Genomic DNA, 288,358 nt, shown 5'->3' on the forward strand with positions numbered 1-288,358 from the left:
CTAGTTTTTAACGATGCCAAGAGGAGGAGATGATTGGACTGACTATAGCAGCATCATAGGAATGTAGCTTGTTGTCTTGGCATCTGAAAGGAGGCTGGTAGAGGAAAGTTATGAATTGTTGGCCCAATTCTAGTCATCAATTTTGTCATTTATTTGAAGACATAAAATTATCCTTTTTCTGGTATAAAAGTGGTACAAACAGTATAACACGAAAACAGGACCAGCTAACATAATAGGTAACAGAATTGAGATTGGACTTTATTATGGCAGATAAGAAATCTACAGATAGAATTTTCTAGGGATAAATGCAAATTTCCATTCTCAGGTTCAAAAATTTAATTGCACACTCAAAGTATGGAGATGTCTTGGGTTGGTTAAGAGAAATATTAACAATTTAGTGGGGGATTATTATGCTGATGAAGGTTTTGAAAAATATTTTATATTCACTCATTCATTCCTTCACTCATGTACTTAATTACAATATGCCAAAAATAGCTCAGAATTTCTTGCACTCAAAAGCTTACATGTTAATTGGGAAAGATAGACTCATAACTGATAATTGCTGAACAATGTGATAAATGGTAAAAGAGAGGGTTAAGCAGTTTTGCAGAAGTACAGAGAAGGGAACAATTTCTTTGCCTTCAAAAAGGTGTTGACTTTTGAACTGGAATTTGAGGATTAAGTAGGAGTTTGCTGGAAAGAGAGAAGAGAATGAAGGGAGGAGAACATATGCAAAGAAAAGAGGGTGTTTTGATCATAGAGGACACATTGGAGGTGGTGGGAGCTGAGGCCCAAATCATAGGCAGGAGCCCATCTTGAAGGGCTTTCTGTGCTGTGTTAGAGATTGAGATCTTGGATTTAAATAGGTTGTAGTGTGTGTGGAAGTGGGAAGTGACTAGCAGATTTATGTTTTAAAGGGATTGCGTTAGAGATTGAGATCTTGGATTCAAATAGGTTGTAGTGTGTGTGGAAGTGGGAAGTGACTAGCAGATTTATGTTTTAAAAGGATTGCATTAGAGATTGAGATCTTGGATTCAAATAGGTTGTAGTGTGTGTGGAAGTGAGAAGTGACTAGCAGATTTGTTTTAAAAGGATGACTCTGGCTTGTAATATAATGGACTCTGGGAGGGCGGTTTAGAGCCTTTTGGGATCAACAATGTAAGGTTAAGGCATGAACTCAGTCAAGGAGTGACAGGGAAAGGGACACAGGAAGAAAAAGTAGGAAGAGAGCCAAGAGGCAGAATTCTATGAGATACAGTCAGAGGAATCAGGTGTATTTAACCTGGAGTAGAGAAGACTAAGATGAATGGGTGTCTGCTGTTGATATTTGGTATTATTCAAGACAACAGAACTAGGATCAGTAGGTGGAGGTCATTAGTAACAATTGTATTTACCCAACAATGGAGTGGGCTTCCTCTCTGGATAATGAGTTCTTTAACCTTGGAGGCATGCAAGTAAAGCTGAATAACCATATTATTCAGCCATAGAGATGCCACAGAAAAGAAGTCTTCAACTTCGGGAGACAAGTTACACAAGATGATCTCTAATGTCTCTTCTAGGCTTTCTTTGATTCTTTGGTTCCAGTAAAAAGTCAAGCCATCCAAATGAGCCTTAAGAGACACAGACTAGTGTCCTTTCTTTTAAAAAAATTTTTTTATTTTAATTAATTAATTAATTAATCTTAAAGATTTTATTTATTTTTGCACGCACGAGAGAGGACAAGCAGGGGGAGCAGCAGAGGCAGAGGGAGAAGCAGGCTCCAAACTAGCAGGGAGCCCGATGTGGGACTTGATCCCAGGACACTGGGATCATGACCTGAGCCGAAGGCAGATGCTTAATGACTGAGCCACCCAGGCGCCCTAGTGTCCTTTCTAAAATAACTCTTAAGGTTCCCCACTCCAAAATGGAGAAGGGAAAACAAACTGGTTTTGATGTCAAACAAAAGCAGACTGGCTTTTAGAGCTTTGTAAGGTTTTCAACTTGCCCTTATTATAGAATGAAGATTTCTTATTTTGGACGTTAGAAAATCCTCAAGGAAGGGAATCAATCATACATATCTTGTTCCTAGTCACGTCCCCAGCAATCCAAGCCTAACGCTTGGCATATACTTTGTGCTCAAGAAATACCTGCTAAACAAATGTAGTGGATACTTCATACGTCATCCACATCTGTTTTCAGGACTTAAGGACCCATTTCCCCAGCTGTTGGGAGAGCTGTCAGCAGGTGGCCCTCAAACCTCTTCAAAATTAAACTTGACTGCAAAAAGCTGTCTCAACCAAGGTCAGACACCTCTTTTCAAGGCAGCCCGCATCTAGTAACTCCTCACTGGAAGGGTATAAAACTTGCCCCAACCTGGGACAACTGTGAAGGGCCATCCCAGCTCTAGAGCTCCCCATGGGGCTAGCTGAGGTCTCTGTTGTGACTATAGGACAACGCAACCTCTCCCTCTGCCTGTCCTGCTTCTTTCCCTTCCTTTTTGCAGAAGTTGATCCTAACAATTCTTTAATAGGCCTCCTACACATTAATCTCCATCTCAGAGTCAGTTTCACACAGGGAATCAGCCCCAGGGAATTAACCACATGAAGAAGAATCCATTCAATTTTTGACAGAATTTTGTAGAACACAGAATGAGGGGTTCTTGGCTATCAACAGTTTTGATAAATACTTCTGTATTCAACTTCTTCTCCATGGGCTTTTCCTTTTTATTTAAATTAATGTGAATGAAACCCTTTCATGAAGTAATGCTGTCTACCCCCACCACCCCACCGCCCCACCCCCCACCTCCGGTTTTCCTATATTTTTCAAGACATTGACTGCTGTTTGATGTAAGATCCAAGGCTGAACTTTCAGAGTGTGTGTTCATTTGGGGCTTGATTTACTGCTCTTTGGCCTTGGTTTGTTTCCATTTGATTTCAAATGATCATTAATCTTCCTGGGAAAGCCTCCAGGCATTGATGGTGCCCTGGTCCGTTCACTGATATGAGCGAAATTATTCAGAAGTTCATGTATCATCCCCTTTTCTGACAACATTTGTCCTGTTAAAGTCCTCAGATGTGCAGTATTTAGATGGAGAAAAAAGAATATCAGAGGGCAAAGACAGAATTGTTTGAGCTTTACCAAAGGGAAGTAACAGGGGTTACAACTGGTTGGTGAGTTGACAGAGAGGGTCAAGCTCTGGTTTATCAGCAACTCGTGACCCAGGGCTGGAGAAAGACACTTAACAGAAGGCTTTGGAATTGCTCAACATTGAGCAAATCCCTCACAACCTATGGGCCCACCAATCTATTGATATGTGAACACTAGAACATTATAGGTACCTCTGCCATCTCCAGGCTTCTCCCCTGTGGAGTCTCTTACACCTAGACAGGACCTCAGATGTAGAGCCACACTTGGAATCTGGAAGAGATTAGTGGGACCCCCATACACCGAATGGCGGCGAACAGCACAGCATGATGGTTAAGTGGACATATTCTGGAGCCAGTTTCAAATCCTGGTTCTGCCACTTGCTAGCTGTGTGATCTTTGACAAATTAACTTCTGTGTGCCTCAATTTCCTCATTTGTAAAATGAGAATGATAATAATAGTGTCCAATTCACAAGATTGCTGTGGGGATTATATGAGTTAATATATGTCTAGTACTTAGAAAAGTACCTACAACATATTAAGCACTGCATGTGCTTTAAAAGATTAATAAAAATCTGTAGGAGTCACAAAATAATGCATCAAGAGGAACATTTGACATGGAGATGGGGCCATAGGACTGGTTCTACCAATAAGTCTAGAAGTTTCCGCTAACAAATTCTGACAACAGAATATATAGCCACAAAATAGAAGATGGACATAAATACTCAGAAGCTCCTCTTCTAGTTTTGTTTTGGTTTGGTTTTTTTGGTAACAAAATATGAATCAAATAAATAATTCTAGTGGAATGGTGGATGGATGGAACATACTAATGTTGGCAAAATGGCCAAATTTATGTAGTATTAAAGTTGGGCTTTAAGAACTAAGAAATATAGTGACAGCCAAAGGGAATACAAATTTTCATAGCCACCAGAAAGACAAATATACAATGATTAATTTTAGTGTGTCTCAACCTGGCTTATATCAACATACCTTCCACTCACATTATGGTATGATTGTAATGGCGCACCTATGAATACCTATGAAGTAAATGACTTTCAGCTGGCGAACATGACCTAGACAGTTGTAAGAATATATTCAATACAGATCTTCCTCGACTTATGATGGATTATAAACCCATCATAAATTGAAAATACCTTAAGTTAAAAAATACACCTGACTTACTGAACATCATGTGCTCGGAACACGTATTAGCCTACAGTTGGGCAAAACCATCCAACACAAAGCCTACTTGACAATAGAGTGTTGAATATTTCATGTAATTTATTGAATACTGTATTGAAACTGAAAAAGAATGGCTGTAGGGGTACAGAATGGTTGTAAGTTTATCAGTTGTTTACCCTCATGATCGCGTGGCTGACTGAGAGTTGCGGCTCAGTACAGCTGCTCAGCTTCATGAGTGGCTCTTACTGCGTATCACTAGCGCGGAAGAAGATCAAAATTAGAAACTGGAACATTTCCACTGAATGTGCATCGCTTTCACACTATTGTAAAGTCAAAAAATTGTAAGTTGAACCATCGTTAAGTTGAGAACTGTCTGTATATGTAGCCCCATTGTGTTTTTTCAGACAAGGAAAGAATATGAAGTACAATTTCCCCCCATATTAAGGCAGCATTTAAGCATAAACCCAGAATACTCACAACATTCAGGCTTGAAATATGTAAATAAGGCAAGAAGTATCAGACAATATACATTTCCAAAAATGGATCACAAAAAGAATAGATCTTTTGTGTTTCCCCTCTTGCTTAGTGAAAGACCTGCAATTTATATTGTAAAGACAGCAGGTGCAATGAATATTGCCACTAATTGTGTAATCACTGAAGGGGTGTGGGTGCTGGCCACTGGTAGAATTAAAAATGTGCTCAGGATTGTTTTGATACCTGTATTTATAAACAAAAGATAGAGGGGAGTTGAATTTCTGTTAAAATCAGCTCTTGTGTTTACATGTTCTAGACATATTAAATATTTGTTTCCAGTCTTTGTTTACCATGCATTTAAGTAATACTAATACAAAAGAAATAGGTGAATGGATGTACGACTTTGACATTTTTTTTTTCTATTTATTTTTTCAAGATTTTATTTATTTGTTTGAGAGAGAGAGCATGAGCAGGGGAAGGAGTAGAGGGACAGGAAGAAGCAGACTCCCCACTGAGCGGGGAGCCCGACGTGGGGCTCCATCCCAGAACCCTGAGATCATGACCTGAGCCAAAGGCAGACGCTTAACTGACTGAGCCACCCAGCCGCCCCATGAGATTAAAGTTAATATTAAAATGTAAATAAAATGTGGCTGTTTAATTTAAGTTAATTAACATAAAGTAAAATAATAAAATAAAACAAAATAAAAAGCTCTGCTCCTCCATCATAGTAGGCGAATTTCAAGTGGTGGATAGCTAGCTACACGTTGTCCTGTTGCACAGTACGGACGTAGAACATTTCCATCCCTGTGAAAAGTGCTGTTGGACAGTGCTGTTCCATAGCTGTGGTGTTTGGTCTGTTTTCAAAGGAAATCACTTGTGCGGCGCCTGGGTGGCTCAGTCGTTAAGTGTCTGCCTTTGGCTCAGGTCATGATCCCAGGGTCCGGGGATCAAACCCCACGTTGGGCTCTCTCTCAGTAGAGAGTGTGCTTCTCCGTTCTGTGCGTGCTCTTTCTCTCTCAAATAAATAAATAAAATCTTGAAAAACAAACAAAAAAAGGAAACCACTTGCTCTTTCAATAGCCAGATGATTTTTCTTAAAAAATCATCTTTATTAAAGTATAATTGACACACCTTAAAATTCACCCATTTTAAGTGTACAATTCATGATTTTTATTAAGTACCAAGGTTTCTCTTCTGAAGTACAAAACACACATCTTCCAAGGATGGTATATATCTAACACAGTTTCAGGTGGAAGTGAATCTATTATTTACTATGAATGGATGTCTTGGGACATTGGGGCTTAATTCTCTCCTGGAACCTCAGGTGAGAAAGACAAACATAATTTGGCAGCATTTTAAATTACATCAAAGACACATGTAAGTAAGTATAACTGAATGTCCCTAGGTCAAAGGTATGGTGCAATTGTACTGTATAACCAAAATTTGGCAACTATTGTGGTCGTGTTGCAATACATAGCATTTCCTTTCCTTTCTTCATAAACAGAAGTATCTTTGTAAGAAAAGGGACCTTACATTCACTGAAATATGATTAATGTAAAATTGTCTTGAATATCGTCACACATTATGCTGTTATGGCAATATTAATATTGCATTCCTCACAATTTCAGTTATTTTCTTTGTCATTGCACAAAAATGCTTTTTAATATAGTTGTAAGGAACATTACATATTGTTTTATTTGGCTTTTGTTTCCTTCATGCAATTTTACACTTTCATTTCTTTTTTTTAAAGATTTTATTTATTTGACAGAGAGCGAGAGAGCACAAGCAGGGGCAGCGGCAGGCGGAGGCAGAGGGAGAAAGCAGGCTCCCTGTAGAGCAGGGAGCCTGACGCAGGACTCGATCCCGGCCGGGATCATGACCTGAGCCGAAGGCAGACGCTCAACCGACTGAGCCACCCAGGCGCCCCTACACTTTCATTTCTTGTGCATTGCCAGTATCTATAGGCCTTGTGTAGTGCATTAAACCTTTTTTTCCATTTTTTTAAACCGTTTTATTTACCTAAAATATTGTCATCTTTTCTACTTTTAGGCTTCCTAAAATATTGTCATCTTTTCTACTTCTATTTTTCTGTTTAATTTATTATGTATTACTCTATTTTTCCATTTGGGTTTTACAATGGTTTTTTATCAACTTATTTCAACTTGACTTCATTACCTTTTTCATTGTTTAATGGGAACTCTTTTTGTATTTTCTACTGGTGTGTCGTCACTATAATATAGGAATGCCATCGAATTTTGTTAGTCTCTTCTTAATTCCTCTCATCTTTTCTTAATTATCTTTAATACTTTTGTGGCTTGTTTATTTCTAGTTCCTAAATATAACTGCATTGGGCTCCTGAGTGGCTCAGTTGGTTAAGCGACTGACTTCGGCTTGGGTCACGATCCTGGAGTCCTGGGATCGAGTCCCGCATCGGGCTCCCTGCTCAGCAGGGAGTCTGCTTCTCCCTCTGACCCTCCCCCCCCATGTGCTCTCTCTCTCATTCTCTCTCTCTCAAATAAATAAATAAAATCTTTTTTTAAAAAAGGAATAAATATAACTGCATTAACTTACAAAAACAGGATTTTAAATATCCTTTCTTGTATTTATATATCATGTTTTTTCATCTTGAATACATTGTGCTGGCATTTATATTTGGATTTTACTATTAAAGTATCTAAGCTTTATTATATTAAGGTGGTAATCCACCATGCTTATTTGGCTTATTTTTTATGATTAATTTTATTAGATATTTTGCTGTAATATACCAACTTTACATTCTTGGAACAAATCTTGTTTTTTCCATATTGGGCAATTTTTTTTAACCTATTATATACATACGTTTTTTTTTCTTTTTTTTTTTTCTGAGACTTTGGTTAAGGTTGTGCATCTTTGTTTCATTAATGAGATTTCCTAGCCCTGACAAAGCACAACAAATTCTCTTCGGAAATATTGTTTCCTAGGGAAACATACCATACCTTAAAAATATATATTGGGAGCAATTTAATAGTATAAAGGTTTATTTATTCTTTAAAACTTAGAAAATTCTCCAGTTAAGGTGTCAGGGTCATAATACCTAACTTTTCCTATTCATATGTATGAATTAATAATGTTTTCTATTTCTCGTTGTATATGTTTTTTATTATTTGTTTGTGAGAAATTATATAAACATGATTATTAAATCAGTAGCCATACCCTTATAGTTAAGAACAATGCTCTTTAATATTTAACAAAATCTATGCTATTTTAATTATCTTTTCCCTTGATTACATTAATTTGTAATTTCTCCTCATTGGTCCAAAGGTTTATCAATTTTGTCCATTTTGTCAAAATGCAAACTACTGTTCTGTTGGTTTATTTCTATTATTCCTTCTTTATTTTTAAAATTTGTGTTGCATTTTTATTTTCCTACTTTGTTTTGGTTCATTACATTATTCCATTTTGAAGTTCTTTAGACACAAAATTAATTCATGATGTTTCTGTTCTCATTTATTGTTAATATACATTTAGAGAGAGAATTTTTTGGACGCCTGGGTGGCTCAATTGGTTAAGCGTCTCACTCGTGATTTGGGCTTGGGTCCTGATCTCAGGTTGAGATCTGTGTGAGGTTAAGCCTGGCATTGGGTTCCACGCTGAGCACAGAGCCTGCTTGGAATTCTCTCTCTCCCTCTACCCTTCCCCCCATTTGCATGCTCTCTCTCTCTCAAAAATAAATAAATACATACATACGTACATACATAAAACAAATGAAAAAATAGATAAATTTTCTTAGTACATTTCTGCCCCATCTCATTAATTATGATTTCTTGTACTTATATTCTTGCTATTTTAAAAAATATTTTTGTTACTATAGCTTTCCTCTATGTAAGTTAATATGGTATTTCAAATTTTAATTTCCATGTCATTTGTTTCTGTAGAATTCTATTTTTCCTATTTAATTCTAATTGTATTGTTATGTTGTGGTGTGAGAATGGTTTCATAGATTTCATGCTATTGTTTTTTGCATTAGCTAAGTGCATTTTTCTGTCCCAGTGTATAACTAATTTGTACAACTAGAAAGAATCTTTATAATTCTTTGCCCTATGATCCAATATTTTCCATATGTCTGTTAGCTCTATATTATTCCTTACATTTTTTAGCTATATTGTTTCTCTTCTATTTGTCCACAGACTCTGCCATACTCCTTTAGTCCTGAGATCTGCAGTTATATTTCTGTGGATTTCTCCTTGTCCTTGGCCACCTCCTCCTATATATGTCTTGATGAAGGACTGGCTTCCGGGGCATTTCAGCCCACTCAGAAGGGCCCTGTACTTGGTCAAAATGCTCTGCTGTCACAGCCTTAAATTCTTAACAATTTCGGAACAAAAAGCCCTGAGTTTTCATTTTGCAATGGGATGCTGCAAATTATGTCGCTGGTCCTACTTGTTCCTTATCTTCTGCGACTTTGCTGAACTCATTTTTTTAATCGGGAGCTGATTGGGGATGATTTGTTGGATTTTCTCGATAAGCCATTCCATCATCTAAATGAGATCCTCTTGCAGCCAGACAGCTTCTGCAGCAAAGTCCTCTGGTTAGCTCTTCCCCACCCCCAGGGTGAAGTCACTGCTGAGAGTTCTCTCCTCAAGTCTCCTTCACTTAATATCAAGGGTTCTTTTATTACTTCCAGAGAAGCCTGTGATCAGGTGTCCAACAGATGAGACAGCTCAGGTCCTACCAGGGCTTTTGGCTGGAGCAGCAGTGGGAACACAGGCAAGCTCTGCCCCTAATCTCCCTCTCTCCCACACAACCCAAGAGCCCTCATCTTCCCCAGCCTCTTAACAAAAGAAGGATGGGGCCTGCTCCCTTGCACTTAGGCTTTTAGGCCTGCCATCTTTTCCTGCCATAATCCTCTCTGCCTTAACCACACCCTCTCATCATCCTGAAGGTGCAAAACTCAGTTTCCTTCAAACACAGACCTTCTCTTGAGGAGTGAAGGAGGTCACTCGCTGGATGCCTCCTGGGAAATAGAGCTGTCACACAGCAGAGTGGGGTTAAAACCCACTGGAGCATCCCTGAAGCTTTGAACTTGAGGTTGGCTTCTCTCTCACCTGTGGTCTGGATGAAGGCAAGTCCCTTCACCTTTCTGAGCCTTCTCAGGTCTACCATCTGTAAAATGGAGACAGTAACTGTAGATACATATCAGAGTCTCTGTGAGGGATACGTGAGATGAGGCAAGAGAAGGTCTTGAAATAGTGCTGGCTGCATGATAAATGCTCACTGATTCTCCACTGAGCTTCACGCTCAGTCCTCAAGGCTACACCAAGATGATGGTACTGGTTGAACACTCTGAGGTCTTCTTTGTCTCTTTGTATGGTAACATCAGGAAGGAACGTAGGGGGAATCCTCCAGGTCTATGTGTTCCTGGAAAAGGGATAGCCAACCTGGAAGACTAACCAGGTCTCAATCTGCTGAAAATAATAGAGATATAAATGTGTCCCCATACTCATTCTTCTTGGGCTGGACTTTCAAAGAGGGCATTCTGGCTCTTTTCCACCCCTCAAAATTGCATGAAGGTTAAATTCATGGACTTTGGAACCTTACTTGGCCCTGGGCATGTTACCTAACTTTGGATGTGCCTCTAGAGCTTCATCTGTAAAGTGGGAATAAATATGTCCAACCTGTCCCTCTTCCTGGTCTCACGATGACATTCCTCCTTCCCTCTTGCTCACGGAAGGAGGTGATTGACTCAGAAGGAGATAAGCAGGCTCTCTATCTCCTGTAGACCCTGATTTCCTTTATCTCACTCCTCTCATTCCTCAAATTGAGCTCCATTTTTCTTTTTGGGGGGGATAGCTGCTGCTGCGGGCTGAGACTACACTCACAGAAATCTCACTCCCAGATCCTGGAGACAGAGTCTTGATGAAATAAATCCATAAAGCTTGAATCTCTAAGCAGGCCCACCCCCAGGGCCCGTTTACTTGCCCCTGAAGGGATGTGTTCAGGGCTAGACAGGAAGTGAGGCTACTTCTCAGATGTCCAGCTCATCCAAAGATACCTGCATGCCCCGCCCCGAGGCCTGAATCATATGGACCTGCCCAGGAAAATTAACTGATAAGTACTTGGTTCCTGCCCCCTACTCCACTCATGCCAGAAGCAAGTAGGGCGCTTGAGCCAGCTACACAAGGAACACTAATTCTACTAATGCTTTCTTTCATTTTGATACATAGGAATAATTCTGTTCCCATTCCATGAGCCCCATTACTCATCTACCTTTCTGGATTGATGAATGGCTTTCCCCATTACAGTCTCTGGTCGCTGGGCTGGCCTCCCTCTTTCTTTTTGGTGAGATCATAATTTAGAAGGACACAATTTCTGTCCTCCTATTGTTTTATGTTTATTTCTCTTCAGAATTATTAGCTTGTGAGAAGCACTTAGAGAAACTAAAGAGTGTGTATAACACACTGTGTGCTGATGGGTGAGTTAGTGGGCAGTCATACAATCCCCAAGTCAACAATGTACAGGAATCAGTTGTCAATAACACTATAAAGGTAATGGAGTCAATTATGTTCCAACAAGTATCCATATTCTGTGATTTAGCAGATATTATATTCAAAATAAAAATAAGGGAGCCACTGACTGGGGCTCTGGAATTTGGGGGCATGGAAATTTTTACTGTGAAAGATTTATTACACCCCAAACTCACCTTTACGGGGACCAGTGAGGAGGGAAGTACAATTAAATATAGATGAGGCTGAGACTTGCTGTGTGTGCCAGAGAAATCTTGTGAGTCTAATTGACCTTTTGGGGAAATTATTTGTGAGCTCAAATTGCTACCTTTTCAATCAGCATTTTTTTTTTTTTTAAAGATTTTATTTATTTATTTGACAGAGAGAGACACAGTGAGAGAGGGAACACAAGCAGGGGGAGAGGGAGAGGGAGAAGCAGGCTTCCCGCAGAGCAGGGAGCCCGATGTGGGGCTCGATCCCAAGACCTGGGATCATGACCTGAGCTGAAGGCAGATGCTTAACGACTGAGCCACCCAGGCACCCTTCAATCAGCATTTAAACCATTCTTTAGTGCTTGCACATGTTGGTCTGCATCCATCCCAGGAAGCAGGTCAAAAGGTAGGTCAGCATATTTATCCCCACGTGACCTTGGAGGAAAATGAAATCCCCAAGGTTTAAAGGATTATCTTAAGTCAAGTAGCGACCAAATGACAAGCGTTCTGATAGGAGCTCCTAGCCAGAGCATCTCAGGTCTGGGGGCTGAGTCATATAGCCAAGCTGCTTCCTAACATCCCAAATTAAACAGAAGGTTTGAATTTCCCTACAAGTAAGAACGAGAACAGTAGATTGTTGGAATGAAGTGTTTACACACCACTGTAGAGAAAAGGGCTTATGAAAGACTTAAGATTTAAGCTGTGTGTTTAAAAGGAAAAGAGAAGGCAGAGCAGAGATGGTTGTGATCATTTTTACGGCTGAGATTCAGTGTTGACTAATACAATCTTTGTAGGGAGACGGATGGATTGGAGAACACAGAAATGGTTCAATGTGTGAAGTGTTTATGGAGGCAGTAGGCTGAGTTTGACAATGGAAAATATGGTGATAAGAAACTTTATTTTGGATAAACATAGAGTCTAAAACCCAAGTTACCCATTATCAAAACTGGAGATTGAGGGTGATTTAAAATTACTCTCATTGAAAATTAATCCCGCTAACATTGTACTCTACTAGACACTTTAATTGCCCCTAGCTGTTACAAATACAGCATGTTCTCAGCATCAAAGAAGTTAGTTGCCATGTTAGGAAAAGGGCCGTTTTATAATTCACCAAGTGGAGAATCTACCCAGAAGAGAGAGTGTCCTGGGATCTTGGGTTCAGTGATAAAGAGAAACCAGGGATCCTAATTTAAAAGGTAGGAAAAATGGACCAATTATGTGAAACACTTACACTCAGAATATGGGAATATATGATTACAAAGGTATTCAATTTCAAGACAGCAAATGAGAGGGAATTGGACACTCTGGTGAGAAATACACGGGATTGGAAGAGAGCTGGAACATTTCATTACAGCACACCAAAGAGTAATTCCACTAAAATGAAGACTACTGAGAACTGAAAACAAAAACAAAAACTAACCAACCAACCAACCAAACAAACAAAACCCCCAACATCTAATTTGACTTTTAAAAATCTCTGTGGTTAAACACCCAGAATCAGCAGGTCAAAGGAGTCATTCATTATGACCTTTTGCCTTCAGGCTGGGGCAGCCCAGACCATCCCGGTGGATAATTGCCTACCCTATGCTTAAGGTTCTTGTGGAAAGGAAATTCCAAGCCCCCCCCCCGCCCCCCCCCCCCCCCCCCCCCCCCGGTAATGCATACCAGAGCCCAATGGCTCACCCAAGGAAGGTTTCCTCTCCATAGAGCCTAAAATCCCTGTGGCCATAGCTTATTCACTTCCTCATGTTCCTGTGGTAGTCCCTGTTGAGCTCAAGATCCTCTGTTTATATGATCACAATGCTTTAAAAAGATCACTTAAGGCTCCCTCTACATTGTGTCTTAACTATGGTTTAATAACGCAAGAAGTGTTTGCACGGGAACTAGTGACAAACAGAGGAACTTGGATGTGTCTTGGTTTGTGCTGGCTGGCTTCCCCAGAATGACCTTCTGACCCCAAGTCAGCTACGTCACTTCCTGCAAGGCCCAGGTTCACTCAAGTCTTGCTCCCTCCCCAAGTCCTGTCTTAGGAGTTGCTTTGTATTGGGCAGGCCTGGAGCCACATTATAAAACTACAGCTCGGTACTCAATCTCTCTTCACTTGCCTCAAGCCCCTTGTCTATGGCTTTTTGTTTGTTTTGGTTTTTTGGTGGTGGGGGTGGGAATGGCTAGTGTTCTGAGCCTTGTCCTCCACCTTCTGGGTAACAAGATTAACCTGTCTTTTCTCTCTCATGTGGCCTCCATATGTGTATGCTAGAAAGGACAAGGTGACATTTGGCTAATTTTTTGCTAATGTGCATAAGCGGGAGCTGTCTAGAGAAACTTCCTTTTGCCAGGTAATCTGTACATCCTAACAGCAGCCTTCTGGAGATTTTGTCCTCTCTTGTGCTGTGTAGTGTTAGCGGTGGGAATTTCTAACTAATTAAGAAAGGAGTTGGGCAGCGTGCCAAGCTGGAGGGGTAATGTTTTTGATCTGGTCAGGTTTTGCTACATCCTACCTCTCAGAGCTGGGTCAGAATTTTTACTGACCCATGGCAGAGCTGGGACTGCTCCTTTAATTTATTATTTTTAAGTAATTTTAAAACTGAGACTGTAATGCGTGCACAATGGAAAATAAAACCCTCTCCTACCCCAAACTCCTAGTCGCCTTCCCCCATAGTATCAAATATAGTTCTTCACGCAGTGTACGTATATGCTTAACAGATGCTAGCTACATGAATGGATTTATTGGTATCAGATAAGTAGAAAAGATAGGGAGAAAAATTGGAAGGCAGAGACTAAAACATACTCAGCATATCCAAAGAAAGAGGCCTTATGAAATAAAAAAGGCTTTTATAAGCATATGAGGGACAAAGATGGATTTTTATAAAAGGCTTACTGAAATCAAATTTACTGAGGATCTGTTATAGGTCAGGTCCTGGGCTGGTACAGAGTTGGAAGGTGAACCTTATGTACTGTCAAACTCTGATAAGCTCAGTTAGCGTGGAGAAAAGCCTTCTAAGGTGTACTCTGTTGAGCTCAAACTCATGGGGAAAAGACTCATGAATATTACAGTATAGTATAATGAGGACTGTAGTAGAGGTATGTACTAAGTGCTTTAAGAGCCTAGAGGAGTAACTTATTATGTCTTCTGGAGTCAGGAACATCTTATCAATGGAAGAAACATTTGTGCTTTCTTAAAGGATGCCTTTAAGGTCTCCCAGTGGAGAGAGGGAGATAGGAATTCTCAACCTAGCAAACATATAGAGGATGAGAATGTAGACGATGATGCTAGAGAGGAATCTGGGGACCAGGTTATGATGGGCCATGTGTGTTGCCTAAGGAGAATGATGTTTGTCTTGAAGTGGAACTGTTGGAGACTTTTAGGCTGACAAGGGATCCCCTCAGGGCAATTTTGATGGTGGTTTGAGAAATAGATTGATGCTGGGGTGGGGTGGGTGTGTGTGGGGGGGACTAGAGTCAGCCAGGATTAGGAGGCTCCTGCAATAGTCCAAGCCATGTGTAGTGAGACAGTAAACTAGGTCACTCTGGTGGGAATGGGACAACCTAGAGATATTTCTAGGTTGATTTACATGGTTAACTGTGCCTTAATAGTTAACCGGAACAAGGGGAGCTGGGATTTGAGGCTGATGCTGAGTTCTTCATAAGGCTACTGTTTGGGTAGAGTACCACAAAAAGAAATATGGAGTACAGGAGAATAGAGGTTTGGAGTAAAGACTCAGTGAATTAAGCCTAAGGCATGTTGAGTTTGAGATTCCTGTGGCACAACCAGGGCAAAAATCTCAGCAGGGAAAGAGAGAGTTTCAATGACATAAGGAGAGTTAGCAATATCAGATGTTCCACAAAGGTCAAAAAAAGATAAAGATTAAAAAGTAGCCATTGGGTTTGTTAATTAAGATGTCAACAACCATGACCTCTGGGAGGACAGTTGCAGTAGAAGAGGAAGGAAACCAGTGACAATAGGCTGGTAACTGAAAAAGTACTAGGAAAGTATATCTAGAATATATTCATAGAGAAGGAAGGTAGTAATATAGTACAGTGGAGAGGAGCTTTAATACCTAACCTCTCCCTACTTACAGCATGGGGGAATTATACCACAAAGAGCAACTTGAAACTGGTCACACAATGTCCTCTCCTTAGAGTCCACAGGCCTAGCCTTGTGGGGTTTCTGATGAAAGTAGACTTCTCCTCCTGGCTCTTGGAGGCCTTATTCTCCTCCTTACTTCCCTGGAGCTCCCATGAAGACTTGACACACCAGGCCCATGAGGAGAAGGTGGCCCAGGAGGAGGAAATTTCTTCTCTCTTTGATCTAAGGCTGCCTTTAAAACCCTTGATTTTTGTCCTTGTTTGATTGACATTGAGATTGAAGACCCCACTTCCCCTTCACCCAAAGAAGGGTTATGAAATCCTTTGGTCCCAAAAGAAAAAGACACATCAGAACAGAAGAGTCCAATGATCAAAAAGACAGTCATACATGGTTTCTGATTTGGGGTTAGCTTAAGATGCAGCGGTAATGGGTGAGGTAAGGATAAATAGCATGGAGGGGAAGTTAAAGCAAATTATTTTCTGATGTATTTTATTGTGTGTGTGAAATAAAATTTCTAGGACTATTGCTGAGATGGCATGGGGGTCAGTGGGCCAGCTGGGAGAGTTTGGAGAATGGAAACTTACAGCCAATTAGGAAAGAGTAAAATATTGCCTCAGAGCACCAAAGGCCCCACTGAACACATAAATCATACACTCATCCCGTCAGCATGGTTATAGGATTTTTTTTTTTTTCTCTCTAGCAGAGTGGCAGCCTGAGGGCATGTATGGTTGGATGTATACAAAACTGTAGATTGACAAGATGGGCACAATAGGACAGTGATGTGAAGGGCCTAGGATGCTGATGGGAATGTAGTTGAATGTCTTGGTCCTGAGGCCCAGGGAAGGGAAGGAAAACATAGAAAAGAGCGCTGATGGACCGAGAGAGTGGGAGGGCGTGGATGGAGGAAGCCCATGTTTTGCTAAGGCTAGCAGGTGGGGAAGTAAAGGAAAGGGACTGATAGAAGGGCAGTTTTTGGCTAGACAATGGGTTTCTGAGTTTCAGAGTTCAGAGATGAAATAGTTCTGGGATTGGGAGGTGGGCATGGGTAGATGAAGGGAAGTAAGTTGGGAGGCATATATCACACATTGGGATGCTGAAAATGATATGGTTTCTTAGATTTCTTAAACTCATTAAAATAAAGCTATCCTTGAAAATCATTTTGACAAGACCCCCAAATAGGCAAAATGTGGAAAGCATTGGCTACATTTTGCTCATCATACAGTTAGGAGGTAGGATAGGAAAAAAATAGACTTCTCTGTAGACTTATAAAGAACAATACAGGGAGACCTCACTTCATGGGTGTCCTTCTCTTAAGAGAATGAACTAACACAATAGCTAATTTTATATTCCAGATTTTTGGCTTCTCTGGAAAAATAAGATGATCCTGGCAGCATTGGGCCAGGACAACCTTATGGCAACAGTAAGATTGCTTACCAGGTTATCTGAGTCCCTATCACTCCATATTGCTGTCCCACACCTGGCTGAGTGTCAGTTGCTATTTATCATTAAGTTCACACTATCTTTCTTAGAGTTAGGAGGAAAGAGAAATATTTCTTATATCCAAGGCTCTTTTAAAACTAGAAAAACAAAGATGAATCAGGAAGAGTATTTCTCTGTTCTTGATACGCAAACATGTCACTGATGAAAAACTAAAAGTTGTGATGCTATTATGAAACAAATTCTTCCAGCTTTACTCATTACATTATCCACCTGGCTCCTTATGGGCATTTGAGTTTGTGGTGATTCCTGTAATAAAATAAGAATAGAAATACATTCAAATACATGCAAGCTTACAAAAGTAGCATGAAAAGCAATGGTAATTTTTATTTTATTTTATTTTAAAGATTTTATTTATTTATTTGACAGAGAGAGTGAGAGAGCACAAGCAGGAGGGAGCAGTAGAGGGAGAGGGAGAAGCAGGCTCCCCACCAGGGAGCCCGATGTGGGGCTCGATCCCAGGACCCTGGGATCATGACCTGAGCTGAAGGCAGACGCTTAACCATCTGAGCCACCCAGGCATCCCCAGCAATGGTAATTTTAGAGCAAATAATATTGTTACTTTTGTTGATGGGATAATCTTATCAAATCCTCAGTAATTAATAGATTCCCTCAAAGTGCTACCCAGCTCAATAGCCACTGAGGACAATTTAATGAATTGTTCCTCAGTGGTTCCTCAGTGGCTGGAAAGTGTCGATGTAATTCCCTGAGTGCCCGGCTTCTTGGCGGCCATATATACTTGTAGAAGGTGGAGCTAAGGAAAATGGGTGAAGGATCTTTAGTGTCAGAGGAGAGGAAGAGTATGAAAATGAAAGCTTTGGCAGGTCTAACTTGCCTCTTTGGTGCTCAGGAAGAAAAGCAGTCGCTACATATCTCTCGTTAAGGATCATGATAAAATAAACATAATCCAAGCCTTAGGAGCATACTAGATTAAAATCAACATCTTGGATTAACTCAGGAGGCAAATGGGTAGCCAGTGTTGACCAGTACATTGATATAATCTGGTATTTCCTTAAGGCATTTTGCTCTTCTACTTTCTGCTCTACTTAAGCTCTCGTATTAAGCATATGGGGAGCAGTTGAATATGAAGGCTCAGAGGTTGAACTGCGTCTTTGGAGTAATACAGAAATAAATGAGACTGAGATTTGGGAAATGAAAATTGTTATAATACATTGAGGGGAAAAAATAATCTGAAGGCCAAGTGCCCAGTGAGTCAGAAAAATTTAGAGAGTTGTAATGTTAGAGCCTGCGAACTGGAAACTAGATATGAATTCATAACCTACAAGGGTATAAATGACGACAAGAAGTCAGTAAACAGCGTCAGTGTTATTTTGGGAGGCTGAAGGAAGGTTATTATGGACCAGGGAGCCTGAATAGCTTATGTTCTAGGCATCAAATTAAAGAGACAAACAAATAGAAGATAGATTGGTAAGGGTGACAATGACGATTAAAAGCTGAGATGGACTGAAATATGAAGAAAACTTAAATAAAGCTATGTATTGCTTTGTAAAGTAATGTATTGCATAAGAGGATAATGAGAGTTTAAAGGTATTTATTGGCTTTAAACCTTACGGAAAAATTACTCATGAACATCTAACCATGTGTATATTGATATAATAAATTGGCATGAGCACCAGGGAGTTATCCAGAATGAGCATTTTATTCGGGTCTTGCCTATCTCTTATTGCCCCGCTCTGAATATTTGTCTGAAGGAATCATTAGGATTTGCTGAGGAATGACTATGATATTTTGGCTCTTATTTCTAACTCTAACTTCTATGAATTTTACAATGCCATGAAAACACTTCCGCAAGATTTTGGCAAAATATTTACAATTTCTTCAATAACACTGCTCATGGAATAGGAGAAATGGAAAGCAATCACTTAGTAACTGCAGAGAGACAAGCAGGAAGGAGGAGAAAATTGCTTACTATGCTGTTTGTGATGAAAAAAATCTGAGTTTAGCTATCAAAAAGCCTGTTGGGAGCTGAGAAGCGCACATGTCAGAGGAACATGCTGCTTCCCATCACCATATAGAAGAAATGGTACCTACAGTCTGGCTGTTCGTGTGATGAAGAAGTACAGCTATAACATCAGCAGGCGTGTGACCAGCAGCTTGTGGGAGACAAGCACTTAGGGGGATAAAAAGGAACCTGGCACAGGCCTTGGGCTTCTGGCATCTCTAGTTACAGGTCTGCCAAGATGCTTTGGGAAACGTTTTAATTTAAATGCCAAGTCTATTTCAACGAAATCTCCCTGGTTTGACCTGCTGGGAGTCCAGAGTGAGATGGATAGGTGCTCATTTTGGAGAGCATTAGGTGAATTAGATGGTGGTTTTATAAAAAACATCCTGGAGGTTTAAATCTGTACTTGTCCCCCCACTCACTGGGGGAAACTCATGGTACAAGTTGCAAGATATAGGAGTCTCATAGCATGTTACTAGTGATTGGTAAATGCAGGAAAGGGCAGAGAGACCTTCAGGCAATTAACTCAAAATATCAAAATTAGAGAATGTGAAGAATAAAGGCCCAGGATTTTTCCTTTCCTCCCCCTCAGCATATTCGTTCACTGGCTACTCTGACGATATTTGATATAAAGTAGATTAAGAACCTGATTTGAATTATTTGAATAATATTTTCTTGCAAAACTATCATGACAGAAAAAAATTTTTTTGAACCAAAACTAGAAAAAAAAAAGGATGGGATTGAATAAAATATTAAAACATTGTGGTCCATCGATGTGAAAATATTTGTTAGTGTGTAGGCCCAGATTGGCTAGAGATGAATAAAAGCTTTTCTGATGGGTTACAAACACATGAATCCAGAAGATCAGAAGAATTAAAACGCCCCCAAGAATAACATGAAGGTATTTGAAGTTGCTTCAGAGGCGAGGGTGGGTATGTATATGTATGTAAATCCCATTTCCTCAGAGGCTACTTGGCAGTTTGCTACAACGTCATGCTAATGAAAGCAAAGTCTTTAAGTTCACCCCCCAGTGGACTATCCTTTGTGCCCTTGGGAGGTGCACTCTCGGAAAAGGAAACACACGAGCTGGACTAGAACTGGGGTCCTGGAGAAGCGCTGGAGGCTGGAGGCTGGGGAACCTGGGATGGGGAGGTGGGAGGGGCCAGGCTGGGTGGGGCCTCGGGTACCACCCAGCGGAGTTGGAGCCCGTCTGGCTCAGGGGATGGAGATCCTGGGGAGATATTTGTGCTGGGGAGCGGCAAGATCAGGCTTGATTTTTAGGCAGGTCACTCTACCTGAAGCATTAGGGGAGGAGAAGAAGGGGAAAGGACCAGAGAGAAGAGGGACTGGCTGCTGTGATCCTAGTAGGATCCTGCCCCAGAAGATGAGCCTGACCTAAGGCGGGGACCGGCAGCGGGCTACATGAGCCCGCGTCCCTGGCGGCGGGATCAGGAAGGACACTGGGAGGGAGGCACGACGGAGATAAATCCCTGTAGGGCGACTCGGAGGGCACAGAACAGGCTCTGCTGAGGTCCTCTACTCTTCACCTCTCGCCCCCCCACCCCCCGGCCCCGCCCGCGTTCCAGCATCCTTGCAACCAGTTGAATCAATTCACAGTTCAGGAGCCCGGGGAACGGAATTGGTTTCTGTATGTGAAATAGATCTGGCCCACTGGGGAAGCCCAGAGGGGAACGTCCGGAGGGCCTTTTCCCGAGCTGGGTGGGAGGCGAACGAGTCCCGCGCACGGGCCGGGAGCAGCAGGAAGGCGCAGAGGCCGAGCCCCCCGAGCCCCAGACGCTCCCGGCCCCGCGGCCTGCGCGGTCGTTGCCCCTCGGGCGCCGGGCGGGTGATTGGCAGTTGCTGCAGCTTTAGGGGAACCCGGGTAGCCAGGACCCGCGGCGGCCGCCGGTTGTCGTCCGCTCGCTGGCAGCGAGGTTCCCGCGGCCCCGTGACCCGGCCTCGGCGGGAGCAGCCACGACGGCGGCGACCTCGGGTGGGAGCCCGGGCGGCTCGCGGTGGGTCGGGGGCGGCCGGGGAGGGTCCCCGCGGCCTACAGTGGGCAGCACCGAGCTCGGAGGAGACAGCCGCGGGCGAGGGGCGGGGGTTCTGGGCTGCCCCCTTCAGGCGCTGCCCCGGGCCGCGCCGCCACTCTCACAGCCCAGCGGCCCCTGCCCGCTGTGCGCTTCCTCTCGGTGCCGCAGGCCTCAGCGGGGATTCTGGGGGGGCGCGGCGGGGCTCGGCACGCGACGGCCTCTGGGGAGTTGGGGTCCAGGGAGACCCGGCTTCACCTCCCGCCCGCCTGAGGCCGCAAGACCCTCGGGAGGCGCCTCCGCGAGGCCGCAGAGCCGCAGGCGCCCGCCGCTTCCCTTCGCCCTGAGCCCGAGGTGGGCACCCCGGCCCGGGGCTGGGCGCCGGGTTCCCGCGTGATGGGCGCTCGGATTCCCGGGGTGGGGGGGTGCTCTGCGTCTCCCGGGAGAGCGCCCCGAGGCCCTGAGGCGGCCGCCGCGTTACCTCGGGGTGGGTGCCCCGTGGCCTGGTGGGCGCCCGGCCCGCGCGGGTTATTTTTGGCGCCCGCGGCGGCGCGTGTGCCGGGGCGTGTTTTCCTTCCCCAGGTACTGGGAGCCCGGGCCCCGCCGCCGCCGCCGCCGGAGCTGACTTGTGTCTCTCTCTTCTCTCCCCTGCAGGAATCTTCCGATAATTCTGCCGCCACGACTTGAACCGTGTGCGACGCGAGCTCGAAACAAACATCACATCTAAATTAAAAAAAAAAAAAAAAAAAAGCGGAAGAAGCGGCCGAGGAGGCGGCGGCGGGAGGAGGAGAGGAGGAGGGGCCGCGCGCGGCGGCCCGAGGCGGCGGCGGGGACGCGGGGACGCGGGGACGCGGCTTTGTGCTGGCGGGTCGTGGGGCGCCCATGGCGGAGTGCGGCCGGGGGGGCGCCGCCGGCGGGGCCCTGCCCACCTCCCCGGGCCCGGCCCTCGGCTCCAAGGGCGCCCTGAAAGCTGGAGCTGGGGAAGGCGGCGGCGGCGGCGGCAGCGGCGGCGGGGGAGGTCGCCTCGGCCACGGGCGGGCGCGCTATGACAGCGGCGGGGTTTCCAACGGAGACTGCAGCCTCGGCGTGTCCGGGGACGAAGCCCGAGCCAGCCCCGCCGGGGGACTCCACGGCGCTGCGATCGCCCCGACCCCCAGCCCGGCCGCCTGCCCCTTCCCCCGGGAAAGCAAACCCGGCGGCCTGCCCCGCCGGAGCAGCATCATCAAGGTAGGTGGGAGAAGGGCGCTCACCGCCCACCCCCAGCCGCCCCTGGGGTCAGTTCCCAAGAGGGGAGTGGTGGAGGAAGGAGGGGGTTGTAAGAGGAGTCCCCTGCTAACGGGAGCCACTGGTGCACGGGTGCTTGGGGTGCTGGAGCAGGCATTGGATGCAAATGGCATTTGGAAAGAATGAGAGGTGATCCCTAATGTGCAGGGGGAAGCTGTGCTCAGACATTCCCAGTTGAACTTGGGGCTGTCATCTTTCCCAGGACTGGCCTGGAATTATGGCCTGTACCTGGTTGGGCAGGACATGCTCTTCTGGGGTAGGCTTGGCTGGTAACAGACTCCCTGTAAGGTGTCTATTGTATGTTAAAGACACTGGTTTTGTGAAAACATGTGGTGAACAGAGCTTATTTAATAGGTTTCTTCTGATCTGTATCTAGTTGCCTCTAGCAAATGGTTATACTTAGAGGGTGCAAAATCTCTGGTCACTCAGTCACACGGGGGAATGGAGTATGTTTTTGAACATAAATGAAGATTTCCGCTTTCTTAGGCTCAAAAGCACTGAGACATTACAGTTCTGCACAATTTAATCTTTTCCTTGCTGCAGTAGGCAGGCCCCCAGTTCTGTGGAAGTTCTTTTGAGCAGTTTGCTTGGTTTTGCTATCTTTTGCATAGTGTTACTTAGCAGAAGAAAGTCAGCAATTGTTTTGTGCATTTTAAACTCAAGAAGTAATATTAGGAACTCCTCTGAGTTTGTGGTGGTTTCATTCTAATACTGCGTTTTGGTCTGCAATGTAAAAATACTTCTCGTGACATGGAGTGAAAACAAAAATAGTTGATGAGCTAAGAAGAGCAGAGCCTTAGGCAAGAGTAGCTCATTCTGCTTAAGTTCAGAACAAATATGAAAACATTGCTTTCTGAAAATCAAGGGGTTACCAGGACAGTGAGCAGCAAAGCACATTAACAGGACTGCACCCACCCTTCCTGTGGCTGATAACCCGTGGGAGAAAGGGCAAAACAGGCCACAGTAAAGAGAATTGACACTGGTGGTATTTGAAGTTTAATCGGACCTTCAGAAATCTTCTAAGTACTCTGTAGTGTCTCATGGTGTTATCAGCTTCTGCAGTAATCTAGTGAAATATACCACCTTCCTACTCTCTGTAACAGGCAGTTGTGAAACTGCTTTTCGCTTTGTCATCTGTTTGTACAGTTTATGTCTGGGCAAGGGCACAAGTGAAGGGCTTAAAGATCAAGTGTATTAACTACCTTCAGTAGGCGTTGAGAGTTTAAGGAAAGTAACCTATTTTCGCTGCATACCTGGCTTTTAAAGGGTGACTTATATTTTCTTGTACTCTGTAGCTTATGTTTCCATGGAAGTTGCTTTCAGCTATGCATGATAATCAATCCTGTTAACAGAGTTATGTGTCATGTCTGTTTTTATTGGCTACCAGATACTTGTAGTGGTATCACATTGTGGTGTTAATGAATTTGAGGTGAAAATTCCAGAGAAGATACCAGCCTACCTAATTTTAATTTTATTCCCCAGTTTTTATGGAGGGCCTGTTTTTGCACTTTTTTTTTTAAATCGAGCTTTATTGGTGTCCATAGTGGGATCCACAGTGTAACTTATTTAATTAAAACAGCTGTTTTAATTTTATATTCAGAATGGGAAGAAGGATGATTTGCCAATATTTCTGATATGTGGAATTGAGACCTTGTTGGTAGATTTCTTCATTGAAGATTCTAGAAGCACATGGGGAAATCAATTATTCAGCAATCACTGGTTTTTGAATTTTGAAACTTTGAAAGATATCTTTGTCATTTTTCTTTTTTCTAATGAAGGCAGGTGGTTTCTTGTTCAGAGTTGTATCCCTGGATACACATTGCCAGGAACATAGTAGGGGCTCAATAGATTGCTCCTGAATGAATGGAGGCATGAGAAAGAAGTACATGTTTTCTCTAAGTTCTGTTAATTTCTAAAATTGGTGGTTTGGTATTTATTAGTCTCATATCTTGTTCCTTTTCTTATACCTCCTAAGATGACTTGATTTACTTCTTTTTTTCTTTCCTTTGTGTTGATGTGTATTTTCTTAAACACCCTTTGAAACCATGGAAATTAGTAGAAAGTCGATCAAGCCTGGGTTATAGAAAGGGGTATGCTATATTTAGGTAATTAACTTGGTATATTTCCGCTTGAATTGGTGCCTTGAAGGATCAGGATTTTAGAAACTTAGTGTGGTATTTTCTACAGACATAACAGTATGAAGACAATATTCTGATAGAATAAAGAGATCTTTAATGTCAAATTTCATAAAGCAATGAATAGTGCACATTTTTGTCACATGAATGGCAGAAATTATTTCACTTTTGTTAAAAAATAGTAAAAAAAAAAATTAACAGAAGCTCATGTGAAAAAGCACTAGTGACATCTTTCCCTGGTTTCCTTATGTTCTTTTCCAATATAAGGGATGAATTCAGTCAGGTGATGGAAAGATAGAGGGGGAGTAGATGGATAAGCAAGGTGATAATTGGGGGCTTGAGGGCATGGCGGGGAGTTGTTAGCCAGTATTGATGGGGTTGCTTTAGTTGAAATGTCAGGCTTGTGAGCTATGCCTGTTTCCTAGCTTCCATTTTCATTACCATCTTGACATTCCTCTTATGTGGGGATCCCCAAGTCAGAGGGAGAAATAACAGCCCATATGTGATGAGCAGTGGGCACAGAAAGGGGATTATTGCTGAGATGCAGGACATATGCAGAAATACACTGTGGGCTGACCAGAATTATATTTCTCATTTGAAATGATTTCTTTGGAACTCCATCTGTTTTGTAAATATGGTGTTGAGTAAGAAATTGTTGTAAAACTACATTTTCTGCCAAAATAGATGCACAGATCTGTACTAAAAGAGTTCTTGGTTATGGTAACAGTGTTGATGAAAAATTCAGAGTGAGCAGCCCAATAGAATCTTTTATAAATACATTGAGAAGATAAATAAATCATGGAATTCATCACCAGCCTTCTCTACTTTTCCTTGCTTATTGGAAATCATGTTACCCCTTTTAGATTATTCACAAAGGCCCGTTACCTTTGAGGGAAGGAGCCATTATATTTGTCATCTTAAGTAATCTAGTAAATGAAAACATCACTTTCATTTTCTCTTTCCATACTTCATTTCATCACACCATTCGGTACAATCCACGCTTTCTTTTGAAACAGTTAATTTGCTTAATTGTTTAGGCGACATCCATTTTTTACAAGTAGCTCAAGCCTTTAATTTAAAGACTTGGTCTGAAAATGTGAAGTAGCATTATAGGCCTTAGATTTCCTTTTAATTTTAGAAATGAATGAAGTTAAAATGCCCATTAGTTTACATGGTTTATTTTAATTAAAACTATTTTAATTAAAACCACACTCAATATTGTGGTCGGTACTTTTAAAAAGGTGATATAATTTGCATAAAGTAAAATTTGCTCTTGTTGGTGTCCGGTTCTATGAGATTCGACAAACATACACATTCATGTAGCCAATACCATAATCAAAATATAGAACAGTCTTATCACCCTCAAAAAATTCTCCCAGTCCCTCTGTAGTCTTCCCCTCTTCTCATGCCGAGACTGTGGCAACCATTGATCCTTGGTACTTTTTTAATAAGTAAGAACTATAGCCATTGCATTATTTTGGTAGTGAAAAGTAATTATAATAGGCGCTATTTATTAAACACTGTGCAAAACACATGAAAAGTGCTTTATATAATTCTGTGACTTGGTCCTGCCACAGCCAGGGAGGCTGAAGAAAACAAGAGTTCAGAGAGGTGCACCATTTGCCTAAGGGGCCAGAGCTGGTTTTCGTACCCCATTTTGGTATGGCGGCACTCCACTGTCCCCCAGATTACTCTTGCAGTTTTAAATTTTCTGTCTTATTAATATAGCATTGGTGGTTTGGAACGCTGGATTTAATTTTTCCCTTTAAACTTTAAAAATTTAAATTTTTCCCTTTACTGGCGGGAACCAAAAGACTCTATTCCTGCTGGCAGAAGAAGTCGAGAGCTAACATAGCCAGGCAGCTGCAGGTACCTGTCGTGGCTGCTTGACCAGAGCCTCCAGCTTCAGTGGGACAATGAATCTTGCCCAGGGTAGCAGCCCTTATTTTTCTTAATACAATTGTTGTTACTATCACAGTATCACGGTGGGTAGGGGAAGCACTTTTACTACCTTTATATCAACATATATCCCTATGTCTCCGTGCTGAGCACCCCAAGGTGGGAAGAAGCAGACGTTCACATCTATTACATATTTAAACACGATTAAATGATATTTAAACAAAAGAGTAAAAATGTACACATGGGTATTATATTATATTGGCCTATGGTTTAAATAAACTAGACTCCTTGCAGGCAAAAGCTGGGCTGTATTTATCAGTTCTGCATGGATAACAGGCACTCAATAACCATTTCTTGAATTGGATGTTAAAATAATATCTGCATTTGGCTTTGGATTTTTTTTTTCAAATGGGGGAAGGGAAGGAGGCGACAACCGCATGCCCAGCAAACTTGTGGGCATATCACAAATACTGAACAAACAGTAACTGTATCACAAAGTGAGTTTGTCTGGATAGATAGGCAGCCTGGATATTTTAGGTCAGAAGACTCTAATGCCCAATCAGCAACTCTCCACTTCACTTTGTCCTAATGCATTTTAGGCCACAGAAGGTAACTATTGAAAGGCCAGGGCGTGGTTGCTTGTCTCAGCCTACTCAAAGAGCTTTTGTCACAATTCAGAGTTCAGTTTTCAGGAGTAATCAAAGGGTATTAATTTTCATACTCTACAAATTACTTGCCCCCTTTCTTGTTTTCCTGCCTCTCCTCAAAACAGTTGTTTGATCTCTGTTGTTTTTTCTCACCAAATCCAAATAGACAACCGACAGGAAATTGTTTATTTTTTCTAATTGCTGATCTTGGTCACTCAGGTTATTTTCTTAGAATGCTCTCTCCCAGAATCTGTTCAGTTCCTTTTATAGTTCTGTGTGCTCTGCAAGGGGTGCTAAACTAGACTGTTCTTCTTTTTTCCTTTTTTAAATACTTTAGTTACCCATCCCTCATTATTCAACAAAATAGGGCAATGTTATTTACAGCCTAAAATGCAGACATAAATGAAGTATGAACATTCATATTTTCTCTCCAGACTTTATTTTATACATACATGTTCAAGAATAGGTGCTTTAGTGGGGCCTGGGTGGCTCAGTCGGCTAAGTGTCTAACTCTTGATCTCAGCTCAGGTCGTGATCTCAGGGTTGTGAGCCTGCAGATTGGGCTTCACGCCCAGCTACTTAAAAAAAAAAAAAAAAGAATAGATGCTCTGCTCTCTATTTCTTATTAATACTAAGTTTTGGCTGTCATTAATCATCTACCAGACCTCTAGATTAGTTTAGCTACCTTTTTATTTTATATTAATGGTATTCTGTAGTGCAAGGGATATTCAAATATTTTTACCAGTTTACCAGACACTGTGTGTTTGCAAGCTGCCCGAATGGCTTTTTTCTACTGGTAATAGTGGTAGATCAAGAGGGTTGTGCTTGGCATAAGAGTATTAGTAATGACTCAAACAAGTCAGAACCACCAGGAAAGTTTCAGTAGTACCTATTTCCCTTATGTCAGAATAATTGCATAGCTTTAGAGTGCTCAAAGTATATAATTAATCACACTGAGCTTTCATGACAATTATGTGAATGGTCCAGGCTGCTGGCAGGACATTTGGCACCTGCCTAGTTCCAAGTAGTAGAGGAGGGCAGGTGGCTAGGCACTGCTGGCCACCAGTGCTGGGTCACCTAGCAGGGGTAATTAGGTAAAACATGTTCTAGCTAATACTTTCAGCTGGGCTGTGCTCCCGCATCTTGGGCTGCACTCAGGCCACATGTTGCATGTCTGGATTATTCAGGAGGCAGAATAGTGGTGAGGAAAATAGAGGGTGTGGAGTTAGGTGCTTGGATCAGACTCTGGCTCCCCCTCTTCCTTTCTGTGTGGCCTTGGGGAAGATATTTAAGTCTGAGTGTCTAGTTACATACTCTCTAAAATGGAAAGAATAAACCCCCTCCCTCATAGCGTTTGTGGTAAAGATTAAATGAGATGGTGTGTGTATGAAATATTCAGAGCACATGTGTGGTGCCTGAGAAGCACTCAATAAGCATTACCTAGTATGTTTGTTTTTCTGATTTTTAGTTTCTCTTACTTGGAGTTTATCCTGAGATGAGCAAACTCACTTAGCTCCATTTGAATTGGAGATCTGCCATGCCCGTTTTGGAAGTTTTGTCTTTTGAAATATGCAGAATGTACCCAGAGAGATTTCTCAGACATATTATAAAGATGCTTTCAAAAATGATTTGTTTTGGTGCCTTTCTAAATCTGATGCCTCAGTACAACAGTGCGCATGCGTCAGTCGCCCCAGCTAAGTGATCAGAGGGTATTGAACATGGGTTTCATTGAGCCAAGCACCCGTATGTCTTAATTTGCCCAGGACAGTCCAGGTTTATACCTTTTGTCCTGACAAAATTATTAATAGTGTCTCCTTTCACTCTCAAAGGCATCCTGGTTTGGATGATAAATAATATGGTCACCCAGTAGATCTGCTATTACGGAGCCCCATGTGACTGCTCTCCACGCCCAACTTAGCCTTTAGATTTACCTCTTTTATCTCAGCCTGGGTGCTTCCCTCCTCTGTGTTATCTTCAAGGGCTTCCTCAGGTAATCACTTCTTAGAATGAATTGTTCCTTTCTCTGCCTTCCAACCAACACTCTATCTCTATACAGCCCCGTTTCCTTCTGCCTCTTAGGTAACTTCATCTTACCTTGAGTTTATGAAGGCACCTAGTTTAATGTCTTGTGGAAACATGTTTTTAGGTATATACTTGTTGAATAAATGTCTGAATGGATGAATAAATAGACATGGATGTTGTACCTTAGGGGTTCAAACAAGATATTATTTAGACTTCAACTGTTTTTTTTAAAATTGAGGTAAAATTGGTATAAACATTATATTAGTGTCAGGTGTACATCATAATTTGATGTTTATATGCACTACAAAGTGATCATCACAATAAGTCTAGTTGCCATCACCATATCATAGGTTGCCTACACCCATTGCGTCCACCCCCCAAGCCTGTTCCCTTTTGATAACCACCAATCTGTTCTCCGTATCTATAAGCTTTGTTTTGTTTTGTTCCTTTGCTTTTTGAATTCCACATATAAGTGAAATCATGTGATAGGTATTTGCCTTTCTCTGTCTGACTTACTTCACTTAGCATAATAACTAAGCATAACTCAAGGTCCATCCAAGTTGTCACAAATGGCAAGATTTCATTCTTTTTTATGGCTGCATAGTGTTCCATTGTATAAACCATGTCTTCTTTATCCATTCATCCATTAGTGGACATTTAGGTTGTTTCCATATCTTAGCTATTGTAAATAATGCTGCAATGAACATAGGGGTACATATATATTTCAAGTTAGTATTTTTGTTTCCTTTGAGTAAATGCCCAGTAGTAGAATTGCTGGATCATATGGTAGTTGTGTTTTTAGTTTTTTGAGGAACCTCCATATTGTTTTCCACAGTGGCTGCACCAATTTATATTCCTACCAATGGTGTACAAGGGTTCCCTTTTCTCCACATCCTTTACAACACCTGTTATTTCTTGTCTTTTTGATAACAGCCATTCTAACAGGTATGAAGTGATATCTCATTGTTGTTTCGATTTGCATTTCCCTGATAATTAATGATATTGACCATCTTTTCATGTGTCTGTTGCTACCAATATGTCTTCTTTGGAAAAATGTCTATATCCTTGGCCCATTTTTCATTTGGATTTTTTTTTTTTTACTATTGATTATATGAGGTTTTTTTAAAAATGTATTTTGGCTATTAATCCCTTATCAGATCTATCATTTGGAAATAATTTCTACTATTTAATACAGGTCTTTTCATTTTGTTGATAGTGTCCTTTGTTGTGTACAAGTGTTTGAGTTTGATATAGTCCCACTTATTTATTTTTGTTTTTGTTGCCTTTGCTTTTAGAGTCAGATAAAAGCAATTTAATGCCAAGACCAATGTCAAGAGCTTATTGCCTATGTTTTCTTCTAGGAGTTTTATGGTTTCAAATCTTACATTCAAGTCTTCAGTCCATTTGCGGTTAATTTTTATGTATGTTGTAAGATGGTGGCCTAGTTTCATTCTTTGGCATGCGACTGTCCAGTTTTCCCAGCACCATTTATTGAAAAGACTGTCCTTTCCCCATTGTATGTTCTTCGCTCCTTTTTTATGTGTTAATTGACCATAGATATGTGGCTTTACTTTGAGGCTCTCCATTCTGTTCCTTTGAGCTGTGTGTCTGTTTTCTGCCAATACCATACTGTTTTGATTATTATAGCTTTGTAGTATAGTTTAAAATTAGAGAGTATGATACCTCTGTCTTTGTTCTTTCTCAGATTTGCCTTAGCCATTTGGGGTCTTTTATGGTTCCATACAAATTTTAGAATTATATGTTCTAGTTCTGTGAAAAATGCCATTGGAATTTTGATAGGGATAACATTGAATCTATAGAATCCTTTGGGTAGTATGGACACTTTAATAATATTAATTCTTCTAATCCATGAGCATGGGGTATTTTTCCATTTATTTGTGTCTTTTTCATTTCTTTCTTCAGGGCCTTATAGTTTTCAGTGTACAGAATTTTCACCTCCTTGGTTAAATTTATTTTTAGGTATTCTTTTTGATGCAATTATAAATGGGATCTAAAAAAAAAATCTCTTTCTGAAAGTTCATTATTAGTGTATAGAAATACAACAGATTTCTGTATATTGATTTTGTATCCTGCAACTTTACTGAATTCATTTATTCTAATAGTTTTTCACTGGAGTCTTTAGGGTCATGTTATCTGCAAATAGTGACAGTTTGACTTCTTCCTTTTTAATTTGGATGCTCTTTATTTCTTTTTCTTGTGTAATTGCTCTGGCTAGCATTTTTAATACTGTGTTGAATAAAAGTGGCAAGAGTGGGCATCCTGTCTTGTTTCTGATCTTAGTAGAAAAACTTCCAGCTTTTCACTGTTGAGTATAAGGAGGTTAGCTGTGGGTTTGTCATATATGGCCTTTATTATGTTGAGGTACATTCCATCTATACTGACATTGTTGAGAGTTTTTTTCATAAATGGATATTGAATTTTGTCAAATGTTTTTGCTGCATTTATTAAGATCATATAATTTTTCTCCTTCATTTTTTAAATGTGGAGTATCATGTTGATTGATTTGTGGATACTGAATCATCCTTGCATCCCTGGAATAAATCCCACTTGATTGTGGTGTATGATTCTTTTAAGGTATTCTTGAATTTGGTTTGCTAATATTTTGTTGAGCAGTTTTGCATCTGTGTTCATCAGGGATATTGGTCTGTGGTTTTCTTAAGGTGTTCTTGTTAGGTTTTGGTATCAGAGTAATGCTGGCCTCATAAAATGAGTTTGGAAACATTCCCACCTCTTCAGTTTTTTGGAAGAGTTGAGAAGGATAGGTATTAAATCTTTATTGAATATTTAGTAGAATTCATCAGTGAAGCCATCTGGTCCTGGACTTTTGTTTGTTGGGAGGTTTTTGAGTATTGATTCAATCTCCTTACTGGTCATTAGTCTATTCAGATTTTCTATTTCTTCATGATTCAGTCTTGAAAGATTGAATGTTTCTAGGAATTTATCCATTTCTTTTAGGTTGTCAACAGTTCGACAATTTTTTGGTGTATAATTATTCATGGTAGTCTCTTACGATGCTTTGTATTTCTGTGGTATTCATTGTAACTTCTTTTGTTTCTGATTTATTTGTGTCTTCTCTTTTTTTCTCTGTGAGGCTAGCTAAAGGTTTGTCAATTTTGTTTACCTTTTTAAAGAACCACCTCTTAGTTTCATTGGTCATTTCTAATTTTTTGTTTCTATTTCTTTCATTTCTGCTCTGATCTTCATTATTTCCTTCTTTCTACTAACTTTGGGCTTTGTTTTCTTCTTTTTCTAGTTCCATTACATGTAAAGTTGGATTATTTATTTGAGATTTTATTTCTTGAGGTAGGCCTGTATTTCCCCTTTGATTTCTTCATTGACCCATTGGTTGTTCAATAACATGTTGTTTATTCTGCACATATTCATGGTTTTTCCTCTTTTTTTCTTGTAATTGATTTCTAGTTTCATACCATTGTGGTCAGAGAAGAGGCTTGATATGATTTCAGTCTTCTTAAATTTATTGTGATGTTTTGTGGCCTAACACGTGATCTATCAATATATTCCAAATATATATGGAAAATGTTCCATATATATTTGAGAAGAATGTGTATCCTGATGCTTTTGGATGGAATGTTTTGTATATGTCAATTAATATATCTCTATATCCATCTGGTCTATCCATGTCAAATATATCTATTATCCATCTGGTCTAAAGTGTTGTTTAAGGCCAGTGTCTTCTTACTGATTTTTCTGTCTGGATGATCTATCCATTGATGTAAGTGGGTATTAAAGTCCCCTACTATTGTTGTATTGCTGTCAATTTCTCCCTTTAGGTCTATTGATATTTGCTTTATATATTTAGGTGCTCCTATTTTGGGTGCATCAATATTTACAAATGTCACATCCTTTTGTTGGATTGATACCTTTATCATTATGCAATGCCCTTTATTTTGTCTTTTATGATACTCTTTTGTTTTAAAGTCTGTTTTGACTGATAGAGTATAGCTGCACAAGCTTTCTGTTTCCATTTGTATGGAATATCTTTTTACATCTCTTTCCTTTTAGTGTGTGTGTTCTTAGATCTGAAGTGAGTCTCTTGTAGGGAACATATGGCTGAATCTTCTCTTTTTAAAAAAATCCATTCAGTCACTCGTCTTTTGATAGGAGAATTTAGTCCAGTTACATTTGAAGTAATTATTGATATGTATTTAATTATTGCCATTTTGTTAATTGTTTTCTGGCTGTTTTTGTAGATCCTTTTTGTTTCTTTCTTCTTCTTTTTCTCTCTTCCTTTGTGATTTGATGCCTTTCCTTAGTGTTGTTGAGATTGCTTTTTCATTATCTTTTACGTATCTGCAATAGGCTTTGCTTTGTGATTACCATGGGGTTCACTTATAACAGCCTATAAAGCAATCTGTTTTAATTTGATTGCAGCTTAAATTTTAACACATTCTAAACTCTACATTTTTTATTCCTACTTCCCATATTTTATGTTTTTGATACCATATTTTACATTTTTTGTTTTGTGTATCCTTTTTTTTTTTTTTTAAGATTTTATTTATTTATTTGAGAGAGAGAGAGAGAGAGCACAAGTAGGCAGAGGGAGAGGGAGAAGCAGGCTCTCCGCTGAGCAGGCCGGACGTGGGGCTCGATTCCAGGACCCCAGGATCATGACCTGAGCCGAAGGCAGCCGCTTAACCGACTGAGCCACCCAGGCGCCCTTGTGTACCCTTTAATTATAGTTAATTTTTCTACTTTTGTCTTTTAACCTTCATACTAGTTTTTTTTTTTTTTTTAAGATTTTATTTATTTATTTGACAGAGAGAGAGACAGCGAGAGAGGGAACACAAACAGGGGGAGTGGGAGAGGGAGAAGCAGGCTTCTCACTGAGCAGGAAGCCTGACACGGGACTCGATCCCAGGACCCTGGGATCATGACCTGAACTGACGGCAGACGCTTAACAACTGAGCCACCCAGGCGCCCTTCATACTAGTTTTATAAAGTGGCTGATCCACTGCTTTTACTGTATATTTATCTTTACCTGTGAGATTTTTACTTTGTATGTTTCTTGTTATTAGTTGTTAGCTTTTCTTTTCATGTTAAAGAAGTCCCTTTAACATTTCTTGTAAGGCCAGTTTAGTGGTGATGAACTCCTTTAGTTTTTGCTTGTCTGGGAAACTCTTTATCATCCCTTCAATTCTGAATAAGAGTATTCTTGGTTGGAAGTTTTTTCCTTTTAGCATTTTGAATATATCATGTCACTCCCTCCTGGCCTGAAAAGTTTCTGTTGAAAAATCAGCGGATAGTCTTATGGAGATTACATTGTATTTAAAAGTTGTTTTTCTCTTGCTGCTTTTAAGCTTCTCTCTTTATCTTTCACTTTTGACATTTTAATTATGTTTCTTGGTGTGGATGTCTTTGGGTCCATCTTATTTGGAATTCTCTATACTTCCTGAACCTGGATGTCTGTTTTCTTCCCCAGGTTAGGGAAGTTTTCAACCTTAATTTTTTCAAATAAGTTTTCGGCCCCTTTCTCTCTCTCTTCTTCTGTGACCCCTATAATATGAATGTTATTCTGCTTGATGTTGTTCCATGGAGCCTTTAAGCTGTCTTCACTCTTTATTTATTTTTAAGATTTTATTTATTTATTTAGAGAGAGAGCACAAGTAGGGGGAGGGATAGTGAGAGAGGGAGAGAGAGAGAATCTCAAGTAGACTTCCTGCTGATCACCGAGCCCCGTGCAGGGCTTGATCTCATGACCCTGAGATCATGACCTGAGCTGAAATCAAGAGTCAGATGCTTAAATCAACTGAGCCACCCAGGTGCCCCTGTCTTCACTTTTTAGAATTCTTTTTTTTCTTTTTTGCAGCTTTGTTTTGGTGAGTTCCATGGCCCTGTTTTCCAGGTTGCTGATCCACTTCATCTAGTCGGCTGTTAAACCCCTCTAGTATATTTTTCAGTTCCGTTATTGCATTCTTCAGCTCTATGACTTCTGTTTGGTACTTCCATATATTTTCTATTTCTTTGTGGCAGTTCTCACTGTGTTCATTCATTCTTCTCCTGAGTTTGGTGAGCATCTTTATGACCATTACTTTGAACTCTTTAACAGGCTGTGGGAGAGTGCTGAAGGTGCAGCCTGTCTGTGGCGTTAGTGATATTGGGGAAGAGCACTGGGGGCAGGGCATGCCCACAGCTTTAGAGATAGAGGAGAAGAACACTGGGATGGGGCATATGGGCAGCTTTAGCAAGGTTGTATCCATGCACACCCACCTGAGCTAGCAAGGTGGAGGGAGAGTGCAAAAATGATACTCACCGGTGCCCCTGTCCCCAAAGAACCCACCTGGTCCCTGCCCCTCTGGCAGATGTGTTATGAATAGCAAATGAATCTCCATATATTATCCAGTCACCTTTCAAACTGCTGCCTTTGTGCCCATCCTAGGATGAGCAAGTCCGCATATACACCTCTCAAAAGGAGTATCTCAGATTTCCGTAGACCTCTAGGTCCCCTGGACATAAGCCTTGTTTATTTTCAAAGCCAGACATTTTGAGGGCCTCATCTCTCCAGTGCAGGTCCCAAGGTTTGGTGTGCCTGATGTGGGGAACAATACTCTCACTCCTCAGGGAGAAGCTCCGGACCTGTGAGATCCCTCCCTATCGTGGGTTGTTGTGTTGGGGTGGAGTTTTTGGCAAGACCCTGCCTCTCTGCATCTTTTACCCATCTTGATGTGGCCCTTTTATCCCTTGTTGTGGAGAGGGTTGTTCAACTAGTTTTCAGTTCTTTTCAAGCAGGACTTATTCCATATGTAGCTGTAGATTTGGTGTGGCTGTGGGAGGAGGTGAGTTCAGAATCGTCCTATGCTGCCATTTTGGACCTCCTCCAACTCCAGTTAGTTTTGATTGGAATATAAAACTCTGGGCTGTGTACTTCAAAGAAGAAATTTATTTCACATACATAATTTCAGAAACAATCAAATGGAAGGAAATACCTTCATTGAATTTAGATCCAGGAATTTGGTTGATTCAAGAATTGTTCTGCAAGATGTTAATATAAATGATCTATCCCTTTTGTGCCCCTGAAATAAGAGCAGACCTTTGGAAAAAAAATTTTTTTTTGATTTATGTTCTGCTATCAAAGTTGAAAAAGCATGGCAAAAGATCTTACTATTTGTTAAAGTATTTAATCTCTTTTCTGGTATTTGATTTCTTTAAGTGATATCTGTAGTTTCTGCTTAGTTTTAGTTTATTTTTAAGAAACTTAAGTCCTTTTTATTGACATTATTATTGGATTGTCAAAAGATATTGGGAATGCTACAGAATTAATAAAAAAGAAAATACATAAAGAATATAGAGTATTAATAGGCAGAACTGGAGAAGTAGGATCTTTAATCCCTCAGCATATTTTGTCATACAATGTTAGAAATTCTACCTTTTGTTGCAACTCAAGGATTGCTGTAGAAGAGAGACTAAGAAATGCTTTGTATGCATCATCTCATGCAAGTCTCCCCACAGCCTGCAGGGAGACCTTATCATTCCCTTTTAGCAGACAAGGAAACTCATTCCTCAAGATTTGGGAATTTCCAGGCAAGGTCACAGAACTTGTAAGAGGCAAAACCCACATGAGACCAGGTTTGATTGACTTGAAAGCCCACACTTTGAACTGCTCATCACCCACTTTCTATTTCATCTTCTGAAATGTATCTGACTTTATCCTTTTTTCTGCTGCTTACCTAAGGCATTCTGACTCCTTGATCATAGCAGTTTCTACCAGTCCTAAAATAGATGACTGAATTTTAGGAAATTTTGGCCTTCTGTGGCTGGATCTTGGGATGAAGCCAACATGTACCTAATCAACAAAAAGCCATAGCAATAGTCCTCTCCACCATGCCATAGGTTTCTGTCTGATCCGCAAAACTAGGATTTTGTCCTTTTCCTCTCTGCTTTCCTTTGATGGATTTGAAAACTTCCTAGGAGGGAGGTCATTTTCCATTTTTGTCTCTTTTTTTAACAAAATGTTGATTTACAGTTACTCACTTTTTAGGATACCAAAAGATAAAGCAGATAGTAATTAGTAACAATTTGTTTTTAGGTGAGCTTCTTCTGATAGTATCTATCCCTGTTATTGTTTTGGAATTGTCAAATAGTTATGAAATTATAGAATGTTTTTAATACTTACAACACATTACTAGGTAATTGGTATTCAGGTATTTTCATGGAATATGCTAAATATGCTGATTTGCAGATATTAATATCCCAGAAACCAAGCAGCTGGATTTAAAAGTAATTAATAATGTAGATTCATGGGATTTTTAGAACGGAAAGAGATCATGTACAATTCTTTTGTAGTTAGAGATACACAAGGCCGTACTGATTAGTACATTTAGCTCCTGGCTATGGTTGAGTTCATTTATTTGCATATTAGCATAACAGAATTGGAAAAAATTTCTTATGTAATACTGCAGTGTGTGAGTATTAATAGAACAAGATGTGGCCTTCCAAACAGCTATTTTTGAGAATTTGTTTTTTGCTATAGATAGCTGCCTGTGTACACATGCTATACTTGTGCATGCGTATACTCTGAAGACTCTGTTTATAAATGGTAACGATTAGGAGCAAATCAAATAATGTAGTGGTAGGTTGACACGAGTCCTGTCTTGTGAGAGACTAATGGGTAGCAGGTGTCTGCTCTCTAAATTGAAAATGCCCAGGAAGGGGTAGGCTGTTTTTTTATGAGCATTGTTGATGAAGCCTCTCTTGCTCTTGACCAATTAGTGTGGCCACAGAGGGATAAGTGACCTCATTTGCAGCTACCATTAGAATCACAAGCCATATGACTCTCTCCATATGGTTTCCTGCTACCTTTTATTTTTCATCTTCCTTCTGAGCTCTGATATCCTGTGGGCATACTAGATGTAATTTTTCAAATAGTTAATATGGTTTAATGTTTATTATTGAAGGAAATACAGCAAATAACTTAGATTTTTATTTCTACCAATCCATGCTAATAGTCCATATTTAGTACCAAAAGACTTATTCAGATATTTCATACCGGAACTAATAGAATTCCTGATGTAATGCCGGTTTTAAGGATGTGTTTATCTTTGGGGTTTTTGATGGTTTGTTGAGAGATCTGTTCAGGGCTTTCTGTAGTTTCCCATAAATTTTTGTTTATATATTAAAAATATTAAAAATAGAATTGCTATGACATAGGATAAGTATGTTTAGCTTTAGTAGATATTATCATGTGATTTTTCTAATTGGTTAAATCAGTTTACACACCCACCAGGTTTTAGTTGCTCTAAATGCTTACTAACACTTGGTATTGTATGGTTATACAATGGTACCTTATTGTGGCTTTTAGGTTGCCTGATAACTAATGATGTTGAACACCTTTTCATATGTTTTCTTGGCCATTTGGATGTTCTCCTTTGTTAAATGACCATTTAAAAAATCGGGCTTTGGGGCACCTGGGTGGCTCAGTCTGGTTAAGCGTCTGACTCTTGATTTCCGCTCAGGTCATGATCTCAGGGTCATGATCTCAGGTTTGTGAGATAAAGCCCCATGTTGGGCTCTGTGCTCAGCATGGAGCCTGCTTAAGATTCTTTCTCTGCCTCTCCCACCTCTCCCCCTCCCCTGCTCGTGCTCTCTCTTAAAAAAAATTGGGCTTTTATTTTTTAAAACACTGTAGGACTTCTTTACATTTTCTACATAGGTTTTTTATATGATACCTATGTTGAAAATGTCTTCTAGTATATAACTTGTCTTTTCCTTGTCTTAAAGGGTGTGTTTTATTGACCAGCAATTCTTAATTTTAGTGAATCCAGTTTATCAATATTTCCCTTTATGGTTATTATTATTATTATTTTTTAAATGTTTTTATTGTTATGTTAATCCCCATACATTACATCATTAGTTTTAGATGTAGTGTTCCATGATTCATTGTTTGTGCGTAACACCCAGTGCTCCATGCAGAACGTGCCCTCCTCAATACCCATCACCAGGCTAACCCATCCTCCCACCCCCTTCCCCTCTAGAACCCTCAGTTTGTTTTTCAGAGTTCATCGTCTCTCATGGCTCGTCTACCCCTCCGATTTCCCCCCCTTCATTCTTCCCCTCCTGCTACATTCTTCTTTTTTTTTTTTTTTCTTAACATATATTACATTATTTGTTTCAGAGGTACAGATCTGAGATTCAACAGTCTTTATGGTTATTATTTTTGTGGCATGTTTAAGAAACCTTTACTTAGCTTAAGACCATGAAGATTATTAATTTATTTAACTTCTGGAACCTTTATTTTTCACAGTTACATCTACAGTCTATCTGGAATTTATTTTTGTGTATGGTGTGAGATGGGGTCAAGATTTTCTTTCCATATGAATATCAAATTAATTAATGCACCATTTATTTGAAAAAATCATTTTTTCCCACTGCACTGCGTTGACCCTTTGTCATAAATCAAATGACTGTGTATGTGTGGGTCTATTTCTGGAGTCTATTTTGTTACACCGGTTTGTCTATCCTTCTGTTCATACCACACTGTCTTTCTTACTAGGTATATTCCAAAGTATATACCCAAATGTACTAGATTGAAAGATACATACAAGAATGCTTATAGTGGCATTAACTATGGCAGCCCCAAACTGGAAACAACTCAAACGCCCGTCTTGTAAAATAGCATATCATGCAATGGAATACTATAAAGAAAAAAGACCGAAAGAAAGAACAAAATGAACAGATGACTGCTACATGTACCACACCAGTCACTCAAGCATAATGTTGAGGGAAGGACAGCAGACAGAAAACAATGCGTATTGTATGATTCCGTTTATATAAAGTACCAAAACAGGTCAATTAGTTTGTGGTGATAAAAGTCAGAACGGTGGTTACATTTGAGGCTAAATGAACATTTGAGGTGGAACCGAGGAGGCTTCTGAGTGCCATTAATTTTTGGTTGCTGACTCTGTGGGTGGTTTTGAGAGTGGGCACTTTGTAAAAATCCGTTGAGTTGTAGACACTCATGATTTTTCTGGAGGTATGTCATACTTCAGTAAATAAGTTGGTTTAAACAATTCCATTGTGAAAATTAATCAAATGCAGGTACTTATTGGCCACTCCACTCTGCAGGATGTGAAGGACATGCCTTTCACAGTTTGCTGCCGCCTGTTGATGGACACATGAAACCTCTTGTAGTTGCTGCGGAGCACTTGGGCCATGGTGGGACCTCGCAGCGTCCGGAGCCGGAGCCGAGTGACCGTGTGGAGGGCAGGTGGAGAGAAAGGCAGCTGGTTGGAGCAGTGGGAAGACTATCTTTCCTGGGCTGTAGTGAGCGCACATAGGCAGCTGAGCTGGGGTGGGGAGTTGACCCAGTAGTGAATGGTATCTTGGGCATTGGAGTCATTTTACACTGTTGTGATTGCCGACAGTTTTTGTGACTTATTTGGTGTCATGTCGAGCATTTTAATCCCTCAGGTGTGCTCAGAAGGTTTAATGTTCGAAAGTGTGCTACTGATAACAAAACTTTGAGAACCACTCATTTGTGGAGCACCTGTTCTCTGCATGACCGTTTTCTAGATTGCGCTTTTTCGTCTCAAAAGCAGTTAACAAACAGAAACCAGTTATCCAGGTCTTCAAGAAAAAAGTGAGAGTTGTTTGATTAGCACTGAGTGGTCAGCATAGAGTTTTAGCTCTGCCGATGCTTATCTTGTCCCATCTAAATATTTTTCCAGGTGGGGAAAACATCACATCTTCAGATAGGTCATTTTAGGACACTAGAATTAAGTCTGAATTCTAAAACTGCTAATGTGTCGATCCGTTAGAGTCCAATTACATCAGAATTTCTGGGGCTTTCCTAAAGTACCCTGGGAGATTTTAGGCTGTAGCTAGGGTTAAGAACAGCTGTGAAACCTTTCTCCTATGTTATGTCTTTGCCTCATTTAGCTCTGTTAGATATGAGAGAACAAGCAGCTCCAAGATTGTGCAGGCGACAGACAGTTGGTGATCCTGTGGCTGGTGGGGAACAGGGGACAGGGTTCAACCTTCAGCTGCCTCATAGAAGCTTTCCCATAAGAAGCTGAGCTGCCATTTTTCTGAGGGGAGAAAAAGTACTGAGTAAGGAGAACAGTTCCTCAGTCAAATCTGGAGAAACAGATTTTAAATATGAAAATGATGGTCTACACTGTGTACTCATCATTGTGCCATAAGAATGTATTTTTGATCCAAGTAAAGGAAGACGTTGTGTCAGTTCCCAAAAAGGCCCGGGGCTGGTTATTTGGAGCCTTTATCTACCTGGATTACTCCTTACTGTGCAGCACTACTTCCTGGTCCATCTCTTGGCCATTTTCTGTCCCTGACGAGAGAAAAGACATCTGTGTGCCTATGGCATTCTGCATACAGAGGAAGAACTTCCCTAGGGGGAATATTTTTAGGAAGAATTAATTCGACTGAGGCCATGAGCACTGTTGCTAGAGATCGATGATTGTACATTTCAAACTTGCTGAAAGGAGTCCTCACATTTCCTTTAACCAGATCATCTTATGTTCAGGTGGCAGTGCATGGCAAAATCCTTTTTACTCAGAGAACATTCTAAAGGGACACTTGTCAGACAGGTATCTATTCGCACATGTGATTTATGCTGGGAGGAAGAGAACCGATCCGGTGATGCTTCAGTGCACCCCATTGTGGTGGGCTGACAGTCTGGGCTGGTATGTCATGACCTTTGGGTGAACGTCTACTTTCTGACTGCTGTGGCATTTTCTTCTCGCCACACAGCCCCTTGTGGTCAGGAGGAATGGCCATTGAACTTCTAGAGCAGCTGTAAAATAGATTTTCTTGGCTGCAAAGCGGTAACACGAAAATACGCAGTGTTGCGTGGTCATGGTCTTAGTTACGTGGTGTGTACTTCTCCTCTACTTTGTTGCTCCGTTAGCACATCATCATCGGTCATGTTTATTCTTTTAGGTTAATTTTTTTCTCTTCCACATTAGCGTGGGTGGGTCTGTCAGCAGAGAAGCTTGTGTCCACGTGTCCTGGGTAGGCACAAAGGAGAGGCGTGTGATCTGGTGGGAGGACCGAGCCTTTGGGGACTCCCGTCTCTAGAGGCTGGAGGAGTACCCGTAGTTTGGCAGCAGAAGAGTGTCCTGGTGCCTTCCTGATTATGATTAGGGCCTGTTTATTAATGCATACATCTTTAATAAGTAGTTTATTTCTTTATAAATGGGAAGAACAGTAGAAGTGAACTTTAACATTCTTTGGGGGAGAGAGCCTACAATCTTTTTGTGGAAATTAAGTACTCTGTAGTATTTACCAAGAAAAGAATCTGTAAGGAAAGAATTTTCTTTCCTCCAGCATAATTAGCCAGATCTTCTTCCCCGTCTTCTTTGCTAGGGAAGAAAATATTGTTGAAGAATATTTTTAAATAGTTAAATAACCCTTTTGTCCCAAAGAATAGCTGCCATTGGTGAATGCTACCCTGAGGGGCCTAGAAATAAGAGAGTGAAATAGAGGGAGAGGAACAGGGTACATGGGCCTCTGCTGGGCTCCTTACTTAAAAGTACATGAGAAGTGTCCTTTTTGGGGCAGAGTCCTGACCTACTGCATTTATCCTGCTGTCCTTGTCATTACCGGACAGTGAGGTAAAAAAGAAGAAGATGGCTTAGAAGATGTCACCAAATAACAGGGTGTGAGAAAGCTCCTGTCCCCAGAGAGAATTCAGCAGCTCTCAGGCCCACCATTCCTAGGAACACCAGGGGCCATTGGATCCATCAGTCATGCTCCAAAAGAGTGCTTTCAACCAGTCCCACACCAGGCTGCAGATAGGAAGAGATGTAATTGCACAGCCAGTTGGCAGAGATTGCTTGTGGCTGGAGGGGCTGCCCAGCTATGTGAGGATAGGGATTGGGGGGGGTGGGTAGATTGGGTGCTGGAATCAGTAGCTCTGCCGGCCTGTGATCCACTGGCGGCACAGTGTGGTGGACCAGGAACACTCAGGCACATTCATCAGGAGGCTGTGCTTTACAGGTGATGGAGAGGAGGACAGAGGTATAAGGAGAGGTACGGTCAGCTCTGGGGTGCTCTGCTTCTACTGCTGTTGAGGGGATGCCCTCCATAAACAGCTCCAAGAGCTAATTCACTTGATGGTGGATTGAAGCTTGGCTCCAAGACATGCCATGGCGCTGTGGCCACTGTGCAAACAAGAACAGCAGATAGGTTAGCCTGGTTTGTGGGCATGCAAACTAAACAGGAATGGAGCATCTCAAGAGTGAGAACAACAGTCTAGCAACTACATTTGCGGGAGGGCTAATTTCATCCAGAGAGAGGACAGCGAATCTAGCCTCAGGCTTTTCTGCTGTATCTGAACAGGGTGGACCACTGGGCTTATGTTTAAAACGAACAACAGAAGAGCCTCAAGTAGGTAGAGAGGCTGGCTTCCCCTAGTTTCTCTGGAGAGGCTCAAACCTGAGACCTGGCCTCCAGCTCCGGTGGTCAAGGAGCTGGCTGTGGAGACCGGGAGCTGCAGGTCCACAGTTAACGGTTCTGATTTAGGGTCTGTGCCCTCTGTGTGATTGAAAGGACTCTGGTTTCTCCTCTTTTTTGCTGTAAGAAATACAGGATTTCTTATCTGCCAGATTTCTTACATATAGTTTGAGCATCTGGGTAAATATTTGTTGCATGATTGATGTGGTAAGTAAAACCTGTGTAGATCTTGCAAGGATCTGTTGTCTGAATGATTCAGTTTCTGCCATCTTACTGTTGATTTGATTCTCTATGTGAGAAAGGTCTGTGTTGTTCCTGTAAGTTTGCTCATAAATCCATTAAACTACTTGCTCTCTTCCCCCCAAAAACCCCAGCAAAACCTCTATCCTATTTTAAAGGTCACATTTAATTTTTCCCCTTCTCTTATCATCCATAACTTAAAATGTTGTTTTCAATACACCCTGTTCCACCTTATTTGAATATCATGTTTTGGTTTCATATTTTTAATTTCGTTCACTCTGACTTTGGCTTGCTTACTGTTTTAAATGGAAACACTTAACCCCAGGCCTTATGTATTGTCCCCAGTCCATCATTTTTATTATTTCTCAGCTCTGTGAGCTGGTGGGTTGGTATGATTACTTTAATCATTACCAGGAGAGTGATGTTGAGGTCTTAATCTCAGAGTCTCAAAAGGGTCTGTTAGTAGGTAGCAGTGACTGTGATACTAAAGAAAATCACCTTCATTTTTTTTTTGGACAATGGTAAAAATTCAGAGAGAAGAATTGGGGAAGTCTCTAAAGGCAATAATAATTTAAATACAGTTATTTCTGTATTTTTCAGTGGACTTGAATACTTTTAATTAACAAAATTACAAACTACGCTTTATTCTTTTTCACATAGAGAGTATCCAATTGAAGACAGAAGATCTAAACTTTTTATCTAGCTTGTATTTTGACTTTTAAGAAAGTCAGTTAAACTCTTTATATCTTTTTTTATTTTCTATAAACTGAAATAAAGCTGTATGTTGATCTCATTTCATCAGGATAATCTTCCTGATGATTTGAAGGAAGTTTAAAACTCCTAAAGCAGGATGTTTTGATAACCTAAAATGGTGGTAAAACAAACAAACAAAAAAACAACACTTTAAAACCAAAAAAATCTGGGCAAATTCATTTGTATGTTAATAACACTTCATATTTGCATAGTTCTTTAATCTCTGGGAGGCACTTTTAACATCAACTCGGTTTAGCAACTGTCTTGTGCTGTAGACCTCATTGGTGGCCCCCACTTTACAGGTAAAAGTGTTGAGGCCCATGTGTACAAAGTCACACGCAGTCGCACAAGACGTCAGCAAGGCTGAGCTTTGGCCCCGGTTCCCCTGACCTGCTGTGCAATCCTCCCCTCACTCTCTGTGCTACACAAGTCCGTTCACACATCTTATTCATGTAAACGGGGTAGGTGGCACTTAATTCCTCACCCACTTAACTGACAAGACACAAAAATAGAAACCCAGTATCATCGACAAATAATCTTGGGGCAGCACCTATATGAGGTGCTGAACTCTACTGCTGATTGAGAAACCAGAGTTGTTTTTCTGTTGTGAAAGGCCCTGAAGTTTAATGCCTTGAACATTTGTCTCTGGCCCACTATTATTTAGAAAAATTAACTGCTTCGTTGCTTCTTCTGATAAGACAGGGCATCTGTGCGTCCTTGAAGTTAGAAAGATTACATTTTTTCATGAAATTTATTTAGCAAGTCGTACCTATTTGTCATTCCAAGAGAGCAACAGTATCATGCCAGGCCATTCTGGAGGCCACCTGTTGCTTTCAAGAGCTCCATGGAAGGTGTGGCTCCCACGTGACTGGAGACCCTTCAGAATGTGAGGGCTGTGTCATGCCAGATGTGCTGGGGCAGCCTGTTCCCACGGTCACGTGACCCAGGGTGGAGCTGGTGCTGATGAGGGTCACAGACTGCCCTATTCTGAGCCAACGAGCTTCTCTGAGGGAGAGATTCCACTCTCTGGGCCAAGTCTGCACCCCTGACTCTCGGGGAGCAGTGCCTACACAAGTGGACAGCTGTTGGCAAGGAAATCTGTGGATGTCCATCCTATCACCTCCTCCCCACCATCCTTAACATATGCTCTCATCTCTTGCTTCTGAGAGAAATCCCTCAGCCTTTGCCTTGAGCCCTGGTTGCCAGTCCTCCCTCTATTATGGTAGAGGGCTGCCTCCCTTCCCCACTGTCCCTGTACCCCAGCTCCCATCCTCTCCCTCCTATATCTGTAGCTTCTACTTCTGTGCTTGTGTCTCCTCCATCAGCATGCAAACATGCTCAGGTTCTTAAACAAGGAAGGTTGCAATACTTTCCCTCCTCCCTCGTCAGCTCTCTCTTCAGCTACATCTTGAAAGAGCAAGTGTCTGTGATCTTCTGCTCCGTTTCCTTTCCTTGCATTTACTCCTGCACCGTCTGCCACCAGTGAAGGTCATCGGGGCTCACTGTGCCATACAGTTAATCAGCCTCCTTCCCTTATCCCAGGCCTCATCCTGGACAGTATTTCCACACCCCGGGCTGCGGTTAACTGGGCATTCACTGCTGAGTCTCCAGTTGATGTCTCTAGCTCAGATTTGCCCTCAGAGCCGCAGCTACAGCTGTCTACTCAGTGCACTCAGCGCATCTCACTGCAACATGTTCAAGTTTGGACTTCCCTTTCTTATCCTGCTTCCACCCTCCTCTCTGGGCCTTGTCTGGAGCTATTTAGTTTGGTAAATGGTACCACAGCCCATCTACCTTTCTTTGTGGTCAGAGAATCAGTCTGGATGAAAGAATATTTTTTTAAAGGAGTTGGAAAGCTTAAGAAATTATAGCAAGCTCTTTTTTCACAAGAAAAATACTTGCATTTACCCTTTTTTTTTTTTTAAGCAATGATCAGTTATGGTACATGTTGGTATTAAAATTTAAGTAAGTGTGGGACGCCTGGGTGGCTCAGCTGGTTAAGCGACTGCCTTCGGCTCAGGTCATGATCCTGGAGTCCTGGGATCGAGTCCCGCATCGGGCTCCCTGCTCAGCAGGGAGTCTGCTTCTCCCTCTGACCCTCCCCTCTCTCATGTGCGCGCTCTCTCTCACTCATTCTCTCTCTCTCAAATAAATAAAATCTTAAAAAAAAAAACCAAACTGGCTTAAAAAAAAATTTAAGTAAGTGCATGATTGCTATGGCAAGAACATAGGCTGAATTGAATTAAAATGATATAACTTGTAAGTATAATTTTCCAATTTTCATTCTAAAATGGTTTGGTGGAAATCATACAACTATCTAGGTATTCATCTGCCTCTGCCCTCAACCTCCTTTAATTTTTGAGAGTCTCCTACTATTTGCCATGAATTGGTTTACTTGAAGTTACAAAGGAAAATTTAATTGGTATCTGGCTCAGAACCATTTGTTTCTGATAAGAAAGGTGTTATAAGTTAGGAATGCGTGTATTTGTGAGCCAGAGAGGGACAGTTTTTAAGCATTCTGAAGTGGGGTATCCACATGAAGACTTGATTTTCTTTTAAGGTTTCAGTTTGGAGTCTAATCATCTTTAGACTGAGGAAGCAGTTCTTATTCTGGGATGCATGATTTGTAATTTTTCCCCATCCATTTCCTTCCTGTTGCTTTCAAATTTGTTTCTGTGAAGAATTTGTGTGTGTGTGTGTGTGTGTGTGTGTGTGTGTGTGCGCGCCAAAGATATTACCAAGTGTTTTTGCTGCAGGTGAGTGTCAGTGGGATAGAATGATACTATGCATGGTCTAGAAGTCGCCACTGCAGTGCCTTCATGTGACAGAACCAGTTTTGTTCCCCACTGATAGGCACTAAAGCAGGCCTGTCCTGCCACATGACCATGGGCGTCCGTCTCTCCGTACCCTGGAAGGTGCTAAAGACAGCGAAGTACATTGGCACTCCAGCATTTTAATTTTACTTTCATCACTGAATTTGGTGAGACACAAAACCCCTGTGTTGGTTGTACAGCAAAGTCCTTGCTAATGAAAGCGTAGAATCACGAGAAGCCCTGGTGTGCTCAGCAGCAGGTATGCAGCTGCAGGAGAGGACAGAGCTCCAGAGGCTCGGCGAAGTTGTGGGAGAAGCCACCCCGGTGGGAGGGCGGCGGGGCGGGGCGGGTTATTTCTGGGAAGTGGTCAGGTTGGTTTTGTGGCTGGGTAGAGAAGAAAAGAACTAAAGCAGTGTTGTAAACTTGGCACCAGACACTCAAGGTGGCCGACGTTCCTTCTATTTTAAAGCAGATTTTGGCAGGACAGGTCCCTTCAGCCTGCAGCTGGGTAAGCCCATTGGCATCTTCATTACAACCACCTGATGCTATTCATTCCTTGTGTGTGTATGTAATTTCAAAGAATTTGTCTTCTGTGATCTCTTTTTGGAAAGTACAGTGGCATGAATATCTTTGAAATGTAGAATTGTGGTGGCAAAAAAAACCCCACCAAAAACAAACCCTTGATCCCCTGAAAGAAGGAGCGTCTGGACATGGGGCAGCTAATTTGGCTTTGCTGCTTTGGTGAAAAGTCCCATGTGTTGTGAGCACTTATAGCTTTCTCTGTCCTTGCCCAGTTTTGTCAAGCCTGCCATCCAGTAATCCCCCAAAACATTTGATGCACTGACTGCATGCAAAGTTGTCAGTTTGGCCAGGCCCAGGGCCACGACTTTTACTCCTTAACCTTTTTAAGAGATCTTGACCAGGGCGCCTGGGTGGCTCAGTTGGTTAAGCGACTGCCTTCGGCTCAGGTCGTGATCCTGGAGTCCCTGGATCGAGTCCCGCATCGGGCTTCCTGCTCAGCAGGGAGTCTGCTTCTCCCTCTGACCCTTCCCCCTCTCATGCTCTCTCTCTATCTCATTCTCTCTCTCAAATAAATAAATAAAATCTTAAAAAAAAAAAAAAAAAAAAAAAGATCTTGACCAAAAAAAAAAAAGGGAGCAGACTGTGGAATGCATTTGGTTAACACTGAGGACAAATGTGAGAGGAGTGTGTGTGAGAACATGCATGTGTGTCTTCAGAAGGGGAAAATCCTGTTTTCACGGGGAGGAGCTTACCGATGGGGCTGGCGTATTTGGTAGCTCGTTACCTGGCCTTTGAGTGAGTGAGGTCAGTCTTTCAGTTCCAGGCTTTGCCATCACCACTGCGGACGCTGCTGAGAACCGAGCAGTGCCTCTGCCCACTTGCTGTCCTCGAAGCCCTGCCTGGCAGCAGATAACCAAGCCCAGTAGCCGTGGCAGCCTCTGTGCACACAGAAGCCGGTAGACTCCCGTAAAACCTCCAGAGCACTGGTGAAGGTTGTTTTGGTTCTGACAGCCTTCTGTTGAGATGTGTACTGGATCTCTCCTTCATGACATAGACAGCGTCGCTTGGTGCTGTCCTTGCCACAGAAGGCCCAAGGTGTGCGGGCACAGGGAGTGAGGTCAAGTGAATGGAACTGGAAGAGGCTTGGGGGATTTTCACACCCCTCACTCATGCCTATTCTAGTCTGCTGGCAGAGTGGGCTGTGATTCCACTTGGCACTACGTGCCTTTTATCATTAAAACAGAAACTAGAGGTTGAGGCTTATTGTTGAGGACCAGGACCCACTTTCAACTTCTGCATCAAACTGGAGCTGTAGTATACAGTGTACTTTCTGTTTTAGCTGTACAATGTAGATTTCTTCCATTATTTTTTTCAGGAACGGCCAGTTCATTTTTGCATTTCAAATGAGAGAGTATTAGTATTTCCAAAATGTTTAAATCTTCTGTGTGCAAGAAATGAATTTCCAAGGATAAAATTAATTGCATGCAAAATTTTGTGGCCTTGTGCATATGTTTCTGAGAAGTTTTTGTCAGATTTCCAGAGGCATCTGAAATTTAGGAAGCAACCAAACAATTGAGTCAGAGCAAAACTGTGCTGGGGTAGCAGCCCCAGCTTACTGTTTAAGCCTCCTCAGAATATTGTCAGTGTACAGGCAGCCTTTTAGTTCTGTGCCCCGTCTTTGGGGCAACTGAAGGAAGAAGCTGATGGGAATGGGTCCCCACAAACGGAGGAGTAGTTGCTGACAGGTGCCCATCACTCTTTAGGCCCAGCAAAGGCACCACTAATCATCCTCTGCTTTGATAAGCATCATCTAGATCTATACAGAGGGGCTTCTGTGACAGGAAGGACTTACAGTTGACCCTTGAACAAGGCAGGGGTTAGGGGTGCCGAGTCCAGTGCAGTCAAAAATCCATGTATAACTTTTGACTCCCCCCAAAACTTAACTACTCATAGCCTGCTGTTGATCAGAAGCCTTACTGATAACATAGTTGATTAACACATATTTTGTATATTATATGTATTCTATACTGTATTCTTACAATAAAGTAAGCTAGAGAAAAGAAAATGTTAAGAAAATCATAAGAGAAAATACATTTATAGTACTGTACTGTATTTATCGGAAAAAATAAATCTGCATATAAGTGGACCCGTGCAGTTCAAACCCGTGTTGCTCAAGGGTTAAGTATAGGGTTAAGTAGCAGGACTGCAGACTGACTTTCATGGTCCTAGGCCCTTTGCTTTTTGTGGTCTCCTTCCTCCATTTAAAAAAAAAAAGAAATTATTGCAACTATCCTGACATAAAGACAAATTTATTAATATTATGTAGTAAAACATTCAACGTGATGGTTCTCTTTTCTTCTGATTTTAAAAGAAATTCAAACATTTTTGTGGGCCCCTAAAAAATATTGTGGGCCTTAAGCATTATGCCTACTGTCCAATGGATAACTTGGCCTTGCCTGATGTGTATAGATGATCCCGATTTTCTTTCTAAAATGTGTGAAGAAGTAGAATATACAAATAGCGATGTTCTTTTTATTTCCAATCTATTATTCTTGAGTAAAGTTGAATTTTTGAGCATACCATGAATTTAAATTTTGGAGAGAATTTTCCATTGGTTAATATGTAAATTGTCTCTTCAATTTAGATTTTATTGTATTGTAATTTTTGCAAGGAGGTTCATTTTCAAAATTCTAACAAAATTTCTGTTTTAAAATGAAAAATTTACCCTCTTAACACCAGCAGTTTGTATTCTACAGTTGAGAATATGTACTCTTTTGAGTATACACAATGGAAATACTTTAAGCATTCTTTCTGGTTTGTTTATTATGTGAATATATCATAGCTTTTACATAATAAATTATTTTCTAAAATGAATTAGTTTTACATAGGAACTTATATAGTCATTTCCTGACCTGAGAAGTTTTTTATTACTTCTTTGAGTAAAAATCTACTTTAAGAGATAACAGGCAATAATTTGTGACTTGGAAATTTCAGAGTGGCCGCCAGGGAAAGCATGCTAAAAATAGAAACTGTGTTTATTTACTCTCTGCTCCACCCAGGCAAACACACAGCCATGTGTTTGCAGGCTTGGGGACTGTTGATGGTGACTTGGAGGGTGTTTTTAAATTTTTTTTCCCCTGTTGCAGAGTTGAAGAAAGAGATCATCCTTTTAACTTCTGATTCCTGTTTCCTTTCTTTGGCAGCTCAGATGAATTATTTTCACATGCTGTTATCTGAAAATGAGTTTGGCCATGTTAGTTTAGTTTTTGGTTCTTTATCATCTTTCTTTTTATTTATATATTTAAGCTCTGTTTCATGAAAGGAAATTTTGAAATTGTAGGTTTCAGTAATGATTATGCTTTAGAAATTTGTTAGTTTATAACTAAGTTTTCCTGTGTCTTTCATGCCAGCATGTCTGAAAAGATAGCTACTTATTTGGTCATTGTATTTAAAAGGGCCTAGAGTATGAGTTTAGTTCTTGAGTAGATTTATCACCTAGGAAAGGCACAACTTCCTAGGACTGAGTATTACCCAGAGCCTGTCATTTGTGTGATGGATTATGGGAATCCTGGAGAAGTGCACAGGGTAGTGCAAAGCCATGACTCCCAGATAGGCAGCCCAGTGATACCGCTGGTGGATCAGCCACACATTTTACTGGTCAGGTGCTTGAAGCAGATACTACTATCATGATGTTTTGCCCAAATGGTGTTGCTTTATTAACTCTACAGCAAGATATTAGGGCACTGATGATGCCAGTTCCACAGAGCACTGCTTTGGAAGGATTGGTATGTTGTGTAGGCTTTGGAGTCAGCTGGTTTGCTATGAATCGAGGCTGGGATCACCTACTAGCATTAGTTTCCTCATCTCTAAAATAGGTATAATAATGGGATCGACCTCACCAGGTTTTTGTGAGAATTAATTGAGGCCATATATGTAAAACACAACCTTCCTAAGAATTAGTGACTGCTTTTGTACTGACTTACAGAATAGCAGGAGTCTAAACGTAGTATTTTGAGTCACGCCCTTCAGGTGGGATTTGGCTCTTTTCTTTACCTACTTTCAGAAAGACTGCATGAAAGAAATATTGATTCACTTTATTTCAGTTTAGTTTATTTCAAAACATTTAATGAATCTTCTCTACATTTTTTATTCTAGTGCTTTCTATTAATTCCAGTATTTTACTCCAAATAATCTTTAAGCAAATAGAAGTGAAACTTAATTATTTGTCTGTTGTCATATATATAGTTTGTTTAATTTAGGGTCCAGATAGGTCCCATATATTGCAATTCTTTTGATGTGTCTCTTAAGTTTTAATTTTCCCCGTGTCAGTCAGTCATTGCCTGGGGACATAACACCCCATGGTTAGTGGAGAGCTGTTAGCAGCCACTACTCAGAGCAACTGGGGGATTTGGGTAGGGCACCAATGGCATCCACTACTTGGTGGAGAACTTCCAGGCAAAGGAAACAGCATGAGCAAAGACCCAAGAAAACCATAGCACAGCTTGTTGGTGGAGTGATCAACTTGGTTGTCTTGGAGGCAGGCAGCTCTGGGAGGAGATGGTGGGGACTGAGGCTGCATCCCAGGTTGTGGTTTATTTTACATTTTTGATCCTGGGATTTAAAATCGCTTGTTTATTCAAATGAAGATGAAATTAATAAAAATGTGATGGTAGCAGAGACTATTGGAAATATATAGTGTATCAATTTATTATCTGATAATGCCTAAATTGAAAAATTATTGTAATGTGTGATAAGCATTGTGGCATCTAAGTTAACTAGATAGTTTGGAACAAAGTATGTGTCAGCCTTCTTTATATTTTTCCTTTTATTATATTACAAAAGTAATGTTAGTAATTATATAAGTAATGTTAGTACATATAATGACATCCCAGAGGGCAGACTGTCGTTATCACTGAGTCCCAGGAGGAATCTAGAAGAGCTTGGGTTATCCACCTACTGAACTTGGGTGAAGGTAGAAATATTTTACCAACTGAAGAGATCTTTTCATATTTTTGTCTAATAAATTTAAACAATTGTTATCCAAACTGATGCCTCTGAGCTGAGTTCTTTTTTTTTTTTTTTTTAAAGATTTTATTTATTTATTTGACAGAGAGAGACACAGCGAGAGAGGGAACACAAGTAGGGGGAGTGGGAGAGGGAGAAGCAGGCTTCCTGCGGAGCAGGGAGCCCAATGTGGGGCTCGATCCCAGGACTCTGGGATCATGACCCAAGCCGAAAGCAGACGCTTAAGGACTGAGCCACTCAGGCCCCCTTGAGCTGAGTTCTTGAGGTGATAACTTAAAATGTACACTCTTAACACAGAGGTCAACAAGGACCTGGGTTTAAATTCTAGCGGCACTTACTGTTGGGCAAGTTATATAGCTTCTCTATGCTGTAGCTTCCTCATCTATGAAAAAGGAGTAATAACAGTGCTTCCTTCAGTGGCCTCCCGTACTGATTTGTTGAGAATGGGTATATTACAGCATTTAGCGCAGGGTTTGGTCCACCAAAGCTCACAATAGTTCTATATATCATTCTTCCTATTCTTACTGATACTGTTTATTCAATATCCTTTGGGATCATTGAGTTAAGGTACACTAAGCAGACAATGATTAATGAAGAGGATTAGGAACAAGGATATTTTATGTGCCCTGGGGTTGAAATTTGCATGCTATAACTCTTCTTTTCTATTCTGTAACTTCTTTTATACTCTGCAACTTATTTAATATTGCTTTGGAGTCCCCACTCTTATTCAACAAAAGACGGAATATATAAAAAATAACTGCCTTTTGGTTTAACACAGCCTACATTGGATTAATAGCTGTTTCTTATAGATAATTAGGAAATTTAAAATTTAAGATGAAAAAAATAAAATTTAGAGTGGTTTCTTCCTCAATGGGGTCTTCCCTTCCCACCCCTAAGAAACAATAGAATTGGTCTGAATGATTACCATTATTGCTATTTGGTCGTGGCCCACTCCCTGTACACCCATTTATCAGCACTGCATCCACACATTCTTGTTTCCCTCGTGTTACTAAGGTGAACTAGTCTAGGTCTTCCCCAAACCAGTCTCCAGTTCAGATGCAAGATCTCCACTGCCCCCCCACCCTTACCCACTCAGCTCATTCATACAGCATTTTCCTCCTCTCTCCTGTAGTTTGTTTTTACTCTCTATTTGATCATTCCCATCAGCAGAGAACATTCTGATATTTCTTCCATGTTCTCTTGATGCCACTTCCCTGCTTGCCCAATCTCTTTGTTTCTCTTTGCAGCAAAACAACTTGAAGAGTTGTCTGTGCTCACTGTCTCCAATTCCTTGCTCTTATTTTTTCTTAAACCCACTCCATTCATGTCCTTCCCCTCACTGTTGAGGAGAAGAGCTGCTCTTGTCAAGGTCACCAAGTCCTTAAATCCATCAATCAGTTCTCAGTTCTCCCTTCCCTTTTCCCATCAGCAACACAGGGCATGGCTGATCGTCTCTCATCTCTATATACTTACTTCACAGGTCTTCATGGCTCCCTCCTCTCCCACATTCCTCCTATCTCACTCATCTGTCTTTTCCCTTTGCTGATCCTCCTTCTCTTTGACATCAAAATGCTGTAGTGATCTCCTTCCTTTTCTATCTGTTCTTTTCCATCTGTTTATACTCCTTGGGTGATTTCATCTTGTCTCATGGCTTTAAGTGCCATCTATATGTCAGCCACTCCCAAATTTATATCTCCAGCCCAGTATCTCTTCTGCATTCTAGGCTCCTATATCCACCTGCCTCCTGGACTTCTCCTCTTACCATGTCTCAAACGCAGTTCTCCTTTTTCCTCTCTATCTGCAGCCTTTCCTATCTCCTTTGCCTGGCACTCTTCCTAGTTGTTCAGGCCTAGCAGTCTCTTTGACTCTTCTCTTTCTCTCACACACCATCCAACCTATCAACAAGTCCTTCTGGTCCTGTCTTCGAAATATATGTAGAAACTGAGAGTGTGTTGGAGGCATTATCCCCATTAGAGAGTTAGTAATGGGTGCAGCTCTGATTTGAACAGTTCTGTCAGGTTCCAGAGTCTTCACTATTATTTTGCATTAATACATTTTTAATTTTATATTTGCATGTTTAAAAATGTCTTAGCTTAATGGGAGAATAGAGAGACCATTCAAAACTGAGGAGCAGAAAAAGAATATTCCAGGGTATCTTTAGAATTCATTTAATTTGTCTCCCTAGTTCTAAGAAATTTAAATCTAATTCACAAAGTAGACTATATTCTCTTTTGAAAAAAGCCAGGTCTTGAAGAAACTGGAGTTCAGTCAGAACCTTTTCCCCAACTAGCTGATAATGTATAAGCTTCACTTTTGTTATTTATAGGTGCTGGATTCTCAGAGTTCATACAGTCGTAGCTTGTGTGGACAAGGGGTCCTTAGAACTATCTCCATTGACTGTTAGATGTTCCTTACAATCAATTTTCATGCAAAATGAAAATTATCATATCTTTGTCTCTTTGTTTTCATAGGTAGTATATGGATGTCTTGCCTCATAGACCACCAGCTAAGTGGTTTAGTGCAACTGTTATATTATTTTTGTTTTAAATATTTGATTTAGATTTGAATTTATGGAAATATTTTGCTTGTCAATTTTTGAAAATAGTCATATTGTGCTTCAAAATTGTATCACAATTGTGATTGATCTTCAACCTTAGAAGCAAAAAACAGTTATGGAGGGATGAACACAGGTAGGTAAAATGGTGAATTTAATGTGTTCGGACATCAGTGCCCTCATCGAAAACACAAAATACAACCAGTTTGGTAAAATTGAAGGTCATCTGGCATCATTCAGAAAATATTACTTGCTAGTGGTTTCATGTTTATATATCAATTTTATTCCCAGGCATTTTGTTTGTCTCCACCCCTCCCCCCGCACCGGCCTTCTTGAGTTATAACAGTTTGCTCTACCATTTTTCTTTGAAGGGAACTGAGACCCATTTGGTTGTATAAGATGATGAGCAACATTGCTCAAAAATGCCAAAAATAGATTTGTGGGCTCCTAACTGTGAAATCAGGTGCTGAGTTATTCTGCTTTCTTCGCTTAAAAAATATTAACATATAATACTGAATAACTAATGACTGTACATGGATCTTAGTTAGATGCATAAAGATGGTACTTCCTTACCAAACCAAGTCAACCATCCAAACAAACAAAACCCTTCTTGAGATATTGGTGTTGGAAGATGGCCTCCTCCTACCAGCTGACTGTGTTCTCATTGTTCCCCACATCTGTCTTGTTATATCTGATGTTGGTACCAGGCTCTTGTCACCATACGCTTGGAACACTAATAATTAATCTCCTTTCCCCGTCCTCTTCCTTTCCCTCCAATCCTTTTCTGATAGTTTTCAGATGAATATCCATATAACACTACTTTGAAAATTTTTTCACTCAACAGTTCCATGATGTTCTTTGCTTTTAGGCTGGAGCCCTGACCTTCATCTTGGTTTTCAGAATATCTCCCATCTATCCTTGGTGTCTCTCCAGAATCCTTTCCTGCTTCTCATCAACCCCCTGTTGTAGCCAGCTTGGGCCTCTCAGACTGCAGTCACTTCACCATCCCTCTCATCCCTCTGGTTTTATATGCTGTGTCCTACTCCAGAAATGCACTTCCTGTCCTTTGCGTAGCATGCCCAGCCCTTCTAGGAGGTCACTTCTCACTCATTAATTGAAATTTTGATTGTAGGGGCGGCTATATTCTTTAGCTTCTAAGATTCTTCTGTGGGCTTACTAAATGTCTTCACTGAGAAAATAGGATGACTGCCTAGTATGGAATGTGGTGTAAAATTTTTCTTTTTTTTTTTTTTTTTTTTTTTTATAAAGATTTTATTTATTTATTTGAGAGAGAGAATGACAGAGAGCATGAGAGGGAGGAGGGTCAGAGGGAGAAGCAGACTCCCTGCCGAGCAGGGAGCCCGATGCGGGACTCGATCCCGGGACTCCAGGATCATGACCTGAGCCGAAGGCAGTCGCTTAACCAACTGAGCCACCCAGGCGCCCAAATTTTTCTTAATTATATTATCAGATTTGGCCTGCTTGGGTGGAAGCATCTGGTTCTTGGTTTTGGCTCCGTCGTGATCTTGGTGTCGTGAGATTGAGCTTCATGTTTGGCTCCACACTCAGCGTGGAGTCTGCTTGAGATTCTCTCTCCCTCTCCCTCTACCCCTCCCACTCATGCTCTCTCTCTCTCTCAAATAAATAAATAGGGGTGCCTGGGTGGCTCAGTCAGTTAAGCCTCCGACTCTTGTCATGATTTCAGGGTCGTGGGATCGACCCCTCCGTCAGGCTCTATGCTCAGCATGGAGTCTGCTTGAGATTCCCTCTCTCCCTCAGCCTCCCCCTGCGCTCTCTCTCGCTCTGTAAGATAAATAAATAAAAAATAAATAAATCTTTAAAAAATCATATTATCAGATTATTGCTGAAATTCTGTTATGACTAGTAGACAAATTAATATTTTAATGGTTTACTGCTTTCTGCTATATTTAATTAATATCATTTTAGATTTGGCTATAAGGAAGATGAATGTTAAAATTTAGTCAAAGATTTTGAGAAATGTAAAGTGACTTTGCTTTGAGAACATGAAATTAAATCCAATTACTTATAGAATAGGAATATTATAAATATATTTGTACATATGTAATTAAGCTTTCACAAAGTCATTTTCATGATTACATTGCTAAAAAACAAAACAAAACTCAATCATTTTGAATAGAATGCTTGAATTTTAAAGTGGAATTTTTAAATTTATCTATTTATTCATTCATTTATTTTTAAATAAATGAATTTTTATTTATTTTTATTTTAAAGTAAGCTCTACGAGAACCCAATATGGGACTTGAACTCATGACCCCGAGATCAAGAGTCAACATGCTCTACTGACTAAGCTAGCCAGGTGTCCCTTAATGTGGAAATTTTGGTGTACACATTATTTATGAGAAGTTTTTTGTTTTAGTTTTGAGTTTGGGAAAAAGTAGTTGGAAAGAAAATTAAGGTAACTCTAACATAGATCTTAATATAGTCTATAAAGTTTTCATGAGGATAATAAAGTGCATTTTGTGTATATATATGGAGAAATATATATAACAGTGAGGGGAGAAACTAGGGAGAAGCATACTAGTTCAATTAAATTTTCTTAAACACTAATATTATAGAGGACAAAGATGGGTTTTCAAAGGATATATTCCTTAAGTTCACCCATCATTAATTTTAGTATGTTGAATTTAATTGTGAGCCTATTAATTAGTGTATTAGTGTACTTCCAAGATAAATTTAATTTGAATTTTCAAGTTTTTTTTCTCTTGGTGGTCCAATTTTACTGGTCTAGAATTTGTGGTATTAAAAATAAAATATCTTTTTTTTCTAATACAGTTTAGTAAATCTTAGTTTTCATGAAATTACATTATAATAGAAGTGAATGATTAAAAATTCTTATAGAGTTTGTTAGAGAGTCTTCTTCTTTTGGGATTTGAAGAGAATGTGTGGTTTAATTTAAAGTTAGATTCATAAAATATCACTTAAAATTTTATTTATTTTTTTAACATTTTTCTTTTTAAAGATTTTATTTATTTAACTGAGAGAGAGAGCACAAGTAGGCAGAGCAGCAGGCAGAGGGAGAGGGAGAAGCAGGCTCTCCACTGAGCAGACAGGCCGACATGGGACTCGATCCCAGGACCCTGGGATCATGATCTGAGCCGAAGGCAGCCGCTTAACTGACTGAGCCACCCAGGTGCCTCTCACTTAAAATTTTAAATAATACTTCCAATTTAAGAAACAAAGATTTCATCTGTATACAAAGCTGTATTAATAGATGTTAGAATGAATCAATGAAAATATCTTTTATAATGTGGTAAAGAAAAATTGACATAAACCAAACAATGCATAATATTAGTGAAAATTCTTCTGTGAGGTTATTGCTTTTGATTTAAGACCTAGAAGTTGCTTAAGACTTCATTGAAATCTTCATATTTTTTCTTACCTTGCCTTTTTTAGTTTTAAGGTGAGAGTTCTCAGTATTAACATCCATACATTCATTTTATGCTAATATTTAGCTAAAACCTAACATAAAGTCAGTGTGTATTTGCTGTTAGAATCTCTGAAATTTTCAGTACATATTTCATTATTTTTAATTAATTAAATCAAAGCATGCTTAGTAAGGGCATATAATCTTGAAAAGCATTGTGTTTTGATCTGACTGAAAGGTTTTTTTTGTTGTTGTTGTTGCTGCTTTTTGCTTTCATTCCATATTCCACATCCTTCCTCAAATTTGTCTAGGCCTGCCATACTAGGGAGTAGACAAATTTGAGGAAGGATGTGGAATATGGAATGAAAGATTACTCAGCTTTTTAAAACAACAACCAAATGCTTTGCTTTTGAGCTAGTTGTTTCTCAATTATTTTGATTAAGAAAATGTAATATTCCTTACTGTTATAGGTTTTGCTGAAGCTGATGGGTTTCTGTAGTAAACGAATCCACTGAAAGTGTCTTTCCTAAAGCATTGAAGAAGGGAAATAAAATGGTTTGTGGGGTGGGGAAATGGTCAAGAGGGACGTAGTCTCTCCTGGCACTATTTCTGATGGAAAAATATGTTCTGAAGCTTGGCATTCAAATTTGTTACTACCAAAACTCCAGGAATAATTGACCACCAAGAGCGTCCAGTCTAAAAGAAGAAAATTAATACCATCTATATAAAGAGTCAGGGATATTATGGCATCAAATGAATGCACTTCATATAACTCTATCATCTTTTTAGTTAGAGGAAAAGTCCAAATCGTTCATGATGAATGTTGGAGCTATTTTGACACAAAGTACTTGAAGAGACTTAGAATATAAATATATTATGAAAAGAATTTTGAAGGATAAAAGGTAAAGATAGTTAAAATACTTGATGTTCCTTCATTGGTGTTCAGGTCTGTATGGTGAATTATATCTTAGGCTCTTTTCTCTCTTTTGTGGTCATACATTAGCCATGTGTCATCCTGTACCTCAAAGGGTAAAGGAACAACGTGTGTGTTCTTTATCTCCCCTCTCCCCTTGCCTGTGTTCTTTGTCCTATGAGCCCCTTGGAGACTCATAGTTTCCTTAGTAGGTTGCCTGGCAGTGACTGGAGAATGAGATAGCCAGGCTATAAAAGGCTCTTCCTTCCCTGGCCGAGCCTTTTCCTGGTACTTAGCTCTTTTCAGTCCTTCACAATCCGGATGTGCATAGGCTACAGTCACATTTTGTTAAGGACATACATCCTCTGTGTGCTAACAGATTGATCTTCCTTTCAGTTGGGTCAAGTCTGAAGGGCCTTTTTAACCTTCTAATTTATCTGGCTACCTAGCTAACAAATATAAGAATTAGTCCTAAAATTACACTTAGTAGTATTGTAGATTTTTTAGTATTTTTGGTTTTGTTTTTGGCCCAAACATGCCTCTCTGGCCATCTACAATTGTATCTGTATAACAAACCGCCTTAAACTTAGTGGCATGAACAATAACCATTTTATTATGATCATGGATTCTTTGGGTCAGCAGTTTGGACAAGACACATCTGGAGTGTCTTTACTCTCCAGTGTCTGGGCCTTCATTGGGAAGACTTGAATGACTGGGTGACTTAAACAGCTGGGGCTCCACTTGGAAGTTGGCTTACTCACTCACATATTGAGCATCTTGGTGTGGGTAATGGGAAGGTTGGGCTCAGCTGAGTGCCTGTGTGTGGCCTTCCCAATGTGATTCCCAGGTAGTTGAATATTCCCCAGAGCAAGCCTCCTAAGAGAACCAGGTGGAACCTTCATGGTCTCTCTGACCTAGCCTCTGAGGTCACACTGAATCACCTTTACTGCACTGTTTTAGTGAGTCATAGGCCAGCCCAGATTCAGGACAGGGGAATGAGACCCCCATTTTTGATGGGGCAGTACAAGGTCACATGGAAAAAGACCATCCAGCATGAGGGACATTGTAGCAGTCATCTTGGGAATTTATGCAAAAGAGGAAACTGCATCTTGATATTTTGATTCTACAATGCCAAATTTCTTTTTTCTTATGTGAATCATTCAAATGTCTCGTAATTTGAAAATTTAGTACTATGTAGAAAAAACCTTAGGATGATTGCCTGATTATTCATGTAATATGTAAACAGGTTAAAAGACCTGTTTGTGTTACTGACTTTTTATATAACTTTCATATAACTGCAGAATCAAAGGAGGACCGTTCAACACCATCTCATACCTTTAATCTGAGAAGCTAAAGTAAGACTATAAGATTGTGCTAGGTTATTACAAGGAAGAGCAAATTGTCACCAGGAACTTTACAGTCAACAAGGCATTTAAACTAGGAAGATAAAAAGGAGAGAAGTGTTAAAATAATGGAAATTTTTTTTTGTGCAGAAAATAAGTCTTAGATAACGTATGAAAACTTCCTGTAATGCTAATGACTGGATTGATTCTAAATAGTGCGCCACAGAGAGATGCACGTTGGGGGTTTAGCAATGGCTTCCTATTACATTACTAGTGAAGGTAATGGGGAAGAATTATGTTCCACCGAGTACAGAATTATCATGACTTTCTGTGTTGGAGGAAAAAGACATAGTTAATATGACAACCTGGGCAAGTTACTTCACCTCATTGGGTCTCAGTTTTCTTGTCTGTAAAGTAAGGGGTTGAAATCCCTTCCAGCTCTATAATGCTTTGACTTTATTGTCTTGTACTTACCTAGGCCTGGAGTAAGGCAGTTATATGGCATCTCAAAGTTAATATTAAATATAAAAGTACAAGGGTCATTTAGCTGTAGAAAGTTATTCAATTATAATCATTTAAACTTGGCAACATCTAGAAAATTTTATTAATTAATCCCAAAAGTTAAATAGAGATACTGGAGGAAAACTCTGGATTAGGTAAATTATTTAAGATGATGTGGATATCATTCTTAAATTTAGAGCATTTACAAATCATAATACTTAGTATGAAATATCATAGATAAAATTTTCAGTTTTATTCCTTTGAACCCCAAACCTGAATTTACTCATTTGGAGCCAGAATTTAAATTACTAAATAACACTTTAATAGTGCAGTAGAGGTTCTGGGGTTTTTTTCCCCCTAAGTTTTCAAATTTATTGAAATCATGTTCATCATATTCTCCCACCTTTTTTAATCCACAGCGTATGTAGTTATGTCCTTCTTTTCATTACTGGTATTTTTTATTTGTTCTTTCTTTTTTCTCAATTAGGCTTGCCATGGCTTATCAGTTTCATAATATTTTTAAAAATTTGCTGCTCTTCTCTGTTACTTTGTTGTATTCCCTTTCTGTTTCATTAGGTTCTGCTTTTCTCGTTACTTCCTTTATCCTTATTATTTCTTTTTCTTTTCTTCTTTGAGTTTATTTATTACTTTATTTTTGCTATTTTTCTGACTTTCAAAGTTATATATGCTTTAATGTTTAATCTTCCTTTAGGGTATTCATTCTGTGGCTTGTATAGTTGGCTTACAAAAAAATACATGCTTTTTCTGACTAACCTTTTTTGGAGTCTGGTTGAGCGGGCATCTGTTTTCCTGGAGATGCTTCGCCCAGAGTGAGGAAGAGTTACCTCAGGTAGCAATGCAGGAATAAATGTTCTTTCCTGGGGATCCTCACTGCAAGATTTTATGAATATGGACTTCAAAATGGTATTTTCTGGAAGCTGTGGCATAAGAATAGACAAAACAATTGGAAATTCATTCAGGCAAATTATGAAATAAATAATACCCTCATGTGCCACGTACGTGTCATCAGTCTAAGACTTAAGCACCAGAACCCAGTTTATTTCCCTCACTGTCTCTGAAGGTGAAAAATCAGTGAGACAAACAGCCTGTGGGTTTTTAAACAAACTAACCTAATTTGTCCATCATGTTTTGTTAATGGTACTGTTTGTAGTTTAGTTACTTCATTACCTAAAAAAACATCTTCCATACAATAGCATGTATATGTGACAACAGATTCTTGAGTCCCTTAATAATGGATTCCAGATTCTGGAAAGGCTTGTTATTTAGAAGGCCAGTGAGGATATTACTTCATGGCTTTAGAATATCGTTAAACTTTTTAAAACTGCGTTTAATAGATATAATGTTAATCCTTGTTGTATTAACTCCTAGGGTATTCTACATAAATATAAGTTAACTTTATTATTTAATGTGATTATATGATAAACTTCTGTTTATTGAGAAAATGAACGACTGGAAAGATCAACCAGAAGTTTAAGAAACAGATACGTAGATTAGAGAGAGAGTGTGTGCACTCAAGAGAGCAAGAAATGTGCTGTGAGCCTTGTAAGTGGCTCTTGCCCACTGGCTTGGCCATTGATGGCATACAGAGGGCCAGCCTTCTAGGGAGAATGTGCTCACAGAATGCAGGAGTGCAGATGCTTGTGTGGTGTTTTTATTTCTAATTAAAGTAGATTTACTTATTTAACTGGAGGCCACCCAGTTCCTCAACTACTGTGAATAAATAAGAGTTTACTGTATTGATAACCACTGTGTTATAACCACTACCACATGAGAATACAATAAAACATTTTGAATATCAGTTCCTCAGCATCAGATCATAATCTATAAATATGTTTTGTTATCCTGTTTGTAGTTTTCCTTTATCCTTGCCATGTGGAAGAAATTTAATGTGGTAACTGCCATTAAAATTATATCTCACCTTCAATTAAAGTTTGAACTAGGAATTTCATCCAGAAGAACAAAGTGGGTCAAAGCCATTTAAAAAAGAAGGTGCTTAGCATTTTGACGTAAAAGCATCTTTAAGCATTACATGTTATGTTTTATTTGTGAATCTAGCCCATATGATGAGTTTTTCCAAGATCAGGGGGCCAGGTCTTCTGCTTCTTATATATGTGTATATAGCAACAAATACCTGCTACCTAGTAGGTAGCTATTTTAATCATACACACACACACACACACACACACACACACACACACACACACACACATATATGTTATTTATTTATTTTAGTGAGAGAGAAAGACATCACACACACATGGCGGGAGGGGCAGAGGGAGAAGAGAGAGAGAATCTCACACAGATTCCGCAATAAGTGCGTGGAGCTGGATGCAGGGATCGATCCCACGACCCTGAGATCATGACCTGAGCTGAAGTCAAGAGACAGATGCCTAACTGAGCCATATCATATCTTTTAAAATGGACAGTTCCACAATGAATTTGTCTTGGTAGATAATCTTTCTTGTGCCAATTAGATTGTTTGATTTGTATTCATGTCTTCATCATATAAGAAAGCTTTAAATGTAGTGACCAAAGGGTCAAGGGACTGGTATATTGGAAATGTGATTTACCTGCTTTGTTGGAGGACTGTAAATTGGTGACTGTCATAGCCATTCTTGGCAAGATGATGAAATATCTAGTAAATGGTAAGATCATTGAACACATGAGCTGAGAACCGTCTTTTGAGAAAAACAGCATCTGATTTCCCTGAGAAGAGATCTTATTTCACCATGCTTTCAGAATTATTCAAAGGCTGGGTGAGGATGTGGATGAGGAAAACAGGAGATGCACTGCTGCCTGTATTTTAGAAAAAAATGTGAAATAGGAGCATGATAGCCTTTGAAACAATAAAGTTCTAAATTCCCAGGTTATCACTATTCATTTTCATATGCAAGTACAAAAATGTTTTCTAAAGACAGGTACAGATCATTTTAGCATGATCTTTACACTGCCACTTTCTATTAATCAGGCAATCATCGAGAGAGAATTTGAGTATGAAGGGTCCAAATAGAACTATTTTCTATTTATGTAAGGACACAGGAAATATTAAGATAGCTGTGTGGAAGAATCTCATCCAGGAAACTGGTAGCTGTGGGGAAAAAAGTTCAAGTTGCTTTGATTTTAGTAGGTTGGTTAAGTTGTACATATTTTTAGCAGGACAAAAAAAAGAGAGTTGCATGCAACTATTTGAAAAGAATGTGATACAACAAAAGCTATTTTTAATCTCTGGTGGGGAAGAGGAAAATTCATGCTTTTTAATGGTTACAAATGTATAAAATTAATTCCTGCAAAGCAGACTTTTTATTGCTAGAATAGAATTTGGCTCTGCAGTTTTTGTTATGTTAAAACTTATTCAGGCAGAATTTTAGTATTCAGAATTCAGTGCTGCAATTTTAGAGTTTGTAATAGAAACGCTAAATTGAAACCTATTTTAAGCATATAACTCCCCTCAAAATTTTAAAAGGAATTCTGAAATTTTGAAATGGTCTAAAAATGGTAACTTTAAAGATTTGAAATCTCTTCATGCTTTTCTAACTGGATAGAACTTTCTTAGATAATACATTGCGTCTCAACTCTCATAAAAGATTCTTTCCTTGGTCAAAAGAAATCATTCCTAAGATTTTTTAATTCCACTAAATATGGCTATGGAGGAGGCTGTATTTGGGCAGTTAATCTTCCTATGTATGTGTTTGTTAATAGTATAATATGTATAAGAGAGGGCTTAGAAACTTTGGTATTAGATGCTATTGAAATGTATCCTGCCAGTACATTTCTGTCAATAGAAAAATCATAATTGGCAATGGGCAAATGAAACATTCTATCTATAAATGGGCACAGATTCCTTTCTTAGCCCACAGTAATTAAAATGAACATATTATGTTTTAGGAAAAAAAAATCTTTTTAGAGACAACTAAATATGCTACCTCAAAAGAAGTAATCAAATTATGGGGTTTAATTAAAGACCCTCTCTTTCATCCCTCCTCCATCAAAGCATCCATTAATACTTTGGACAAACAAAAAGCTTCTGGAGGCAAAATTTGCATATGGAGCCCTGATTTCCGTATTGATATCTGCTATAAAAGTAGAAAAGGGTTTATTGGAGGAAATAGTAACCCTATTATATTTAAAATATAACAACCTCCAAGAATGAATTTAAAAGATTCCTAAGTATATTAAAGTGTTTTAAGCACTTAAAGTCAGCTCCCCTCCTGCCCCCTCCTCCAACTGGTGATTGAAATGTGGTTTGTGTTGGACTCCCCCACTGGCCAGGGCAGGTCAGACTCCCTGCAACATGGAGGGTGGGCATCTCAGCCCTTTGCCCCTTGCTGGAGGGATAAGAGAAACCTCAGCCCCCAACAGTGGCTGCTCACCACTCTGGTGATTTGGAAGTAGTGGCGGGGGCAAGGCACCTGGCCTGTAGGGGAGTGTGTGTGTGACACCAGGGAACCTGGTTGTGAGGAGTGGGGAGGACCAGGCAGCTCATGGCTGTGAAGGGAGCAGGCACACAGCAAGAGAGCAGAAGCCTGGGGGCTGGTGAGTGAGAGTGGCCAAGGGTGCATGGATGGAGGCCTGGATTTCTGTCTGCTGCCTCCTATTATCCGAAGGATCTTCAGCATAGAACACTGTCAGACTCATCGCAGCACTCACCTCTCGTTGGACTTTTGTTCACAAGTAATTCTATTTTCTTAAATGCTCTCGCTCTTCCTGTATCAGAAGTACCCAGTGGCATGGGGCTTAGTTCAGTTGCCTCACACAACCACTTCTGTTAGTTTTGGCCTTAAGTAAACTTCAGTTCTTCTTTTTCATTGCATTTGAGGGGTTTTCAACCATTATTTCTTAAAACCTTCTTACTGCTCTTTTCTCTCTTTCCTGTCCTTCCAGGAGTCCCATTATATGTATGCTGGTGGGACTGGTGGTGTCTAGAGGTTTCATAGTCTGTGTCCATTTTTCTTCATTCTCTTTTCCTTTCTGCTCCTCAGACCGGGTGGTATCAATTGACCTATCTTGAGGTTTGCTGATTCTTTCTTCTGCTTGCTCAGTGAAAATTTCATTTAGTTATTGTACTTCACAAACCCAGACTTTCTACTTGGTTCCTTTAAAAAACATCATTCCTGTCTACTTACTGATCATCTCTATTGGGTGAGACATCATTTTTGTGATTTCCTTTAGTTCTTTGTACATGGTTCCCCTTAGCTCTTTAAGCATATTTAAAATAGTTGACTTAAAGTCTTTATCTAATAAGGCCAATGTGTGTGCTTCCTCAGGGACAGTTTCTCTTAGTGGCCTTTTTCTCCCCTCTATATGAGCCATATTTTCTTGTTTCTTTACATGCTGTGTAATTTTTTTGTGGAGAACAGGACATTTTTAATATACTGATGTGACAACTCTGAAAATCAGATTCTCCTCAGTCCCCAGGGTTTGTTGCTGCTTGTTGTAGTTGCTGTTGCTTATTTTGTGAATTTTCTGTACTAATTTTGTGAAGTCTGTATTCTTTGTCGTGTGTGGCCATCGCTATCTCTATTCTGTTAGCTTCGTGTTTAGCTAGTGATTGGATAGACATTGACAGCTCTGCCGTAGCCTTCACCTCCTGTATGCACAGAACTTGCGGGTCAGCCAGAGGTGAGAGTTTAAAGTTATCTCAGGGCCTTCTTGAGCATGTCCTTAGGCCCATTATGTGCATGACTGTCTAGATTCCCAGGAACATGTCTGATCTTTTTAGTCAAATGCTCTACCACTCAGCTAGAACCCCTCTATGTCTGATCTTTTTAAAGCATTTGTTTGACAAAGCATCTCATTCCTCAAATTTTCTTCCCAAGCTTTTTGGTTAGTTTATTGTTTACCTCAATAGTTACTTATTGCTCTAGGCACCAGCTACTAATATATTTGCTTTCAAGTGCTTTTGACAATCCCCTTGGGCAGCCAGCCAGGAATACAAAATGCTCTTAGGTCATAGAATATATTTAACAAGAAGAGTGAAATCTAAATCAGAAGTCTAGGATTTTAGCATTCCAGGCATTGGCACCGTCACCTGTGTGAACAAATTAACTTTTCCATAACTATCAGTCACCCTCTGATTGTAATCTGTTGCTGGTACAGGGGCATTGGCACAGAGAATGAAGGACGATAGGTTTCTGCCTGGGCTCTGTAAGGGCCATTGCTGTTCCCAGGTGGGATAGAAGGTGGTTTAGCAGCTACTCTTAGAGCAACGGTTCTTACTAGGTATTAGAAGATACCTTTAGGTCTGAATTTCAGATTTTGTTCAGCTTTACTTTACGTATATGGAATTTAAATCTACAGAGTATAGATTTTTGTTCTTGTCTTTGTTATTTAGTGTGAATGACCTAAGTCATACGGTTAATCAGTGTGTCTTGTGGCGCACCTATTTATCTTGACCAATTCAGGTTATAAACACGAGCTTCATTGTTCGTTTTGTTTCTTGCAGTTATCCACTGTGCCTCTTTTGTTTTTTTATTGAGATGTAATTCCCCTACCATAAATTGTACCCTTTTAAAGTGTACATTTCATTGGTTTTTAGTATACTCACAGTTGTGTAAACGTCACCACTATATAGAACATTTTTATCTCCCCCAAAAGAAACACCTTGCCCATTTGCAGTCACTCCCAGCCCCTGGTGACCACAAGTTTACTTTCTGTCTCTTTAAATTGCCTATTTCGGACAGCTCATATAAATGGAATCATAGGCTATGTGGTTTTCTGCAACTGGCAAGTTTCACTTAACATATTGTTTTTAAGATCCTTCCATGTGGTAGCATGTAGTATCAGTACTTCATTCTTTATTATGGCTGAGTAATATATCATCCTATGGATCTGCCACATTTTGTGTGTCTGTTCATCACTTGATGGATATGTGGCTTACTTCCACCTTTTGGCTATTACGAATAATGCCACTGTGAACATTTGTATATTTGTGTAGACATGTGTTTTCATTTTTCTTTGGTTGAATACTTAGAAGTGGAATTAATGGGTCATATATGGTAACTCTGTGTTTAATTTTTTGAGGAATCGACAAATGTTTTCTGAAGTGGCCCAGGTTATTTTAGCTAGATCTCAGGTTCACAAAACAAAGGAGTGGCCTATTGACTCACACTTCTATAAACTAAATGTTTCAAGTGCTATAACAGTTTGCAGGAAGAGTATCTGGATGACAACAGTTAAAATTATTTTCTTTTGATTACCCTCTCCAGGGCTTCTAAATCTTACTGCCATGCTTATCAGAATTAAGTCTAAATCTTACTACCATGCTTATCAGAATTAAGAAATGCTGGTATTTCTGCTTAAACTAGCTTTAAATTGCTCACAAATTTTGAAAAAGCCCATTATTTATAACATCAAATACTTTAGAATCAGGCAGATGTGATTGCTGGCTCTGATGCTAGGTTCCTAGCAGTGTCACTTTGGGAGAATAACTTCCTTTCTTGAACCTCAGTTTCCTCCTCTGTAGAATGGGATTAATTATAATATCTCCTTCTAGGTGTAATTTACTTATATCTGTAAGTATTAGAATGAAAAACACTTGCTTGGCACTTCCCAAGCACTCAATATATTTTTACTATTGTTAACCTTATTATTACTGTTATATTGTTAATTTAACTGCAGAGATTTTCTTTGGCAGAATAAATAATGTTTTAGAAATACTCTGAAACGGCTTGGAGATGAAACTTGTTTTACTATAATGATCAGATTTTCATGCTAGCAAACAAAATAATGTATAATCAAAACTTTTAAGGTGAGGGAAGAATGGGAGAATAGCTGAAAAAATCAATTTGAAACTACATTTTGGTAGTTTTTATTCATTTTATCTTTGTCCTATTAAAATTAAAAATTAAAGCAATTTGTTTTTCTTTTCCTTATTTCCTAAAGTAAAAAAATTTGGACACAGAATTTTTTTTAAAAAAGATTTATTTATTTATTTTAGAGAGAGAGAGAGTGCGTGTGAGTGGGGGGAGAGGGAGAGAGAGTCTGAAGCAGACTCCACACTGAGCACGGAGCCTGATGCAGGGCTTGACCTCATGTCCCTGAGACCATGACCTGAGCCAAAACCAAGAGTCGGATGCTTAATGGACTGTGCCAGCCAGGTGCCCCCAGAGGAAGTTTTTTTTAGCCAAGATGAAATGTTAAAGCCACCATCCCTTTTAGCACCACTTTAAAGTTACTCTGTAAGAAGGAATAGGGTAAACCCTTCACAGAATGTTTGCAAGACATTTGATTGTACAATAGGGTGTCACCTGTCACATTTACCTTTAATTTTGCTTTATTTGGTATAGTAAGTAACCAAACAAAATGATTTTTTCCAGTTGTTGCCCCATAATGTGGTGCTATCAACACATGCACATAAAATATTATAAAATGCAAAACATATGAAATAAACAACTGAAGACAAGAATGAAAATGGCCAAGAATGGTTAGTGAACATTCTGATCAAATCCTCTTTATTCGTTGAAAAGGAATGCATCTTGGTTCAGCCTTTGTTCTAAATGGGATGTCCCATTATCTACATCTGGAACATCTTAGTAAGTCTTTGTGGCTTGGTAGTATCAGCAACTTTAGAGTTGGAGGGGACCGTGATAATAAAGATCAGTCTAGCTTAGGGTTTCTCAGCCTGGGCACTCTTTTTTTTTTAAACTTAATAAAATCACAGTATTTGGACAAATTGTCAAATTTTCACATGTAACATACTACCCATAAACTTTATATTTAGCTCAAACTGCATCTAATTGTTTACAAGAACTAATTTCCAAATATACATCTATGAATTTACACAACTGGTCTTTAGAAGCTCTTCAAAATCTATCTGTAAATTAAAAAGTGAAGCAGAATTGTCTGTCTCTACAGCTTACAGCTGCAGATCAAGTCAGGGCCTGAGTGTACATGTAGGCAGCTCTCTTGGTGCCCCCGTGTCCCCCCCGAACGGCAACGTAGGCCCCTCAGAGAGAGGCTGCTGTCTGGGTCACTTTCCTTCTGGCCATTTATGGTGTGGGCACATCAGGTGCTCTATCTTAGCCAGGAAGGAATCCAATGCCCTTGAAGTCTCTGAAAAGTGAGGAGTCTAAAGTCACACAGTGTTGTGCTTACTTCCAAACAATGCTCCTAATCCAGGAGGGTCCTCAGCAGGCTGACTTCCAAGGCACTTCCTGTTTGGTCTAGGATTCTACTTCGTCCCCGTCACTCCCATCATCGCTGTCATTCTCCTCCTCGTCCTCGTCCCTCTTCTCTTTAAGCATTTTCAGGTATTTACTAGCTAAAATCTTTGGTAATACATTTGCAAGAAACTGAAAAGTTTCCGATTCCTCTGCAGTATTTGATAAATCACTGTAAATGAGTGCTTTCCTAATTCTTTTCCACTGCCATGTCTGTAGGAATAGGTGTCAGCCTGGGCACTCTTAACATTTTAGGCTGATAATTCTTTGAGGGGGCTATCTTGTATATTGTAGGATGTTGAACAGCATCCTTTTTCTCTACTCACTAGATCTCAGTAGCATTTCCCTTCCTTTCCCTTACCCCTTTGTGATAGCTAAAAGTGTCTCCAGACTTTGCCAAATGTCCTCTGGGGGAAAAATTGCTCCCCACTGAGGATCACTGGTCTAGTGTTTGCCAAAGCATGCACCCCTTAGAGCACCACTCACTCTGGAGGGCCTGGGATGCTCCAGGAAGAGGAAATTCTGTAGTCAGATAAGTTTGGGAGACCCTAATTAAATAACAGTAAAAGACTGACAGAGCTTTTAATATGCTATCTAATGTGAATTGCTAAGAGGAGAACCTGCAGCATGTCTCCACTTATTTGACTACAGACCTTTTTTCAGAGGGCAGCTTATAGGATGTAACATTTCCATTCCCTGATCCAAGTTGTTTTCCAAGTGAGGAAACTGAGGTCTAGGGAGGCAGCCAAAGGCTACCATTAATGAATTTCAGAATTGCTGAGGGAGCACCTTCTGCCCACTAGCCTCAGTGTTAGGACCGGGGAGACAGTGACAGCACACAGGATAGGCAGATAGGGACCTGGTGACGACAATACTGGGTGGGTGGCGCGAGAACAGCGCATCAAACCTGAGGCACCTGTGGAGGTGACAGTAGACCAGTTGGAGAGACCAACCAATAGACTAGCTGGAGAGACAGATTTTGATTCTGTGAGTAATAATTGAAGCCAGGGACTGGATGAGAGCACCCTAGGGAGGAGAAGGCAAGGCCAGACCCCTGGGGACATCAGTGTTTAAGGGTACACAGAGAGCAGCCCCAAATGGAGACCAGGGAGGAGGGAGGAGGAAGCGTGGGGACAGGCGAAAGGCTGCATTCTGGTGCTGCAGAGAAACGGCAAGCTGGAGTGGCCGAGGGCTTAGTTAAGACTCTGGAGCTGAGCTTGTGTTTTGAGTCCTAACTGCCTTGCTCACAGGTTGTGTGACACTGGGTACATGGTACTCTACTTCTCAAAGGTTTGATTTATAAAAGGGGTGTAATTGTCAAACCTACTTCATCAACCGGTAGTGAAGGCTAGACGAAGTATGCACAGTTCGGAGTCTCGTACTTGGCATACAAGAAGTGCTCAGTAAACACGGGGTGATAGCATCATTATTACTATCAAATAAGACGGGGACTCAGAAACACCAGCTGCATTCAGCATGATGGAGGTTGTGGGTGACCTTGGCAAAAATCCATTTCAGTGGAGTGACAGTTTGAGGAGTGAGTAGGAGGTAGAAGGGTAGATGCTGTGCGCTTAGACCCTTTTTCAAGGTTAGTTGTGAATGGTTTGGGGGAGAACTATTGCTGGAGACGGTTGGCTTTTGAGGACAGGTTTAGAAGAAATAGGAGAGGCTTGAGCACACTTACATGCTGAGGGTAGGAGGCCAGGGGGCCGGCGATGGTGAAGGGCTGGCGAGAACTAGGAAGGCAAAGGGCTTAGGAAGGTGCAGGGGGCGGGGACCCCGAGCAAAACTGCCCTTCACCAGGTCTTGCCTTGGAGTGTCCAGATACCACTGGAATTGAGACTGGCAGGTTCCTGAAAATCAGGGGTTAGTGCACCATTGGGGCATTCTCTGCATAAAGAGAACAGATTTCATATCTCAGAAGGGCTTCTGAGAAGACAGGCAAGAGTCAGAGCCTCTTGGTAAAGTTGTCAAACCCTGGGAGTCACTTTGGAATGCAGACTCACTTTGCAGTTGTTATTAACTTAAAAAAAAAAAAAAGCCTCCTAGATCCCACTGTGAACTACAGCCATTGGCGCTCATCCCGATCTCCCTATGCACGGATGCATCTGCCTGCATCCCCTCCTTCTCTGGTAGCCGTGGATGTGTTGTTTCTCTGACGAGGGAGAGCAGACTCTCCTTCCTCGCTGGTCTCCCATACAAGGCGGGGAGCAGTTCCCACTATCCCGCAGTCTTGGAGGATTGGGGAAGCCTAGGCTTCCTGAAACGTAAAGAGAGGGGAATGTTCTGACCCAGGAACTGGTTGAGTTTCAGGAGCATTCTCCGTGCTTGAATCCAAAGGAGCACGTGGGCAACTGGTGCACACTTTGACTGCCCTGTAGGGCCTAGCGTGTAACCCCGAGGTCCTGACTTTGTTTCCACCCTTCTCTCTGGACTCTCTGAGTAAGGCCTGCATGTTACCTCCCGTAGGGCCTCAGGGACTGTCGGGAAGGTGGAGGCCTCGCTTTACAGACCTAGAAATACTGTGGGAGGGGACTAGCATAAGGACGCAGAAGGGTCCCGGGACTCTGAATTTAGAGGTGGGTTCTTCCAGCCAGACTTTGCCTAGCATGTCTTCTCCCTCAGGACCTGGAACGGGGCTCTTCTGCGGTACATGCTCCTAGTATTCCCTTTTCTTTCTGTCTAAAAAACATTGAATGCGGGTCAGAGGATGCTTTTGATTATTTCTCCATTTAACTTGAGGAAGTAACCTCATGGGTTCCTATTTTTATTTTCCTCAGTTTGAAGACAGGCAAGACGTCCTGAGTGGATGGAAGAACCCCCAAATTTGAGGGGGTGTTCCAAGTGCACAGATACTTGCGGCTGAGAGAAAGCAATGGCCCTCCCTCGACTACGGCAGGGAAGAGCCAGTGCTGGGAACAGCTGTGTTGAACAGTCTCCTAATTGTTATTTATTCTATCTGTAGATCTGTGGTCCAACAACTGTATGAATAGGACCTTTGCTGATCATATCTCCTTGTTTTGATCAGGACTGCTGTAAATAAGAGCGCTATAATGTGCTGTTTGCTTAAACTCCTAGGGCTTTTACCATAGTTCAGTGTTTTTTTCTTTTGATGCAGCTTCGTCAGCCTCTGTTCATTTCTAAGAGAGTTGAACCTAGAGTCGTAAACCTAGAGTTCTGGAAACTCCCTGAGGGACTGCTTCTCCGATCTGTGAACCTTGTTGTCTCTCCTAAACTTGACTCACTTGCTTTCTTATGCCACGTGGAATGCTCCTGAAACTCAGCATGTCCCAGATGTGAAGACTGTCTCCTTAAGTCTCCTCCTCCTCCAGTCGTTCCTGGGTTGTTAATGGTTGTTTTATGACCCAAGCAAGAAATCTCGGAGCCATCTTTATCTCCTTTTTTGCTCACCTCCAGTGTGCATTTGAGTATCCCATTTTCTGAGGTGTATATTCTGGTCAAGTCAGCCTGTACTCTTTCATCTGTGACTGCAGGTGGTGGTGTAGGGCCTGTATCTTTACATTAATGCGTCTGCTTGGAATTCTCTTCCTCTTGGCTAGTTCCCAGCCCCCCACCCAGATGGCACATCCTCAGCAGAGTCCTTCCTCCCTGAGCCCCTTGCCCAGGGAGATGCACTCCCTTCTTCCTCCGGATTGCCGTTTTTTTCACTCTAATATGCCTGAAATTATTGGGTAATTTTGTATTTGCAGGCTTGGCTCTTCGGGCTAGCTTATGAGATCTCTGAGGGTAGGAATCCAGTTTGTACTTAGATCCATGTCCGACACATATGTCAGTGCAAAAACTAGTGGCTACATTTAATTGACTTAAATTTAGAAAAAGATATATATGATCAGAGAGGAACCATTAAATGATGCTTATTATTTTTTGGTTGATCTCTTTTTAGTCATTTTTTGTCTTCCTTACTCATTTGCTTCTCTCACTTAGAAGTACATAAAAGTTCTGTTCCTATAAAAACAATTTAAGTACAGTCTTTCTGTGTCAACAGATAGAATAACCTAGTTGCATTCTCACTGTTCTGTCAAAATGCACTTTCATTAACATCTGTTGACATTAAAGAGACAAAGCATGGTCTTAGAGGCTGAGCATCCAGGTAACAGGCCTCGTACTGTCACTTTTTACCTGAGTGACCCCAGCTAAGTCTCCAGTGTTTTTTTGGCTCTGTTTTCTCCTTTGCAACAGGAGACTAATAATACCTGCCTGATGAGGTTATTTTAAGGATTAGATGAGATGCTGGGTATGAAAGTATCGTGTATAGTGTAAAACCTAGAGTAAATTCTGATATAGAATAACCTCTCATGAGGGCACCTGGGTGGCTCAGTCAGTTGAGTGTCCAACTCTTGATTTCAGCTCAGGTCATGATCTCGAGGTAATGAGATCGAGCCCCGCTTCTGACTCCATGCTCGGCAGCATGGAGTGTGCTTGATGTTTTTTCTCTCCTTCTGCCACTCTCCCCACTTGTGCTCTCTCTCTCTCTCTCTCTCTTCAAATAAATAAATAAATAAATAATCTTAAAAAAAGAACATCTCGGGCGCCTGGGTGGCTCAGATGGTTAAGCGTCTGCCTTCGGCTCAGGTCATGATCCCAGGGTCCTGGGATCGAGTCCCGCATCAGGCTCCCTGCTCAGCAGGGAGCCTACTTCTCCCTCTGCCTCTCTTTCTGTCTCTGATGAATAAATAAAATCTTTAAAAAAAAAAAATAAACATTAAAAAAAAAAGAACATCTCATGTAATTTTTAAGTTGAATCTGAATGCATATATACATTTATTAGACCTGGATTTGATACTCATTCTGCTAGTTGGTTTATGTAGGATCAGCTGTAAGTGTATGTGATGTCTTGAACGACTGAGTTTTCCAGATCTGTCTTTATTTCATGTTAGTAACATCCTTTTGTGGTATTCACAACTTATGAATATTATTTCAACTGATGGTTTTATAAGATAACTGGACTGAATTTTTCTCTTCTCACTTAAGAATTTTTGGAATTCTCGTTATTTTCTCTCCCATGTTTTGGATAATATTGAATTAATAATGGTATCTTTTAAAAAAAAACTTGGTAATTAAATTCAGCAATTTTATTTTGTAGGTATTTGTTTTCATTTTTGCATGAAGATAAGAAGTAAGATGTTTCATGGTTATTATTATTTTGGAGTTTCTGCTGAATTTTCTCTGTCCATTGAAGTTCTCCTTTGGGAAAGGACCTTCTCTCCATAGTCATATGCTGGTTTATATGGGGTGAGCATAATACTTGGTTGGCACCAGGATATATAGGAGATCTAGAGCATAGCACGTATCTTCAAGTTGTACGAAAGACCACTCTGAGGTATGACTTAACAACTTAATAGTTGTAGACAGAATCTATAACGTAGTACTGATTTCCAAGGGAAATCAACCCACTCTGTCCTGCCATGTTGGCTGTCCCAAGTCAAAGGAAAAGCCCATTGGAATGAAGGGGTTTTTTCCTCCCTCTTTGTTTCTTCCTTTCCTTGTTTTCCTTGGTCTGTCCATTTTTTTTTTTTTTTAATGGTAATATGGGCCACAAAAGCAGAATTTGTAGTTAGTGCTATTTGGCTGTACAAATTCATAGTTCTACTTTTCCTTTAAGGTTGATTTCAGCACCACTTTGTGGGAAGAAATCTTACTAGTTTCACATTGCCTCTAAGAAAATGGAATATACTTAAGTACTGTTAGACAGGGGGAGTATTTTATAGTAGCGGCTGCTCAGGACATTCTGGGATGAAGGACTGAGAAAGAGGAGCAGAACAGACCCAAGACAGAAGGCCATAGCCCTCCTCTGAGACGTACTTCAATTACGTGGCAGCAACGATGGGACCACTGCTGCCACTTGGCAGCCTTCGTCCAGAGCACTGGAAATTGTAAGGAGTTTTTGTATGTGGGAGGGGGAGGGATATGTTAAAATTAGCCTTTGTGCTTCTCATATGAAGAGTTTTGTCAAACAGTCATACCTACTTAGTTAAATAGGAATCCATAGTAAGCCGTCACAGAAATACGTAGCACACTAACAAGGCTGAGCAGTAAGGTTAGCCAGGGACAAGTCTCTCTCCATCCTGGCCCCTGCCCCTCAGTTCCCCTCCTCACAAGTGTATTCTCGCAGAGATACCTGATGCATGTGCCTGCCCTTTTCAGACACATAGCAGTGAATTATAATATCGTTCATCACTTTGCTTTTTTCACCTCACACTACTTCCTGATACCGTCCAAGTCAGTATAGGAAGAGATTCTCAAGCTTATGGCTGCACAGTACTGCACTGTATTGGTGTATAATTTATTTAACTAGTTTCCTCTTGAGGGACATTCAGGTTGCTTTTCATCTTTGATTATTACCAAAGGATCCGGAATGAAGGAACTGGTTTTTAAATTCTCTTCTTGATTTGAGAAATCTGTCCTCATATGCTGTGCTCTATTCATCTGATGAATAGTTTGTCCTAGAAAAAAGAATAAAAGAAATTATGTAGGATCTCTGTTTCCAAAACAACTAACATCCCATCTGATACTGCTTAAAGGGGAACTCATAAGGAAGGACCCAAGAACCACAAAAATGGTCTAAAAATGTGCAGCTTCAGTACGTCTGTCTCAGGCAGCTACGCCCAGGTGTATGTATTGTGAAAGAGTTGAGCGGGTGTCAAAGAGATGTTGGGGTTGTGGTCCGCGGATGAAGGAGGGAGCTGCTGCACATGCGGACTTCTGTGTCCTCGGAAAAGGCCAAGTGGTGATAAAGGTGCCCCGAGATGCCAGCCAACTAAGTGACCCACAGTTCCAATCGAGTGCGTTCAGTGCTGTCACTGGATAAGCGCAGGGCGCTGTGGCAGTGTTGTGCCTAGGAGCTACATCCCACTCGAATGTGGGAGAGGCAGGAGAGGTTTGCCCTGAGGAAGGGCCTGCGGAAGAATGGGTTTGAGGTCTTTAAGTTAGCTATGGGGTGGAATAGTGTAGGGACCTTGCTCTAGGAGAGGAGACAGCAGCAAGCCTAGAGACCATCTGGTCCACTGGAGGAACTTCCAAGTGTCTGAGGAAGAGTGGAGAAGAGGAGGCCAGCAAGGTAACCAGGGGTCAGAATATCCACAACTCTTTGTAAGCGGTAAGGAATTGGGACTTAGCAGGGAGGCCACTGGAGGCTTTTACGAGGGGTGTGAAGTCTTGTGTTTTTAAAGTCTCATTTGGACTGCCAGGTGGAGAATGAACTGGAAAGCGGTGGGATGCTATGTAGGGAGCTGTTGCAGTAATCCAAGTGAGGGGCGATTGCTGGACGTAGGTGTGGAGGCAGAGACACGGTCCCCTGGGTGTTCAGTTAAAAAAGAACTATAAACAGTGCATTTAATACATACCTCTTTATGAACCTTCCCTATTGTTTCTTTTTTTAAGTTTTATTTATTTAAGTAATCTCTGCACCCAACATGGGGCTCGAACTCACGACCCCAAGATCAAGAGTCGCTTGCTTTTCTGACCGAGCCAGCCAGGTGCCCCCGTATTGTTTCTTTTGATTAAACCCTGGAAGTGGAATTGCTGAGTCAAAGGAAATGAGATTTTTAAATCTTTTAATAATGTAGTCAAATCGCTTCCCTAGAGGCTTTACCAATTTACAGGTCTGCTGGTAATTAGGATGCTGCCGGTTCCCCATAGCATCTCCTTCACTGGGTGTCACCATCAGTGTGAATGGATACCAATCTAATAAGCAGACAATACTTACCTTTCCTCCGTTTTAATTTGTTTCTGTGAGTACTGGTGAGCTGGAAATTTTTTCATGTATATGTATGAATTATATTTCTACAAATTGCAATATTCATGTTTTTTGTTTATTTTTCTCTTCAACTGTTTATCTTTTTGATTTCTAGGGGTTCCATAAATATTTAACGCTTTGTCTTTTATATATGTTGCCCTATTTGTTGTAATGTTCCTCTGATTTGTTATTCTGCTTACTTTTGTTGTTTCATTCAGCAGAAACATTGTGTTTAAATGTAATAAAATGTTTTTTTTATTAATTTATTTATTTGTCAGAGAGAGAGAGAGAAAGCATAGCAGGGGAAGCAGCAGGCAGAGGGAGAAGCAGGCTCCCCACTGAGCAGGGAGCCCCATGTGGGACTCGATCCCGACACCCTGGGATCATGACCTGAGCCAAAGGCAGACGCTTAACCAACTGAGCCACCCAGGCGTCCCTGTAATAAAATGTTTTGTTCATGCTTTCTGCCTTTAGTTTAGTGTCCATAAAGTCCTTCCTCAACCCTGGGTTACATAAATATTGGAATTTGTATAAATATTCATATTTACTTTCATTTTCTACCTTTAAATACTTAACTAATCAGGATTTTTTCGTGTAAGATGTGAGGTGGGAATCTACCTTTTTAGTTTCCAATCATTAAAGAAAAAAGTTAAAAAAAATTTTTTTTCTGAAAGCAAAAATCAGGATCCTGCCCCACCCCACCCCCCCATCCAGCAAAGAATTTTTATGCAGTTTGTGTAGGGAGGCAGTCTCAGAGATTTGATTTAGAAATATTGGAATTTCTGAGGATTTTGATATTATTATACGTGGTCAAAAGAATCCAATGTATGAGAAAATTAAGGTCATAAAATATTGCCCATGGTTTACGTGATTGCAATTTGCATTTCATCAACTCAGAGTTATCTTTTCTTCTTTGAAATATTAATTCATGTTGAAATGACTTTTCAGGTGGATGATGGCTCTAATCTTTGTATATTTATAGGTTCCTTTCTACACAGAATGCCCAAAATAGCCCATTCTCTTGACTACGGTAGAGGAAATCAGAACAAGACCAAAGATTATAGAGTGTTGACCCACAGTACTAAAGCAAAGCCTCAAAATGACTCAAGAAATCTTAGAAAATAAAGTGCTGCAGTCCCTGACATTTATCATTTTGGCAGCAAGATAAACATTTCTAAACTTTTAGAAATAATTTAAGCGCTTAATGGAAGTGTATGTGTGTGTGTGTGTGTGTGTATAGATATATATATGTGTGTGTATATAAATATATATATATAAAACACACTCTGGAGCTTGATTTGTTTTTCCTGAGAAAAAGCACTGCCCTGTTCTGCCCGTTTAGGAGAAAATCAGAGAGGCGTCTGGTCATGGACTGTTTGTATGTGCATGGCCTAGAGGGGCTGTGTTGTCCCCATTAATGTGTACCCTTGGCTCCTACTAAATGCTGTTTGCAAGAGTCTGAGGTGTGGTTTGGTGGCTTTCAGGCCACCCAGAATGCCATGTGTATCTGTTTGATAAATTCTGTGGTTTGTCTGTTCTGTGTTTTTGCCAACTTGTTGAAGAAAAAAACAAGCAAACAATGATATGTTAAATGTTTATAATTTTACATGAATTTATGGAGAATTTAAGTGTAATTGCATTCCTGAAAGAACAAAAAGTTTTCCTGGGGAGCTTTTTGAGGTGATTTGAGCTTTTTTTTAGTTTGGGGCTCGAACTCAAAACCGTGAGATCAAGACCTGAGCTGAGACCAAGAGTTGGACACTCAACTGACTGAGCCACCCAGGCGCCCCTGATTTGGTCTTTTTTTAAGGATATAAATATTAACCATGAAAAGGAACATAAGACTCTGTAAATGCATTTTGTTTCAGCAGGCTAAGCAATAGTTTTTCAAAAAGCAAAGCTATAACCGGCTATTCTGCATATCAGAGATCAATAAAAGAAGGATTATTGGAAGTCATCCTTTTTATAATTATGGCACAGGTTTTCTGATATTGTCCAAGTATAGGTATTAACCCTTAAATCTTTATAGTTCAGGCTTTCCAGCTTCAGCTGGATTTAGGGCTGGATAGGTCTTTGTTGCAGGGGGCTGGCCTTTGTGCAGGATATTCAGCCACATTCCTGGTTTATACTCCTTAGATGAAAGCAGTACTCCCCCCACAAGCATGACAATTAAAAAATGTCCCCGTAAACATTGGAAAGTATCCCCTGGGAGGCATATAATCCCTGGTTGAGAACCGCTGGTGTCATCAATGCAGAGAAGGTAAGATTGGTCAGATCAGGATTTATGTTTGACTTTTCTGCGGTCTACTCTCAAGTCAGGTAGTTGTCTTCAGGGCAATAATAGGCTACTGGAAGAAACCCTTTACCTGGACTGCAGTGGAAATACAATTAAATTTCATAGCACTGAAAGTCACTAACTAAATTTGTTAGATTGAAAATAAGATCAGTGAACTGAAACCTGAGGATAGGCTTGAAAATCTGGGAGGTTATTTTCTAGAAAGACTGATGAAGACTGATGTAGATCTCAGTTGATTCCAGGCAAAGGGCAGGAATCATATGGCACTTCTATGGTAAATCAGTTATGGTCGTTAAATTTAGTTATTTGCTGCGCTAATGACATAATCAAAGAACAGGATGCTTCTTTCCTAAAATAGCCTCCTGCCCTTCTAGGCTCTGCTGGCTCTGCAAGATTTGCTGGCCTTCTGTGGACAGTTGACCTATTCAGATGAAACACCCACCTGCTGTGGAAAATCTGGAAAATCAACCAAAGCCTGTAACAAAACCCTTACTTGACTATGTATTTTAATGACTACAAGTTATACACTTGACTAGAAATTAGTGGCGTGTATTTTCCTCTCATATGGTTCAATTTCCACTGTTGCTGATTTTTAAAGATGCTTCCTTTTTATTAACACTGGCAGCACAGGTCAAACAAAAGACAAAAAGCCACAGACTAAGTCTCTAGCAGAGAATGTTGCAGTTGCATTAATTTGGGGTAATGGGTTACAGTTTTATGTTGAAAATTTTTATAGTGCAATAGAAATTACTTTATGAAAAATAGGTCTGAAAGGTGGCAATTGATGTGTAATTTGATATTCCATATTAAAATTTAGTTGTCTTACATAATTTTTAGTACTGCTTTCAACCATAACTGCCTATATAATGTACTTGTGTTAATTCATTGTTAAATATATTTTTACTAATTACTTAACTGGAGTGAATTATAAATCCCCTGCCAAAAACATTGCTTTGCTTATATTGTACAAGTAATTAGTCATATTTGGATCTGTTTTTAAAAAAACATTTTGATGATTTGAAAAAGCTTTCAGATAATTAGATTAGGATGAACTGTTTCTATACTGTATCAAATGCCCTTTAATGCATTTTTAAAGGACTATAAAATAATAATTAGAACTTAGAATTATAGTCAACTTTCAGTGATCATTGCTAATAGAGGAAAGAAGAGGTATTATAGAAAACAAACAAACAAAAAAAGCATTTGGAAAGAAATAAAAGAAGCCTAGCCATGCTCAGTCTCTCTCTGTCCAGCCTTCATGGTTCATCTACAGTAGAAGTTGACCGACCAGTGGTGGGGGAAGCCACAGGCTCAGCAAACTATCCACTTGCGGAAGACGGTGCATTCATGGTTTTGTTTTGTTTTTTTCCTAGCAGTTTTTCATTGGCCTTTGTCCTAAAACCTTTCCATATGAAAGCAGGATATAGGAACCCCCCCCCTTTTTTTGTATATATAGTACAAAGGTAGCAGTTTGATGAAACTGATTTCAGAATCTATCATAACTGATGCCTCCTGGCAATAACCAGAGCAGATGTCATTAGGGCCTCTCTTCCCTGTACCTCTTCTGCTTTTGTTAATGCCCCACCCAGACATGAATGCTTTATATCAAGGATTTACATTCTGTTTACTGCTTCCATATTTGTGTGTGAAAAAAGAGAGATGGCTAACACTGTCTAAAAATTAGAGCAGAAGAATTCAGCCATGTGAAGAAAATTGATATAAGTGTTTGAGGGAGGATATTAGTCCTGTCTCTAACTTTCATTCAACTTAAAAAGCTTATTAATAGCTAGCTATAGAGTTTGCCTGAATCATCCGACCTCGTCTCTGTCTAAATATAGACATTTCTAGGAACACTGCAGATCCATGCTTTATGTTTTGGCTTCCTGCAAATCAGCTAAGGCGCATACGTGCTCCTGCAAATGTTGGCAGTCTAATTCTCACTGTAGATAGCACCAAGGGTGAACGGGTAATCACATGCTCTTTCTTGTCATGTTTTCTTTCAGGGCCATAGTCTAGGAGCTGTTGGAATTTGGATGGATCCAAACTACTAGTGTTTAGTCTTCTAGAGCTTCTAGGTCCATTGATTTAGAAAAAAAAATAAATCTTTAGTCTGTGGATTTTTCTTTTTAAATGCTTATTTTAGAAAAGTCTGTTGGTTACATTTATTGGGATGTGGCAATAATGAGACTGAAGTCATGGGACTGATCTCTGCTTCTAGCACTTAGCTTGCCAGATTCTGTTATTATATGATACTGCCTATGAAGAGGTGGTCTTCAGGGGCCTGGGGCCAAAGAGAGCAACCTTGCCTTCCACAGCTATTTGTGAATGTCATGCTGGGCACACACCAGCAAACAAAACCACAAACACATAAATAAATGAGAAAGCTATCAGATAAGTGCATGTTGATTATTAAAATTAGGTGAGGCAATCAAAAGGTGGTTATTCCTAGAATAAAATCAGTAAAGATGGATTAGTCCTCAGTGGAACAAAAATGATTGATAGGAGTTACAGAACCTCTGAATAAAGAAGTCCAGGGTCTTGTATTTAGATTGCAGAGAATATTGGGGACAGCTTTCATTGGGGTGATACTTTGTTATTTTCACTCCATTTGTTTCTCTGCAAAGTAACATATTTTAGAAAACCTCAGAACAATGTTTGCTTCCAGACACTGTAGAAGGAGAAGAAACTGAGAGACTGTTCCCCTTGTGCAGGGCAGTCGGGGAGCAGAGAGAATATCCAAGCATGTGGGTGATGGGTGGTACCTGGGGCCTTCAGGTCTACAAACAAAAATAAATCATACTGTAGAAACAAAGTTCTGTAACGGAGACAGTGGTGCTCAAAACCCTATTCAAAATGAGAGGGCTTTGAGGGAAACCACGGAGAGTAAAAAAAAGACTCGTTAAATGGTAGTTTAGTACAAAGTGTCTAGGCAGCAGCTCCCATCCTCCCTGCCCCCCTCCAGCCTCGGGGGTGACATGTCCCTTGGGCCTCTTGCCTCACCTCCAGATTCTGTCTCTAGACCAGCTTTCCTCCCTCACATCCCGAACCATCCTCCTTTAGGGCCAGCAGCCTCTGTTGGGTTTTCTTCCTTGTCATTTTTATTGCAAGGAAGTTCAGCTCTTACTGTCTCTCTCCCTACGTCCCTCACGACTACACATGATCTTGTGTTTGCTTTCACAAGGGACACAACTAAGTTCCGTGTTGTAAAATTTAGCCCTTTTAAAACAGGCCTTGGTGTGAGGTAGATGGGGGTTTGGATCTTGGCCCTGCTACAAACTAATCAAGTGACATTAGGTAGGTTACTTAACCTCCCTGGGCCTTACATCATAAGGTGGGATGCTAACAGCTCCTTTTGTTATAAAGACTGAATATGACACGGTATAAATGTGCATAATAAGCATCTCATTGTGGGTGCAGCACATGGTGCCAGCCCACAGGAAATGCCTCACGAGGGGTAGCGCTGCTCCTACATCTGCACAGAGCCGGGCCGTTCCCTCGACTCCCGACCCTAGGGCCCGCGGTCCTTCTGCTGCTCCCTCCTCCGGCCTTGCACGCTGTGCTCTGCACGTTTGCTTCTGACCCTGCCCGCAGCCTGCAGTCTGCGCTACTCAGAGGAGGCTGCCAGGCGTCAGCCCTCGGCCTCCTGGTCTTCTCATCACATGGCTCCCCGCGTGTGCTCATGGTTCTCCAGCTCATCTCTGTTGCCTGTCGACATTATCACTGGGATGCCCCACGTCTCTTCCCTCAGAGCGCATGAAAAACCCCATCATCTCTCAACTCCACTGTCACATTAGCCTCCTAACTGTTCTTTTTCTCTTCTGTATTTGCTTTCCCTGAATGTAGTTGTCACATAGGCAGAGTGATTTCTGGAAGACAAATCCATTATTCCCTGTTAAGAACCCATCAGCCAAGGCCCTGGCCCAGCAGCATGAGCTAGAACACCTTACCTGACCCTCAAGACCCCTGTACCCCTGGCGCCCACCTACTGGGCACGCCGTCTGTGTCAGTCCCCATGTCACAGTGATGCTCTGATAACACCAGTGCCGGAAGCACCGCTAACGCACTGCACGTGCTTTGCCTCAAGCTTTGTGATATTTGCTTGGCCTGGAATCCCTTTCCTCCTTTCTTTGCTTAGCCCACTTTCCTTAACCTCAGCACGGACTGTGTCTGCACAAGGCCCTCTGAATCCTGGGCTGAGGCCCCACCTCGTCCCCCACAGCACCCCGTCTACTGCTCAGGCTGTCACTGCAACCCGTTTTGAAATGATTAAATAAAACTGGACAGAATGGACCAGAAGAGGAAATGCTATTTCACATGTGGGTGTATAAATGTACATAGGGTTGCTGTGTAAACTGCAGGTTTTATTGAGAGGCATAACAAAAAAGTGTGAAAAGCACAGATTTGCCACGCTCTGCTAAAAATATGTTGGTGTTTCCCCATGGATTGTAAACCCTTCAAGGGTAAGGACTGTTCTTATCCCCTTAGCTGGAATGTTTAGCGAAGTATGTAGTCAAATAAAAAGCTTGTTAAATGGAGTCTGCCACTACTTCTCAAAGAAGCAAGGGTGAGGGGAGATAGTGGAGTACATGAATTCCCGGGATCAAGTATGTGATTGTGTGAGAGGCGGCTTCTCTGAGACCAAGTGCATCACTAACTCTGGGCCCCTGCACTGAAGCTCCATGTCCCGTGGACCAGTTGAATCCTGTATAGGACAGCTCAGGTGAGGATCTGCTGAGGAGAATACCTGTGCTCTTGTGCCAATGTGTATGAGAGATTCTGTGATTGGTAGTGGGGGAATGCAGCTCTCTGTTGCTTTCGGGATGCTGAGCTCCACCACCTCAGACTGTGAAATGGCTTTGCTGCGGCCCGGGTAGCCGAGCAAGGTAAGGGCCCTCAGGTGAAAGGTTCCATATAGACTTCCCTGTGCATTTTTCCAGTGGCAGGCTAGAAAACACACCCCCGAGGCAGAGGAGTGCATCCTTCCCTCCCAGCGGCCCACTGATGCCATTCTCAGAAGCAGCCGCAGGGCTGGAGCCTCGGGTGCTCACGCAGGCCATCCCCACACTTCCCCCCCTTGTCTTCCCTTGCTGCCCTGCTCGTGGACCTGGACCGCGCACACATGTGCCACTTTTCCCTTCTGGGTTATTCTGTCCTTTTTTTTTTTTTTTTTTTTAGATTTTATTTATTTGAGAGAGAGAATGAGACAGAGAGAGAGAACATGAGAGGGGGGAGGATCAGAGGGAGAAGCAGACTCCCTGCTGAGCAGGGAGCCCGATGCGGGACTCGATCCCGGGACTCCAGGATCATGACCTGAGCCGAAGGCAGTCGCTTAACCAACTGAGCCACCCAGGTGCCCCCTTTTTTTTTTTTTTTAACGATTTTATTTATTTATTTGACAGAGAGAGACCCAGCGAGAGAGGGAACACAAGCAGGGGGAGGGGGAGAGGGAGAAGCAGGCTCCCCACGGAGCAGGGAGCCTGATGTGGGGCTCGATCCCAGGAGCCTGGGATCATGACCTGAGCTGAAGGCAGACGCTTAACCGACTGAGCCACCCAGGTGCCCTGTTCTGTCCTCTTTCCAGGCTCCTTGTCTTTCCAGCTCAGCATTGGTCCTCAGTACTCTTACCGCTTCCTCTCATCTGTCCCGCTGTCTTCTCACTCTGTCTTCTTCCTCCTCTTCCTATTCCATGCCTCTCCTCCACAGCCTTGAAGCAAAGAGTAACAGAAACCGCCATAAACAAAGCTTGTTGTCAAGTGACTTCCACTTCTTTGGCCACCCCCACTTCATAAAGGGAAAAGAATCTGTGGTGATGTTATAGACCACATGTTAAAAAATGATCACGGTCTTCGGGGACCATGCCTTGGCGCACCTTTATCTTTGTAGGGCATAGTGTGGTGCCATGCATGGAGTAGCGAACTCAGTAATAATTTGCTGTCCAGCTAGGGTGAATTACTAAATGTTAAGTATGGCGCTGCGGTGGCTTTTTGGCGGGCTTGCCCCTAGCATCTCCCCGTTCTCTCTTCTGTGCCCTGATCTGCCTCCTCCTTTCAGATGTTATTATCAGTGCTTCGTTTTATAATCCTGACATAAATGACTTTGACACCAATGACAATCTTGACAGATTTGATATCATCAAAAATACCAGCTGAATAATCTACTTGCACTTCTTAGGTCAGACGCTTCATTTGTGAGAAGTTGGTTCTCTGAGTCTAAATGAGTGATTAACTGGGAGTACAGTTATGTTCTGTGCTGGCTCTGAAACGCTTCCACTCAGATTGCCTCCCGGGGGCTGCTTTGCATGTAGTCGGAGCCGCCAGAGAGAGGGGACTCCGGGAAGGCTTGAATGCCGGCCGCTTTGGGGAGCCTGGAAGCACGGGAGGAGGTTGGGCAGCAACGTATAAAGGAAATAGCTTCAAGAAAATCTTTCTAGATTGGCATTATTATTTTTCTACTTTTACAAACAGTGCATATTTACTATAGAAAAAAATCAGACGTAGAAAGTTTTTAAAAAGAAAGTGAAAATCATCCACTTTCTTACTGTCTCCTTGTTACTGTATATTCATCTAGGCTTTTGAATATACATATAATGTGTGTAACATTTTTTAAAGGTTATTCTGAAATGTTATTGTATTACCTGCTTTTTTTTAAAAAAAAAACTTCATGTAACACAGATATCTATCCATGTAATCAGTGTAGTCCGACAGCTTGTTTTAATAGTTGCAAGGTGTTTTATTACAGGGTTTTTCTGTCATTTTCAAACCAACTACATTTAAGTTGTTCCCATTTTTTTAGTGGTATAAAATAAAGGATATTCTAATGAAAGCCTGTTCTAAGAAGCTTGAGTTGAACAAATAATTTGGTCCCCTTTTGAATCCATGCCTCCTCCTGTAAAAGCATAGAGCTGAGCTCGAGGATCTCTTGCGTATCATATGGCAGGTTAGTTTTGGTTTGGTTTATGGTTTCATGGCTTCAGCGCACAGCTTTTGGTGGCAGAGGTGGTGTCGATGGTGGTTAAGGGCATGACTGCTGCAGTCTGAGTGCTTAGATCCAAATCCCTTTTATTCCCTTACGCCCGTGTGACTTTGGGCAAGTTGTGTAACAATGTTAAGCCTTGGCTTCCTGCTTTGTAAATGGAGATGATAATCCCAACATTCGAGTGTTGTTGTAAGGATTAAATGAAGTAATGCACCTGAAGTGCTGAGTGCGGTGCCTTACATGCAATAAGCCCTCAGTACACGTTCATTGATCTTTCGGCTGTTGTGATTTCTGCACCTGATCCTCTCCTCGCATCAGAAGCCTACCCATTGCTCAGCAGTGAGCTCGGATGGCTCTCTACCTTTCTACTTGGTTGCGCCAAAAACCTTGGAGTCATCCTTGACCGTTAAGGGATGAATTGTGTCTCCCCAGAATTCATACGTGGAGATCTTAACCCCCTCAGCGCCTCAGAATGTGACTGTATTTGGAGATAGTGTTTTTAAAGAGGTAGTTAAGGTTCAGTGAGGCCATTGGGATGGGCCCTAATCCAACAGGACTGGTGTTCTTATAAGAAGAGGACGCAGAGATACGCAGCTTGCAGAGGAGAAGACACCATGAAGAGAAAGGCAGAAGATGGCCGTCTACAAGCCAAGGAGAGAAGCCTGAGGAGAAACAGCCCTGTCTACACCTGGATCTCAGCCTTCCAGCTTCCAGGGCTGTGAGAAGAGGAATTTCTGTTGTTGAAGCCATCCAGTTAAGCAGAATGTTTGATATTTGTTATATTTGCAGGCTAATACAACACATCTTTTCCTCTTGTACCTGACATTGAATCTGTTAGGAAATCCTCTCAGCTCCCCCTTGGGAATATATCCAGCATCAGATTATTTCTTACCACCTTCCACTGCTATCACTTTGGTCCAAGCCAATATCATCTTTAAACTGGGTGATTACAGCACCCAGATGGTGTGGCCTGAGTCTTATCATGTTACTCTTTTTCTTAAAACACAGCTCCTGTAGAATCGAGACTTACGTCCATCCTGTGGACCACGAGTCATTATGTGATCTGGCCACTTGTCACCTTTAGCCTTTTCTCCAACGATCTCTTGTCTCCATCTGCTCAGCCACCACCACCTCCTTGCCGCTCCTGTACTGGGCACACGGCTGTGCTCATCCCTTCCTTCCAGCTGGAACACTGATCCTGTGGGTATCTGTGGTGCTCAGGCTCATCTCCTTCAGGTCTGTACTCAGGTATCTTCTCAGTCAGCTCTCTCTCGTGGCCTCCCTCTGTCTGTCTGTCTCTCTCTCCCCCACACACAGGACCCTTGTCTTCCCGTTGTTTGGTTTTACTTATTTTTCTTCATGATACTCACCATCTTACAAGCCATGGACTGTGCTTGTATTTTTAAGTAGTATGTTTTTGTTTTTTCATTATACCACAAGGGCTGAAGTTTTTGTCCATCTTATTCACTGTATATCCACAGCACTTAGAACATTGTCTGGTATGTATTAGGCACTCCATAAATATTTTTTGAATGAATGAGTGTTTTTTTGGGGGGGGGTTCTTTTCCAATCTCCTACTTTTCCTCTGTGCTCCTATAGCTCTGTGTTTCTTGTGGTTCTTAATATATTCTAGATTTACTATAGTTTGTGTGCTGTCTCTCCCCCTGTAGACTGTAAACTGAGCAGAGAAAAATGCCTCAGTTTTGGATTAGGGTATCTGGTGGTACTCTGTATACACTAAGTGCTCAGTAAACAGTAAGTGACGATGCATGGCTACTAACAGCAGTAGCATTCCCATAGCCACCCCATGCCCCATTCTTTCCCCACTTGTCCCAGAGCAAATTGGTAGGCCTGAGCTCATGCTCCACTTAATAAATGGAGTGGGGGCCTTTGCTAATAGCCTTGCTAATACCCCCCACTGCCCTTCATCCCCTGCAGGCTGATGATACACACCTTCTCTGCCTTTCCCTTCTTTCTCCTTCTCTTCTCTCACAAGTGTTCCATTCTTTGTCTTTCTCCCCACCTTCGCTTCAGATCCCTTTTTGGCCAACAGGTAACTGTCCCTGACTAATGAGAACAAGAACAGAGCAGGGCTGGTGTGGAGATGCTAATTGCAGGAGGAACATCAACAACTTGTGGAAGCAGCAAGCTTCTAGTCTAGGTCAAGATCCTTTAAGGCTGACAGGTGGCCTTTGTGGACATAGATTTAAACTGAAGATTGAAAGTTGGCAGAGTCTGGCTAGAAGAGCAGAAAGGGAAAGGGAGTTGAAGCAGAGAGCCCACCTCCTGTCCGCCAGTTTTCCCAGCTCCCCAGTGTGCCTGGAGGACCCTTCTGAAGTCCAGCAGAGGAGAGCGTCTAGTCTGCATTCAGTTCACATACTTTCCTTCATGTGCTAGATTGACTAGGTGGATCAAAAGAAAGGTTTAAAAATTATTTTTTATTGAATTTAAATTATTTTCTGTTTGGTTTAATTACTAGCATTCCAGCAGTAGTTTCCCATTTTTAAATGTTGTCCATGCTTGTCATTTCAGCTACATTATGGATTAAATAGACTCTCCTGGGTTGTTCAGAGATTATAAGCACTGTTTATATTGTAGTTTTTTGTGGGAGAATGAATTTGGAGTTGCAAACAAGTGACTTACATAGGAATGTTTGGAATACAACGTAATGGTGGACGGATTTGTCATAACTGACTTTATTTTTTGTTTTGCTTTAGATTTGGTTTCACATTTTGTTTTTCTAGGCTGTAAGTGGAATCCGCCGTGGCCTTTTCCCTTTGATTCTGTAGTTAATCCATGGAGCTAATCAAAAAGTAAAAACAAGTTGTACGTCCTATCATAAATAATTTTATTTCAAATTTCCTCTTATCTTATAATATTAAAAAATAATTAGTAGTTCTTTTTCCTCTGCCTTTTAATCATATAATAATCAGGTAAAACCTTTCTTTTATATTCATTTTCCCACTTAAGATGAGTAAGTGAATAAATACAAGATTAAATGAATGTAACATTATGAATCATTATTATTTTGTATGGGAGCTCAACAAAATTGTTGAAAGAACAGTGAATAAAGATTTTCTTAAACTCTCACCTTTGTGGGATTAGACCACTTACAGGGTGAGCTCCTCAGGAGGAGGGACCATGCCTTTGTCCCTGGAACCACACTCCATAAATAAAGCTGAAGGAATAACTATTTTGAGACAGAAAGCAAGGGCCATCTGCAGAGTCTGGGTGGGTACATCTTACCTGTCTGGTATTTTGGCACTTTTGAAGGACAATTCATTACATCCATAGGAAAGAAGTGTTTAAAAACAGAATATTGGGGTGCCTGGGTGGCTCAGTCTGTTAAGCGTCTGCCTTCAGTTCAGGTCTTGATCCCAGGGTCCTGGGATCGAGCCCCCACATCGGGTTCCTTGCTCAGTGGGAGCCTGCTTCTCCCTCTCCCTGGGTAGCTCCCCTTTCTCATGCTCTCTCTCTCTCAAATAAATAAAAACAGAATATCCTTCTCTTCAATAATTTTGTCTCCAGTTATTTTATTATTCCAAATAATTATAAAAATTCACTCTGAGTCAGAGTGCAAAGTATCTTTGCTACCAAAGTATTCAGTTACCTCAGTGATTGGCAAGATTTAACCATCCTCCCTGCCCCCACCGCTTTCCAGAAAGCCCTTTTATTTCTTTCTCTTTATAAAATTCTAATCAATAAAATAATTGTCGGTCAAGGGTATTTCTGTAGTTACAAAAACTAATTTCTTAAAATTTAGCATTTAAAATAAGGTTAATTTGCAAGTTAATTATGGTTAGTATGATATCAATACTTGTTTCCTGTTCATTATTTTTATAAAATGGCTCGTTTGATTCATTAAGGATTTCTTGTTAGGATGAAGAAAGAAAAACATGTATTTTAATTGTCCTTTCTAATTCTTCCAGCACACCTTTACATAGAATTGGTCAGCTTTAAAAAAAAAAATTCAAGGGGCGCCTGGGTGGCTCAGTTGTTAAGCGTCTGCCTTCAGCTCAGGTCCTGATCGAGCCCTGCATCAGGCTCCCTGCTAGTGGGAAGCCTGCTTCTCCCTCTCCCACTCCCCCTGCTTGTGTTCCCTCTCTCGCTGTGTTTCTCTCTGTCAAATAAATAAATAAAGTCTTAAAAAAAATTTTTTTGAGTAGTGTCTGGGTGGCTCAGTGGGTTAAGGGTCTGCCTTGGGGTCAGGTCATGATTCCGGGGCTCTGGAATGGAGCCCCCCCCCCCGCCCTGCATCCCTTCGGGCTTCCTCATCAGCGGGGAGTCTGTTTCTTCCTCTCCCTCTGCCCCCTGCCAACTCATGCTCTCTTTCTCAAAAAAAAAAAAAAAAAATTGACTTATATATGAACATTCATAGCAGCATTATTCATAATACCCAAAAGGTGGAAACAACCCAAATATCCATTAACTGCTGAATGGATAAATAAAATATGATACATCGTACCATGGAGTATTGTTGGGCAATAAAAAGAAATGAAATTCTGATACATGCTACAGCATGGATGAACCTTGAAAACATTATGCTAAAGTGAGAGAAGCCAGTCACAAAAGGCCACATATTTATAATTCCATTTATACGAAATGTCCAGAGGGCCAAATCTGTGGTAACAGAAAGTAGGTGAGTGGTTGCCTAGGGCTGGGGTGGGGGTTGGAGGGCAACGGGAGTGACTGTTAATGGGTACAGGATTTCTTTTAAGGGTGATGAAAATGTTCCAAAGTTGATTGTGGTAATGGTTGCACACCTCTCTGAATATCCTAAAAGTTACTGAAATCATACATTTTACATAGATGAATTGTATGGTATATGGATTATATCTCAATAAAACTGTTACTAAAGATTTTGTTAGTAATTCATCCACTGATTTAATATAATCAGGAATAGACTTTAGAGGTTTACAGTATGGTCAGTTAGATAAATATAATGTATAGTGAGCAAAATGAATTTACTGAGGAAAATTCTCAACATCTCTTTGAAACACTATTCAGTGAGGGTGAATAAAGAATAAAATTTTCTTCCATAAATTTGAAAATATTATTGTACTTATGTACTAGGGGGCAAACCTCAGAGTTTACATGTACTTAAATTTTCACTTAAGGTCTGGAAGACTGAAATAATCTGCTGTGTTTCATGCAGGAACTTAGACTGTTACTGCTGTTTGCTTTAGAGATGACCTTGCTATGCAGTATCTCCAGGCCATTCGTCATATCATGGTTTGCATAAACCATAAGAGGCAGTTCAGGTAATGCAATAGTTGTGTGAATTTGGGAAATTAAAGTCACTTAATAATTAATTCTGCTTGTATGAAGGGGAAATGAAACATCATTGTGCTGCAAAGAGGTCTCAAGAAAATATTTGTGAAAAAAAAAAATTTGGGCTTCCTTTCTTCCCCTTTGAGATGGAAGACACTTTTTTTTGGCATGGGAGATTTGAAACTGTCTAGTGCTGCCCAGGTGAAGTATACTGTTTAGTGCTGCCCAGGTGAAGTGTATTAGGAATAAAATCCATCTTCAAATAGGCAATATTTATTCTGACACATTTTAAAAGTTATTTTTAATTATTAAATAATTTGTGAGTATGTGTCATTTAAAAAAAAAATACACACATCACAGATTCTGCTAAAATTCCCTTTGACCACCATCCAGTCCCATTTCTTTTCCAGAGAGGAAGCTACTGTTACTGCTTTGGTAGGTATTGTCCATGGGCTTCTAGGTCTTTTTCTCTGTATTTCATATATACACATATGTTCCTATAGAAATATATAGTTTGGATTTGTGGTTTCTTTTAAAAAATCCAGCAACATAATAGTAGCATCCTGTGTTTATTTTTCTGCAACTCAGTTTTTTTCCCTTTAAAAATAGGTCTTGGAGAGCCTTTTATGCCTGTATGTATAAGGTTTTATACCTTTGTTGCATAACATTTATATGCATGTATGATGAATAACACGAATATATCATAATTGATTTAACCATTCCCCTATTGATGGTCATTTAAGCTTTTTCCCCTAATTTTTACTGTTAGGAACAGTTCAGCAGTAAAGTCCCTATATAGGACTCCTTGTGAGCATGCATGTGGGAAGCTTTTCTCTAGGGTAGGAAGCAAGAGACAGAATGGCTAGGTAGAAGGTATGCCTGTTTTCTATTCTGAAAATGCCCAGTTGCCCGCCGAAGGTGCCCACACTTGCCTCACACTTGACATCATCAGACTTTATCTGTGGTTCAAAACAAAACAAAACAAAAAAACTCCTTGTTTTAATTTGCATTTGCATTTGCATAAGTATTCTTGAGGTTGAACAGATTTTCATGTTTAATGTCATGTTAATTTCTACTTTTGCAAATTACTCTTGTATATCCTTTATCCATTTAAAAAAAATATTGGATTGCTTATCTTTTCTTTATCGATTGACAGACATTCTTTATATATTTAGACTTTGTTTATTGATATCTTTTGTCAGGCAGAAGTTTTAAATTTAGATGTAGTCCAACGTAATCTTCCTTGGGCTCAGGAGCCCCTCTATGTCTTCCCCATTTTGTTTAATTCTCTGCTGTTGCCACCTTGAATGTCTTGCCTTTTATTTTGCACTCGGCTCCACAAATTATGTTGTTGGTCCTGCTTATATGTTATTTTAGGTTTTAGGTCTTTAATTACTCTGGCATATATTTGTGTGTGACTTGTGTGAAAAAGATTTTACTGCATTTAATTTTGTGCTTTTTGCAAACAGCCAGCTAATTATTTCAACATCACGTGTTGAGCAGTTAATCCTCTTCCTGTGATTTGGAATACTACTTTTATATTTTGAATTTCCTTGTATTCATTGGGCTGTCTCTGGTGTGTGCATTCTGCTCTGTGAATGTGGTCATTTGTTCATGCACTAGTATCATGCTGTTTTAATTACTGTATCTTCACAGTGTTTTTTTGATATCTGGTAGGGCAAGACCTTTGTTCTTTTTAAGATTGCCTCAACTCTCTGCTTTAATTTTTTTGTATCAGCATGTCACTTTCTTGCAAATTCCATTTGGTATTCTGTTAGAGATTATATTAAATTTAAACATTGATTTGTGGAAAAATTAAATCTTTTTAATGTTGAGATTTCTATCTAGGGACAAGATATATCTCTTCTTTAGTTACTTTATGTTTTTTCAATAAAGTTTTATATATTTTTTCTTAACAGTCTTGTATTGTTTTCAAATCATTATTTTGAATGGGATTTATTTCTAAGTTTTTCTGATTGATCATTGCTAATGTATATAAAAGCTAATAATTTTTCTGTTTTGATCTTGTATTTGACCTTGCTGACATCCTTATATATCTAATAGTTTGCCAGTTGGTTTTCTTGGCTCTTCATGCAGACAATTTAAAAATCTGCAAATAATGACATTTTTGTGTCTTTCTTACTAATATGTATGTTTTATATATATTTTTTTTCTTGAGATACTGATTTGGCTAGTATAAATCTTATTCTTCAATTGGGATGCTTCTAGCATTTCATCATTAAATTAAAAGCTTACCATTGGTTCCTCATAGTTTCCCTTTTTCAGGTTAAGGAAAATTCTATTTCTGGTTTGTTAAGAGTGTTATCATGAATGTGTTTTGCATTTTATCAAATAATTTTCTCTGCAGTAATTAACACAATCATATGATTTTTCTCTTTTAATTTAATATAGTGACTGCGTTCATATAGTTTTCTCTTATAAAAAGCTCCGTTGTATTTCTGGAATAAACTCTTCCTGTTCTTGATAAATTGATTAGCAGGTATTTTTATTAAGGGCTTTTGAATCTTTGTTCATAAGCGTGAATGATCTATGTTTTCTCTTTTTTGATGTTGTCATTGTCTGGTTTGAGTATCAGGGTCATGCTAAACCATACAATGCACGAAATCACTTTCGCCCATCCCCTAAATTAATGATTCCATCCAGAATGTCAGGAGGGCTGAATTTGAGAAACTTTGTGTTAGACTCTAAAATAAGCTGAGTAGCTTTCTATTTTTTTTCCCTAAGTTCCTGAATGGTTTATATAACATAGCATTTACCTACTCTTTGAAAGTTTGGTGTAATTTACCTAAAATGATCTAAGCCTGGTGCCTTTTAAAGGGCTAGTGCTTTGACTACCTTTTTAGTTTTTTCTAGGATATAGATCTCATAGTTTTCTTCTTCTTGAGCTAATTTTGATAATTACGTTTTCCTGGGGAATTGGCCATTTTGTTTATTTTTTTTTCTAATTTATCCATATTAAATTGATTATATATTATCTACATTTTTAAAATAATAGTTTTATTCTTTTTATTTTTATAATTCATTTTGCCAGAGATTTTCTTCGTCCTTGAAAATTAACATGTTTTGGTTTTATTGATCAACTCTACCATTTTCAGGGTTTCTTTTGTTTCTTGGTTTTTTTCATTGATCAGTCTCTTCTTATATCTTTATAAACTGCTCTTTTCCATATGTTTATCTTATTTCTCTTTTTCTAGCATTTTGAATCACAAGTTTAGCTACTTAGTTTTTATTGTTCTCATTTTCTACATAGGCATTTAGGGCTATAGGTTTTGCTCAGTGCTACTTGTCCAGCAGCACGCAGGCGGTGGCATGCAGTGCTCCTCTATGATTCATTTTTTTTTTTTTTTTTTTTACAATTGGTGATTTCCATTTTGATTTATTTTTCCTTTAACCTATAAGTTTTTTTGAAATGTGTTTTAAAATTTCTACATGTATAGGGTACTTTTGATCATGCGGATCTGCCAGATTATTTCACCTGCATATTTTCTGTTTGGGGAATGTTTTTGATTACTTTTCGTGAATATACTAAAGACTAACGCTTATTTAATTTTTGTTCAGATGCTCTCCTCTCTAGTTTTCTGTCCTTGATTTGATGGTTTCTGAGAAAAGTATGATGAAAGTGTCTCCACGATTACTGCTTTGTCAATCAAATATGCTGATATTCAAAGTCATAAACAATTTTACAAAAAATAAGAAAGGACACATTTCTGGTTTATTTAAAAAGTTCAGTTCAACCATGGTACCTGTCATATCCTAAGGAAGTAAGGAGTCACCTATTTGGATGGGGCTGTAAAAACCTAAGGACTTGATATTATAAAGATACTGTTTTTTATTTTAAAATACAGAGTGAGTCATGGGAATAAAAGGTACAGCATAGAGAATGTAGTCAGTGGTACTGTAATAGCATTGTATGGGGACAGATGGTAGCTACACTTGAGGTGAGCATAAAGGATGGAGTTGTCCAATCACTGCGTTGTACACCTGAATCTAATGTAACATTTTGTGTTAGCTGTACCCAAATAAAAAACTTTAAAAATAAATAAAATACAGAGCCTGCTCTAACCACTTTTAAGAATCTCTCTTACCTAATGGAATACTCAGAGATGCAAAGACGCTTTTCTACATTATTTGTAATAATAAAAAATCAGAGATAAATGTCCAGTAGTAACAGTTAAATGAAGAGATATTATGTGATCTTTAAAAATCATGTATTATAGGGGCACCTGGGCGGCTCAGTTGGTCAGGCATCCGACTCTTCATTTCAGCTCAGGTCTTGATCTCAGGGTCATGAGTTCAGGACCTGTGTTGGGCTCCATCCTGGGCATGGAGCCTACTTTAAAAAAAATGTATTTAAAAATCATGTATTTAAAAAAGGTATATTATGGGGAAAATTATTGCTGATGTCTTTATTTAACAAAGCAGGATATCAAATAGGATATGGTGTGGTTGCATTTTGAGAAAAACAGTATATGTACATTAAATATATGCATAGAGTAAAAGGTTTTTTTAACAGTTATCTCTTGAATTATGGTATAGATAATTTCATTTTGTTCTTTACATTTGGCTGTGTTTTCAAAATTTTTGCAGTGATGATTTATTTAATAATGAAATATATATCTTTGGAAACATCTTTTACCAAATAATTTTTTTTGTCTAGGATAAATGTGATCTAAAATCAGGGGAGCACTAACATTTAATATTGGAATATCCAACTATATAAAGGTAGAAGTGCTTTAAATGATTATGACAGATTCAAGCTAAAATATGTTCAGTGACATTTAAAGTAAAATAGTATCACGTAGACAAAGAGTAAAACGATGATACATTTTGTGTTGGAGAGTGCAAGGGAAAATTGGTGTTCTTATCTGCTGTTGGTTGTAGTGGTAGGCAGCATGTGATGGGCATGTTCACAATAGCTGTTAAAATTTTGAATATTTATATCCTTTGACCTAGAAAGTTCTCTGCTAGGAATTAAACTGCAGTATTTCTTACAAAAGTACAAAGGATTCCACCTTTGTGAATTTTTATTATCAAAAAATTGAGAGAAAAAAATTCTAATATCCATCAGTATGGAACTTGTCAAATAAATTGTGCTGTATCTAAACAAGGGAATATTATACAAGCCTTAAAAAGAAAGGAGAGTTTTATGGATAATAACAGGAAAAAATGTCCAAGATGCATTGTTGAGTGAAACAATTCACAAAATACCATGTATAGTAGGATCCCATTTTTGTAAAATAGGATGTATGTGTGCACATTCACACACATACTATGTACGTGCATTAAAAATATTTTGGAGAAATATATGTGAAATAGTTAACAGTAATTACCAGTGAGCAAAGGACAGAACCTGAGCGACTTCACTTCATGTATTACTATAATTTTTCAATTTTTACAATAAACAAGAATTACTTTAAACAAATTTTAATGAAATAAATTTTTAGGTAAAAAAAGGTAAGAAATAGTGCTGCAATCAGATACTATTATGTATGTTCTTTCTGTGTGTGGTAATACCCTAGTGGTGTAATAAGCATGTAAAATAGAATCACTGCTCCTGAGAAGCTTGCCATCTGAAATTCTTTTTTTCACAGGTATACAAATATTCATATAATTTTTAATTGGTAGTAACATGATAATTAATTTGCTAGAAGTCAAATAATTACAATTGAGTAATTCCTTTTTAAATTTTTAAAAACTAAGGTATAATTGACATATAATATTATGTTAGTTTCAGGTGTACAATGTGATGATTTGATATCTGTAGACATTGCAAAATGATCTCACTATAGCAGGTCTAGTTAACATTCGTCAACATAATAACAATTTAATGATTTCTTCCCTCAGTGAACTAGGGCTAATTTAATGGATGTTTATCATCTGCAGGCCAGATAATCCCAAAATGGATATTTAACTTGTCTGAGAAAGGAATTAGAGGAGTAGAGTTTGTAACATGAGTGCAAACTTTAAAAAAATTCCTATGAAACAATAAAACTTATAATGTTTGCACTGCTGTGTCTTTAATGGTAGATATAGAAGTAAATCTTAGGAGAATTTATTATTTACCATGGGTCGTAAGTATCATAGAGAGTTACAAAGATGCATGCAAATATTTAAGTTTTGAGTTGATTTCTCATTTTCATTTAATGCACCTGATGAACTTTAAAAATACCTGTTAATTCATATAGTATTTAGCTGTAATTTCCACTCAATGGCATTTATATTTCTTGAGCAGTTCTATTATCCCTTCTTTAAATGCCTAGCTACCATAAACTCTTAACTGAAAGCCAAGCTTAGAAAAGGATGAGCAATAAACCATTAATTGTAGATAATTAGGAAGCTAGATTTTTAAACAATGTTTATAGAAATGTCGCATCACTCCAGCTCCCATACTCCCGTGTTTTCATTCTTCCGTGTTTTATTTCTGGTATCTGAAAATGTACTTTTTGTACAGTAAATGTGGGTACAGTGGTCAAAGTAAAAATGTAATAAAGCAAATTAAAAGTGCAAGCAACAGAAGCAAAAATAATTCCATGTGCAGTTTATTCCCTGAAACTTTGTAGATAGGTGAAGCCATCATTTTCCTTAGAATAATTGGCAGATACTTGAAACAAGTGGTGCCTTGAATGACTGAGCTAAATTCCCGATAAGTAGATCACAAAGAGGAAAAATGAAAGCACTGGCCTAAAATAATGATGTCTAATTCTTTTGTATAAAAAGTAAAGTCACTGCAGGTAAAAGCAAGACTTCGCTTTGAAGCACTTTTAAACCCCTGCGTTCATTTTCGCCTTCCTCTATTCTGTACCTCTGAGCTCTAACCAAGCTGACAATTTTTTTTCAGTAAGTATTTGTTTAAAACACTGAATGCACATCTGTGTCAGGAGCAATGCTGAAAGCTACGTCTCTGGAACTGTCAGAGGAAGGTTCTGGTTCCCCTTAGCTTTGCTCCTTGTTGGCTGGATACCATAACTACTTAGTAGACCTTGTCCCTGATGCCTTTACCCCTTTATTGGGATTAGGGATCTTTGCATTCTGTTCTCCACTACCAGAACTTAACTTCTACAATTAGCCTCATCAGCACCTTAGACCATCTTCAGCTCTATATGTATCTTTCCAGCTTCCCATCCAAATGCAGAGAAAGGGGGTCCCAACTTTGCTCCTGTGCTAGCCGCTGCGTGTACCTGATGATGTAACCTTTTCCCACCTCAGCGCTTGCTCCCACCTTCATCCTCACTCTCTCCAGTGTCTTCTGCCTTTCCCTCTGAATTCAACCACACACTAAGCCTCGCTGTCATAATACTATGTGCCTTTGCACTCCTATTCTCTTTTGCTCCTTTTCACTACGAAACACATTGAAGAAGTGGTTCATGGCCACCATCTCCCGGCTTCTCCAAATGGACTTTCATTTCCACCAGTCTACAGAACAACTTCTTTCTTCAGTGCTGTCCTTGATCTTTCTGTTGCAAAACCCAAAGTCTCTTGTTCACTATTTCTCACTTTTGCCTTTCCACTACCCTAATGTTGCGGACTATGCCTTTTGTGAGAATTTTTTCTTCTTCTGGTTTTTCTCATATTGTCCATCAAGATTCTTTTCCTACTTGTATAGCAGTTCTTCCCGGCTTGCTTTGCTGGTTACTTTCCTCCTGCTGTCTGAGAGTAGGCATCCATCATGGCTCTGCCCGCAGGTGCATACTCTCCTCAATCAATAAATATTTTCTCCCTTGGAGAGCTCTCATAAGCAGCAGATAGCATGTCTACACTAACAGCTTCTACAGCGTACTCTTAGCCTTGAAGACTTACCTGGCAATCCATACCGTATCCCACCCACATTCAGAACATTTTCAGTTAGTTGTCCAACTGTATGGTCCTTTTCAACCTGAAAACTTGTGATTCTTTGGGAGAAAAGAAAGTCATTTTCTCCTTAAAGCTAGCTAATGCACAGAAATTATTTGTTTCATCAAAGCACCATCATTATTCTGATCTCTGTAAGTGGTGCCACCTTTTCTAGTGATTTAGCTGAGAAATCTAGAAGTCTCTCTTAGGTCAACCCACGCTGTTTCCTCAGCGGCGTCATGTGCTGATTTAGGTCAGTTCAGCCCTGCTCAGCGCCACCACCCGGGTCCCGCTCACCTTGCCTTGCCTCTGACCTCTGGGCCATCGAGCCTAAGACTGCTCTGTGACCACCAGTGTAGCAAGCCACCGATCTTCCAGCCATCCCTTACTTGTTTTGACATTGGTTTTAGCTCCTGGACCTGACTCTCAGGACCCTTGGGAGTTTGCCTTTCCGTCTGTGTCCCGCTTCCTTCCTCCCGCCCACATGCCACTGAGTCAGCTGCATTCTCTGTCTGTGCCTTCTGTCACATGTCTCCTTGTCAGGATTGCGTGCTTCACTCCGCTGCAAGTCCGACTTCGCTTTCAAGGACCGCCAAAATCTCTCCGAATCTACATCTCAAGGTAGTACCTTCAGCTGAGTAGCGTTCCTTTCTGTCTTGTTTGTGGATAAGTAAGCAGTCCCCTGGACATAAACCTCACCTTCCCTCAGAAGCCCTTCTTGAATCCCTTCCATTTTCTATCATTTCTTCAAACATATTTTAGTCTTATTTTCCTGACGGTATTTGAAGCTTCTTAAGGGTGACAATATATCTCATCCCCTTCTTTGTCCCCTCTGTTGACCGTTGTTACACAGAGGATAATTTCAGTAACTACTTACTTATTGATTAAATGCTGGGCATTACAGTGTGAATACTTAACAGGTTAAGGAAACTTAAAAAAGATTTCAAATAATCCAAACATCTATGTTCCACGAAATACCAGAAGTTCCTGTTAACAGGTCACATGCCAGGGCCTAACATTCTTGGAATTAAAAAAAACACAAAAATATTTTCTAGCTGAAATACTTGCAATTAAAATGTGTCTTCTTGTTTCAGTGGAGATGGAGAGTCTGCCACTTTGCTTAAGATAGCCTTCTAACATTCAAAACATAAGACCCCCTCATGCTAGAGTCACAGAAGTCAGTGCTAGAATGGCCATACAGATGGTCTTGGCAGAACTTTCTCTTTGCACAGCTGAAGCCAACAGAAATTGGGGACCGGTTATACCACTGGTAGATGTCGAGGCTGTGACTGGACGCTGGTGTTCCTACCTCAAATCCACAGACCTTTCCACTGCACGCTTGCATATATTTTATTCACACATTTTTTCATTCAGCACACACTTAGTGAGCACCTACTGTGTGTCGGGCCATGCTGGACAATGATATATAATAAAAAATAAGATACAGTCCCCACTCTCCAAGAATGTAATCTATTAGAGGAGACAGACAAGTACATGTAAAGTAGAAGCGCAGTGGAACATGAGGTGGAGGAAATTTTTTTGGTTTATGTTGTTTTAATGTAGAAAGGATTTGAGGAAGTGTAATGCTAAGGGAAAGTGCCAATAGCAGGCAAAAGGCTGAAGGTTTGGCTGAAGTTTAACTGATACAGTGATGACCCTTGGAAGGCTGTGTGAAGGAAATAGGGTCCAGCTCCTATTGGGAGGAAGCTGGGACTGATGAGCAAAGTGAATGGCAGTTAGGCAGGAATGATCCGAGATCCATGTGGGTTACAGGCAAGCTCAGGGAGCGTGGAAGCCTGGGGCTAGACAGGAGTGGCAGAGATCACAGGGACAGTAGACATTTTCCTTACATGGCAGTTGATGTGTAAGGAATAGAAAGTTGGTTGAAGGAATGAAGGGGAAGGGATATTAGAGAAGAGATTATTTTAAAATAGATTTATTTTGAAAGCTTATGGTCTATCGAGTTGTCTTGAAATAGCAGGCTAAGCTAGCAGAGACATGCTGATAAGGTCTGGTCAGAATGAGGCCTCCCTGTCCTTGAATCACAGCAGACCTTAGCTGCTGGCATGCCTCATGACCCAAATGTTTGGTTTCCTGGAATCTCAAACAGTCAGGAGGAGCCCCACCTAGGATCTTTTTCTCCCCCTAGGACCTTTCATGTTTGATTCTTACGCTATTTTAGGTCTTCAGTATTAATAATTCAGAGTCAATTGTTTTTAATAACCTAACTATAAATAATTAGTGAAAAGAATGAAAGTAATGGGGGTACTCATTGATATTTTCATAATCCTTACTCTGCCCTGTGGCATCGCCTACTAATAAAACTTGATATTGTAAAAGTTTTGTGCACTATTGTTCACATTTGAAGAGAGCAAAAACAATTAAAGCTGCTTTGAAAATAAAACCAAGAACAACTGACAGGAAAAGGAATTATGAAGACCTTTCCAAGCTGAAAACATTTGGTGAATAAGAGATTTGAGCATTAGTAATTACAAATAGAGTAATTCATGAATTAATTCACAAATAGATAATAAAATTGTATGTTCTGAGCCTATGCCAGCAACCTATACATACCTGCGTACGGCATTTATGACTCTATGTTCAAGTTATTTGTTTACTAATCATTTCCTTGCTCTTTTGAATTGTGAATTCTTTGAAAGTAGAGTGCAACCTCATTTAACTTGTATTTCTAGCAGGTACTCATAAAAGTACTGAAAACCTTCTCTGATAATAATGCTTACATACAGAATGTCAAGTCTTAGTTAGAATAACCTATGACTTAGTATTATTAACCCCATTCTGCAAGTGAGTTAACTAAAGCCTGAGAAGTTTAAGCAGCATTCTTTGTTTTTTTTTTTAAATATGACATCGCTCCTTAGTGATCAGACAGGAATTTGAACCTAGGTGCTGGGGCTCCAAAGCCTATAATAGGGCAGGAAATGTGTTACTCATTTTTATATTCTTAATACCCAGCAGTGTGCTCAAACATTGTAATTAGTCAATGAAAGTATTTAAAATAAAGAACAAAAAAGTTATACTATTTAAAGTTACCCAGATTTAGTGAATGAATTTTTTTAAATTTAATTTTATTATGTTATGTTAGTCACCGTACAATACATTATTTGATTTGATGTAGTGTTCCATGATTCATTGTTTTCATATAACACCCAGTGCTCCATTCAATACTTGCCCTCCTTAATACCCATCACCAGGCTAACCCATCCCCCCATCCCCCTCCCCTCTAAAACCCTCAGTTTGTTTCTTGGAGTCCATAGTCTCTCATGGTTTGTCTCCCCCTCTGATTCCCCCCCCCTTCATTTTTCCGTTCCTTTTCCTAATGTCCTCCATGTTATTCCTTATGTTCCACAAATAAGTGAAACCATTTGATAATTGACTTTCTCTGCTTGACTTATTTCACTTAGCATAATCTCCTCCAGTCCCATCCATGTTGATGTAAAATTTGGGTATTCATCCTTTCTGATGGCTGAGTAATATTCCATTGCATATATGGACCACATCTTCTTTATCCATTCATCTGTTGAAGTGCGCCTCGGCTCTTTCCACAGTTTGGCTATTGCAGACATTGCTGCTATGAGCATTGGGGTGCATATGGCCCTTCTTTTCACTGCATCTGTGTCTTTGGGGTAAATACCCAGTAGTGCAATTGCTGGGTCATAGGGTAGCTCTATATTTAATTTTTTGAGGAACCTCCACACTGTTTTCCAAAGTGGCTGTACCAACTTGCATTCCCACCAACAGTGTAAGAGGGTTCCCCTTTCTCCACACCCTCTCCAACATTTGTTGTTTCTTGCCTTGTCAATTTTTGCCATCCTAACTGGTGTAAGGTGGTATCTCAAGTGTGATTTTGATTTGAATTTCCCTGATAGCTAATGATGAACATTTTTTCATGTGTCTGTTAGCCATTTGTATGTCTTCTTTGGAGAAGTGTCTGTTCATGTCTTCTGCCCATTTTTTGACTTGATTTTTTGTTTTTTGGGTGTTGAGTTTGAGAAGTTCTTTATAGATCATGGATAGCAGCTCTTCGTCTGTAGTGTCATTTGCAAAAGAAGTCAATGGGTTCAGGCTGGATTTCAGAGGTAATATCACCAGGAAGGACAGAAGGAAGGGTGGATTGGTCAAAGATGCTCCTAGGCTTCTGGCCTATGGATGGTGAAACCCTTGCTAAGGCAGGAACCTCCAGAGGACCAGCTAGGTCCCATTTGCTATAGGCTTAAGTCGAAGTGCCTCTGAGACCCCCAAGAAGAAAGGTCTGGGAGGCAGATGGGCAGACAGGTTGGGTGCTCTTGAGAGGACCAGACTGTTGTCACCCAGATGGACATGATCCTTCCTGTCCCTGAGTTCCCACAGAACTTTGTGCCTCTCCTTCTGCTGACATTAAGAGTTCCCATTTTGGATCATGGTTATCTTCCTGAGCCTTATATTGTTTGCTAAGTGAAATTTAAGCCCCAAAGTCTTTGCCCAATAGCACAGAGATATAATAACTTTTGAAAATGTGGTTATGTCTTAACTTTGTATAATACGTGCTTATTGAGTAGTCTTGAAAATTGTCCTGACGAGACTCTACACATATGGGAAGGGGAAGGGCTAACGCCTATGGCCGAGGCACTTGGAATTCCTCCAGAGGCTCCTGTTTCCATCTGGTTCCAGTTCTGGTACTGGCCCTTTTTCCCCGATTATGGATTTTTAACCTGAGGAGGTCTGTCCAAGTGGAAGACCTAGCTTGCTTCGGGTCTGGCTGTCTAGAAGGGGCAGTGAAAATGGAGAACCCCATCCTGAGTTCCAGGAGTACTGCCTTCCTCTTAAAGCTCTCCAAGAACAAACCGTGTTCTTCACCCAAGCCTCAGATGACACTAGGGCAGAGTTAGAAAGACAGACCCTTGATAAACATGGAGACTTCTCACAGGGCCTGTGTCTGGCCTGTTGCCCAGGGAAGTCCTGGTGGCCTTTCCTGAGTAATAAGAAATTGAGGCTAGGATTTGGTTCCTCATTTGTTTCTTCAAGGCACAGCTCACTAAAGCCTAGAATCACTCCAATTTCAGGCCCTCGCTCTCTTAGGTAGCAGGCTTGGCTGCTTTGCAACATCTAGTGGAGAGCACCATAGCAGTTTATTATAAAGAGCTTTTGTTATAATAGTTTTGGACCCCTGTGAAGGATCAGACTTTCAAATTACAGAGTCCAGAGGATGTAGCTCTCTTGACCGTTCACACTGGCAGAAAGGTCTGAGAGGCCCAGGTAGGGTGGGACTTGCTGTAGGGCTTCTAGGCCATAGGATGCTCAGATGCAGGCACATCTTGGAGTTATACCATGGAGGTTCTTCCAGGTGGCTGGGGGTAGGGGTGAGGTGAAAAGATGTGCCCTACACTGAATGACTGGAGACTGACTGGCAGAAGTCCAGGGTGACTGAATTGGGAACAGGAAGCTTTTGAATTGAGGTGCCCTGAGTGATGGGGGCAAAGTTCATCTGGGTGCCATGCCCTTCCAGTCTTGGGGCAGCCAGCCTCTTTTATACCCTTCTTGCCAGCAGGAAAGCCACTGCCAGTCTTTGAGGAGGCCCACTCTCCTTGGCTCAGGTCTGGTGTGGCTGAGCCGCTGCTGGTTGACTAAGCAGATGGTACCTGACAGGGCCTCAATCCCATTTTAGAACAAACTGACAGGAGAAGGAAACAGTGAATCTTGCTCATCTGGGTGGTTCTCTCTGGGAAAGAAATGGGCAAAGGAACAAAACAGACCTCTCAAACAGCTATTGAGAAAAAAGGGATGGTTATAAAAGAGGGCACAGTCCAGATCACAATTACGTTAGGATTCTCCAGAGAAACAGAATCAATAGGGTATGTGTGTGTGTATGCACATATGTATGTATATGTATATACGTGCATGTGTATACGAGAGAGGGAATGAGAGACTGATTTTAAGGAATTGGCTCAAGTGATTGTCAGGGCTGGCATGTTCCAAACCCATAGAATAAGCCAGCAGCAGCCTGGAGATTCAGTAGGAGCTCATGTTGCAGTCTTGAGTCTGAAGACTGGAAACTCAGGCAGATTTTCTGTGCTGCCTTCTGAAGGCAAAATTCTTTCCTCCTGAGAAAACCTCAGTCTTTACTCTTAAGGGTTTGAACTGATTGGATGGGGCCCACTCACATTATGGAGGTTAATCTGCTTTACTTAAAGTAAACTGATTGTTATTATTAATCACATCTAAAAACATACCTCTACAGCCACATCTAGACTAGTGTTTGACCAAACAGCAGCACGCCATAGTCCGTCCAAGTTGGCACATCAAATTAACCATCACCACAATGCTCATGGAATGCTGTCACCTCATCAAGGAAGGAAGGTCATTAGGTAAGCATTTCCCCTCAAGAGATGGTGGGAAGAAGGGGAAAGAAGAGCATGTTGTCCTTATTTGTGGGACTTACTTATTTTAGTTTTTAGCTACTTCTTGAACTTGGAGTCTTCTGTTGGCACACTCTACCATGGCATTTGGGGGGCTGGCTTATCATAGATGATTGTCTTCTAAAAAGGTTACCCTCATTGGTACCAGCCAGAGTCCCAGACTCCTGGTCTTCTGTTGGGCCCCATATATATAGGTGGAAGCACCTTAAGGGTAGAACCTGTATTTGTTCGTTTTGGTAGCCCCCGTAGTGTCTAGTATCTTAGTACCGAGCCTCATGCATAATGGACATTATTCATTTGAAAAGTATTGAAGTCTTCCAAGTTCAAGGCACTGTGCTAGGTATTGGAATAGCCATTGAGTATGTATTTAGTGAGTGAATTATTTCTCATCACTTCCCATGATAATTTGTTTTTCCTTTCCCTCCCCTCCCCCGATTAGAGGGGAATTTCAATCTAGTATATCCTAGAACAGAGTCCTGTAAGTCCTTCCTCCTTGGCTGGCACTCGTGGTTCCCGTGCCCGCTTCAGCTTACCTTTCCAGCCTCAGCTGTTCCCCTCCCATGGCCTGCACTCAGGCCACACCAAACTAGCCTCCCTTCACAGTCACCCTGGCAGCATTCCTTCCCCCGGAAATATCCTATCTTGCCAATTCCTTCCATTTTTACCCATTCAGATCCACTCTTCAGTAGACGAGGAGCTCAGGTGCTTCCCCAGGACCCCATGCTCACTGTCTGCAAAGCATCACAGCCCTTTCATGACTTCTGTTAGGATACCATGTGTGTTCTCTTTGTCCCTGTGGTGAGAGCTTCGGGAGGACAGGGTCTGTGTCTCACTCTATATTGCATGCCTGCTTGGTACCTTGCACTTTGCAGGTGCTAATGAAGTAGGATTCCAGCAGGCCTTGCATGTTTGATCTATATGTTAGGAATCTGTTCAGCCTCTACATTCTTATTTTGCACTGATTATCCAGTTTCCAGACACTCTCAAACTTTTCTTTTTGTATTTGGAATGTAGTCAGAGGCCAGAAGAAGAAATGGTGATCCTTCCTGCCTGTTTTATTGTTAAGAGGGTAGTTAACCAAAAAACCCCACAGTCATTTGAAGGTTTAAAATGAATGGCTACAAGACAGATTGAAAATATCTGTGACTTCTTTATCAGTGGGCCTCATTTTCATTAGTGCTCACAAACTTGTTACTGATGCTTTGCCCTAGGGCCCAGTGACATCATCTGAAACCTCATTTTTATTATTATTGCAGTGAGCTGCCAGCGAGGAACTTTTAGTCCGATAACATGAGGGAAGGAGAGAGAAGGGGAAAGGTATAAAAAGAGGGTAGGCAGGAGCCTGCCGGCTTCTTTTGCAGTCCAGTGAATTTGGGTCCAGCCTAGATATCACCACTGCATGGGAGAAGAATATGCTAACTGGAGAAGTCCTGGCGGCCACAGTGTTCTTGGGGATGTAATGATGTAAGGACACTCTTACAAGCTCGTTAGCTTTCTCGCCGTAGAAGCATTGGCAGGCTCAGAAGCCAGACGACATTATGTCAGTGCAACAAGCTCCGAGTCCTAGCAACGACTTTAAATGTCGGAAACTTACTGAAAATGACTCTTTTCACATTAGGAAGTTTTGTTGGCAGAGAGGAAGCCAGATCTTGCCCTCTGCCAAAGTGTAGGAAAACTCGTGTATGGCCTTGGCTGTTCTATTAGAACTGTTAGCTGATATTTGCCCAGAGAGAAAAATTGTCAAGAAAAGACGATTGTAAGGAATGATGAAGTCTTGTCTTTGGAATGTTTACTCTTTCACAGAGTCAGTAATTTGTTTTTGTTGTTGCCTTATTTACTTTTTGGATAGTATGCCTCTGATCCATTGTGAACCCAAATTGGAATCTTGGAATTTGACTCATATTTCAAAATCACCTGATGATGTGGCTTATACATTATAGGGACACAAGCCACATTTATTTTTTGATTAAAAGCCTCAGGTAAGCATAAGGCATGAACTCTTAGTTTTTTTAGTTCTTATGCATATGTTCTCCTCTCTCCCACCAGCATATTCAGCATATATAAATTCTATTTGTGATGTGGTTTAATTTGAACTACCACTTTGAAAAAGCACAATTTATCAAACTACCCGTAACTACAATTGTCCTAATTTGTATTTGCTGGAAATATGTTTATTTTAATAATATAATATTGGTAATATACTGATTAGGCAGCAAAAATGAAAAAAAGCGTATTTCCCCCAGTTTACTTTTCATTTTAATGCAAACAAATTTTTCACCAGTTAGATTTTCAAAAATAGTAACATTTTAAAGTTTTATTTTGAAGGTTGGAAAAAGAAAGTCAACGGTAATCTCATGACTAAAATTGTGACTCCATTTTCCTTTTCACTGTCCATGAGAAAGAGTAGTTTCACTGTTACTGGGGCATCATACGGAGTTTAAAATGACAATGAAGGTGTCTGTGATTTTGGTTATTTGGTTCAAATGTAGGTACAGCTTCCGAAAGACTGATATTTTGTTTGTATCACATCCAGAGACTATACTTTAAGGTTAATTTAATTGTTAACTTTGACTTCTTTGGGTCTCTCTTTCCTAGATAGAAAAGCACTTGCCATCCACTTTCTTCCACCATGCTCTTTATATAAGAACCATGTGATGAGCTGCATCTTGAATTTAGTTTCTGGAAGGATCTCAGCAAGGACTTTTGCTTGCTTAATTTTGTTGGACAGTAAAAGATGCATAATCCTGTGCATTGCCATTTGTGACTTTTCTGTCACAATAATCTCATAGCTAACTATAGCAATTTGTTCACCTCAGGTGTGTGGTGACATCTTGTCTTAAAGCTTTTTTTAGATGTTCTATTTTCTTCACCCCAAATTATCCTCTTTTATATTATGCTATAACCATATGCTGCTTCAGATTCTTTATAAGTAGGCAGGATACACATTTCTAAAAATATGTTTTCTGGTTAATACTTTCATCCCTATGGAAGCAGTGGAAGGAGGGAACATCTGAGGCAGACAACGCGTTGCTTCATGTCCGAAAACCCAAGTACATTAGAAAAGTCCATGGCACCTGGGAGGCCCTCTGTAAAACTTGGATGAACTGATGTGGCTACACCACAGAAGTTTTCTTCCAAACTGTAAAATTAAGACCTGTTCCCCACTGTGCCCTTTTTCTTCACCCAGACTCTGTCCTCTTTATCACCGTACCAATTTACTTAGGCTTTTGCAAGTTTTGAGGAGCTACTGTTTATCTGCCTGAGAATTCCGTGAGAGCTTCTGAGCCATAGTGTTTGCACGGCTTGCCATTTCTGTTTTCTTTTCCTGTTCTGGGGTATATGTGTTTTGGGGTGCAGGAGTTAGTACCTACTCCATTTATCAAAACCCAGGAATGTGGCCCAAAGCCAAGACAGAAATACACACTTCTGGGCGGAGGGTTTTCCAGCCATTTGGAATTGGAAAGGAAGCGTAAGAGGTTGTCTGGACCTGCCTGGTTTAATTTAGTGTTTAGTGTCTAACAGATGTGTCCTCGTTTTCCCCTTGACTTGTGAGCTCCCTGGCGCGGGGGGAAGTGACTTCCTCTGTTAACAGTGTTGACCACTCTTGCTGCGTTGCCTAGCTTTCTTCTCCTTCCTTTCCTCAAAGGAGAGAAGCTGTTCAACAGCTGCATGTTTTCTTACCAGAAGATAAAAACATGATAATAAAAAGAAGAAAGCTAGAGTGAGGGTTTCCAAAAATGCCATCCGTTCTTCCCTATTTAATGACACAAAATTGCTTTATACGTATATTTTTATTTTTACATAACTATGTCCTCACTCATGTCTGCATTTCTATATTCGATGCAAACCCTGATGTGTTAATCTACCCTTAGTGGACCTTCGCTTTGAGTTGTGTTTCCATGGCAGTGTGGCATTTTTTTATGTCTTTAAATTTCTCGTATTAACTTAAAGATGATTGAGAGTATATATTTGAGGATATTTTGGAAGAAAAAAATCCCTCCAGGTCTCACCGCTCCCACACCGCTATTTTCACTAGTGCATTTTGCCCTCCAGTTGTCCACACATCTAGCACAGTGGTTAAAGGATGCTTGTTGTTGTTTAGGGCTGGACCTCTCCTGATCCAACCATAGTCTCTAATCCAACTCTCCTTCGGATTTATAAAATGCCCAACCAAGTTCAGAAGTCTGTGGTCTGTGGCCGTGGTTCAGAGTAGAGCTTAGTGACTTCTATGGGAATAAAATGGCCCACGTGGGAGAAGGGCTTCAGCGTCTTTAGAGCTATGCTCTAACCAAACGAAGTGGCCAGAATTGTCCACCACAGACTAATGCGTTTCATAATGCTAGCAATGACTCATTTAAACTGAGATGATTTTAATAGGGACAGAGACATTCTCATTGTCCAGACTTTTTCTACTTTATTGAGAAAAGTAAGATATCATTTGAGCAAATTCTTACTCCTTCTTTGATGTGGAATATGGCCAAGGCTTCCATTGCTTTTTGGAGTCACATTTTCAAATGTAATGATTTTGTACCTCATCATAGGTCAGCAGCTAACTACATTTTCCTGTGTATTGTGAAGACAGTCAAAATATGAAAGCTATTTATTTTCAGCCATTTAGGTAAATTGTTGTTTACAACCAAGACGGGAAATGGGATAATTCTACAGTTTCTGCCTAAAGCCATATTATGTCTTCACACTTAAATGTGTGGAGAGTGTTTCTTTTCTGATATTCAAAGCTTAAATAATAAGGCCCCATTGACAGGTGTTAATACTTGTTTTTAGAAGATATTACAGAGGCTCCTGGGTGGCTCAGTTGGTTAAGCATCTACCTTCGGCTCAGGTCATATCCCAGGGTCCTGGGATTGAACCCCACATCAGGCTCCCTGCTCAGTGGGGAGCCTGTTTCTCCCTCTCCCTCTGCCAAGCCCCCTGCTTGTGCTCTCACTCTCTGTCTCTCAAATAAATAAATAAAATCTTAAAAAAATTTACATAAACAGCTAATTTGTTTTTTAAGATCATGATTTTTTATTTTTATTTGTTTATTTTTAAAGATTTTATTTATTCTAGAGAGAGAGAGATTGAGAGCTCGAGCAGGGGGAAGGGCAGGGGGAGAGGGAGAGAGAGAATCCTCAGACAGACTTCCCACTGAGTGCAGAGCCTGAAACAGGGCTTGATCTCATGATCCTGACCGAGATCATGACCTGAGCTGAAACCAAGAGTCAGTCACTCAACTGATTATGCCACCCAGGCACCCCAAGATCATGATTTTTTAAAGAAGAAATAAATGTCTAATAATACCAAGAATAAACCTAAACTACCACTAGTTATTTTCACTGGCTCTTCCTTTCTGATCTTGCTTAGTAGATTTAAAATTGGTTGTGAAGATCTGGAATGTTGGGAAAATAAGGTTTTATTAAATTACAAATCATCTCCCTGTTTCTTTGATTATAAGGCAGTATATGTGGGTAAGAGTGTTAGAGTTTGTTGTTTTTATATGAATTTTCCCAGGGTTCCCGCTTTAGGTAATCTACTTAGCTTCTGATCTCCATAAATTAGAATTGAGAGTAATGACGATTCATAATTGACATGGAAAGTCAGAAAGAAGAGGGTGTCACCACTAGGGGCAAAGAAGAGTTATTATTTAAGAGTTATGACTTAAGAATCAGACCCATGCCTAGCAATTTCAGGCATAAATAGATTACTTAAGAGAAGCTAAAATTGATTGCTTTCATGAAATACAAGTGCAAGGAGGTTCATTTCCGATTTTTGGATGTAGGATTGTATCATTTGCAAAGAGAAAATTTCATGGAATTCCTTTAGTTACTTCTTTTCTTCAGTAAAGGATGTGGTAACTTGACCTCTGTGTGTTTTAGTTATTTTAAGGCCTAAGAGTCCCAAGGAAGCCTTCTCTAAGCCTTTCGGCGGGGATGGTGTCTCCTCTGTAGGTGCCCATAACTCCCTGGGTGTGCTTCTGTATCACGTCCTTTTGAAATTGTTATTTCTGCCATCTCCATACTTTAAGCTTTTTTCGTACTTCCACTGTACCTGGCTCACGATGCTTTTAATTGTTTATTGAACTGAAACTAAACTAAAAGCCAAAATAGCATAAAATTGGGCTGTCTTATGCCTGAAGTTAGTACTATACTTGATGAGTATAATATTCCATTAATTACACACATTGAAATATTGAAGGGTGGAGGTGAGGGAGACTTTGGCTTATTATTCTAATCCACGGTCACTCTTAGTTTATTTCTGTAGGGGGCTGAGAGTCATATGGCTTTGTCTGTGCTTAATTTGTGTGCCCCATGTGCTTTTGCCTCCGCAAGGGAATATATGAAAAGGATTGAGGGTTGTGGCCTCTCTGTCAGGGTGCCCGGGCACTGCCAAGATGAGTGATAACAACTATTCTGCCATGCCCCGGAAGGCCACCCTTATCTGTGTAGTAAGAACAGACGGGAGTTAGGCATGAAAGGGTGTTTGCTTGTTTCCACTGGCAATTTCTGAGAGCTCTGTGAAAGGGACAGAGGTGGTCATCACGTTGAAGGATGGTTCTCAATATTCCTGGCAGCCCCTTGGAGAGACCAAGGGGAGGAGAACAAAAAAAAATGAGGTGGTCCGTGGAACCATGACGTCATGAGCTGTCCATGAGTCTGAGCGACCTTGGAGATGTTGGTAGGAGTGGTGAGTGGAACCAAGGCATCGGGAATTCTAATGTGTAGGAGGGAGATCTTGTCTAACCAACAGGAACAGACAGAGGAGCTGTAGGGAGCATCCAGCTAGGGATCTGCCAAACTGAGGAGTTTAATGGCCCTGCAAGTCAAAAGAGAGAAGTCATGAGAAGTGATGTTGGGCTACTTGTATCTTCATCACTGTGGACTTTCCTAGCCTCCCTGAGTATTGGGTTTCTTTGTAGAAGGTAGAAGATAATAGTCTTGGATGGTTGTGGGTTTAAATGGGTAATGCGTACGATTCACCTAGCCCTGGGCCTGGCACGCTGCAGTTGCTTATCACTGTGTTAGTTCCTTCCTGACCCTACAGTTCTTCTGGTGTGAGTCATCGCCCCCCCCAACATTGGAAGGGCCACACCCTTAGGGGTTCTTCAGCTCCCATTGTGGGCATAGTAGAACTGGTTTTAAAGCTCTAATGGAGGAAGAGCAAATGAAAACCTAGCAGTTGACTAAAAATAGGTCATTTGTCAGAGAAACTCAGCATGGGGGAATCGGGCTCCCTCCCTGATTTCATTTGACTCTCACAACAACCCTGTGGAATAAATTATTATCCTTGCGTAATGTGACGAAACTGAGGCCGACAGAGGACAAATCTAGGAGCCCGTGGCCATCAGCTCCTGGCAGGCAGAGCCAGAATTTGGACCCGCATCCATCAGGTGTTAATGCCCGTGCTCTTTCTCCTTTCACGGGTGCTGACATGTGGGAAGGCCACCCGGCAGGCGAGGTTTGGAAGACAGGCACAACAGCCCCTCTGCCCTGCGAGCAGCTGGAAGGCCCGGGCTGCCTTCTGCTTGGTGAGCCCAGGGCCCGGCAACATCTGGCACATGGCAGGCTCTCAGTAAATATTTACTCAGTGAATGAAAGTCACAAGTTAAGGTAGAAAACTAATTATTTCCGCAAGTGGCAGGTTGTCAGCAATATGAGATTTGTCATCAACATTATTGAGTTACTGAAAAATATGTGACATTTATTAACACAGGCTCCGCTCAAGTGGCTATACAGCAATTTAAAGATCTGTGTTTAAAATTGGACAATATGTGAAAAACTGACACAAGATAAAATTCAAAAGATGTCAAGAATTTTTTAAATGACTGAAGAGGCATAGGCTGCTTCTCGAGAAAAGTAAACTGTGATAAGCCTAAAAATATCTCAAAAAATAATGACGTAAATTTTGGTTCATATGTTCTCCACTTCTTTTCCTCTAAGGTGTAAATGTTCAAAAGTTACCATGATGGAGATTTTTTGAAGCACTATTTATTTTCATGTAAAGACAGCACAATTTTCAATCAGATTGAAAATTAAAAGTAAATGTAATAATTGAAGAAGTAAATACACTGTGCCAGTTCTTGACCAAGTAAATGCTATATACAGCTATTAGCTGTAGTTTTATGAGAATTTTGATGATAGAAATGTAAAAGGTCAGCTGAACACTGGTTATTTATTAGTAACCACAGAACCATAAATCTGTCAAGCCTGGGATCTGATGGAAGTTCTACGAGGTTGAACAAGTCAAGTTTCAGTTAAATGAAGACTTCTCTACAGGTAAAAAGCAACCGCTATGGCTGTGGAGCTTCTCGTCAACACAGTTGCCGTGCAGTTGGTTGAATCACCTCAGATCCCCCTTACCTAGCAGACAGGAGCTTTAACAGAGAGCCAGGCACACTGAGATGTGTCTTTTTTAAATCCCTTTGGTCAAAGTGTATTTAGAAGTAGCAAAAACTAATCCTGTCACAGTAAAGGAGAAGCTTTTCTGTCTCCCCACAGAAAGCACCCTTTCAAGTAAGTGCCTTTAGTGCTAGTTCACTTTTCTTTAGAAGTTCATTTCACAATTTAAGCGAAGATACACCAAGTATTTTGCAACTTCATACAACTTTTGTTGAGGCTCACCATTTCCTTTTCTTGAGGGGAATGGGAAGCCTGTTGAGTTTTGTGGAGAAGTTATCATACACCAGTGGCTGTAGTCAGTTAGTGTTTCTGTGGACTGCAGCACTGGTAATCAAAAGGAACTTGACATACGTGATTTCTGTACCACAGGCCAGAGGAGCTACCTTCTTAACCTTGGCTGTGTCTGTATTATAGTTCTATAAATGGTGTGATTTTGTGGCCTTTGGGAAATGCAAGTTATTTTTGTAAGTGCTTATCCTGACTGAGCGAGTTGATTTGTTTATATCAACTAGGTAAAAAAGCTAACTGTAATTTGCATTTATTAATTTTTAAAACTTTCAAGTCAAATATACTTTTAGTAACACTGAAAAAAAAAAGGTATTCATCATTTCCATAAACTACCAGGTTGGAATATTAGTTTTAATGCTTTTTCAAGTTATGTCTATATCCAAGCATACATTACAGGGTCTTACATAATACCATACATATGAAGTCATTTAAACCGTATTTGATGATTCATTGAGGTCTTTTGTTATGGAGATCTGATTGGGGCCATTTTTGATTTTACTCTCTCCCCCTCACTTCTTTTTATCTTTTTTAGAGGGTAGTTAACCTTGCTTTCTCTTTGTATATAATGTGGTTTTTGGGGTGATAGTAGGGTAAGTGAACATTGTGGGACTCTTTAGTAATGATGTTCATTTTTCATGTTTTAAAGTGTGTAAGACCCACAAAATGTTATTTCTTCCAAGAAATTTATATCAGCTTTGCTTATATTTATGAGTGACAGCCCTTCTTTCCAGCCATTCCTTCCTGAGATCAGTGATGAAGTTTGTTGACTGCTTGCTTTGGGCAAAGCACCACACTAGAAATGTCAGGGGGAATTTGGGATTAAAATATGACAAGTCCCTACCCTTAAGGAGTTTGTCATCTAGACCTGTGCTGTCTGATACATTAGCCCTAGATCCCTGTAGTTTTTGAGTACTGCACTGTGGTCAGTCAGAATTGAGTATTATGGTTTTTTATTAGCCCTTTAGCCCATTATTATATAAACACATAGCTAGATAATAGTTTGTTTCTGTCACAGTATGATACCAAAAAAAACCCAAAACTGAAACCAAAGTTCCCAGGTGCTTAGAACAGAAATTAAAGAAAAGGAAGAGGTGGGGGTGGGAAGGAGAGCCATCCTTCCCATGTGTAGTGATGACTGCTTGATTTGGGTAATGATGTTCAGGAAAGCATATCCGAGGCTGCCACTTACCCAGGAATCATACAGGCAGAAGAGAAAGCTCTAATCAAACCCTTGTAAAATGCTCATCCTGGGAGAGAATGATGGTAACGCTAATAAGAATAGTAGTGATTAGATCAACCACATTGACTACATTTGACATTGACTGAGGGCGTCAGCAGCTCCAGTAGGCATTTCTACATTATTTAATTTCTACATTGTTTAAAACTGAGCAGCAATCCTAGGAAGCAGGCACTGTTATCTAGTCCACGTTCTAAAAGCAGCAGGCCAGGGTTACTTGCATGTGAAGTGGTGGTGCAGACACCAGCCCTAGGCCATGGTGGCCAAACTATACCTGTAGAAGCCATAGACACCATGGCCAACCCACTTCCCTTTCTCTATGAGGACAAAGTGCCTGTCAGTGCCCTGGTGAGCTTTTAGAAGGCAGCTCTGTGTAATTTTTAACCATTTAGATCCTTGAGGTTAATTTGGGGGTGGATTTCAAGTAAACTCCTTTTTCTCTGTCCAGCGATCCCAGTAGATGGGACTTGAGGACTTGTAATGTAAGTCTTGGGTAAGTCGGCCTACATAGTGCTTTCACATTTGGTATCTCACCCGTGCCTTACCAAGCCCTGTAAAGTAATTAAGGGCAAGTAATCACTTTCGTCATTTTATGAAATCAGTGACTGAGGTTTCAAGAGGTTTACTGACCTTCCAAGGCGTGCAGTCAGTCACTGGGGATCTGGGAGAGCTCAGCCCTGGCTGGCAAAGTGGGCCAGCCAGGGCAGTGGGAGGGACCTGGCTTTGCACTTAGCAGCTACAGCTTCGAGTGCTGAATCACTTACGGTTCAACCAGAAAAAACAAACAAACAAACAAACCCCAGCATTTTCCTTGAGAATTTAATCCAGGGAATTGTTACAGGTGCTGGAAGAACCACAAGGCCAAATGGGGGATTGGTGAAGCCACCCAGAGATTAGCAACAGCAGAAAACCATCCCTCTGGGCAGGTGGAGAGACGATGCAGATTGGTCCCTGAGCCCAGGAGCCATGGGGGACCTCAGAGGGGATGAGCCTCTGCTAGCTTCTCCCCTGCACAGAGAGGAAGATGGAAACCCATCCCGCTTCACCCCTCCTCCTGCCCAGGTCTAGTTCTCTGCCAGAGCTCCTGGAAGTAATCCAGCAGTCATCCAGCTGACGTGGGATCTGAGGAAATCTGCCTCGAGGGCTAGCTCTCTGGCCAAGCAGAGTAGAACAGGGGTGGAGAAGGAACCCATCTGCCTGGTAAACCATTTAGCCTCTGAAATGGGGGTGATAGGTCCTGCCTCAGAGTTGAGGATTCAAAGAGATCATGTTTCTAAAGTGCCTGTGCATGACAGTAGCTCAACAGAGGTTGGCCCACCTCCCCTGCCCGTGGGAACAGCTGCAGTTAAGATGGACAGTGGTTACCATGTGACCTAAAAAAGCGTAGGTATGTGGCACGTAAGAATGAGAGAGATCCTGATGGTCTCTCTGAGCACTGCAAGCAGTCATGGATTATTCTAGTCACTCTCCACACTTCATTCTCTTCATTCTTCTTGGAATTTTCTTTCTCAATTATTTCATAAAGCAAATTCATTGTATTAACTACATCAAGGACACTTCCCATTTTGTCTGGGGCTAGTGGGCTACAAGAGTGAAATAGGACTGCTCGGAGGGAGCTGATACAGGTCATGAAGAGGGTTGATTTTCCCATTTTTCTAGCCCCATCTTACTCTGAAAAGCCCTCAAGTCTCAAGTTTTAGTCTTATTAAATTAAAAACTGCTCTACAGTAATGCTTTTAGATGCACAACTAAATTACTTGAAAAACAAATTTATAATTGGAATAAATGTGGTTCAGCTAAAATTCCTCTTTCCAGAGGATAAAATGTGATTTCTGTATTGCCATTATAATTTCCAGTAAACCCAAGTGAATTTTGCATCTATTTGGCTTGGGGGGCGGAGGGGAGATGCGTCAAATCAGATTAAAAGGTGAACTACTTGCTAATCCAATTTTTAGATGCATTTCTTAAATGCCATGAGCCACAGACTCAACTGAGCAACCTTACAAAGGATTTCTGAAGTTGGAGAGTTGAATTGTGAGATGGCTGGGACAGAGTCCTAGATTTTCAATGGTGACACGTGATGGTGATGATGTTATCTGTGTGCAGTACGTTCATGTTTTGATTTGAAGTGATAGCTGCAATACACATGCACATTTTGGAGGGCAGAGAGGCACGATTTGATCCTCAGAAGACCTGCTCTGTGGTCAGTTGGAATAGCTCAACCATCAGTTCCTTTACCCTGCCTCACACCTCACTTCTCTGCTCCAGCTCCAGGAGCTTACACCCCACCTGCGGTATCCCCTTCTAACCACTGTATCCCCTTTCTGAAGGGCCCCCTCCCTTTGCTTACTCTCTACGATGCTTACCCACGCCTCTGTTAATCCCCTCCAGAAGATCGTAACATCCATTTGTGTATCACTCCCCCTTCTGTGGGCTGCACAGGCAATGCTGGTTGATCTGCAGGAAGGCCAGACTATGGGAGAGTCAGGAGTTGAGAACTTCAGGGGAATCTGAATCGCAACACCCAAGGTTGTGTGGTGAGCCCAAGCCAGTGCCTGCAGGGCTGCACCTCATGGGAGTCACGGGAGAACAGGACCCTGTGCAGCAGGTAGTCCCGTTGTGCTCCTAACAAGATCCGTGCAGCCCCAGCTGGGAGCTGGGCAGGGACTTGGTGCAGCCAGGCAGGCTGGAGATTGGGCTACAAAGGGGCAGAGGGCAGGGAAAACTGTAGCAACCTCAGGAAATAAGAAGCAGCTCTAAGGACTCAGTCACCATGCCCAAAGGTACACGTGGCTGTCTGTCCACTGGTTCAAGGCAGCAAGACTAAGCCACACCTCACAAACACCTAGAGGGGGGTTCCTGGCCTGAGTAGGATGGGCTCTCACACTGGATAAGGGGAGGCGTGCAAGTAGGAAGTGTCCAGACAGACCATACTGCCAGCCTGGCGTGCCTGCCAGTCAGCACGGGAACATCTCCGTAGCTGAGATTAGACTTTGGTTATACCTGACTCTGCAGTGCCTGGCACTTGGTGAGGACTTAACACATGATTAATAAGGTCACTTTCAAGTAGGGTGACCATATATTTCAGTTTGCCCAAGACCATCCCCGTTTTTGTGGCATATTTACTAATAATTCCCACTTTCATTCCCAGAAGTGTCCTAGTTTAGATGTCACTCTACCGTGGGGGGAATAGAATCCACCAGCTGCTGGTGGTCTGTGGGTGCTGGGGACCTGTGCCTTCACCCTCTTGTTGGAGGCTTCTCTTGGGGCACTGCTTCATTCCCCAGTGCTGTTTCCCTGGAAGTCTTTCCTGGGAGAAGCTTGGGCCTTAGTGAGTCGGTGCAGAGTTGCATAATGGGCTGAAGGGTCAGCTTCGACACTCAGCAATTAAAGCACTGTTTAGAGGTGGTAGGTATAGCTGCCTGATTCCTGGAATAAGGACAGCATCCTGCTTAGTAAGGGCTTTCGGTGATTGTTGCAAGTAGACTCGGAATTAGTTCTTGTTTTCTACTCCTGGATAACTTTAATGAAATAAAATACAATATAGTAAAGTGTGGTATTTTAAGTTTACATTATATAGTTGATACTCTGGTTTCTCTTCAGATCGCATAAATCTTTTGCCTTTACATTATGCAGTTGACCCTTGAACAACGCAGGGGTAGGGCTGTTAAGCCCCTTCCCCCCAGCCCCGTCCTGCGCAGTCAGAAATCCACATATAACTCTTGACTCCCCAAAAACTTCACTAATAGCCTACTCTTGACCTTACCAGTAATATAAACAGTCGATTAACATATTATTTTGTATGTTACATGTATTCTATACTATGTTCTTACAATAAAGTAAGCTAGAGAAAAGAAAATGTTATTAAGAAATCATAAGGAAGATACATACATTTACAGTACTGTGCTGTAGAAAGATCCGTGTACAAGTGGACCTGCGCAGTTCAAACCCGTGTTGTCCAAAGGTCAACTGTCATACCTTTGTAGAAAATCTAAGCATGCCTTAGAAATGCCTGTATTTCGTCTTCACACCAGTATCCTGAAACATATGCATGAAAAGCCTTTCTAGTTCCAACTCTCAAAACCAAAGTTTATGGGATGTATTTTCGTAGGATTGCCTGAGCTTCTTGATTTTATGTTCTATACAGAATGGGGTAGAGACCCCTATTCACAGTGTGTTCTGTGTTGTACTACTAAACGTGAGCCAGGTGCAGGAGGCTGTCTGTAGAACGAGTGTTGTACTGGCCGCGTGGCATCACCTGTGCGCCGGGGACCTGTTTTCTCTCCATTGCTAAGCCTCACAGTGCCGAGGGCTGGAAATGGTGACACAGGATCACACTGAAGCAGTTCAGTTGCGTTGGTCACTGGCCGCATAGACCATCTGAGATGCATTAATGATGAGATCTTACTGGTTTTTAAAACTGCTTTTCATTTTAGTTTGATGAGCTAATTAATCTGGAAGGGACTTGTGGTTTTAAAAGGGTACACAACGATTAAGGAAAATGGCAGAACCGGACCTTCTGCAATCCAAATTGGCACTGCTCTATTTTGCAAATGCTCTAGGCTAATCGCGCAAGTCTTATGGATTCCTGCCATGTCGGCATTGGCATTTTTATTGATTGCTTAACCCAGGCATGGCTTTTAATAAAAAAAAAAAAATGTCTTACTGTGGGCATGACATAAAGCGTATGTACGTTGTTGCTGTAAATCAAGTAGATAAAAAGATTTTGAAGGTCCATCTGTGCCACTTCAGCAGGTGTTTGCATGAGAAAATCTTTTATTTGCACTGAATCTCTCTAAGGAGGAAAGCAGTGGGTTTGGAATTGACTTTAAGAATTTTCCATAATTAAAAAAACATTGGACTGTAACAATGTGTACTATAACATTTTGAGATCATTGTAACTGTTTAAAAGTTATTTTAGAAGTGTGCAGGTTTCTATCTGGTATCCAAAATAGTAATCTTTGAGTTCATTCATTCAGGGAGGTTGATAAACTGTATAACATTTAAACATTATCTATCCTTTAGCTCAGTTTTATTAGACTGTTAAGGGAGAAGCAAAATAAATACCTACATAAATGGGCTGGTGATTCTTAAAGTTGTAAAACAAATGAGGCTTTTCCCCTTTGTTGACCTTTTAAAACACGTGGTGAGTTGTATTTGCACACATAGGAAAAATGTGCATGATTATCAGTTTTGTACATATTTGTATTTTTTTCTTTCTGTGGTACGGGAGTATGCATTCCCCAGACTGGGAGGCCTCCTCTGGCCTGCTTCCTCTTCTCCTGCTCCCAGGCCCCCTGAGAGGCTTCAAACCTTGTAGGCTCTTTTCCTCTCTCATGTCTTTGCATTTGCTGCTCCCTATGATTAGCCTTCCCTTCCTCTTCCTCTTCCATCAGGATCCAGCTCAAAAGCCACCGTTTTCAGGCAGCTAATGACAGTCTCACCTCTTGCTTTCCCAAAGGACTCTGCTCCTTCAGAGACAGTTTTCCTCTCTCCTGTATCATTAATTTCCCTTCTTTACTGGGGTGAATCCCTTCAGCCTAGAACACTGCTGTATGGTCTCCAGTCTGACGAAACACTCCCTCTCCCTCCCTCTAACTCCCTTCTTCATGGAGTGAGCCACACTCACTGTCTCTGTTCCTCACTTTCCTCTCAGTCCCCTGCCCCCCAAACTAGCCCTCAGTCTACCTATCTACTTAGACATCACGACATCGTGCACCATTTCATCGAGCCAGGAACTTGGCAGCTGCCTCAGACTCCTCCGTTTTTCTCATGTGCTGCCTCCAGGCCATCAGCCTGTGTCATCAGCTCTGTCACTGACATTGTTGTGAAGCCATCCCCTTCTCTCCGTATCTCTTGTCACTGCCAGGGCTCCAGCTACCATGGTCCCACGTGTGGGATACTGTAGTTATCTCTCTGCTGTCTCCCGGCCTCAGCCCTCACCCCATCCTCATCCACTCTCTACTTGGCCCCATTTTAGAAGGGCAGATCAGACCTCGGTGCTCTCCTTCACGGAGTTGCCCTTAGAATTAAATCCAGTGCCTTCCTGTGAGATTCTTTTGGAGCTAGCCTCGGCCTCGCTGTCATGTCATCTCCTTCCAGTCTCACCCAGCTAACTACACGTCTGCCACATTGGTCTCCTTTGTGTGCTGGAATACTCAACGTCGCTTGGGCCTCAGTGCCTTTGCACTTGTCATTCCTTCTTCCTAGAAAGCCGAGTGGAACAAGTGGTGGAGGGCAGATGCACCAGGAGTTAGGGTGTTGGAGGTGCCCGTCCAGAGGCTGTCTGGATGAAGAGCCAGAAGAAAGGGAAGCCACGAAGCACTCACCACAGCTAGGACCAGCCCTGGGAGGTCGAGACTCGGGATCCGCGAAGAAGGCCTACAGGGTATTTATGGCCGAAGGTTGCAAGGCAGGGGACGGGTCTCCAGAGCCTGCTGAGCCACAGCACTGAGCTTGGGGCTCATGGCTTAGAGCAGCAGTTGCCAAGTTGAGTACTCCTGGAAGAAAATATTAGAACTTCAGTTTAATTCTGTGAATGTTTTCTAGCACACACAATCTGTTAGTAGCTAGCACATGCATTTAATAAACAAACAAACACATTTTGGAGGCATGCTCAGTAGTAAGAGCATGTGACCGGTATACAAAAAGCACTTCATTAAAAAAAATAAGTGCTTTAAAATTGTTGTGAAAACCTCCCAACACAGAAAAGCCCAAAAGCAGATGGTTTCACTGGTGAACTCTACCAGACGTTTGAGGAAGAATTAACATAACTCTTCCTTTGTATTTCTGTGGTATCAGCTGTAATGCTCCTCTTCCATTTCTGATTTTCTGTATTTGAGTCATTTGAGTCCTCTCTCTCTTTTTCATGGTAAGTCTAGCTACAGGTTTGTCTGTTTATCTTTTCAAAAAAACTCCTGGTTTCATTGATCTTTCCCATTGTTTTATTAGTCTCTATTTCATTTATTTCCAATCTGATCTTTGTTGTTTCCTTCTTTCGAATAGCTCTTGGCTTTGTTCTTTTCTAGTTCTTTGAGGTGTAAACTTAGGTTATCTGAGATTTTTCTTGTTTCTTAACGTAGGCATTTATTGCTATGACTTCCTTCTTAAACAGCTCTTGTTGCGTCCATAAGTTTTGGTATGTTGTATTTCCATTTTCATTTGTCTCAAGGTATTCTTTTCATTTCCTCTTTGACGTACTGGTGGTTCAGTAGCATTTTATTTGATCTCCATGTACTTGTGAATTTCCAGGTTTCTTCACGTGATTGATTTCTAGTTTCATACCATGGTGGTCAGAAAAAAAGCTTGATATGGTTTCAGTCTTCTTAAATTTATTAAGACTTATTTTGTGACCTAACATATGATCTATCCTGGAGAATGTTCCATCTGCGCTTGAAAAGAATGTGTATCCTGTTGCCTTTGGATGGAATGTTCTGTATGTATCTGCTAAATTCCTCTGGTCTAACATGTCATTTAAGGCTAGTGTCTCCTAATTGATTTTCTGTCTGGATGATAGATCCATTGATGAAAGTGGGATATTAAAGTCCCCTACTATTATTGTATTGCTGTCTATGTCTCTGTTCAGGTCTGTTAATATTTGCTTTATATATTTAGGTGCTCCTATGTCAGATGCATAAAATAAATATTTACAAATGTTACATCCTTTTGTTGAGTTGACCCCTTGATCATTGAGATTACCTGTTCATGAAAAGGGGCTACTGTTCTGATGGTCAGCATTGGTCCCGCCAGGGGCTATGGACTGTAAGACATAGCCCATTCCCTCAAAAAGTTCACTTTCTGCTTGAGAGATAAGGCTAACCCACATAAAACAATTAGAGAACAGAATAAGACTATAATTAAGTGTTAAATTACAGGGTAGAGACTTTAACTACTATATGAGTTTAGAGAAGAGATGACATTGAGGGCCGGACTAGCACAGCCTTGTGAATGGTTTGGAACTTAAAAGAATATTTTGTAGAAGTGAACTTTCCCTTTTATATGATTCATTCATTTTTTTTTTTTTCTGATCTAATTGTTCACACACACCAATTTCATATGCAAATAAACCATTGGATTAAAAAAGGCCCCAGGAAGAAGTTTGTTTTGCCTATAAGACAAGATAGAAAATAATAAACAAGGTGATTGCAGAGTAAATTGTCTGTGAAACAATTTTCCTTTTAATATTTAATTTTAAAATAATTGTGGAAATATTAAAATTTCTGACTGAAGGAGCTACTGTCTCTTCTTTCCCTGTGGTGGGTGTGGCCCAAGGCAGCAGGTCTGCAGATCTGCCTGCTTACAGGTCTGTGAGGCTTTCCTATTTTGTTTTTTAAAGATTTTATTTGGAAGTAATCTCTACGTCCAACATGGGGCTTGAACTCACAACCCTGAGATCAAGAGTTGCACGCTGTACCAACTGAGCCGGCCAGGCACTCCTGAAGCTTTCCTTCTGACTCCTGACTACCCCTGCAGAGCTGTCATTTCCCCTCAGTGCCAAGCAGCAGTGGATTTAAGGGTAAAAAGTGAGGAAAATAAATTCTTCCTCCTATGCTATCCTGAAATAGTGAAGAACCAGCACAATTTAGGCGGAAAAATTGTGATCGAGAAGCTACTCTTAGAATTGATCATATTGGCGGCTAAGATTACATAGTATGTGATTCAACTTGCGTGGCTTTTAAAATTCAGTATGATTTACCAAACAGTTATTAACAATTAAAGTTCTGTAACCATATCTTGAAATAGCTCCGTAGTATAGGAAGTCAGCAGGCTTTATGATGTGCTGAATAAGGAATTACCATATACACAGTTGGGAAACACTGACAGTTTTCACACCAAAGTGGGCCGCTTAAGTACCATTATAGATCATAAATTAAAATCCATTAGCATCAATATTTTCACTGGAATGTAAAGTAGCGCTTGTATAGTTTATAGGAGCTCAGTGCTCACCATTAAGTTTTTCATTACTGGAGAAAACCAATGAATTTTATTGCAGTTTACATCAGACACAGATGTACATTATGGTTTTGTAAATTTACTTTGAATAAATATTTCAGTGGTAGTGAAAGTGTTTGACCAAAAGAGTGTTGTCATAAAAATATTGTATTCCATTATGGTCCTCTGATTTCATAATTAAAGACCCAATTTTTTTTTTCAAGGCAGGTGTAACCCATTACAGCCAATGAATTGGAAGCTTTAACCTGACCTTGAAAACTTCATTTTACAGGAATTGGAAATATGTTTTCTTTGCGTGTAGTTATTTTGAACACTGTAAGAAATAATATGGGCGTATGAAGTAGAAGGAATCATCTGAATAATTCTGGTCAGAAAGTGCTTTGAGTGAAGTCATTTCATTATTTTTTAGACAAAAATATTATGGGGATCATTGTTTCAAATATGAATACTTATATGTGAGTTAAATTATAAATCTAACTAAATTGATGGGATTTAAAATTAACAAAAGAGGGGTGCCTGGGTGGCTCAGTCGTTAAGTGTCTGCCTTCGGCTCAGGTCATGATCCCAGGGTCCTGGGATTGAGCCCCGCATCGGGCTCCCTGCTCTGCAGGAAGCCTGCTTCTCCCTCTTCTACTCCCCCTGCTTGTGTTCCCTCTCTCGCTGTGTCTCTGTCAAATAAATAAATAAAATCTTTAAAAATAAGTAAATAAAATAAAATTAACAAAAGACCTTGAGAACTAGTTTATTTATTTGTGCCCTATGAATGTGGGGGTACAACCTGCTGAAGAGGGCATCTGGCTGCTTTTGACAGTTTCCCAATATATCTTTGGGAATCACATCCACTTGGTTGTGCGCAAAAGTCCTACAGTATCATTAACTAGTAGCCTCAGTGAAACAAGACCCAGAGGGGAAATGTGTTCATTCTGTTCCTTCTGGAATGGGATTAACCTTCAACAAATCCTAAGTGATTGGAGTATTGCAATTGCACATTTATAATCGTGTTCTTTTTATTATTTTATGAAGAAATAATTTCAGCCTGAAATGTATTTATTAAACAGCATCTCATGTAGGGTGTATAAAACTTCAGGCAGCATTTAGAGCACTTTCCAGCTGTGAACTCATTTATTATTATAACAACCCTATGAAGTAGATACTATAAATAACACATGGGGGGCACAGGTATTTTTTTAAGTCTCTGTTTTACAGGTGGAAAGATGGAGGAATAGAGAATATGCAATGCTAGCTCACCTCTTGTGGCTCATAATATTTCTGTGGGTGATTCCTAAACTAGAAAGTTTATAAGCTGTTGGATTATTTTGTTCTACCTTGGAATTGAGAAAACCTATTGCACAGCTATAAATAAGAACTCATTCTATGATTGATTGATTTTGCCATTATTAGTGAAATTCTGTTACTTATATCCATAAATTATGTGGTTTCCTTTTGTTTGCCTGTCTTTCAGTTTGTCATTTCTCTTTTGGATAGCCTTAAAATTTCCTTGACAACCCTGAAAAACATATATCCTTTGCCTTTAACATTTAAGGTTGACATTCTTTTTTAGGAAATGATAATCTTTTTCTTTGCCTTCTGAAGTTTATGTTAATAAGGGCCATGATTCTAAACCTCTTAGAGGAAGAGGGATGGGTTTGCGTATCACTTTCAGAATCCAATCACAGCCTTTTGAGGCCTCTGAAACCCACCTGTGAGCCTTCAGAGACCTACATCTAGGTTAGGGACACCTATGTGGAAGCACGGGAAAATTTAGGGACTCTAGTCCTTTAAAAGGGAATAACTTTTGAAAAGAATTCAGTACATTTGCAAGCTGGGTCAAGTAGATGCCCTGTGGTTAGATGTAAGTGGATCACCTGTAATCCACCTGAGTTGTAATTTTTTTTTTTAAGATTGATTTATTTATTTTGAGAGAGAGAGAACAAGAACGAGCAGGGGAGGGGCAGAGAGAGAGAATCTTTCAAGCAGATTCCACACTGAGTGAGGAGCCAGACACTGGGCTCCATCCCACAACCTATGAGATCATGACCTGCACTGAAACCAAGAGTTAGACACTTAACCGACTGAGCCATCTAGGTGTCCCCTGAATTGTAATTCTTGTTTGTGTTCCTCTGTATATAACTTTAAAGTTTTTCTTTTTGTATTTGTTTTTCAGCAATTTGTATTTGTTTTGTATTTGTTTTGTATTTGTTTCTCAGCAATTTGACTGTGACATGTCTAGGGGTGTGTTGTGTGTGTGTGTCCTGTAATTTGGATTGAATGCTAAGCATCATGTTTAATAAAGACTGAAGTAAATAATACTTATGCTCAGAAATGACCATGCCTCTTCATCTTCTAGGTCGTTAGTGTTGGGGAAGTTGAGCCAGTCTAATCAATAATTGCATGGGTTTTGTATTTTGAGTCGCCATTGTTACCTTTATTGTACCACTGACTTTAAATTCCTCCACCAGTGGGCCACCATAGCCTTGTGTTTAGGGTGCCGGCTAGGGTCCCAGAGGTTTACTCGTTGTTCCTGCTCTGCCCTCAGCTTTCATCTGCAAATGCCTGTGTGAGAAACGGGTCTCTCTCCATGTCCGTGCCCCTCCTCCATGGTACACTGCTTGCTCCTTGGCACTAGGCTTCTGGGAAAGTCAGGGGGAGTTCTTTGTCCTCCTGGTCTGGTTTCAGTATTAGGCAGCTGTCTGTTCCTGCGCATCAGGATGGCACCTTGTGGGCATTCCTGCCCTGCTCCCCTGAGCAGCTGTACTCTGCCGTCTGTGTGGAGTTTGGGCAGGAGAAGTTTTCTGCTCTCTCCTGGTGGTAGTAGAGTTCTGCTTTTATTAGTGCAGGCTCCTGAGTCCAAGAGGTTCTTCTACCCCTTGGGGTAGTAGATCTTTGCCTGGCTATAGAGATAAATGGATTTTACTTCTACCCTTACCCCAGTGGTCCTAGGAGAAAGAGGGCTTCCTGCCTTTCCCTCAGTGGCTTAAGGCTTTTGCTTCAATATAGGAGGGTAGTTGGGGAAAGAGGCAGAGTTTCAATCTGCCCCCCATGCCTGTGCCCTGGAGAGGGGCTCTCTCTCCTGTTCTGCTCCCAATTTTTTGCAGAAGCACCCATGAAGAAGACCTACAAATACGTGCAAACTCTGCCTGCATCTGGGGCTCCCCGTTACTCTACACTGATACACTAGCCCACACTTGGCCTGTACGAATTCCTTAAAATCTTAGCTGACTTCTTATGTGCTTCCCTGGTGGCCTCTCCCTCCCATGCTCTGTCAAACATGAAGCAGTTTCTATGTCTTGTCTGGCCTTGGAAGGACCTGTCACTCTTTGGAATTCAGCTCCCTTGGTTGCTTTGTGACCACAGTTCTCTGATGAAGAGAAGAAAACTTAAGAATTTATAGTTTGGCTTTTCCTCGTCGTGGTGGGAGTGACGTTCTCTCTTGGCTTTCCACATTCTAAGCTATCCTCTTAAGGTACCTGCTCACATGCATGACTTTCAAGTCCCCTGTGGGTTCCTAAGCCATCAGCTGATCTGTGCGCTCATAGACTCCTTGCCAAAGTTGGGCCAGGGTGGGCTCTTGGAATGCAGTAGTGGGCATCCTGGAAGAGGGGGCCTATGAGGAGAGGAGTCCGTGGGCCAAGCAGCTCTCTGTTATTTGCAGTAAGTGGACTTCCACGTGAGTGGGAAACAGCATTTGGCCATACCTAACTTTTCTTCAAATTGTTTTGTTCTTTTCAGTTCATCTGATTGTACACAATGACCTTCCCAGTGACTGATTTTCCTCCAGATCCCTTTTTTCCCCCCTCTTTGCTCATCTTGGAGAGCACATCAAAGTTTTAACAATGAATGAGAAACCTTGCAAGGTAGCTCTGATGTGCCCAGCATGACTTATTCCTTCAATTCAGGGTTCTTGTTAACTGATCTTAAGAAAGGCCAGGCCTTGCTGTGCTCCTTGAAGGGGCCTCAAGTTACTTCTCAGGGCGTTTTGTCATCTTTTGTTAAGGATAGAAATTTCTTTAACCTGGTGTTTCTTAACTCTCTTTATTCCCAGTCCCCATTCAGTCAACATAAAGATCGCAGGTCTTTCTTTAATGTTATTTCTAAATCAAATTAAGTGACTCGACTCAAAACAAACCAGAAGGACAAAGTCCCTTCCTCCTTCTGTTATGCCCCGCCCCCACCCCCACACTGGAATCCCTGCCTCTATCTAGAATTCAGCATTTCAGGGTTGATGTGGAGGTGGGATTTTTGAAAATTGATTTTCTTTTAGACGGAGCATTTGTTTTGTGTTTCTTCTCTTGGTGTTAATAAGTGCTGATAAGAGTAGCAGAAATGCACCAGTGGACCAAGTTTACATTCTCTTGTTTTTACCACTCAGAAGCTTTAGATGGTGAGCACTTAAAATGTAAGAACCAGCTCCGAAACATCATTTATACTGTTTTTAAAAGTACTTTGAGACACCTTTATCTCAGCAGAAACTTGGGTCTTTTCCTCTGGTTTAAGTGATTAGTTCATGTAAATTATATGCATTTTGTTTTCTTTAGATGAAAAGACTATATGTGTAGCACTTTTCACTGTTAAATTTAAACTAACTAACGTTAAGAGATAACATAGGAACTAGATTCCAGCTCTGCTGCTGATCAGCTGCTTTGTTCATGCAAGTACAGCTGACCCTTGAACAGCGTGGGTTTGAACTGGATGGGTGACTTGCACATGGACTTTTTTATCAATAAATACAATGCAGTACTGTAAATGTATTTTCTGTTCCTGACACTTTTCTTAATAACATTTTCTCTAGCTTACTTTATTGTAAGAGTACAGCATATAATACATATAACATGCCAAATATGTGTTAATCAACTATGTGTTACTGGTAGGGCTACGGATCAATAGTAGGCTCTGAGTGGTTAAGTTTTTGGAGAATCAGAAGTGATCTGTGGATTTTCAACTGTGTGGGGGATGGGCACCCCTAATCCTTGAGTTGTTCAAGGGTGAACAGTACTTGATCACGGCTGGGCTGAAAAGTGAAAGCCAGGTAGGTGTGGGATAAAGATTCTGGGAGTCAGGCCATTTGGGGGCCTGGATCTCCTGCTATTGAACCCCAGTGTCCCTCCCTCCCACACAAGGGCTTTTGTCCTTCTCTTCCCTTCCTCTGGGTCCTGGGGGGCCAGGCTGCCTTCACATCCACCTGTAGCTTCCAGCCAGTGATCCTGGTCCATCCAGTGGTGAGGGCAAGCTTGCACATCTGTTCTGCTGTTTGGTCTCTGAGCAAGCACATGGCTCTGTTGGGGTCTGCAAATAGCTTCATCTGTTGGAGAGGAAGGAGGCTGTGGTGTGCTCTGGAGAGGACAGAATGGTTCTGGGCCACAGCAGGCGGCGGGTGGGGAAGAGACGGGAAGGTCTCTGGTAAGGGAAGTCCCTGCTGTCATTATATCAGCCTGTGTTGGGATGTTCTTATATCTGCAATGAATGATCAGAACTCACCAATCAAAACCTGGCTGGCTTGTGATAAGCAAGGCAATGTTTTGAAAGCCTCAAGTGTGGTGTTTAAGCTCCTGCCTGTCCCACAGATGAGGGTGTGTGAGCACATAAGTATGTTATTATCGTGCTTTATGATTTGGCTTTTTCTTCTTAATAACAAAGAGACCTATGAATCTGAAGTGTATCAATTGTAATAAATTAGAAAGTAGTAGTTGAGTATTAATCAGTATGTTAAGACTGACAGAATAAAAGATTACAGTGTTGAGGAAATGCTATATATATTTTTAATGGATAAATGGCTAAGCACCTCCATTTATCTTTGTGACTTCTTTTTACTAGTGGCACCTTAGAGATATAATTTATAACGATTATAAAATTCCCTTACTTAATTAGTATGTTGTCTTTACTAAAGGCACTTGTGTGTTTTTAAAGGTAAAGACAACCTTCATTCTGAAAAATAGGAAATTTATACATCTGTTTCAGGCCCTTATGCATGGCTGATTACAAATTTAATTTCATGCCAACTCTCTTAAATAGATAGAACACAGTCTATGCTTTAGGGATTTGGAAGAACTATGATGCAATTCATCTTATGGATACAATTGCCAAAGTTTTTATGTCTTTTGCACTTTATTGTTCTGAGGATTCAGTTGCAAAGAAATACTCTGCCTTGTGGCTTTTATGTTGTGTCTTGGCATTTAGATCACAAAGGCCTCTATGCTTCATTTGGAAACTTTGAGGGAAATGATACCCATATGATTTAAAGTTTTAAGTTTAATTACCTCCTGCATATTGCTTTTGGAAGTATAGATAGTCAAAAAGTAAGAGTGGTTTTAAATTTCAGATGCAGAGAATAGCGTAATCACTTTCTAATATGTAGAGATTTTTTTTTTTTTTTTTGAGATTTTATTTATTTGACAGAGAGAGACACGGTGAGAGAGGCAACACAAGCAGGGGGAGTGGGAGACAGAGAAGCAGGCTTCCCACGGAGCAGGGAGCCCAATGTGGGGCTCCATCCCAGGCCCCCGGGACCATGACCTGAGCCGAAGGCAGATGCTTAATGACTGAGCCACCCAGGCACCCCTAAAATGTAGAGATTTTATTCAAAATAGATTCTCTCCAGAGCAGAAAAGTTAGAATTGCCTTTGTATAATATTCTTCATGCTCTTCTCTTCATTGCCACAAAAGTTATATAATCTCAACCTCCATGTCTATTCCCTACATATGAATATAATGACTTACTGAAGATTTATCAAAAATTTCATATACTTCCTGAAAGGCAATATCACGTTTTAGGTGAAGATTGTGAAAGATGCTTTGAGGTCATTTGAGCATTTAAAAAAAAATAATAAAGGTGTCTGTATAGGGAAGGAACTCCAATACACACATAGCTGTGGCATCAGCATCTTAAGGTGGGCACCGGTGACACTGTGCAGGGAAGTTGAGGGCTGTGTCGTTGGTGACGCAGACTTCTTTAGGAATAGATGCTGCTGAGAGTGTTTCTCTTGATGGTGTCAATAATCTGATGACATTGGAAGTACTTAGGTGGCACTGTTCTAAGCACTAGCCTGGTGCATGGCAGTAGGCTTTAGTAAATCCAGCTCTAGGATGTTAGAAGCACCCTCCGCTGTCCTCCCACCCAGACTCAGTACAACTGCAGCCCTCAAACCGAATCTGTCCGAGGTCTTGAGAACCAGGACTAATCTGAGACTCTGAAGAGCCAGGAATTTCTGCTGGAATTTCAGTGTCTACTCATTTAACACATGGTTTAGTGGTCAGTACTTAGCTGTTTCTGGTCTTTTGGCATTTCCAGAAATAGCCCAGACATCTTAGTGAGTCCAAGCGGTCAGGAAGTGGTTTTCAAACTTCAGTGTGCATCCCCATTACCTAGAGTGTTGCCTACAATGCGAATTCCTGGGCACTACCCCCTAGAGATCTGATCCTAGGAGTCTAGGAACCTGCATTTTAATCAGGTAAGCCAGGTGGTTCTGAGGCAAGTGGTGCGGTGACAGGGCTTTGAGGAACACTGGTGTGGGAGATGTATTCAGATGCAGAGCCTTCTTCATGGGTGTATGACCTGTGCAGTTGGGCAGGCCCCACACTCAGAAGGGCCCTACACTTGACTTAATACTCTTTGGTCACCTTAAAATTCTTAACAATTTTTCTTTTTTTTTTTTTTTTGAGAGAGAGAGAGAGTGGGGAGGGGCAGAGGGAGAAGGAAAGAGAATCTTAAGCAGGCTCCACACACTCAGTATGGAGCCTGATGGGGGCTTCCTCTCACAGCCCTTGAGATCATGACCTGAGCTAAAATCAAGAGTCGGACACCTAACTGACTGAGCCACCCAGGAGCCCCTAAAATCCTTAACAATTTTTGAACGAGGAGTCCTGCACTTTCATTTTTCCCTGAGCCCTGCGAATTAAGTAGTCCATTCTCTGTACAGGATTTTATTGTGTATTACTGAAATTGTGTTTCTTGACACCCATGGATTGCAATTATTCAATAATGATTTTTTACCTGTTTATATTAGGCTGCAAACTCCAGGGCCACTTCTAAGTTCTAGAAGTGGCTGAGTATCATTTATCATAGAACATTCAATAGGAGATCCTAACAGTGTAATTTTTTTGAAGAAATTAAATTTTTATTCCTAGTCTTGAAAACAGAAACCCATGTTTATGTTATTCTTGTACACTGTTTTTTTTTTTTTTCTCCCAGGATGGTACAAAACAGAAAAGAGAAAGGAAGAAGACTGTCTCATTCAGTAGCATGCCGACAGAGAAGAAGATCAGCAGCGCAAGCGATTGCATCAATTCAATGGTCGAGGGTTCAGAACTCAAAAAGGTTCGCTCCAACTCCAGGATTTACCATAGGTATTTTTTACTGGATGCTGACATGCAGAGCCTGAGGTGGGAACCATCTAAGAAGGATTCTGAGAAAGCCAAGATTGATATTAAATCCATCAAGGAAGTGAGAACAGGAAAAAATACAGACATATTCCGCAGCAATGGCATTTCTGACCAGATATCTGAAGATTGTGCATTTTCAGTCATTTATGGAGAGAATTATGAGTCACTTGATTTGGTTGCCAACTCTGCAGATGTTGCGAACATCTGGGTTACGGGACTGCGGTACCTAATTTCTTATGGAAAACATACCCTTGATATGTTAGAAAGTAGCCAAGACAACATGAGGACTTCTTGGGTTTCACAAATGTTTGGTGAAATTGATGTAGATAACCTTGGACATATAACTCTGTGTAATGCTGTGCAGTGTATCAGAGACCTCAATCCTGGTTTAAAAACTAGCAAAATTGAGCTTAAGTTCAAAGAATTGCACAAATCCAAGGACAAAGCTGGTACTGAAGTCACAAAGGAAGAATTTGTTGAGGTTTTCCATGAGCTTTGTACCAGACCTGAAATTTATTTCCTTTTAGTTCAGTTTTCAAGCAATAAGGAATTTCTTGATACCAAGGACCTTATGATGTTTCTTGAGGCAGAGCAGGGTGTAGCACATATAAACGAGGAAATCAGCCTTGAAATTATTAACAAATATGAGCCATCCAAAGAAGGCCAGGAAAAGGGCTGGCTTTCCATAGATGGGTTCACTAAGTACCTTATGTCCCCTGACTGTTATATATTTGATCCGGAACATAAGAAGGTCTGTCAAGATATGAAGCAACCTTTGTCTCATTACTTTATAAACTCATCTCATAATACATACTTAATAGAGGATCAGTTCCGAGGTCCCTCTGACATCACGGGATACATCCGAGCTCTTAAAATGGGTTGCCGGAGTGTTGAATTAGATGTATGGGATGGGCCAGATAATGAACCTGTAATTTACACGGGCCACACCATGACCTCTCAGATAGTCTTCCGCAGCGTCATTGATATTATTAACAAGTATGCATTCTTTGCTTCAGAGTATCCTCTTATCTTGTGTTTAGAAAATCACTGTTCTATTAAACAGCAAAAGGTAATGGTTCAGCACATGAAGAAAATTTTAGGGGACAAGCTCTATACAACATCGCCCAATGTGGAGGAATCTTACCTACCATCCCCAGATGTCCTGAAAGGGAGGATACTAATTAAAGCAAAGAAGCTGTCCTCAAATTGCTCTGGTGTAGAAGGGGATGTTACCGATGAAGATGAAGGGGCAGAAATGTCTCAGAGGATGGGCAAAGAGAACGTCGAGCAGCCCAACAACGTGCCCGTGAAGCGATTTCAGCTCTGTAAAGAACTGTCTGAACTGGTGAGCATCTGTAAGTCCGTTCAGTTCAAAGAATTTCAGGTATCATTTCAGGTTCAGAAGTACTGGGAAGTCTGTTCATTTAACGAAGTGCTTGCCAGCAAATACGCCAATGAAAATCCAGGGGACTTTGTAAATTACAACAAACGTTTTCTCGCTAGGGTTTTCCCCAGCCCAATGCGAATCGACTCCAGTAACATGAACCCTCAAGATTTTTGGAAGTGTGGTTGTCAGATTGTAGCCATGAACTTTCAGACCCCAGGCCTGATGATGGACCTGAACATTGGCTGGTTTCGGCAGAACGGAAACTGCGGCTACGTCCTTCGGCCAGCCATCATGAGGGAGGAGGTTTCTTTCTTCAGCGCCAACACAAAGGACTCCGTCCCAGGAGTCTCACCGCAGCTTCTTCACATTAAAATCATCAGCGGGCAGAACTTTCCCAAACCCAAAGGGTCAGGTGCCAAAGGAGATGTGGTGGATCCTTATGTCTACGTGGAGATTCATGGAATCCCTGCCGACTGTGCGGAACAAAGGACAAAAACAGTGCACCAGAATGGAGATGCTCCCATTTTTGATGAAAGCTTCGAATTTCAAATCAACCTACCTGAACTGGCCATGGTGCGCTTTGTAGTCCTAGATGATGACTACATTGGGGACGAATTCATTGGCCAGTACACAATTCCCTTTGAATGTTTACAGACAGGCTACCGCCACGTGCCCCTGCAGTCATTGACTGGAGAGGTCCTAGTGCACGCTTCTTTGTTCGTCCACGTGGCTATTACTAACCGAAGAGGAGGAGGGAAACCTCATAAAAGGGGCCTTTCTGTGAGAAAAGGGAAGAAATCCAGGGAATATGCGTCTTTAAGAACACTGTGGATTAAAACTGTGGACGAGGTGTTCAAGAATGCCCAGCCCCCGATCCGGGATGCCACGGATCTGAGAGAGAACATGCAGGTACGTTCTTGTGTTTAAGCATTTACTCAACGGCTTTTCTTCATGGTGCACCCTGTGCACCGTCTATGAATACTTTGGAGGGCTTTGGGTTTTACAACAGTATGTTTGGTTTTCAGTAATTTGTAAATTCCAATTTGTTATGAGAACATTTACCACTAGGCTCATTCTTTTTTATCATTCATATTTCCAGAACTGCAGTTGGTATCGAAAATATTGATAATGCATTAGAATAAACCAGTTTTGTTGCTGTCTCACATAACCACATCCTAGTCCTTGTCTGCCTCACAGATCCCCATTGTTTCCTAAGAGTGTACATGGGAATCTCTGGTTTTCTGGAATATTCTTCCGCTAGAACCCACTTTGATGACCTACCAAAGTAAAAGGCACATGTTCCAACCCTTTCTTCTGGAGCTGTAGTGCTAGGAAAATAGCAAGCACTTAAATGAGCCAGTATGTTTGTGTTTTGAGGTGCCTCTTGATTTTGGAGGATGGCTATTCAAGTGTTTAAGTAAAAGACATGTGGTGTCTGTATTTATTAGAAGTCTAAGATAATAATTACCTCTAAACTGAATAATGGCTAAAAGCACTCAGTTGGGAGTTAATGTATGTAATTAAGGATCGTCCACATGTCCAGCGGTATACTAGGGCCAGCCCCAGAGAGCTTCCGGCGCTACCCTGGCCCACCGTGTGAGAGTGCCTGCCGTGTCTGTGGGAGCTGCTCGGCGTGTGTTTATTAAAACATATATATTAAATATATTAGCTGGTTATATATCTATAAATAACTATTAAGAGAAGAATGCCACCAGCAAGTAAAATCTGACTCAGAGTATTCAGCAGATTTCAACCCTGTACAGATTTTATAGATACCTCATTCATAAAAAGACCTTGCCACAGTAGAGGAATTTTATTCTCTTTCTCTCCAAGTCAAGGCATAACAGGAACCTCAAGGGCTCTTCCCTGTTTCTGAGGGCGAGAATGGCTTGGGACACCCTCAGCTCCGAGCAAGGCACGCCGTCGCCTGCCCCAGGGCTGCCATAGCATTCCCGCGGCGGTCCTCTGGGGCTGGAGCATCCTGTCTCCAGCGCTGCGTGTGTGCGCCGCACCCGGCAGAGCAGTCGGTGGTGGGGGTTAACGAGCACCTGTCACGCGCAGGCAGTCTGGGCCACGAGGACGCAGCCATGAACGAGCCGTGCCTTCAGTTGGGCGTGGGCGGCAGGGAGGGGAAGAGACCATGAGCAGGTGAATGAGCAAACAGGACAGTCGCAGACACAAGCAAGAGCTGTGAAGAAAATAGGGAGGTGGGGTGGAGTGATTGGGAGACCCCACCCTAGACCCCACAGTCATGCTTTGTTGTCACGAGCAGTCAACATCCAAGTCATTTTGAGCAGAATGATGCAGAGTATGATGTCCACGTTTAAAGAGATATTAATAAAAAGAAAGTGTTTAAGAAAACCAAAGTGCTGCTCATTTCTCAGACTGGGGTATCTGAGAGCAGAAGACACAGGACTTGGAAGGCCTGGATTCCTCCCCTCTGGCCCCCAAGCTCAGCCCAGATCAGGACCCAAGGGCACCTGGAATAACTCCCATTTTGGTTAGAACTTACCGGTTGTTATAGCATGGTAATTAAAAGCATAAGCTTCAGCATCAACAGATTTCAGGTAAAATCTTGACTCCTTCACTCACCAGCTGTGTGACCTTAGAGAAGTAATAGAGAGAGGTTATAGCTGAGACTCCACTCCCTCACCCACAGCGTGGCTGGCTGAGAGGATTAAGCGAGGTAATGGGTACTAAGTAGTCCTACTCGCTTAGCACTTGGTAAGTGCTCCAAGAATGCCAGCAGTGACATTTGACAGTGTCAAGGGGTTTTCCTTACCGGATATTTTAATGGCATAGCTCTGGTGATGAGAAAAGAGAGAGAGGGGTGGTGGGGGAGAAACGTTACAATCAGTGGATACACTAATAGGGCAAGGTCTCCTACTGGGCAGACCTCTCAAGTAAACTGCTTTGTCCTCAAAATTCCTTTAGATTTTCTGGTGGTTTGCTGACAATCTTTGGCATCCCTTGGCTGGTAGATCTTTGCCTTCACATGACTTCCAAAGCTAAGAAAGAGAGATGGAGCACTCCCTCTCTCATGCCCTCAGAGGAACAAACCATATCAAAACTGTGATCTTGGGCTTCCAGCCTCCATAACTGAGACAATAAATTTGTTGTTTAACCACCCCCCCAAAAAAAAATCCATTTGATTTGGAACCAGTGTAAATAGGTGAGAGACATTCAAGTGTCTCCCTCGAAAATACTCCTTTCCTTTTTGGATGGCTGGCATATTTGGTACTTACTTTAAACCTGACTTGATTTTTTTCCTTTACCTTTTTTGAATGCAGAAGCCATTCTTTTTGTTTGCTCATGATTGCATATCAGCCTTAGCACCACTGTGAACTCTGATCTGAAAAGAGGCTTTACCCTTCAGATGAATTTTACTTACTCGCATTTTCTGTACTTTTGATAAATTGGTATTGAAAATGTCTGTAACTGTATTTATTTTGGAAAATAGCCATTTTTCCTGGCATGAAATAATCATTAGTTAATTCTGTCATGACATTGCTAATAACGGTTGTTACTGAACCAGGCAGTTCAAGTATAATCAAGTATATCAAATAGAATATCCACGAGAAATTAAAGCCTCCGGTTAATTACAAGCGCCTCCTTTCTTTCCACTTAACAGAATGCCGTGGTGTCATTCAAGGAGCTGTGTGGCCTCTCCTCTGTGGCCAATCTCATGCAGTGCATGTTGGCGGTGTCTCCCCGCTTCCTGGGACCTGATAACACGCCCCTGGTGGTCCTGAATCTGAGCGAGCAGTATCCCACGATGGAGTTGCAGGGAATTGTGCCTGAGGTTCTAAAGAAGATTGTAACAACTTACGACATGGTGAGTTGTTCTTTGTACTTTTGTGGAGGCTGGGTGAGAGAGCTATCTTAAGACAATACACCAGACATACATACTCAGGTGCTCTTGCTAGGGTGTGCTTTCCTATTTCATGCTTCATTTACCTATGGTGGCAAAATGATTCCTCAGACCTTGCTGTATTTGAAAGAGCTCAGTGTTTTATTGTCCTTGTTTTAGAAAGCAGGGTTCAGAAACACTTGCCTCAGTCGGATTAAATAGTAGTTAGCTTTTCAAGAATATATCCGAATTGATTTCTAAAGCATATGCTATTTTCCACACATACATGGCAAAGGATTTTTTTTTTTATCTTTCTCTGGAACCAGCCTTTGATTTGCTCATTTTTATTTTGTTTTCACTTTTTCAGACTGGTAAAAGTGAGAAATTTAATTTTTTCTAACATAAATTTTCAGCACCATTAGGGGCAATTGCTTCCATCCCATGATTATAATGTGTAATGCTTTCCTTCCTTACAGCAGCTGCTCTGAGATACCTATAATTTGTAAGCAACTTAACGTTAATGAGGTGTTCTCAGGATACCTAGAATATTACATTTTTGTGCTTACATATATCTTGCATTTTTGTGAATCATATTCTGGTCTTATTGTACTTTTTGACTTATCATAGCTCTAAGGGAGAATTCGTGGGCAAATAGCACTGTTTCGAGCCCACGATGTCACTGAGGCTGTCAGCACTCACGAGTGCTGACGGTTGCTCTCTAGCCTGCGAGGTTTAAGGCTGGTGTTGGACACTCCTCTCCCAGACAGGCCAGGCTATCAGCCTTTGCTCCTCAGGGTGCTCAGAGTTAAGAGGCTGCATCCACCACCTTCTCTACACAAAATGCATGAGCCATGACCACAAAACACCACAAAACATCAGGCTTTGTCTGATATGGCCACTGTGGTTAAAGACAGAATGGGATCAGCATCATAAGCCTTAGCAGAAATGTTTTTGACTCTTCAGGAAGTTGATCTGAAAGCTTTAATTCAGAGGGGTTTATATGATTCAAAGGAACGACAAAACAGATTAGGCCAGCATTTCCCACAGTGTGTTCAGAGGAACCTTGGTTTCTTAGGATATTAGTAAATGTCACGTGGGAGCAAGGGCTCCATGATAAAGCAATTTGGGGAAATAGTATTGAACAAAACTAATCATATGTCTTTACTGCAGGACATCTTAGGGCCTTTTCTTTGCTGACACACTGAGTTCCCAAGAGGGCAATAGATAGAGAATGCCCTGTTTCACAAACTGACTTCACCAAGGGGTACTGTTTCCAAGAACAAAAGTTCTTCTTTTGGTCTTCTTCACTTCTTGATCTTACTCGCTCAAGTCTTCAGGCAAATAAGATCTGGAAGTACAAGTCAGTAGAATGCAGTATTTTAAACAGCTTATTGCTTCATTACGTTTTTCCTAGATTCCTCTGCAGTAGCCACACATTTTAGCAGATACGTATTAGTTCCTACTATTTCTAGCTTAGAATTCATGGTAGCATGAGCAATCTAAAGGACCAAACAGTGGGCTCTGTGGGCAAACCACAGAGAGTGGCAGTCAACCTGAAGAAAGAGGGAGGGCCAGGGGCAAGTGCTTCTAAACGCTGGGGAGGGAACTGTGCTGGGGGCTGCAGGGGCTGCAAGAATGAACTGGAATCGCCCTTGTCCTCAGAGAGCCATCCAGTCCACTGGAAGGTAACGGAGGCAGCTGGGGAGCAAAACACAGGACGCTTATGCTGTGCTCCTTTGTAGCGAAAAGTGGGAAGAGAGGGGAAGAGGTAAAAACAGGAAAGCTTGAAGAACTCTTTCACACTGTGACCGAGGCCACCTAGTTAGTTCCCATCTCCTCCTGTTTTGTGAAAAGAAGCCAAAAGAGGCAGCTGATATGTGTAAATGCTTCTTAAGCTTAAGCCACACATAAAATCCCTAGACAGCTTGTAGACCTCTTTTGTTCACCAAAATCTAATATGACTTAGACCCTTGGTGCTTCACAGATTTCTGCAGCAGTCCCACAGTGACATTTCCTCACGGTAACCTTTTTACCAGGAACTTCCTGAGAGTAGGGTGGCGGCACCCCACGTGGGTGGTAACAGAGGGGACCGGACAGGGGTGACGAGCCAGGACCTAGTCCAGCGGCTGATTGCCGACCCCAAGCAGGAGGTTCTCAGGGCTCATAGCACAGAGGCTTCTGGACGCCAGCAACCTCCCAGCACCCATCCCAGTATCTGGCACGGGAATCCCTCAGTGCTCCTTAGTTCCCTGCTCCCTTGCTCTTCCTGGGCTGCTAAATGATAACTCTTATTATGCAACTTTTGTTTACACATAACTGGAGAGTTGTGTCGCTGCAGAAATGATCAGACAGAATGTTTTAGCGTGTTCAAATTTTTTAAATTGTGAAATTTACTCTTACATAATGTTTAATTGACATAGCTGTGCTGCATCATACCCCTGGCTCTATTGATTTGTTCTGTTTTAACTCCCTCTGAAAAACTAAGCCATAAAATATTTAAAATTAATTTCAAATTATTATAATTTGAATTTTAAAAACGAATATTTCTACAGCAATAACTCTTGTAATATTTATATTTTATAGTCTTTTTTTTTTTTAGTAACTTAATGGTTTCTTACCTTGTGACAATTAATTTATTTAAAGCTAGCTAAAGGAGTATTGATGGGAAGTATATTAAGGTCCTGGACAGTCTGTGACTTTAAATATAGCTCTTTATTTTTGTAATGTTATGTTGAGCTTTACCCAAAATTAACCTTGGAAATAAGATTGTACTTCATTTTGTTGACTTCCCATTTCTAATATGAAGGCTCCAAATGATAAGTAAGAGTAGTGTGAGAAGTCCCTCCAGCGCTCCTGTGTCATGCCAGTCTCCACTGCTGAAGCTTGCCCTCTAGGAGGCCAGGGCCATACATGGCATCTCCGAAGAGTGTGCAGATTTGTATTTATGCTGTCACGATTGTGATTACTTTTCATTGTCTAAACTCTTATTAATAGGCCAGTGTATCAGAAATATGCCATTTTCTTTGAGAAAAAGGAGAATGCAGAGAAGGTTGACCATGGAAATGTGAACAACTTGTAAGCCATTCTGGAGGCTAGAAAAGGATGACCATGTCCAGGGTGGTCACACATCCTGGTCTTCCTGCTGATATACCTCTTGCCCCAGACTAATTATTAATCGTTCTCCCTTTAACTCTTAGAAGTATCCCTGTTTTGGGGTGGCTCAGTCAGTTAAGGGTCTGCCTTTGGCTTAGGTCATGATCCCAGGGTTCTGGGATCGAGCCCTGCATTGGGCTCCCTGATCAGCGAGGAGTCTGCTTCTCCCTCTTCCTTTGCTCTTCCCCCTGCTTGTGCTCGCTTGCTCTCTCTCTCTCTCAAATAAACAAAAAATCTTCCAAAAAAAAAAAAAAAGTATTCCTCTTTAGATAATTACTTGTATGTTCACCCTATCCATGGCCCCTAGTTGTCCTAATGGCTCTTGTGATTACCACCAACAAATGGATCTTCTAAATTGCCCAAGTTGTGGTTTTACCCTTTGTGTGGTCCCTCCTTGGGTCCTGGAAGTGGTGAGGTTTAACCCTGGGTCAAAGCCATGCAGGTGTCAAAGCCACTCAGGAGTAGAGGAAGAAGAGAAGTACAGACACTTTCTTAGACTAGGCAGATTGGGGTGGGGGTTGTTGAAAACAGGGACTGGACTGGTATGGAGAGTGGGAATGGCCATGTGTTGTCAGACAAATAAGCCTTTTCTCCCTTTGAGGTGTTTACAGTTTAATAGAAGAAATAAAGTGTATCCCTAAGTAGTAAGATGATACATAGCAGATATTTTAAAATATGTGAACAAACCATTTGGATGTTTATGGACATGAATGGTCAGTTTCCGGTTTAGGGATTAGGAAGACTTCAGGGAACTATTGGACTTTGAGCTAGACCTTTAAGAATGAGTCACATTTCAAAAGGTAGAGGTGATAAGAAGGAGGCTGTTCAAAGCTGAGTTCATGGAGTGAAACGTGCTCAGAAATGTGGACGCACATATTCTGGGAGATTCACGTGAGGGCCGTGGTAGTTCCTGCACAGCTCTGAGTAGTACAGGGCAAGGCTCAGACTCAGGCATTACATGCTGTAGGAGGCTGAGAGTGAAAGAGAGCCCGGAGACCACATGGTGAGTGCCTTTATTTTGTTGCCGATCAGGTGGAAACAACGGAAATCCTGTGGCACATCAAATTAGTGGCAGAACTAGGTTTAGGAGTCTCTTTATCCCGTGTTTTTTCTGCAATCCAGGTCAGGAAAATGAACCATGTGTGGTTTATAGATGAGTGATCGATATACAGATAAAGCCCAGATATCTTCAATAATAATAATCCAAAGTTGTTCATGTGGGGTTCTCCAAGTAAGAGGTAACTTGTTTCTGATTCCTGTTCCTCATGATGATGGAAAAGAATTCATTTTTCATACTTTGGAATAGATTAAAAAGATTTGATGAGCTTAAACTAAGGAAGACTATTTCAATAGTTAGATCAGATTCCACTCAAAGAAATCTGGTTATAAGTAGCTGAACATATCTCTTATAGTATTACTTCAGAAAACAAAACATTTAAATATTTTACTTAAAATTTATGTAAATGAACTTGAATGCATTTGCTGTTCACGGTCGAATATCAAAATTGAGCTAGAATGTTCTCTCATGTAATTTAAAGCTGGTGGGAGAAAGTAAGGATTACATAACCTGAGTTTAAGACATTCTAGTGAATAACTGGGTACTCTTTACAATACACAGTGCTCTTAAGAACACATCTGCACTGGCATTTCAATGTAAACCTTCCCCTCCCATCAGTATCAGTGACCTAATTCATCATCTTTTTAAATGAAAGTGATTTTTACCATCCTTTTAGTATTGACGAAAGTAATAATTCAGCTCTCTAGCTATCTTTGTTTATTCGTTTCCTATTTCGGACTTAAAATTTCTAAATTTTTGTGAGATCTATACTAAAATATAGAGACCAAGGAGTCAACATTCTTCCTCTTTAGAGAGAGGACAGTGGAAATGTTGCATAAAAAGAAAGTTCTCTTTACAAATTTTTTTCATTGCACTTTGAGGACAGTATTCAAAGTGAAATAAGCCAGACATGGAAAGATAAGTACTACATGATTCCACTTATGTGAGGTATCTAAAATAGCCAAATTCATACAATCCGAGACTGGAATGGTCGTTACCAGGAGCTGGAGGAAGGGGGAATGGAGTTATTAATCAACAGGCACAGTTCCAGTTAAGTATGATGAATAAGCTCCAGAGCCCCCTGGCCAGCATTGTGCCAGCCGTCAACAGAAATGTGTCGTACACCTAAAATTTGTTACGAGGAAGGCTCTCCCGTGAAGGGGTTCTTAATACAACTTTTTTAAGAAAAAAAAAGTTTTTCCTTGATTTTGCTATGATTTTCTGTGATATGGACTATGCTTCAGTCACTGTAATGAACTTGAAGGTAGAGTTGTAGGGAATGAAAGGAGAGAAGAAACAGTAAAGAAAATGAGGCCCGATTCTGTTCCAGGCAGAAGGGCTGTTCAGGTGCACAGTGGTGGGCCCTCGGGCAGCCCCGTCTGCTCAGAGATTATACAGGACTTCATTCCTACCGTTGCAGTGCCTTTATATCTATTTTCTATTTAAAATTAGTTTGTTTTGATCTTTTACAGCTTCACAAAAATCTTGATTTTAATTGCGACCTGATGCTTTGTCTATTTGCTGAGTGTTTGTATATAAATTACTGAGTAGTCCCTTCTAACTCATTACTTTAAATGTTTCTTTTAAAAGAAGTTTCTTTAAATAAAATATGTGAAATGAAGGGCTTCTTTTCTTATACAGACATGTTGGCGATTGGCACGCAACATCAGGAGCACTCTGCTTTATCTTACGGGTGTGATTTCATGTATTTTGTCTTGCCGCTGCTTAATGCAGTGAAGAGATAAATCACACTTCATAATTAATGGAGTCGGCCCATCTGGACCAAGCCAGAGATGATCTGTAATAAGGCCGCTATTGATCCCCGTCTCCTTTGTGGCTCCTTTTATCACTTTACTGCCTCAGAACTTGACATTAAAAGCTTCTTTTAATTGGAGGTATCAACCTTCCCAAAAAAGACCAGATAGATTATTATGCTTTAGGATAAGACTGAACTTAGATGTGTGTGTGTGTGTGTGTGTGTGTGTGTGTGTGTGTGTGTGTGTAAATGAGAAATGGGAGCCTGCTCTTGGCATCATTTCAGTTCTTGCATAGATTTCATTTGAACCAAGGCCACCAGGGGAACTGTTACAGTGCAGTGGTTTGGTGGGGTCTCTACTGTTTTACTTCTCTGTTTGGAGTCTTTCTTTTGCCTTTTAAAGGGGCAGAGCAAGATTGCTTATTTTTCAAACACTGAATTCTTTTATTATTTTAATATTTTTATTTCACTGAGTCTGATGGAAACTATGTATAAAACATATCTGAAACCTAAAGCTCCAGAAAACTTAGGGAACTTCTTTCTAAACCTATGCTTTATGTAGAAGAACACTACTACATTTTTGATAGTACAAGATCATTGAAGCACTGTGATCTTTTTTTTTTTTTTTTTTCCTATCCAAGAGCAGGGAAATTACTTGTTCCCATCAAATCCCACATTGCATTTTGGATTTTGCTCTTACATTCCTCCAGAGTTTATTTTTGATATTCTCTTCTTGCTTGGAAGTATTTTATGTTTCTGCAATGGGTAAAGATAAGTTGTTTGCTAAGTTCTTCTTTCTGTCAAGGACACTTCGAGGAAATCAAAAAAAAAAAAAAAAGAAAGGACTGTATACATATTTAAAATGCTGTCCTTCCTCTGTAAATAAGACACACAGTTCTTTTGGTTAATCATGATGTGCACTGGTGGCTTTTCAAAGCTGTGAGGAAGTGTTTAGCTTCCTTATCCTAATTTATTCAGTAAACTTTTGTCTCCGTTTGACTTTAAGTAAGTACAAGTTCCCTGAGCAGAGGGGGCTGCGTTGCTGTGGTCAGCACCCAGGCTCAGCCCTCTATGATCTGTGCCTCTGGGGCAGAGTCTGAGTGCGAACCCCACACTCAACTCAGACGGCAAAGAAAAATGCAGCCTTCCTCTCTCTCTCAGGTGGGTATTCCCCAATTTCTGTTCAGTTTGCTGAACTTGATCCATTGCATTGACTTATTTTATCCACTTTGGACTATAAATACTTGTCTCTTGAGGTAAACTGCTCAGTCTCTCAGACTTTCTCTCTTGCGCTCTGCCTCTCTACAAAGTGGCCACTGGTTACCTGGAGGGGAATGGTTGCAGAAGGCTTCTTCCTGTGTCCTTATAAAGAACATCACTCTAAAGCTTGCCATCCTCTCCTTTGCCCCCACTCACCTTGAGACTGGGCCATGCAGTGGAGGGAGTCCCTAGCTCTATTTACAATCACTCAGGACTGCAGGAGATGGACTTGTAACTTCTCCACTGCTCCTTCCCTCCTTCCATATGAGCGCGGCCAATACCTTCAGCCCAGCCTTGGGAGGTGGAAGGCCAGTCTCCTCTGCCCTAGGGCATGAAGCTCTGTGATCTATGGGTTGATTTTTCATATGTTAAAATAATTCATAAAATTATTTCTCCTTGACAAATCCTGACTTTCAAGCCTGTTGTTTTGGTGGGAACCCAAATAAAAATCTAATTTGACCTTTAAAACTGAGAAATGTCTGTTTTTTATAAGCGACCCGTGCTTCACCCAGGGCTCTGAAACTAGCTGTTTGAATCAGTGGAAAGCCCCCAGGGCAAAATGGTTTCTAAAGTATGGCAATGCATGTGGGAAAAAGTACCCTCTTCCCATAGCACCTGTGTTCCTGCTGCAGCCCCCCCCTTGGATGTCAGCGTTCCCTTCCCACTGCAGCACATCTCCTGGATTGCTGGAAAGATAGACTTCCTGAAATCCCAGCTAGAGAAAGCCCCAGGTGTTTCAGAAAGGAGCCAGAGGGTAGAGTTAGAAGTATGATGAGACAACTTTCAGATCCCCATCAGCTAAAGGGATTCTATTACGATCATGAAGAGAAATAGAGCCAGATTGTTCTCTGTGACCTTCACTATTGTTAGGTGAATAACATTCTTCTTAGAGCATCTTGGAACAGTGGCATCTGTTTGGTGTGTTTGGATGGATGAAGAAGTTATGTTAAGCCTAATAATTGCCAAGCAAGAAAAAGGGGAGAAAAATAACTTTAAGGACAAGTACTTCATGCCTATATTCCTCTAGCAATTGAAGTTTTCCAGATTCAAAACTTTTGATTTGCTACTATTAATACTATACAGCTCTTTCAAAAAAAAAAAAAAAAGTTTGGGATGTCTGGGTGGCTCAGTCAGTTAAGCGTCTGCCTTCGGCTCAGGTCATGATCCCAGGTCCTGGGATAGAGCCCCCGAATCAGCCTCCTTGCTCAGTGGGGAGCCTGCTTCTCCCTCTGCCTGCTGCTCCCCCTGCTTGTTCTCTCTCTGTCTCTCTCCCTCTCTCTGACAAATAAATAAATAAAATCTAAAAAAGAAAAACAAATTAAGAAAAAAGTTTTTTCAACATCCAGAATCTGTCTGACATCTTAAAGTTTGGAATTATTTTTGTCACGTCCACAGAACGGTATCATCTCTACATCTAGTTTTGTAGGTATGAGTGTCCTCTTTTGTGGAAATCCTTTTCAAACAGAAAAGTGATAATCAAAGAAACAAAGAACCTAATTGGATTTCAGTGCATGGTAATTTATTTGTATGTCTTTATGCAGCTTGTGAGTTCCAGATCCTTTTAGATTCACGGAAATGAAGATTAGCTGACTTAGAACATGCACTTCATAGCTCGTTGATGCATTCAGCCTGCTTCTTCCCTTGTGCTTGGGAGCCCCCTGGTCCTCTCACCTTGGACCCAGGAGATGGCTGTGTCTCCCTCTAACCTTTGCTGTTGGCACAGAGGCGGCTCTGCCAGCTACTTCGGAAGAGAAATCAATGTGTTCATCTTCACCTCTGTCAGGTTGCTGAGACCTGAGCTGGAAACCCTGGAGCTCCCCAAGTGTGGGCTCCACTTTGAAACCCCAAGCACTACCTGGGCCACACCCCATTGGAGGACCCAGGAAATGCATTTTCACTGTTTAGCTTAATTAGTTTTCCTAACAGAGACAATTTCTGACCAGGTGGGGAGTTGGGGATGTGAAGCCTGTGGTGGTTCTTCATTTCACCTGGAGAAGTGGCTGCCTTTGCCATCTGAGCCCACAGTTCGCCCTCACGTCTGGCTACATTTGGGGTTCAGAATGTTCTCCAGCCAGTTAAACGGAAATCATTTGCCTGAGTGATTATTTTACCAGTGCTGGCCTCACAGTGCTGGCTACGATTAACAAGAATCACACGTATGAATTTCTTTTCAAAGTAGTTTTTTGTCAAAGATTCATCAAAAGGATGAACTGTTTAATATTTCATTGTGTCCCATTGTTGTCCATACTCAGGTTAGAGTTTAGAAAACAAGTAAGTTACCTTGATAATATAATTTTATTGTTGGACTTTTGATGTTTTTAATATCATGCCCTGACTTTCTACATGTGAGATCCATTCACAGATTAATTTGATTTATTACCGCCCATTTTCGTGTAGTTTAGAACAGCATGTGCTTTTCCATTTAGGAATTCAGCACTGTTGCAAGTGTAATTTGGAGTTGAGTTTAAAAAGATTGAAATTACATCAGATACTTGTATAAAATTGTTAGTGCTGATACATAGATTTGTTTGTAAATGCAATGATGAGTGCCTCTGTGTTTGTGGACACATACTCTTTGGATGAGCAATCATAGTTTAGAAGATAACTCTCTAAGAAATGGGATAATTTGAATGGAACCAACTCCATGAAAATGAAGCTATTGAGATAACCAGCTTATATGAAAAATCATGTATTTCAGGATCAGTTTTGAGAAAATGTGATTGTAGACACTTGCTTGAACCACCTTCTGGCATCTTTTCTTGGGCAGTAGGGTATACTCATTTCTGACCTTTTTTATTTTTAATCTGTTATGTCCCTAGTTATGAACTGGAAACAAATTTTAAAGGTGTTTTTCCATAGCCTTTTGAATAATGAGGCGGTGATTTTTCTCCACAGCTAGATGTGTTCCTATAAATAACATTTGGCGCTACACAAGCTTTGAAACCTACATTTTGTTGATATGTTACATTTGACCTCATCCTCACAAGAGGAATAGAATCCTGCCCTGCCTGTGGATTCATCCCTTCCTGATTTGGCATGGGTAAGAGTGCTCACCCTCAGCCTCACCAAACTGCGCCAGTCTGCAGGGGGCCGGGCGGTGACTGCCCTCTGCACACTGACTTCTCTCTCAGTGGGGACCGCAGGAACTGTCACTCCTTCCTCTATTTTAACAGCTCCTGTTTTTCATTCTGTGCACTTCTATTGCCCCAGATTGCTGTGACATAATTAACGCCACTCAGCCCACAGAAATAACCACCTTTAATACCAGAAATCTGATCTTACTACCACATGAATTTATCAGGAATAAAAATAGCACTTAATAATGGCTTTAAGGCTTTTCTAACTTAATTAGGGTATTTTAAATTCTGAACCATAAGAAAACTCTCACAGTAAACTCTGGGTAGACAATGTGATGTGTTCAGAGTTAAGTTTAACTCTACAAGCTTAATTACCAAATAGCTTAAAAATAACATGTTGGGTAGTTTAAAATATTTATTTCCCTACTACATTCCATATTAGTCAAATCTTTAGGGCTAATTGGTTTAGATTTTTATATGGAGATTTTACATAGGAGATCTTTTATCAACTTACAGAAGTCTTTAATTCTGGTATTTTCTTTGAAATGAGTGTTGATCATTCTAGCTCTCTTTATAATCATTACACTCCTATGCTAGAGGGTGGTCATATGGAGTCACACCATCATTTATGTCATCACATGGGCACAAAATAATTTTAGGTTTTTTTGAAGATTTTATTTATTTGAGAGAGAGAGAGAGAACAAGAGAGTGCAGGAGCGGGGTGAGGGGCAGAGGAAGAAGCAGACTCCCCACTGAGCAGGAAGCCAGCTGTGATGTGGGGCTCTTTCCCCGGGACTCGGGACTGCGGGGAGCCAAAGGCAGATGCTTAACCGACTGAGCCACCCAGACACCCCAATAATTTTAAATCACTTATCTGGTGCCAAAAGCAAGCAAGCAAACAAACAAACACCCCCCCCCAACCCTATCTTTGTAAATAGAAATGGCTGAGTATTTAGCTAAATGGAAGTGGGATGGTACCTAACTAATTTTTAGTTGATTTCCTAAAATGGGGCCCTATTTTTGTGGTGAGTCTATGGAAGTCTTTGACCAATGTTAGGATTCTCCATAACCAAATCTTTCTTTTGCCTACATATATCATAATATATGTTTACCCTTTGGAACTACTAGCTGCACTCGATTTTTCATGGTCTTTTCTAAAATGTGCATGTAGCATCTCAAGCTATGTTCTCTTGAATACATTTAATTCAGTATCACCAAATGATGCATCTTGTACCATGTTAGGGCAGGGGTTGGGAAACTGGCCTATGGGCCAATCTGGCACCACCTGTTTTTGTATGGTCTACAAGCTAAGAATGATTCTTACATGCTAAATGATAGAAAACTAATATTGTATGACTTGCAAAAACCATGTCAAATTTACATCTCAGTGTCCAGAAACAAAGTTGTATTAGAGCACAGCTACATCCATCACATGCTCTGTGACTGTTTTTGTACCGACAGCAGCACTGAGTTGTCGAGACAGAAACTGAGCCTAAGCCTAAAAGCCTAAAATACCTCCGGTCTGCTCCTTTGCAGAAAGAATTGGCCAACCCCTCACAAAGAGGATCAGGAGAAAAAGTCCCTAGGCTATTTTAATGCACTGCTTCCCATATTCACTTTCACCAGTTTAAATTATAATTTTAAAGGCTTTTCTTTCTTTTTTTTTTTTTTAATAATTTAGTCAGTGCATTTTGAATTTTGATCCATAAGAACAGCATTCTGCTTGTTACCTTGGTAGGAGGAGCGTGCTGCTAGAGCTTGAGTGCTCCTGTCCTGGACAAGCCGTGAGCCCCTAAAGCGGTAATACTGACTGTTAACATTTGTTAACATTTTGCTGGTCAAGAACCTACAGGCACTAGAGGCGGACACCGGACGAGGAAAGCCAATGAAAGCGTTTGCTCTGGTTGCTTACAGTGCTCCCGAGGCAAGTTGGCTGCCTCAGTGGGAATGGTGACAATCAACCAGAGTTTTGTTAGAATCCAATAAAATGTGTAACCAGCTTAACTTCACGGTGAACGTATAGTCCTGCTTGTGCTGCTTAGTAATGAGACATTAAAAGTGAGCCAAAGAATGGAGTTGAAGTGGTGCTCCTTGTATCAGCCAAATCAAGCTTTTCTTTTGGGGGGGCCGGGGGGGTTGTGCAGGAGGTGCAGAGAAGGGGGAATTGGGTGGAGTTCCCAAGCAGGCTCTGTATCTTTGAAAACCCCTGGTTTCCTTTTACCCTCCCCTAGCAGGGAGCAGGGCTTTCTCTCAAATGATAAAATCCAGGCTGTGCTAACCACATTCTATTTAAAGCTGTCTCGTCAGGGAAGGGATTATAAAGGGTGCTGGAGGCGGAGACCAAACCTGTGAAACCCTCTCCCACCAGGGGAAATGGGAAGGCTGCTCTGAGGGCCCTCTGCTGCTTCCCACACCCTGCTTCTTTATGCTGTGCATTTCCTTCTCACACCCGTTGCAGCTTGTAATTATACATTCGTTGGTTTGGTTTTTCTTTTTTTTTTAAGGTACCTCTCTCCCCCGCCACTGGATCGGAGCTCCAGCATGGCAGGGACAGTGTGTGCCCTGCTCACCACGTTGTCTCTGCCACTGAGCAGGTGCACAAAGTAGATCTATAAATGAGTGAATGAAAATGATCTTGACCTCCAGGACACAGATCAGGTGTTCTTCCTGCCCTATCTCTCTGCCCCCAAGTGGCGACATTTTCCTGAACTTGGCTGCTTTATATCATCACCGCTAGTCTTCCCTGGGAGGGTTAGGTTTCAGGGCTGGCCAGGGGATGGAGGGTGGGGCTCCCACTCTTCCAGGCTTGGTACTAGACGGCAGCCCCCACGTCCTAAGGCAATGAGTGGAGCCTTTGCAGTAGGTCCCACAAGAAGGGGACGCCTGAGATGCCTGTGGGAGGGGTGGGCCACAGGCCAGAGGCTCAGGACTAGAACGGGGGATAGGGGAATGCAGGCACGAGGGTCCCCTCCCCAGATCATTTACCTCTTGTTCATACCTTCAAATCTCCCCTACCTTTTGCCAGAGGACTTTGCTGTGTCTGAAATTCCCTACTTAAAGATTCATGTGTCCTAAGAGGAAAATACAGTAGAGTTGAGGAGTGGAGGGGAGAGTCCTAGTTGTTCGCCCAGCCGGAGAGAAGAGCAGCTGGTTTCAGTGAAGCCACCCTGGGATGGGAATGTTGCTCATATATAGTGTAGTGTTCTAGGATTTCCCAGCGTGTGTTCATAGGTGGATTGTCATGCGAGCTAACAGAGGGCATAGGCTCCTGGTGAGGCAAGCTGAGAAATACTTGAATGTCAGACAGCCATCTTCTCTCGGTTGTCCCACGTGCTTCACTGCGGACACTCGGTGTCCCTGCCAAGCTAGCTGCATCCCACTCCTGTGCTGCTGGGGGGAAGAGACCTGACTCTCCCGGACACGCACGCACACACACGCACGCACATCATCCACCAGCTTTGACCCCACCTTGGGAAAGTCTTTGTCCTCTCACCTGTCATAATGAGCAGAGTCAGTGCAATGGGCATCCAGCAGAAGATAATGCCCTGGTATGTTTGGCCAATAAGTACGGTTGTAGATTCACACAGGCCATCTGGGCAGGTGTGCATGCAGTGTGAATACCTACATGCAAAACTGCTCTTCTATAAAGACACACCATGACTGGAAATTGGGGGATGAAGGAGGAAGTATACACCCCAGACCCTAGGACGTATATGAGTGGGTGTTGGGGGCCGGGGTTGTGCTGGCAAAGAATATGAGCCCTGATGATGAGATAGGCCCTGCCCGGTGCTTACTGTGTGACTGAGGGTGAGTCCATTTTTCTCTCTGTAAAGGCATAGTTTCACCACCTCCAAGGGTATGAAATTAGATGTAAGTAGCCCAGACATTCTCAATAAATGGTAGTCATCATCATGGTATTATTAGTTTTCAAATGCTGGAACCCTGCAGCTCATGAAGCTTTAAGACCTTTATGTGTGTGTATTTTAACATCACTCCAAACTTCAGAGCAGCAGTTTTGCTGTATAGAGAGCATGGCTACTCCATTTCATAAAGGCAGGTTTAAAATCACAAAGTGAAAAGCAGAAGTTAAGGTTTCCCACCACCTTAATAGGTGAGTTGTCTCTCTCCTCTGAAAGGGGAAGACAGGGGAACGCGTGAGTTATGTGGTCAACACCAGGAAAAAATCCTGGGTTTATACAGTAGATAAACTAGTAGCTGGTCGATTGCGTTCTTGTCTTCCTTCTTGCTCTGTCATTCCTGGAATACTGTGAACACTTCACTGTGCTTAAAAAAAACAAAAAACCAAAAATACTGCTTTTCATTACAGAGAAACCTCCAATTGCTTTTTTCTCTTAACTAATATCTATACTTAGTTACACAGACCTGAGAGAAACTAATGATACCTTACAGTAAGACTGTGATTGAATTACCTTCTATTAATTAGGAGTTTCTAAATCACCTTGATCCCCTTGGAGAAAAGGCTTGATATAAGTAGGTAGTAATAAAAGTGGCACTATGTTAATTCTAATTGTATCTTTTGAAATTTAATTAATGTAGTAATAATTGTTTTAAACAAGCGTGTCAGAACTCAAAATGGTCCTTGGTGACTTGAAAGAGTTAATGTAGCATCCAGAAGTTCCTAATCCCTCTCCGGAAGTAGCTTGCTCACTGAATAATTGGGTTTAATGAGCTCAAGTTCCCCTTTCTTCCTGCAGGGATGATTCTGGCCAAGTTTTAAGCCATTCTTATCAGTTCCTTGGAGACACTCCCCTCCATCCAAGGGGTATCCTCTGAACTCACTATCCTGAAAACTTCCGAGACTGGAGAGTTACACTGGTGCATTGCCCTTCTTTCCTCCCGGCTTTCCAGCATTTACTGGAGGCAGAGGGAGTGGCCGGCTGGTGACCATGTCCCCGCTGTTCTGTGCCCGGCTGCCCCTCAGGCCCAGCTGAAAGTCCCTTTGCCAGTTGCTGGGTCCCTCTGTACTGCCACCCCTGCCTTCTCCCCTGACCACAGAGGCTGCTTGAGCACAGGTGCGCTCAGGTGTCGTGCTGCCCGAGATGATCTGAGGGTGTCATGCAAACACATTGTTATTATAGTTTGGGAGAGCGGGAGGTGTATTTTACAGTGTTAAGGGGCTGACATGACATGACCGAAGGCCTGGAGAGGATGTGTGTCTCCTTGAGGCAGCCATAGTGCCCTGTGACTCATCACATGCTGTAGGGTAGCGCGTTGAGTGTGAGAATTTCAAGTCTTCCCACAGTAATCGTGTAAACACCCAGTAATTCTGTGTAGCACACCAAGTCATTCCCTGACGAGTATAAGGCTGACCATAAAATGGGGAGATAAGAGCATTATTATAATTTAAATGCATTTGAACTTTACGATATATGTGTTCTCCACACAGAAGAGTACAACATGATATATTATTACATGAACTAGTAGGAATATAGATATGTTTTATAATATATTTTATGGATAGTTTTATAATTTCGGTGGAGTTCCTCTTTAGGCTAGCTTAGGTTCTGTTTTGTTGCTTAATTTTCAACAATTTTTGTTTCCTTGGAATATCGTATTGTACAGGACCAGCAACAGCCTAAGATCAAAACCAAAATTCTTTTCAACTTTTTGAAGTTCTGTGTACTTCCTGAGACTAAAACTATTTAGAAGTTTTAAAACTTTGCCAGCAGTTTATAGTAGGATAAACCTTTAAAATCTGTGTACTGGCTTTATAATTAATCTTTTGATCTGTTAGATCCCTAGGTATTTCCAGAGCCCTTTTCTATTTTTCCCAAGCTATTTTGCCCAATGGAGCTTTTTCAGCTCCTGGTCTATTTAAACATGTTCAGGAACATATGGAGACCTGTAGTAATGCTAAACCCCAACTAATCTAGAAATAGGAGTGAATTTCTTTTAAATCAAAGTTTGGTTGTGGCTTAATAGTTTATTCAGTTGTCTGCATAAAGTAAAATTTTCTTATCTGATTTAAAATATGATTTTTGATAAGATAAATCACCCTAGTGCATTTATTGTTTTAATTCCTCTGAGCTCTGCCTCTGTGATTTTGTCTTTTTTTTTTTTAATCTTTTATTCCTCTACGTAGCACTCCCCCCAAACCCAATTTTCTCTTTGCGATGTTTTCTCTCACGTTTGCTCCTCTAGCCCAGCAAATATGTATAACTAAGGACTTCTAGTGGCCAACACTGGAAGTGCCTCTCAGAAATACCCACACGTGTAAACATTTGGCCCTCCATGTACACTGGGTGCCAAGCAACTGGCAGAAAGCAAGAACCCAGGGCAATAAATTGGTTGTTTGGACTACATGATACTATTTATTTTCATGAATTTTATACTGAATCCAAATTTTTTTTTAGGTAAGTACAGGAGAAACCTATATTAGTCTGTGTATAATAAGCATAATATCTTTGTCTTGTATTTACGTGGTGATTCACTTGAGAATCTGCAGTTTAATTAAAACTTGAGGTTTAATGTGTGAAATGCAGCCCTTTCTAAGTATTGTGAATGCGATTATACATTAACAAAGTGAGAAGTGGTAGATGGAGATGATGATGGTGGTAGAGGAGGCTTTATGTCATGTGAAAATTCAACTAGATACTTAGGCATGAGATACAATGTTACTTTACAGGATTTGATCCAAAATTTAGTGCATAAGGGATTCATATTGTACCAATGTTCAGATCAAAGTTATATAACAGGAGAGCCAGGTTCATTCCTTAGGTACATACCACCCTAGCTCTGAAGTGAACTTTATGAAAAATCAGAGCATATTGAAAAGTTAGAGAATTCTTGGCTTCCTGAATGTGGACCCTGGGTCGCTCATAACTCATAATTCGCTCCAGATTTATCTAGCACTTGGCATCTACTCTCTAGCAAAAAATGATTATTATAATAGTTGAGTACGGTGTTGAGGCAGGCTTATACAATGCCCAAATCATGCTTTGGTTCAATATCATAGGAACTGAGAGTTTAACTGTACTTCACAATAAAATTGCATGGGAGATTTTGAAAAAAAATTCAGAAAGGTTTTGAAGTACTCTCCCTTTTATAATCAGTTTGGCTCTAACACTTGTTTTGAAAATGCAAATTTATTTGAATGTGATGGATACATTAAGGAACAATTTTAACCTAACTTAATTTTTTGTTTGGGTGTGCACAGTTTTGACCACAAGAAGCACTAGTGAACACAGAAAACTTCACCTGGTTGAACGCATGCACACACGCACCTCAAACAGCACCCAGCCCCTACCCCCCCCCCCCCCCCCAGTTCGTGAGCGCATCTGGAGCTGTGCCCATCCACAGCTCCTATTACCCCTTTCATCAGATCTCACATCACCTCCTCCACTTCGGGTAATTTACAAGCTGCAACTGTCAGAACACCCACTTCCCAAGCAGACCTCAGGTGTTTTTCAAGGTCAGTCGCCACATGCCTTGAAGTAGTTTTGCATTCCTTAACTATTTAACACACGCAGAGCTGTGCTATCACTTTTATTCAGTTCCTGTCTTTTTTTTAATGTATCACTGCAAAAGTTTTTAATGCTGTGCCCCTAACCCTATTTTCCCAAAAAACCTTGTGATTTTTATTGCAAGGTGCAAATGCAAAAATGTTTTTGTATAGTGCAATGATTTTTGGGAAACTGTACATCCCATTAGAGCAGAACTATGGGTGCAATTACCAAATGCCCAAATCCAGAGCTCCCAGTTCTCAGACCCACCCTCCTTCCAGAAACTCTCCTCACACATCTGTAAACATTTAATATCCTTGTTGTGTTCCTTCCCCTCTGACCTCTCCTGCTGTGTCTCTTACACTAGTCCTCTCTGCTTAATTTCAGTGATTCTGGAGCATCACTGTGATGTGTTTTTTTTTGTTTTTTTTTTAGATTTTATTTATTTATTTGACAGAGACAGCAAGAGAGGGAACATAAGCAGGGGGAGTGGGGGAGGGAGAAGCAGGCTTCCCGCCAAGCAGGGAGCCCGATGCGGGCCTCGATGCGGGGCTCGATCCCAGGACTCCGGGATCATGACCTGAGCTGAAGGCAGACGCTTAACGACTAAGCCACCCAGGTGCCCCGCATCACTGTGATGTTTTCATCTCATTTATCTTTAAAATTCCTGCCTCGGAGATGTATACCTGTTTTCATCTCAGCTGCTACCTTTGTGCAGAAAATCCCCAATTTTCCAATGCCAGAACCACGCCTCCACCCGGTTCTGATCCCTGCTGCATGTTTTCACCAGACTGCCCTGTTGTAACCAGGGCTCCACTCCACCAAAGAGGAACTCCACATCCTAGATGAGTGAACACATTAAAGATACTTTGTAACCTGTGAAGTGCTTTACAACCGAGGGGTGTGTTAAGTTTTTCTTATCTGTCCAGTTTCCCCTCTAAGGGGAAAGAGTCTTTGGCTCTTCCTCTATGCCCACAGCAAACCAGTCACTGAGCCCTGCTCTGTCCCCTATGCAGTCTCCCACTTTCTTTCCCAGCCCCCTCCTGCGTCCCTCCTCCCGGTGCTATGACGTCCTGCCTGCTTCCTGTCCCCACCTTCACGCCCCCCACCCTGTGTTTCTTCCTGCACCTCGGTCTCTGTTCAAAGTCGTAATTCCGTATCCCATCCAAGCTGACCCTTCACTTGTTTTCTAACCACGTTTCCCTGCTTTTCTCTGACCTGATGGAAATGCCTGGAGAGGGTAATGATATTTTACATCGATTCATATCCTGCCCCCTCCCCACCATGCCTGCACCGGGGCCCCAGATGCCATAGCAGCCACCTATGCTCCTCTCTACGTGTTGGTTAACAATTCAGTGGCAGTTTTCATTGGGCAGAGCTTTGGGTTCTTTCTATAACTTTTCTCCTATATAGGGTTTTTTTCTCTACTTTTCTCTTACATAGGGTTTTTTCTCTACTTTTCTCTGAGTTGTATAGTGGAAAATGTGGAAGTGGAAGTGAGGTTTCAAGAGGAAACCAGGACAAATTACTCTGGAAACAGTTTGTTACGTGGAAAGTGTTTTTATAGTGGCCTTGCTGGAAGGGATGATGACTGCAGCTATTAATGACGTGGCTGCAGAAGGGGCTGGGGTAGCTGTCACATGCAGCTGGGCAAAGACCCCCACAGTGATACAACTTTGACACCCCCATTCAAGTATATGACTTTCATGTTATTTTCTTTTTTATTATTATTATGTTATGTTAATCACCGTATATGACTTTCATGTTATTTTCAAGTATGAAAAGCTATCTTGTATTTTCCAACGATAACTTCAGAAATGGTTTCTATTCCATTGGTTCAACTCTGGGAAGTTTTGCTGTACTTGGACGCTTTACTGAAAGAAAATGTTACCTCTGAATTTCAGTTCTGAAGTCGCAGATCCCAGTATTCTTGTATTTGAGTCTAAAATTTTTCAAAATTCTAAAAACTTCTTTTTAAAGTATTAAAAAGAAAGATAGTGTTATTAACTCGGAGAGACATTACTTTTTCAAGAGCACAGAAAGAAACACCAAAGCTTATAGATTCCTGAGAGAATTTCCTTCTTCTCTGTCCCATTCTCAGCATTAATGAACTGACTCAATTTGTCGGGCTGTGTAGGACAGGGTGACAGTCCTCTGGTGACACTGAACTTTAGAGACATCCATACAGATAATTCTGATTGGGGGGAGAACACTGCTTTGGATTGAATTGGTGGTCTTCTGAAGACCTCGATCCTTGCCTCACATTTGCTGTTTTGCTACACATTCCTGGAGTCCTGAGAGGCTAGTCCTGCTTTGGTCCAGTCCTCCCTGGGTCCTTCCTGAGCCACGTGGTACCTGAAGCCACACCTGTCACCTGGGCATTCACTGGTCACCAAGGCCTTCCACGGATCTCCACGAAAGCCTTGGAACCCAGGGGGTGTTCAGAGGTAGGCGCAGGTGTATCGTTTCGCTAGGTCCGTTGGCAGGTTTGAGACTGCTGCTCAATTACTTGAGTTTGTTACATGTCACACAGTCACAGAATCTTTGTAAAAAACAACCTAAGTTCCCTTTTGTAAGGACATTAGCACTTCTGAGGCTTTGTAACTTCGTTAGAGATAGCTACAGCTAAAGCAGCAGTGGCGACAGCCATGTATGAATGTGGGGACGGGCAAAGCCAAGTCTGAAGAGGGAGGTGTTTTCTGTCTGCAGCTGAGGTCAAAGCAGGATAAAGGGAAAAGTCTAGAACTCAGAAGATGTTATGATTGTTATGATTAAACTTCTTTCACCCAAGGACTTGAAATTATTGGCAAATTGTTTTTGTAATTCTCAAAATGTGTGTTCCTGGGATGAAAGGAGATTCTTTGGTGTACTGTCCAAAATCAGACATAAGATCCTTACATAAAACTGTAGACTTGGCTTATCCTGAAAATAAAATTTTCCCACTTGATGTGCAAATTTCAAAACAAAAAATTAAGAAGCAGTCTATAGAAATCTAGTGATATGAAATATATTAATGTAGTGACAGTTCTCATAACCATATCCACAAACGGAGAAGTTTGCCTAATACTAACATGGGAGTTACTTTCAAAACAGAACATTCTTACGAAAGGCATTTCTGTTTTCTGTCCAGCTTAATAAAATATGAATTTTTACTTGCCTTTAGTTGAAACTTCCTGCTTTTCATCTGTGGGAGTCCTGTATTAAAATCCTATAATAGAGTTGATCAAATTTATGAAATGGGTTTCTGGGCTATGTTAAATCCATAGATATTCCAAATGCACTAGTTCCACAAATTTAGGGAGTTACTGGTAACTGGACATTAATAGAAAATCTATTAGCAACAACTACACAAAAGCATCTTGTACTTCATAAATAATATGAGCTGTCCATGTGGTAAGTTACTAGGGTTAGTTAGCAGCAGGATGATCTGAGCCAAGACCTGTACTTCTGCGTTTAAAGGGATCAGTGGAAATGCATTTGCATTAATGTAAATAATGCTTCTAAAGCCAACCAGTCTATTGGGCCTTGTATTACATTGACATATTCATGTAATATATACAGAGAAAATTATTTAATTTAAAGCAGTTTCTCCCTTTGACTCATCTCTTGATGTCACTCCCCACGTATTTGCTTTTGTCTACTCTGAAATGCTTATTCTACTAGTTTCACATTAAATGTAAATGATTTCTCTCTTATAATGATGAATTGTTAAGTGGAGCCCAGCAAATTGTTTATTGTTGTCATTTTAAAAGAAATGTTTTCCCAAAGCATTTTACAGAAATATTATTTAAAAAGACAATTCTCAAAAAAAAAAAAAAAAAAGACAATTCTCGCAGCGCCTGGATGGCTCAGTCGGTTAAGCGTCTGCCTTCGGCTCAGGTCATGATCCCAGGGTCCTGGGATCGAGCCCCGCATCGGGCTCCCTGCTCAGCGGGAAGCCTGCTTCTCCCTCTCCCACTCCCCCTGCTTGTGCTCTCTCTCTCTCTCTCTCGCTGTGTCAAATAAATAAATAAAACCTTATAAAAACAAAAGGACAATTCTAGGTGGAAGTCAGTAGCAGAGACTATACCGCCTATTGTGTGTAGCACATGTCAGGTGTTACTAAATTCCTTTCCGCTTTCGTATGTCTCTCTGGCTGGAATGCCCTTTCCTCAGCTTTCCTTGTGCTGCTGCTACTCGGGACGGCAAGACGCGTCCTGGTGCTGTGGAAAAGCAGGGGCCTTGAGGTCAAACAGAATGCATCGTTTCTTAGTTGCAGTCCCTTTGCGCTTCTTACCGGAGGACCTTGGGGAAGCAGCTTAACTCTCAGGTCCTCAGTGTTCACACCTGTAAAACCAGCGCCGTAAATACCCACCTCACATGGGTTTTGTGAGCCTTAAATGAAATAGAAAGCACCGAGTACATACCTGATGCAGAGGAGGCATTCAATTACTTTCATTTTGATTCATTCAACCAACACTTGTACTATTTATAATCACAGCTTGTTATAAAGCAGCAGACCCAGGGTGAGATGGGCCCCCACTAGATCTAATGGCCCCCTCATGTTGTCCCTGCTGTGTCCTCCTTCCGTGCCATGTGCTCTACATTCAGTCATAGCTGGGAGCTGAGTGAAGCAAGACCTCAGCCAGCTGGGTGGGCAGGCAGGAAGGTCCGCCGCCTGGCCCTGCCCTCTCAGCCTGCTGGACCCTTAGAGTGCGCTGAGAGGGGCTCACAGCCCAGACAGCTTGCTGGGGAGTACCCAGCGGGATTCTTTCACTCAAGGACACTTTATGCAAATACTGCAGGAGTTGAGGATTAATGAACACACTCTATGGACAAGAACTGTAAACTGTTTACTCTACATTAATGTAAGGACCCACCCTGACTGTAAATATGTACCCTAAAACTATAAAAAGATATAAACTGGCAGTTCCTCCTCTCCAAGGAAGTGGTGAAAACACTTCGTAACAGGTGTGGCAGGATGAATCATCTCTGCTAAGGTCTGGGTATGTTTTCTTCCTGCCTTCTCTAAGTTCTACTGATTGTTTCTTGTTGTGCCTGACCTTCTCTGAGGCTGCTTGCCTCCAGAGTACCCCTCCAAGATGGTCTGCGAATAGCTGCCTCAGTTTACTTCCACACCTGAGAGGAGTGGCTTTTTGCTGTTGCGTTCTCCACCCTGGTGGAGTAGCCACCTTCGTATTTTATATACTGCTCATAAATAAGGGTGGAGTGTGTATTTAAGTCCAGTCCACAAACAGAGTATCAGCAGGATGCCATGACACCACCACTTACACTCCCACTAAATATCCCATCTACCTGCTGTGGCTTAGGGGTATTTAACTTTGTCACACCCAGTAGCACATGGGCTACAATGGCCACACCACATCTTGTTGTGATTACTGTTTGCTCATAGTCCTCGGTCAGCAACTATTCTTTATTCATTCGTAGCGCTTACTTCGGGGTCCCCCACTCAGAGGACCTCAGTCAGTGATTGTCCCAAGAATAAAGGATTGATCCTTCAAGTACTATTAGAGCATCGGAGGCAGGCGAGCTTCTCTCTCCAGACCCTTGAAATGGATGTGCTGTCCTTAAACCTCGGGTGTATTTTACAGCCAAAAAGTGCCTAACTATTTAACCTTTGGTGATACTTTAAACTGGAAGATGCTTCTAAGAATAATAATGTGACTTGTTGTTTCTCTGAGCTTCACCACACCAGACTTTTCAAGTAAAACTAAAATTAGTAATGGATTTTTGAAACATTGCCAGTGAACATACGAAGGGAAGGCATACTCATTCAGCTAATCTTGGGTTACCAGAAAAGGCTCCGCCAGGCCCGCTGGCTAAATGGGGGCGTCCATTGTCACATCTGTTTGTAAGTGTCTTCATTGTGCCTCCTTTCATTTAATCCTCACAGCATTATGTAGGTAGCATCTTTTATTAACTCATTTTATAGGTAGGAAATGATGGCTCCGTGGTGTTTAGTATCCTGGCCTAGATGGCAAAGCTAATGAACAGCAGAACCAGGATTTGAGCCCATATAAATCTGAGCTCTTTCTGCCCCCACACCACGCTCAGTAAGAGTGTGTTTTGACCACCTTTCCCCCACAGGTCATCTGTATGCGTGAGCCTGTGCTTAGTGCTACTGTCTTGTTCTCCTACATTCCTTCTGTTATTGCTCCTGTCCTGCCCATCTGCTTCATGACCAGGTTCATTTCATTGCTGGTATTTTTTTTTCTTCTCCTTTTTCCTATTTGAGTGATGGAGGCACAGTTAGCTAGTTCTTTGATAGTGAGTTGTGACAACCACCATCCTTGACTTCTTTAAGCTTTATGCTTCTTCATATCTCTCATTTTGGCTTGACATCAAAGCTGAAAAAGGTTACTGATGACGGTATGAACCTTTTCGGGATGCAAGTGATGTCATGGTACGAATGACTTTATATCAGTGTAATTGAGCTCTTAACTACTCATTTTTATCATTGCCTGTTCAATATGTCAAGCTGTAAAATAGAATATTTTAATTTACAGGCATGACTCAGATCTTGAAGAACGAATGTGAAAATACCGAATTCCAAAGTGCAAGCTCTAAGCTCTTCCCATGGCATATGGGCTTCTTGAAGATAGGGGCTATATGCTGTCTGTCCCTGTGTCCCCAGTTCCTGCTCTGGGCCACGGATAATGAATGAAGGCATAAATGAGCACCTGTGTGGGCCTTAAACCTTTTGGGGTTTACTATAATTTTCTTCGAACAGTGGACAACCTGGTAAATGCTGTGTGACTCATTTGAAGAATCTGGTGCACTTCTTAAGAGGCCTGTTGATTATGCTTGGGTTTCAATAAGTGTAACTAGTCGAAATAGGGTGTTCCTTCTTTGAATTATACAAATAATCCAACCTACTTATACTTGGTTTCTATAAAATAATGACTGTGGCAGTTAGTGGTAAATACTATAAAGAAAAACAAGGCAGAACTTAAAGAAATGGAGAGTGATGGATTAGTGTTTATTATTTAAAATAAAATGGTCATGTAATATAGATGGGTAATGTTATAATGAAAAATATTTGGACATTTAAATACAAAAAGTTGAAATCTATAATGAAGGCAAGCATCATATTTGTACCCATTTGAGTTATGAGAGCTGAATCAGGCTATCCCATTTTCATAGTGATTTTAGAGCCAAAAAGATTACTTTAGACAGATCTTTTCCTAACATTTTGGTAAGTAAAATAATTGATCAGCTATGCCCTGATCCTTTTTTTTTTTTTTTAATTCAAGCTTGGCTGCTAAAAATAAACACAAGTAATTTGGAATAAGAACTCAAAATTGGATCTTCTATTTTTATTTATTTATTTTTTCAAAATTAGATCTCTTAAAATCATTGATAGGAACATTAAAAATACTAGTTTGATATCATTAGTGATGCATTAAACACTTTTAAGGGACACCTGGGTGGCTCAATCAGTTAAGCATCTGGCTCAGGTCATGATCTCAAAGTTGTGAGATCGAGCCCTGCTTCGGGCTCTGCACTCAGTGGGGAGTCTGCTTGAGAATCTCTCTCTCTCTCCCCACCCCCGCCCCTCCACCCCATGCTCTCTCTCTCTCAAAATACATAAATCTTTAAAAAAAATAAAATAAATGCTGTTTTTTGATCCTCATGGTAAGTTTTAAACTAATTTTCAGATGAAGGCACTTTAGCTGAAATGAGTAAGGTGTGTAGGTGGTAGAGCTTTCTGTGAGATGAAGTTGAAGATTTGGTTAAAATGAATGACTGAAAATATAATTTAAAACACAGATCAGATGTGTACACATATTTATTTGTAGCTTTTCACACTGAAACTCCATTCAGTATTGACTCAAGTTTCAAATTCAGTGTTGTACAAGCCTAACTATGAAACACAATACTCCCAGTCTGTTTGAACCATGACATGGAAGGCAGGATTTTTCATTTTGTACACACACATTTGGACTGAGTCGTGGGAAGTCAGATGAAAGAGCGTTTTGCCCCAGCACCTCAGCCTGTTTGTAGAGGAGAGCCCCCCTGCACGTGTGTAGACCGATGTTTGGTTGTCAGGTGTAACCCCGTGTCTGGGTGTTCCCTTTCCAGATGATCCAGTCCCTCAAGGCCGTGATTGAAAATGCAGATGCTGTGTATGAGAAGATTGTACATTGTCAGAAGGCAGGTAAGTAAAAGTTTGTTTCTTCTCTTCAAAATAAAATGAGCAGCATCATATATTTAGCCCCTTAAACTATTTTATAATCTTTTGGACACTATATCCAGGAAATCATATGTAAGAATTATTTTTCCATGGCTAAAGAAAATACTAATTCACTGCTACTCGAGCCTGGATAACAAACTCACCTGGGGGAAGCTTTTAAAATATGCTGGTTGAAAAAGTCATAGCTGTTAAAAGCTCCCAGGTGTTTCTAATGAGCAGCCAAGATGGAGAGCTGCAGGCTAACCTCCTCCTCCTCAGCGTGCCCTGTGCTGCTGAGCCCCCCTCCGGTCCCCCCGCCATGACCTTCCAGCAGACGGTGGGAAGGCTGAGTGAGGCTTGAGCAGAGAGAGAATAAGTTCTTAGAAAGGAGAGTGGGCACCGGTTATAACCTCTTGACACTTTTTAATGCACTGACATGTTCAAATGCTGATGGATTCATCCATTTAGTATCCAAATGTTATACCAGATTATAAAATGCTACCATCTAATTGATTTTAGCTGAGATAAAACCAAAAAATCAAGTGATCTGCATTGTACTAAGAATAGACAAAATGGAATTCTTTCCATTTTCATATTTTGTTAGAGTATCATTTTGGAAGATACTAATATGGACAATATTTGTAGTGCATAAATAACAATATCTGTCCTTAATTTCTAGGATTTCTGGTTGCTATTCTTTTTTTTAAGTTTATTTGTTTTTTGTAATCTCTACACAAAGTGTGGGGCTCCAACTCACACCCTGAGATCAAGAGTCACATATTCTTCCAACTGAGCCAGCCAGGCGCCCCTGGTTGCTATTCTTTAAAATCTAGAAGTACCACTTAGCCTGAAAAAAAAAATCATCTCTTATCTCAGAAATGAACTCGTTAAAAATAGATCAAAGACAAAGATACATGTGACAATTTTCTTTTTTGGTGTTTATTGAAGGAATATTCACATTAGTGACTAATCAACAGACGAAAATCCTCATCTTGTTTTATTCATCTTGTTAGCAAAATATTATTAGCAAAGTGATCTTTCTACTTCTAGTCCTTTTCTGGGCTAATACTCTCTACAACCGCAACTAAAATGAGATACTTCAAACACCATTTTTATCCTGTCACTGTTGTAAACAAAATCATCCAGTAGCTGACTAGAGTCTGTTGTATCAAATCTAAACTTCTAACTTCCCTTGTAAGGTTATCTACCAACTGGCCAGCCCATTTTGCCAATAGTATATAAAATTTTTTAGTTAAATCATCTGTTCATTCATTTAATAAATATGTTTTGAACTTCTACCATACCAAAGATACTTGTAAGTGCTATCACATACCAAAATATTAAAAAATAATCAAGATTGGTGTTTGCCTTCTAGAACCTTTCAATCAAGCAAGAGATATGAAAGTAATTACACATACTCAAATGTATTGAGTACTTATGCTGTGTTACTCAGGAGTCTGAATTTGGTTTGTGGGGCAGTGGGGAGCCATTGATTTTTGAGCAGAATAGGAGAGAAGATGAGCTTTAAGGTGATGATCGCAATAGCTGTGTGCAGAGAATTTTCATGGGCAGAACCCAACTGGGAGGCTTTTGGGAGCAGTGAGGAGGAAGGGAAGTGACGATGTGCATCCAGCCTGGCCTTTGGGCTGCCTTACCCCTTTCTGGTGTGTTTCTCCTTTGTCAGATTTTCACAAGCCTCTCGTCTGGTAAGACTTCTCTCCCCCTCCTCTCTGCCAATCTGTACATTTCTTCCTTTCGTCTCAACAGTCTTCCAGGAGAACTTTTATAATTGCAGGAGTTACGTTACTTAACCATTCTACTCAGCCCTGCAGAATGTGTTTGGTTCAGCTCACAGAGCTTCAGTTACTGTGTAGAAGTTTTATTAAGGTATTCTGCATCCTCTAAACAGGCTGGTAACCTGCTATGCTACAGGTTTGCATATTGAGTTACTCTGTATTTTACCCACGGCACCTGTCCTAACATTCTGCACAGAGTAGTCACTTGAATACTAACTGACTAAATGTGATTTGACTTGTATTAAGGATTCAGTTCTACTCAATGCATGTATTGTCATGAGAATTGTGGACTGTTAGAATCTGTAAGCTGTATTTATCGGGCAAAAAGAACTATTTATTAACAATTTGAGTTATTGTCAGTTCTTTGCAACTTCATTGGTTTATGAAATTTGACTATTTCTAGCATAATGCAGCTTTCTGTTGTTGTTCTATTTAATTTCAGTGAGGGATATATTTGCTTGTATTTAAAAAGCTGAAGAGTCTTGCCTATTAAGAACTTTGCTTGGAGGGCAAATAAGAACCACGGCGTAATGGTTCGCATTCCTCTGGGTTTGAAGATCTTGAGAAGCACATAACGATTATCTTTTGGTTTCACAGTTGCTGCTGACCGCCTACACAGCCCTTCTGTTATCCCAAGTGCTTATTTTAGAGTCCTTGATCTTTTGTTTCTCATGTTTACAGTTATCGGAAGCGCATATAGTCATTAGTCATATGAAGAATTGCTAATTTGTATTGGGCTCAAAAACATTTGCATGAGATTTTACTTCTGATAAATAATTGCTATTCTGCTTACAGAACTTTAATCTGGCAATGACAAAATGAAGATACCAAAGTGCTGTAAGCAAGGATTCTTTTAGAAGCAGTTCAAACTTCTAAACACAAATTTATATTCTTGTAGATAAACCTTCATCCAAACAGCTGTGTGAAATACAGAGTCACGCTGCCACCTCCAGCCGCATGTTCAAAAGCGTGCCCAGTTTGGACAGGTTCCGACTCCAGGCTATGTGGTTCTTTTTTTTTTTTTTTGAGATAGAAATGGGTTTTGCTGATGGTATTCTTGGGAAGAGGGGGTAAGGTAGGAGAAGAATGCTGGGAAGTGAAGACCCCCCCCAGCCAAAGTGGGCTGGGATTCTGCAGGCCCCAGCGGGCAGGCACATGGCCCAAAGGGACCCTCGGGGGGACAGTGAGATCAACCAGGAGATGGGCATTTCGGGCAGCCTGCGGAGCCTACTCTTTTAAGAGGAGAATATTGCAGCACAGAGGGCTGGAGGGCCAAAGGGACATCTTTATAAGCAAGCCATGTCCCTCAAAATGGGAAAGATCCACTGAAGACGTGAAGAGGAAACATTAAAAGATGAGACCGGGAGTAAGGTGGGAAGAAATGAGGAGGGCAGAAATCCAGGACAGTGGTGAAACACTTGACCTTAGAAAGGGGGATGGGCCCCTCTTCTTCCCAGACACTCCAGAACGCTGTGACATGGAGAGAAATTCTGAGGAGGAGAGGACCGTTTTCCATTGGGCCGGTGGATGTGGACATAGTGCCATAGGAGGGCACCAGCTTCGGGAGTGAGGGAGTGGAAGGGGGGCCTCCGGACAGGGGCAGAGTCCAGTGACCTGGCGCCAGCAGAGGGTCGGGTAGAACGGAGGATGTGGGGCAAGTGGGTCTGGGCCGACGTGTGAGTGAGAGAGAGGGGTCCATAAGAAACGGTGTGGCTCTTTCCACAGTTTGGCTATTGTGGACATTGCTGCTGGTATATATATACAATGGAATATTATGCAGCCATCAAAAGGAATAAGATCTTGCCATTTGCAACGACGTGGATGGAACTGGAGGGTATTATGCTGAGCGAAATAAGTCAAACAGAGAAAGACATGTATCATATGACCTCACTGATATGAGGAATTCTTAATCTCAGGAAACAAACTGAGGGTTGCTGGAGTGGGGGGTGGGGTGGGAGGGATGGGGTGACTGGGTGATGGACACTGGGGAGGGTATGTGTTCTGGTAAGCGCTGTGAACTGTGCAAGACTGTTGAATCTCAGATCTGTACCTCTGAAACAAATAATGCAATATATGTTAAGAAAGAAAAAAAGAAGAAGAAGAATGTAGCAGGAGGGGAAGAATTAAGGGGGGGAAATCGGAGGGGGAGAAGAACCATGAGAGACGATGGACTCTGAAAAACAAACTGAGGGTTCTAGAGGGGAGGGGGTTGGGAGGATGGGTTAGCCTGGTGATGGGTATTGAGGAGGGCACGTTCTGCATGGAGCACTGGGTGTTATGCACAAACAATGAATCATGGAACACTATATCTAAAACTAATGATGTAATGTATGGGGATTAACATAACAATAAAAAAAATTAAAAAAAAAAAAAAAAAGAAAAGAAACGGTGTGGCTAACAAGCATGAGCGTGCACAGATCCAGGAGCACAGACGAACACACTCCCGCTCTCTCTCTCTCCTAAACCCAATGCGTGCTTGTTCTTCCAAGACACAGCAAAGGAGGAGATTGCTGAGGGGCACATGCAGGGCAGCTGGACGGGAATCTGCAGAGGGGGAAGCTTCCTCAGAGTTCTTCTTTAAGAAGTTTATTAAAGGTGATGATAAAAGGGTAGCCAGATTCTTTCTGGGGAGAAGTCTTTTCCACCGTATAACATCGATCTCTATCTCTCTTTCACTGGCCCAAATGGCAGCCTGTCTTTGAATTTTAATTTCCTCTTTGGTCACAGGATGGGAAGATGATGTAGAAGGAAACCCAAACTGCTTTGCTTCAGTGCGTTGGATGTTTTATCTGGTGAATTTAAATGGAAAATAATTTGCTCTCTAGAAAGGAAAAAGAAATCAATGATATACTTCTTGTTAAAGATAGTGAATTAACACATGCTTTTAATTTCCCCTCCCTTCTGAACCTCATTAAAATGACAGTAAGGGTTTGTTGATTTTTGCTTTTTTTTTAAGGCAGAAACCCATAAGGACAAAATGGGAGGAACATTTTGGAAACTGAAAACTACCTGAACAAGAGATAATTGACTTAGGTGGTGCAGGAGGGCTGAGTCTGAGGTCGGTGGTGGGGCACTGGCGTGCATTCTCATCCATGCTGCAGGCTGCCCCTCACCCGCGAAGAACCTGGTGGCACCAGGTGCCTCTGCAAGTTGGGGTGAAGGTAGGGATAAAAGAGAGAACTGTCTGAGAGAGCTGGATCAAGGAGCAGTTAGACCGCAGATGGCTGGGAGACTGCAAGTGTCCTGACAGCAGAGATGTGAAAATAACAAAATTTTCATCCTTCATTTGGGGAGTTAGATAGGTAATGCTCAGGAAAAGAAAATTGAAACATTATAAGCATGTTACTTAGAAATGTGGACATAAACACTAAAAAAGGGAACAAACAACAACAAAAACTCAGCTAAAGGGGTTGAATATAAATGCTTCTGGAAAGAGTGGATGGGTAACAATGATTTGGCTCTTTAAACTATGTACATAATTTTGATAAAAATTAAATTACTATTAAGTTTAAATTTAATTTAAATGATTAAATTAAAAAAAAAAAAAAGAAGAAGGAAGGAGGGAAGGAATCAAGGACCAGAAGCTGTCACAAGAATCCCTGACTGAGGATGTTCCAGGAGAAGACATGGGCCACACTCCCAAGCCGTGGCGACAGCATTGAGTGATTAGGTGGGGTTTCTGCTAAGGACCCCAGCCGGCCCCTCTGGCATCATGGACAGGCCCAACGCACAGGTGATGTCTGGGTGCCTGGGTGGGCGAGAGCATAGTTCCTCTTCTGGCAGGAGAGTTGGTTCTTTCTGAATCACAGGGGACGATCAAGCTCTAAATGAAAGAAACCCCAGCCCACCCCAGAGTTATTTAAAGAGAAACTCCTTTTCTAAAAGTTCTAAGGGATTCTCATGCATGGCAGGGTCGCATCGATACCCAGTAAAGTAGGATATAAGCTAACCTTCCAAATAATGAAAGCTTTTGTTACCCTTCGTTTTAATCCTTTTAATGGAACACTTTCCATAATAGATTCTATACGTCCCTGCTTCCTTAAACTTGGTTTGCCAAACGTAATTTGAACTTTGATGACTGAGGGTTATTTTGAGAGGCATCTGTTATTATCTTGCGGTTTAATGGAGAGTCCCCCAGGAGCTTGTGCGTCCCAGAGAACCCCTAACCTGCTCTGCCCGCTCAGATCCTGTTCCAGGGTTAATGGTTTATTCGTTACTTCCATTCAATTTTCACTTCCTACTGCTAATTTGTACTGTTTCCTACTGCCTATTAGTACACCGGCTCTTTTTTTCCTTTCTAATTTGCTGCTTCTCGTCTGCTGAGCAGTTGGCATCTCCCCCATGGCCAAGCTTGATAGTTTTGTCTCAGTAAAACCAGGTGAGAGCCCGACACACTCCCACATGGAGAGAACAAGCAGAGCAGCAGGCCAGGCCTGCGTGTTCTGCATTTGATTGCTCCTTTTTTATTTTGCAAACTCCTTGGATCTCAGTGTGTTCCTAGGAGCTGGGGTTACCAGATAAGCAACCTGTCACTATCCATTACTTGCTTTGCTCACATCAGTGTCTTAGCCAACACAGTATACATAAAAGCAGCCGTAAGATTTATCCTGAAAGCACCTCGAAAGTTTGCAAAAGGAGACCTGGGAGCCTCTAACTTCTGTTTTCATTTATGTCTGGATGTTTCTCAGCTGTGTCTGACAGAACTAAGAGGTTCATCCCTGGGGAGCAAGAGACCTGTATTCTTGTGCCTTGCTGTGTGACAGTAGGTTAGTCGCTACCCCTCTCTGTCTCATTTTTCTCCTTCTGAGTGACATTGGAGTATATGATTCCCTCCTGGCCCCATGGGTTCTAAAATGCAGCGACCTAAGATCAGTTGCCTAATTAGCAATTTTGGAATGGCTGGATTACAGTTACTTAAAAAGATTACAAGATTAAACAAGTAATCCCATCCAGTGGCATGGGGATACTTAAATTGCAGCCCATCAGCATGAGTTTCAAGGGGGGGAAGTTAATGCCTAACATTAAAGGTGAAGAGTGACCTCTCTGAAGGTGAGACACAGACCTGGAGTCAGACCCCAGAAGTCCTTTGGGACCCTCAGCATCTGTACTCTCAAAGAATGGATGTTGAAATGCCAGATCTCCACAGGCACTTCAATTAGCTCACAATTAGTGAGGGCATGGGAAGCCAAGAAGTTGCAAGTCTGCCCCACCTGTCCTTTTGTTCCCCCAAAAGGAACCTTCATTGCTGATCAGGGAGAGTAGAGAGAATGATCACAAAGGTGACATCTAGGCCAATTCAGGGCAAAAAATGTCAAAATAAGCACCTGGTATCTAGAACTCTCTGCCTTACCACACCTCTCCATCTCCTGTACCCGTCACCCCATCCCATTTTAAGATTCCCACATCAACCATCATACTAATAGTATTTCTCCTAAATGTGGTCAGAATCTCTTGCGGATGCTTGTTTAAAATGCCATTCCTTTGCCTCACCCCCAATAGTGAATCTTTGGGGATGGAGCTCAGGAGTTTGCCTTTGAATGAGGACATTCAGGTTTTGAGAACCTCTCTTTAGAGGGTGGAGCAGAGCAGGCCCCCTTTGGGGTTCATGCTGCACTCTGCCCCTCAAAGGGAGCAAGAACTATTCAGACACAGATATGTACTTGCTCATGTGATGGATTGGCAGCCAAGTTGTCTTTCTCAAGGGGCATAGCCCTTCTTCCTAACATAGCTTTCATTGGTGAAGCTTCTCCACAAACGAAGGGGAGGGAATTTGGGGGGATGCTTGACCTTCCTGGAATACCTGTCCTGTGAGCAAATCCCAAAGCTATGCTTTCTTGTCACTTCTTCCTCCCTCCTTCCTTTGTAAACCCACAGAGTCTAAAAGCATCACTTTTATCTAAATAGGAACTCTCAGGGTCATCTCAGCAGATGTTCTGCTGGAGAGGGGTCAGGCTGCTTTCAACTCCAGCACTCCCACAGAAATTTTTTTGTTACTATTCTGTTACACTTGCTTATTAAAGCTGAGAAGAACTACAATTCAAATAAAGTCCACAGATAAATTCAATCATCTTTCTTGGACAAATACCAAAGTTTATATATATATATACCTAATAGATATCTTTGGGTCTAAAATAAATAGTCGAGATGATCTCTAAGGCTTTTCCAGCTCTCAAATTTTATGGTCTACAAGTCCCATAATATAATATAAATAAGGGATTGTAGTGGGTAAAAGTAAACAAATGCATTCTAAGAATGTGTAAACAATATTTAGAGATAAGTCTTCTTATAGGAATAAGGAATTTAAAACAAGTTTAAATAACCTGTATTCTTTCATTACAGGTCAGTCAGAGCCATGTCAAAAACATGTCATTGTACATGTTAACATATGACAGGAAAAACACAGTTATGCATTTGTGGAATGTGTTCAATGATAAGATATGCTAATTACTTATTAAAGTTGCAAAAAAAATAATGAAGGTCTCTGCTATCATTGAAAGTTATAAACCACAACCAAGCACATGATGTAAATAATAGGTACAATTGAAGTTTGAAGAAAGGAGTAAGCCCAGAAGCTTTTGTTGGTAGGGAAGGAGGTGGGCTAGAATCTAAGGACTTGAGGGAATGCAGGATCCATGGAGGCAGAGCAGAAGGAACAGGGCTTTTGAGGTGGGCCAAAGTGTAGAAGATGTGATTTCTGTGCACATGAAATCTATTGTCCTGGCTAAAGGGAGATATTTGCTTCTGGAAGCAGCAGAAATTAGGATTGGAAATAGAGCTTGCTTCAAATGATGGAAGCCTTTTAATTCAAGGATAAAGTATTTGGGGTTGCCTTTCTAGACTAGCATTTCTCAAAGCTTGATTCAAGGAACACTAGTCATACTCCTCGGCAAAGGATCTCATCATCAAATTTTCATAACAAAACTTACTCCTGTTTGGAGATTATCAGTATACATTAGCATGCTAAGTATCATCCAGTTTAACTCAGCATGTCCTGAACTTATATTCTTATAAATTCCTTGTTTCAAGTTCTGTCAATGTCTTGAATACTTTAGGAAACTACTGTAGGTGGTGGGAGTGCAAAATAGTTTGGGACAGGCTTGGGGACTCATTGACCGACTCATATCTGCCCTTTGCCCTCCATGTTCAGATGCTCCTCCCAGCAATGGAATGTGGATGCTTGCAATGTCCGAATAGGAAGGAATTGATTGTGAAGGTCTCTTTCAGGTTTGGTGAGCATGATCACAGTAGGATGGCACTGCTATAACAAATACCACAGACTGGACAGTTTATAAACAACAGAAATTTATTTCTCCCAGGTCTAGAGGCTGGGAAGTTTAAGATTACGGTGCCAGCAGATTTGATATGGTGGCGGGTGATGGTCTACTTCCTGGTTCATAGATAGCACCTTCTTGCTGTGTCCTCATGTGGTGGGAGGGTCTAGGGAACTCTCTGGGAACCCTTTTATAAGGACACTAATCCCATTCGTGAAGGCTCTACTCTCATGACCTAAGTACCTCCCCAAAGCCCCACTTCCTAATACCATCACATTAGGCATTAGAATTACAAAATATAAATTTGGCGGGGGGTGCAAACATTCAGACCTTAGCAGGTGGTCCAATGGAAAAAGCTAGTAAGTTGTTGAAGCAACTATAATGAAGCTTGGGATGGAGTCAGGCTTACAGATAGAATTGGTGTCATCCATATGGAAGAGTTACTTGCTTGGATAAGTTCTCTAAGGAAGAAACGGTTGGGAGGAAATACTGAAAATCCAGGGAGATGATTATGAATCTATAATTCAGAACTGGTTGTTTTACTTTAACCTCAAGTAATAAAAGCATTCCCAGAACACCTGATACCATACAGTTGGCTTACTGTGTTTTCTTGCAACTTGAATATAAACTCCTTGAGCGCAGGAGTTTATTCATCACATATCCCGAACTCCAACAGTGCCTGGCATTCAGCAAATATACGTTGAGTTGAATTGAACGTTGAATGCTGCATTTATTAGTTCATTCTTTTATTCACCAGTCACTGACGAGGTCCTTACTCCCAGTGTGACAGAAGCTGGGGATTTCACTCCCTGTCCCCAGGGGGCTCCAGGGGGCTCCAGGTGGAGTTTCCAGAGACACGCGTGTGAAGAGAGCCCCACCGCGCAGCATACTTCATGCAGTAGTAAGAGGGTGCTGCTCTGCAGCCTCCACAGCATGCCCTGTGATCAACTCTGTCGGGGGTGATCGGGGAACCAGATCTCAGAACAGGAGCTGAGTCCCGCAAATGGTTTGTCTGGGGCATGGTGGCAAGAGCAACAGCCAGAAGACCATTCAGGAAGCTCTTGCAACAATCCAGCCCAGTCTGTGGTTATGGTTATGGTCTATGGTTATGGTTATAGTAGTTGGGGTGGAATGAGGCGAAATGGTTACATGCTGGATATTCAGCTATATTCTGGATATGTAGATTTTCCTCCTCTGGAATAGGAGGAAAGAAAGAGGGAAGTCAGTATGACTGCAGGATTTGGGGCTGGAAAGGGGACACTGCTATTCACTGAGGTGGGGGGACTGAGGAGGAGAGGCTCAAGAGGGAAGGGCAGGGATTTGGTTTAGACAGGTTAAGTTATGCCTAGTTGAATTCCACGTCTAAAGTTCGGGTAAGGGGTCCAGACTAAAGGTAATGGGTTTGGAATCCATAAGCACAAAGGTGGTCTTTTAAGCCTGGAGACCGACATCATCTGAGAAGTGACTGGATGGAGGAGACAGAGCCCTGGCCCTCCAACATTTAGGTGTCAGGAGAACATGTAGAAGACCAAGCACAGGAGGTTAGGATACAACCAGGCAGGCGGAGGAGAACACCATGATCTTGTAGAAGTTGAGTAAATGAGGTATTTCAAGGAGATGCCACTTTGCATGCATCAGATCCAAATGTTTATATACAAGACTGCAAATATATATATTTACCTCACACAGGGTCATGATAGATTGGAGAGGATAGAGGGGAAACTGATACCTGTCACATTGTTGGGGGGTCCACATCTGAGGAGGGCCATATGGCAGTAAATGTCAGATTTACAAGTTATGTACACTTTGAACCAACAATTCCATTCTTTCAGAGTTTATTCTACAAATACGATCACATACTTGGGGAAGGACAATATGTACAGAAATTTTTTTGCAATACTGAGAACAAGCTAAATGTTACACCCTAAATATTCAATAGGAGGGCCCTCGTTAAATGCATGGCTGATAGATCTGCATAATAGAACATTATGCTACCATAAAAAAAGAATAAAATATAAACCTGTATATCTACATTCACTATACCCACACATGCTACATATTACACATATACAAGGAAGATCTTATATATACATATAGGTTAAATATATATATATATTTATATATAATAATATATATATAGTTTTCAAAGTCAGTGTGCTATTTGCTAATATTTGTTTTAAAAGGTGGGGTAAGAGAATAGGGCCCTGTATGCTTGTGAGGGCGTGAGCCTCTCTGGGAGGATAAACAGCAGTTGCCCGATGAGAAGGGAGCAAGAAGACTGGGGGATGGAGCAAGGAAAGATAACTCTCTGTATACCAGTTTAGACTTGGTAAATTGCTGAGCTATATCACAATAATATCTGTTCAAAAATTTAGATAAGAAGAGGTACAAAAAGCAAGGGAAGCACGGACAGGGTAAGGTGACGAGGCCCGGTATGTCATGGTGATCGTGCCAAACTGTGGTAGAGAGGAAGGATCCGATTTAAGAGTGGCAATCCAAACAAAGGCTTCCTAGGTTTAAAAAAACCTAATCTTTGAGTATAATTGGAGTTGAAATGGGGAGGGTCCTGCTAACAGCATCATGGCTCCCGTGACCCCACCCCGCATGCCTCACGTGACCGCATGTTGAGGATGGTTGCCTGGCACTTGGATTCCACAAAGGCCTGGAAGTTATACAACTTCCTCCACCTCAGTTACCCAGAGGGAGCAGGCTGGCGGAGGAAGGAAAACCTCCCTCGTGCAGTTCATTCACAACGTGTACTGCTGTGGATGTGGCATTCTGGGGGTCTTGTCACCCATCTGGGTTTCAGGGATATATTTAAGAGACCTGGTCTATCTCTTCCACCTCATGTGGAACGGGACTCAGCAGCTCAGAAATCCATCTTAAAATAATTTGGCTTTTGTTAATGTCAAGATTGGAAAGAAGGCCAAGAAAAAGAGACTACCAACTGGAACTGTATGAAAAATAATTAGGCATTTCCATGTCTCCGTGGGGGTGATGGTGTAAATGCCCACGTGTCAGCAGCGCACACAAACTTCAGACCCTTGGAGTTTTGGGGCAGAGCATACAGTTTACAAAGGCTATATATTTTAACGAGTGCTATAATTAAATTAGTTGGAAAAATAATCAGATAACCGCATTTTGTTTTCAAGATACTTTGATGTGCCACAAGACACTTGCAGACCGTGCTTATTAAGGTACTTTTAATACTGTTGATAAATCATCCTCTTGAATGAGGTCCCAAATAGACCTGTGTTATATGGAATTCCACCTTCCAGAAAATAGCTCACTACACCTAATTTGGGAATTTGAAATAAAATATAAATATATATTTCTTTGGTCACCATTTGAAAGATTTTGCACTTTGCTTATGGTTTCTATTTTCAACACATTAAAAAAAATATTTTTGCACTGGATGTGTGTGTGAGACAGGAGCTTTTAAGGGCAGGAAAGTAAATTTTCAGTTGAAAAACTAATCTTTAAGTATATAAGTTTAGGATCAATATGTCTCTCTTATGAGTACTTTTTAAAATTATATTTGCTTCTAAAAATATTTAGCCTTGTGCTACATGGTGTATTTTAGATTCATATCACTTAGATTGGTAGAGAAAATCCCAACCAGCATGTTTGAAAGGTCATCTGCTTTATGTTTGGCCAGAAGAAATGGCATTCATTTCATTCGAGGAGGAAATGATACCTTGTTTCTGACTGAGTCTCCTTTCCCTTCCAAGCAAAAGCCTCTTTTTCATATCTTAGTTATTTATTGTATGTATCATGTATTTTTATTTTTTTTATTAACATATAATGCATTATTTGTTTCAGGGGTACAGGTCTGTGATTCATCAGTCTTACACAATTCATGGCGCTCACCATAGCACATACCCTCCCCAATGTCCATCACCCAGCCACCCCACCCTTCCCACCACCCACCACTCCAGCAACCCTCAGTTTGTTTCCTGAGATTAAAAGTCTCTTATGGTTTGTCTCCCTCTCTGGTTTCATCTTGTTTCATTTTTCCCTCCTTTCCTCTATGATCCTCTGTCTTGTTTCTCAAATTCCTCATATCAGTGAGATCATATGATACTTGTCTTTCTCTGATTGATTTATTTCGCTCAGCATAATACCCTCCAGTTCCATCCACGTCGTTGCAAATGGCAAGATCTCATTCCTTTTGACAGCTGCATAATATTCCATTGTATATATATACCACATCTTCTTTATCCATTCATCTGTCGATGGACATCTTGGCTCTTTCCACAGTTTGGCTGTTGTGGACATTGCTGCTATAAACATCAGGGTGCATGTACCCCTTCAGGTCCCTACATTTGTATCTTTGGGGTAAATACCCAATAGTGCAATTGCTGGATCATAGGGTAGCTCTATTTTCAACTTTCTGAAGAACCTCCATACTGTTTTCCAGAGTGACTGCACCAGCTTGCATTCCCACCAACAGTGTAGGAGGGTTCCCCTTTCTCCGCATCCTCGCCAACATCTGTCGTTTCCTGACTTGTTAATTTTAGCCATTCTGACTGGTGTGAGGTGGTATCTTATTGAGGTTTTGATTTGGATTTCCCTGATGCCGAGTGATGTTGAGCACTTTTTCATGTGTCTGTTGACCATTTAGATGTTTTCTTTGCAGAAATGTCTATTCATGTCTTCTGCCCATTTCTTGATCAGATTATTTGTTCTCTGGGTGTGTATCATGTATTTTTAAATTATTACTTTATTTTTATGGCTGTTTGGTTTTCATTTAAGTTTATTTGTGATAGGAAGCAGGAAACTTAATGGAAGCTCCACTACATCCCATTCTTTGCAGTTGTAGTAACATGCTTAGTTACTTTAATTATATCATCCTGGAAAATTGACACTCAGTTATTAATTTTTACAAAACATGATACTTAATCTGTCAGCTTTACATTTTATCTTTGGTCATTAAGCTTTAAGCCCCTCCAAAAAGAAACTCTTTAAAATATTTAGGCTATAAAGTATTTTGAAATAATAATTTGAAAGTTATGTGAAACCAGTATCTACCAGTATAAAAAATCTTAGCTGCTTAGATTTTCAAGAGATGACATGGAAAGAAACAACCAATTTCCAAAATGTAGTTCTTAACATAAAAAAACAAATCATATACTTTTGGGTGGCCAGGCCAATTTTTAAAATTTAGATTTTTTTTTTTTTTTTTTGGACAGAGAGAGAGAGAACACAAGCAGGGGAAGTGGGAGAAGCAGGCTTCCTGCCAAGCAGGAAGCCCGATGTGGGACTCGATCCCAGGACCCTGGGATCATGACCTGAGCCGAAGGCAGACGCTTAACGACTGAGCCACCCAGGCGTACCTAAAATTTAATATTACAGCTATAAATGGAAAGATTAAATGACTTATGCAGTCCCCACCGTGGACGCATGGCCCCGTTCTTTGTTCACATGGCCTGTCTTCCATTCCCTTAGACCAGGATGGAACTAAACTCTCATAGAAATCACCTGAGTATGGGTTTTCCATTTGTCCTTTCTCTGCTGCTGCACCACCAGCTAGTCATCTCCTTAATTCTCAAGTTCAGTACCACCAAGGAATTCGAGCAGATTTTCTTCTTGGTTAACATTCCTGAAGAAAAATAATTCACATCTTTTCCCTGGAAACAGAAACCAGGGGTCATAGAGTCAGGGCAACCTAATTGTAGGTTCTTTGGCACAGAGTAGCCAGGGCTCAAAGACAGTCCTTTTGGCAAAAGAGTGGTCACAGCGGGCCCAGCCAGGTCTGTGCAGGAGACACGACCATTCACTGCTTTCTGGCTCATTTACCCCAGGCTTTGGTCCATGTTCCTGTGCACTTCATTGGGTTTGCGTAATATATGCTCACAGCCTTCAACCTTTAATGCCTTTATACACACCATGTATTTTGACTGTTAAATAAAATAGCCCATTGCAATTGTATAGCGTGTCACCCTTTTCAAAGGACAGTTTACCTAGTTAGTATTGGTTTTCAAGTGAAGTTTCCTAAAACTTACAAAGATTTCCATTTCTTTGGCCAGAATTACCTGTTACCTCTGGTTTACTTGGGTGGCAACATCCTCGTAGAATCAAGGAATCCTGTTTCCTTCCGCTACCTTCATAGTTGCCCCCAAATGTTATAAACGTTAGCCAGGCCACGCTTTCTGTGAGGCTCTTATAATGCCATTTAGTGTAAATCAGACAAGGAAATGGGACATTACTTGTAGGAAAAATACAAGATACTGTGAACAGCTACACATGGCTCTAAAATATACAGATTTATGAGTAAATGTGTTGATTTGGTATGTGAAATGAACACATTTGTGTTGGTAGAGTATTTGGAAGGTACTAGAAACCTACAGGGAAATACAACTTGTTCCTGAAAGAAGAAAAACGATCCCACTTCTTTTTCCTTGTAATTATCGGCCTGGCTTCTATTTTTGAACCCGAAGATTGTTTTCACGGTGGGACTTCTTGTCACTAAGCCGCGGTAACGATGCATGCAAGAGCCTGCAACCCCTCACTTCTCTCCAGTGCCTGTCTGGGAGCTCTCTCTAAGTCCACCCGCGATGCTCAGGCCACAGAAGCTAAGAGCCATGTTTTGTAAGCACATTAGAACTCTTTTGTCTTAAATCTGCAATTTCGAAACCTCCACATAATGATTTTGCAGATGGTCACAAAAGAACTTTTCTCAGGATCAACAAAATTCTAATTATTTTCAGAAGCATATATATATATATTTTTACCTATACTTCATCAATGAGAGGTACTTGTGTTTTAGAGCTAAAAAGCCCTCTCTTTCAGCCCCTAATGCCCCAGGTGAATAAAGAATTTGCACAGAAAGCCGTCTTGGTGTGCATCTTCCCACGGTGCTGGCAGGGCTGTGTGTGGGGACAGCCCTCTGCGGTGTCTGCTGAGGGAAGGACAGCTGCAGTGCTCTGTTCTTTTTACTTTCTCAGGAGAAGCTGGTTTGGCTGGTTCTGCATCTTCTTACCCTTTTAAGAATCCTAAAGGCTTCACTTCAGCTAAAAGCCCGCTGTGAGGGCTGCTTCTAAACACTGCGCCTATGTGAATGAACAGTCCCTCTCCAGAGCCGAGGGGCTTTCACTCTAAAATACCGGTAATGTAGACGGGCAGATAAAAGGCACACTGCTAATTGGTAAAGGAGGAACCTGCAAATGTATCGGGTATTTACTTTGTGTAATCGCCTGTCAGTTTGGTTAACAGTGTAGTTAATAAGAAGGCAGGATGTAGAGCTAAGCTGTGTAGGCTAACACAAGAATAGCTAGCAGAAGTGGCTAGGTCCGGTTTCTAAGCAAAGGCCTAGGAGCCATAGGCATCCTGAGGCCCCGCCTGCACGCGCGCCGGGTGCGGCTGAGCTGCGCGCCGGCTGCTGGTGCGCCCTGCGTCCCGGGTCCGTCCGCTACATGCCTGCTGGGGAGAGGAGTTAGGCAGATAGCCTCTCCTGAATCAGAGTCAGGGTTCTTCCTGCTTCATTTAGAGCACGAAGGCTAGCCGGGATCAAGAGCAGGAAATGATCAAGGGCTCCCTGTCCACCTTGATATGTAGCTTTCCTATAGAATTGCTTACAATTGTACAGTAGGTTCAAGGGTAATCAACGCTACCGTAGCGCGTATTTATTACCTGCTCATTTTCTATCCAGTCACTTCAGTGAAAACACAGAATGGACTTACTCAGGTTTTCAGACATTTAAATTTGTCTGATTTTTTATTTTTCGATTACTTTGTAAGATGAAACAATCCAGGGCTCCTGGGTGGCTCAGTCCTTAAGCGTCTGCCTCCGGCTCAGGTCACGATCCCAGAGTCCTGGGATCGAGCCCCGCATCGTGCTCCCCGCTCTGCGGGAAGCCTGCCTCTCCCTCTCCCACGCCCCCTGCTTGTGTTCCCTCTCTCGCTGTCTCTCTCTGTCAAATAAATAAATAAAATCTTAAAAAAAAAAAAGATTAAAAAAAGATGAAACAATCCAGTTTTAAATTATCAGTTGGTTGTAATTTATTCTGTAAAATTTGGCATTATAATACATAGATCTTATACGCCTCCTAAATCTCCCATGCATAGGGTCTGTTTCCTAGTACAAAAATCCTACTTGGAGAGTGATCCTACAGAGTGTATTTTGGCCTTGACTTAACAAGCAGCAGTTGTTACATATTCTCACATCATCATTTTAATGCTGTTGCCGTATTTGCTGTACTGATGCCTCTAAACTCAGCCATTGTATTCCAGAACAAAACTATAAATATTTCTTTAGGAAAGAGTTGTCAGTTGATAATATAGGCACTAGTTCCCTTACCTCTCTTTGATCCCCATACTTCTAGAAATCTAGTTTTTTACAGAACGATCAGTAACGGGTTTAAGGAATGGTCTTACAGATTTAAGCAGTGGGTTTTTTAGTAGAGCTCAACACTGCATATAGTCAAATGACCTACAAATGGTGGGTAATCAATAAATGTTATTCTCTGACTGATTGCCCACCCAGGGCTCTTCCCAGTGCCAGTTAACACCCTGTCTCCACCCCCTCAAACTCTAATTGAAGAAAAGGAGTTTTAAAACAAAAACAACTTGGCTTCCTTGTGGGGGTTGGGGTGGGGGTAAGAGAGGTGCTAACTTAGTATCAAAAGTTTGGCTCATTAGATTTTCACCAGCTACTTTAAATCTCACTCTGCTCTTCAGACAGAATGGTATAACTTATGGACGGAGAAGAGGTATCTTAATAAGTGAAAGACTTTTTCATTGGGCTCATGTTTCTTTGCTGAAAATAATTTGGAAAACAGGGAGAAAGTTACTTAACATCTAACCCAGACAAGTTCTTTATACTCAATGTTGATAAAAAGAACCAAAAAGATCTCCTGTGACATGTTAGAGTAGATTTTCTGATAATTTAATATGAAGGGAATACATCTAATATAGATTTCCTTGTTATGTATGGGCTGACCCAATTCAAATGCATAATCTCATTAGCTGTCCCTCTGTATTCCCTTAGAACTGGGTCAGTGCCTGTGCATTAGCCCTTACAGTGCTCTACCTCATGGCATAATTATTGGATATGCATAACCATAGCATGAGCTCATATTAAGGGTTGGGACTCTTGATTAGAAATAAGGCATGGTAGTTGGAAAACCATGGGGCACTGGGCTCAGACAAACCAGTATTCAAATCCTTCTTTCCAATTCCTTGGGAAAGTGCCTTAGCCTCTCTCCAACTTTCCTGTATAATATATGTAAAGCACCTGGCCAGTTGCCTTTTGCTTCCCTCAGTTGTGTGCCCTTAGTCCTTGCCCTGGGCTTTGCACATCACAGGGGAGCAGTGAAAGGTACAGTCGTGTTATATGGGCCAAGGTCAGAATCCTTTGATTTCCTTAAATAAAATCAACATATGCTTTAAATCAGTGGACTAGCAGGTGTTTTCAAAGATCCATCTATAAGTTATTTATATAAAAAACTTTTTAAAGAAACCATTATGTTATGCAGCAAGCCAAATAATGAAATATATAACAGTGGGACTGATAGTCTTGGTTGCTTTTTAAAGTTTCGGGTTATATATATATATTTTTTTCTTTTTGTCGGGTTTTGTATTTTCAACATAATTTTTCCAGTTTTCAACTTCTCACCTTTTTTGCATGCATTTTTTAAAGAATTTCATTAATAATATATTTTGTACTTCCCTATGGAGTTTTATTGGACTACTGGTATTTCAAGAGGGGAGAGAGAAGAGGGAGTTGTGTCATCTCACTTTTTAGTAAACATGTAAAATATGAGCTTTTTAGACACAGCCATGTATTCAGCTACCCTCATTTCTTTAAATGTTTCCCTGTTTCTTCCTTGTCAGTATCATTTTTTTTTTTAAATCATTTTAACTGTGTTTCTTCTTCCTTGAGTCCTCAGTCCTTCTCAGGGCAGCCTATCCTTTTACTGCCTCTGGCCCTGGGTTCGTCTTTCCTGCAAAAAGCTGCTTAAAATTTAGGGTAGCTGTTTGTCTAAGCTCAGCACTCCCTCAGAGACCGCACAGTTGTTTATCTTGTTTACAGAGAACTCCTCCCCCAGCACTTCTCTTGTGTGTCTTCTCTCTCCTGAATTCCAGTCATAAACTCCATCTGCCATACCTCAGTGATGCTTATAAGGCTAGAGTACCTCCTGATGAACAGAATAGAATCATTATGAGTATTCATGACCCATCCTGAACTCCAGATCTTGCCAAAGTCCAGTATTAAATCTTAACAGAAAAGCTAGCACATCAAGGTCTCACCGCTCAGGCTTCAGCTGGCCATGTTCTAAGAAGTGGGTCTGAGTCATCACAGCGCTCTCCACGGGGGTCTCCCAGATGTGGCCAGGGAAAAGGTGTGTGTGTGTGTGTGTGTGTCCATGCATGCATGCAATTAAATGCTTGCAAAAAACCTGTGTTTTAGAACAAGATTGCTACCTACTCATGGTTATTTTTTTTGTTTATTTTTAGGGGTATTTTGTCTTTTTGTTTTGTTTGTTTTTTGCAGTATGCTAAGCCAAGCACATCTCAGTAGAAGTCAGAACTAGATATAGGGGATGCAGCCCGCTGTCTGAGCCAGGTCGCCAGCACTGTGGTGGAGGGGGTTTAGTTAATCAAGTTGGGATATTCTCAGATACCATCACTGGTGAAAGAGAAGTTGGAGAAAAGGGGAGTGGTTAGTGTGGTAGTTTTCTAAGTGATGTAATGAATTTTACCATTTTTTCTTGAAACCAGTTATGTTGTTAAGCCTTTAGCAAGACAGGAATTAGAACCATCATTCCTGTTCAGTGAGGGGAGAAAAAAAAGAAGAAAAAAGACTAAATTGGCAGTTTTACTGTATTTATCATATGTGTCAGCTTTTGTTTACTGTTTAGAGACACTAAGAAATAAAGTTGCTGTCAATCACAGTATAAAGAGTTGCTTTGAAATGGTATTGCATAGAAAGGCAGTTAGAAATTGGAATGCCCAACTGAACAGTACGTGTGCACTGAGGAACACAGGAAATGTCTATAAAGATTATGACTGCTCCACATTATTTGTAGCAGCAAATGCTTTTGAAACAACCCAGTGTCCATCAGCGGGGACTAGTTAAATAAATGCTGGTTCATCTACTCGAGGAGTCCATGTAAGCTGTTAAAAAAAAAAAAGAGTGAGGATGAGCTCTCCACGCTGACATGGAGTGATCTCCATCCACTATGTACCAAGGTACAGAACACTGTACTTCTGAACAGTGTACAGAAAACAAAAATCCAAGTACAGAAATTTCTTGTGCAAGAAAGGGAAGATCATGGATATACGTACACAGTTGCTTATATATTTTTTAAAGATTTTATTTATTTATTTGTCAGAGAGAGAGAGAGCACAGGCAGGGAGAGCGGCAGGCAGAGGGAGAAGCAGGCTCACCTCTGAGCAAGGAGCCCGATGTGAGACTCGATTCCCGGGCCCTGGGATCATGACCTGAGCCGAAGGCGACCCTTAACCAACAAAGCCACCCAGGCATTCCCCACAGTTGCTTAGATTTTTCAAGGAGAAACAATACAGGAGAAAGTTAATTAAAAACTACAAAAAATGTATAGGGGGAGGGAGGGATCAGAGTGCAAGATACCAGGAGGAAGCAAGACCTACCTAAGCACACTTTGAGATGAGGTTTGGCTTTGGAATCATGTAAAGCTTTGACATAATCATAAAACAGATTATATCCAAAAAAGCACAGGTCATGGAAAATCTTAATTCCTAATCATATCAACATTGTCTTCTAAGGTCAGTCACAATAATTCTTTTCTCCACTGACCTGAGAAGACAGTATTCTTACTGTACATTCTTAATAAGATGCTCTCTGAGGACCCTCCCCCCAAATGCAGATTTTAAATTCGATTCAGCAGTCTTACTATTAATAGCTAGGTTGATGTGGTTAGGAATTAAGATTTTCCACCTAAGAGATACAAAATAAGCATAAAATTTTAAAAAATATGTAAAAACCTTGTACACTTAAATTTGAATTAGAAGTATTAGCAGGGCACCTGGGGTGGTACAGTGGACTGTTGGTTTTAGCTCCGGTCATGATCTCAGGGTCCTGGGATCGAGTCCTGCATTGGGCTCCACACTCAGCAGGGATTCTGCTTAAGAGATTCTCTCTCTCTCCCTTTGTTCCTCCCGCCTGCACTCGTGCTCAAGCACATGCACTCTCCCTCTCTCTCAAATAAATAAATAAATCTTAAAAAAAAAAAAAAATAGAAGTATTAGCAAGATCTTATTCCCTTTTAAAAAAAAGTGTCTGATATCTGTCCAATGAAAAGGCCTAAAAAACAATGAAAACTCAGTAAAAATGGGCACTGCTAACACTCAGATTGTGGTCTTTAAATATCATTCTCCACAAAAAACCCAGAGGTCCTTAGAGAAATGCCTGGCTGCAGGGCCGAGGTGGAAAATGTACTTGGTAAGTCTAGAACACCTTGTGCCAAAAGGCTGATTAGTCATTTCAAAAGGACATAGGAACCAGTCTGAAGGGTTCCCATTGGCCAGAGGTGGGATCATTGACTGCAGTTTAATATATAAAATTCCATGAGTTGTCACGGTATTAAAACCGCAAAAGAGGGGCGCCTGAGTGGCTCATCATTAAGCATCTGCCTTCGGCTCAGGTCATGATCCCAGGTCCTGGGATTGAGCCCCGCATCGGGCTCCCTGCTCCGCAGGAAGCCTGCTTCTCTCCCTCTCCCGCTCCCCCTGCTTGTGTTCCCTTTCTCGCTGTGTCTCCCTCTGTCAAATAAATAAATAAAATCTTTAAAAAAAAAAAAAAATGATGTAATGTATGGTGATTAACATAACATAATTAAAAATAAATAAATAAAAATAAAACAGCAAATGAACCATCATACTACTCCTGCATTATTGCACTGCTGTTGCATAGGGTGCTTCTTTGAGACTATTTTGAACGGCAATAGGGAATATATATTTGATTATGTAGATTATGTTCAAGAGTCATAATGGAAATGCAGAGTTAGAGTTCAGGGTCTCTGTCCCAGTCCGCGCCCCTTCGCCGTAGGCTTGCTGTCTGACCTCAGACTGACTCTGTGTGTGACAGGAAGTACAGCAGCGCTGAAATCTGCCTTCTGAGGTTCCAAAGACCTGGGTTCTAATCCCAGCTCTTCCTTTTGCTTCCTCCACAGCCGTCCATCTCTCATGCTTGCCAAGCCTCAGATTCCTCCTCTCTAAAATAAGAATGGGAATGATTATATGTGCCCTGTTCGCCCTTCAAAGACCATGAGGAATGATAGCTGACCTCTAAGATGCCTTCCGCCTTGCTGGGACCATGAATTGTCAGGGTTCCCCCTCAGTTATTACATTCTTAAAGAGGCACATTTCTGAAATTCCCCTGGAGCCTGGAATTCTTTGAGCTATATGTAGAAATAGAAGTGTTGCCAGGTCATTAGCCCAGGTTGGACGTGGAAGTAAACTGCTTTGTTTCTTGCAGCCATGGAATTCCATGAGCACTTACACAGCATCGGCACCAAGGAAGGTTTGAAGGAACGAAAGCTACAAAAAGCAGTGGAGAGCTTTACCTGGAATATCACCATCTTAAAGGTACGTGGCCAAGCTGGTTCTGATGCCGGTGAAGCTGCATCAGCCTTTCGCAGCACGTTTCCCCCATGTGGTAGAACAGGTCTTGCCTTGTGCGTTGTCAGACAGGCCAGCGTGGTCCCAGCCGTCCCAGGAGAACTCGGCCCTCAGCAGAGCCCGCAGGCACGGTCGCTGGGCCGCGTGGCTTGGAGAGAGCACAGGGGACTCCTGTGGTTGGCACATTGTGGATTCTGACAGAAGGGAGAGGACCTTGGCTTCTCTCCTTGAAGCACTGTCAAGTTTATAAATGCCAGTTGCTGTCTGTGAAATAGGCAGTGTGATTATAGCGGGATGATTGAGAATTTAGATTCTAATTACTCAAATGTCATTTAACACTTTCAAGTATAATCACAGCCTTAATATTAATATGATCCCAGGACAAAAATAGGAAAGAATTGTGTGGGACATAATTAAAACCAATATGTAAAGGAATTGCCATTGGAAAGAAATTTTCCTTCAAGGAAGAAACTATCTGTCTTCCTCCCTCTCTCCCTCCCTCTCCCTTCCTTTCTTCCTTCCTTCCTCAGCATGGCTATTTTTTAAATGCTTATTATTTTTTATTATAAAAGTAATACATTCTTGTTGAAACTGTCAAAATAGAAATAAGCAAAGATGAACATGGTCCCACCGTTCAGAGGCAATTACCACTGGCCTTTGGCCATACATTCTCCCTGCCTTTTTCTCTGTGCTATGTATCATGTGACATGATTTTTAAAATAATGCTATGTATGTACCTTGAAACCTTTTTGTCTCAGTGGTCTTTACCTTTCTTCTTTTCCATGTTTGGGAACTTGAATAATCATAACACAGAAACATTATTTCACTCTGGATCTTGGACAGCTAAATCTTAAAATTACTCTCTGGTATTCACCCTCCAAACTTTCTGCTCCCTTGAAGTCAAAACAGTAAAGATGTTATCACAGCTTCCTCTTTTAATTTCCTTGTTCCTCCTCAAATTAAAAGATCCATCCCTGCAGCAGACAACAGTTTTCTGATTTGATTTAATAAAAAGTCAACCTTCCAAAGTGAGCCAACTTGCATTTTCTCACGTTAAACCTCTACTCGTTTTTATAATTAAAATCATTTTCTTGACTTATTAAAACACTTCCCTTCCTTCACGTGTGCTTTCTTTTGTAATCTTTCAATATTCTGCTTAGAAGTTAACTTTGATAGTTTGCAATTCAGTAAACAGCAGATAGAAGAATTTACAAGGAAAAGGAATTTGGCTTTATAACTTGCTGACTCATTCCCACCCGGAGGTGGGGGTACACAACAAATTTCCTGCAAATCTCAGGGGAAAAGTAACACAGTAGTTTAAGCCCTGTGATAGAACAAATGCTCATTTTGCTTTTATTTTATTATAGGCAAAACCACACTTACAGACCAAACTTTCACTTGTCAACTATCCTTGCTACTCCTTTGTGGTCTAGGAAGCAGAAGCCTGGGCATCACCTGGGAGCTTGTTCAAAATGCAGACTCCCAAGCCCCACCCCAGATCTACTGAATCAGAATCTGCATTTTTACAAGCTCCCAGGGGATTCTCATGCACATTAAAGTCTGAGACACACTTGGCTAAGAGCCACCGAAAATGGGAGCCTGGTGCACACATTAATGAAAAACAGCTGACATAAAGTAATATACCAGATTTTAGAAGTAAGTAATTGAACCAAATAGCTACCCTGAGAAAACCTATTTTCTTTTGAATTATGTCCAGGAGAGGGAATTAACACCTCAGACTTATGTTCATATGGAAACTGATGTATAGGACAGGGTAAAGGATCTTTTTAGAATTTCTAGCATATTTGCTCTAGATGGTGTTTGAGTATGGTAGAAGCTGAGCAAGGAATGGGAAAGAACCGGAAAGATCTGTGTGTCACTTCCATATAATGGAAGGGCTTTTTCCACTCCTGGGTGTTTCACAAGTTTTGACTTTGTTTAGGAGAATCAATGACCCCTTGGACGTGAATTTGGGTCTCAGTTGAGCTACTAGTCTTTTCCTGGCAGGAGGGAATCGGATCATTTGGATTCCTCTGACTACTTGTTCTTTGTGGTTAGTTTGGAGAGCGCATGGTGGGCAATAGGCAGCCGTGCCCTCATGGTAGACACAGAGGCTAGGGGCAGGTTTCAGATGACACTGGGTATGGAGAGAAAAGGGGAAGGAGGACAGGGAGACATGTCCAGGGAGCCCTGGAAATGTGAGGCCAGACAGGAATTTCCTGCGGTGCTTAGAAATGCAGTTTCCTGAGCCCCACCTCAGAATCTGGGTCAGAATCCCTAGGGGTAGAACGTAGGAATCTGCTTGTTTAACAAGTTCCTTGGGGGATTCTGAGGTACCCTAAAAAATGGAGTACCTCTGCCCTAGAATGAAATCAAAAGTATCTTCCTCCACTCATTTGAACAGTAAAGGAGGCAGGGTGACCAGTCATCCCGGGACATAGGGCTTCCCATGTGAAAATCAGGACAGTCCTGGGCAAACCAGGAGATGATTGGTCACCCGGCATGGAGGCCTCCTGCCATAAATTCCTTTCATCTATGGACATGCTTCCCAGTTTTTATGAATTTTTGCTTGCTTTGTTTAGTTTTGCAATTTTCAGAATTGCTTTAAAATACAGAAATGAACAAAGAAGAAATGTCAGCTGTGAATACCACATCCAGAGTTATCTACAGTTGATAGGTTGGCATATTTACTTCCAGACATTTTTTATTTTGAATAAAAATCATTCGTTTGTTTTTGTAAATGCATCTTCATTATAAGGAGACTTTTTTAATGTAGAAAAGATTTAAAAGTTTTAAAATGACTTCAAATCCTCTGAGAAATAACTCTTATTAAATGTACGTGACCTTATTTTAGGAACCATTTTAGATGTATATGGATGGATGGATGGATGGATAGATGGACGGATGGATGGATGGATGGAGATACATTTTATTGATTCTGAATCATACTTCTTTTTTCTATTTTTCACATCTTTGAAATTGGCCTGTGTCTTATAGTCCATGGCATCTGTGCACTATACCGTAGTTCAGTTGGCAGTGATTTTCTTTCTTAATGGTACCTCTGACAAGAACTGGTGTCTCAGATATTATGAAATAAGGTATGCCAGTAGACAGAATCCTACTAGAATTGCTCTTCTTAATTTTTTTAAAAAAGTACTAAGTTTTCCTTAATTTAACAGAAGAAAAGTAAACCATAAAGAAGCTAAAAGAATCTCTTTACAGGAAATAAAGATCTCTCACTGTAAAGATTGTTCAGCAATTCATTTAGCTTCTTTCATTTAGCATAATGCTTTGGATATTCATCCAGGTTGAGGTGTGTTTCAGCAATCCATTCCTTTTTATTGATGAACAGTATTCTGTTTGCTGGCTGTGTGACTCTTTGTTCATACACTCCCTAGTTGCTGGGCGTTTGGGTTGTTTTCAGTTTCTAGCTATTGTGAATAAAGCTGTAGCGAGCATTCCCATGCAGGTCTTTGTGTAGACATGTGCTTATTTTCTTGGATAAATACCTATGCGTGCAGTTGCTGGGTCGTATGGTTAAGTGTATGTCAGACTTTATAAGAAATTGCCAAACCACTTTCCAAACTGGCCCATGTAGTATTCCCCCCAGCAGTGTTAGGAGAGTTCTGATTATTCCACATCCATGACAACACTTGCTATTGTCAGTTTAGCCAGTCTAGGAAAGGTATAGAGGTAGAGCATCTTTTTGTTTGGATTTTTTTTTTTTTTTTTTTTAGCTTTTTAAACGAATTATGATGGGCCTTAGTCTGGTTTTCTTCATGCTTCTTCCGCTTAGGGTTTATTGAGATTCTTCTACATGTGGATTTATAGTTTCCATCAAATTTGGAAAATTTTTAGCCAGTTTTTCTTTAAATCTTTTTTCCTGTCTTACTGTTTCTCTCCTTCTTCTGTAACTCCATTTATACATATATACTGCTTGATATCTTCCCAGAAGTGACAGACCCACTACTCATTTCTTTTTAGGTCTTTCTTTCTTTTTTAATAGTTTCTGTTAGTTCTGCATCTTCAAGCAATATTGCTGTATCTCCTGAAGTGTCTACTCTGCCATTAATCCTGCCCAGCTTCCCATTTCTCTTGTCTTCATGTTCACCATATCCTTTATCTTCTTGGACGTAGATATTTACAGTGATTGTTTAAGAGGCCCATCACTTTGCCCCGCACATCCTAGCCACCTTGCCTCCCTGAACTCCGAACTCTGTCTCCTCAGCTCAGTGGGGCTGCTGGGCTCTGCTTGGGCTCTGCCTTCCCACACCACAGCCTGGAACCCCTGCAAATAGGGAGCCAGACCCCCGTTTGCATCTCTTCCCTCAGGGCTCACTGTGTTGTTGCACTGTCTGAACATCATTGTTTAATATATCATGTCCAGTCTTCTCCTTGTGTGTCAGCCCTGTTCTTCACTTGTCTTGTGTCACTTTTTCATCCCACCCTCTGTCCCATCATCTGTTCTGCTCCATCAAACAGAAGTAAAAGAGAAGGACACTCAGTTTGTATCTTTCCAATTTGACTGGCTCTTAGAATTCTCAGGATTTTTATGAATTGCCACTGTGAATTCTGTGAGTTTTAGAAGTTTATTAAATTGTGTCATACCCTTTTGTTTGTTTGCTGCTTGTGTTTGTGTGTATGTGTGTGTGTTTGCCGATTTTACTTTTTGCTCATTTCATCGGGAATGTGGGAAGGAAATTCTGTTAATACATCTTCCACCCACCAGCTTAATCAAGATGTTCCTCTCCCTTTATTTTCCATTTGCTAAAATATTCACTGAACTGGTGATCATTTTTATTATTTCTATTTATTACCATTCCCAAAATGGTAGAATCTCATGGTAGAAGAGCCCTGTTTTAATTGGTCCCTTTTGGTGATAAGAAGCCCAACTCCTGCAGGCTAGCTTGCAGAGGAGAGGCGAGCGATGCTGGCTCATGGAAGGGATCCCGAGAGGACAGGGAGCCCTGAGACCAGAAGCTGGGTCTGGCCTCACGGGAGTGAAGAGCAGTCAGGAAGCCCAGCAGCACCTGGGGCAGCCCTTGTCTGGGGGCCCGTGGTCATCTCTCTGTCCTTCTCCCTCTGCCAACAGCTCCTCCTGCTCACTCGTGGTTTCTTCCGCTGTGTGACTTGGTCCTGTCTTGCTTTGGCCCTGACTATACGTTAGAAGTTTCTGTTCCAAGTCCTCAATCTACTTGTATTTCCTAGTTCAAGTTCCAAAGAGAGGAAATCTGATCGGCTCGCCTATCCTTTCATTTCACATCCAGACCAGCGATCCTAAAGTTATAAGCCTCCTCTTGTATTAAGTTCTCCTTGGATCAGGTTCTCTACCTGCTTCAATCCACTGTGCCCAGAAAGGCCCTGTCACAAAATACAAAATACAGCCATCTTGACTGGCTGTCTCAGTTCTCTGTTGCTGTGTAACAAACCATGCCAAAACTAGTGATTCTGTGGGCTAGCTGAGCTCAGCTGGGTGGTTTTTCTGCTCCCTCTGGAGTTGACCAGATCATCTGTGAGGCTTGGTTCAGCCGGGAGGTCAGCTGGGCCTGGAATATCCAAGAAGGCTCCACTCCCATGGCTGGCATCTCACCAGGGATGGCTGGAACGTCCAGGTCTCTCTCTTCTCTCTCTCTCTCTTCTCTCCACGCGGTCTGTCATCATTCAGTAGTCCAGCCCCAGCTTCCTTATATGGCTGTGAGATTCCAAGCTGCCTGGCTTGTCAGACCACTTCCTCCATGTTTAACTGACCAAAGCCAATCAAGGCCGCCCTCCGAGTCAAGGGAGGGGAAGTGGACTCCACCTGGTAGTGGGTGGGGCGGCACGCCTGGGCGGGGATGGAAGCAGTTATGGGCAGCCGTCCTTGCAGGTAGCGTCCTGCAGTGGCAGAACCTGCAAATGAAGCATTTTGCCTTAGAGGGGTGGAGGCTTGGCCACACAACACCGTGGGGTCATCACATCCACCTTCCTGCTGCTTCCACTAGATTGCCAGCCTCCCACCGTCCTGCAGTTTTCGTTACGTTCCGCCGTACAGTAGATAGAATTGACCTCTCTGTAACTTCACTTCTTCCCACTGGTTACAGTAATACCCTCAAAGCAGCCCAGAATTATTCTATTCCCTCTTCCTCAGCATCCCTTTATACCTTTGAGCACTATCATTATCTTCTCTTCGACCTACCCAGTCCAGGTCAGACATGCTCAGCTATGCAGATTCCAGGATGCGATGGCATCTGGTCCCCTCCCCGGTGGGTCCCTTGGTCTTCTAATGGCTCTAGTTTGTCAGTGTCCTTCATAAGATGGGGTGGCCAGAATTATCCTCATACTTTGGATGCACAGTGCACTAACCACCCCAGTGTAGGACTCGTCAGTATGATTTTGTTCATAGTCTGAAAATTATCTTATTGTTAATACAGGCCAAAATTATGCTGGATTTTCTAGCACCTCTGTCATATCCTAAACTCAAATGAAGCTTATTACAATCCAAGATGTTTTCCACACGAATTGCTGCCAAGCCGGCTCTCCCTGCTCTCTGCAGCCCCACCCTCAGGAGCAAGACTAAAAACTAAACCCTGAAAGCAATTAGAGATTTGTTCTCTTTAGGAACATGAGACTTCTGCCAAAAATTAATAATTAAACCAGACGGTCTTTGCACCTGGTAAGACATTCATCTTGATTTTGTTTTTACCTGAGGTGCAGTACTTACCTTGAAGACCTGAAGACTAACATTTGTTTCTTTTCCGAAAATTACTGTGATGGTCTTTGTGCAACTCTTTTTCTTTATTGATGGTAGTATCCTTTAGTTATGTTACGTATTATAGGAGATGTTTTATGTTGCCTGTTTTCCTGAAAATCTATAATTGGCTGAAAGCCATTCCTCTATTTAGCCTGTGAAGACTCTTCAGCACGGCTCAGAAAATCAGACTACAGTAGTGTTTGTCATTAGGCGGGCTGTACTTTCTGGCCCATTTAAAACACAATAAAACCTCAGACATTGGATCCCACTAATGTGGAATTTGTGATCTTTCAGCTAATGTTTGATTATGCAAAAGTTGTGCTTAAAAGATTAACGGTGCGAAGGAAGTGCTTGTGCATGCTGTTTTTACTAGTGTTTTCAGGAGCTTCCATGCTCATGATCCTGGCCCTGCTCATCCCTCAACATCCCTTCACTCTCTCTACACGTCAGGCACACCACCCTCCCCTCTGGTCCTGGTCCCGCTGCCTGGAGCCCTCTCTTGACCTCCTGTCTCTGCGCTTCAGTCCTGGCTCACTTCCACTGTCTGGAGCCTCCAGTAACCCTCACCCCAGCTCTGCCACCGGAGCCACCGGCCACCGGCTCTGTGTCAGGCGAGGTCCTCTCCCAGGGCAGGGGGCTGGCGCTCACCACCAGTGTGAAATTTAGCCCTCCCCGTGGCCATTCCCATTATCAGAGGGAGATGTCACCCCAGTTGGAGCTCAGAAAGCTTTCTAGTATAGAAATCATGCTACTAAGCCATGGCTAAGCCCCACAGGCATCATTTATTGGAGTCATGGAGTCACGTGTGGAAGGCAGCGTCCTCCACAGCCCCTTGGCCTGCTGAAATCCTTTCCTGCCCGTCTGTCGGAGCCCGACTCAGACACCACACCTCCTCCACGGTGCTGCCTGGGAGCTCCTGGGAGCCCCCCCACCCTCCATCTTTGTTGAGTGAAATGTAAACTTGTTTCTGAGGTGAGAGACATCCATTCTGAATTTAAATTGCATCTTATATTTAGAAATTTAAATTAAACTTTGTATAAACCTTTGAGCACCACCATTGTGAAATTGAGGAACAGCTATCAAGGTGATGAAATAGCCAAAATATTGGCAGGGGCGAGGGGATCGAGGTGCAAGGGGGGGTCTCGGGGCCCACCCACCGTGCCTGCATGATCCAGACACTGCATCAAAAAACTGGCACGTCTCTTTGGATTAAGGGAGAAACCAAGGGTTAGGAGCCATGTTTCCAGAGCTATTCTCACACTCTCAGAGCCCCTCATCCACCTGGCCAGCACCCGGAAGCCCTTTGGGGGATCCGCAGCAGAGTCTTCCTCTGCAGAGAGATGAGGTTATAGACAGTTCACATTCCGCTCCCTTCCAACATGCGAATGAACGTCATGGAAGCTAGAAGGACAGAAAAAATCATGAAACACTTAAAATGAATTCAATGTCCTATAGAGAAGCACGTGCCACTCTGCTCTGTTGCTCTAACTTAGGGGACTGATGATCTGGGGATCTTTTTTCAAGTGTAAGGCTTCCTGAGACTTCAGTGGGAAGAAGGCCTTCTGTAACTCAGATGAACGTGCCGCAGCTTTCGCCGGCCGCACAGGCCTCTCGGGGAGCTGTCAGAGTATAGTGAGGCAGCTTAGAACCAGGAGCCAAGATCCCCCCAGCCCCACCATTGTGGTGTTCACTCCCTCCTCATTCAACAAATATGGAGGGAAACCTGTATTTCTGTGCTCGTGTTTAAGCCCAGGAAGAGTAGATTGTCTGCACCATTGGTGATATACGGAGGACATTAGAGAGGGTGGTAGACGTCCCACTTGGCTTGCTTGAAAGCGTCACATGTCACATGTGGGGCTCAGCTCTATTGTTTGGGCCCAGTGGTTGAGTTAATCTAAAAAGAAAACAGAACACACAGAGAAGAAGTCGTGTGTGTTTAAGTGTAATTTGCTGTGTAGACTCTGCCTTGTGCAAAGCCCTTAATCTCTCTAAACTCTGTTTCCTCATCTGTAAAAGTGGGGATAGGAAGAGTACCTCTGGCAGAATTGAGAGACTCTCATGAGATAATCTTTATGAAGGGCTTAATACAGTGCCTGGCACACAGCAGTCATGTTTCCTGGTCATGAGATTGTGTTAGGGCTTTGCAGTTTCGATTCCCTGGTTTGGGTTGCAGAAGATGCTCCGGTGAGAGGCGGCAGCAGCACTCTAGACCCCCATGCAGTCTTCAAAGAGTGATGATGAGGGAGGGGACAGGAGACCTCTTGAAGACTTGCAGGGTGACAGGAAAAATAAGGGCACGTGCATTGCAAATTGCTGAGGAAGGGCCCAGCTTGCGGGTTGGTGCTAGGCTCATGCGGGGCGGCAGTCTATCTTCCTGCTGGGCCTTGGTGCTCTCTAGGTGTCTGCCCCCCGTCTCTTTGTCCCAGAGTTGGCTTCATCTCTTGAGGGAGCAGGAGGTGTCAGTGAGGGTACCTAGAAGCTGCTGTGTTCCTCTCTGTGTTCCTGAGTGGATAAGGAAGCAGGAAGGAGGCAGCCTAGTCCATTACCATCCAAGGGAGCCTTCTCGGGTTGGGGAGTTTAGCCCCAGAACAACCCAAAAGTCAGTGTGGGCCCCGGACATGCTGAGGTCAAACCAGATACTGATAACTTACGTTCTTATTTGCATTAAATTAAAAAGTATTTGACTACTTTTATGCCTCCTTCAGACTCCCAAAATGGTATGAGTGTCCTCTTTTTTCTTTTCCTTCCCACTGCTTGTAATTTGGAAGAAACGTGTCTGCTAACTCCCAGGAGCAGCAGGTGGCCATCTTTGCCCGCTCCAGCTCTCAGCCACATGGCCATTGCATGGTTTGGTGGCAGAGGTCGGGGGGAGTCTTTGTGGCCATTCTGGTTCACTCACCTCAGTAAGAAGGCAACTCTGGTCTTCTCTAATAGATAGTTGGATAGAAAAAGCTTTGAAAAAAAAAAATAACTGAACTATAGAATCCCTGTTGTTTTAGCTCTAGGCCTAAATAAAAGCAGTGAATTGTGATTGTTAATTTTAGATTCAAAAACTATGCAGCACTAACAGATGTGCCTGGAAGTATTTTTAACATATATTCAAAGCTAGGACACGTTTTGTGGTCAGACAGAAAGTCTGGTGATTGGCCGAGTGTTGAGGATGGCTGGGACGCTGGCTCTGGTGTCTGGTGCCTGCCGTCGTCATTCCTTTCCCAGCTGCTCCAGCCTCCGACCTGACCTCAGGCAGCCACCGGCAGGGCCAGAAGGAACACGGGGCAGACTCTCAGCAAGAGCCGCTGGGATCCAGCCCTGCCCTTAGCTCTGTCTTTTAAAGATTATGTTCTGAGTCTAAGTAGGAACCTTAAATATTTTGACCTAAGGTTGTTATAACTCTTTGATGATGAAAACCAAATAGAATAAGTTATGAAATTCAAAACAGAATGTGTGAAACCAAATAGGGTTTGAGTTTCTCAACTGGAAACATTGCAAAGCCAGTTTCGTCGGAGTCTTCAGATACCCTGTGTCAGTGGGTGGCAGTGTTTTAAATAGCCTTTGCTCTTTCGAAGTCTTCTGAAGCAATGAGATGTGAACACTGCTACAGCAAACACCATCATCACCTCTTTGGGAATTGTTCTTTACTCCCGCTGGATGCCGCAATCCCGAGACATGTCAGACATGCAGTTTTAGATGCACAGAACAAAATATAAGTAATGGGGATAAAGCTCAGCAGCTCCCCAGCCCAGGTTTAGGGCCTGTAGGGGGTCCTTTGTGTCTCCCCGGGCTAGCGGCTGAACGCCTTGTCTGTCCAAGATACGGTAATGACCTGTCTGAACTTGGGAAACAGAAGATTCAACCAGATAAAGAATTCTGTTATTACCACATTGATTATCCTATACCATCTGGGGATTTTTGTATTTAAAGGCCCCATTGTCCTATGGCAGATCTGTATAGGCTGACATGGAAAGATTGCCAAGGCATGATTTTTGGTGAACAAAAAGAAAACTGAAGAATCTGATAGTTTGCTTGATTCCGTTTCTGTAAAACTAAAATAAAATACCTATTCATAATATATATAAATGCAGAGGAAAATGTGCAGCATGTCTTTGGGAGGCAGCTGTGAAGGTAAAAGAGGTGACTTTCACATTTTACTCTCATTATATTCACTCAGGCTGTTTCTTGAGCCCATGTCCTATGCCCGGTGCGGTTCTAGGCCTGAAGGGGGGAGGGCTCAACAGTGGTCTGAAGACATAATAAACCCCTGTTCTCATGGAGCTCACATTTAATGGGAGAGACAGACAGTAAACAACAACAGAGAACGTTACACGGTGGTACGCATTTGGAGAAAGCAAGGCCAGGAAGGGACAAGGAGGGCTGTGAGCAACAAGTGGTGGTCTTCATTTTGGAAAGGTGGTCAGGGAGTCAAGGTCTAAAGGAGGTGAGAGAGGAAACTGTGTGCCTTTCTGGGCAAGGGCCTGCCCTGCACAGGGAATGCTGAGTGAACCACCTTGAGGCTGGGCCAGAGAGAATCTTCTTTTTTTTTTTTTTTTAAGATTTTATTTATTTATTTGACAGAGAGAGACACAGTGAGAGAGGGAACACAAGCAGGGGGAGTGGGAGAGGGAGAAGCAGGCTTCCCGCCGAGCAGGGAGCCCGATGTGGGACTCGATCCCAGGACCCTGGGATCATGACCTGAGCCGAAGGCAGACGCTTAACGACTGAGCCACCCAGGCGCCCTCAGAGAGAATCTTCTGTGTCTGAGGAGCACTTCAGGGCCCAGCATCACAGTGGCTGAGCGAACAAGGTGGGGCAATCAAGGGGGTGAGGACAGCTCAGGGGCAGGACATATAGGGCTATGGTAAAGGCCTCTGACTCTCACTGAGTTATATGAGGAATCACAAAAGGGTGGGGGAGATGTGTTCTGACTACATGTAATTGTATCTCTCTGGTTGTCATGTTGAGAAAAGAAAAGCAGGGTGGCCAGTTGGAAGGGCATTGTCGTAAACTCAGAGAAAGGTGATGGTGGTTCAGGCTGCAGTGGTGGCAATGAGGGTGGGAAGAAGTGCCGAGAACCTGTATATGTGTATATATGTATTGATGATGGAGGCAATGGAGGCTGCTGACAAGTGGGGTGAGAGATGCAGGAAAAGGAGAGGACTCAAAGATGGTACCGGGGCCTTTGGTCTAAGTCACTGCGAGAACTGAGTTGTCTTAACCTAAGAGGAGCTGGTTAGAGAAACTGGTAGGATATCAGGAACTCAGTTTTGGACATGTGAAGTCTAAGAGGACATGCCAAGTAAGCATTTTGAATGTAGACCCACTAATTTTTATTAATAAAAATATGAGAGCAGAAATCAATGAAATTGAACTCAGGAAATTGATAGAGAAAATCAACAGGACTAATAGCTGGCTCTTTGAAAATATCATTAAAATCAGTGAGTCTCTAGCCAAGCTAACTAGGAAGGAAAAACAAAAAGAGGACACAAATTACTAATATCAGAAATGAAAGAAGGGACATCACTACAGATCCCATGGGTATTAAAAGGACAATAAAATAATCTGATGAAAATTCTATTCCCACAAATTTGATAACTTAGATGAAATGGACCAATGTCTTGAAAGGCACAATCTACCAAAACTCACACAGGAAGAAATAGACAATTTGAATAGACCTATTTCTATTAAAGAAATTGAATGAACAATTATAACCCTTTTTTAAAAGATTTTATTTATTTATTTGACAGAGAGAGAGAGGGAGAGCACAAGCAGGGAGAGCAGCAGGCAGAGGGAGAAGGAGAAGCAGACTCCCCACTGAGCAAGGAGCCCAACACAGGACTCGATCCCAGGAACCTGGGATCAAGACCCGAGCCGAAGGCAGATGCCCAGCTGACTGAGCCACCCAGGCATGCCTTATTATAACCTTTTAAAACAGAAAGCACCAGTTCACATGGGTTGACTGGTGAATTCTAGCAAACATTTAAGGACAAAATCATACCAGTTTTTTCTTACAATCTCTTCCAGAAAATAGAGGCAGAGGGAATACTTTCTGATACCTTCTATGTGGCCAGCATTATCCTAATACCAAAACCAGACAAAGACATTACAAGAAAAGAAAACTACAGATCAGTATCTCTTATGAACATAGATGTAGAAATTCTCAAGAAAATATTAAAAAGTTGAATCCAGCAATGTATAAAAAGAATTATACACTATGTCCAGTGAGATTTATACCAGGTATGAAGGGTTGGTATAACAATTGAAAATCAGTTAATGTAATCCATCACATCAACAGGCTAAAGAAGAAAAATCACATGATCATCTGAATAGATGGAAAAAAAGCATTTGACAAAATCCAATGCCCATTCATGATTTAAAAAAAAACAAAACAAAAACCTCTCAGCAAACTAGAAGTAGAGAAGAACTTCCTCAACTTGATAAAGAACATCTAAAAAACACCTATAACTAACATCATACTTGTGAGACCTCAAACCTTTCCCACTAAGATCTGGAACAAGGCAAGAATATCCCGACTCCACTGTTTTTCAATGATGTACTAGAAGTCCTAGCGAATGCAATAAGACAAGAAAGAGAAATAAAAGGTGTACATTGGGAAGGAAGAAGTGAAACTGTCTTTGTTCACAGATGACATGATTGTCTATGTAGAAATTCCAAAAGAATTGACAAAAAACTCCTGGAACTAATAAACAATGATAGCAAGGTTGCAAGATACAAGGTTAGTGTATAGAAGTCCATCACTTTCCTAGATAATAACAATGAACAAGAGTAATTTGACATTAAAAACGTAACGCCAGTTATATTAGAACCTCCAAAAATGAAACACTTAGGTATAAATCTAACAAAATACGTACAAGGTCTATATGAGGAAAACTACAAAACTCTGAGGAAATATATCAAAGAAGAAATGAAAAAATGGAGAGACATCTCCTATTCATGGTTAAGAAGACTCAATATTTTCAAGATGTCATTTCTTTCCAACTTGAGCTATAGATTCAACACAATCCCAATCAAAGTTCCATCAGGTAATTTTGTGGATGTTGACAGGTTGATTCTAAAGTTTATATGGAGATGCAAAAGACCCAGAATAACCAACATAGTATTAAAGGAGAGGAACAAAGTCAGAGGACTGACACTACTTTGAGATTTACTATAAGGCTCCAGAAATCAAGACAGTGTGATATTGGTGAAAGAATAGACAATTAGATCAGTAGAGCAGAATAGAGAGCTCAGAAATAGACCCACATAAATACAGTCAACTGATTTTTGACTGAGGGGCAAAGGCAATACAATGGAACAAAGATATTCTTTTAAACAGTGGTGCTGAAACCACTGAACATCCACATGCAAAAAAATATATATATATATACACACACACACACACACAGACTTACACCTGCACAAAAATTAAGTTAAAACAGATTATAGACATAAATGTAAAATGGAAACTTATTATAAAGCTCCTGGAAGATAACATAGGAGAAAACTTAGATGACCTTGGGTACAGTGATGACTTTTTAAATCTAACACCAACAGCACAATCCATAAATGAAAGAATTCATAAGACCAGACTTTATTAAAATTAAAAATCTCTGCTCTGCAAAAGACAACAGAACAAGAAGACAAGCCACAGACCGGGAGAAAATACTTGTAAAAGACACATCTGATGAACAGCTGTTGCACAGAATATACAAAGAACTCTTAAAATTCAACAATAAGAAAATGAACAATCTGATTTAAAAATGGACAAAAGACCTGAGCAGACACTTTACCAAAGCAGATATGCAGATGGCAAGTAGGTATGTGAAAAGTTGTTCAATGTTAAATATTAGAAAATTGTGAATTAAAACAAAAATGAGACATCAAGGTTTGCCTATTAGAATGACCAAAATCTAAAACACTAACAGTACCAAACGCTGGTGAGGATGTGGAGCAGCAGGAACCCTCATTCATGGCTGGTGGGATGCAAAGTGGCCCAGCCCTGGTGGAAGACAGGATGGCAGGGTCTTACAAAACTAAACATACTGTATGATACATCAGTCACACTCCTTTCGGTATCTACCAAAATGAATCAAAGACTTACGCCATGCAAAATTCTGCACATGGATGCTTATAGCAGCTGTATTCATAATTGCCAAAACTTGGTCATAACTGAGATGTCCTTCAGTAGGTGAATGGGTAAATAACCTGTGGTACATCCAGCATTAAAAACAAATGAGCTATCAAGCCATAAAAGACATGGAGGAAAGTTAAATGCGTAATAATACTAAGGGAAAGAAGCCCATCTGAAAAGGCTACATGCTATATGACATTCTGGAAAAGGTGAAACTATTGAGTTAGTAAAAAGATCAGTGGTTGCCAGGGATTCGGGGGAAGGGAGGGATAAGTAGGTGGAGCACAGAGGATTTTGAGGGCAGTGAAACCTACTCTGTGATACTGTAATGGTGGATACAGGTCATTAGACGTTTGTCCAAGCCTGTAGAATGTATACCACCAGGAGTGAGCCGTAATGTAAACTACGGACTTTGAGTGGTAACCATGTGCAGTGTAGGCTTATAGGTTACAACGAACGGACGTACCACGGTGGGGCAGGGTGTCAGTTGTGGAGGCCGTTGTGCCTGTTGTGGGGATGGGGGCATGTGGGCTGCCTCTGTACTTACTGCTCGCTTCTGCTGTGAACCTAGAACTGCTCTAAAAAATAAAGTTATTAATTTTAAAAAGCAATGTTTGGAACTTCAAAGCACAAATGGAATATCTAGTTACAATCTATTATCCATAAGTGTATGTAGCAATCCCACATGTGAGGGCAAATAAACTCTTTAACAAGAAATTATATTTTAGGCACAATATGCTATATTATATGCAAAGACCTTACTGCTTGTAATATCTCAGTATATGAATCCAGTGTCTAGTAAGAATGAATAAAAAATGAAGTTCCTTCAATTAAACTAAGCAGTGGAACATCTATTTATAGTTACTAATTAAAGGTCTTTGTAAAGCAGGAAAATCATGAACAATAAGTGGTAAACAGCAAACCATTCTGTGGATTCTGGCCTCCGAGTAGCTTAAAATTACATTGCAATTTGGTCTCACCAGAGACTGAGATTTGATTATAGTCCAGTTGCTGCCAAGCTAATTCCTTACCTGTTACCCTTGGCAGCTGGCCCCCAGCTTTTGTTGTATGGGAGTACTTTAATGGAGATGCACATTGGGAGTCAGTTAAAAAAAAAAAACAGAAAGGGAGGAAGAAGGGATAGTACCAAGAACATAAGTATGACAAAGAAAAAGCCAAACTATGGAAGGATGATAAAGAGAATAATAGAATAAATTTAGAGCCTGAGGGGAGGAAAAAAAAATAGCAAACAAGAAAAAGAAGAAGAGAAGGTAATAGAATAAGTAGAAAGACTATTAATGGAAGGCGATTAAAGGTAGGAAGGAAAAACAGAACAAAAGACCAAAGTAGGAAAGTTGGAATTTCCAGTGGAGCACCACATCATTTCTCCTAACCAGTAATCTTAATGATTGGCTGATATATGGGCAGTTTCAACCCCCAGGGATATTTGACAACATCCGCAGACATTTGGGTTGTCACAGCTGAGGGTGTGCTACTGGTCTCTAGTGGATAAAAGCCAGGGACGCTGCTAACCAGCCTAAGATGCACAAGACAGCTGCCCCCCCCCCCCCCCCCCCCGCAAAAGGATGCTCTGGTCAAAATGTCAAGAGTGATGAGGCTGACAGACTCCCAGTGACTGCGCTTCGGTCTATCCCGTTGTGTTTTGACCTGTATGTGGTGAGACTGCATATATGTCAAATTGATGGCCACACCCTATAAAAGAAATTAAAATTTGGCTAAGAAAGTTTATCCAAAGCAAAGAATCCCTTCCTTCCTTCCTTCTCTAGCAAATAGTCAGTGAAAACCTGCTGTGTGCCTGTCTGCCAAAGCTTGCCTCCAAAGCACATCTTTATAAATGGAGAACAGACTCAGGGTGGTCACGGGGCTAGGGATGGTGGGGGGAATGGAGATGGGTGTGACTATGGCGTCATGGTACTGGGGAGACCTTTGTGGCGGCAGATTAGCTCTGTGTGTTGGCTGCAGTGGTGGTTACGTGAATCCCCCACGTAGTGACGGGGAAGTGACGCAGAGCTGTACACATGCCTTGCACCTGTGTCAGCTGCCTGGTTTGGATCTTGGACTATAGTTAGGTAAGATGGAACCGTTGGGAGAAATTCGGGAAAAAGTATATAAGACCTCTCTGTACTATATTTGTGTCCTTCTATGAATTTATACTTATTTCAGAATGAAAAGCCAAAAATAAAGCAAATCTTAAAAGGGAAAAACCAAGATGGGCCAAACAATTTAGCAAAAGATATAATTCTAACCAGGGTAGACAGCAGTGGACCACGCACACAGAATTCTGTTCAGGTTGATAAATAGAAAGGACTGAAGAGGCAGCACACTCGTGGAGTTTGGTGTGGAAAACTGGGAAAACAAACTTTTCTTTATTAAAATTGACCTATTCGGATGCAGAGCCAGTATCTCATAATATATATGTCCTCTTGCGGCATCACAATATCTCTGTTTCAGTGGAAGACCTGTAATGTCAGACTGCAGCAAGAAGTCCTGTCACACCTAACATTTAATTGCGTGTCTTGTTACAGGGACAAGCGGATCTTTTGAAATACGCTAAGAACGAGACTTTGGAGAACCTGAAACAAATCCATTATGCTGCTCTTTCATGTGGGCTGAATAAACCAGGCACAGAAAATGCCGACGTTCAGAAGCCGCGCCGGAGCCTGGAAGTCATACCTGAAAAAGCAAATGATGAAACTGGAGATTGAAGGAATTTTCTAGAAACCATTATGGAGTTTATAACTCTAGGACCAATTGTAGTCAAATGGGACATTTGCTTTGCACTCACTAATGAAAATAATACTTGGGATTTTAAAGCACAACTGGAATAGCTAATTACAGTCTATTAAAACTGTGAATGTATGTAGCAATTCTGCGTGTGAAGGCAAATAAACTCTTTAACAAGAAATTATATTCCTGGCCAAAATATGCTATATTTGTATACAAAGACATCCTAACAGTTCCAGTGTGAACAACAAGACTATTCGCTCTAGTTCCATGAGGGGAAAAAAAAAAAATGTTTTCCCTGGCTGAAAACAATTTCTTGAGACAGAAATGGATTGTATTGTCAAAAGTAGTATTTATTGGAGAGAAACCTAATCTACGCATTTTGTTCATAGATGATTGCCAGAGTCTCTGGGTTATAGATGATTTTGGTGGCATGCCTGCTGAGCCATAATTACTAGGGAGAATGTAAGTGGACAGATGCCCCGAGTCCGCAGGGGCCCTGGAGAGCCATCGAGTACAAGGAGAACATACAGGACTGAAGCTCCCCGGCTGAAGACGCACGCTGGGTAGCCATGCGATGGAACGGCAACCTGTCTGGAAGCAACACACTGTAAATAGTTTTTCATTGTATGAAGTAGTGTTCACATTAAAGAGATGTTTTATGATATTTCTCCAATAGCAGTACCTGCATTTCATGAAAGTTTAACTTTCAGAATTTCTAGTGAAAAATATTCTACACTCCAGAGTAGCCAGTTGTTAAACAGCTTTGTCACGAGTGAGTTGCTTGTGTGGCATTAACAGATTTGCCTCGAGGAAAGTGTTCACGACTCTGCCCCAGGGCAGCTGACTGCTGGTACCGCGAACCCGGCCCCCTCCCTCCGCTTCAGTGGTTCACACTGTCCCGGAAACAGTGCCCACAACCATGTGGAGAGGACCCCAGAGGCAGTGAGAGGGGCAGGGGCACTCGGAGCTGCCCTGGGCCAGGTGGGATTTTAAGCCAAGCCTTTGTTTTCTAACTGAGTGACACTGTGCTATTTTTGAAAAGATAACCGGACACTGCAGCCTAATTACCGCTGCTCCCAAACCCAACTTGCTTTCAGATTTTGGAAGAGTAAAAGCTACCTAAATCTTCAGCAACCCTTCTTGATTTGCGCATTTTCTTTTCGGTGGTTCAGGTCTGGGAGCCAGATTAATTATGAGGAATCTGCTACGTCCTCACTGTTAGGAAGATGCTCAGGCTGATACGTTTAATTTATTTCTGCCCAGACTCCTAAATATCCTCTTTAAAAACACTTTCTCTGCTCCGTTCTTGTCATTTGCATTCTAATAGCGTGCCTAAGTTAAGGTATGCATCTCCACTGGCTCTCGGCTAGATATAATTCCAGTTAGAAAATTAAACCTATCTGTTACTTGAATAATAGCACGGTTCCCTGCACACACCAGCAAACAGCCAGCCGGTAGCTTTGGCTCTTAGCTCAGAGAGGAACTCTACCCTGAGGTAGAGGAAAAGGAAAGGGAAAAGAGCGAAGAATTAAAAGTAGTTTCATAGAATGAGAAATAAAACAATGTATAATTTAGACTAATGTTAGCAATCCTTGAACTTAGCTGGCAAGTAAATAGCAATATTCCACTTAAAGTGAAATCCAGAAGTAATAAAAAAAAAATGCTCTTAAAATATAACAAAATTGGAACAAATGCTACATTTATAGCCATGGCGGGCGTTAATGGAAGACGTGACTTGAATGAGTGAGAGCAAGGCACCTGTGATTTGCTGTAGCTCTGCCAGGTGCAGAGTCAACAACTTTAGGACCGAAGGAGTCTGAGATGATTGTGTCTGACACTGTTTCCCAGATGCAGGAGTTGCAGACAAGAATGATACAATGCACTGCCCCGTGTCACAAAGTCTGATGGCGCAGGGTTGGCGCTGCACCTAGCCCCGGATTTACCCCACCTTCCCTTGATTAAGAAAAAGATCAGCCTTCTTTTGATCCATCTTTTTAAAGGAAGTGGCCATGTGATGGGAAAAAGGTTGCACACTTGTTTAGGAGTTGCTCCCAAAGCTGCCCTGTTCCTCCTGTCTGCCTAGCCCCTGCCCAGTGAGGCCCTCCCACTTTGGTCAAGATGGCGGCTTCAATTGGGAGCACGCGTTCATGGCTAACTGAGCTACTTACGGTCTTCCGTCCCGCATTCAGACTGAAAAGGGAACCGTTTGTCACATGGCCAAGGGCCAAGGTTATGATTTATGATCTTTGTAAGCAGTTTTATAAAGGACTAACTGGCCTGCTCTGAATTGAACTTGTGGGGGCCTTATTCTAACCCCACTGGTCAAACAAAAGTGCGTCATGCTCCTGAGTTCATAAATTGTGGTGACATTGGGGTGACATGCTGGCTCCCCTCTGTCATCTACATTCCTTAAATGAGGGGATCTCCCCATAAGTCTCTTATTGTAAATACAAATAATGCCCTTTAGTTTGACTAATGCCTACATTACTCACACTGTCCACACAGGCTGTGTGTCATCCCCTGATGCACAGACTATGGCAAATGCCTGGTCAGTTCATTGGGAAATGAGACATCCCACAGGCAACAGGCAAGCAGACTGGAGTGCCAGGTTCCCAGCAGCTGCGTGGAGTACCTGTCCACGGAGTAGATCCCGAGGCATCTGCTTGTCCAATGGATCCTCTGTTACTTGAGCCGTTGCAAGTGTTGGTCTCTTCTCTGCTTTCAGCAGCTACAGCTTCTGAACAGCGGGAAAGAAAGCCTCTAAGCCCCAAATGCTCACCCCCTCCATCTCAGGGTGCACGTGGCCTGGGAGTCTGGACCCGGGTAGAGTCCCTCCCCAGCTGGGTGGCCTGCATCCTAGGGAGGATGCTCTCCACCTGCGTGGAGGTGGGGCCATTGAGCCCTGGCTGGGGAGAGTCGTCTGGCTTGCAGTCTTTATCATGTGGCCTCATTTGATATATTGAATACTTTGCATTGAATCTTTAATCAAGGGTTGAAACAAAGAATGCAAATTTGAACCTAGTCAACAGCATCGCTCCCCTGAGCATCACCCACTGAGTGAGAAAACCCAGGCTCAATTTCTCTCTACCATTTTCAGTAGGTGGTCATGCCTGAGCTAGGATTTGATATGAGCAGACCTAACATCTACCACGAGTTGGAAGAGTTTTCTATTTGTTATGTTTGACAGTGAGACCCTTTGTTGGGGTGGTGTGCCAATGGCTGTGTTTAGGGACTTTGCATATGTCATTTCATCCTCTCAACAACCGCAAGGAATTTATCCAATATTATAGGTGAAGAAATGATGACTTTAGCCAAGGTCACAGACTGCTCAAGTCAGGATTTGAACCCAGATCTGCCTGCTCTGAAGTCTGTGTCCCCAAGCATTATATCTATACTCTTCTGAATTCCAAATATATATTTCTCCTCTAAACTACAAGGTGGGTACTATGTCATAAAGAATAATGAGGTAATTGACATTTTATTCCTCTTTCACACTGAACATGAGCTCCCTAGAAGCCACTGAGATTTACTCAGTCTGATTTTATTGAGCACATTTTAGACACTAGGGATCACCATGAAAAAAAGCAGACATGGTTCCAACCCCTGTGGAGCTCACAATTTGGTTTTGAGGAGCAGGAGACATTAATCCAAATAATTACAAAGATATAATTAGAACCCTGTTGAGGGCAATGAAGGGGCACCCTGGGCTCACATCCTAGCTGAGTACTGAGGGGAAGTGTTCTCAACCTTCCTTGCTTCTGTAACTCAAAGACTGAAAAAAAATTCTGCTTTCCTGCACAGGATTCTTGTGAGGACTGAATAAGATGGTGTTTATAAGGTGCCTGGCTCACAGTGGACTTGTATTATTACCATTAGTTATTCTTGAAAGGCGGGGCCATGAGAGTATAAACAGGGGCCTCACCCTCTTGAGAAGATGGACTGAATATCTATTGCTCTGAAACACAACCCTCAGAACTTAAAACAGTCATTATATCTTTTGTGGTTCTGTGCGTTGGCTGGGCTCACTTCAGTGGTTCTTGCTTGGGGTCTATCATGCAGTTGCTAGCAGATGTCAGCTGGGGCCACAGTCACCGGAATGGCTACCCATGCAAGATGGCTGCCTCACCGGGTCTTGGCAGGGCACTGGACCGGGCTGTCAATGAGGGCGTCTGCATGTGGTCTCTCCATGTGACTTGGACTTACTATAGCAGGGCACTGGGTTCCAAGAGTGAGCGTTCCAGAAAACCCACATGGAAGCTGCAGGTCTTCTTGAGACTTCTGGAGCCTATCCTTCTGAGGCTACAGCATTCTGCTATATTCTGTTGTTCAAGTATGTCACTTAAGTCTGCCCAGGTTCAAGGGGGTGGAGAAATCAACTCCCTCTCTTGAGAGGGGAGTGGCAAGGTCACGTTGCAGAAGAGGATATGGGATAGGACATATTAAGACCACCTTTGGAAGACACAAGCTACCACAGAAGATTCCTGAGAAAGTGGTACTTTAGCTGAGACCCGAAGGCAAAAATGGTCAGGGGAGGGTGAAGCACTTCAGGCAATTTAGGCAGGGAACCCAGCATGTTGCAAAAGCCAGTGATAGGAGGGAGGGTGGCATGCTTGAGGGCTCAAAGAAGCAGAGTGAGACCGGGGTGCAGACAATGAGTGGGGAATGAGTGGTGAGGGTGCTGGATGGAGCCCATCATGAAGGGCTCTGGAGGCCTTGTCAGGGATTTTGGTCTTGTTTTCCTAAAAAGCTGGTGCCAAACATTTAGCTTTATTATATTTAATCCACCTTTTATTGGTTTTATTTAATTACAAAAGAAATATATGCTCCTTGTTACCAAAAAGGTCAAATGCTAAAGAATGTAAATTTAAAAGTGCCCATGTCCCTCACACTGCCCATCTCCTGCTCCCCATGGGAAATGGTTTGGCCAGTTCCTCCTTACATGGGGATGTTCAGATGTCACCAACAACATAAGTTCCCGCTTTTGCTATCGAGAAAAGATAGAACTTCAAGGATCACAGAAATTGTAGAATTGAGTATTTAAGAAGTAAAGCTATGGCCTGGAGAGTGATGAATAGCAATTCGATTTTGTGAACTACAATAATTTTGCATTTTATCAAAGCCACAAATATGAGGTAGAAAAGAAATTAACAACTTATGTGAAATATGACCATTAGAATTTATAAGAACAAATGTCTTCCCTCTAAAAAGATTTTTAGGGACACCTGGGGGGCTCAGTCAGTTGAGTGTCTGCCTTCGGCTCAGGTCATGATCCCAGGGTCCTGCGATCGAGTCCTGTATCAGGCTCCTTACTCAGTGGGGAGCCTGCTTCTCCCTCTGCCTGCTTCTCCCCCTGCTTGTGCTCTCTCTCTCTCTTCCTCTCTCTCTTTCTGACAAATAAATAATATCTTTAAAAAAATAAAAATAAAATGATTTTTTACTCTAAGCCAAAAGTCACAAAAATTCTTTGGGAATGGATTGTTGTGGCCATTGAGATTGATTATAGGTTGAGATGAGCATTCTGGACACATAGTAAAATATGATATAGATAATGAATATTCAAAGCATTCAATAAGTATAATATGAAGAGTAAAACCCTCCTTGCATGTCCCCCTAACCTCAGTGCCAAGCACTTGTCATGCTTAATCATTTCTGGTTTTGATTCTTCTGGTAATTGTCTCCCAAACTCTAGACCAATGCTATCCAAAGAACTTTCTATGATGATGGAAACATCTATATCTGTGCTATCTAATGCAATAGCCATTAGCCACATGTGGCTATAAATTTAAATTTAAATTAATAAAAACTCAATGAAATAAAAAAAATTGGTTCCTCAGTCACCCTAGCCACATTTCAGTCATTCCATTGCTACCTGTGGCTAGCGGCTACCATAATGGACAGAGTGGCTATAGAGATTATGCTCATCACTCTGCTTTGCTTTATCGACTTTAAAAGATCTGTGACTTCATACAAAGGAAAATGAAAAATACAGCTAACTTCACTGCTTCTCTTTGCCCTCCCTTCATTCCCAAGCCCTGCTAGGAACATTTTAGTTTTAGTGCTGTTGGTTTATCATGAGAGCTTTTAGTAGTATACTTTATACTGTTTCTCGATACAGTATAAAGTATTGAGACTGACTATCATACTTTGATCCACTACCATGGTAGGTCAGGATATTAGAGTTCTCCCCTGTTTCCCTCCACGACACCTGCACTCAGAGCTGCCAACCAGCACATCGCTACTTGTCCCATTGGCAAGGTCTCTGGATAGCATTATATTCTATCCTGGAACTATAACCTTCTCATGCTTTCTTTCAGATTGGTTCTGAGATTAAATAACCAGCCTTTATAACATTATAATTTCATAAGAATTAATTTGTTATGAAATAGTGTGACTCAACCTTCCTAGAAGGAGACAGCTGGGCTCCCAGGCCACCAAACCTGTACCGTTCAAGGTGAATGGAACCAACTCCTGCTACCAGCCAAGACAGAGGAATGGGGAACAGATCTGCCTTCCTGCATAAAACAACACAGACCCAGAAAACAATGGTTTTCAAGACACTGGACCTCAAGCACAGAAAGACAGTGATCCCTTAGAGAAAGGGAGCAGACGAGCTGGGCCTTGTGATTACCTTGAGAGAGCTTGCAGGCCTTGTGCCAGGGCAGGAAGTGAGGCAGGGCCTAGGAGCCGCTCTCCCCTCGCCCCCAAGTCCAGGAAGGGGAGCTGAGAGACCCAGGAGATCAAGCTGGCTAGAGTTTGTGGGACAAGGTGCTGGAGGGGGAGAGCTGCACAGACAGAGAACAGAGACCTGCAGATGATCGTGTTCAGCACGGTGCCTATTAGCACAAACGAGAACGCTCCCCGAGGCAGGAGAACCACTCAGTCATTACGACAGCATTTCTCAACCTTTAAAGGTTATCAACCCCCAAACGAGTCATTTTAGACATTTTTTCACAATCATTCTCTCCCATGAAATTTAATACCACACATATAAATGTATATCTGTATATTTATGTATTATGTATTGTATATGTATTTGTATTTTTTGTAATTATGTATTGTATGCATAGATGTGTGTGTGTGTGTGTTGTGTACTAGACCCCAAAAGGTAAAATTTGCAACATCTGCTACTCAGAAGAGTTACATGGCATGCAAAGAAGCAGAAAATTATGACCTATATGAGGAGAAAAATCCGTGAACGAAAACCAACCCAGAACTGACACAGATGTTAAAATAAGCAGAAAAAAGTATTAAAACACTTATATCAGCTGTATTCCTTATGTTCAAAAAATCAAGCAGTTGCATGGATGATAGAGAAAAGACCAAGATTGGACTTCTAGAGATGGAAACATCAATGTGTGAATGAAAGTGACAATGGATGGGATTAATGGCAGATTAGACTTTGCAAAAGAAAAAAATTAGTGCACTTAGAAACATCATAATAAAAACTCTCCAATATAAAACACATGGAAGAAAAAAAAAAGAAAGCAAAGCAAAACAAAGCAAATGAACAGAGCATCTGCGAGCTGTGGGACAGCTTCAGGTGGCTTAATATGTGTGTCACTGGGGAGTGCCCAAAGGCGAGGAGAAAGTGGGAAGGACAAAAAACGACACTGAAAATATAAGGGTCAAACTTCGTGTACAATTGACAAGTGCTTTAAGCCCACAGATGCAGGAATCTCAACAAACCCCAAGCACAAGACACATGAAGAAAACTACACTATGGCACACCAGAATCAGATTGCTCGAAGCCCACGGTGATAAAGGGGAAAACCTTAAAAGCAACCGGAGAGGAAAAGACTTAATACAGAGAAGAACAAAAATGAGGGGGACAGCAGGTGTTGCAGGTGGCAGCAGTGCAAATGAGAAGTTAGGGGAGCAACATCTGTAAAGGACTGTCTGACAGAGAAGCAGCCGGCTCCCTCGATTTCTATGCCTGGCAAAAATATCTTCCAAAAAAGGCAAAATAAAACTTTTTTCATGTGTACAAAAGCTAAAACAATTCATTACCAACAGACCCACACTACGAGATATCACTTTTTTTTAAAGATTATTTATTTATTTATTTATTTATTTATTTATTTATTTATTTGAGAGAGAGAGAGGGGGAGAGAGAGAGAGAGCAGGGGGAGGGAGAGGGGCAGAGGGAGGGAGAGAATCTCCAGCAGACTCAGCACTGAGTGGGGAGCCCGATGCGGGGCTCGATCCCCTGACCCTGAGATCATGACCTGAGCTGAAATCAAGAGTAGGATGCCCAACTGACTGAGCCACTTAGGTGCCCCAAGACATCACATTTTTAGAAAGTCCTCAGGAAGAAGGAAGTGATGGCAGATGGAAATATGGATCTGCACAAAGGAATGAAGAGTTTGGGAAATGGTAACTGCATATATAAATAGATAAGGTTTTTTTCTTATTACAAATCTCTTTAAGAAGATCATCTACTGTTCCAAAAATAATGTTGCAGCTTATGTGAATGTAAAATGTATAACAACACGAGCACAAGATCCTCGAGGTGAGAAATAGAAGTATATTACTGTGAGGTTCTCAGGCTTTGTGTGAAGTGATATGACATCACTTCAAAGTTTAGTGTTGTGAGTAAAGACGTATGCTATAACCACTAGGAAACCACCAGAATAACAAAACAGAGCTATAGCTCATAATTCAACAAATGAGGTGAACTAGAATAATAAATACTCAAAAGAAAAAGAAGAAAAAGGGGAAAAAGATACATAGATGGGGCAAAAAGAACACAACTGGCAAAATCAAATACAAAAATTCGATAAATCTGACTTTAAAATTAGCTTCTGGTTTTTGTTTTTGTTTTTTTTGAGATGCTGTTGAGAGAATTAAAAGTCAAGCTGGGATAAATATTTGCAACACTATATTTGATGAAGAACTTGTATCCAGAATATGTAAAGAACTCTTAACAACTCAGTAGTCAAAAAGCAAGCAATATAATAAAAGTCATGGATAAAAGAATATTGACAAAAGAAAATATAATGGCCAAAAAGCTCACGAAAAGATATTCAGTGTCATTAGTCGTTAGGGAAATGCAAATGAAAACCACAATGAGATACCACAACACACCAACTATAATGGCTAAAATTAAAAATATTGGCAATACTGTATGTTGGTGAGAATATGGAACAACTCTAATTCTCATACATTATTGTTGAAATGTAAAATGGTGCACCTATTTTGGAAAACAGGTGGACATTTGATATAGTTAAAATTATATTTGATTTATGAACCAGCAATTCCAATCCTAGAGTTTCTGCATAGAAATAAAAACTTATATCCTCTGTGAGATTTGTATGATTGTTGACAACAGCTTTACTCATAATGTTCAAAAACTTTAAACTACCCAAATGATCACCAGCAAGAAGATGGATAAACAAAATTGTGCTATATTCATGAGATTTAATACTTCTCAACTCTAGAGAACAGACTGCTGGTGCCCGCCACAAACATGGATCACTGTAAAGAACCTCCTGCTGAGTGAATAAATCCAGACACTGAGGAGTGCCTCTGTATGCATCCATTCATAAGGAGCTCGAGAACAGCAGAAGCTAGGACTCTGCAATAGAAGGTTGTGGAGGGCTTTGCCCTCAAAGGGAAGTACTAGAGGGATTCTGATATGACGTGGTTGTGAATCTACCTCTAGATCGATTGCAGTTACACTGGTCTTCGTTACAACGTACCAGAGGTTTCTCAAAACTCATTGAGTTGTATATTTGAAATCTGAATATTTTCTTGTATATAAGTTATATTTCAATGAAGTTGATGTTTTTTTTTATTTTTTAAATTTTATTTTATTATGTTATGTTAATCACCATACATTACATCATTAGTTTTTGATGTAGTGTTCTATGATTCATTGTTTGCATATAACACCCAGTGCTCCATTCAATACATGCTCTCTTTAATACCCATCACCAGGCTAACCCATCCCCCCACCCCCCTCCCCTCTAGAAGCCTCAGTTTGTTTCTCAGAGTCCATAGTCTCTCATGGTTCGTCTCCCCCTCCGATTTACCCCCCTTCATTTTTCCCTCCCTACTATCTTCTTTTTTTTTTTTTTTAACATATAATGTATTATTTGTTTCAGAGGTACAGATCTGTGATTCATTAATCTTACACAATTCACAGCGCTCACCATAGCACATACCCTCCCCAATGTCCATCACCCAGCCACCCCATCCCTCCCACCCCCCACCACTCCAGCAACCCTCAGTTTGTTTCCTGAGATTAAGAATTCCTCATATCACTCCAGCAACCCTCAGTTTGTTTCCTGAGATTAAGAATTCCTCATATCAGTAAGATCATATGATACATGTCTTTCTCTGATTGACTTATTTTGCTTAGCATAATACCCTCTAGTTCCATCCATGTCATTGCAAATGGCAAGATTTCATATTTTTTGATGGCTGCATAATATTCCATTGTATATATATATACCACATCTTCTTTATCCATTCCTCTGTCGATGGACATCTTGGCTCTTTCCATAGTTTGGCTATTGTGGACATTGCTGCTATAAACATTGGGGTGCACATACCCCTTCGGATCCCTACATTTGTATCTTTGGGGTAAATAGCCAGTAGTGCAATTGCTGGGTCGTAGGGTAGCTCTATTTTCAACTTTTTGAGGAAACTCCATACTGTTTTCCAGAGTGGCTGCACCAGCTTGCATTCCCACCAACAGTGTAGGAGGGTTCCCCTTTCTCTGCATCCTCACCAGCATCTGTCATTTCCTGACTTGTTAATTTTAGCCATTCTGACTGGTGTGAGGTGGTATCTCATTGAGGTTTTGATTTGGATTTCCCTGATGCCGAGCGATTATATTTTTAAAAGGAGATTGTAACTTAAAAACCAGGAGAAAAACGATTGGGAATAGGAGTGGGAAGAGGGAACATGAGAGTATTTCATATTTTTCCTTTATCAGTAAAATCCTTTTGTTTCTTAATTATATAATTTTTTTTACACATTATTTTCTTTTGAAAACTTTTTTTTTTCCCCTCCAAGTCCTCTGATTTCTTGTTTTTAATTTGGACTGATTGCTTTCCAGTCCTGCTGCACAGATTCAATTCTGAGATTTATTTTATTTACTACAGTGCTGACTTAGTTTTACTATATATTGCTCTTTCCTGGATCCTATGTGTTGTTTGGGGGAGGGGGGGAGTTGTCTTGCTTTTTGCTCAGGATACCTGTGAGTAATTCTTTCAGAGAGTGTTTATGGACAGCAGATTTTCTGAATCTTTCCATATTCAAAAATTCTTGATCTTGCTCCCATATTTGATTGCAAGTTTGACTGGGTGTCTAATCCTAGGCTCTAAACCATTTCTCTCAGAACTTTGAAGTATCACTACATTTTCCTCCAGTGCTGGGATTGCTTCTGAGCAGACATACCATTCTGATTCTGATTCTTTTGTGGGTAACCAGTTTCATTTTCTTGGGAACTTATGTATCTGTTCTCTATTTTTGGTGTTCTAAAATGTTGTGATGATATATATATATAAATTTACTCATTCATTCAACAGATACTTATTGTAGATATTGATTTCAGGGAAGCCTGGGAGCTAGAAATAGAGCAATAACTTCCCCATTCTCATGGAGGTTACATTCTGGAGTGGGAAAGAGATGATAAAATATAAACAAGTAGATCTCATCTACAGATATTGATAAGTACTAAGAAGAAAATAGAAGAGGAATGGGGTAATAAGCTGAGGCAGGATGAGGAGCACTTTAGGTGAAGTGGTCAAGGGAGGCCTCTCTGAGGAGGTGGCATTGGGCTTAGCCCTCAATAATGAGGAGCCCTGGGTTGATCTGGGAAAGAACATTCCAATAAAGGGAACACGGGGGTGTCTGGGTGGCTCAGTTAAGTGTCTGCCTTCGGCTTAGGTCATGATCCCAGGGTTCTGGGATTGAGCCCCGAGTTGTGCTCCTTGCTCAGCAGGGAGCCTGCTTCTTCCTCTCCCTCTGCTGCTCCCCCTGCTTGTGTGCACACGCATGCGTGCTCTCTCTCTCTGTCAAATAAATAAATAAAATCTTAAAAAAAAAAAAAAAAGGAACACACTCCCAAAGGGCCGATGTGGGAATGGGCTCACAGTGTTTGGGGACAGAAATAAGCCAGCATGGCTGGAGAGTTAGTAAAGTTGAAAACCACAGGAAATAAGGATGGAGGGGCAAACAGGAATAGACTCTGCAGAGCCAGTGAGGATCTTGGATCTCATCCTAGGTAAATTAAGGAGCATGATGATCTGATTTATATTTTAAAAGATCACTCTGGCTGTGTATGAAGCAGGAGAAGCAGGAAGACCAGTTGGGAAGCTGTTGCTGTGAACCAGGGAGGCAGTGATGGTTGGGAACAGAGTGTAGCAGTAGAGAAGGGGAGACATAGTCAGATTAGGCTCGTAATTGGACATGGCAGGAGAGAAACTGAAGGCAGGAATGACCCGGGTTTTCATCTGAGCAACTAGGTGAATGGTGTGCCTTTAACTGAGAGAGGGGAGACGTGGGGAGCAGCAGGTTTGGGGGAGAAAAATCACATCTAAGCTGAGATGTCCAGTGTTTGTGCCAGACATCTGGGGCAGGCGAGGGGCTAGGGAGGCAGATGTGAGAGCCTCCCACGTGCAGGTGGTGTTCAGTGCCCTGTGTGATAACTGACGGGCCCTTTAATTATGAAGTCTATGTGTGAATTGTGCGTCTTCAAGTCCGGACATTTTTTTTTTTTTTTTTGCTATTTATGTAATTACAACCTCTGCATTCTGCCTGTCCTTTCTTTCCAGAATTTCTATTAGGTGGATGTTAAGTTCCTTGGATCAATCCTCATTTTGTTATTTTTCCTCCATTTTATTCATCTCTTTGCACTTTTGTTCCGTGTCTTTCTTGACTCTTTTGTCTGGCTGTCATATTGATCCAGGTGATGTTGGCTTTAATATTTTTTATTTGCAAGACCTCTTTGTTGTTTTCTGATATATCTTTCTTCTTTCGGGCAATCTGTTCTTGTTTTGTGACCGGAATTGGGACCCTATTTAGATCTTCCATAAGTGCATTTCTTTTCCCTGTGTTATTTCCTATGTGATCAGTTGTTCTGTTTATTTATCTTGGACCTTCTCTTTTGTAGTGTGTTTTTCATCAATTGTCAGGAGGGCTGTAGTACTCTGTTCCTGTTTATGAATGAAAAACTACTAGCATGGTCAACATGGCTGGGAGGGTTTCCATGCATGTGTGTGTTCTCTTTGTCTTTCTCTGAGCGGGGACTCCTCAAGAGGATGGAGTGTGTCTTCACTGCAGCACATAAGCAGGAACTTCCAGTCAAGCTGATATCTCAAATGCTTGTAAATTGAAGGGAGCGTGAACTCTTTGGACAAATTACATTATAAACTAGAAAAGAAGTGGTGAACAGAAGTTACCCCTCTCTGAAAACCCAGGCAAATATTACCAATTAATCGAAGCTCTTTCTGAGCCATTGATCGATTAATGATGCCTATCCTGTGTGTGGGAGGAGGGGCTCAGAAGCAGAGGCTCTCCTGTGTCATTTCTGCTTCAGACCACACCACTGTCAAAGGGTGATAGCTCTGGAGCATATAGTTCAGTTACAGCCTGTAGGAGATGCTCAGGAATTGGTCTGGGGGTTGTTACAATCAACATTCCATTCAGTGATAACTCACAGTTAAATGTATGTAGACTTAACTTTGGTTTCTATTACCAGAATGCCAAAAGGAGGGCTGACCTGAGAGGAAACCAGGTTGTCTATGAAGTAGCTGTGTGCATCTGTCCTAAAATGTGTGTGCATGATTAGGTAAGTGATTGTGTCCCAAACTAGATGCAAGTTATTTACCTCTGTTAATTCCACAGACATGGTTAACCAGAGTGCACTGTGTTTGATGGTATTTTAATGGCTGATATGACAGACAAATATTTATTGGCCCTACTAAAGAAGACAATCTGGATGTTGCATTAGCAGCTTGGAAAGACAGATATTTGAATGGTTTAAGAAGGATGCTTGAGTATAAGTATCAGTAGATGTTATATCCACAAGGAAAAATTCAGAGGAATGAAGACAGGGAGGAGAGAGTTCAAATGCAAGTTTGGCTAGGTTAAGGGGGCACCCACTGGGAAAAGTTATAGTGAGTCAGTCCCAGCTTCATGAGTCAGTGAGGCTAAATGTTAATCATAAATATGAAAGAGAAGCGTGGTGGGGAGAGGGAAATGGAGCAGAGCTGTAAACATAAGTGCTTCCAGAAGCCAGAAGCCAGGCTGGTGATGTAAATGCATGAAATAGATGGGAGGGCAGTAGGGAGTAGTGAAGCCTGCAGCTAAGTGGAGAGTTACTATAACCTCTGCAGACACTCTAATTCAGATTCACCACCACCACCAACATACTGGCCAGTCATATAGAAATTTCTCAGAATCCACAGAGTACTGTATTTGTGGCATCATGGGCAGTCGGCAGCCCCTGTCCCCAGAACTGCTGCATCGTTAACGGTCGGGGCAATTGGCCACCACTGGGGTGCTTGTGAGTTGTGATAGTGCACCTAGTTACCCAGCCACTGCTGTTTTGCAGTGCTTCCAATTTACTTCAAAGTTACCTTCAACGTAGAGAGCATTATCACCAGAATCTTCATGTAATTCGCAGAGACATAGGGGAGAAGGAGAAGAATTGCCCTGATTGGGGTGGGGTTGGGATGGAGAATCTTCTTGCAACTTTCCTCCCACATCTGCTGTTGGCTCATGGCATTCACTGTGAACATGAATATTCATGTGAATATAATATGAATGCTGATTAAATGAAAGAGGCAAATTGAGGCCATATTCACAAGATTTGGGGGAGCTCATGACATTCGAGTCTTGGAATTTTGTAATCTCTGTAGGAACACACCAGGGATGAAAATGTGTCTCCCATGGGCTCGGGTAAAGGAATTAGATGGCACAATAGTATATCAGATCTGGCCATGGCTCCTGGGTTCATCAAATCCAGTATATTTTTCAAAATGCAGAAACTGAGGCCAGAGATGTTAAAAGACTATCCAAGGCCACAGAACTTGCCAGGGTTAGATGTAAGACCAGACCCTGGGAACTCTGGTTCCAAAAGCAATTCTCTTTCAACTCTGTTCTTATAATTTTGTTTAATTTGGAGATGATGCCTAATAGCAATGTATCTTCTCTGGAAATGACTTCTTGGTCCATGTAGGTCGGCAGTTTGGAACATACCAGCCAGTGACGTCACATGTCAGATATACATTTAGATGTTTTTCATCCTGGTTGCTCTGAACCCAGCCCCTAAGCAGTAGCAGTAGAAATGGCGTGCAGTGTGGCAAACTTCGGTTCTCGAATTTTGCACCCGTCTTCATTTAGGAATTTTAACAACATATTTTTATTAGAACTAAAATTTCTGAAACTGATGTAATACTGTCTGCTACCTCACTTAAACGGAAAGTAGAAATTTTGGTCTAAAAATTAAAAATCCATATTCCCTTAGCATGTATACATATCTTCCTACCGTGTAAATTATATCTACTGTTAAAATAACTCTAGGAAGCACAAGCTTTATCTTATATATAGAATAGTTAAGATCAGCTCTTGAAGATAGCAGAAAAAAGCTGGTGATGTTGACCGGTAAAATATAACTAGAAAACACTCATAAAAATTCACCTATTAAAACAAACATATAGATTGGTTTTTATTGGCATGTCTGTACCAAGAGCACAAAATGGTTTCCTATCTGTAACATGTCAAGTTTTCTCCAAAAAAGAACCTGACCTAGATTTGAATACAGAGCATTAGTGAAGACAGTAAGAGAGAGAGAAATATTTGGGAAAAAAACCTCAAAAAACAAAATGTCAATATGGGTATGAAGCCTGAGATTCTGCATTTATAACAAATGGCCAGGTCATGCCTACACTGTGTGTTCAAAGATCACATTTGAATAGCAAGAGTCTAGAGACTATCCTGATTATCTGTACAAAGACAGTTACCTGAATGAATTCTGCCAATAATATATACAAGGCATTTAAATTTGCCAGTGATTTGCACTGGAAAAATTGGAAGTTTGGGGAAAATTGAGTGGATTTATAAATGAGAGCATATAACATATTTATAATCACTACTTAAATCTATCATAAATTTCTATGATATACCATATATATTCACCATAATTTGTATTAAATCATCAGTAAATGTTCATTTCTATCCTGGACCTTTTCTAAGTTCAGATAATCCTAGTGTTGGCTCACGTGAGCAAGAGAAAGCTTCTCCTGTTGTCCCCATGCCGGTGGCCAGAGAGGGGAGCACTGGGGACCGTCAGGCAGACCAGACCGACAACACGGAATGGTTGACTGGAACCACCACCTGCGGGAGCCTTTGCGTTCCACAGAGGTGACTTGGGCGCTGCCGGGGGGAGACGCAAATGTACGTTATACCTTGGTTTTTCAAAACTGTGAATATTTAAAAAGGGAAGTTTGGAAACCATGCCTTCCAGCTGAGGAAATTGTGGCCTCGAGAGGGGAAGCTACTTCCCCAGAGAGATCAAGCCCCAGCCCTGCCAGTGTTCTTATCAGCTCTGTTCTCACAGCACCGCTCTTCCCTAAACAAACCCCCACTCTCTTTGTCATCATTGGTGTTTGCTTTCTGAAAAACAGGTACTGTCTCAGACACATGACCAGAGTTTGGGATTCAAATAGATTCCTCCTTGTGGTGGATCCCATACCCCCCCCCCCCAACTGCCTAGTGTGAACTTGGACAAACGTTCTAGAAATAAGAATGCCTGGCCGCTGAGGCTCAGCCAAGAGAGGTTCTTTCTTCCCCAGTGTCGGGTAATTTGGCTGAGCTGAATTAGGTAATCAAGCAGGGCTGAGCTGTAATCACACAACAGACCTTTATAAGTGGACTTGGTATGTCACACACACACTAGGATCTCTGACTTAAGAGTTCTTTGTCTTCTTCACCTAAGGATTTTTTGGACCCCTCTCTCTTTTGATATTTCTTTGACTTAAATGGAACACATCTTGTGTAAGAAATATATCAGCAAGAAAATTCTCACAAAGTATGCCTCATAAATGTATGCTGGTGACAGGATTCTTATTCTTCCTCATCAGCAGCAAATGAAGGCATTATACAGTCTGCATTCATTCTGCACCTAGTTATTGAGCTCCCGTATGTGCCAGGCTCTGTTCTAGGTGCTGGGGAAAGAGAACGCTAGCTGACTCTATAAAGGGGTCAGGCAACAAGCAAACCGACATCTGAATAAATGATGAGCTGTAAAAGGAGTTTTATGGAAACAAGTCAAGAGTTACGTTAAACAATGGCAGGAGGGATTCTGCTTCCAGTATAGGTGTCAAGGAAGGCAAGTCCTTCTGACTTTGAAAAGATTGAATTTACCCAAACAAAGAGGGGTAGAGCTAGCATTCTGGGCAGAGAGAAGAACATGTGTGGAGGGGGAGCTGAGGCAGGGGAGCTTGGTATGTTGGGGAGCTTGGTATGTTGGGGAACAAGAGGAGACACGCAAAGGAAAGAGTGACCTAGATGAGTCTGGAGAGATAGGCAGGGACCAGATAACGTGGAGCTTTGTAGGCCAAAGATGTGAGAGGAGTGAGTTTTATTCTAAATATGATTGGACAGCTGTTGAAGGGTTTTAAGGGTATGATTCCATTTTTGTTGTGAGATCCTTTTTGTTGCTTGACGGAGGGAACAGTGAAGGGTTGCAAGAGTTGTAGTGGAAGGACCAGAGTGCAGATGCAATAATTCATGGCAAGGGGGTTGGTGACCTCCATTACAAAGGTTGCAATAGAGGAGAGAGGAAGGTACATCCAGGATGTATGTTGGTGACAAAGACTTTCTATGCAAAGGATGAGTTGGATGAATACAAGGAGGGATGAAGGATAACTTCTAGGATTCTGACTTAAGAAACAGTACCTGAAAGACTAGGGAAAAAGCACATTTTGGGGAGATCAAGAGTTCCTTTTTGGACATGATGAGATTGAAATCCCATTAAACGTCTAAGTGGAGATGTCAAGTAGGCAGGTGGATATATCAATTTGGAGTGTGGAAGGGCAGTCAAGGATGGGAAGACAAATTTGGGGGTCATTAGCGTGGCCTGTATTGCCGAGGGGGTCGATGAGAACATCTGGGAGAGGGTGTTGGTAAAGTGGAGGACTCAGGACAGAGCTGTGAGGAGCCCAACATTTAGAGCTGACAAGCGGCTCGTTGTTTGGAATTCTCACCATTGACGTCATTGTTTTTTCTTATGGTATTGGGTGACATTGCTTTGAGTCATGTTTCCCACATACTTTGAAACAGCACAAGAGATATTTTATATGAAGAACCAAATGTATCATTCTGGAGACGGTGTAGGAGGCAGGAAACAGCAGAGGTGCTCACTGTCAGTGGATCGTTACTGGCGCCATTTGTAGTTTTTAACCATTGACCTCATCGACATTGCTATATGAGAGGAAATGACGCAGGGCAAGATTTGTGTGTGTCATGGAAAGCAAACAACACTATAACATAGTGTGTAGTTTGTGTCTCCTTCAGAATAAAGTCCAAACGCCTTCGCAGGCAGCGCCTTCCATGAGGAGCCAGTCCCCTTGCCCAGCCTCCTGCCACCGTCCCTGGAGCACCATTTGCTCCAGCCGCACTGGCGAGATACTGATCCTTCTCCTGGCATGCATGTCTCCCTGCCCTGTCTCCCACCCCTCAGGCCCCCTGGTCACCTTCTTCTTCTCCTTTATTCACCCATCCTGCTTGCCCTGCTTGGGAAACACATTCTTCCCATTCCTTTTCTTCTCCAAACGCTGGCCCAGATGTTCTCTCTGACCCACCACCTTGTATTAGGTGGGATGATGTATGTGATCCCAACCTGGAATTTGTATTCTCGTACTGCTCTCACCTCCCGCCTACCCTTCCTCATGCTCTGCCCTACGGATTTCAGACTTGCCAGCAACCTCCACAGTCGCTTTAGCCATCTCTTTGCAATAAATTTCTTGATATGCATCTCCTACTAATTGTGGACTCTGACTGCTATAGGCAGGTTTCCAGTTAGCTATGGCTGCATTAACAAACCTCCATAAAACTATGTGGCTAAACCAACCACTAGTTTATTCTCTTCGTGGCATCTGGGAGTCAAGAGGTTGGAAAGGGCACAGCAGGCATTTCTCTCTCCTCCGTAGATGGCTGGGGCCTCCACTGGGATGACTTCAATGGCTCTGGGAAGGGGGTGGGATTCAGTTGCCTGGGGGAATCAAACTACCAGGGCTGGGGGACCCAAGGCCGAGGTGACTTCCTCATACATATTCCTGGCTCTGGGGCTAGGATGGAGGGCGGCTGGGCTCAGCCAGACTGCCAACCAGAGCACCTCCGTGTGATTGCCCTGACGGCAGTCTTAGGGAGGTCCAACTGCTCAGGGCCCCAGTAGGGAGCATTTCCCGGTGACAAGGTGGAGCTGTGCGGCCTTTTAGAGTCTCACCTCAGAAGTCACCTGGCAGTACTCCTGCCATAACCCCTTCCTTGAAGTAGTTACAGGCCCAACCAGGTCAAGGGGAAGTGACATAGCCCCAACCTCTTAATGGGACGAATGTCAAGAATTAATGGCCATATTTCAAAACTACCGCCAGCCATCAGCCAGGGCACAAGTCCCAGCAAGATGGGCCCAGATTAGGCTTAATCCCCCATAGGATCCCTGGTGTGGACATGTCCCCAGCGCATCCATAAACCCAAGAGAGATTGGGTGAGACTCTGGGCTCAGGGTGGGGGTGGAGGTGGGGTGGGTAGAGATCCCACTTAGAACCTGGATCTGCCCAGAGCCAGCAGGGAAAGACATCTCCACTTCCGTGTCTGTTCCTGGCTGACTCCCACTCCCACTGAGAACAAAAGTATCACCTGGGTCTGGCAAAATCTCGTATTTAATACCGTCTCAATAAATGCCATTGAATGAATGAACCAATGCATGCATGAATCAGTGAATAAAAGAGAACTGTTAAGTAAAGATAAGCAGTTAAGGCAGGATGTTCATTCCACCCCTGACTGGGTTCTAGGCTCTATCTCCTTTGCATACTGTTTCCACTGTCCAGGAATGACAGGGAAACAAATGCATAAGGAAGATAAATGCATGCACTTGTTTCTCTTATCTTTTGCTTTCTAGGCATTGGAGTCAGATTGCCTGGGTTTGAATCCCAGCTTGGCCATTGACCGACCGTGTGGTCCTGAGCAATTCAATTGACCTTAGTTTTGGTATCTGTAAATAGAAATCCTTGCACCACCTACCCCAGAGTGATATTGTGAGCATTGTATGAGCTCATACACGTTCCATGCTTGGAACCATGCCTGGGATGTTGTACGCGCTGAGTAAATGTCAGCTAAAATGGTCCTTATCAGGGTCTACATTGACAGTATTATTACTCTCGTTCTTGGTAGCTCTCTCATCAAGGATCAAATTTAGCCATCAATGTAATCTTCACTCCAACTGTCTGAGGTGGGAAATCAGTCTGGGGAGGCGGATGTGATATTCCAAAGGCTTCACAACTGGCACCATGCACTGTGGATACTACGGTGAGAGGTGGCCGCGGCCTTGGGGGACTGGTGGGTGTCACGCGTCTGCAGGCCAGGGTGTGAGCAGCAGTACCAGGTACCTCTCCCTCCCACCAGGTCCAGGCCTGTGTTGGCCATCCGGGCAGAGGCCGGGGCCTGGGAGCTGTAGCAAGCCGGCCAGCTGGTGCACATCCAGGGTAGCCTTAGGCAGGGCCTGGGGACTGGGGAGGAGGGAGATGAAGGGGAGATTCAAGGTAGAGCCTCCTTTCCTACTCTTATGGAAATATGTCAACACTCTAGCAACAGGTATGATCATTCCAGCATGGGTCTGTTCACCTTCAGCGGGGTGGGGACACTGAAAGTCCCGCCCCCCTCACTGTCTCCTCCTGCGTACACTTCCCAGGCACAGACCTAGGTTGTCGATGTTCAGTTATCTGAAATCAGTTAGCTCAGGTTCAAAGAATGGGGCTTGGGCCAGGGCTTGTGGGGAACTCACACTCATGCCTGCTCTCCGTGTCTGTTAGGACCTGCAGAGCTCAAGGGGAGCTCCAGGGACCCCAGAGCCAGCCTGATATGACCCAGAGCCTGGCTGTGGGACCAGCTCTGGGTGCTGACACCAGAATCAAATCTTTGAGGTCTCCTAGCCACCCAAGTACTTCTTGCTCTGTAGGCAACAGGAAAAGTGTAAATAAATTGTGATATGTTCACACAGTGGAATACCTTAGAGCTGTAGTAAACAAAATACCACAACTCACCACATTAGGTGTTCATGGGTGTAACGGTGCGAGAAGGAAGCCAGACCCAAAGCCATTCTTACTCGATGCAAGGAAGGTGCATTTTTTTGTGTGTTCTTCCTCTTCCTTTCCCCTCCCTCCTCCATATCGTTGTCTTGTTCTCCTGCTCCTCTTCCTCCTCTGCCTTTCTTCTTTTAATTCTTCTCACTGGTTGGCTTTGGATGCTCCTGGGGATTCTATGCAGAGCACCTGGGGGCCCTGCTGTAATTCAGCACCTTATTGGTGTGAACCCCGAATGGAAGTCCTAAACACAGGTCAGACCACGGCACCCTCCTGCTCGATACCTTCTAATGGCAACGCATTGTATCTGGAATAAACTTCAAACTCATCACCAGGATTTAAACCAAGGATTGGCAAACTGCAGTCTGTGGATCAAATCCCACTTGCCATCTGTTTTTTTGGTGTGGATTTTTTTTTAAATTTAAATTCAAGTTAGTTAACGCATAGTGTATTATTAGTTTCAGGGGTAGAATTCAGTGATTCGTCAGTTGCATATAACACCCAGTGCTCATTTCATCACATGCCCTCCTTAATGCCCATCACCCAGGTACCCCACCACCACACCCCCATCCCCTCCAGAAACCCTCAGGTTTTTCCCTATAGTTAAGAGTCTCCTATGGTTAATGACAGATGTTGGCGAGGATGTGGAGAAAGGGGAACCCTCCTACACTGTTGGTGGGAATGCAAGCTGTGCAGCCATTCTGGAAAACAGTATGGAGGTTCCTCAAAAAGTTGAAAATAGAGCTACCCTATGACCCAGCAATTGCACTACTGGGTATTTACCCCAAAGATACAGATGTAGGGATCCGAAGGGGCACCTGCACCCCAATATTTATAGCAGCAATGTCCACAATAGCCAAACTATGGAAAGAGCCTAGATGGCCATCAACAGATGAATAATGGAATATTATGCAGCCATCAAAAAATGAAATCTTGCCATTTGCAATGATGTGGATGGAACTAGAGGGTATTATGCTAAGTGAAATAAATCAATCAGAGAAAGACAAGTATCATATGATCTCACTGATATGAGGAATTTTAGAAACAAGACAGAGGATCATAGGGGAAAGGAGGAAAAAATGAAACAAGATGAAACCAGAGAGGGAGACAAACCATAAGAGACTCTTAATCTCAGGAAATAAACTGAGGGTTGCTGGAGTGGAGGCTGGTGGGAGGGATGGGGTGCCTGGGTAATGGACATTGGGGAGGGTATGTACTATGGTGAGTGCTGTGAATTTTGTAAGACTGATGAATCACAGAACTGTACCTCTGAAACAAATAATACATTATATGTTAATAAAAAAATTTATTAAAAAATTAAAAAAAAGGAATTTGTCCCCTTAATTTGTAGAATGTTTTAGGTATCTTAATCAGAAGCAACTAGAAGAGAACACTTTTAGGGGTGTCTGGGTGGCTTAGTCGTTAAACATCTGCCTTTGGCTCAGGTCATGATCCCAGGGTCCTGGGATCGAGCCCCACATCGGGCTCCCTGCTTTGGCGGGAGGCTGCTTCTCCCTCTCCCACTCCCCCTGCTTGTGTTCCCTCTCTCGCTGTGTCTCTCTGTCAAATAAATAAATTAAAAAATCTAAAAAAAGAAAAAAAAAGAGAACACTTTTAAAAATAAACCGTACATGTCTATTATATGTACATTATTATCAATAATGTTATTTTTACCATTGCAACTAAACAATAAATACAATAGTAGCCCATTTCCATCTTTAAAAAAAAAAGTCTCCTATGGTTTGCCTCCCTCTCTGTTTTCATCTTATTTTATGTTTCCTTCCCTTCCCCTATGTTCATCTGTTTTGGTTCTTAAATTCCACATATGAGTGAAATCATACGGTATTTGTCTTTCTCTGACTGACTTATTTCACTTAGCATAATACCCTCCAGTTCCATCCATGTCGTTGCAAATGGCAAGATTTCATCCTTTTTGACAGCTGAGTAATATTCTATGTGTATATATACCACATCTTCTTTATCCATTCATCCATTGATGGACATCTCGGCTCTTTCCATATCATATTTTGGTTATTTTGGACATTGCTGCAAAAAAACATGGGGTGCAGGTGCCCCTTTGAATCACCGATTTTGTCTCCTTTGGGTAAATACCTAGTAGCACAAAACAAAGTTTTATTGGAACACAGCCACACCCAATTTTTATATATTGCTTATGGCTGTTTTCAGCTACAACAGGAGAATTGAGTAGTTGTGACGGAGTCTATATGACCTACAAAGCCTTCAACATTTATAACCTGGCCTCCTCACAGAAAAAAATTTGCTAATCCCTAATGAGAAGGTCCCATGTGATGTGGCCCCTGCCCAGCCCCAGCTTCATCTCCAGGTTCTGCAGGTCCTGTCTCCCTCCCTCCCACTCTCCAGCCACACCCCGTGCTTGCCCCCCACAGGGGCTGGGTACCCGCTTCTCCCAACACTTCCCCAGACTGGTCCCTTCTCCTCATTCCAGTCTCCTTGGCCACTCCTCACTCTCTAGCTTATCAACCTTATTGAGTCTCTCCAAGATTTTTGTTTGTTTGTTTATTTGTATACCGTCTCTCTCCCTCAGTGAGAATGTAAACACCATCGTGGCCAGAATGTGGTCTATCTTTTTCACGGGTGTATCCCCAGCACCCAGCACCACAGCCCATCATAGGGGCTCAGTAAATATTAGTTGAACAAATGAACAAAGGGATGAACTTTTTCTAAAAGACAGCACTACACAGTGAAGACCTGGTGTAGCAGGGCATGTTGTTTATAAAGCTCTTACCATCCAGTGATCACGTACTCTGCAATTTGATTCCCTTTAACAGCCTGTGCCATAGGCAGTATAATGCCCATTTTATAGATGAGGAAGCAGGGGCTCTGAATGGTGACTATACTTGCCCGTAGTCACACAGTTAGCAAGTGACAGAATGAGATCAGACCCATTTGAATTCAGTGCTCAGGCCTTCCCTGGTTGCCCTGCTCTCGAACCCAGCCCAGAGGGCTTTGGCTCCTGCTAATACTTGAAAGGCACCATCCTCCCGGAAACTTCCCTCTGTGAATGTAGCTTCAGAAGGCCACAGAGCCCAGCTGGTAGACAGCATCTTAGAATTTGAGTCTAGCCTGTACATATGCTATTGATCTGCTACCCTCATTCATTTTTTTTTTTTTAATCCAAATAAAAATGAAGCCCAGCAGTCAATCTGAATTAATTAGCTTCTCTGGCAGCTGCCGTCTGGGAATTAGGGATTATCCTGAGCCAGTAAATCCTAACTGATTCTTTTTTGCAGTGTCAGATTGGATTAAAGGAAACGTTGTGGGTAAAATTAAATGCTACGCCTTTCTTATTGCTTTAGTTGCCTGAAGATAAATGCTTTTCATGATGATAAATATACCATAAATTCTCGTAACAATAACTGAAATTCAAATAAATAGGCTGTGTAACCCCATGCGACTGTAATTTTCCCTTTTATAGTCTGCTTGTTTACTGTTTATTGAAGAGAATGCCTGGTTCTTGCCTTTGAGAGATTTTAAATCAAGCATTAGCCCAGACCTCTTAAAGAAAATGCCGAGCCAAGCACCTGTCTGTATCTTTGATTATGTTCCCTTGATTAAGAGATTACAAGATCACAACGTCCTTGACCCAGACAGTTGGAATGGGCACAGGGGTATAAAGGAGAGGGGAAGCAAGAAACAAGAATCTGGGCTGACGGCAGGAGCCCTGGGCTCTGGCCCTGTAATTTGACCTTGGCCCACTTGCTTCATCTCTTTATGCCCCAGTTTTCTCATCTATTAAATGAGGGTATTAATAACTGCCTTGCATACATCATAAAGTGTTTTACCCATACCTGAGCTATTGGGTGTGAAAAAGGACACAACTTGCTTCTTAGGTTGATTCATGGCATCACAGTGAGTGAGTAGCTTTGCCTGGTGTCCAAAGGCCACTCTAGACACCTGACTCACAAACTACAGTGACAGTAATGAGGCAGAAATCACCAGGCACTGGCATTTATAAGTTAAATGTTACCTGCAATAAGCAAAAGGTAAAGTGAAACTAACAGACACATTTCTAGAAATGTAATAGCATGTTAAGTTGGGAGTTTTGACTAAGGCACCATAATGTAATAACTGTGAAATCCAAAAGATTCAATCTACAGATTCAGTGTAATGCCTATCAAAGTTCAAAGGCATTTTTCATAGAAATAGAAAAAAAATGCTAAAATTTATATGGAATCACAAAAGATCCTGAAGAGCTAAAGCAATCTTGAGAAAGAAGAACAAAGCTGGAGGCATCATACTTCCTATTTAAAAATATATGACAAAGCTACAGTAATCAAAATAGTATTGCATGACATTAAAAACAGACACATAGGTCGATGGGACAGAATAGAGAGCCTGGAAATCAGTCCACAAATGTACCGTGAACGATCTTTGACAAGGGTACCATGAACACATAATGGGGAAAGGACAGTCTCTTCGATAAATGGTATTGGGAAAACTGGATAGCCACCTGCAGAAGAAATTGGATCCCTGTCTCATCCCATGTACAAAAATCAACATAAAATGGATTAAAGACTTAAATGTAAGACCTGAAACTATAAACTCCTAGAAGAAAATATAGGGAAAAAGCTTCTTGACAGTGGTCTGAGCAATGATTTCTTAGATATGACCCTAAAAGCACAGGCAACAAAACTAAAAATAGACACACGGGAGTGCAACAAGCTGAAAGCTTCTGTACAGCAAAGGAAAAAATCAACAGAGTCGAGAGACAACCTATGGAATGGGAAGAATATTTGTAAGCCACATATCTGATAAGGGGTTGATATCCAAAATATATAACAAACTCCAACAACTAAATAGCAAAAGCAACAATAATAAAACTATGTTAAAAAATGGGCAAAGGACCTGAATAGGCATTTTTCCAAAGAAGACATACAGATGGCCAGCAGACATATGAAAAGATGCTCAACATCACTCATCATCAGGGAAATGCAAACCAAAACCACAGTGAAGTATCACCTTGCACCTGTTAGAATGGCTATCATCAAAAAGACAAGAGATAACAAGTATTGGTGAGCACAGGATGTGATGAGCACTGGGTGTTACACGCAACCGATGAATTATTGAGCACTACATCTGAAACTAATGATGCACTGTATGTTGGTTAATAGAATTTAAATTAAGAAAGTGTTGGTGAGGATGTGGAGAAAGCAGAGCCCTGGTGCACTCTTGGTGGAAGTGTAAATTGGCGACTAAGGAAAACAATATGGAGAGCCCTGAAAAAGTTAACAAACATTCATTTAGGTCACATGCAGACTGGCCAGATATTAGCTGGTCTAGGATGATCCTACTTATACTTGTGTAGTCAACTGTTGCGTCAGCAAATCTGTTCTGTTGATCTTGTCTGAGCTCCCTCATGAGTCTGGGACAAATTAGCCGACTCAGTTTTGCTCCATGTTTTCTCTCATTCCCCTTCAGGCTAGACTAGGTTTGTTCACAAGACAGTGGCAGAGACCCAAGTGAGTGAGCACAAGTGTTCAAGGCCTCTCCAGGTCTATGCTTGGAAAAGGCACGTCCTAACCTCTACTGCATTGTATTGGCCAAATCAAGTCACTAGATCAGCCCATTTTCAAGGAAGGGAAAATAAACTCCATCTCTTACTGGGAGAACCATCGGAGTCACAATGGAAAGAGGTGTGACTGCAGGGGCGTGTGGAGAATTGTGGCCGATTTTTCAAGAGTCTTCATTGAACTTGAAATAGTGCAGTTATGGTGGGACATTGGATTTAATTTCTTGCACCTGACTAAGGAATTTTAAGATTAAATTATATGGCTACCTCTAAACAGTCACCAGCAGAGAGAGGGAGTCAAAGGCTGAATTTGGGAAGTCACTGCACTGCTACCAAGAATGGGGTGAAGAGTCTGCATTATGTTTCTTATGAGCTAGAGACAGGTCCCCTAAGAGAGAGATGCCCTCTGGCTCTGTGCAAGAGGACAGCCAGGAGGGGCAAGTGGACTCCAACAGAGAGAGTTCCGTGCTGAAGAGACCACTGAAGAACCAGGAGTGGGGCAAGGGAGAAGCAGCTGGAGGAACATGACTTTCTTTCTCTCTCAGGAGCTGTAGCTGGGGGGACCCAGCGGGGGAATGTCTGATAAATCCCGGAATGTGCTCATGCAGGAATTGCCCTTAAATACTCACCAGACCCCCAGAGGTTGAAATACCATTGCGTGACAGTACCAGACAAGAACTTTCTCTGTCCCCTGTCCTGTGTAACTCTCTGAAAAGACCAGAAGCCACTTCCTTAGCAAGTAGAGAGAAAAGGGGAGTAAGAAGAGTGTAGTGATCACACCCCGTCTGGTCCCCTGGAGCCAGGCTAGCTGGGGGAGAAGATTTAACTCTAAATCAAGTTGGGAATTTTGATTATTCTGATTCTGGGAAATTTAATTAGCAAATTGAGCCTATGTAAGTGACTGTAATACTAATACCTACGAATGAGCAGAAAAGTAACACCAGAGTTTTCATCCCTGGCAGGGTGGGAAATTTCCCCACTGAATACATTTTAAAGAGGCAGGGTTGTGTTTTTGTTGTAGCCTACATGTCACTGTGTTCACTGTATCAGTTACAGTTTTTAATATTTTATGCTTCTTTACCGTGACAGAAATTACTGTAGAGTACTTTGTAGGATTAGAGAGTGATATGCAGCAATACACATATTTCCCTACTGTGAATATTTTTGCGTTTGAGGTTTAAATTTCCATATATTAAACTATGTTCTTTGAGAATAGTGATTTTCATATTTCTATAGAATAATAAAACATTAGAAAAAATATATTTAGCATCACTAGTAATCAGGGAGAAATAGGCTAAAACAAGACCCTATTTTCCATCTATGAAATAGGCAAAGATGAAAAAACAGTAATGCTCAGCTCAGATTTGGAGCAAGTGCTGTGAGGAGGACAGTCTAATCTCTTCCTGAAAGGAATGTGAGCTGCCGCTGTATTTTGGAAAAACAATCTATTCTATAGTATGTATCAAGAACTTTAAAATTTTTTTTAAATTTTAAAAATTTAAAAATTTAAGAATTTTAAAAATTTAAAAATCAAGAACTTCAAAAACTTTAAAAATTCTTTGATCCAGCCATCTGTCTTATAAAATGCGTGCCAGGAAATAATCCGAGAGATACAGAGAGATGTATATAAGCAGAAACCTGGAAATGACGCCAATGGCTGTTAATAAGAGATTGATTAAATACTTATTTCATGCACTGGACTTTATGCAGCTGTTAAAATCATGTCATAGCAAATTATTGAATGATAGGCAAAAATGCATATAATTGAGGTTAATTGCCATATAGACTTATAATGCTTTTAAAGCAAAAGACTATACTACATTTTTTCCTATGATATATACATATACATAAGGAGTTTTTAAAAAATCAGTCAAAATGTTAATATTTATTTCTGAGAGTTGGAAATAATGACAGTTTTTTTTCCTTTTCATTTAATTTTCTGAACTTTCTACAAAGTGCATCTACTGTCTTTCTTAACAGAAAAAGGTATTCGTCTTGTGTGCCAGGCTCATCCACACCGTTGGGCATTTACCTGGAATTGGAATTGCTGTCTGTGTGTTTGTTTAGCTTCAGCAGATGCTGCTAGTTTCCAAAGAAATATACAGTAAATATGACATCCTTCATTAACATTTTTGTATTCGAGGTTCAGGACAGGGGCGCCTGGGTGGCTCAGCGGGTTAAGCGTCCGACTCTTGATCTCAGCTCAGGTCTTGATCTCGGGTCATGAGTTCAAGCCCCAAGTTGGGCTCCATGCAGCTGGGCGTGGACACGCTTACTTAGAAAAAAAGAAAAAGAACTTTAGCACAAAACATACTCTCCCATCAGCAGTGTACATGAATGGTGGTTGCTCCCATCCCTGTCAGCACTTGCTATTATCAGTGTTTTTTATTGTAAGCACTCTAGAGGGTGTGTGGTGGTCATGTCGCAGCGCTGACTTTCAGCCTGGACCAGAGGGGCCCCTGCTCTGTGGCCCACGCTTCAGAGAGCCCACATTTCTTCCTAACACTGTCAAGGCCTCAGAGAACCGCTTCTCCGCATTTCTTGCCCTCCGTCCTCAACAAAATGTAACTATGTCCAAATTTGGTGAAGGTGTGTGGGTTGGGCCACAGCCAACATCGGGGACCAGCCCCGCCTTGGGAGGCAGGAGAGTTAAAATGGAGGAAACGTTAGTAAGAGGAAACACAGTTAACTTGTCAAATCTATCCTGTCCCGTGTCAAGGATGCAGTCGATCCCTGCATAATGGAGTTCCATTTCTTCATTTCTTGCTTTTCTTCCTGTTCCAGTTTGTGGTTCTAGAGGTACTTGTTCACAGCCCCGTGCACTGCACCTAAGTAACCTCTGCTGCATTAACCAACCCGTAACCCTCTTACATTTGCAGTTACGTAAGTCTAGACGGGGGCTTTTCAGTCTTGGCACTATTGACATTTAGGGCCAGATAATTCTTTGTTGCAGGTGTCTGAATACAGAATGTTTAGCAGCATCCCTGGCCTCCACCTGCTGGACGCCAGTAGCACCAGCATCTCAGTTATGACAATCACAATTGTATCCAGACATTGCCAATTGTATCCAGAACTGCCCGTGGTTGAGAATTACTGGTCTAGCCATAACAACCATGACGTGGGACACTAGTCCTTTACATGAGCAATAAGTGGATATTGAATGCTATAATGATGGAAATTTAATTTATAAAAAATACTAAGATTTAGTTAATTTAAAATTAAAATTTTAAAAATTTTGAAAACATATCTGAAATAATTTTAATTTTTACACTTACTTTAAATTTTGATAAAAATTAATAAAGTTATATATACATTGAATATATTTTTAATCCTTTAGATTATTACTCTTAATTGAATAAAAATTATATGAAAACCTTATGATTTTGCTGAAATTAGCGATTTTGCTGAAATGAAGGCAAGAAGGATAACTTTTGTGGAAATGATATATATAAACATTTATGAATTATTATGTCTTTATTTTACTCCTCATCCAAACAGCACTGGCCCAGTAACAGAAGACAGATAAATATCAATTAAATTCAGTCATTTTTAATATTTGATGATTGAATCAGTCATATAAAAACTGTAGTTTTATTCGTATTTGCAATGTTGTCTTTATGAAGGTGTATTTGTTCTTTGTTTTTGATTTCAGTTTTTTTTTTTAGAGAGAGAGAGAGCGCGTGTGGGCACACATGCGTGCGTGAACCCGGGAGGGGCAGAGGGAGAGGGAGAGACAGAATTTTGAGCAGCCTCCATGCTCAGCACGGAGCCCTACATGGGGCTCAATCTTACGACCCCAAATCATGACCTGAGCCAAAATCAAGAGTCGGTGGCTCAACTGACTGAGCCACCCAGGTACCCTGAAGGTGTATGAGAAAGTATATTTGTCATATGAAGGTATATTATGAAGGTTATAACTGAGAGGGTAAAATGTATTTTTTAACAGTTTTCCCAGTTTAATGGAAAACACTAAAGTGTTTAGATAAATGCACATGGGCCTTCAATTCTTGCTCTCCCCCTAAATCACATAATGGTGGGGACAGGCTCTTCTCCTTTGGTCTTCATTTGTATTTTTCTGATTACTAGTGGAGTTCCAGCCATTTTCATAAGTTTGTTGGCTATTTGGATATCCTTTGTGACTGTGACCAAGACCTTTGCACATTTTCCTATGGGCTCTCTGCCTTTTTCTTACTGGGTTCTAGGCTTTCTCTGTGTGTTCTGAATATGAGCCCTTTCTGGACTGTGCACCGTGCACATATTCTCTCCCACTCTGTGGCTTGGATTGTTGCTTCCAAACGGTCTCTCCATTGCTGTACAGACTTTGTTCCCAAGGAGGCTTCAGCTTGGGCCACCTTAGCCACCCAGGCTCCCTGCCCTGGCTGTCCTCTCCATGATTCCTCTCCCACCTGCCCTGTTTGCTTCTCTACTCCCTTCAGACTGTCCAGTTGTGAAGGAGTAATTTTGGCCAAGAGGAGGGCTGGTCATCATGGCCGCTTTGGAAGAGTCTTGAATACTCTTAGGGGTCAGGGAGGGCCTGGGACCAAGGAAGCAGTCAGTGGTGAATAACAGGGAATAGTGGGGCTGGTGGCAAGTTCTTGGAAAACATATGCTTACCCCAGATTTAAAAAAAAATTAAAAAACATTCTGACCACACAAACACTGTAGACTCGACTCAGCCCATAAGCCACTAGTTGGCAATCGTGGTTCATAGCAATGCTTCTCAATTTTGCAACACTTGGTATCAACTGGGAAGCTGGTAAAAACACTGGCACCTGGGTTTCAGCTCCAAGATTCTGATTTAGTTCAGGATTTAAAAAATCTCTTTAGGTGAGTCTAATGTGGAGCTATTGCAACAGACCCCTGGATCAGCGGAAGAGCTGTTTTTACCCAGCTTTGTCCATCAGAACCTCCTGAAGAACTTTTGCAGAACAAAGTTTCTGTTCCAACACTGGGGTGTTTGATCGGTCAGCCATGGGGCAGGGTCCACACAAGTGCATCTTGCTTTTAAGTTAAAGATTCAGCACAGATTGGGGTCAGGGGAGAGAACCCTATCATTTTCAATACATCGGCTGATGTCTGCCTAGCACTTGCCCCTGGAGCGCACTGGGAATGGGGCCCCCAAAGGCAGACAATTGTAGCCCCGTGTATAGGACCAGAATAGAATCTGCACTGGGGAGCAGGCCACAGGAGGACTTTGCTGAGAGGACAGAGCTGTGGACAGAGAAAGTGGCTGCACATAACGGTGGCTTGGTAAGGAGGGGGAACAAGATGCAGAAAGGCAGGGCATGTCTTCATGTGAGACACGGGTGCCATGATAACAAAGCAGGGACTGAGAACGGGCGAGTGCCAGGCCCCAAATTCGTGACCAATCAGCCTGAGTTTATGGGGTGAATTTGGGAGCCCGTTATGGCTGAACCGGGCATCTCGGGTCTGGCTTGGCTTTTGCTTGCTGAGACAAGAGACAGCTCACACACGTTGGTGAGCCGTTTGGCTGTTTCTCGTTGCTCTGTCAGAAAATGAACCTGACTTGAGACCCTTAGAAAAACCCTTTAATGAAACATCGTTCCTACAGGTGCCTGGGCCTCCAGCAGAGCACTTCTAATGAGGCCTTTTCCTCCTCTCCTTCTGGCTGACACCCAAGCTTCCAGAAACCAGCTCAGCCCACATCTCTCTGCCAAACCCTCCTCGACTCCCAGCTCCTTCCCAGATAGCAGCCCTCCTCCTGGATTCAGGATTTTTACCCCCTTTTCTTCTCCCCATATGGGGAGAGGCTAACTTACTCTTTTTATTTAAGTTGACTCACCTTTCAAACTTCTTGACTCAAACCTGTTTTAAAAGAAATTTAATCACCACAAGACATAGCAAGAAGTGTTCACCATGCTGAAAATCCCAACTGACCGTGCGGATAGCTGGGAAGAGCAAACCCCATTCTGCCACCGTTTCTGAGAAGATTGGACCCCCAGAAGTAAGGGACTTAACAGTAGCTGGAGTGACACGGAGCGCACGCTCTGGGTGGCTTCAGAGCGTAAAGCGGAGGCCAGCAGACGTCAGCCCAGAGCCCTGCCGCCCGGTTGTGGGCGGTGTCCTGTTGGGCCACAGCCGTGCCCACTCCTTTCCGCGTCATTTCTGGCCGCAGGTGCGCTAGCAGCAGAGCTGAGCTCTCAGAGCAGAGACTCTCCACACCGCAGGGCCTGATGTGGCCTCTTGTGCACTTTTCGGGAAGACACTGCGGACTGCTCTCCAGGTGTGCTTCTCTCTGTGGTCACGGTCTGTTCGGGTGTGCAGGCTGCCTTTCAGGTGCATCCTCTGTTGTGACTTAGGGCATTGCCCCAGAAGCAGATCCTGAAGGGCCCCGGGCAGCCCCACTGGGGAGTGGGATGATGAGGTGGGGAGAAGCAGCAAATCCGGATGCCTTCCTGAGCCGTACGGCCTGACTGTGCGGGCCGTGGGGGCTGGGCCAGGCCTCCGAGGGCTCCCACCTGAGTGGCACGGGCCCCGGGGCCTCGCCCAGAACCTCCATCCACCAGAGGCTGGGGGCCTGCCCACCAGATGGGCTGAGTGTGATCCTCAGCCCACGAGAGCCCTCGGACTTGGAGTTGGATCCGAGGTACGGTGAGTGCCGAGGGCACAGCATGGACACCAACAGAGCAGGATCTCCTGGGGTCTCTGGCGTCCTCTGCTTCAGCCTCTGCACCGGGCCGGCTGGCAACGTCGGGCATGCCAGTGGCCTTCACGGCCGGGACCGGAGGGGGCACGCTGCCCGTCGCTCCCCTGCACTGGCCAGCACCTCTCTCCACGGCTGCTCCAGCCACGGTGGGACTGGGGGTCCTAGTCCGCTCGCCCAGGACTCGGAAACAGGACCCACGAACTTCTGGCCTCTCTTGGCCTTAGTAACTTTTGTTTCGAGGAACTTGTCACGTCACTTGTTGTTCCTTCAATGGCCACCAGGGGTTGGAGAAGTTGATGGGATACTTGTATCCAGCCTTCCAGGTGTCTCTGCACAGGCGTCTAGATGTTTTCAGTGCACTCTCTCCATGAGTTCGGATGCTTGGAAGGTCCTTGGTCGTGGCTGAGTGAGGGAGAGAACTCACCCACAGGAAGCCGGGCCCCTGGGTCTGGCACGCAGAGACAGTCTCCGCACGAGGTAGCATTTGGGCCTGCCTGCTCTGTGCCAGGCGCTTTGCTGCCCCATCTCGTAGCCACACAGGGACACACAGTGGAGGTGCCCTTACCAGTGCATTTACAGCTTCGGCCTTCAGCGAGGTAAAGTGACTTGCCCGAGGCCGCACCGCCATTCAGCAGGCTTGCACCCAAAACCCATCCACGGGCCCCCGAACCCAACGCAGGCCGTTGAATATAAGGAGGCCCTCAGCCCCACTTCATGCCGCCCGCCCAGCCCAGGGTTGCTCTGCTCCCTACAGACCCTCCCTCCCCTCCTTCCCCTTCCTCCTCCTTCGTTGTGCCCCTCACTCTCAGCCAGTGCCACTCCCCAGCCATGAGGCTGCTTTCTGTCCCCTCCCAGGGGTCCCACAGGGATGCGAGTTACCAGCTTGGGGGACCACTGCTTCTGTGGCATCTAAAGAGCTCAAGCATTGTCATCAGATGACCTGCATCTGGAGGGACTTGGCCATTCGCCTGGGTGACCCAGACAGGTCACTTACCCCCACTCTGGCTCAGTTTGCTCACCTGTAAATTGGGAGTGATCTGCCCATTCAGCGGGTTACCGCGAGTGTTAGGTCAGATCGTGGATGGAAAGGTTTAGGATGGAGCCCAGACCCCATGTTGGGACCTTTGTGAACACTTTCCCCACAAAAATGTGTGAAAAACGATCATTGATAGTTGTGTTGCTATAAAGATAACTTTATTAATTTATATATTGAAACATTTTCCTTGACCTTGAGGTTCACTATTTTTCCTTCTGATTTCAAAAGAAATTAAACCATTTTTGTGGGCCCCTAAAAGTATCGCGAGCCCTGGGCCTGTGCCTGCCATGCCCACTGCGGAAGGCGGCCCCGCCTGGCACACAATCTGTGCTGGGAGTTCGGGGCAGGCCGCCCACAGAAAGCGCCGGTGGGCTAGTCTGGTTCCTGTGTTTGAGCTGTGAGCCCACAACTCTCACTCACCATGATGAGGGGGCCAGAACCCCTCCTGCAGTCAGACCGTGGGATAGCCGGGCACTTGTTCCTCACACACCCCCTGGGGCCTCATCTCCCACCTGGGCTGTGTCACTGCACCTGGTTGGCTGTGTGTCCCGCCTGGTATCCCACCCCACACCAGCACTCTATGTATGGGGAGCGATTGCTATTGAATATCTGCTCCCAGGAAAAGGTACGCTTTTGTTGTGGTGTTAATGATGGTTAATGGTTGTTAATGTTGACCTGAAAGGCTCTGTGAACTCTTTCCCTTTTTGCTTTGGCTGTCAGGAAGCTCATAGCTGGCATCTCTCCAGGACCTGCACGGCAGGCATTTCTGTGGAGGACTCTCGCACCTGACTTTGTTCTACTTACTACCTTGTTTTCCCCCTTTTCTTAATTTCTCTCAGCTATGTTTTTGTGACTCCAGAAACTTATTATGGGAACATAAATAATAGATTACAACTATTTTAGAAAATACTTTTTAATTTTTAAAAGTAACATATTCTAAATTATGGAAGACTTTGAAAACAAAGGACAGGAATGTAAAGGCAAAACCAAAAATTACCCAGAACCCCACAGACCAAATAGCTGAGAGTATTTTCATATAGTTCCTTCTAGAATTTTTTCTAGGTACATTATTGCAGTCATACCATGTAAAAAACACTTGGAATTTTTCCAGTTCAATTGCCTACATCATTGCATGTTTTAATCCTGATGTAAGCATTTTTTTTAAGATTCTATTTATTCATTTTAGAGAGAGAGAGAGAGCATGAGAGAGGGGAGGGTCAGAGGGAGAAGCAGACTCCCTGCTGAGCAGGGAGCCCGATGTGGGACTCGATCCCGGGACTCCAGGATCATGACCTGAGCCGAAGGCAGTCGCTTAACCAACTGAGCCACCCAGGTGCCCAATGTAAGCATTTTAGTGTACAAATGTGTCACACTCTATCTGTGACCCTGTCATTTTTCTCACCCCCGATTCTTATCCAACATGAACAACATTGTGAGGAATATGGACACACCCCTGTGGATATGTCATTTCTATGTGAGTCCATGACTCAACAGGTGTGAGTGTCTGGGAGGAATTTCCTTCTGGTATTTACTTGATTTTCTAATGGAGGGACCCAGGGAGCTGCCTCAGCTCCCTTGCCAGGCGAAGCATGGTGTGAGTGAAGAGATGAGTAGTTAAAATAAACTATCGAACAAATAAGTAATGTCCCACCTCCAGGCCAGGACCCTCGGAGTCCTTGGCTTCTCCCATTCCAGCAACAAGTCATCTTTAGATGCTGTCATTTTCCCTCCAGACTCCTCCATTGTTCAAATACCACCTTCTGCCATTTCTCCTCACATGATGAAGAATTCCACGGTATTACAGGTGTTTCAAGCTTCTGGGTCTTTGCCCTTACCCTTGTCTTCTACCTGAACATCTTCCTCTCCTTGGACCACCTGACAACCTGCTATCCATCCTTCAAAGCCCTGCTCAGGCATCACTAACCTCACGGGCCCTTTCTCTGGGAGGAAGGTGAATGGGCTTCTGCAGTCCTCAGCGGCAGGCCTCTCCTGGGCTGTCAGGCTGTGGGTTCCTGGGCCTCCTGGTAGGAGATGATGGAGCACAGTGGTCCAGAGTCTGACTACCTGGACTCAAGCCCTGGCTCTGCTTCCTCATCTGGAAAACCAGGCAGAAACTGCACCTGTGCAGTGTGATATGGAGACAGCGTGTTAACACTTCAAGGGTTTAGCACAGTCCCTGGCCCTGGTACGCCCTCAACCACAGTTAGCTCTTCTCAGCTTAAAAATGGAACTGTCTGGAAAACCAGAGTACAAATTTGATGATATTTTGATTTTTATTTTGTCTTTCTTTTTTTTTTCTAAATATTCTTTTTTTTTTAAATTATTTATTTATTTGACAGAGAGAGTGAGCAAGCACAAGCAGGGGGAGTGGCAGACAGAGTGAGAGGGAGAAGCAGGCTTCCCGCCAAGCAAGGAGCCCAATGTGGGGCTCGATCCCAGGACTCCGGGATCATGACCTGAGCTGAAGGCAGACGCTTAACCGCCTAAGCCACCCAGGCGCCCATTTAAATATTCTTAACATCAACATAAAATTGACTTCTTATGACTCAGTGAATTCCTTACGAATCAATTCCTAAGGAGTAAGCCCACAGTGTGTGGTTCTGGCCAGCCCCAGTTGGATGCAGGAGATGCGGGAGGGCTAAGGCCTGAGGAGAGAGCAGAATGTGTTCTGCCTCCAGGGAGGGGGGCTTTAAAAATTCCCTGATCAGACCCCTCCCCATCTCTGGCACCTCTAAAACTCCAAAGAAACCAGTGAGAACCTCCCAGCAGCAGTATGTGGGTGGAATGCAGTTATGAGCTGTGCCGCCATGTTCCCAAGGGGCTAAAGGTGGGGGTCGTGCAGCAACATGTATGACTGGAGTCAGAGAGCAGCAAGTTCAAACCCCGTCTCTGTACTTCCATCCTGTGTGACCGTGGGCAAGTTGCTTTACCTCTCTGAGCTTCAGTGTCTTCATCTGCAGTCACAGTTGCTCCCTCCCAGGGGTTCTGTGATGGGGACATACCAGTTACAAAAGTGTCCAGCACGTGGAAGTTTGATTATAAATGTTACTTCCCTTCCCAGTGAGCTTGAGGGAGAAGAAAGTGTAAGTCTTGTTTTTCATTCTTCTTCTTCTTCTTTTTTTTTAAGATTTTATTTATTTATTTGATAGAGAGAGACACAGCAAGAGAGGGAACACAAGCAGGGGGAGTGGGAGAGGGAGAAGCAGCCTTCCTGCTGAGCAGGGAGCCTGATGCAGGGTTCGATCTCAGGACCCTGGGGTCATGACCTGAGCCGAAGGCAGACGCTTAATGACTGAGCCACCCAGGTGCCCCTCGTTGTTGTTCTTCTATTTCAAGCAATAATAACAGCAATGGTAATGTGCACTTCCCATTATATACAGCATATATTTTGTTTTTGGCACCTCCTCCTGCAAGAAGTCTTCCCTGATGCTACGGGACCAGACAAGGCACTCCTGTGCATATGTGGTAGTCAGTTGTGCCATTCATCCAAGTTTCCAGCTCTTCTTCCAGACACGTGGTAGGTCTCCAGTACCCCACGTCCCTCAGGTTGGGCGTGACCACGTGATTCACTTTGGTCGATTGGCCAATGTACAACGTACGTGGAAGCGATGTGTGTCCTGTCTGGGTGGAAGCTTTAAGAACCGGTCCGTGATTCACTCGTCTCTCCTTTCAGCAATCGGGCAGTGGATGGAGGCTCCACCAGCCTGGTCGCCAGGTGGGGAGCATGAGTGACAGAGCTCTGCTGTTTAGCGCTTCTGGGATGTTTTGTTACTGTCGCACAACCCTGCCCAACCTGGCTGGGCCAGCAGCTCTCTCGTATAACATGTCCCATAGGCCCCGAGCAGCTCATTCACTTCGACCCCCGGCACCTGGCCCAGTCCTGGGCATACTGGGTACTCAGATAAAAAGCCCATTTCCCCCTTTCCTGTTTCCTTTGGTCTGCAACTCAGTGGCTTGGATCTGGAAGTGCAGAGGACTCAGGCAGGTCATCCTTCCCCGCCTCCTTCACTTTCCCCGACTCCATTTCAATCGACCCATTTCAATGATCATAGTAACCTGTGACCTTCTGGTACCTCCTCCAAATGTTTCTTCTGACAGGAGGTTGAGCCTATCTCTCTGGCTCCTCAATGCACATGACCTTATTGCTTATTTTATTTTTTAACACGACAGACTCATGGATAAAAACATCAACTAATGATCACTATGTGCTCAGATATTAACTCATTTAATCCTCAAATTGAGTAAGCTGCTTGTCCTTCAATTTTCTCATCTGTAAAATGGGAGGGCGGGGGGAGAATAGCTGTTCCCGATATTCATTCTTCATTTCTTCCTTTCTAATAGACTTTCCACCACCAACACCACCACTATCACCAAGTTTTAGTGGCACACGTGCCTTCCTGGGATAATGGGTACATTTTCCACGCTGCTTTGAGGCATGTGACTAAGTTCCGGACAATGGGATACAAGCAGAAATGTCATATGTAACTTCTGGGGAATGCCCCAAGGGAGCAAGTATGCCCTTCTTCAACTATTCCTTTTCCCTGCTGGCTGAACTATGGATGTGATGGCTGGTTCTTGGGCAGTCATCTTGTGCTAGGAGGAAGACCTTAGATATTGAAGATGGCAGAGCAAAAGGATACCATCAAGACATGTATCAGCCTAGCGCTGCTTCTCTTTGAGCATCATTTACCTGGCAGAGAAGTTAATCACTATCTCATTGAAGCCTCTGATGCTTGATCAGCAGCATTAGTATCACCTGGGAATTTGTTAGAAATGCAGAATCTCAGCCCCCACTCCAGACCTGCTGAATCAAAGTCTGCATTTTAACAAGATCCCCAGGTGATTTGTGTGCAAAATAAAGTGAGAAGCACTCACAGATTTGAGCTACGGTTATTTGAGATGGGCCTGTGACTCACAGCTCAACTCAGTCCCAACTAGACCACCACCCAATGCACTACTGGGAAGATTAAGCAAGTTCATGAAGCCTAGTACAGGGCTCTGCCCAGCATGGGAGCTAGAGTTATTGAGTTGAGTTGCCTTGGGGTGTGGGTTCTGTGATATAGCATAGACTTATGGCACCCTTGCCATCTGCCCCTACAAGCCCAAGGACAACCCCTGATTCTGTGAAATCTTGAACACAGAGCAGAGAGAGCCCAGTATTTGTTGAGTAACAACTTATTTTGCATAAGCCATTGATTTGGGACCAGGGGAAGGGAGAGGTCCTTGGGATGGACCTTACTGAGCCTGCCTCACAGCCTGACCCCAAATGATGCAGGCCTAGGGGGCTAAAGGGGGAGGAGGTTTCAGAATGTTGTTGCCAAAGCCCTTAGAGGGGGGTAGCATTGGGGGGCACAAGGGACCCCTTCCTACTGTGCTCTTGCATGAGAACAGCCATGTCCTGCTCTTTCAAGCTAGCATCCTGGCTCCAGAGGGAAAAGCCTTCTGGATGGTGACTGGTTCTGCGGCTGTACTTATCCTCAATTTTCCAGCCGGTCAAGCTTCATTCTCTCCTGTTATGTGACTGATGGAGCTCTCCGCAGTGCCCCTCATTATGGTCTGAAGGACACAGTGGCCTAGTTTTCGTGGGGATGCAGGGAGCCTGCTAATGTAAGACTGCAGCCTGCCGTGGGGTGTTGCTGGGGAGGGAAGGAGTCTCTCTGGGTCAGGACGTGATGGGGGTGGTCCTGAGGCAAGGGGCCCTGAAGAAATCCTTGGGCTCAGCCGATGCACAGAGAGCCCTGGAATGGAAGAGGGCAGAGCCAGTGTGTCTGGCTGGGCCTGTGTTTCTCCAGGCTACTCTCCCCCTGCTCGTCTGCTGGCAGGACCTTCGCAGACCCAGACAGCCTTGAGTGGGTTTGGGTGGGCACAGCTGCCGGGAGGTCCATTCAGGCGGCTGGACCTGGCTCGGGGCGCTGTGTGTGTGTGTATGTGTCTCTTTCTGTACGTCTCCACCATCCCTGCCTCCTTCTCGATGACTTCCCCCGTTTCTGCACACAGAATCCCATAGCAATGAAGAGGTCTCTGGAGCTAGATCACCTGGAACATTTAAAACACAACCCCCCAACACACCCTGTCCCTACCATTTACCAGCTGGTAAAGGGGGGTCACAGGGGTGTTGTGGGAATCAAGTGAGGCACAGTCCTCACTCTGAGCCATCAATGGATCCTAGTTGCTGGTATTGACATTCTTGAGCCTGCCAGGTCACCGGTCCCCTTGGCTGGCCCAGCAGGGGTCTGCACGGTCCCTCAGGAAGACAGACATGCCCGCAGGCACCATGAGCAGGAGGCTCAGAACCGTTCTGTCCTGCTCAGAGTAAGTCATCAGGAACCCCTTCTCCCATGAAATCCCCTTAATTCCTTACACTTACAAACAAAAGGGGATTCTGTTCCCCAAGAGCCACTGATCCCTTAATTAGCTCTCCTTGTTTCTTATTAAGGTTACTTGGGACTGAATCACACACCCTCAAATGACAGCTCAGCTTCAAGGAAGTGATTTGCAGAGTCCAGGTCCCATGAGCCTGCTGCCAGGCCTTCTTGCACCAGTGCTCAGCTCTAATCTCTTTTTTATTATTATTTTCTGCTTAAACCCATTGTCGCTGCCTGGGTGCCTCTGACATTCAACCGCTAAATATCTTGCCAGAAGGCACCATCCTGTCTTTCAAAGCAGGGATTCTTTTGGTGGGATTTTGCCCAGGGACCGAGAGGGAGAGGTGTGTGTGGCCGGGTGGCAGTCACAGGACCTTGGGGTGGAGCCGATTCCCCCGGGCAGAGGGCCTTGTGGCCCGCGCATCTGGGAACAGGGAGAGGAAGCTAGGTGTGGCCTGCCAGAACCATTCTCCCCTCTGAGCAGGGTCCTGGCTCCTCTGGGGTCCTGTGTGGTTTGGGTTATCCCAGAAGCTGACTCTAACACAAGGATTCAAGTGCAAGCAGTTCATTTAGGGTGGTCCTGGGAAACAGTGCCGAGGTGGGCCAGAGGGACAGGAAAGGGCACGGCACCGCAGCGTTGCTGGATGCGCCACCAGGCTGGGATGCTGCCCGCTCCGCTCTCCATCAAGGGCCCGGGCAGCTCTGGGGACAGAATTCCCCAGCTTCTCAGCTTGCCCTGTGCATTCCTGCAGGACAGAAACCCTCAGATGGAACATTTGGTGTGGGGAGGGGGTTGGGGGGGTTGCAGTGTGCAATCTTCTGCCAGTAGAGGTGGATGTCCCTGAGCTCAGAGCCGAATCTGATTGGGGAACGTGTCCATGCCCCCCACCCCACAAAACCCAGCTTGGTGGAGCCCCCGGGTGATCACGTGACCCCCACTGGGCAGCAGTGAGGCTCAGGATTTGGCTGGTTTGGGTGGGCGGGGAACAGTCCACTGGTGTGCGGGTGGACTTGCTGAGCTGGAGGGGGGCCTGACCATTTTGTCACTGGGTGGGAAGAGACTGCTTTCCAGTGAAGCCAACGCGAGGAAAGCAGAGCTGAGAGATCCTGATGGCATTGTTGGAACCCCTCATTTTTAAAAAGGTTTATTAAAAAAAACAACCTGTGTAAAATATGCACAGCATGACATTTGCCATTTCAACCATTTTTAAGTGTACAGTGCTGTGGCCTTACGTATGTTCACACTGTTGTGTGGCATTTTTTTTTTTTTAAAGGTTTTTGAATGTTTATTCTTAGTAAGGGCCCAACAACTATGATCTGTTTGGGGGACAGTTGGTGCATGTGTTCGCACGGTCGGTCGGCAGACAGGAGAAGCGCCCCTTGGGGAGGGGTCGGGAGTGGGCACGGGACCACAATCCTGGAGTGCGTGGTGGCCGCGGGCGCCCGGCTGCCCCGCCAGCAGCCAGTGCGGCCACGTTGGCCTGCGTCCGTGACTTGGAGAAACACTTAATCCTAGGCTTGAGGGAAGCTCTCTGTGCTGCTGGTGGAATTTCTCTTTCATCAGGGGCCAGCATGTGTTCTAACCCTGAAATAGCTCCCTGGTCTGAGCCCATGTGGCTCCAGGTTTATTTATACCCATCACGTTGAGGAGCGTCCCCTCCCCCGGCTTCCTCGGGGGAACAACTGTGGACGGACAGACACAGGACAAGTCAGGCCATGGTTGAGACCATGATCCCAGAGTCATCTCTCTCTCTGTCCTCTCTGCCTTTACTGTCGAGCGCAGGGTCCCGGGCTGCACCGCAGGGACGGCTAGGGTGTTGAGAGGTGGCAGGGCACAGCTCTGGGGTCTCGGCATTTCTCCTGCCCCCTCGGGATGGGGAGAGTTTCTGGGCAGCAGGCTGTTCCCCTGGAGACTCAGCCTGTAGCTGTCCCTACATGTGGCCTCAGCTGTGTCACAGTGGAGGCAGGGGCTGGAGACGCAGTGGCCTCATTCGCCATTGCAGTGGGGGAGGGGTGCATTCCTGGCCACAACTGTTTGCGAAGCCCTTTCTGACAAAGCGTTCTGGCCCTGGGTGTGGGTTTGGGTGAGAGGGTTCTTAGACATTTGAAGGGCCATCCCCGTGTGATCTTTCAGGCAGGCGGGGGCTTGATGAAAGGCCAGAGGAGCCCCCATGATTGTAGCCACTGAGGAGTTTTGTGTTTGTCTCCTGCAGATGTTGAGTTGTTCCCTCTTCGGGGCTGTTGCTTCCTCTCCCCATCCCTGCATCTGCTTCTGTGGCTGTTTCTCTGTGTGTCTGTGTCTGTCTGAATGCCTCAGTATCTTGCTGACATTCTGGGTCTGTGTGTGTGTCCCTCTCTCGCTCTTTCTCTGACTCTGTGTCTCTCTGGCTCGTATTTTCTCTTTCTTGGTCTGGCTCTCCCAATCTATATATATCTGTTTATCTCTGGTCTTTCTCTCTCTATCTCTGTCTCTTTCTCTGTGTCTGTCTCTCACTCTCTCTCTGGTCTAATCCAGAAACCTTGGCATGGGGACATGGGTGAGTCAGGACTGGTTGTGACTGGAAACCACAGGGAAACCAGCCAGGGCTGGTCTGTCTGAAGGGGAATGATCCATTTACTTCCTGGAGAAGCCTGGGCATACACTCTGTCCAGCCCTTTCTGCCTTGCCCACTCCACGGACCCTCAGGAGAACGTTGGTTCCAGTCGTCCCCACCATGAGCGCCATCCCCCCCCAACTCGTCCCCATCATGGGGCTGTTCTTGGGCTGTGCAAAGCAGCTCTATACTCAGACTGGGTCAGACCTAACAGGGAAGAAAAGGAGCACAAGACAATCCGGTCTCAAGACATGCTTAGGATTTATGTGCAACCAATTAATAAACAAAATATACAGAACATTTGAGTAGTTTCGCTCGATCCCTAAATGTCTAGATGGTCACAAACAATCCAAAAGATCTTACTGGGAAAACTTTATATTTGGGGGTCACTTATACGTGAGCAAAGTTCGCCTTCACCTTTACCGGTGCATTTAGGGGATGTGGGGACTGGTATGTCCACTGGGGAGCAGCCCCTGTGCCCCAAAGACCTAGGGACCCCATGCGGCTGCCAAGGGGGCCGAGGACCAAGATCTGTCTCCACCGCACCTGATTCACACTGCCCACCACCCCCACCCCGTTAGGCTAGACACGCAGACCTCTCCTGTCAGCCCAGAACTGCAGACTCTGGCCTTGAGACACCCGATTGAGTGCTCCTTTCCTCTCCAGCCCTGCCTCTAGGTGGTCACAAAAACAATGACAGAGGGCTGGGACAGGTGACAGTGAGTCTGCAGGGGCAGATCGTGGGCAGAGCGTCGGGGCTGCTGGCATTTGGCAATGGCTTCATCCGGGAGGGGGCAACTGACCAGATTTTAGGCTTAGATAAAGCCCCAAGGCCCTGCAGTGGGAACAGGTGTGGAGTGTGTGAGGGAGCACCGCCTGCGGCCTGTGGCGATCAGACCGGGGGCATGGAAGGTGCTTGAGCAGGTGATGTGAGCAAAATAGTATCTTATGTAGAAAAAGAAACCTGGCAGCTCCAGGATCGATGGGCAGGGTGGGAGGCAAGACAGGCGGCTAGAAAACAGACTGTCAAGTGAAGTGACGCCTTCAGGAGCTGATCTAAGGAAGTTCTTCCCATCCCCATAGACAGTACTGGCTTGGCCGTGTGTGCGTGCCTGTGCGCATGTGCGTGTGCGTGCACGCCTCTGTGCGTGCCCGTGCGCATGCGTGAGCGTGCATCTGTGCCTGCCTCTGTGCGCATACGGATGTGTGCGCATGTGCGCGCATGCCTCTATGTGTGCCTGTGCGCATATGTGTGCCTGTGCGCATATGTGTGCGTCTGCACATATTCGTGTGTGTGTGTGTGTGTAAGTGTGTGTGTAAGTGTGTGGCGTCGTAGCACCCTTTCACAAAATTCCCATCTGTGGCTGGTCCCCTCCCCTCTCTGTCCCTCCTCGTAAATCCTTCACTCTGTGAACCCACAGAAAGGGTGGGCAAAGAAGACAGAGACTTTTTAAAGCGGGGGGAAGGAGATGAGGGTCAGGAAGACTGGGCCTAATCTGCATTCTGTCCTCCCCCATGAAGGTGAGGGGTTTAGAGATTCCAGCAAACCCCCTGATGCTTGTTCGTGCATCAGCGTTCTTCACACGAGCCCATCAATGACTCGGTTGTCCACCAGCAGGAGAATGGCTCTGCCAGAGGTGATACGGCCCACAGTGGAATAAAAAGGAACCACTGGGGAGACCTGCAGCAATGGGCCAGTCTCACAGAGGGTATGTGGAGCGACAGAGGATGCGCCCCGAAAAGTACACCCTGTAGGATTCATCGCTGTGGAGTCCTGGAACAGGCGAAAGCATTCCCAGTGGTGGAAGGCACAGGAGTGGCACCTCAGGTGAGGAGGTGGGGTGCCTGGGAGGGGCGGGAGAGCTTTGCAGGGGGGAGGGGAGTACGCTGTATCTCGATGGGGCCGTTGTTACACGGTGCAAACGCCTGTCTGTCAAAACTCACCCAGTTGAATCTTTAAGATCCACTTTACTGTATTGAATTCGAATTCTGTTAAGAAAAAAAAAAAGGCTGCCAGTTATTAAAAAAAAAAAAAGCAAAGAGGGGAAAGGAGGGGAGCAGAAAGAGTAGGATGTGGCTTGGCTCCTCAAAGTTCCACTCAGGGTAAACTAAGGCAACCACCAAACCTAAAAGTGGGCCTGACAAACGCGATGGGGGGCGCAGACCAGGGAGTGAGGCTCCTTAGATTGTGCACTTCGGGGGCCTCCCTGGCTCACTAGCTCCGGCTTGGTGTGGCCCGTAGGCAGAGCCTCCCAGGCTTCAGGAGAAGCCACCCTGATTTGGGGTCAGATCTCCCTGTTTTTAGTGTTGGCGACTATAGTACTAATAGCCCACTGTTGACCAGAAGCCTTACTGCTAATGTCATCTCTTAAGACATATTCTCTATGTGGGGCACCTGGGTGGCTTAGTCGGTTGGGCGTCTGACTCTTGATTTCATCTCAGGTCATGCTCTCAGGGTCCTGGGATTGAGCCCCACAAGGCTCCACACTCAGCGGGGAGTCTGCTTGAGATTCTCTCTCCCTCCGCCCCTCCCCGTGCTCACGTGCTCTCTCTCTCAAAAGACAGATTTTGTTTGTGTATTATATACTGTATTCCTATAATAAAATCTCACTTTTTCTTAAATTTTTAAATATTTCTAGCCTATATGGTTTGTCTGTGAGTTTTTTCAAATTGTTGCAAATCTCCAAAACATTTTCCCAGTATGTTTATTGAAAAAAGTCCGCATTGAAGTGGCCCTGTCTCAGCTGTGCATCATGCAGTGGGCCTCACAAAACACCTCAGCTGTTGCCCACTGACCACCTCATCTTAAAAGTCTCGTCCTTGGAGCGTTTCTGTTGACAACAGGGCTGCTGGGGATTCTCGTGCCTTTGGGGTGCACACACGGCAAACTCCTGACGTTCCCCGAGTCAGGCACGCGGCCGAGCAGCTGGGGCTGAGTCGGGAAGAGGGCATCGTGGGCCAAGACGTGAGAGTGGTAAGTGCTCCTAGAAGTAAAGGTCGAGTGGGAAAGACTTTTAAGAGAGAACATTCTCTCTGAGATCAAATGTGTGTTTGTGTGTTTCCTCTGCTGTGGATTGGGCCAAGGGGCCAAGGTTCAGGTTTGGCTGGAATGCCAGCGCCCCCAGGACACCCCTGTGAGGAGAGCCCCATGGGAGGCCTCCCTGGAAAACAACCCCCTTCCCCCCCGTCGGGGATACCCCAATGTTATGCCATAGCCAGGACCCTGTGCCCCCACACACCCCAAGGCTGGGAGCTGCTGCCCCCCCCCCCCTCAGGCCCCAGGGTTCCCATGCTGGCTCCAGGAAGAGCTCAGGTGGTGGCTCCCTCCCCACCCCTCAGGCTCCTTGCCTATAAAATGGGTATCACAACATTTGTGGGGACTGAGGCCATGTCTACAAAGGGAGCAGCATCTGTTAACAGCAGAGGGAGTCTTCCGGCAGCTTGAAATCAGAGCTGAGGCTGCTCATGACGGAAACCACCCCGAGTGGGGTGGGGGCATGAAGAGGCCCTTTCCCCGCTGCCCGCTGAGCACCCCCAGAGTCTTTCAGGGCTGCCCCCGTCCCAGGCGGGCCCAATGGGGAGAGCCCACATGCTAGAGGGAGCCAGTGTGGTTCATAGCCTCTCGATGCCTCTTACTGTGAGACTCTGGGCAAGTTATTTAACCTCTCTGTGCCTCAGTTTTTTTCTTCTCTAAAATGGGATAAGAACACCACCTACCTCACAGGGAAGTTGTGGTGATTACATGGTTAATATATGTAAAGCACTCCCAGTCTTAGCCCATAAATGCTTGGTAAGTAGGCCTTTCCCTGCTGGGAAAACAATTTAAGGCCAATCAAAGAAGGATGTTAATAAAAGACTCGTTCCTATAAGTAAAAAAATTGAGTATTCATTCTTAATTTGAGTCACTGCAGGTTAATAATGTAGAGATTTCACCCTCAAAGAGAATGTGGGTGCAAATCCCAGCTCAACCATATACCACCTGTGCCCAACTGGAGTATTGTTCTAGCCTTCTCTCCTGCCCTCCCTCCCTCATCCCACTAGGGGTCTACTTCCCCTCCTGAGTCACGTGACTTGCTTTGGCCAATGGGCTGTTGGCAGGCATGGTGCAAGAGGCATGGTGCAAGAGTCTGAGTTGTGTGTGCGGAGTGGGGCCTACTTGCAGGGCTTCTCTCGCCATGGGAAAAATGTGTTCTCGCCTGCTAGTCTAGGGACAATGACACTTTAGCAAAACTTACATAAATTATCTCCTTTAATTCCTACCACTATCCTAGGAGAGGGTCTTGTCATCTCATTTTGCAGATGAGGAAACTGAGGCCCCACTTGGGTCCCAGGATTCTTACTGCAGTCACATCCCTGGTTGGTAGCACCAGGAGACTTCACCCCTCTGGACTCAGGGCAGGGCTTGGGATTTGAGCTTCCCCTGAGCAGGAGTTTCTCCAGAATTAGACTCTCCATTGAAAAACCCTGTCCCCTCCAGTAGGCATGGGTAGGTTCCAGAGCAGCAAAGAGGGTGCCTGCATTTTCCTGCTCAGGCAGACAAGGGCATTGAATGGGTTCTCTCAGAAAGAAAACTTTTGCCCCAATGAATCTAATTAAGTGGTTAGTGTCTGGAGGGAATGAGCCACTCCTGTCACTGGGAGGTTTAGAAGTTGACAGTTGATGGAAGATAATTTCTTGAGGCCGAAGCCTTTAGATGCCGCCTCCAGGGGCCCTCAGGTCTCCAGAGAGGAGAGACGATGCTTGTCTGCTGGTGGAGAAGGAGAGAGGGGTGTGGACAGGAATCCTGGGGTCGGGGAGTGTCCAGGGTCCCTGAATCAGATTCCTTACCAGCCAGCTTGTCCCCGAGTGTCCCAGAGTCCAATGAAACTCACAGCCTTTGATGTTGGCAATGGGGGGAGAGGGGAGGAGTCAGATAGGGGAGGGACAGAGGGGACACTGAGGCAGGAAGTGGCTGAGGACAGAGATTTCACTGCCACGACCAGCTGGCCCCATTCACTCCCACATCCAGGAGGGTGGGGAGGTGAAACCGCTTCAAGGGAAAGTTCACTAGTGAAAGTTGTTTCTTCCCAAGACCCTGCCGTGCTACAGACCTTCATCCTATCCCTCTCTCGTTATGACCCCTGCAGGTATGTACTGCCACTCCCATTCACTGATGGGGAAACTGAGGCTCAGTGAGATTAAATGACGTTTTTTTAAAAAAAGATTTTATTTATTTATTTGACAGAGATGGCGAGAGATGGAACACAAGCAGGGGGAGTGGGAGAGGGAGAAGCAGGCTTCCCACTGAGCAGGGAGCCCGATGTGGGTCTCGATCCCAGGACTCTGGGATCATGACCCAAGCCGAAGGCAGACGCTTAATGACTGAGCCACCCCGGTGTCCTGAGATTAAATGACTTGACCAAGGTCACTCCACTGACCATCACATCTGGGTGTGTGTGTGACTTCAGAACCATGCTCTTTGGGGAAAGTCGGATTCAGTTCCTGTCTCTGCCCTGCTTATAGGCATAAATCATATGTGGGACTCATGGCCTGGCTTCTGTTGAGATGTGTTCATTAAAATTAAGAACATGATACCTTATTTATTTGGCATTAGAGGATGTGGTATTCTTCAAGTCTGTTTGCTAGAGCTCATTAGTTGAAGCGTTTTGGTTTCTGTAATTGTCAACGAGTTGAGGTGAAAATCGCTCTCAAATGCATGCCATCTGTTGTTGTCTTGTTGAGGTGCATACGAAGCATAGTTCAGTCTTTTCCAGAAGGTTCTGGTAACCGTTATGAAGGGTGCTCAGCTGTACAGATGCCCTCTGGGTTGCTGACAGGCATTGGATTATTCATCCTGCACTGAACGGCCGCCTTTTCAGCTTTATGGGGTGCTTCTCCAGTCTCAGCCCCACTGTCATAATGTCAGCTGTAACTCCAGCTGCGGTCAAAAGCCATCTCCGTGCCTTCCATGCCGCTGTGGACGGGACAACGTGGCCAGGCCTTTAGGTGGGTGTAAAATATGCATTACAAAATGTGAGGCAATGGCTGGCGGGCCTTCTACAGGGACTTTGTGACATTTACAAATTACTGTTGCTCCTCCGTGTCTTGTCTGCTTTCTTCCTGACTCTCAGTTGCGTTATTGTCTGTGTCGCTACATATATTGCATCCAGATGAGTGAAGATTTGTGCATGACAGTGGAGTAATGTTAAGGAACATCTATGGCTGGAGGCAAGCAGAAAAAGTCAAGTGCATGTGTCAAGGGCCTTTTAAGAGCCTGTATACCAATGTAATTAGCAACTTTATTTGTAACAGCCCCAAACTACCCACAGCTCAAATGTCCTCCTGTGGATGAGTGGATAAACAAACTGTGGTACAGCCACACCGTGGAATTCTTACGCAGCAACAAAGGGGGCGAACGATTGATCTATACACCTTGGATGGATTGCAAGAGCATTAGGGCTGAGGGAAAAAGCCAGTCCCTGAGGGGGGGTCACATACCAATGCAGTGTATAGAACACTCTCACATGAGAAGATGATAGCAATGGAGAACAGACCACTGCGGGTTCAGGGGACAGGGAGGCTACAGCTGTAGAGGGGCAGGAGGGAGTCCTCGGGTGTCCTGACTGCGGCGGTGGCTCTGAGAATCTGTACGTGGGGCCACATTTCACAGGCCACTCCCCCCCCCCCCACACACACAAGTGCATGTGAAAAGGGGTGAAGTCTGAGTAAGATCTGCAGTGTACTTGATGGTAACGTACCAACATTAATTTCCTGGTCATGAAAACTGTTCTCTGGGTGGGAAGATGTTACGATTGGAGGAAGCCCGGTGAGGGGTGATAGGAACTCTCTGTGCACTATTTTGGCAGTTTCTTTTTTTCAAGATTTTATTTGTCAGAGAGAGAGAGAGCACAAGCAGGGGAGCAGCAGGCAGAAAGAGAAGCAGGCTCCCCGCTGAGCAGGGAGCCTGATGTGGGACTCCATCCCAGGACCCTGGGATCATGACCTGAGCCAAAGGCAGACATTAAGACTGAGCCACGCAGGCGTCCCTATTTTGGCAATTTCTGTGTGAGTCTAACATTACTTCAAAATAAAAAGGTAAATTTTTTTTTTTTTTTTTTTTTTTACAACTCTGTAAGAGGGGCACCTGGGGGGCTCAGTCAGTTAAGCATCCGGCTCTTGATTTCAGCTCAGGTCATGACCTCAGGGTCGTGAGATCAAGCCCCGCATTGGGCTGTGCACTAAGTGTGAAGCCTGCTTAAGGTTCTCCCTCTCCCTCCACCCTCCTTCCACCCCTAAAAAAAAAAAAAGCCTATGTAAGAGAGCCAGTAGAAGCCTTGTGTTCTCAATTATCTCTCCCATCTTTCCACCCAATTGTGAACTTTCCAGTTATGTATAATGTTGAAATATAAAATCACTTTTTCCAAGTTCTTCTGGTTTATTATTACTGTTATTATAACCATAATTATTATTCATCATGACTTTTCCTGAGCTCTTTGTCTTATTAACATATTATTTGTTTCAGGGGTACAGGTCTGTGATTCATCAGTCTTACACAATACATAGTGCTCACCATAGCACATACCCTCCCTAATGTCCATCACCCAGCCACCCCATCCCTCCCACCCCCCACCACTCCAGCAACCCTCAGTTTGTTTCCTGAGATTAAGAGTTATTTGTCTCCCTCTCTGGTTTCATCTTGTTTCATTTTTCCCTCCCTTACCCTATGATCCTCTGTCTTCTCAAATTCCTCATATCAGTGAGATCATATGATACTTGTCTTTCTCTGATTGACTTATTTCACTTAGCATAATACCCTTTAGTTCCATCCATGTCATTGCAAATGGCAAGATTTCATTTTTTTGATGGCTGTATAATATTCCATTGTGTATATATACCATATCTTCTTTATCCATTCATCTGTCGATGGCCATCTTGGCTCTTTCCATAGTTTGGCTATTGTGGACATAGCTGCTATAAACATTGGGGTGTATGTGCCCCTTCGGATCCCTGCATTGGTATCTTTGGGGTAAATAGCCAGTAGTGCAATTGCTGGATCATATGGTAGCTCTATTTTCAACTTTTTGAGGAACCTCCATACTGTTTTCCAGAGCGGCTGCACCAGCTTGCATTCCCACCAACAGTGTAGGAGGGTTCCCCTTTCTCTGCATCCCTGCCAACATCTGTCGTTTCCTGACTTGTTAATTTTAGCCATTCTGACTGGTGTGAGGTGGTATCTCATTGAGGTTTTGATTTGGATTTCCCTGATTCCGAGCGATGTTGAGCACTTTTTCATGTCTGTTGGCCATTTGGATGTCTTCTTTGCAGAAATGTCTGTTCATGTCTTCTGCCCATTTCTTGATTGGATTATTTGTTCTTTGGGTGTTGAATTTGATAAGTTCTTTATAGATTTTTGGATACTAGCCCTTTATCTGATATGTCATTTGCAAATATCTTCTCCCATTCTCTTGGTTGTCTTTTGGTTTTGTTGACTGTGTCCTTTGCTGTGCAAAAGCTTTTTATCTTGATGAAGTCTCAATAATTCATTTTAGCCCTTGCTTCCCTTGCCTTTGGTGATGTTTCTAGGAAGAAGTTGCTGTGGCTGAGGTCGAAGAGGTTGCTGCCTATGTTCTCCTCTAGGATTTTGATGGATTCCTGTCTCACATTTAGGTCTTTCATCCATTTTGAGTCTATTTTTGTGTGTGGTGTGAGGAAATGGTCCAGTTTCATTCTTCTGCATGTGGCTGTCCAATTTTCCCACCACCATTTGTTGAAGAGACTGTCTTTTTTCCATTGGACATTCTTTCCTGCTTTGTCGAAGATTAGTTGACCATAGAGTTGAGGGTCCATTTCTGGGCTCCCTATTCTGTTCCACTGATCTATGTGTCTGTTTTTGTGCCAGTCCCATACTGTCTTGATGATGACAGCTTTGTAATAGAGCTTGAAGTCCGGAATTGTGATGCCACCAGCTTTGCTTTTCTTTTTCAACATTCCTCTGGCTATTTAGGGTCTTTTCTGGTTCCATACAAATTTTAGGATTATTTGTTCCATTTCTTTGAAAAAAGTGGATGGTATTTTGATAGGGATTGCATTAAATGTGTAGATTGCTCTAGGTAGCATAGACATTTTCACAATCTTTGTTCTTCCAATCCATGAGCATGGAGCATTTAACAAAGTACAGCATCCTTTCTTGATTAAAACTCTTCACGGTGGGGGCACTTGGGTGGCTCAGTCAGTTAAGCGTCTGCCTTCGGCTCAGGTCATGATCCTAGGGTCCTGGGATCGAGTCCCGCATCGGGCTCCCTGCTCAGTGGGAAGCCTGCTTCTCCCTCTCCCACTCCTCCATGAGGGTCCATTTCCTTGTGTCTTCTGCAATTTCTTTCAGGAGCGTTCTGTAGTTTTCTGAGTACAGATTCTTTGCCTCCTTGGTTAGATTTATTCCTAGGTATCTTATGGTTTTTGGTGCAATTGTAAATGAGATCGACTCCTTAATTTCTCTTCCTTCTGTCTTGTTGATGGTGTATAGAAATGCAACTGATTTCTGTGCATTGATTTTATATTCTGCCACTTTACTGAATTCCCGTATGAGTTCTAGCAGTTTTGGGGTGGAGTCTTTTGGGTTTTCCACATAAAGTATCCTATTATCTGCTAAGAGTGAGAGTTTGACTTCTTTGCCGATTCAGATGCCTTTTATTTCTTTTTGTTGTCTGATTGCTGAGGTTAGGACTTCTAGTACTATGTTGAATAGCAGTGGTGATAGTGGACATCCCTGCCGTGTTCCTGACCTTAGGGGGAAAGCTCTCAGTTTTTCCCCATTGAGAATGATATTCGCTGTGGGTTTTTCATAGATGGCTTTTATGATATTGAGGTATGTACTCTCTATCCCTACACTGTGAAGTTTGTTTGTTTTTTTTTTTTAAAGATTTTATTTATTTATTTGACAGAGAGAGACACAGTGAAAGAGGGAACACAAGCAGGAGGAGTGGGAGAGGGAGAAGCAGGCTTCCCACTGAGCAGGGAGCCCGATGTGGGACTCGATCCCAGGACCCTAGGATCATGACCTGAGCCGAAGGCAGACGCTTAACCGACTGAGCCACCCAAGTGCCCCCACCGTGAAGAGTTTTAATCAAGAAAGGATGCTGTACTTTGTTAAATGCTTTTTCTGCATCTATTGAGAGGATCATATGGTTCTTGTTCTTTCTTTTATTAATGTATTGTATCACATTGATTGATTTGAGGATGTTGAACCAAACTTGCAGCCCAGGAATAAATCCCACTTGGTTGTGGTGAATAATCCTTTTAATGTACTCTTGGATCCTATTGGCTAGTATTTTGGTGAGAATTTTTGTATCCATATTCATCAGGGATATTGGTCTGTAATTCTCCTTTTTGGTGGGGTCTCTGGTTTTGGGATTAAGGTAATGCTGGCCTCATAAAATGAGTTTGGAAGTTTTCCTTCCATTTCTATTTTTTGGAACAGTTTCAGAAGAATAGGTATTAATTCTTCTTTAAATGTTCTGAGCTCTTTCATTTACCCAAACCAATGACCCAGATTTGTAACATGAGACCAGAGGAGGCTGGGGTAGGGCGGGGGCTGGCAAGAATGATGACATTAGACTGTCACCTCCATAAAGACATATATGTTGTTTTTCTTCCTCACTACCTCTTCCCTAGTGCTTAGAATAGGGTCTGAAATGCTCAAGAAATATTTGTTGAATGCATGTGTGCAGGTCCAGAGGTATGTGTCCATATGAGCGTAGGATATGCACGTGTCCTTTTCTTGGGTACTCGCAACTATATTTGACTATTTGGAGATGGAATTCAGTTTTATTGAGAGAGAGGAGGGAAGGGAGGGGGGGACAAGGTGGAGGAGGAGAGGAGGGTATTTACGGAACACAGTGCCCAACGTTCTCTCAGGCCTCTTCCCCGGCAACCCGCGCTCCCACTGACGGGCAGCAGCTACTCTCTGATGGCTGTCACTATAGACTCATTTTTGTCTTTTCTTGAACTGTATTGAAATGGAATCCTAGTAGGTATTCCTCCTTGTTTGGTTTTTGCAGCTCACCCTTGTGTCTGTGAGATTCATCCATGTTGTGTGTAGCACAAGCGCATTCCTTTGTACTGCTGAGCTGCCTCCCATCTTAACGCTGTTCCACGGTTTGCTTGTCCATTCACCCGCCAATGGATGGGTGTGGTTTCCGGTTTGAGGCTATAAGGAACAAGGCTGCTCTGAGTGTTCATGTGTAAGTCTCTCTGTGAGATGTGTATTTCATTTTGCTTGAGTAAATACCTAGGAGTGTGATTGTTAGTAGGTATGTTTGACTTTATTAGAAGCTGCTGATCTATTTTTCAAAGTCCTTGCACCATTTTATACTCCCATTAGAAATCAAGAGTTCTAGTTCCTCCACGTCTTTGCTGTCCCTATCAGAAACAGGCTGTCGTTGCAGGAACAGATTGTAGCCCCCATCACTGATGGGCTGCTTCCCTGTCCCCCTCCCTGCTCCCCACTGCAGCTCTTTGTGCAGTGCCCAGATCCCATGCTCAGGAGGGATGGTGAGCGGCGCCTGCACCCTGAGCTCTGGGAGTCCCCACTCTAGACCCCTATAGGTGATTTCTGTCCAGTTATGACCTCTTATTTCATCAATAAGGAGACAAGACTGGCCCAAGGTCACCCAGTGAGAAGCAGGGCCAGGGCGGAAGCTCAGATTCTTCTTATTTCCAGCTCGTGCTCCTTCCTAACACCAGAAAGTTATCTCTACACTGTCTTTCTTTCCTTCTTTCATCCCAGCCTCTCTGCCTTTGCTCGCGCTGTTCTCCTATCGTGGTGCCACTCTCCCTAGGTTCCCATCTGACACAGCCTGGCTGTTCTGAGGTGATTCCTTAAATCTGAGCTTTGAACCTCAGCTTTGAACCATGGATTTTCTAGAAGCCTTCACCTCCAACAGACACACCCCAGAGTGGGAAGAAGGTCCCAGAAAGGCCTCGGAGTCCTCCAACCTTGCTGGGGGCTCACTGAGGGCCTTCCCCAATAAGGAACTCCCCCCGCCCCCGTTCCTCCCTGTTCAGGACCTCACCTCTGCACACTCTGCTGCTCCTGCTGTCCGGAATACCTCCCCCCAAAACTGCCTGGTCAACTCCAAGTTCCAGCTCAATGCTCTACTGCCTTGGGCAAGCCCACCTGCTACCCCTTCCTCCTGGTTTAGGGCACATCCCTCTTCTACTCCTGAGTCTGCCTTTTCCAGATTCACAAGTTGTCATACTTGGACTTGTCAGGAGATCTACATGGGGGAGGGCAAGTTCCCCAAGGTCAGTCCCTTGGCTGGGTTGGGTATGTGGCCCTCGGGATGCACCACAGTCCACCACATATGGGTGCCTCGTAAAGGGCTCGTGTGGCCTGTCACATCCACGTAGAAGGACAGTGAAGTTTACACCTTAGAAATTAAATGTGGTTTTGTGGCTCTTCCTCATGACCAGGGGTTGGGGGTGGACAGGACAGCGTCTACTCTCATGAGTCATACCCTTTCCTTACTTTGACTCACCTGCTCCTCACACATGTTCTGAGAGGCAGGCAATGTATCCCATTCCCAGGTAAGAAAATGGGGGTCTAGAGAGGTTGTGCAAGTTGCTCAAGGGCATACAGCTTATGTGGGGCAGAGGCCCTTCTTGAACCCAGATCCATTGTCTGCACAGTCCCATATTCCTGCCCTCACACACCTTTTCCATGGAGAGGCTCCTTGCTCTTGGTTCATAATAGGACAGTTGCACAAGGTACGGTGCATGGACCAAAATTAGTCAGAAATTTTGCAACCGGATCTATACAGGAAAATCTAGGTCACTCATTGAAGGCTGATTTGTCTCTTCGAAGAAAAGGGTCAGTGTCTCCAGGGTGACTTTGGGTCATAGACGTCATGAGCTGACTCATAGTTATGGGGCTCTTTCCCAGGTGTTTCTGAGAAAAGACGTCTACGTACCCAAGTTGTTTTGCAGCCCCATCAGAGCTTAGGGAACATTGGCAAAGAGATGGGGCAGAGCAGAACTTTCCTGGGGGTGGGGGCAAGGTGAGAAGAGAAGAGGTGGTCTCGGGGGATACCAGGGTATTTCATGGCAGGTGCTAAGATGCCTGCTCCTTCTCCAATGTTCGAGTGAATCGCCATTGCCACCTAGGTGAAATTTTGTCCAAAGTGCATTCTGGGAAAAGAACTTGCAAAATCCCTCTCAGAAAGAGGCTTGGAGCCAGCATGTCCCTCCCCCAGCCCTGGTCTGGAATTTGCTTTGGAAACCACCCTCCTGGACCTCCAGGTGCACCTTCTGCTCCTGGACATCTGACCAGGCCTCACTTCGGCTAGGAGTTCATCTGGATCTTTTGCAGGTTAAAAACCACTTCTTCTCATTGCATCTTCCCCTGAATGACAACTGTGGCTTTGAGCAGTTCTCTTCTTGGCTAAATTAAGTCCTTCAAGACATGTGGCCACTCAACTCTGTATATTCTACAGAGTTGGATAATATTATGGCCATTTCTTTGAGGAATCCTCTGAATTTTTAAACTGTAGGCACTGACCCAGTCTAGAGCCAGGCTCTAGACTCCTGGGACAGTGCTCCTCCCACACTCACACACGCCGGGGGGCGTAGATCTGACATTTGCGCTCTGCTACTGGGGACCTCTGCCCACAGCTGGGGACAGGAAGGGTGAACTCTGCCTGGCCTGCTGAACTAACTCTCACCTGGCTTCTGCTCAGGCTCTGTGGTTAACATCTCTGTGGCACACCAACAGACTTTCTCTGAAAGTCTGAGTTTCTCTGAATCTCTGAGGTGCAGGATTCTGAGAAACCCAGCAGCAGCCTGGCCACCACCATCAGAGCACTAGGTGAGTCACCCACACACGCCCAGGAATGACATCTCCATATTTCACCACATGGTGAATTTGGGCCCTGGTGCTGATGCGGACACAGGCAGGTGGGAACACACAGAGGTCCCTGTGCTCACGCATCCCACAGACCGGCAGAGCCTGGGCACCCTGGGTGTTCGAGGCCACCTCAGACCTGTGGGGGGAGGGAGCAAGGCTTGTGCCTTCCCCATCGCCTATCCTGTGGGGTTATTGTAAGAGTTAATAATGCAAGTGGTGGCTGGACACAGTACCTGGCACTTAACAGACTCGATCCTACTTGCAGCACCCCTGAGAGGCGGCCACGCTTCGCCTTCTCCCCAGCATGTTACAGACCAGGAAATGGAGGCTCTCAGAGCTCCCTTGTCATACTCAAAGAACCCTCTTAATTGGCTGAGATTGGGCTGGAGCCCTGGCATCTTGAGACTTAAGACAGGCAGGGCTCAGGGCACTGGAGTCCGATGGCACTAAACTCTCCTCTGAATGGGGGTTGGCCAGGAGGAGTGACACTGGCCTCCTTCTCCCTCCAGTCTGTCAGAGCTGGCTCTGGCTCTTTCCCTAGGGGTAATGTTTGTGGGAATGAAAGCAAAGGGTGACAAAGAGGCTTAGGAAAAACCTAGGACAGGCTGGGTCTCAAAAATCTGGGGAGAAAAGGGTTTCTCAACCTCCCAACTCCTGCATTCTTGGGCTGCTAGGGTCGTCTACTCAGCTCCTCCCCCTCCATATGTTCCTGGGTCATCACCCACATCCAGTGGTCCAAGCTCAGTCACTGCAAGGGAAGTGTGGTCCAGCTGTGTCCCTGCCCAGGGGGTAAAGGAACTGGACTTTCTGAAAGGTTTCTGCTACATCATTCTCCTCTGAAATTATGTCCTTCATTCATTTACAAAGGCAATGCATTGAGTAAGAAAGCATTGCCTATCTCCCCCACTGGACCCCAAGCTCCCTGACGACAGGGATCTTATCTATCTTGTTCACTGCACTTCTCCAGCTCCTAGAACATAGTAAGTGCTCAATAAATATGGGTGAATGAATTGCTAAAGCTCAGGCCCTCTCTTCAAGGAGGGAAATGCAAGTTCTGGGCTTGGAGGGCTGGGAAAGATGGATGGTCCTAAGATGAAGGAGTTTAGAAGAGATGAGTCCTGCTAGTCAGGGTATCAGGGAAAGTTGCCCATTGCTGCATCACCACCCACCCCAAAACTTAGTGGCTTAAAACAACAATAGTCATTTTGTTTGCTCACGATTCTGTAATTTGGGAAGGGTTCAGCTGGTATACCTTGTCCCTGCTCCATAGTGTCAACTGGGACCAAAGGATCCACTTCCGAGATGGCTCACTCTAAGTTAGCTGCTGGCTGTTGGTTTCATATAGACCTCTCTGCGGAGCTGCTTGGGCTTCCTTGCACGTGGTGACTGGCTTCTACCAGTGAGTATACCAAGAGTCAGGAAGTAGAAGCTGCCTGTGTTCTTAAGGTCTGGGCCCAGAAACTGGCATGGCATGATGTCCTCTATATTTTACTGGTTAAGAAGTCAGAGCTAGGATTCAAGGGGCTCTTGAGGGAAAGAGTGTCAAAAAGTTTTGGGGCCATGCCTTGAAACCATCACAGAGGGCTTCCTGGAGGAGAGGAGTGAGCCGCTACAAACACTAAAGGTTTGAATGGCCCCCGTAAGCTCTTCAGTATGGCTGGAGCAGCCTCGGTCGTCTGCAGCATGGCTGAGGCCTTGTTCCAGCTACCCTGAGGAAGCCTCCAGTCACTGGGCATGACAGACTGGCCATAGCACTTCCTGTCTCACATGTGCTTCTACAATGTTGCCTGTTTCATCAACAACTGGACTCTACTTCCCCTCCCCTTGAAACTGGATGGACTTGTGACTACTTCAGTGAACAGAATGTGGCAGAAGTGATGCTGGGTGACTGCTGAGTCTAGGTCCTAAAAGGGGAGGTGACTTCCACTTAGTGCTCACTCTCTCTCCAGACACTTGCTCTTAGAACCGAGGCACCCTGCTGCCAGGAAGCCTGGGCCACGTGAGGAGGCCACCTATAGGTGTTCCAGCTGATAGCCTAAGATAAGGTCTTACCATCAACCATCAGGGACCAAGGGAGCCAAACTTCAGAGGATTCCAGCCCCCAGCTTTTGAGTCTTCCATCTGAGGCCCCAGACATCAGAGGTACCAGTGACAAACTATCCTCACCGTGTTCCATCTGCATTCCTGACCCCCACAACCCACGAGCATAATAAGTGGTTACTTCGTGCCAACTTCTGGGTGATTGGTTATATAGCCATAGTAACTGGCACAGTGGGCAAGGTGAAATAGAACAGTGGGACTTCCAGAAAGCAGTTCCACAGGCAGGAGGAGTCTGGTGGACCCCACCAGAGCAGTCTGGCTATTGAAGCTGGCTTCCACCAGGTATACATTGGAGAGCAAGGGCAGGTGTTTTGGACAGAGAAAACCGCTCGTGTGAGGCTTCAAGCTGGGAAAGGGCCTAGCAGGAGGAAGGCCAGGGGGCTAGAGCACAGCCCTGCAGGGACGGGGTGGGTGGTGCAAGGGGCCACTCTTCATCCTGAGCACTTGGAGACCCCTGGGTCAGAGCTGCTTCCAGGTGAGGAGGGGAGAGGGGGAGGCAGAGGAACAGGCCACTGGTCAGGCCCAGCGAGTAAGGATGAGGCCCCTGCTGTGGTGGGGCGTGGGCAAGAGGGCCTGACCGAGCCATGGGATGGGCGAGGACCAGACACTGTGTAGGAACCAGGGGCTCCTGCCTGGATGGACGTGGGACTAGGACCAGAAGCTCAGGCGGCAGGAGGTGGGGATACCCGTGTGGAGGGATAAGGGTGCCACTAGAAGGGCAGTATATGATATGCTCCTTTTTGCAGCATGGCCTTTGCTAGCTGTCCTTCCTCTGGGAAGATCCCCTGGGGAGGGGACATCTACTGCAGTCCCTTTCCCTCTTCACTTAAACCCTGTGATCTATCTCTTTATTCCTGAGACTGAGAGACACAGGAGAGCTCCTGCTGCTGGCTGCTTCCTCAACTATGGCCGTGACGATGTCAGGCCCTCAGGAGCCTGCTGGGCTTTTCCCCAGCTGGGGACACTCTTTGGCCAGAACTGAACGATGGACAGTGTCGAGCCCACATTACAGCACGTGCCTGGGGGAAAGGCAGCCTGCTTGGTTGGCTGTAAGTACACCCTCCGCTCTGATCCTAGTGCGGAGCACCTACTGACAGCAAGTGGGATGCCCCTCACTCAGCAGCAGGAGGATGCCTGGCTCGCCGGGCCTAGCTCACTGGCCTCACCTCGGAGCCTTCCGGAGCCTCCCTCGCTGGAGGACTTCCCCTGGGCTCCCTTGGTCCTGAAACTGTTTCTGGTGTTCCTAGTACGGACATGGGTCTCTTCGCCCCTTTCCTGGCAGTCTGGGGGCCCTGGTGTGTCCCAGCATCCGTGCAGCCTCCCATTCTGAGGGCGCTGGGTGGGGTCTGCTGAAGGCACGGTGGGCTGATGCTGGATGGATTCTCTGGGTCAGCGCATCGACGACCCACCTTTCTGTGAGAAGGGTCCTCTCTCACAACAGATGTGCCTCTCAGTGCAGAAATTTCTGGTGACACCTACGCATCCTTAAGAGGCAAAGAACGCTGTCTGCGACAGAGGCAAATCAAAATTAAAACAGCTGTCAGCAGCCCCTCGAATGGCGCTGTCAGCTGTGGGGGATGGTCACGGGGGAGGGGCTGGGAACTCAGTGGGCCGGGGAGCACCAGCTCACTCAGAGGCTGCCCCGGCCCTGGATGGGACTGGTGAGACCCTTCCTCTGCACAGCCGTCTGCGAGGACAGAGGACCCACCTCGATCACCGCAGCCTCTTCCAGCTCACCTGGCGGAGGGGGAGCCAGGGGCATGGCTTCTGCCTGAAGAAGGGGCCCTGGAAGGAAGATGTGTCAGAGCCGGCCCTGAGAGAAGCTGAAGAGCGGCTCGTTTCGGTGGGAGGAGCAAACACCATACAGGGGTGGAGAAGGGAGTCAGGAGAGGCAAGGCCACCAGCACCCGGACTCAGGCCTGCAGGGAAGGCCCCTGCACTCACCTCTTCTCAGCCAGTGACGCAGGTAGAACAGGAGGAGGACCCAGCAGCCCCGAAGTCGTCTTCCCAAGGGCTAGGGGTGAGGCACCGACCACACCTGCTCCCCCAGTCTCTGCTCCTGCGGCCCGGGAGGGATGCCGGTGTGGGTGGTCATCACTGGTCAGCAGCATGAGCCATCTGAGAAGTGTGCCACGCCCTCCCACCTTTCCAGGGCAGAACAGGTGGGGAATAAAGTCCCTTGGGGGATATGGGTTGTGCCCCATGGGAGGGAAAGCCCCTTGTTGGCTGGGCCTGGGACAGAGGCCTAGGCTAGGGATGGGTCCAGGCACGAATTCTGGCAGTGGCACAAAGGTACCACTGGCCTCCTAGTTCTACCTCAGCTATGCAGATCCCCCCCCCCACCTTTCCTGGTTTGTCATTTAAGACTTAGAGTGCACTCTGCACTGTGGCCCTTCATCCAATCCCATGTTAGTTGGGTGTAAGCGAGGCTACCAGGGCAAACCCGGTGTGGAGGGGGACAGTGGAGAGAGGGTGGCAAGCGGTTGGGGCATTGCCCCCAAATGGCTTCTTGGACCAGTAGGTGGAGCAGGGCCCAAATTGGGGAAGAAGGGACCAGCAGGGTTAGGCGTGAGCCCTAGGTCACTGCCTCATGCAGTGACACAGATGAGGCCAGGCGGGGGGCCCTGCTGGCCACGCCCTGGACGGGTCTCCTCTGGGTCAGGCCTGCTCAGCACGGATCCCCTGCCTGGAACAAATCAAGCTACGTTCTCAGTTTCACATTAGTCTTTTATTATAACCGTACTGAATGGAATCACTTTGCCAAAAGGAAAAGCCATTTCTTAAATCAGTATGAGTTACAGCATAAAGATGAATGAGAACAAAGCGATAGGATGTAAATGGCACAACAGGGTATTCCATAAGTCAAATGAATTGTGCCATTGTGAGACAAATTATTATGACAACTTTTACATCAAAGTGGTCTCAAGCCTGTTTACAGGAACTTTTATTTCTTTTTAACACTATAAAAAGAGAGCTTTTGAAAGTAACACGGTGGGGGGTAGCAGTAATGGCTTGGGAGAAATCCAGCTCGTCAGGTGCTGTCCTTAATTCACCCGCCTCCTCTCCCGCCCCGCGGACCACCAGCGCCCCTGCTCTGGACATGCAGGGGTGGGGCCAGATGTGCACCTGTGGGGCGGGGGGATGGCCCAGCCTCCATGGGACAGCCACCCAGAGGGCCTGTGTCCCCCATACTCGCTCTGGTTCTATAACCACCCCAGGGGGCTGCTTCTTAAAATAAAAACAAAAATAGTAAATCTGAGTCGACTCTGACAGGTCAGCTGTCGTTAGCAGACCCCATAAATGCCACTGAGCTTTGTGTCTGCTCCTCGTCTCTGACAAAGTGGAGGTGACACTCCCGTTCGTGGTGGGCAGTCAGACCCGAAGGACCGATGCACGGGACTGAACTCGGTCAGATGCAGAGAAGGCAACGCCCAGGGAGGCCTTGGTTTATTTTTAGTCACACTCACTCTGCAGTGATATTATTTCCTACCAGACTGCAGGTAGCTGTGAGCAGTAGCAGGAGGTCAACTGTGGAAGAATAATCCAGTATAATTGAATGTTTAAAGTGTTTTATGACCCCTTGGCACATATAAAAGGTAAGGCAAAGTCGTAATGATTTTCTTTCTCTAATCTGTAGCTCTCATATATAATGTAGAGGTAAATTTTAACTCATTTCCAAACTGATCAGAAAGGAATGCATGAAACACAGGTACCTGTATTAAAAAAGTGGATGACAACAAAAATTCATCTAAGCTTTATATATATAAAATATATTTAACTGCTAATAATCAAAACATGAGAGGCCTCCACTGATTATATTTGTTAAAGAAAAACAAAAAAGGTTTCAGATATTCAGGATTTTAACACTTAAACATAAGTACTTGATAAAAAAAAAAGGAACACATTCTTTAATAGCACTGTAACTAATAAAAATGCAAACGATGCTCAACTATGGAGAATAAAAAGTCACTTAAAAAGATCAAGAGAGTAATACAATTCTCAAACCCCACGGACCTATGGGAATTTGAGGGTGGCACTGCCCACATCCCACTCCCCCTCGTGTTTCTTTCCTCCGAGGAGGGAGCGGCTCATTGGGGACCATAGAAGCAATGCCTCTGAGAGACCCCCTTGGTTCTCACGTGGCACCAACATGGAAGCACAGGGTGGAGGACCTGCCCCTCGTGTGCTGGAGGGCTGGGAGTTTTCAGGGACTGCTAACCACCCAGCCAACTGCAGGGAAGTAGCCTAGAGCCTTGTACTGGGTGGGTACTGGGCCCCCACCACCACTGGACTATCAGGACTCTAGCTCTCAGGGCAAAGAAACTGCCAAAAGCAGATGACTAGGACCCACGGCCATGGGACAGCCATCTCCATGGCCCTTTCCACTTTGTGTCTTGGAGCCCTGGCGAGGTTAGCTCCGCACTTCTTACCTGAGAACTGAAAACACTGACAATGCCCCAAACCAGGTCCTCGGAGGGAAAATCACGGCAACCGTGTGCAGTCGCAAGGCCATTCACTGTATGGGAACCTTGGGAGCACACAAAGTGTGGTCAAGGTGACACACACGGGGCAGTAACTTGCTCTCTGAGTCACCCCCAGGGGGTGCTGAGCGGACCACTCCATGGGGGAGCTGAAGAGCTCAGCAGCTTGTCTTTGAGTAATCATGGAAGGCCAAGCAACCCTGTCACCTGAGCAAAACCAGACTTCGTATTCATCTCCCATGCTCACGTGTTCAGAGGTTCTCCTGCTAGAGTCTGAGGACAAACTGCAGAGCTAACTGCGACCCTCTCTGCAGTAGCTGACTCCGGGTCATCACTGCTTTCTTCGAGAGCACGTGGGAAATCAGGTCATTATCACACTGTAGAGAAATACAGGGTTAGCAGTGGGAAGGACTGTAAACGGTGTCTAGCCTTTCAAACTTAGCTTTTCACTGGTTCACGTGAAAGCTTCCACCGCCTAGAGGCCTTGCCGTCCTCATAGGAGAGGCCCCGAGCACCTGTCACTGCAGGGTGAAATGGGCACCGTGGCTATCCTGTTAGAATGCCTGCTTGCACAAAGGACAGGGAAAGTGTCCTTTTCGAGGCCTTTCTTCTTAAGGAGAGAAACAGCTCATGTGATGCTTTCTGCCCAGCAAGATTCCATAAGCTGCCAGCTGAAAAGGGGAACTCTCTGTTGTGTGCCCAAGCCCAGGAAGGCACCGGGCGGGTCAGAGCTGGTCCTGTGGTGCCTGGGACGCGGTGCGCAACTGAACCCGGGCCCCGCAGCTCCTCTGCCTGGCTCCCGGCGAGGGAAGGGCTGTGCAGAAGTCCTGCGTCTTCCTGATGTCTGGAGTGTTCTGTGGGAAGCCCTGCTCCCCCAGAATGGACTCCAGGTCGAATTCCCTGTTACTGCTACTTTAAGGCCAATGGGAGGTCCTGACTCTGGATGGGAATGAGCTTGGGTTTTTCCCTTTACTTCTCAATTGACAGGTGACAGGTGTATTCCAGCGCCAAAACTAGAGAAACTACACCAGAAAACAGAGATGTCTGTCCCATAGTCAGGGTCACATTTTCCAGTTCAAGAAGTAATATTCTTACGACTTCTGAAATCAGTGCAGCAAAGACTGGCTTAATGTGACCTTTGTTTTCTGGTTGTGAAGGATTCTAAAGGGGGAAATACAATTGTCTGAGGAGGGACAGTGATGGCCGGAGTCCATCTGGCCTGAGGTTTGGAAACATACTCTTTAACAAATGAAAAAATCTAAACCCCATCACACCTAAATAGGATTCCTAAGTTTAGACCCTGTTTCTAAAGATCACTGTAACTTTCTGAGAGGTCAGTGATGGGTTTTTTCTAGCCCTGGAATCTACCAGTTCTAGTCCATTCTGTTGTATTTGGCTTTGCTGTATGGCTTCCCAAAGGAGGAATGAAATAGGCTGAGAGAGATTTCCAGAGAATAAGCCTTCTTGATCTCAGTCAATTTTCCTATGCCTGACGCTCCAAGGGAGGGAAGATTTGAAACCAACTCTTCTTCCTTCTTCTAGTTATAATTAATGGAGTTGCTACACCTAATTCTTAGTTGGGGAGAAGGGGATAGAGGGAAAATGATTCCAATTGTGATTTGGTCTTTTTTTGACAGTGAACATGATACTGGATACTTAACCCTGGTCTACCTCAGAGCAAAGGCGGGGTGGGATAGGGCCCTGAAAGCCCTGTCTGCATTTTGGTGAACATCTGTCTGTGTGCTCTGTGGCCATCTGCCTCTCTCTAGAGGGTTCTGACGGGTTGCACTAAGGCCACAGGCATGCTGGGAAAGAAGTGTTGGTTTCAGAGGGGTCTCCACTGGGGAAGCCTCAGCCGGGCCCTGGGGCTGCTGAGGGGGGTGGCAAGGCCCCACGAAGGAGGCCAGGGGCACTGTGGTCAGATGTCCAGGGGGCTCACAATGGTGAAGCCAGAGTCCTTGCTGTTGCTGCTGCTGTCCTCGTCGGGGCTGGAGCTGGGGTTGCTGGAGGAAGCCGAGGCAAGGCCCATCAGAGGGTCAGAGAACACGAGAGGAGAGCGGGCCAGGGGCTCGCTTCTCCCAGAGGTGCTTCGGAGGGTGCGAAGAGGCTGGGACTGGCCTGAGAAGGACCCCTTGGCGCTGGCCCCCTCGTCTTCTTTGGAGACCAGGATGAAGTCATCTGTACTTCCTCTGTCCACGCGCCCTGGTGTTTCTGAAGAGGCCTGTGAAGTACAGTCAGAAGTACAGGTGGATGAGTGAAGACTCCAGTGAAACAAGAGAACTAAGCAGGGGCCCTGTGAGCCGGGAGCGCTTCCCGGAAGTTTAGGCCCTATGCTCTTCCTTGGAAAGATGCGGTGTCTGGTCCTGCTTCCCTGAAGCCCCGGCACTTCCCGGTGGCGCGGGGCCAGTTCCTCTGAAGCTGGGTGCTGGTTTCCCAGGGCAATAGAGTAAGCCTCCTGCTTGGAAAGTTAAGAGAGGCCAGCTCAGGAGGCAGGCGGCAGAAAGAATCCCCATCCGTTTACGTGGCACCCTGCCATGCACATCACTCATCTTCCTTGGGCTTTCATGTTCTCACCTGTGACATGGGGACAAGGACAGCATCTCTGACCCAGCGTGTGGACACCACACATTGAGATGATGCGCGTGGCTGTGCATCGCACAGGACTGGATCCCTAATATAAGCCCAGACCTGGAGTGATTTTATTACCTGCTTAACGAAGAGCTTCAGGAGGGCCTAGTGTATGTATCTTCTAACCAGCTCAGCGCCGGTATGCACTTAGGGGCCCCCTGGGACAATGGTGGCAAACACAAAAACCAGGAATAGCAACTGTAAAGTATATGGCAAAAAGCATAGACAGTATTGCTTTACAATTATTTTCCTTTCTTCTTAAGCAATTATGAGTAGCATTTGATTTTTAACTAGCTTTTTAAAAAAGCTGACATCCATGAACACCAGTAAAGGTTTTGGGTTAAACCCAGAGAAGCTCCTGCCTACCCTGGGACACGTGTGGATGTTCCAAAGCCAGCCTGACAGAAGACGTACTGATGTAAGCAGACATTGTGCCCACGGCCTGCTCACCACCCCCCCCCCCACTCTCCCACAGCATGGGTGGGGACTGGCACCCAGGTCTGAAGTCTGACGAGCTGTACAGAACCCCTTGGCTGGAAGTGCCCCCTGCGTCCTCTGGCCCCCAGACTGGTATGGCCTGGGCCACCCGCGGGCTGTGGGCAGAGCCTGGACAGGTAGTCGGCAACACTTCCAAGGGAAATCTGGACCTGACAGTCCCCTCTCTGGACTACATGTTCTTGGTGACATGGGGGTGGGAGGTGGTGGTGGTGGGGGGGTGAGTGGCCAAATAATGGCTCATGTGCCTCCATCCTCTGACCGTTCATCCAACTTTAAGATCTTTAACTGGGAGAAGAGAAACAGAATTAGCTTTAAGATCACAGTGCTGAAACAACAGGCCTTGAAATTCTTCATCTCAAGTTTTAAAGCTGTTTACATTCCAGCAACACATTAATTCTTAAAAAACTGAGGCGATACGCAGAACATGGCACTCTGGCAGCAGAGGATGCGATAATTGGCACCAGGACAGTTTGGTAGAGAAAGACCATCCCACCATAAGGTGTACCCAGTCGGGGCTGTACCACCCTCGCAGAGCCTGGAGGGGACACGTGCGTGCAGCCTTGCACACGGGGTGCACGTAAGGCTGGGTGGGACCTCAGTTTCATCCTTCTACCTCCAAAGTGTGGACGCTGTTCATATGACCGCTGTCCTGAACTATAAACTGTGAAACCCTGGACGTCTCACCCCACACAGGGTCTGTGGCTGGAGTGCTGCCCGGTAGAGCTTATCTGAGGCTGAAAATGAGAACAGCATGTACAGCAGGCCCTATTTTCAGAGTGGCGTCTCTACTACAGAAATACCATGATAACCTATTCACCTTTAGCTTAGAGTGAATACAGTACAAGTTGTTGAAGACGAGAAATATGTTATAAAGCCTGTGCCTGGAAGTAAAGGTGGTTCCTACCATCACTAATTATCTGGTGCATTTCTGGGAAAGTAGGGAAGGCAAGTTATAAATGGTGGGTAACTGCTCCGCTCCCCATTCCCAGATAAAATCACAGACTGACTCAGACAAAGCCTGGTACAGCCAGCAGGGCCTGAGTCACCCCCTTCTTTTAGCACCCCTCCTCACCTTTATATTACAGATCACACGACGACACCCAGGTCAGAGGCCTGGTGGCTTGGCCAATGTCCCAAAGCAAATGAAAAGATCTGCCTCTTCTGGATTCCCAACTAGAACTTTCTCCTAGACACAAAGATGCCTTCTTTCTGGATTTCTATACAATCTTAGCTGCTACCTGATTCTGTTTATGTCATTTACAAAAACTTTGGAAATTCCTAGGTCAATCCTCTCTTTTTGCCAAACACAGGCACGTACTATACAATTAAAGAAGTTTTCCAACCTGTCAGTCCTGCTTAAAACTGGCCAGGACCAACACAATATACAGTACCCCTCCCCCAACCCTGCCATTCACCCTGCCTCATTCCTTACCTTTTGTTTAGGATCATGAGCTTAGGGTCATGGAGTAGAAGCAGGTGAGCCCAACTAGAGACCAGCTGTTCAGCAGACATGTTCTAGAGTGATGGAAGGGTTCTCTTTCTATGCTAATAGAGTAGCACCCAACCACATGTGGTTATTGAGCGCTTGAAAGGTGGCTAGTATGACGGAGGATCGGTATTTTTAACTTAATTCTATTGAATCTTAATGAGTTAAGTTTAATTTTAAATCGATATGTGGCTAGTGGCTACTATATTTAGACAATGCAGCTATAGGCCATACAGGTAAAAATAGGGGCCCCAAGCACCAGTGAGGCACGTGATAGGAGCTGGTTGTCCTACAAGGTCCTATGTGCCACTGGCGTAGATTTGGGTCAAGTTCACCAAAAGCCTCCCAGAAGAGTATGTGAAAGACGCTGGGAGGGAGGGCCAAAATGTGGCTCTCTTTACAGAATACAATTTTGCATCTGCCATTTTCAGAGCTGGAGACAAGATTTGTGAATCAAATGGAAAGAATAATATTAGCCACATCCCCATCAACATGCCAGTGGGGAGCAGGGCATGTGCATGTCCACAAAGGAAGAGCCCTGTTGGAGTTCCTGACGGGGAAGGGCACTGGCCGGGGGACCCTGAGCCACCTGCCCCAAGGTGGGTCAGCCCAGTCCTCTGCATTATCCTTCACACATACTTTAGTGCTAAACCAAGAAAGCAAAGACATTCCTAAGTTAGGGATGAGCTGTGGCACAACCTACCACAGACCCTACATGTGGTGATTACATCTCCAGAAATGTCGCAAAAGCCTGCCTAGCACTGCCCTCCCCCTCCCCCCCCACCCCCCAGTCTCTGGCCCTCCATTTAACAGGAAGCTCTTGAGCAGGGGCTACATCCCATAACCCTGAACACCCACTGGCTGGCACAGCAGGCCCTCAGCTCACATTTGGGAGGCAGGAGGGGAAAAGCCTTCAGAACTCCCACTTGGCACACATGTTCCTGTCCAGAGCCAGCCCCCAGCCCCCACCCCGGTCCCTGCAAGCAGAAAGTACGTCAACCAGCTCCAAGGCCTGACCGCCGCCCAAGGCTTGGGACAGGTTCCTAAGGAAAGATGCTGGGCCAGGACTTCCTGTCAGGGGGCCCCTGTATGAGTCTAGTCCAGATTCCCGCAAGGCCTCAGACACTCAGCTTTTGGGGGGACTCACTGCTTCATCTGGGACTTCACTTGGCTTTCCTCCCCTGAAGATGAGGAGAGAGCACTGCTTCCCTATTTTTCCCTTCCTCGGTAAAACCTCTTTTAGGAGGACAGGTTTTTTATAAACTGCTAACACCCTTGGGGAAGAAGCCATGGCAGGAATGAGAAAAAAAGGAGAGCCCTACTGTTTGCCCCTCTCCCACTTTCCTCCTTTTCCACCTAACCCTACAGAGGCACAGAAGGCAGCGGTGGGGTGCTGGCGCAGGACGGGTCGGCGGCGTCTCAGAAGCACATGCAGACGCACAGGGCTCTCGGATGCTGCACAGGAGTGCGGCTCTGCCCGCACCGGGGCGTGTCCTAGTTCGTGTCACCTGCGCCTCGTGGCCGGCGCACCCAGGATGCACATGGGGCTCTGCGGGGCAGTGGTGGCCACAGGTAGTTCTTACAGATATGAGAACCAGCAAAAACAATGGCAAAGTATAATCAAGAAGCTTTAAATGTAGCAAATTCATTAGTGTTTTTGAAAGGTGTTTTTCAGTATTACTTTTATATATTCAACTATAAAAAAAAATCACGCTGAAGTTTAGAATAAAATTGTCAATTAAAAATGGTTGGAGGTGAGCCTAAGCTTAACAATATTTGAATAAAGAAATGATTATTGAAAAATTAAACATCTGTTTAGGGAAGGAGAATCTGGAGGAACTAATCAAATTAAACTTGCAACGTTAATGCTATATCCATGTGGCCAAAGATGCAGACTAATGGCTCCATGAAACCTTCCTTTTAAAGCTGGATGAAATTAACCACATAAGGTCTCTCTTCTTGAAAAGTACTCTTTGTGGGGCGGCGGGGGGGGGGGGGGGGGGGGAGTACTCTTAAAATAAAAAAAATTCCATTCTAAAATATCATTTTTTTTAAAATATAAAAAATAAATAATTTACAAGCATCTGGATGCTAGTTTTTGAGAAAGAGCCTTAGATGAGATTTTGCTAATGTTCATTTTTCCAGATGAGACCTTGTAAGCCATTAAAAAACATATTACTAGGGATTTTTAGTCCTAGCAAATAAAGTATAGTGAGGAAGCACGGTGGAGCTGGAAGCTTGCTGGGCTGGGACAGGAATTCTGAAAACACGATGCCTGGCCAGCCTGTGCGCCTCCTGGGCCTTCAGTGTCTCACTGGTAAAATAAGCAGATAGGACTAAGCCCATGAGGAATTTCCTGGATCCTTTCTCACTTAAAAAGTCTGTGTTTCTACGTTAGAATAAATTACACACAATGTCAACACCTTGAGAGCAGGCGGCAGCAAACTATGGCCCATAAGCCAAATCTGGTCTGTGGCCTCTTTCCGTATGGCTTGAAAGATGATAATGGCTTATACATTTCTAATGTATTATTTCTAAAGGTTGTAAAAACAAACACACCAAATGCAAAAACAAATATGAGACCAGACCACATGTGGCCCACGAATCCTAAAATATTTACTATCTCATCCTTTACAGAGAAAGTTTGCTGACCTCATTCCCTTAGAGGATAGACATTAATGAGAAGCCCTTCTCCATGAGGGCAGAAAAGGTTGTAGCCAAGAGGAGTCCACTGAGGACAGCATCAGAAAAGTAGGAACAGTACTTCCTGTGCCAACGGGGACTGGAGGCATCAGCTGGAGGCACCTACCCATAGCTGAGGCAGAGCCGTGACTTTCTAAGGCCACACAACAGGACTGGCAGGACGTTCAGGCTAAAGCTGCTGCATCCAGGTCTGTAGGTTGTACACTGCACAACTCTAGGAGACAATGGTCTCCCGTGGGGCACTGGAGTATGCAACTTGCCCAGCTACACAGCACCTCTGGGTCAGGCCACCTGTGGTATTTTATAGTTGAACCTCGCACATGGTAATTTGAAATGACTTTGGTAAAGTTTTTGGTATTCACAACTTTCAAGACCTTATGTGGATGTGCCCCCATCAAGTTACCGTGACATTGTTCACCAGAGCTCTTATACCTGCTTGGTGGCCCCAGGTATTTCGTCGCTCTGGCCCCGGCCTTGGCCTTGGCCACTGGAGCAGTAGTGGTCATCTGAGATGGTGATCTGCTCATTCTCCTCAGCTTCCAGCTGACTCTGGTTGAAACGCAGAGAACCTTTTAGAATGTCTTTGATCTAGTTTTCAAAAAGAAGAAAATAAATGGAAGAGATGAATGAGTTTGTTTCACAATACTAGCTAAACCTCTAACATTTAAACTAGACTTATCCCTGACCACTTTTTAATAGTATGGATATGAATATATTACCAGAGGAAAGGAGTAACAGAAAAAAAAATCCAACTCTATCAAAGCCATGGACTTACTAATGACCAAGGAAAATTTCAGTCTTAATGGCCGGGTTCTCGCAGGGTGAGCCCTGGGTGTCACATCCTGGGCAGGAAGTACCATTTGCTTACCTACACAGCCCCACGGAACAGCCCTTAGCTACCAAAGTGGCTGCACCCAGCTGAGCTGTTAATAACACAGGCAGACATCTGAGAGCAACACGCTCTCTTCATTAACAGGTATGTTCCACGCAGCCCTCCAAGCGTTGGGGAAACGTGGTCCTCGTGGGGCTGAGGCCTGCCGTGGGTGGTGATTATTACTTGTGCTCCAAAGACAGCATGGATTTATGGATGAACAACTGAACATGCTGCTGGACCACAAAACACCAACTCCGGGTGAGGGACAAACGGAATGGCTTTGGTAAGAGGAAGAAGCAAGGGTGGGGACAGACAACTAGCTTGAGCTGCAAGCTCGTCAGACATAATTGCCAGTAGGACCAAGAGGTGTAAGGAACTGGGGAGTCAGGATGGGCTCTGCCCGGGAGGAAATGAGGGGCTGGCGCTGATACCATGGTATGCCAAGCCATAGTGTGCCCTCCCCAACAGGCACTAGAAGAATGGCCAGTGGATTGCAAAGTCAGGTCAAATGGACATACCTGTTTTAATCCTGCCAGAGAAACCAGAATTTGATCTTCTTTTTCCAAATTTTCTTGTAATATCACATCTTGAATATTTACTGAAAACAAAAGAATGACATTTTAGAACTAATGCTCTGAGTATAACTTATCTGCTAGCCACACCATAACTTGCTTGGAAATTTTTCTGTCCAATTTCATGGCAAGTATTTCCACCAAGGATGCTCTGCCCAGCTGCAGATGAGGCAGGTGTGGGGGAGAGCAGAGGGGAGCACTGAGCCCAGTATGCACAGCCTTCCCACCAACGCGCCAAATACATTCTTATGACGACAGATTGGTCTTCACTTCCACAGGGAGAGCCGGGCACCTCCTGCTAACCTCTCACGTGAACGGCCTGGAGCATTCATCCAGCCTCGGGGAGGAAACGTTTCAGCCTGGCCTTCCTACACTGCCTCGTGGTTCAGTGATGTTAACTCACCTCTCTGAAGGCCAGGCCCTCCCAGGTGACTGAAGTTAGTAAAGTGACCGTCTTTAAAGATTTAAACAGTAAAGCACATCGTCAGTTCAACAAGACGGCAAGAATGACAGGACGAACTCACGGCACTGCAGGTGCCATCAGACAACAAGGCCTACGGAGTCAGCCGGACGTCTTCGCAGGAGCTACTTCTCTCCGTCCTCCACGTGAGAAGTCCTTCATCAGGCCCGGTGTGAGGGATCCAGCAAGTCAGCTGTGACCGCCAGGCTCAGCACTGCACCGAGCTGCCCACCAGGAGCTCCGACATGCAGCGGTGCTCGGTGCTCCCCCACCGCGCGCCTGAGGGAGGCACACAGCCCTCTCGGGGGCCTACTGAGCCGGATTCTCAGGGGAGCTCAGGGGGAGGGGGCAGAGCCCTCTCCCCACCCCGGGGCTAGGCAGGAGAATGCATTGGTGGGGGTGACAATAAAACACACTTTAAAAAAGACACCTTTAAGCACACCAGTTGGAGAATCACTACAGTAAGTAGGCTCACCCTCCATTAACACCTGCTTTCTGATTTTGTGGCCTTAGAGCACACCTCGGGGCGCCTGGGTGGCTCAGTCGTTAAGGGTCTGCCTCTGGCTCAGGTCATGATCCCAGGGTCCTGGGATCGAGCCCCGCATCGGGCTCTCTGCTCAGCGGGGAGCCTGCTTCTCCCTCTGCCTGCCGCTCCCCCTGCTTGTGTTCTCTCTCTCTCGCTCTCGCGCTATCTCAAATTAAAAAAAAAAGCACACCTACTTATAAGGTCTTACCTGCCCCATGCTTAGTCATTCATTCAGTAGAGCTGCCCCAGTCTCAACTGGGGACTCCTCAGTTCCATGCCGGGCCCCCATCAGCCACCAGAACGACGTGTCACTCCCTGCTTGCTTACCCCTGCCCCGCTGGTGCCAGCGGCAGAGCCGGCCCACTCTTCTCCTGGCCCGCAGCCCCTGGGCCCAGAGCCGCGTGGACTGGCTCCTCCTCATCGTTCAACTCCAGGCCCAGGCTGCCTCCTCAGGGCAGCCTTCCTGCCCATCCAAACCAAGGGAGGCCAGGTCATCCTCCGGTCGCGGCCACGGCATCTCTGCTCCTATACTTGCACTAGGCACCTGTCACCAGCCAGCATGATCACATGCGTTTGCGGCTTACATGTCGTCCGTCTCCCCCAACAGGATATAAGCTCCGAGACTGTCTTACTCAGGGCTCTACTCTCAGCCCTTAGAATGAGGCTTGGTGCATTTTAGGGACACAGTTAAGTACTGACTGATGGAGCAAATGTGGCAAAACACTCTTGGAACTTGCATTTCAAAACACCGCTATGCTAAATATTTCCAAAAGTATTTCCAGAAAAGGAAAAGGCAAAGACTGATACCATCAACATGAGCCCGGCCGGACAGTCTGTCAGAATCTTCAACAACAATAAGTCTCTAAACCACGCCGACAAGTCCTCTTACACACCACGGCAGAAAAACAGCAGCTTTGATTTACTCAGAAAACGTGACTGTAGCTTCTGGCTAGTAATAAAGGCCTGCTTCAAAACAAGAAAGCAAGATGAATGGGAATGGAATAACAGATATAATTAGAGAGGGAATGTTTTTGGTTTCCTTAAAAGCCTCTAACAATTTGTTCTCTCACAACAAAAAAAACAACACAGAATCCACTCAACAAGACATAAACGACAGCCAACTGCAGGGACCTGACAAGAACCAGTTATGTAGGCCTTTTAGAACATGGAAAAGGTTGCTTTTGTTTTTAGGACTGCTGGGGTTGTTAAGGCAGGGGTCTGAGGGTCTCAGGGCTGCCTGGGGCGGCACGACGCGTAGTAGCTGGGTAGTTTGGTGGGGCGGTGAGTTCTGCCCCACTGAGCTGCAACACGGGGCAGATTTCCCAGCTTCTGCTGTGTAAGCAGGGGCAGCAGGGGAAGAACTCCTGGGCCCTGAAAGGAAGCTCAGCTAACGGGTGCAGGAACACCCAGACATCTGGAAGAAGCATGGTGGGGGGGGGGTGCTTCTTGGGTCCAAGGAGCTAATGGAGGGGAGGCCACTGGAGGCCATACGCAGCGAATCAGGGGGTCGGGCAAAGAGGGCCTGCTGCCCTGACTTTATCTGCAGCTCCCGCCTGCCCCTTCGATAGTCTGCTGGGCGACATATCCCGAAGCCAAAGGTTTGGCCAAATGGCCTGGCTCCTGTGTCCAGTGTAACGTGGGGCCCACGGTCAACAGCAGCCAGGACCGAAGGCCTTTAGGGTCATAGGCTAACAGGGCAGTCAGTCAGTGGTTCCAGTGGCGACGGAAGCCCGTAACTATGCAGGAACTGAGTTCTCCTTAGAGGCCAACAAACACCCAGAGGGCACTCAGAGGCCCTTCCTCAAATACCAAAGAGACATATGAGCCATTCTAGCACCCTGACACCACCCTGGCAGGGAGAAGAGACCAAGTGGAGAAACTAACTGTGGGCATGTGTTCAGATGGGATGGTTAACTTGTAAGAGACCAGGTTGCCTCTAATTGCCAAGTTTAAGCCTTGGACTGCCGTTGGTGGGAATGAAACTTCAGATGAGATTTCTGTGTACCTGAGTTTAAATATATGATTCATTATCCCACTAGGGAAGTATCAGTGTCTACCTGAGATCTTACAAAATCATAGTGGTCACGTTGCCTGAAAATCCCAGGAAGCAAGTCACCCCAGTGTCCTCTCTTAGATGCCACAAACCCATACTTGGGTAGTGGTGGCGGTGAGGGTGGAAGGTACGGCTGTATGGGCAAGCTGGAACAAGAGAAGCCCCTGTCTTTCATGACAGTCCTAAGTGGGAGTAATGCCCCGTGATCTAAAGCCACTCCCCGCCTGTGTTCTCGCTTGAGCAGAGCCTGAACAGCCAACAAGCCTGGATGCTCACTGCTGTACTGTCTCCTGGGTCTAGAGGTGGCAGAGCTGCTGGTGGGCCACCCCAGCTCCACCTTCCATTCCTTCCTCATCAACACGTCCCAGATCTCATTCAGGGCAACACCGTGCGCACCTCCCCTCAGAGCCAAGGTTGGTCACGTGACACAACTCTGGCCAATGAGGTGTAAAAAAAAGTTCCCGGATGGAGCTTCTGGAAAGCTCCTCGCTGGGTCTGACTCAGTTTGTGCCTTTTGGACCTTTACACTTCCCGCTTTTGCGACCTGAAAGACTGGCAGGCACTCCGCAAGTCATCTTGCAAGCATGTGGATGAGGATCACGGCTTAAGGACTGTGGGCAGTAAACCAGAGGCAGCCTGGGGCATTGGGCACATCATGGAGCTGCTATACTTGCTTGGACTGCCCACCTCCAGGCTTCTTTTAGTTATTAAACAAACAAACACAAAACTTCCTGATTTGTTCATTCTACTGCTTTTTGGGTTTATGTTTGTGTCCAAATTTCCCTTCTTTAATAAGGACACCAGTCACTGGATTAACCAAGTATGACCTTGTCCCAACTTGATTATATCTGTAAAGACCCTATTTGCAAATAAGGTCACATTCACAAGTTCCAGGTGGACTTGAAATGGCAGAGTGGGGGTGGGGGTGGGGCGGAGAACACTATTCAACCCAGTACAGCAGCCAAACTGCTTCACTGTTACACAGGATCCAAACCATCCAGTTCATCTAACGAAAGGGGACTGAGACAGCCCCACCAATCCTCTCCTGCACACGGAGTATGATCTCAAGTTCCAGGCTGGGGGCTCCGGCCTGCTGTGCAATGTGGCTGGCCAAGGGTACACCCAGGGAGGGAGAAGAGCCCAGAGCCTTAGTATCCTCAGCGGCAGACCCTTACCCAGAATTCTTTAGCCTTATTTTTAAGACAAGATCAAAGATCACCTTTCAGAATCTGATGGAAACCAGGACCTTCTGCCCTGAAAACCCACAGATCTATATAATGTTCATTTAATCTTAAGGACAAATCTCTGTTTTAATCAACTAAGCTGACTAGTCTCATTTTAAGAAATCCAGCATACAGAAATCCAAATTAAAACAAAAGGGCACCTTTGGAGGCTGTTAAATGTTTTGAATACAAGAATTCTGACTTTATAAACAAAGTACTGGCCAGGTAAATCCTTTGCCTATTCAGTTTAACTATATATTGATTTAAGGTAGCATTTATGAATATCCTACTAATATATAACTTCTCAGTAACAAATCTCTTGCTTTAAGTTGCACCTGCATGTAAAAACAGAAAAACATAATGATGTTTTTCTCATGCCTTAAAATATTAAATGCAGAAATGTGAAATGTTTAAATTTCCAATGCAATGCACATTTTTTTCTTATAGCAAGAGGCAGAGTAAATTATGAGATAAAGGCTCTTTCTTTTTGTTTCTGCATAGAAGGAAGATTATGTTCTTTATAATCTTCTATTTAAGTTTTATGTATTATAGACGTTACAGCACTGAAACTAAAGGAGGAAAATCTCACAGAACTACTTCTGTGGAAATTACACAAAAATCTCATCAATAACAGTTCCATGGTGACTCCACTGTTTCTAAAGAGGTGTCAATGCCACAAAAATTGATCTCTGACTCTAAGAGTAATGGAAATGGCACACAAACTACTTTTTACAATTTCTTAAAAACGTTTTTTCTTCAATGCTAGAATAAAAGTGTTTTATTTGAATGGCTGGTACAAAAGGTAACATAAGCCCATATTCATTAAGAAGGAAAGTAGACAAGAGATAAAAGCAGTTAGAACTAGCATCTATCTGTAGTGGAGGCAGAATTCAGTTTCCTTGTGCCTGAGGGTAATACCAGAACCTTCCTCCAAGATGAAGGTAAATGGTAAGTAAAAAGGTTAATAAATGACAAAGAGTAAATAAATTAGCACAGTACCTCACCCACTATAGAAGCTCAGGACTCGGTACCTTTCATTTCCACATGGCGACATGACCTCATCTGACTATCCCAATGACCATTCTCGATGAGGACCCTCATCCTATTACAGAAAAGGGAGCCAAGCTCAGCAATCCCCAGTCCATCACCGGAGGTCTCATGACGGGAAAGTGGTAGAGCTAGGACTAGATTCCAGATCATCTGGACTCCTGGGCTCCCTAACACTTCCATACACAGCACTGATGGAGGGGCCAGAGAGAGATATGAAGAGGCATAGGACAGGGTCTTGCCACTGACTTGACTGCCTTTAGATTCCATTGCCCTTTCTTTGGTGGTGGAACTGACCTAAGTGAGGTCAGCCGGCACAACAGGAAGTCACCTCCATGCAAAACAGACTGCCACCAGAAAGTTCTACCAGGACTTTCCAGAGCACTGGCACTAGCATCAGACAGCTTGAACTTTGATGACCTTAGGCAGAGATTCGTGTATCACTAAACCCATCCGTAACGGGGACAATACCTATCTCAGAGGGTTGCTGAAGAGATTCAGTGGGATAATCAAAGTGGTCCACTTCTAGCACACTGCTCACTATTACTATTATTGGTTAGTATGTTCCCCCCCCCCCCTTTTCCAGTACCTCAAATATCCAGATAAATGGATTCTGCTCTTTGAGGTTATCTCATCTCTGACAGACGTTTAGTTACCTTGACCTCAGACAATCTCATATGAGACTGTCCCAGACTCTAAAGAGGAAATATTCAGGCTGTTACAAAATGGAGGGGTCACATGGAGGGTTGACCTAGGGTCACATGTGTGACCAGAATGGTAGTAGCTGAAGAGGTGGCCATGAGTCAAGGAGCAGCGGGGAGGGGGAGGCAGACCTGTAATTTGTCACTATTGGCTTTGGCAGCACTGTTGACAAAGGAATTTGTGCTCACAGAGTGGGTGCCGTGGTTGGCCAGATCTTGGGAGAAGGCGGGTTTAGTAGAGACTGCAGGTGTCAAATTCATTCTTTGATAGATGGTGTGCGTTTGTGTGTCTCTGCAAATGTCATTCCCCTTCTAGAAGACCCTCCTAGCCTCCTTACAACACCACACCCTTCTTTTTTTCAAAGTCTACCTTAAAACTGTGTTCAAGCATCAGCTTCCTATTAACAGTTTTCCCTCTGAACGCATCCGGTTGTTGGGACTCTCTTCCTGCTTCATCTTTTACTCTTGGAACTGTATTCATATACGAGGTTCAAAAATTAAAGTCTCCTGACTTTCTCTTTAAAATAAATAAAATCTTAAAAAAAATGGGGGGAGGGCACCTGGGTGGCTCAGTCATTTAAGCATCTGACTCTTGGTTTTGGCTCAGGTCATGATCTCATGGGTCATGGGATCAAGCCCTGCGTCTGGCTCCGTGCTCAGCATGGAGTCTGCTTAAGACTCTTTCTCCCTCTCCCTCTGACTCTCTCTACCCGCCCCAGCCCCCGAGCTCTCTCTCAGATAAATAAAATCTTAAAAAAAAAAAGATTAAAGTCTCCTGCAACTTCACAGTTCTATGTGGCAAACTGTGGACTCAAAGTCTTTTGGTTCCAAATGTGGTACTCTGTTCACTATATCCGTATTACTCTAGAACCCCACCAGTCCCTGCTAATGTTTCTGATATCACTCTGGGAGGACCTTGGTTTCATGTGACACTGTGTGTCACTTTAGGTATTTCTAATGAGGTATATTCTCCTTAGTGCTTGTACTCTCTCTCTCTCCCACTACACCCTACCCTCAACCTACTTCTCCTAGAACCTATTTTTGTATCAGAGAGCAGGTCCTTAGTAAATACTGGCTGAATGAACAACGCAGGGCTTTCCCACCAGCAATAGGGCGGACTTTTATGTCCTGAGGAATAGATGTAGGTGAGATATTTCTCAGGTGAAGAATGAAGGGATATTAACATGCTCAACCAGATCTCAGATTGAGAAGTGAAAGGGGCAGATGAAGGGAGATAACTTTCACTGATGATTTCTTAAGAGCCAAGTATTAAGTCAGGCACTTTATGCTCAATATTTTCTTAAAAAGCAAAAGCAGATCACACAGAAAATATAATCAAGGGTCCTATTTTGCAGCCAGCTGCCAGAATGACTGAAGGTCCTAAACTCAGCACTGGGAAAGGAGCAGTTAGGAAAATCCAAGGGTAAGAGTAAGCAAACATGTGTTTTGCACTTAAGATTAGTTTTTGTTGCCAATAAATAATTATCTTAAGTAAACTGAGTATGCTTAGCAGAGTTAGAAATCTTTACTCATCTCTACCATTTAGCATTCTTATTGTCTTCGGACTTACCACCCTGCCAGCCAGGGAGTGTCATGGAAGCATGATTCCTCACAGCAAAATCTATCATATTCATGATATAGCTGAGGGTCAACCAGAAAAAAGACTTTACATGTATTTTTGAATGTAAACAGTCTCTAAGCTCCAGTAATGATTAGATGCCTTTGCCAGAAGATGTACTTCTAAAAATAGAAGCAGAAACATAGGTAGGGACTTACTAAAAGGATATACCCAGGGTTCTGCCATCAGTCCGTCTCATTTGGAAGCAATGAGGACAGGAGAGCAGTTTGAATAAGACTGACTTAAAATCACATCAGTTAGTCAAATAAGATCCTGTGACCTGGGTTTAAGATGGATATAATTTTTTGTGAATTTTAGGCAATAAAGGTTTTGCTGATAGGAGGATCTAGTGGAAGTTAAGTGCTGCTACTCAGTTGGTATTTAAACATGGCCCAAGGCAGCAAACATTAGCCTTTTTTTAAAATTTAAATTTAATTAGCCAACATATAGTACATCATTAGTTTCAGATGTAGTGTACAATGATTCATCAGTTGGTGGGAGGGTGGGGTAACTGGGTGATGGGCATTAAGGAGGGCACGTGATGTGATGAGCAGTGGGTGTTAATAGGCAACTGATGAAGATTAACCTTCTTAACTTGGGTTTCACCTTCCCCTACACACAAGCTCTGTACTTAGCATGAGATGCTTGTGGTGGCCACAAAATCCTTGAGATATGAAGCAAGCCTGTTTCCACAATATGGGGTGGACAAGTCTTTTGTCTACTGGGTCATTAGCTGGAGAGGGCCCGGATTGGAGGACACGGAGAGGCAGCCTGGAATAGAAGGCTGAGAACACACTATGTAGTCTGACAGTTTAAGGAAGATGAAGGATTTGGAAATTATATTTTAAAAAAGAGAGAGAGGGACAGATAATCAGTGTGGGTTCCCCCTGTGGAAGAGCATGTGGGAACACGGGAGACAGTCAGAAGGTGGAAAACAACATGAGGAAGGATGGACAGTCTCTACCGAGGCCATGGGATCAGAGCTGTGGTATCTTCACCCGGGAAAGGATAAGACAGTGTATAATTTGCTGAGTTTTTCTAAATAGGCATAGGGTTGGCACAAGGGAGATGCTGACCAGTTGTTCCAGGTCTTCTGATCATAAAACTGGGGCGGGGGTAGGAAGAGCCTTCTACTACTAGAATAGAACAAGTTCAAAGAGGCTGAAAACAGAACTGAGTTTCAGATGATTGAAGGCTCCGCCAGAATAGCAGGGGAGGTTCTGAGTTCTGCCCACAGAATCCAGCGGCACGTGTGCCTGAAGTGTGCAGTCAGGAATACATTACTAGGATTATGAATATATTCATTTAGTTATGCCCACATAACTTTAAGTTCTTTTGCTCTCTGCTGCTTGAAGACTGTCATGGGCCAGTAACATCAGGTCACCGGAGGGCTGTTAGAAATGCAGAACTTCAGGCCCCAGAGCACACCTACTGAATCCGAAATCGGCATTTTAACAAGATTCTCAGGTGAAGGTATCTTTTCCTTCTCCAGAGGACTGTGCTGCCCACAATTAAATGCAGTATTTAAAATTCTCAAAATAATTATGAAAACTTTTATCACAGCGTGACTGACAGAGGAAGCTGTCTGGTGATCACATTTTCTTTCCCTGTTTTTCAAATGCCATTAGTTAACTGCCTGATTGAACCTTTCCAAAGACAGCCATCGAAAGTCGTTTTTATAAACATGAGAAAATCAGATTTCTAAAGTTCTTACGGAAGCAAATAAACTGAGTTTCAAAACTGGCCTCCTCTTACAGCTAATGCTTACATAAATATTATGGCAAGTGCAAAGTCAACAATGCCGTGTGCAACAAAACGGCAGAGAATCTGATCTCCCACTACTGACTCAAGGGTGGCCTTAGCAGAGGCATCAGTGAAAGAGAAGCCAGGGACTGGAACTGGGGCTGGACGCGGGTGTGTCACAAGCTGGCTGTGTGTCTCTCCTCCTCCCCAGACCTTGGTCTCCTCATCTGTGAAATGAAGAACTGCTGAG

At 42.9% G+C, this 288,358-nt stretch overlaps 2 protein-coding genes and 2 long non-coding RNA genes across 16 annotated transcripts in view; 3 read left to right on the forward strand and 1 right to left on the reverse strand.

The window, feature by feature from the left end:
* The first annotated feature begins 20,639 nt into the window (after positions 1-20,639).
* On the forward strand, positions 20,640-206,653 carry PLCL2 (phospholipase C like 2). Of its 4 annotated transcripts, none has more exons than XM_036078069.2 (7): positions 20,640-21,013; positions 21,705-22,277; positions 134,352-136,838; positions 139,561-139,764; positions 165,628-165,703; positions 177,938-177,982; positions 188,244-188,354. In XM_036078069.2, the coding sequence occupies exons 2-6, from the start codon at positions 21,933-21,935 to the stop codon at positions 177,979-177,981; spliced, it is 3,156 nt and encodes a 1,051-aa protein (XP_035933962.1). In that variant the 5' UTR covers positions 20,640-21,013; positions 21,705-21,932; the 3' UTR covers position 177,982; positions 188,244-188,354. The 4 variants fall into 4 exon arrangements, with proteins under 4 accessions (XP_035933962.1, XP_077928213.1, XP_035933961.1 ...); XM_036078068.2 differs by lacking the exon at positions 177,938-177,982 and adding an exon at positions 205,788-206,653 and having other exon boundaries at positions 20,649-21,013; positions 188,244-188,353; XM_078072085.1 differs by lacking the exons at positions 20,640-21,013; positions 177,938-177,982 and adding exons at positions 21,247-21,404; positions 205,788-206,653 and having other exon boundaries at positions 188,244-188,353.
* Positions 206,654-219,560: 12,907 nt separating this feature from the next.
* Positions 219,561-259,795, forward strand: LOC144381827 (uncharacterized). Of its 2 annotated transcripts, XR_013447749.1 has the most exons (5): positions 219,561-219,787; positions 222,201-222,363; positions 251,132-251,344; positions 252,217-252,490; positions 259,437-259,795. It is a non-coding gene; the product is annotated as an uncharacterized LOC144381827 (long non-coding RNA). The 2 variants fall into 2 exon arrangements; XR_013447748.1 differs by lacking the exon at positions 259,437-259,795 and having other exon boundaries at positions 252,217-254,414.
* An 8,406-nt stretch (positions 259,796-268,201) lies between these two features.
* Positions 268,202-288,358, reverse strand: part of TBC1D5 (TBC1 domain family member 5) — a 567,676-nt gene continuing 547,519 nt past the window's right edge. For all 8 annotated transcript variants that reach the window (XM_078072157.1, XM_078072131.1, XM_078072109.1 and 5 more), the window contains 3 exons: positions 278,684-278,763; positions 277,724-277,879; positions 268,202-272,197 (listed from right to left, as the gene is read on the reverse strand). In XM_078072157.1, coding sequence (XP_077928283.1) covers positions 271,895-272,197; positions 277,724-277,879; positions 278,684-278,763 — 539 coding nt within the window. In that variant the 3' untranslated portion in view covers positions 268,202-271,894. The remainder of the gene's footprint in view (positions 272,198-277,723; positions 277,880-278,683; positions 278,764-288,358) is intronic.
* LOC144381830 (uncharacterized) lies at positions 273,325-282,507 on the forward strand. Of its 2 annotated transcripts, XR_013447760.1 has the most exons (4): positions 273,325-275,187; positions 275,957-276,160; positions 277,226-278,423; positions 279,016-282,507. It is a non-coding gene; the product is annotated as an uncharacterized LOC144381830 (long non-coding RNA). The 2 variants fall into 2 exon arrangements; XR_013447759.1 differs by having other exon boundaries at positions 277,226-282,507.

The sequence above is a fragment of the Halichoerus grypus genome, chromosome 1 (assembly GCF_964656455.1).
Source record: "Halichoerus grypus chromosome 1, mHalGry1.hap1.1, whole genome shotgun sequence".
NCBI lineage: Eukaryota > Metazoa > Chordata > Mammalia > Carnivora > Phocidae > Halichoerus > Halichoerus grypus.

Excerpts from the sequence above, each read along its gene's own strand:
- PLCL2 (XM_036078068.2), top strand. The coding sequence starts at position 21,933 with ATGGCGGAGTGCGGCCGGGGGGGCGCCGCCGGCGGGGCCCTGCCCACC. Across the intron at positions 165,704-188,243 it reads TGTACATTGTCAGAAGGCAG|CCATGGAATTCCATGAGCAC; the intron begins GTAAGTAAAAGT and ends TGTTTCTTGCAG. Across the intron at positions 188,354-205,787 it reads GGAATATCACCATCTTAAAG|GGACAAGCGGATCTTTTGAA; the intron begins GTACGTGGCCAA and ends GTCTTGTTACAG.